We start from the raw sequence: 288,358 nt of genomic DNA, 5'->3' as shown, positions 1-288,358 counted from the left end.
TGACTGATTCAGAGATTTGGCAGCAGCTGGATCTCTGAATCACATTCAGCCAAATCAATTCAGGACAGCGATTCGAATCACTAAATCGAATCACTGTCCCCTCAAATCAGCCGAATCCGAAACAAATACTAGCCGCTGTACACAGGCCTACTAATCAATGCATTCTAATCCCATATTTGAGGTTAGAGTTTGTCACCAATATACAGGATTTTGTTGTTTTGTTTGAAGAGTTTAGTAACTCCTGGACTGGAAGCCTAACAACAACAAACATGCCTTATTTCTTAAAATAACTATAGATGTGTAGCTTTTTATCCATTTCTTTTCCTTCACATAAATTACATCTTTAAAAATAAACTGTTTTGCATTCTCACTCTCTACATCATCCCAACCTATTAACACCACAGATCTTCATGTGCAAACTGTAATTCTGTAACCTCTCACTGGGTTCTGTAGGAACTTCTGTAGAAACTGTAAGTATTTTACATAAAATACCACTTGAAATTGATAATGTTTATCTTCACCCTTCAAACACAACACTAAACCATATTACCAGCTACTTTTTTTTTTTGCAACTACTGTCACCATGTGCAAGCAAGCCACTGAATATAAAAAAGTTCCTCAACAGCATCCTTTTTGACTGAATTTTAGTAAAAGTTAGCCAATATCATGGTACAGGATTTTTTTTCACCCACTAACTTCCTAGAAATTCAGGGGGGGAAGAAACACAAAGCAAAGCAAACAGAGGCCAAATTTACGAATATCATGCATGTCATGTTCATACATCTGATTTACAAGAGACTTGTCCCTCATGTAACTAACAACTTAGCAGGATTGTAAGCCCATTTGATTATTGCTTACATACTGTAATTCTATGAGCAAAAATTCTGCCATCTTTTCTGAATCATGGCTTGTGAGTCACCTCTTTCAATTCAGACTCCGAAATAAAAAAGCACTTAGTTATGCTAGACGCCATCAAGGAAGAGAAACGCAAACTAAAAAAAGTTAAATCACAACTTTTATACTTCATTCTCAGTACACAATCATTATCTCAATAAATTAAGCAAGATAAAACAAAAGCATTTCTCAGTCCACTTTACCAAACAACATGCACTACCAATTCAAGCCATACCATTTCAATGAACAAAAAAACTAAAACAAAGTAAAAAAAAAGAACAAACACTATCCACTGAAAACCTCATCTTCTACAACATGGGTGGCCAACCTGCCACACAGGTGCCACTTGCCTCCATCTATAGCATGCAGGAGATCAAAGAGGAGATAGGTAGGAAATTAGCAGATAGGTCAGAAAACTGAAAGCAAAGCAGCAGATCAGACAGAGAGCAAAGGGCTGGGAGCAGAAAGCAAAGCAGTATATCAGGTAGGAAATAGAAAACAGAGCAGCAGACTGGGCAGGGGAAGGGGATCAGTGAGTCAGCTGGAAAGGGTGCAGGGCTAATTTGTGGCACATCTGCAAAAAAGTTTGGCCCCCACTCTCCTACAAGTTGTAAGAAGAGTACATCTCATGAACACCATCAACTACTTTTACATGCCACCCTCGCTTTATGCTATACATTAGGGCTGTGCGAAATGTTGCCACCTGTTTCATTTTGACACTGTTTCAACTCATTTCAAGGTTGAAACAGCAAAATCGAAATGAAGCAAAGGCTGTCAAAATAGCCTTGAAACAAAATGAGGCTAGTCAAAACACTGACTTCCCATCCCTGGCACAAGATCCAGCAAGAGACAGGAAGTCAGCCCAGCTGGGTTGACTTCCCATCCCCCACACTAGTCCTTCACACCCCCCTCAGCTTTTCTTAGCCTACCTACACAGCAGCGTTAATGATTCCATGTGGAAATCATCCTAACAATTGATAAGCTGAACATTTCCTCCTGGGTAGGAGCATACCTCTACCTGTCTCCCTTGCAAAAAAAAAAAAGGAGGAAGGGGCTTCTATGCCACAAAGAATTATAAGAATCCACACAGTTCCTATACAGGCAATCCCCACTTAACACTATTTTGCTTAGCGTTATTTTGCTATAACACTCATTTGAAATTGATACCTGATCTCACTTAGCGCTCAGCGAGTTTCATCATAATGCTCATGGTCACCATCTTGAATCATTAAAAACAATTGTGGTCACCATCTTGGGTCATCAAATACTTTTGTTCTTGCTTAACACTCGTTTCACTTAACACTCGTTTTTTCAGGAACCAATTAAGAGCGCTGGGGTTGCCTGTAATGTAAATTTAACCTACAAGAACCATTCATATTTTCACACCAGAATATCTAACTATCATCTCACTTTCTGCTGTCAGCAAAGGATAAATCATGGTAAATTATTTTTAAAGTCTATACGTTAGTACTAACTCACATTTACCTAGCCGTTTTTATAGTCCTCTAATGATACTTTACAGAGTATAAGATGGTGGTTAAAATTATTTAAAAGCAAATGTATTTTACAATGCCTTGTGACTCTCATTTTATCTGATTATCTTTAAAGTGTGAGACCATTAGGGTCCTAAAAAATTGCTGTTTTCACACACACTTCTGTTACTAACAAGCATATCTTGATCCTGCAAGAATTTACAGACCTTCAACCTTTGTGCACGTGAAGAACTCCATCAGGTCATTCCATTTAAAAAAATATATATGTTTTTGGTGACTGTTTTGGGGTCCTTATTTTTGCAAATTAAACATATGAAAGTAAGTTAAGCACAGTCTTGCAAATGCATATGCACCTGCATAACTTGATACATAAAATTAGTAATTGTGCAGTGTCAAATGAGGAGCAGTGCATGTTTACATGATACTAATTAGACAGGTAGTAGTGTTTAGGTATGACGGGGACATTGTTTGGTTCAGTCATGTTAAAAGTCAAACAAACAGGGGTTGGGAAAGCTAGAACACATTTGTGTCGAGTCCCATGCCATGTCTGTCTGCCTGCCTGTCTGTCTCTAAGTGAGTTTCTAAGATCTTTTCAGCTCTCATCTGGTTTCACTTTATTTTTTTTTATTAGGTAAACTCATCACTTGAAATGGTATGCTCTGGAAGCACACAAGTACATACAGATACATAGTGAACATTACACAACCTATTTATCAAAAATAAACATGCTCTAAAAAAATCTCTTTTCAGTGAATTCTAATGGTATGTGTCTGGAACAGGAAATGATACTTGTGTTAAGGGATACAACATTGCTCAAGCTCATATTTTCAAATGAAGAGGATGTCACTTGTTCTTTTGGGACATTTTACTCATTTTTATGTTTTTTGTGTTGTTATTCTCTATGTAAATGATATAGTTCCCCTCCTCTCTTTCCCCCTCCCCCAGCTTATACATGCAACTGGAAATGTGCATGAACAAAATTTCCTCAGCAGATAAATCTTACACTATTTATTCGATATCACTTGATCTACAATGCCAATTAATCCACCTGCCATTTAGATTGCATGGCAAAGGAATAAATGCTCTCATTTTATCACTACAAAAACATTATGTTCAAACTGACTTAACAAATAGAAATAAGTTTGTTTGTCACCAGTGTAAAAACCATACCAGTATTTGACTTCAGCTCAGATGATACATGCTTATGCAGCAATGAGGCCTTGGATTAGAAAGGAAGTACATAGGGAAAGATGTTTGATTTACATATAATTATAGAAGTATTTCATTCCTATTCATATATATATATAAATATACATGGATTTACTCAGATTAAGTGCTATATATATTAATCTGAATGAATCCAAATGCCTTAAAGAGGGAGGCAAACAACCTATTACTCATTTTACATACGGGCAAACTGAGGCACCAAACAGAACATGTTTTACCCCAACTCACCCCACAAGCCACTGGCACTATTGATTATATTGCATCACTAAAAAAGATGCAAAATGAAGCCAAAGCCATTAAGCCAATGACAGGACTGGGAGGAGAAAAAAAGAAGAAGAAAGAAAATGCAGGAAGAAACTAGGCATAGAGGCTTAATAGTTTAACAGAGATTAATAGTTAAAACCATCTGAACAATGCCTCATTCTAAGAGGTTAAGGTTAAGGGGAAAAAGAAGTGGTTCAGCTCAAAAGAAATTCTTTTGGAAAAAATGGGCACCAACACCAGTTATCTTGAATCCCTCCAGCACTGCCCAAACATGACAGCACATCAATGCCCCTTTTTCCAGGCACAGTACAATCCTTATAGTCTCCTGTCCCTCTCAGAGTCCCCTCTTGATTCACTTGCCACCGTGATGCTAATTCAGTGAGAAGGCTTGTTCACAGGGGTGGATCACCTTTTGTGATCAAGCCTCCTCAGGGTGCTTTTTTGTGGGAAACCTCCTATGGCTTCTTAACAGCCAGCCTGCCCTTTACACTCTCTTTCAATTTGTTATTCAATTTCTGCTGAATCCTTCCCAGCCCCAGCCTTTCCTGAGGCCCCTTTACTGTCCTACTAATAACCTTACAGTATACCAGCCACTTAATCTTACTCTGGTTTCTATCCATTCAGGTCTGCTCGCTAACTAAAGTGAATTACTCCTCCTCTTCACTGGTGGGGCCCTTCTCCTATATCCCTATAAAGGTGGGGTCTCCAAGTCTGTGGTGTCTATTAAAGGGCCATTCCCTAGGGCTGTGCAAAGCTTCGGTCCCTGATTTGATTCAGCAGAGATTTGGCCCAATTTGGTAGATAAGTCTCCGAATCAAATCAAATCAAATCAAATCAGGAGACCCTTTAATCTCTCTGAATCAATTCAGAAAGATTTGGTGATTTGGACATAGACAAAGCTTTAAATGTTTTTTCTACATACCTCAAGGTAGCAAGTGGCTCGTGAATGCTGAGATGCTGGGGCAGATGGAGCATCCCACAGGAGTGCGTGCTCGGCAGCAAACCCAGAAGTGGACTCGAAGCACTTCCAGTCCACTTCTGGTTCTACCAGGGAGCACACTGGGGGGCCCTCACATCCCCTGGCTCAGCAACTGGTGCCTCCTGGGTATGGGAGGGCAGCTGGGGTCCCCCTGTGGCCGATCGCCGAGCTAGGAAGGCACAAGCCCCCCTCCCCACATGCTTGGTGATGGACCTGGAAGTACTTCCAGTCCACTTCCAGGTTCACTTCCGAGCAAGCGGTCCCCTCCCCCTGCCCCCCCCGCCCCACTCCTGTGGACGCTCCATCTGCCCCACGATCACAGCATTCCCAAGCCATGCCTGGTACCTTGAGGTATGTAGAAAAAATATTTAAAGCTGTGTCTATGGCCGAATTGCTGATTCTCCGAAACGCCAACTCTCTCAGCATCGAATCTTCAGATTTGGATTCAATCAAATCAAATCAGGGACAGTGATCTGAATCAATTAATCAAATCACTGTCCCCGATTTGGGCCAAATCCGAATCAAATATGGCCCATTTCACACACCCCTACTTTCTATCTTGTAAAAACAACCGAAGGGGACCTTGTTACACCAAGTACACACAACTTTTTCTTACGCGTCTGGATTCACACCAATAGAATCTCCTAAGACACTGAAGTCTCTTGCCATGGCCAGAAAGATATTCTTCCTGTACATGGACAGATCCTTCAATTTTTACTTTTGTTCTCTTCTTACTTTGTATGACCACTATTATTTAACTTCACTCTATTTCCTTTACAATGCTCAAAGGAACTCTTTTAAATCCTGTATTTTGAGGATACCCGTGCTTTAGTTAAGACTGGTCTGGAGTCCAAGAGTGGTGCAGTGTTTGTGTGTCTAACACACAGGTTAGAGAAGCCATTGATCTGCACTCCAGTGCTGATGTCCTCTCTGGGCTGTTGTAGCAATCAGGGCTAACTACAGCATAGGCAGGTGCACCCCTTTGCTTGGAGTTTACTGGAAATGTATCGGTGTACCATTAAGCCTATTTGATATGCATTGGGGCAGTGGGCTATTGCCTAGCAAGTAAAGCTAAAAGACCACTTTAATCTGGGGCGGGAGTTTACTAAATGCACATCACATGATTATGGGGGACAACTAAGAAGAAAATAAGGATGGGAGTGAAGGTCACAAGTTCAAAACAAGTATACCAAGGGGGCACACTAAGCAGAATACATTGGATAATACCCACTGGCCCTCAAATGAATCCAAGGAGCCAGTGGACCCTATTCAGTGAAACCCTATCCTGAGACATAAGCAGACCAGTGATAGGAAAATGGCCCTACCGTTTTTGGCGGTCCCCCTAGCCAAACTGTGTCCATTAGGTAGGTATGCAAACTCCATGGCCAGAGATGTCCCTGTGTCAAGGTAATACCCTGAAGGGAAGCCTATGGAAGCATTACAGCCAAATAAAGTCAATATAGCAAAGCAATCAGAGGCAACTGTAAGCTGAACTCTCTAAGTTCTTTTTACACTTGTTGCCTGCAGTATTATAGTTTGTATAGAATGTAAAGAGAGGTACAAGGAAATACTGCAGACCCTGAAATATAGTTGGATATTTATCTTAAATATGATATGTTAATTTGATCCCACATATATTGCTATCAGCTTTTCTGTCAAATGAGTGAAATGTTCATAGCCTTTCCGCTAATGTGTAAGAATTCACTCTCAGCAAGGAGTGGCACAAATGCTTTTCTTATCAGATTCCTATGGAAAATCCTCAATACTAAATCAGAGGTAATAAAGTTCAAACTATTCCACAACTGGAACCATGTCAGAACATCTGGCTTCTGCATCACTGTCCCCTGATCTAGCCTAGGTGATCCATCAGACTGGCATACTAGTTTCTGTAGCTAATGGCACACACGGGCATAATGTGCTTCGAATAGCATCTAACATCCTTCAACTCCCCCAACCAAATAACCAGGCACCCAAATACAGCTGACTCACCTATGGGAGACCTTAGGAACTGCCTTAGTCACCTCTGGCAGCTCTCACCCAACCCCTTGATGTAGTCATGCATTAATTAAAACTATAGGGTGGATGTCTTTTGTCTATATGACCTTATTGAAATATAAAAACCCAGCCTAGTTGTGACTTTTTCACATGTCTGTATTCCAAGCAATTAATCTGGGGATATTTTTACATTGTAGCAAGTTGTGGGCTTTTGTCCTGCACCATCAATCATTTTCCAATCATCATCTGAAGAGAGCCTGTGTGAGGCTCCTAGGCAGATACAGCTGTCAGAAAAAAATAATAATAAATAATCTCACAAATAAATGCACTTCCCAGATTACCAAAATAGCTAAAAGAACTCCAGGAACTTACAAGGTTTATATTGACCAGGCAGGTGTAAGATACACATCTGAAAACAATTTAATGTAATTTATGCTGTAAGTAGTGTCCAATTCAATTTTGAAAACTGGTTGACAGATACAATCTATTTGTCAAAATGTATTGGCAATTGGAAGCCTCGTGTAACAGGATATCTCAGTTTGGACTTAAGCTCACTTTGTTCTTATCAAAACTGATTTATCAGCTCACATCAAGGAAGTCTCTGATACACTTTGGAATAACGTGTTGTCTTTGTCTTTCAGCCTGAGAACATATGGTGCACCACAGCATTCCAAGATGAAAACATGTTTCACTGCTGTATGTCAATAATAACCCATCTGTTTGTTAGAAGAATGTGGCAAAGAGATTACTCAATCCAAGACATTATTTTATTGAAAGCTTGGCTTAGGAAATGTTGTGTTATAAAATGATGGGAGATGCACAAACAAGTCAATGAATAGCTCAAACTCCTGTCACATAGCACCCCCTCAGAAGAGAGGAGAATGACAAGGTTTTATATTTTCTCTCTTACAGCGGGGAAGAGAAGCTATTTACAGCATTGTTCATAAATTCAGCCAAGAGTTCTTTTCACATTACCTCTTCACTCTGAAGAGTAAACATCAGCATTACCAGACACCAGTATTGTCTTAGTTCTATTTCTTTTAGCAGGGTCTCCAACGAGGCATCTCCTAATCTTGGAGTGAGGTTCCTCGGATCTTCAGGGCATTCTCATTTACCTTAGAGCTCTGTAGAATGCATTGCAAAATGTTTTGCTGCCAACCCACTGGAAAAGCACCTTACTGTAGAAGAAGAAGGAGGGCCTATATTCTTTCACCCATATGCTGTCTCATTGCCACAGCCATATCGTTCCACTTAACATTCCTCTTTTTCCTATGGAAAAGAGTTTCTTTCACAAGTTCACCTCAACCAAAGTTTCATGTACACTAGGAAAAGGCAGCCAATATACCTACAGTAATATAGCTTCATGGGTAAAGCACACTAGCAAAGAGCTGATAGCAGCAAAAAAGTTCTTGAGCTACTATAGCTCCAATTCCCCAAAGGAAACAAGCTATATCAGACAATGGATTTTTTCTAGTATAATTTTGCCTACACTGGGACTCATAGCAGCATTGTTCTTTTGGTCAGAGATGTATTTCTTTTTCACATTGTGAAATAGCTTTGCCAGTGCAGACAAGGACATTAGCACTGAATAGTGCAGGGACATTAAGAGGAGTTGAGCATGTGAACAGCAGAAAGTCAGTGTTCTCAAGGATTCATGACATGAATGCAATTAATACAGGAGGATAGGCAAAGGAATGTTGTGCAGATTGTGAATAGAAATAATAGCCAAATTCTACCTAACATCTCATTTGACCAATTCTGCCTACAGCATTGCTTTTAGGAATCTGTGCATCAGCACCACAGCACTATTGACAAATCAAAGGAACAGACAACAGGGAGAGAATAGCAGTAAAGTTATTAAGGACCTGTAGGCTTTAATATAGGAGGCAAGATTAAATAAACTACAGTAAATAGCAATGTGACACACACACACACATTTGGGGTTGTGTGTGGTAAAGTGTGTTCTGGTTTCAGGTTGCTGTGTATCTTATTTGTGCTGTATATTGTGCCTTTTCTGGGACTGGAAGGGGATCACATCCCCTCTCCCTCATTGTGTTCAGACCATTACCTTAAGATTCCCTCCAAGGGACCTGTGGAACCAGTTTGGTGTCTCTGGCCACTTCACCAGGAGTGCTGACCACCTTTAAATTGATTTCTCCATTAGCAGTGTTCAAATGATGCTGCTTCTGACTGGGACCAAAAGAAGATGTCAGAAAAGTAATTTAAGGTTCAGGCCACCTGGAATGGCTCTCTTTTCTGCTCCTGGGCAGCATTCCCTCTAAGCTATGCGGCATGTGCGGCTGAGCAGGCGAGCTTATGCTGCGCTGCCAGGCACGCCTGTGCAGCCACGCACACCGCGCAGCTTAGAGGGAATGCTGCTCCTGGGGTTGCTGAAACCTGAACTGGGGAGCCAAAAGAAATACCATGACCACCGAGGTGGCTTTCCTACTGGCTGGGGAAGACCACGAATGTGGCAGGGGGTAGTACCCTGACCAACGTAACGCTTATTTAGCCTCCCACTTTCACCTCCAGTGGGAAGATCATGGCTACACACTGACTTTATGGAAATGGGAGACTCCTCCCTAGCTTGCTGCTGTGGCCATATGGCTGAGGGCAAGTGAAACTTGGGGGCATCCAAACCCCAAGCCTCTGGGCTTGGGCCTGCATGTAGGATGCCCACCAAAGGATTTGGGAGCATCTGAAGCCTCAGGCAGGGGTGGAGGATGCTTGCTGGTAGCAGGACCACATATGGTTCTTGAATGACTCATGGATTTGGAAATGATTTGGCTAATTTGACTTGGGACACAAACATTTTTCCTAAATATACCCCACGAATGCTGAATTGGGGAGCCAGAAAACCTGCTCCATGTGTGTGTGTGTGCGCGTGCGTGCGTGCGCGCGCGCGATAGGGAGACAGGGGTCTCCCACCCCTTCCCCCTTCACTGGAGAAGCAAACTGAAGCTATGTGAAGGGAAAGCCTCAGGTAGAGGAAGAGAAAGTCTGCCTCAGGGCTTGAGACCCCTGTTCTCTCCCTCTTCTTTCCTCTTTTGTTTTTCTGGTTTTTGAGTAGGATGATGCTATGGGGATGTATCAATTCCTGCAGCAAACTAGCCAAGGTTGGAGCCTAGCAGTTTTGCTGGTGCGCTCTGGGCCAGGGCTAAGAGCATAGCATATTTTAGTTGCTGTTGCAACTTCTTTTGGGTTCAACATACCTGTGTTGCTAAACCCCTACATGTCTTGCTGGCAGTTTTGGCCATGTAGGCCTTGAGTGGGGTGATACCACGATTGTATTATTCCTTAGTGTACACTGACTAGGAATGGGGTCCTGGCAGCTACTGGCCATGCAGGCCTTGAGTGGGATGATGTCATGAGTGTATTAATCCCTAGTGCAGACTGACCAGGAACAGGGTCCTGGCAGCTACTGGCCCCTTGCATTGGGAACTGTAGTGTCTCAGCATGGCGGTATAGCTGAGATTGGATGTCCAAGCTGCAGCCATAAGCCTGGGCCCTTATAGCTGTTTCAAAGATATTGCACTTTCAGCCCACCTTTGTAGGGCTGAACCCCAGCCTTAGGCTGGCTCGCAGATTTGAGCCAGGGTGAAGCCTTGGCACTTCTTGTTGTTTATCCAGGCCTCAGTACTGTATGGACCTGGCCAGCTTTTTGCCAGCCACTCCAGACCCAGTGAAATAGGCTGGGGCCTTCTTTTGTCCCTTTAGCAGTTTATGCCCCAACCAAGTGGTGTGGTTGGGCGCTAGTTGTAGTTCAGGCCCAAGCCAAGATAGGCTTGTGCCCATCACCCCTTGTTGTTGTCTCATAGCTATTAGGTCTCTGTGTAGCAGCAGAGCTGAGAATAAATGTCCAGGCTGCAGCCAAATAGGCCTGGCACTCAGTTGTTGCATGTTTAGGCCCTGGTGCAGAACACACCTGAGTTCCCCTTTTATTGTTTTACAATTGTTGCGTCTCAGCATAGCTGTATTGCTGAGCCTTGCTGTACATTTGCTACATGTCTGGGCCTGGCCTGGGGCCTAGCATGTTTTGGATCTACCACATGTTGTTGCTTTTGTAGCCCTGTCTCCTGACCAAGCAGCGTGGTTGGCACTGGTTGCAGTTCAGGCTCTTTTGCTGTTTGGCTGCCTTGTCTTTGAGTTCTTTTGCAGTCTCCTGCCCCAGCAGAGCTGGGATTTGGACTAGAAACTTTGGGGTGCGATATGCTGATGAAAGCTGCTGCAGTTAACTCCTCAAAGCCACCACACAGAAGTGGAGATCACTGCTAAAGCTGCACAGGGAGCACTGAGGGGCCCCTTGCAACACAGAAAGACCTGCACTCTCTAGCATTTCCCTGTGGTGCAGTGAACCCATGGAGCAGCTCATAGGACTCCCCGGCGTGGGCCTCCCTCGCCAGCCCATTGCTGAAGGGCAGGTATGGGGGTGCAGGCCCCCAGAACTACCCACTGGGGAGCCCCCATGTCCCAGACTGCCTGGGTATGGGTAAAGCTTCCCCAAAAAGGTGTCACCTATAGACCTTGTTTTGTATTTTGTACTGTTTTAAAATTATAATTAGTGTTTACATTGTTTCATCTTTAATCTTTGTAAGAAATTTGGATTTTCTACTTATACTGCTTGTGAGGGAATGGTTGTTGGTACACCCAAGTGATTCATTTATTGTTTCCCAGGTAGTCTGGGTGGGGGCTCGAGCAAAGGTAAAATATATTTAGCACCCCAAAATTGAACCCAGCCCTTGTTCCTACTGACAGGTGCTCAGCAGAAGGGTTACAGCAGTATCTAGAGGCTTAATAACCTTTCAAATGTTTAAATGCTGAAATTTGAAGTATGGAAAGGAATTAAGTGGTGTGATATACAATTAGGAGTAATGGCATGAAATTAAGAAAAGAAAAATTAAGATTGAAAACAAGGAAACACTTCCTGATGCTGCAACCCATAGGGTAGACTCTAAATAGGAAGCTCCATCGCTTGGAAAATGTAAAACTTGACTGAAGGAAGCACTAGTAAACAACAAATGCCAGCAAAGTTATAGATTCAGCAAGTCAGTAGATCTCTTAAACTTAGAACATTTACAAATTTTCAGATCAGTTAGCAGATACTGTCATTGCACTGCTCAATTTACCATTTCATAACATAGCAGAGCTCCCAAGAATGCTGCCAGCCTACAGAAAATGATATTACTACCCCTCGCATATGCTGCATGGCCTTGTGGGTTGGTCCACCATCTTTTACTTGATTTGCTAACATTGTGCACTTAAGAACTTGTTGGTTTCTTGTTTTATCTGGTACCATAAATCATCTCCAGTAGAGTTATGTTTTATTTTTAGCATGCCTGAGTCTGTATGTGAAGCATTTTAATACAATAATTTCTATGTAGCAGTGACCCTAGTGAAATAAGTGAATTTATATATATTTTATACCTAAACATTGAAACACTGGTAAGAGTTTATGAGCATAGTGATGAATTTATAATCTGAAGCCAAGTTATGGTATACTACTGTAATGAGGGTACATAATTCTTTCTGCAGGCTACAGACTGTCAATAGGCTGCTTCATAAAATAATGAATGTTTGTAGTAATAATTTCATGGGTTGACTGCAATTTAATAGCCTTTATTTCTAGTATAAGTTCATGAAGGATGTGTGCAGTAAACAGCTTGTTAAATGAAATATGTGCTGCTAGCAATCCCACTTAACTGAACTTTTTCCTCCTCGCAATATAAAAGAGCAAGCCATTGCTGCTTTCTTTATTTGTGCAATTTAGTCAAGCTGTGTGTATGAATTAAATGCTGTATTGTTGCAAAGGGTTAACAGGATTTGTTACTCATCAATCAGGAATTATAATAAGAAAAGGGCTTTGGCATGATTCTGATCTTGTATCAGCTTTACATCAGCATAACCCTATTGATGTCAGTGAGGTTGTTCCAATTTACACCAACCTGAATTCAGATTCAAAACACTTTGCATTCCTCTTCTCTGTCTGTCTGTGTGAATATGTAGTGCTGAAAGGTGTCAGATTCCCAGCCTTAGGGATTAACTTTCTATTTATTCAACAGGGACAAAAGAAGCAGTAGCAGTTCAGTCTTCCCACACAGAGCCCTACCAATGTGACTCAGTCCTGACCTGCCTCTAGGGCAGAGAGGATAATTCATTCTCCATGCCTGCCTAAGCAGTCTTTAGCCTCTCCAAGCAGCATGAGAAGAGTGTGAATTAGTGCTGTTTGCAACATGGTCACCTATCCGCTGGAAAATGGAGTAAGACCACAAACAGCTCTCAGTTATGACTTCTGACCACAACTAACCTGAATTGATTTTAAACTAGTGACTTAAAGGACGAAATCTCTCTATTCTATAACCAATCTGTTCAGACATCTAATACAAGATAAAAGATTTTCAGTTATAAATGTAAAATAAAGAATAAAGTAGCACAGGAAATCAGTCATCAGTTAGGCATGTTTCCCCAAAGGCTTGCACATCAGATAGTCAGATATACATTATCAAGGTGAATACTTTGAGTCCTAGCAGTGCTCTATACCTATTTTACATGCACTGGGTATGCATGTAAAATGACTGCTCAGACTCCAAGGCAGTGTGGTACATCAGGACTTAATAGTTTATTAGTTAATTACATTGGAGAATATCAAAATTATTTTGACATCCAGAGCTGGTGAGATAAAACCAGATATTGATTTAAGAAAACTCTCTACCATTGCTGCAGACTTACACTTCTTAAGGGGGAAAAGAAATCCAGCACACTAGTAAATGACTGTAATAAGATGATAGTAATGCATAGAAGTGCTTTCCTGGGTTCCAATGCAATGCTTTGAACAAGTCATTTGTGCTTTGCATGCCTCATTATTCCCTCCTTTTGTAAAAGGAGGATAAAAGTACTTCTCTTTGAAAAGTGTGTTAAGCGCTTCAGATAAAAGTAGTTAGATAAGTGCAAGTTATTTTAATTATTCATTTATATTAAGAATAATGTCCATTTTTTATTACATGCTTTGCTTTGGTCCAAGGAATGTGTCTTGTTTGCGATTCAAAGTTTACCCGGATTTTAATGTAATATATGCTCCTCTGTGTGAGGAAATTATCAGAATCTGTGGTAGATTTGAACTGTATGCAACCTTTGGTCAGTAAGTTGTAGTAAGCTGCATTATAAACTTGAAGATTAGCAGCCTAAAATGCAATGAGATCTGCTTGGGAAAAGGGTGAGCTGCATCAGCCAAGATGCTGCAATAGATGCTTCAGTAGATGACTCGCTTCCCCCTGACTTAGGGATGGATCAAAGCCTCACACTGATATTACAGGGCTGTGCACTTCCAGTCACGCTTTGTTTTGTTGTATACTATCCTGACAACCTACCCACTTAGATTTTTTTCATGTAGAGGTCTAATACTTTGCCAGAGAAAAGATTACTTAATTATTGCTTCATAGTGATAATACTTTGGGAAGGTTTAGAGGAGTACTGGTACATATACACTATTACTTGAGTTGGCCTTCATATTTGAAAAATTGTGTTGGATGGTTATATGTTACAGCTCTGTGCAAAGCTTAGTTGGCCCCTTGATCCTTAGGTACCATAAATGGTCACAAGCCTGCTGCTCTTTGTTCCAGATACAGCCTCCTTGTATTGTCATCTCAATATTAATTCTCCTGCTAAGAAAGATTTAGCAAACTCCTTTTCAACCCTTTTTCTGTGCCAGCTTCCTCCATGAGACAATAGAAGAGTCTCCAACCCAACAACAAATACTAGATAGTGTGATTTCCAATGCAATTATAGCCATCTATTTGAAGTAGGAAATTCCATAATGCCATCCCAAGAGTAAGTGCTGTAGAGAACAAATCCAATTTAATTAGTCACATTTTGCCTATCTAGAGTGTTTATTTTATTTCAGTTTAGTTCCTTATGTTTCTCATCCTGTTCAAAGTTGTTGAATAATGACAGCCACCACAAGGAAAAAAGAACTGCATTTAACTGCATGGGGAAAAGGGACTACCTACCGGTGTGTATAAGTAAAGATCATGGGAATGGCAAAAGTGGCTTTGAGTCTCCTTTACATTGCCCATATCCTGGATTCAATCTGCGCCAGATTGTTTCCTGGAATGTACTTGAAAAGCCTCTTCAGATTACAGAACTACCCAAAAAAGCGACTTCATTTTACATTAGCTAAGCAAAGATACCAGGGGGTAATTCCAGAAGCCTTATCCACCTCCCCTTGAGCAGGTGCTATAGGACCCCCTGTGACAGCTCTATTCTGTCTGAAGACCCTCCAGTACAGAGAGATCCCAAAAGAGGGCAGGTAATCAAGCTTCCTGGCTGCTTCATACTCACAGAGCATCCAAGATTCTAGCTCACAGGTTTGTAAATCAACCTAAGATTCAGAATATACACATTACACAATATATTATCAGATTTCACCTAGCGTTACTTAATGTCTCATTTTTCACTTGTTTGTGTTGTGAAAGGTTATATATACACACAGTATACTATCAGACATAACTAATGCCTCCTGTCTCCTTCAGTGGCTTTAATTTTCAAAAGATCTGCCTGTTTCATGTGTTCAAATAAAAGTTGAAGTGTTACCATTAAATTTCCACGTACAAAATTAGCCTCTCAAGACAACTAATTCCCAGCATCACTGTTTAACACCTTCCAAAGCTCATGTGCTGTTCAAGCACTGGAATAGCTGACCTAGAAAGGTCTAATAGAGATTCAGGTCATAACAACTTCCATTCACTATAATTGCATATATAGTATGGTCATAAATGGTCAGTGAAATCCACCGATGTGCTTAGAAAGGAAAGTGAGGCTGATGCCTCCCTTAGGCCGATTCATTTTTATTTTCCTTGGTATGGAGAAACACCCAGTATGGGAGATTAGTAACTGGAGTCAAGATTTGTGTGGCTACATTCTTTAAGCAGTCCTGAAAAATCTCTGCCTTCACATACTGTTTGTGTTTCAAAGTGTATCCATATTTTCATGTCATAAATACTCTTCTTATTTCTATAGGATTTTAAAATAAGCTCAGGATTGATAAATCAAAATGTTAGTTTATATTTTAAATTTCAGACATTTGTGTTTATTGCTTCTGGGTTCGGCAGAATATATTTATATCTGAGCTTTGAAACCAGGAATGAGGAAGTAAGATGATGCGAGTCAGTACTGCAAAGGAGTTTGTTCTGATGGTAAACACTAGTGAATTAAAAAACTAATGACAACAACATCAGTGGATCAAAAAAAGATTAAATCCTAACCCTTAACTGAAAGAGCTGGCACCAGACTGGAGGCTGCGTGCAAACCTTCACTTGGGAGTTTAATTCTGAGCTCAATACCAAACTTGAAGTGGTATTTTTTTTTTTTTTTTTGTATCTCAATTCTGTTTCTTCTGCTTAATTGTTTGGTGCTTTTCTCCTATTTTAGAGCAAAATCATCATAGATCAGCAAGCAAGTTTTCAGCATGGTATCTCCAAGCCCAACCCATGGAAAGGGTTCAATGTTTCACCTATTCCTCCTATGTAACTATTACAGATGTTAACACTTCTTTCTGGTTCTCTCTTTCAGTAATTGTACCTTTGTAACAGAAGTACTGAAAACAGGCCCTTAGCCCCTTTTTATTTCACTTTTCGCTCTAAGCTTAGGTCTTCATTAAAGCGTAATTTGAGATGATTGTGTGTCTGGGTCAGGTGAATGTTTTATCTGCATAATTGAACTTGGAACAATGGGCTACACTGTACACAATTCATATAGAAATCAAGTTAATGAGTTTCATTTGAACTGAGAGAAGCCAGGAATGAGTCAGGAAAAAAACCTCCAACTGAGTCAATACTGGAAAGGAACTGTTTCTTCAAAACACGAACAGTTCAGCATAAGACAAAAGTGTGAATTTACTAGTCTTGACTGCAATTGCTGGCTATGTTTCTAGTTGTTAAAGATTGGAATGGACCAAATTTGACAGAAATTGGCTCCTCCTGCCAGATCCATTGAACAAGTTATAAGCTAAACAACACCCAACTTTTTTAGCAATTCAGACAGCTCAGACTGTTTCATGGGGTAAGGAGTGATTTGTAAGCGTGTATACATGGCACCTTACTGACTTCTGCCTCATTTATATAGACAGCTGTCATTTGTTTCTCATTCAGGCATATTAGCCAATACATTTTGGTTTTTGTTGGGTTGTTTGTTTGTTTGGGGTTTTTTGGGGGGGGGGGCAGCTGTTTGTTTTTTAAGGCATGTGTCAGTATTTCTTTGATCACAACCTACCTCACTTTTCCCCCCCACACACAAGGTGGTAACTAATACATTCAAGAGAGGCACTTTAAGTATCTGGGTTTTAGTATAGGGATGGTATCTAGTCACCTTGCTCAAATCATGCATGAGAATGGAAGTATTGTCATTGTTTTCATGCTACTCACTCTGGAGGAAACAGCTGCTGAAAGGAGGCTGCATGTCCCTCTTGTACACTAGGTAAATCCAAACAGGAACAAGTTCTGTGCAAGGTCCTCAGTGCACAGCATTAATAGGTTAATTGGGTATGGGTGTTGAGGACAGTCTGGAAAGAGAGGATGATAATCACAGTAAATGTCTAAGTGAACCCATCTTGTGACAATTTCATATCCTTGCAGCATCCCATAGAGTCACTGTAAACATGGGAACAAGTAGTGCTATGGGCCTCGGTCTACTCAAGCTTTCACAAAAAGAGGAACCAATTTCCAACAACACCAGAAAGAGCTGCAGGTGCCTGTACATGGATGCATCTCAAGAAAGGTTGGAACAGTTTCTTTGAGCTAAGAGATAGGTAGGTGTCTGTGTGAGCTTTTGCACCTTTTACCATATTAAGTGAATATATCTATTGAAGGAGGCTCTGTCACCTGCTGAAATTTTAAAAAAATTACTCTTCCAGAGCTTTGTTTGTTATGAGCTAAATCTTCCTGTTTTCTGATTACATGAATGAGTATACTACTTGCCAGATAAGGAAACACAATATGCTTTTAGAGGGAAAAAAATTAGCCTATCCTTTTATTCTTTGTGAGCTGTATTTTTCTTTAGACTTTCATAGTTTTCCCCAAATCTGACAGTTGGCAAGGTACATGTTCTATGGCCACATAGCTGTTGTGAATTCAGTTTCTGCTTACAGCCCCAGTAAATCTCTGGAAATCAGCTCTCAGCTGTAGGTATGTGGCATTTGGGATTCAGCCGAGTACAGACTATAAAAGGAAAATATTCCAAAGATTGTCTTATGGATTTCATTGTTCCTTCTAATTTAAAATAAAAAGATTGAAATTCCAAGTGCTCATGGACGAAAAAGAATGGCTTTTTTTCCTCTCTTCACTCATATGTCTATTGTCATTAGTAAACAAAAAACCCAAACAAACAAACAGAAAAAAATCCTCCCTTCCAAAATAGAGATATCAATTTATTAACACTTCAGTGGTGAACACATTATAAGGATACATATTTTTAAAGAGAAGGGCTGTTGAACCAAAAAACAAAAACAAAACACAAACAAAGAGACATTTATCATTCCCATTTATAATAAGGAAAGCAACATAGGGATGGAGGATTTGGGAAAGTCAGAAAAGAAACAAAGAGAGAAACAAGTATTAGAATATTTAACCGAATTCACTGAAAGCTAGGAATATGCATAAATGTATTTGCTGAATTGGAATCATGTAGGTTGAAATAGAACAATTAAACCAAAATATAGAAGAATATTTCTGGAGGAAACAAACAAAAGAATTAAGTAAAACAACTCAAAGATAGCAGTATGGGGAAAACAAACACGCCAACAGGAAAAAAACAAAAAACAAAAACAAACCTTAAAATTGATCAAAGAGAAAGAATATTAAAAACCTGGCTGAGACTTTTTGTTTCGAGGTAAAAGAAGAAAGTGGCCTCTGATTATGGTATACCTTCTATAAGAACACTGACAAATAAGATTTGTGAAGAAACAGCTACACTGAATGCAAGGCCAAGACCTTGGCCCAGGTCCACTATTTTCAGCTTCAGCTTATTGCATCCCTGCTTACAGCCAGTCTTGTTCTACACAGCACACCTACTACTATCTAGCAGTGTCCAAGCCTCTCATCAGATTAAAGCAGACAACACCAAACAAACATTTTAACTCAAACATAAAACCCTTCTTTGCTTCCTGTACCACTCCTACTTAAGCAAGCTAGTTTCCCCTAGCCTACCAAGAATTTTATCTGGATCAGTCTTACTCTAAATTGCAGAAAGTTCCATTCAACACTCAAACTACTTACCCCAACACAACTAAGAGCTGGGTTTATATGACCCTAAGCCCAGTCCCCTTCTGGTTATCTGACCCAGTTCTCTCCAGGGCCAGATACTGTTGAATCCTTCATCATCAGCCTGACCTTATGCAGCCAATGGCTCAATTTACAAAAGGGAGCTTATACCTGGTACCCTTTGCCATCAGGCTCTTTGCAGTCTACCCCAGCTACACTCTTCTTTCCCAGTAACAAGGGTAGGGGTCCCCTGTTACAAGTTACAAGATGCAATTTGTAAAACACTGGAAATAGGTGTACATCCTCCTAGGTCCCCTGAAGCTGCAATAAGATATTTTCCTGAACGTAATTGACCCCATTTGTCCGTGCACAAATCCAAAAGCTAGAATGCACCTATTCATGAAAAAATGTTAGGGAGACTCTTCCCTGCAGTTTTGCAGGTCATTGGAACTACTTTGAGTAGCAGACAGTTTATGAAGCAAAGTCCTAGCTCATATTTATAAGTTTGATATGAGAGCAGAGTCCAATTCCACACCTTTCAATATCTGTCATTCTGACAGTCACCCAAGACTGCACACACCAGTTAGAAGTGTAGTGGTCCTTAAGTGAAAATAGGTGTGGTCCTTCAGTGCGGTTCAGTGAACCATATGTGCACTTAGATATTCTTGCAAGCATATGAGCTGTCTTCCCAATAGGTTGATGACAGTGTGGTAAGTGGTCTCCAGGGCATCATGAAAGACAGCTGCAGTGTTACCCTGTTGAATATAGTGCAGACAGAGCATTGACTGCTGAAACTTACAGACTACCTGACATGGATTGCATTGGTACTGCCATTTTGGGCATGCATCCTGAGAATCTCTAAAGGGGTATAATTACATGTTGCCTTCTTATCAGCGTTAGGACATCTTCCAAGGAGCAAGAAAAGATAGGGAATACTTGAAAAAAAATACTGCAAGAGCCAAAAGTTCATACAGGAGACCTATTTTTTTTAGGAAAATGACCCATGTATTGGGTAAATATAACTATATTGTAAGCAGGGGCAGATCCAGAGGGTTTCAGTGGTGCAATTGCACCACCCACCTTCCCTGCTTGAATTTCTGGTTCACTCAAACTTTTAAACCAGCTACCTGAAAGTGGCAACAGCACTTCTAGTCAGGTAGCAGTGATGAAACAATTGGTTTCATGGTTTATTATACTCCACCTGATTCCTTCTAAACTCTTAATTCCACAGGTGTTAATGATCCTCTCTCCTTCGTAGTGGTCTTAATGTTTCACAAACTAAGCTAGTCTTTTTTCTGCAGTTTTATTTTTAATGTGATAAAAATATCCGTTGTGTTATATGTGATGATATACCACATCAACTGGCTGTATCAACCCCTTTTTAAAGTCCTAGATCTGACCAAGGCTGTAAGTACCATAACTAAGTATCCATATATTGTGTAAGTGTGTTAGTGATTGCACTGGATCTCTCTCAGAGAAAGTAGCTGCAGAAGGAGCATAAACAATAGCTAAACAGACAGCTACATGAGTAAAATACATCTAAGACAGGACCACTGAATTAGTACTGGGATCTATTGCAGGTCAGTCCTGAATGCTTTTGGTCTGACCTCTGGAATTTCTTACTATCCACAAGCTGCCCTTAATATTTTGTTCATCAGCCCAAAGTAGCACAGCTGTTATTTCCCATTAAACTTTGCCTTCTTGTGCTAGCTCCTGGGATTTTTTTAATATATATAAAGATACTGCAATACAGCAACAACAAAAACAACTATATAGTCTTTCCTTAAATAGGAACGGTTTCCTTAACATTTGTTCATCCTGTTCAGTTGCTGCTATTAATATTATCTGAGATTTGATTTTAATGCATTGTTTATTAAATACATTTATAATATGTAATTTATATATAAATATACAATATAAATATAAAACATACTATTTTAAAATATTTATATATATAATATTGTATTATGTATGTGCAAATTGAGCATGGCACTTAGATTACTGACACACAACTAATGAAGTCCACACTATTGTGAAGTTTAGGCCTTCTTGATAGGCCTAAACTTCCACTTATATAGAAATATAGCCTTCTTTCTCAGTGTGCTTCCAGAACAGTCTTCTCTTCACACTCGAACTACCAATCATATTAATACATTTTGATTATTCAGTAGTTCTTCTAACCAGCTGACTACTTTAGCATCCTACTGATGCCCCTACTCATTAAAAACAGCTTAGCTGGCTTTGGAGCCAGACACATGCACTTTTCACTGCATTATGCATTGCAGAAGGTTGTGGATTATTTTGTATGACTGGAACCCTAATTCATAACAAAGAAGATTATGGTATTAAACAATGAAGAATTTTTGGTTTCATGAGGATTCAAATCCTTTAATTAATTTGCTAAAAACTATAGGATTTAAGGTTCCTGATAATCTTTTAGTGTAATTGATACTGCAGCAATTAATGCGTTAATCGACATTGTTAAAAATAATAGATTCAAGGTCAGATGCTCTGCCCCATCCATGTCTATCCCACTGTTCTGATCTCAGATTGGCTGAAGCATCAGGTCTAGTTAATAACCATTTTGACAAGGGATTCTACCTGTATTTTAAGTTTGTATGACATTGTGCAAGTAATAAGTTGTTGAAGTATTATTATTTTGCTGTTGTTACAATTCTTACTCTTGCACATCACTCTTTCTTACTTCCCTTCAAAGTACATTTCATGAAACAAAGCATAAAAATTCACCATTGATATAAATCAGGGATGGGTAACCTTTTGCCACTGCTCGTGAACCAGCCCCTGCTGCAGGCTATACCTCTACACTCCTCAAGTGGTCAGCAGATGCTACAAAGGGCATAGATGAAGTAGGCAATAGGACCCTGGGAGTACCTTCTCTCTGGCTCAAGCTGGAACGTGCTGCCAATTCCCTGAGCAGCCACATACCAGAGCCAGTCTCTTCATAGGCTGGATCAGGCCCATGGACCATAGGTTGCTCATTCCTGATATAAATAATAGTATGAGAAGTTCCTCATCGGTAAAGTGATAGAAAAATGCATACCCATTGCAGTGAAACATAGCCTTCTGCCATTCCCTGGGTAAATAGTCTCAATGTAACCCAGCCTAAGTTTGTATTTTGGGTCAAGAAGTAATAGAATCAAGGAAGAAGCTGCCATGATTTTAATTCTTGGAAGAATAGTCATGTTGTAGGCCTATACTAGAAGTAGGCTTCGAGTGGACTATGGAGCCTTCAGCATTCTGCTGGCCATGAGACCCCTCTGAGATGAAGTTCCATTAAATAAACTATAGAGCTACAACTAAGAGAAGATGAATTGAGGCCCCCTCCCCCCCCCGCCCCATTTTCTGTCCAGAGACCTGGAGAGGATGTATTAGCTGCAGCCCAAGGTTCATCCCCCCTTCTCCCACCCCTCCCCCCATCTCCTTACTGAACTTCCATTCTTGTCAATCTTGTAAACATAGTGAGTCCAACATTGGCTACAGTGTCCAACAAAAGCATAGTGTGTAACACCAGCTCTAATATTTAACCAATGAAATGAAACATAAGGAATGAGTAGCCAATCAGAAAGCTACATAGCAACAGGCTCAGAGGCCTGTTGCTATTACCAGCCTTTCTGCCTTCTTTGAGGTGAAAAGGGCACCTGAGTGACCTACTTAAATAAGGGTTATAGATTTCATAGACATTTGGGCTGGAAGGGACCTCAGAAGATCAGCGAGTCCAGCCCCCTGCCCCAGCGGCAGGATGTCAGCAGGGGTCATAGGATCCTAGCAAGATAAACATCTAAATGTCTCTTGAAGGTGTTCATAGGTACTTGAACCACCTCTGGTGGCAGTCTATTCCAAACCTTGGGGGCTCGGACAATAAAGTTCTTCCTTATGTCCAGCCTGAAGTGATCATACAAGAGTTTGTGACCATTCGACCTGGTCATCCCTTGGGGCACTCTGGTGAAAAAGACATTCCCCCAGATCCTGGTGAGCACCCCTGATAAACTTATAGGCAGCCACCAGATCACCCCCTAAGCCTGCTCTTTTCCAGGCTTATGTAAGCAGAATACAGAATACAACTCAGAACGCAACTTAGAACAAACATGTAACCTGTGCAGAGCATTGCTTCAGAGGCCTGTGCACACATAGGAGATGTCTGTCGTGGATTATGGGAGTATTTAGGGTACAGGCTGCCAGGGGATCCTCCGGACCCCTCACAGAGTGTGAGTTAGCTATATACTGTGATGCAAACTCCGGGAAGAATTGATGATGGAGGTAGAGCACCTGGTGAAGCTGTAGAACAAAGAGAAGACACTGGAGCACAACTTAGCATAGGCTAAATTGTCCCAGAGGACAAGCTGCTATTCCCAGAATATGGAGGTTAAAAATTTTCAGAAAAAAAATTGTGTAGCCATAGGAAGCACTTTTAAGGAGGATTTTCACTCGAATTCTTATTGAGTAACAGTAATGGTCTGTCTTTACCAGGCATAAGAGTGGAGACAAGTCTTCTAGAGCTCCTTTTGGATGGCCATGGAATTAGGGTCAGACATTCCCAGGGGAGTTTCAGCCTAGGCTTCATTTGAATGAATTTGGCTCATGCGCCACAGGAATCCGCAAAAGTTTCTGTTTACTTGTAGTAATGTGAAGCTAATCGTGTAATCAGCATTGCCTCACATTCCAAAAACCTTGAAATGATTTGAACTGTAAATAACTTCTGGAGTTTATCTGATGAGAAATGGCATGGAGAATAATAAAATGGTTACTGTACCTGATAATCTGGAAGTTCAAAGCTATACTTGCCTACAATGAGGCAACTGTGCTTTCATAGAAAAATAACAGCCGCACTCCTTAAGACAGACAGTTCTGTACTCTAAGAACAGATGGTACCAATGCTGAAGCCAAAAATTCTGCTGTTCCCTATTTATTAAACTGACCAGAGGTGACCATAAGAATGGCAGGTGTTCTCAAGTAAACGCATCAGCTGTGTTGTATGGTGTAGCTGTGCCTGATTCTCCTTTACACTAAGGACCTTTTACATTGCCAGAGAGTTCAAAGGGGCTTTAGTGTAACTGTGAATTATGCTCCCCCTGTTTCCCCTGCCACAGCTATTTTTAAATGACTCAGGAGGTGGCAGAGGCAGATATCTAGTCTTTTTCTGAGCATGGCTATGCTTAATTCATGGATGATAGATCTATTAATGGCTATTGAACAAAATGGTTGGAAATGTTTCCTCTGGCCTCTCTAAACCTATAATGGTGGATGTTAAGGAGGGTATTGAACAGGGTATAGATCACTCTAAAGATAGTAAGGTCAGTGCTCTCCCTGTATAGCATCCACTTCTGCCACTGTCAGAGACAATACTGGGCTAGATGAACCACTGGTCTAACCCAGTGTGGGAGTTATGTTCTTAAGTTTTATTTTTCTTTGTTCTCCACTGTTTACTCCCTGGAAAAGCCTGAGAAGTGCCACCTTATACATCAATACACAGGATGCTGGTCTCTAAGTGAGTTTGTACATGTGCTCAGGGGTGGGGGGAGCACTTTAATTAGAGCAGCTATGAGAGCCACTCTAATTAAAGCACCCACAATGTCTTGTGTATCAGTGTCCCTGCACTTCAAAATGATGGCAGGGGTGCTTCATCTAAAGCTTATCAAACGAGCTTTAGTTAAAATGCCCCCGCCACCATTTTGAAGTGCAGGGATACTGGTACTCAAGACGTGGATTAATCGAATCTGCTCTGACGTGCTGTAATTACAGCATGCCAGAGTAGCCTCCTGGCACTTGTACAGACACCCTAAGGCTGTGTCTTCACTGCCAATTAATGTGGAATTTAGGGCTCTCATAGACCCATGTGCCCTGCTCTTCTGTAATGAGAACCCTTACACCCAAACCCTAGAAGTTGTCTTGCCCGAGACTGGAGCTCTGTTTTAGGATCTGGAGTCAAGCCTCCTTGCCTGCCCCTCCCCGCAAAGTGCATTCACTACCTCGGTGAGTGCAGTGTACTGCAAGTACAAGAAATCAACCAGGGTAATACTAGGGTTCCCTGTTCCTGACTTCTGGACATTTTACACACAGATTCTTCTCTCCACTCTGAACAGTTAGACCCAAGCCTAGAGGGAGAGACAGATAATGAACAGACTGGTGCCTAGAAGGGGAAGGAAAGGAATCATTGTGTGGGGTGACTACCAGGTAAGATATCAATGGGGAGGGACTGCTTATTTGGCTCAAGCTATTTGAGGATGACCCTCAGGGTCAACCTTAAATAACAGTTTGGAAATAACCTAAGAGTGGGTCAGCAGCAGATGTTATAATAGAAACTCCCTCCTTGTCTCCCTTGTACAGGTGCATAGTCCTTTAGAACTGCTTATATTCCCTCTGAAGCTGATGGCAACACTCCCATAATTTCAACTGTAGCAGGCCCACAGTTTTTGCCAGACCAGTGAGTAAGACTTTGAGCTTTTCTGTCAAATCTGCTGACCAGGTACACTATCTGTCAATAACGATTAAGGAAAATATTTGAAAGTGCTAGGGTCAACACATAAGAGAAACAGAGAATCCCACTATCTTAGTGAGGGCTCATTTGTTTAGAAATACCATGCATCTCAGGATTCAGCTTTAGATTTTGAAACAATAGTCTATTCCTGATGTTTAAGTCTCCTTTTTAGTACTGTAATATAATATTAATATACAGAGAAAAAGGAGTCAATGAAGTTGCTGTTTCTGAAAAGAACAATTCCATTTACTTGTGTCAGTTATTTGATATGTCTATTTTAGATGTGTCTCTGAAAGGAGAATATGGCTCTTCAGTGGGAATTTAGAACACTTGAAGTGCCCACCACCATTTGACAAGTGCAGTTATGCATACCCCATAATCACTACCCACAAATGCGGGGTTTATTTGGATGTCAGCTGAGCAATGTCACATACTGTGTTTCTTTATCTTTGTCTGCAGTTGCAGGAACATTGAGAGACACGGGAACATATGCCACAGGAATTAGAATTTAGCCCTTTGTGTCTTGACTGCTAAAGAATGGAATTTGTTAAATTGCAGAAGGTGTTTTAGATTCACTAGCCAAATCTCTTTATTGTGAAGCAAAACTTTTGTTTGTTGTGAAGCAAAATCTTGTTGATTATTAAGTAAAATTGGAGTTAGTGGGCTCCATTATAAATGGGAGTGAGCTTTCTCTGGGATACACTCCGGGATGCTGAGAAAATCAGTATGACTGGGGGAATTAAAAGTTAAAGGACTCATGTGCTGGTCTAAACCAGGGGTCAGCAACATATGGCCACATTAAGGTTGCTGTAATGGGTGAGCAATATTGATATAGATTCAGGTAGAGTTTCTGAAGCCTTGTCTGCTTTGAAGGAAAAGTATCAGTTTTAGCAGATTTTCCCATCCTTTGCATACTTGTTAGCTTTTCCAGTTTTGAAAAGGAAAATAATAATTGTGCATGATCCAGACTTCCAGTTAGCTACTTTTAATTAACCACATATTGGGTCCTTCCCATACAGATCAGAATCCAAGAAATCAAATTTGATGTAATCATTTTGATGCTTAAAGCCTTGCTTTGTTTTATTCAAAAAAACAAACAACTGTTTTCTTTTATCTCAGCAATTTGCTGTGTTCAATAAAGTCCTCACATTTGGAATTGAAGAAGGTGGTCCCCAAATGAGTCATCCAAAAACTGGCCATTCTCCTTACACACAAGCTGCAGGAGCAAGAAAAAGAAATGGCCTGCAATTAATTTTCTGTCATCTTCTTAGAATTAAGGTAAAAGATAATCACTGTGCTCCCAAAATATTTTTTCATTCAATAATAAAAAGCCTGGGTGAAGTTTTACAAAAAATGGGACACAAATCTTTTATTTGTGTAAATTAGGGTCACTTCACTGACTTCAGTAGAATCACAATAAGTTACAGCAGATGAGCATTCAGGCCCCTAAATTCATATCCATAGTATCTGAGTGAGTATACCGATATTTTAAAGTGGTCTGAGCAACCACCACTGTGGTTTGGCCTTTTCATGATAAGAAAACAACATTTTATGCTACTCCTACCTCACCAGATAATTATTTAATGACATGTCTGTGGTGGCCCTTGTTACTTCAAAACTTGCTTATTTTATAGTTTTAACAAGACTTATACTCCTTCACAATGCTGATGACTTAAAATGGTCAACACAGAGAACTCATCTGTAAGTGAAAGAGCTTTTGGGGTTTAAGACAATAGCCTCCTACACCAGACGAGAATACCCCGAGATTTGGAAGAAGAGGAAAAGTAATCTCCTTAGAGTCAGATTGTGCAACACAGTAACTGAAATGGGACATAAAAGAAACTTGGTTCCTAATCAGGAATGCTTGGCACCTTGCAACATCAGGTCCTTTGTTTTAATTTCTAATGTGACTCAACCAGGTCAGCTGTAGCCTGTGCTAAATATTAACAACATTCCACTTTTTGAAATGCCCCATTTGCTCTGTATCAAAACAAAAGAAAATATTTACTGACAATGATTTACCTAAAGTATCCAGACAGCTTTCTCTTTTTACTTTAATATTCAAAATATGTCAGGTGGCACAAGAGGGTTTCCTCAAAGGTTTGCCATGGTTTATGCTACTGGCAGCTAGTAAACTATTGAAATCAGCTAGCTCGTCTCAAACAAAAAATGGTATGATTCTCAAGGGGAAACATGCTTCAGTTTAAGTAGTTTAATTTACATGGATGAGAAGCTTCTTGACGTGCCTATTAGGGAATAATTTCACTGCATTCTTCCTTCCTGTACCAGTCAGCTTTTGTAGAGCACAACATACTGTGTGCAGAATATTATGACTATGACTACTTTGATCATGACATTGAGCTGCCCTTTTTTTTTTCCTTTCCAGTTCCAGTCCCATGCAATGGAATCCTTGCATTTACTGCAGCCTGACTGAAGATTATACAAACATATTGGCAATGTTTGGGACTCTCAGCTCACTTACAATAGTTTTCACCAGTGCAGCTCTGTGGAATTTAGCAGTCCCTGGTACTTTTGAGAACCGTGTAAAGTAGAGGCAATGAAGATTAGATAACTTATTTTAATCCAGGCTGTTCTTGTCTGAACTAAGGAAAAATTCCTATTCAGCACCATAATATGTTAAACCTTTTAGATAACAAGAGGCATTTTACTAGTATAAGCAAATTCTCTTACAAGGTGAAACACAAAAAATATTCAAGTTTTATTATGTGTATGAGAATGTATTTTCTTTTGTAGATTCAGATAAATTCATAAAGAAGTGATCTGGAATCTTTAGGGTCCTTGATTCTTCTTTCTAGTTTGTATAATGAATTTAGCTGATTTATAGGGGTGGAAGACTACTGAAAGTGAAGGGAGAATAGGATCCTGTCTTTCTGTCTGTCTGTCTATCTATATGAACAAATACAATTTCATTCTGCCTTTAAGTACAGTTCAGTCAAGCTTTCACCTGCTTTTCTACCCTTGTTATAACAATAATCTTCATATTTGCAGTAATGAAATACCATACATTCCCATGGACAAAACCGGAGCTTAAAAAAAGCTCAAAAAAGATTTTGAACAGTTCACATGTCATACAAGCATGTAGAGGCTCATATTGCAGTGGGAGACAGAGATCAAATATTCCTGGAGCTCTGTACATAAGTATGCACTAAATCTGCATGTGATTCTTCAGGAATATAGGTGCAATGCTATACACAAACAAAGGAATAAGAGAAAGTTTTGAGAAAAGTTCTTTACTAGTACTTAGGAAATGCAAAAATAAACAAAGAAAGAGAACGTGCACATTTCCAAAGATACTTCAGATATCCAGGTTGTTCATAGATACTTCAGTTATAGGAAGAAAAACATGGTTTATTTTTGTTTTTAAATAAAACTTAAGTGATTCACAACATAAATAATGTGCAAAACCCAAGAAGACAAATGGAATAGATGTGGATAATGCCATTATGTGATTATCCTGAAATGTGACATTTGTAAAGAAGAAATATTATTTTAAAACAGTGTCTTCAGCATAATTAAATATGTTTGGGTATACCACAGACAGAAGTAGACCTCTCCACATACACGTACATACACGCACGTGCACATGTGTGCATGCACACACACACACACTTCATATATTTAGTGAACCTCAGTGTGTTCTGTCCCTACAGAAATTCCCCAGAAAGATGTCCTCAGTATCAAGGAAAAATACATAAGTGAAATTTTGTCATATTGAAGTCAATGCCAAATGTGACAATGGCTTCAGTCAAGCCAGGATTTTACTCCAGGAGAAGCCTTTCATATGGGATTTAGTCCTGCTGCAAACATAGTACAGGTGAAACTTTGCACCTAGGTATACCTCTGACTTCCACGGGCTCCATTTTGGTGTAGGAACGTTTCCAAAAGCTAGTCATTGATGAAATGGGACTAGAGTTTTCTCCAAATTATTTTCAACTTGTCATAGTTCTCATGCGGTTGGTCTAAAGGCACCAGTTCTACTCCCAATCCTTGTGGATTCTAGAAGATCTGCAGAAGGCTAGGTTCACAGTGACATGTAGATCTCCAGGCTGGCCCTAAGGCCACTGGAGTTCCTTTTTACTACAGGTTGTTTAGTCATGTGGGGCTGAGCTGTCAAGCATTCCTAAAACAGTAGCTAATCTCCTTTGTAAGCAGGTGTTCCATGATTCAGAAAGAAGCCTTGCAAATATTAATGTTTCCATGCCGTGCATTAATTGCACTCCATTTCTCATGAAGCCCAGGGGGTTAGAAGATTATAGCGTACTTTTCCATAGAATACTTGAGTGTAAAGATATTTTCTCCCAAACATATATTCCCTGAAGTTATTTTGAAGATCTGGAGAGAACTGTAATATAATTGATAGAGACAGCAGTGTAAAATTATAGTCTGCACATAACTCAAACTAGCCAAGGCAGGGATTATGTTTATTACCGATAAGGCTTCAAAATTACATCATTACACTTTCAGAGTTGCAAGATACATCAAGGTCAACTACTACAATGAGGCTAATATTTCAAAGTGCAATGTTTTCCCTGGGAATTACTTAGCTCATTTTGTTAGCAACATTATACTTTAATAACATACACTGCCCTCTATACACACAGGTAAATGCTAGGCCTGTGCGAAGCAGCTAGTATTCACTTCAGATTCATCCAATTCAGGAGACAGTGGTTCAATTCAGTGATTTGAATCACTGTCCTGAATCAATTCATCCAAATCTGATTCAGAGATTCAGCTCCTGCCAAATCTCTGAATCTCCAAATCAGCCAGGCCCATCCCCCACCCACTCTCCCAGTGCAGCAATGGCTGCCCTGCCCATCCCAGCTCCCGGCATTTGGGAAAAAAAATTCCCAACTCACAGGATGCTGCCAGGCAGGGGGCGATCCCTGCTGCCCCCCAGTTCCCCCACTGTGTGGGGGGCTCTGCATGAGCCCCCTGACCCCCCCACTGTTCCAACCCCGCCATGGCTGCCCCACTCACTGCAGCTCCAGCCCTTTAAGAAAAAAAAAATGAGAAAAACCCTGCACTCATGGGTTCCTGCCCAGTGGGGGGCGATCCCCACTGCCCCATGCCCCATGCTCCATGGGTGGCTCTTCCAGGAGCCCCCTGAAGCCCTGAGGCTGCTGCAGGAGTGGTGAGTCCCAGGGTTTTTCTCAAGGTTTTTTTTTTCTTAAAGGGCCAGAGCTGGGGCCGGTGGGGTAGCCATGGGGTGGGGGGCGGGTCAGAGGGCTCATGACAGAGCCCCCCACACAGCATGAGGCAGTGCACCCCTCCTCCCCCCCGCTCGGCAGCACCCGGTGAGTGGGCCTTTATTTTAAAGCACCGGGAGCTGGGGCAGGTGGAGCAGCCATGGGGAGGGAGCAGGCAGGGATTGGGGTGTGTTCAGTGGAACTGGGGGATCAGGCAGGGGACGGGGCCTGGCAGGGGGCCCCCGCCATGGTACCCTCCTCCCTCCTCCAGCCCCTTCTTACGAGCTCAGAGTCTGGCTTCAGCTCCCTGCTGCAGCAGGCAGGGACTGTCCGAATCATCCAAGTTTTCCAAATCTTTTCCAAAGATTCGTAGAGCTTTGAATCAATTCAGACCTTTTAGTTGGTCCCCTGATCCAATTCAGATTTAGAGATTCAGCCACCAAACTGAGCAGAATCTCCTCCGAATCGAATCACTACCTGAAGCTCTACACAGTGCCCTAGTAAACACACAATGGAATCTAATCCACACAATACATAATCCATACAATGACAGGAGTCACGATTGTGGGACTGCACATTAGATTGATCCTATCGTATTTTATTGCCAGAGCAGGGAGATCTTGACCCTGGGCTCCCCCTGCACCAGCAAGAAGCAAGCTCCCATGACTAGAAGCCCCCTCAGCTAAGGGGCTGCAACTGTGGGGGTGCCCAACACATACCCAAGGGCTGGGAAACATAGCTGTCATGATCTTACAGCCATGGGGCTCCATGAAACCCCTGCAGCTGGGATCAGCTGGGGAACCCCTGCTACATGTGCAAATTAAAGCTCAATAGCAATCAGCTATGAAGTTAGTACACATTTTGAGGTCTAACTTGATAGCTGGTTGGAGCTTTTATGGTGTGATAGCTACTTTGTACATGTAGCTGGTCTCAAGGTAACTGTGCAATTAACCAGTTAATTGCATGATACCTGTAATGTGTAGAAAAGAGCCTAATTGTTGAATTACATTTCTTAGCTATGTACATATAGACATTAAATTGTAGTAAATAATATATTCCATTTTCATATTAGTACTTTTTTTTATTCTTCAACATGCTACTTTCATATGATGAGCAGAAATTAGAATCCCTATTAATACAGATAGTCAGAGTAGTCTTTCATTAAAATGCCTCCCTTATTTCTGCTTATTATTATTGCCCAGAAACTTGTGATTATGTATAAAGTTTGTATTTTCAACATTAGCAAATCTTTTTAAAAGCTCTTTTCTTAGATGAATAGCAATAATATAAAGATTTCAGTAACAGTTTACTTCCCATCTATGAGAAATGATGACCCAATTTACAAAAATGGCAATAAGTTTCTTGGGTATCTCTCATAACACAGTGTCTTTGCAATATCACAAATCCACTAATTTAGGACTGACTGGGCACATCTACATGAGAAATTTTACTGCGAATAGTGTAGTTTACTGTGCAGTAGGCATGTGTGTTGACATGTACACGTGCTTACCGTGCAGTAAACCTCACTAATCACAAGTAAATTTGCTACCTGCAAATACAAGTAGAAAATGTACCTGCGAGTAGTTACTCCACAGTAACACTCATGTAGACGCCTGACTGGGAGGAAATCTGCTCCCAGTCAGCTGGCCAACAGGGGGCAGGAGATTGCTCCCTGTCCTCAGGAGGTGCCTGCTGATGATGCAGGCTCTGGCACTGGAGCCTGGCAGGGACTATGTCCCCCTGCCCTGGCAGCAGAGATCGCACTCCAAGATTGCAACTGGGGAGTGGGAGCTAGGAAATCCTTGTCTCCCAGCCCCCGCTTCATCATCACAATCAGGGAGCTAAGAATCCTTATCTCCTAGTGTCAGTTCCACAACAGTGGGCTTGGGCTGGGAGACCCTTATCTTCCAGGGTCTGCTTCACAGTCATGGGGCTGGTACTGGGAGATACGGATCTCCCAGTGCTGGCCCTGTGGCCATGGAACTGGAACTGGGACCTAGAACTGGGCCTTGGGTTAGGCTCTCCCAACAACCATGGAGCTTGGGCTGGGAGATAAGGATCTCCAAGTACCAACCCTATGGTTGCAGAGCTGGTGCTGGAAGCTCCCTGCTGGCAGGGACTGGGGAGCTTGTTCCACATCCAGCTCCAAGACTGCAGAGCTGGGTGGGTAACAGGCTGGGGATTCTGTTGTTCCCAGCATGTTCCTTGCCCAGCTCTGCACTTATGGAGCTAAGCAGGGAATAAGCTCTGCATCCTGTTCCCCACCTAGCTCCACACTTGTGGTCAGGGGCAGGTCCCAGCTTTGTGCCCTGATCAGGCGATTGAGGTTCAGGGCTTGAAAAGAGCTACAGGGCCCCATCCACCTACAGAGCAGTTAGCAGTGAGCCCCAACTGGGCTGTTCTTTTAATCTTCATAAACACTGGATTCCTCACCCAGCTGGGGGCTGTCCCATCAGCAGATCAGGGCAAGGAGCAGGACCTGCCCTTCCCCTACTGCTTTTTCCAAGTACCCTGCTTCAATCAGGGAGCCAGGGCTGGGGGCTCCCTGCTGTCGGGGCAGGGGGACATTGTCCCTGCCCTGGCAGCAGGCAGCCCCCCTGGGACAAGGAGCAATGTTCCAGCCCTGGCCAGGGGACAGCTGTCTCCTCACCTGGTACTCCCTGCCAGCCCCTGAACTAGAACCCAGGGGGAGCTTCAAACTCCCCCTGGTGGCAGCAGGGGCCCATTTTAGGGCTGCAAGAAGTAAGAGCAGTTTGCTGCTAGGAGCAGCAAACTTCTCCCACATCCCTGCATGTGTAGACGCTTGCCCAGGGGCATTTACTCATGAGTAGCTTACTCACAAGTAAACTGATCTTGGATCAAATGCATGTGTAGATGCACCCACTCAGTAGGAAAAGTGAAATCAACCGAGTCATCACTACTTCAGTTATCACCTACATGTGTGTACCTTGTGGTTTCTCATGTAATACTGACCCTTCACAGTAGCTGAACAGAAGACTATGTATTTTACACCTCAGAAAAGTTTTGCTCACAACTTATTTCAAACTCATTTAATTCCTCCTAAGGCCACTAGTTGCTTGTTTCTGTTGAAAATTTCATTTTACAGCAAAGCATTGTTAGAGAAACCACCTGTGATCATAAAAGCTCCTGTGGCACTTGGCTCAAGAGTAAGGCCCAGTGTTCTGGCCAAATTCTAAGTCAGATACATTTCCTTAAGTTTCCCCTGGATCAAGAATCAATTTTCCACTTCCTCCTTTAAAACTTGTTTACCATGAGGTCCTATGTTAAGTTGATTCCACTGTTTGAGGGGATTTCAGAGGTCATGAAATCATTTTCAAGGTCTCTGAAATGTTATCATGCTCCAGCAGAGACTTTTTTTTTTTAATCTGTTTTTTTTAACCTATTTTTAATAGTAAATGGCTGTAGGTTGTCAAAATGTCATGATAATGTATGCTTTCATTGCAGTAGAACAGTGCAACATCCTGACATTTAGAAAGTGCAGTTCTCGTAGTGAAGAGGTTTGTCCCAGCTGACAGAAAGAGAGAAATGGCAAGACTAGCCACAGGAGTCAGTTAATATTCAACCTTCCCCACCCCCATGTAACATGGACATTAAACTTTCGAAACCTGAACAGTGTCTGGGCTCAAAAAATCAAGCACTCTTGTGTGCCGCTTCCTTATTACACTAACACAAGATAGCACCTAGTGTGAAATCTGATTGTTCATAGCAGTTCATAGCTCCCCTAGTCTTTAAGCTTTCTCCATGTAACCCCTCTGAACAGCTCAAGAATATTATGCTTTTAGTTGGCTTTGTGCAGAGCGCAGGAATTATGTTTGATAATGCTCTCAACTGAGGGATTTGTCAAGACAATTCCCAAGACAGGATATGTTTTGCTAGATGATTCCTTTAGCAGACTGGCAGAAAGTAATTTTCTATTGACTTAAAGAGGCAAGTGAATATAATTAACTCTAACCAGGATATATAGAGGAGTTGGAGTATCTCTTTCTGGAGAAAGAAAGAGACAGCTTAAGCGTCCAATAAACAGTTCCTGAAGAGAGAAATCCTAGGGACAGGACACTGAGGTTTTGTTGTTCTCTGTGTGATTAATTCAAGGCAAACCCCACAAAGGGGTGATTTCATGTATTAACTCTGTGTGTGTGTGTTGAATTTTATATGTTAAATTTAATGCACTGAGTATGTGTGTGTTGACTACTTACTCGCACTATGTCCAGACAAACCTGTGCATGTTTCTGATTGGGCTCCACAGGTAAGAACTAAGAAGGCCATAGAGGGCCAGTCACTTCAAAATATCGAAGTGCATTTTAGGGAGTGATGTTTAAAATTAATTCTGGAGAATTATATAGTGTAGAAAGAAGACTGTTACTAGAGCCTCTGATGCTTCGGTGTCTGATGTGATGCATTTGCAGTAGATTAATCACTTGTTGTGTATTCCATGAAATACTTGGCCCCAATGACCTGCCTTAGTGCTAATGGAATATATGCTCTAGGGAGGGAGCAAAACAAGAAGCATCTGCAAGGAATTTAACATCAGCTAAGTGAAATCATTAAGCAAAATCAGAGCCTAGAAAAATAGTGGAGTGCTTCTGAGAAGACTGAAAGCTTGTGTAATAACAATGCCTGTTTCCACTATTGAGCAGTTCTGATGATGCAACACTCTGAACAATACTATACATTCTGGTCTTTCCAGTTCAACCTTGTCTTGCACTCAGGTTTGCTAACATTTGCTTGATAACAGCATTTTAAAAACTCATGTACTTTGTGGTGACCAAATAAGGCTCCATCAGGATGTAGCCAAATGAAGTTAGAACAATATTCCAAAATTCTGCTCCAGTTCAGACCATCAACTAAGTTACTATTGTTCTTTCCAGGGATGCACACAGAAGTTATATTTTTTGTGGGATTGGCCCCCTTAAGTGCTCTACAGCCGCGACACACGTACACAGCTGCAGAGCGCTTTTGAAGTGGCTGACCACTTGAAAAATTAATACTCCTCAAATGAGGTATCAGATGAAATCACTCTACTTTAGAGTGCCTTAGGGACCTTGTGTTCCTTAGGGTTCATTTGTCTCACGATTGGGGCTGTCAGCCAGAAGGGAAGGGGAAGGGAAAAGCCAGCAGCAGGGAACTGCAGGATGGGTCTTGTCCAGCCTGAGCTAGAGTTGGGAGGGTGGACCTGAGCCCCCACACCACTCCCCAAAACTCCCTCTCCAGCTCAGGCCAGGCAAATCCCAACTGGCAGATCACTGCTGCTGGCTTCACTTTCCCCCCCAGCATGCCCCTTCCTGCTGACAGCCCAGGAGCTGGAGGGGATTGGGGGCAGGGCAGGGAGAGGGGGAGATCCTCAGCTGCCTCATTTACTCCTACCCTCCCGACCCAACAGACAAATGTCTGTTGGGCCAGGGGGATTCTCTAACTCACGGCATTCATCAGAGATGTCCATAGGGGTGTGCAGGACCCGAGGCATATGAGCCCTTGTGGGGCTGGGGGTGGCGAGTGGCTGGAGTGAGGCATGGGGGGTGGCGAGCAGCCAGAGCATTCAGGGGGGCGTGGCGGGGGTGGCGAGCAGCCAGAGCATGGAGCCAGTGGTGTGCAGCAGCCACAGCGGGGCCTGTATGGCACTGTCCGCAGGCCCCCCCAAAGCACGGGGTCTGGGGCAGTGACCATGATTCTTGCCCCCCAGTGACAGCCCTAGCATTTATGTAAAATGCCATGAGTTAGAGCAGGGGTCTGCACATCTGCAAGCACCCCACTTGTATGCTTTTAAACTTTTTCAGAGTTTGCACATGCTGGCTGGTCATATTGCATCCTTTTTTTTTCCATCAGTCATCAGAATATATAACTTCTTGTTGGGTCATAGTGCTTGTTAGGTCATAGTGGGCATGTCTACACGTGCCTCTATGGCACCATAGTTACTGCATGATCATTTAGTACTTCCTTTTGAAAGTACTAAATGATGGCACAGTAATAGCCATTACTACCCCATGCCAGCGGTGCACAGTTATTTTTAGACCCTACATCGCCGTAGTAATATGCTATATATATGAAGGGAGTGCATCACTATAGTGACGTAGCTGCCAAGTCATGGTTTGTGCCTGCCAATGCTAGGTTGCTGTAGTGCATTGCCACGGTGACATAGTGTCATGTATACATGTGCCCACTGAGTTGAAGTTGTGTGTAAACCAATTGTTGTAAAGACAGTATATGAGGCACTCATACAATCTGTGGTCATATCATTCTGCGCAGTTGTATATATCAGATCCTGGGTTTCAAATGTTTAACAATCATGAGATGTCACTGCATAGTTTGAATGCAAAAGAGAGAGAGAGTGGACCATCATATTAACACTACCTTAAGAAACTACAGCAAACTTAATCTGAAATATAGTCGCGAGTGATTCTAGTACAAGAATATGCTGTATATATTGTTATCTGTCCATCTATTTATCTTATGGGTTTTGGGGTTTTTGGTTACTTTGTTCTTATTTCATCTCATGGTTTTCTGGGAAAACGTTGCTGTGGGGCTGGTTAGGAGTATATTATGAGCATCATAATTGATGAGATATTATAGCAAAATTATCTGAAAATGGTCAGATTCTACAGTTGCCTCATATCTTCTGGAAATTATAGCTGGAAGAACGTTGCTTCCTTAGTTTTCAATTGGCTTTGTGATCCGCAGTGTCCTAGAGGCATGCAAATGTTTCAGTAGTTCACAGATTGAAACTGGATCTTTTGTGTAGCTAGGGCTCGATCCATTAATTATTTTGAGATTAGGACAAAGGCCTTCAACTGACATTGGGAAAAAATTGGGAGCCAATGGAAAAAAAGGAGCATGGGCTGTTTGTATCCAGAGCAGTCTAAAACATGTAGGAAGCAAATAGCCTAATTTTGAACCACCTGGGTTCTATTCAAGGTCTCCACATTCAGCTACAGGTACTGTGAATTATTATAAGCTATTCTGGAGGTGACAACTACATGGATCGCTGCCCTATGGCTCTGAGTCAATTTTATACATGCAGAGCACTAAAATGTCAAAATATTCATTTATACATGAAACTTGTAATACCTTTCTTAGTAGCTCTTGGAAAAGGAGCCTAGTGAACTGTCAGCTAAATTTCCTTTCCAAGATACTCCAAAAAACACTTTCAGGTGCAGGAGAAATGGGTTTGAATTTAAAATGTGTATTAAATTATGATTTGCAGAGCTATATGTGGTAATATGACCTGAAATGGTCATCCTAAATTTTGGAATCCTCTACACAGATGGGACCATCTACATGGAAAAATAGCAAGGGATAGTTTTCTGAAAGGTAGACTGGAGCTGTTGGCAAAAAAACTGCTGTACCCACAAAGATGAACTTCATGAGAGCTCAGACATTTCAAAGGGCATCAAACAGGCCTGGAGAAGAGGAACTGGATCTTACTATACTCCCTCCAGCTTAGACACCCTCAGTCAAGATTTCCCACAGCATGTGTTGTCAGTTGAGTCTTGGATGTTCAAACTCAGCTGCACTTTGCTTTAGGGATTTGTATCACCTTAACAAGGGATGATATAGTTTGCCTTTTTGGCCCGAAAGTTTCCATTCTCATTTTCATTCCAAAGCTGGAGTACACTTCTAGAAAGAGTAATGTTCATGACTGTGAGAAATGATATGCTTTTATGCTATTTGCTTTCCTCTGGGATGACTGCAGGAAACGTTATGCTTCTATTTCCTGTGTACTAGACCTTCCATTATGAGGCAGGCTTTTGTGTTTTCTGGCACGACAGTCACTAAACGTGTTTGCTAGCGTGAGGGGGATGCTGTGAGGGTGTTTCAGAGCAGGCTCAGAGAGAGGAAGCAGTATATTGCTTTTTTTATCCTAGTGCAAAAACTAATGAAGTAAGGGGTAGAGATGAATTTTCAGAGGCAGAAACAGCATGTGGTGTGGAATTCCCATGGAAAAACAATGGGAATAGGATGCCCATGTCCTGTTTGTGATGTGGAGCATCTCTCTGTGGGAATACTGCCCCTGCTATTGGGAGGTTGTGGATCAGTTCTTCCCTCATAGTGATTTTATAGTATTTCTTTCTTTCTTGTTTGCTCTTGACTGTGACTGCGTTTTGCTCCATGGATATGGAAAACATAGTTTAAAAAACCCTACCCTGCACTAATCATGGTATTTAGTTACTATTAATTCAGTAATAGTTTTAAATTATTTAAACAAAAAAAATGTTTCAAGAATTTTTCTTGTGCTATGACAATTGTTCGGCTGCTCTTTTAATCCTCATAAACACTTCATCATTTTCTTTTAAAATGTCATGCTTGGCTTGACTACAATACCCACTGAGGGAACTGAGCATTACATTGGTGGGATGGGGGAGGAACTACATGAGAAATAAAGAGGACACAATTAACTGAAGATGGCATAGGTCACCTAGGAAAAGATGCTTAGAAAATCAAAGCGCACCATGAAAGAAGTTTTCACATTTCCTTCAAAAACAACAACAACAAATCAGAGACTAAGTCTGTTTGTGTATTTGCCACAATCCTGCAGTCACCTTGTGCTTAGCATTGACCATGAAATGACATCCAAATCGGGTTGGATATTTATTTAGCTGTGAGGTATTAGGATTAATCTATGCAGTCTTCCTCTCGTAGAAATGTGAAAACATTGGGACCTATAAACTTTAATTCACTTCTGATAACCTAAAGGGAGATGCACTAATTTTTATTTATAAAGGGACTTGAGATGCTGCTTACACAGCTATAAAATAATTACTATGCTAAGAAAGTAAATATTAAAAAATAGTGGCTCATTATTACCAAAAAATGAAAATCACCCCTCTGCAACACAGGGCCTCTGGATTGTGTCACTTAAGTGGGAGAATGCTGAACTGGGAACACTAAACCAAGGAATAAATAAAACTGTAGAGTTTCAGTCCATTGTTTTCACATCTACCGCAAGTGTGAGTAAAGATGGACCAAATTCTGACCTCTCTTGCACGAGCACAACCTCTTTGATGCTTAATATTTGCTAACAATTCTGACACATATCCTTACTGGCCACATCACAGGATGTACATGTCACGCTCCCTGACCAGAGGAAGTTGCAAAGCTGGAGTTTTATTCAGTTTAACAGCCAAAAATAAACACCATTTACACAAGTTTCATCGCTGCAGCGTGCTTTCTGACCCCGCCAAACTTCTGCATGCAGCCACACTCCTTCTACTGTCTCATTTGATCCCTTCAACAGCACTCAGATCCTTAGGGGTGTGTCAAACGTTTGCCACACCTGTTCCATGATCACACAGCTTGCTTTCTGACATGACCAGAAACTGGGAGTGGTATGTAAAGCTGTTTACCAGTGCTGGGAGCAGTGTGGGGAATCCAGTGTAAGGAATTTGGAGTAAGGGGAGGGTGGGTTGGACCATGGGAAGCTAATGGGTTCATGGTGGGGGCAGTTGGTGTATCCAGGGCAGGGTGGATTGGTGGAATTGGGATGGATAGAGGGGGAGACTGCTGGGTCTGCCAGGAAAGTCTGGGCAAGGGCTGGGGGGGGAGGAGGGGGGGAGTTTTCCATCTGGGGGTAAGGGAGTTGGGGAGCTAAATATAACCCAGTCATGGTTGATGTGGTAGGAAGAGCATAGCCCTGTGGTTAGGAGAGCAGCTGGGCTTTCCCATCCCTGGGGCTGTGCTCTGAACGCATGCTAATCCATTCCCAATTTAAATAAGGTCACCTGAACTTAGATCAGGTCCATCATTTTTAGTCCAATTTAAACTCCTTAATGCTTGCACGGATCAGCAGATGTAACATCAATACATGCCCTAAATCGGAGGCAAGCAAAGTCCAGCTGATGGGCTGAATTGGGCCTGTGGCACACTCCATTTCCCAGCAGCCCCTGTCCACGTCACTGCAGCTGGTTTCCATGGAGACCCCAGTACCAGTGGGGCCATGATGGTGCAGGGCCAGGGTTTCCATGGAGACCGGTTCCAGCCGTGCTGGCAGGGCACACAGCTGGGCAGAGAGCTGCTCCGGGGCTGGGATCTTACAGTGGTAACAGTGTGGTCTGGGGCTGGGGCAGAGCTGTGATCCATTGCCCGCACACCCCAGGCAGGGGCCTGCGTGGAGCAGAGCATGGCTCAGCCACAGCTCTGGACCACACTGCTACCAATACAGGATCCCAGCCCCTGCCCCAGATCTACCATTTTGTCCACGCATCTCTGCCCTAAAGGGTCAGGGTTCAGATAAATATAACCCTAGCATTTTCTTACAAGGAATGCATGTGTGGGATATATCTAACGTGTCATCGACCTCAGTAGGCCCTGTATATGATAACGATTCCTGCAGAGGTTGCTTGATATCTAGAGTGTCTCACTAAAGAGGAAATAATGAACCAAGGGCTTCTTTAGGGCTGTGGTCTTTTAGTGTAGACATTTACTAATTTTTTCACTAATAAGATAGATTAACCATGCAGTCATACATAGCGCAGTCTACCTTGACTGAATTTTTTTGCCAAAAGGTGTTAGAAGATCATGCTAATGACTTATACCAAAAGAGTGATTATTTTGCAGTATCACAACTTAATCAAATGCAAACTAATTTTCACCAGAACTTCATAAGGTCGTTTCAAAATATTACTCAAGCTACTCCATAGAGTTGTTCAAAATAAAGTTCTCTAGATTTTCTTTTATAATAAGGCAAATATGCTGCATCATTTTGGTTCAAACTTAGCATAAATAAAATCACTTTCATATCTAGAAAGTCATAGCTTGATAGATACAAATTTTAGACTCAGAATAGGGCAAAAGATAGATGTGCTCATACAGCCTGGTGGCATGTTTGACTGCCACTAAGAGCTGGACAAACAGCTGGATTTTTAAGTTTGGTTGCAGAACTGAAAAAATAATTTTAAAAAGTGGTTCTAGTCAAACCAAACATTTGAAATGTTGTGCTCCTTCACATTGGAATGCATGATCTTAAGAAATATTAGATTTGTAATTAACTGACATTTTTTGATGAAAGTGCACTTAGCCAGAAATTTCTTAACCTGCATTAATCACAGATGACATAGACACCCAGTCTACTATGGCTCCTCACTCTATTAAGACTTGCACACGTATAGCCATTTAAATGTTCAGGTAGTTTTATTGTAGTCAATGAGACTGTACATGTCCTTGCAGGATAACTTTATGTGTGCATAAAGTTTCATCTACTCTCTCAATATGAGAAACTTCATGTATAGATGTTATACTGTATAGACACTTTACATATATTATCATAATATATGCATATATATGTATATTTCCATCTATATGTATATATAGGAATGCATGCTACGTGATAAGAGAGAGGCAAAGATTTTTGGGTAGATCTTTTATTGAACTAACTGCATAGTTGGCATGAAGTTAGACAAGCTTCCAAATGTAAGGCATTCTTCAGGTAGGTTATAGTCACAGTTCTATTACATTTAGAAACCATGAAATATTTCAATTGCAATGTTTAAATGTAGCACCATTTTAATGTTTAAATGTAGCACCACCAGTCTTGCTTCTAATCCTACCCTTAACTCTTAATTGATATACTCACATAGTAACGGAGAAAGGCATATAAATATTTAAAGTTTTGTATAAATCTCTGCATTCCATAGACCAAATTAATTATTGTAGCATTTTTCTGTAAAATAGTCATGCAGTACATAATTTATAACACTTCCACACAGTTCACACATAAAAGAGAGTCTTCTCTTTATCCACTGAATAGAAACAATGCAGACCATATTAACACCACCTTTCCTTTGCTTCCCAGCCAGTGTGTTTTTATGCAAGAATTATCCCTAAGGGTGAAAAGGCTGTTTACTGTCCATGCCAGTTCAATCTCTTTCCTTAGTTCCATGACTACCAACAAGAAGATCAATTTGTGCTCATTTTATATCCATCTGTCTGTCTAGAATTTTACAGTGGCATTTTTTACAAAAAAATCCATAGCTTTTTTACTGTTGAAGATTTCTGCTCACGAGTAACTGGGCTGATGCCGCCAAAACATTTATTGCAGGCTAACTAATTGTTATCATATGGCAATGTCTTTGGATTTTCATCATTTTGTGGCCTGGTTTCTTTATAGGATCAGATATTTAGTATCAATCTCAGTCAGTGATCATGGAATATTTGAATAACATGGGCTCCTCCACTTTGGGTCCTACCCAGGTGAAAAAAATTCTATCACTATTTGTTTTCCTGGAGATGTTTATACTTGAGTAATATATCTTGTTTTGTCATGCTCACTAAACTTAGATGAAATCCTTTGGGCTGATTTTTTGCTTTTCATTCATTTTATAAAACCCCACTGAAATCACTGAGAACTGCCATCTTTCTCTTAAAGCCATGAATGACATATGCAGGGCACTCCAACTCACAATTACCAGTAAAATCTTTTTAAAACATTGTACCATTAGATATTCTCTACATATTTTATATATTTGTCTGTTTCTGACATGGTTGAGATAGTTTTTAAAAATGTTATTAGGACATTTTTTTTTACATCCCTGCACTTGCTTCCTTAGTCCCTGTGAGTTTAACTGTACAGATTATAACAGAAAGGAAAATATAAGGTATAAAAATAAAACAACTCTAAAATTAACCTAAAATAGTTTATTGATACATACTACAGTAGTTCAGAACTGTAATGGTTAATATCCTGGGCACTCCTAGGATAAATGCAAATGATGCGTTCACTGTCAGGAATGTGAGATCTCCTCTTTCCAATGACATAGCATTCCTAGATGGGGATACTCCTCCTTCCTGTAGGCCGTGTACTCATATATACATATTTTACAGCAAAAATGAAAATTATGAACACCCCTGGATCAGAATCATAACTTTTCACACCCTCTTTGCACAGGTAAAAATGGTTATGTGGGGGTAAAGGACAACAGAAAATCAAATCCCCTGTTTCTAGCTCTGCAGGGTGCACAAGATATTGGAAGTAAAATATCACTGATTACTACCAATCATGTCCCTCAAGACTGGGTAATTTTGGAGGAAAATCCCAAATTTGGGGAATATAAAAGAGACATTTTTTCCTTTCTAATAAAGCCAGTGTCTGGGATTTAGGGAGTTAGAATGAAAGCTTTGAGAAGACGGTCAAAAGTGTACAATAAATATCATGTATAACATGACATGGCAATTTATCATGCTACCTTCTGTGTCTGTATAATTTTTATTTAATGGTGTTCTATAGACTGAAAAAATATTTCAGCAGCCTCCAAAATTGTATATCCATATCTAACTCTAATGGCTATTCTTGTAAAAGGAAGCATGTATTTGTGAGATTTTTTTTCCCAATATATATTATTTTTGCCAATATATGTATTTGTATTTATTCTTTCCATGTTATCTAGAATATCTAGAATTACTTCAGAGGATAAAGACACAATGAGCATTTTTCTTTCATGTACAAAGTGTGAATTATTGTGTTTTATTATGTTGTATTTCTTTCATAGACTTAAACCCCATGAGTGTAAATGAGTTATAGACCTTTTTCACGCCTGCACATGCAGACATATTTTCAGTCACAGGAGAGCATACTTTGGTAAGATACTAGCCAATTGCCCATCAAGAATGGTGGGGGGCGGGCATGGATGGAGCCCCATGCTCCACCCCTGTCTGGGCCCACTCCCTGCTTCCCTTCTGCTGCTTGGGGTCCAGGTCTGTTCCCCACCTCTCAGCTGCAGTGGCAGGGGGAGGGGAGGAGCGGGCCTGGACCCAATGTGGGGGAGGACTAGGCCTGAGGCTGTGGAGAAGCTGAGCCACTGTGGTGGTGGGGGGGCAGTGAGCAGCAGGCCCGGGCCGACCTGACGGTGGTGGGAGGATGGGAGGAGTGGGCTCAGGACTGATGTGGGGGAGGGGGGATGAGGGAGGAGTAGGCCTGGGTCCAAGGTGGGGAAAGACGGCCCGCTTCTCCCCTCCCCCAACTGCTGCTGCATCGGGCTCTCTCAGGCCAGGCCCACTGCTCCCCGCATCACCACCGCAGTGGGCCTGCTCCCTGCCCGCATCAGGCCTGCTCTCCTCCATGTTGGGCCTGGGCCCACTCCTCCTCTTCCCCCACCGCCACTGCCATGGCGCACCCACTCCTTCCCACCCCCCATGTCGGGCCCACTCCTTCCCCCACCACTGCTGGGTCAGCCCTGCAGGCGGTGGTGAGAGAAGTGGGGAGGGGTGGGCCAAGGCCAGCGCCGGTGGCCTTGCCCTCCCACCCGCGGCATCCCTCCCCGCTTTCCCCCCTGCGCTGCTGCTGCCATCACCTCCAAGGAGCAAGTGACGGGGATGAGGCCAAATACAGTGGCATCGCCACCCCCGATCTGATCCATCATCAACATCTGCAGGGAGCGGGGCAGTGGGGGTGAGGCCAACACTTCTGGCCTTGCCCCCCCCCCCCCCCATTCCATCTGGCCTTGCCGTTGCTTCCAGGGAGCAGAGCAGAGGGGCAAGGCCAGCTGTGCTGGCTTCACCCTCCCCACTCCATCCCCTGTGTCCCTGCCATCATGGCAGCGGGTTGCCACTCGTCCAAACACTTCTTCTCACTCTGATTGTCTGTTTGTCAGCCAATCCGAGTGTGAATAAAGTCGGACAACCAGAAAGACAGGCAGATTAAGGCTTTTATAATATGGGGCTCTTCAGCCTGGAAAAGCGCAGGATCAAGGGGGACCTGGTGGCTGCCTATAAATATATAAGGTGTGTACATCAGGATCTGCAAGAATGTCTGTTCACCAGAGCGCTCCAAGGAATGACAAGGACCAATGGTCATAAACTTCTCCAAGACCATTTTAGGCTGGATATAAGGAATTTTTTTTTACTGTCCGAGCCCCTAAGACCTGGAATAGACTCCATCCAGAAGTGGTGCAGGCATCTACTCTGGACTCATTCAAGAAACGTTTGGATGCTTATCTTGCTGAGATCCTTTGACCTTAGCTGACTTCCTGCCCCTTGGGCAGGAGGCTGGACTTGATGAACTTCAAGGTCCCTTCCAGCCCTAATGTCTATGAAATCTATGAAATATTAAAATTTACTGTACAGAAATGAAATGGATACCAAAACATTTATAAACAATATTAATATCAGGGGGTTTAGGATTAAATGCTGCCGCACTGCTTTGTATTCAACATAAAAAAAAGAGGCACCATATGCTTAGAACTAGTTCTAATAGAATGTAGTCCTCGGAAGTAAAATTATAGATCCTATAATCAAAAAGTTATTGAATTGATACCAAGTAAAATACTGTTGAGTTTTCTAGGATGCAAATAAACAGACAAAATATGTCTAATAAATATATGTATTTAGACCTTGGAACTTCCCGCTGAAGGATATTATGAGACAGAAGCAGTAACATGAGAAGGAACAAGTGTGTAGCAGTAGTATGGTGTAGAGCAATGGTTCTCAAACCACAGCTTGCGGGCTGTATGTGGCTCAGTCAGTGCACTGGTGTGGCCCATGACATCCTGTTAAAATAAAGAAGTAAAGATTGCCACCAGTGGTTTGTTATAGTGAAGGAGAATAACCTGGGAAACAACAGAGTTCCAGCCTGCAAGGGGATGCTTAGGGGAGCAGGAGGAGGGTGATTGGGGCACTATGTGCACATGCATATGCACACATGCACATGGTAGCCAGGCAGCATGGAGAACAGTTCCTGCAGCTCCTTCCAGGTAAGTCTATGTGTGGGGGAAGGGGTGGGCAGATTGAAGACCCCATGGTGATGGAAGGAGGGATGGAGGAAGACAGTAGAGTAGAATAGAGTAGAGCAGGGCAGGGCATGGCTTGGACTAGGGGCACTGCCCAGAGGGGCAGTGCATGGGGCCCTGGAGTGGGGTGGAAATGTGCAGCAGTGGGGCCCAGTCAGGGAGCAGGATGGAACCCAGGGATGTAACTATCATTTGAGTTTTCCCATTGACTTTAATGTGAAAATTCCTGTGCTTAAGGTTACGTATATGCTTAAGTGTCATGACAAATTAGGCCCAGTATCCTTCATAGGTTAAACCTACTGGATAGGATGGGAAAATCAGGTATTCCACCTATCAAAGAGTAGCAGTTTGTGCACAAAAGGTGCGTTTTTTATTTAAAGGAGTGCATGTGTATATATTGACATTCTTATTTCAGTGTAAGAGTGGTTTATTTTGGGTTTGTCTAATCTAATTTAGGGGGTTAGGAATCCAATTTTAATGAATTTTATTAAACCAAAATAACCAATCTTTTGAGTACACTAGAGCTTAATGTCAAAAAAGAGGTGTGTGCAAGGGATCTGAAACTACTTGCAAATGTGGATTGGCAAAAAAACAAAAAGGTGAAAGAGTAGGAAATGTTTGTTTCATATTAACATTTTTCTTTAGAAATGGATGTAATTAAACAGGATAAATAAAATAATGTTTAATTCTGTGTAATGTTTCAGGTTGACCCATATATATGACTTTACTTTTTTGTTCAATTATTTGCTTAGTTCTAGTCAATACATATCTTTGTGTTGGCAGAACCATTTCAGTTGGGGCCAGTAACATAACTAGGGGTGGACAAAAGGGGCACCCATCATGGGTGCCAAGTTAGAAGAAGCACCATAATCACTCCCTAACTCTGTAGAATCTGCTCTCTGGAAGCAAGAGTAGTCCCACACCTTAATGATGCCAGGAACTCCAAAAAAGTCCCTGGTGGCTGCTGCAGCTTTAAGAGCAATAGCTGTTGCAGGCAGAGCAAGGCTGTGGTCCCTCTGCCTGCCCCTGCTCTTGGAACGGTGTGCTTCTCTTGCTCTCACAACCTGCATGCAACACGCCTCCCCTGCCCTGCTCTCAGAACCGTGTACCTCTGACCCTCCCATAGGGTTTGCCCAGGGTGCCAACTCTGCTTGTCTTGCCTCTGGGTGGAGCATTGGTATAATGGTTTTGGTATAATGATAATAAGCTATCCCGGTATACGCACCTTTATACCGGTATAATTGGTTGTACTGTTTTATTTATAACATTACTGTGTGGCAGTACAACTTATGCAAGTAGAAAGGGCCTAAAACTGAAATATAAATTTCTACACACCGATATTTACTATCTTACTTCTTCAGTTAAATAAATCCATCTTTAGCTAAACTGATACAGAGTAGAAGAGATGTTAAACAATTTGTATGCTGCCTACTCAGCAAAACTAGTAAAAATCTTTATAAAGAGAGGGCTGCTTGTGTGTTGTGACCAGGTTATAGAGCTTAATAAAATGTCCTTCTTTCTTCCATTTTTTTTTCAAAATATAAAAAAAGAGGAAGACAAACGTATGGGCAACATATTTGTCAGTCTGAAAATAGAACAGCAGAATTTTGACTTGAGTTATACATATACAATGGCAAAAATAACATCTATAATGAATAAACCCCAGAAATATGTATGTGTATATGTTTGTGTATTTTCAGTCATAAAGATTTAAGAGCATCCAAGCAGAAAAAAAAGAAATTGATAGAAAGTTCATTAACAGGATTAAACATTTTAGCTAGTATTAACTTAGGGCTAATTTTTATACTAGTTCAGAAATTTCCTAAAATCTACCATAACTTAAACTGAACTGTAACAGCAGAAATAAGTAACTATAATAAGGCTGCATATGTCTTGCCGATCTTTGAGCTGGCTTTCGTCTTTTACATCATTTCTGAAGTCATAGAAGTTAATGTGGTCTGCAAGTACAAAACGTAGATGCTGATTGGAGGTAGACAGTATCTTGCTGCATTCACCTTGTGACCCAACTTTGATGTGGCTTGTATGCATTGCAGATTCAAGCCACATTCCTAGGATATACACAGGTATGATTTTTGCGTGAACTTACTGTACTCCATTATAATGCAGAATACCTGCTGAATCTAACAATTCATGGACCATTAGGAGAGGAAAAGCCAAAGAAAGCTAAGTAATAAGATGATATTGGGTATAGGGGTCAAGACCTAGACCACATTTTCTCATTTCTAAAAATAGAGAATAAACCTTAACAATGACAATTACAAGACAGGAAGGAAAATGATTGAGAACCTAAAGAGAGAGAGTCTAGGCATAAATTAGGGGAAGATGAATAGAGAGATATTAAGCCTGATTCATCTCATGGAACTGAGAGACAGGAGTAACTCCAAGAAAACTAATAGCTTCAAATTGGGGATCTCTGCCAAATCCCACTCCTTCTGATACCAATGCAAAAACTTCTTTTTCCTTCAGTGCATCAGAATCAGGCTTCCCTGGAGCTTGGAATCAACTCAGTGGAGGACAGAGAGTAGGTCATTCATTGTGAAGTGTATGTAAGTGTTATAAAATTGAAATCTCATTAAAACCACTTTTCTATGGTCCATATATGACTAGCATGTCACCATTCTGTTCTCCTACAGAGCAAATTCAGTATTATTTTCCTCTTGTCATAAATATTTACATGGTAGTAAGAATACTATTATGGTATTTCTGGTCTATAATGATCCAGGTCCTGGAGCATTCCAGGCTCAGCCACTTTGGGCTGTTCAGAGGTAGAAAGTGTTCTAATCCCAGTAAATCCCACTTCGCTGGCTCTCTCTTGCATATGGGAATCAATCACTCAGTATAAAGATGACAGAAACTCCTACACTGCCTCCTCCCTGAAGCTGGTGTCCAGGACTTAGGTAGGTACAAAGAAGTAAGTGAGGCTGAGCTGCAGAGATGCACTAGTGATCCTGAGCTGCCATCTCAGGCCCTGAGGGCTGTTGGTAACAGGTGTAAAACAGCCCCGGGACAGGTAGAATGCAAAGTGTGTGTTTGCATCCATAAGCTGAACAACTGCTTCTCAGCTACAGCTAAAGAGGTTGTTCTTTCTCATTTTTTCTTTACACTTGCACTCCTGCAATTTTATTTCTAAAACTTTTTAAGCTAACCCAAGTCTCTCTCTCACTCTAGCTCTCTCTCTCACTCTTATTTCCCCTTTAATACTGACAGCTTGTACCTGAAATGAAATGCAAGTATTTTCTAGGATAAAATATTTGCATTGTTTTATAGATAATATGCATAATGTTACCTTTGTAAACTATGCCATAGATTAAGTGCTATTTATTGTTACAACTATCATGATTGTAAATAAATGACAAAAGACATTGAAATAGAGAGTACACAAAAGGGAAACAGAACAGAGAACAGAGGAAGCATTCTATGATTTGTAAATATTACAAGAGAAATCCTTAATATTTCTATTTCCTTTCTCTCTGCAATAAGTGGCAATCAGAAAGATCTAAGTGGAAACTGTTCCATTTCCCTGCTTATTATTGTTTGTTTGTTAGAATGTGAAGGGAATTTAATTATTTGGCTGGGGTTCTTAAAGCTGCTTGGCTGAGACTATGGGAATCTCAACCTCTTTTGAGGCTCGAGGATGTTTACTTCTGCCCATGGGTAAGAAACGTAATTTTTGGAATATTATTGCCACTAACTGCACTACTATTTTATACAAAGGCTATAACTTTTGGGACTGTATTTGAACAAAGAAAGGATTTTGAATAAACTATGACAAGAAGGGCAGCTCTGTGTGCCAGGGAAACAGGGTTTTTAATTGTATTCTAGTTATGGGAATAAAGAATGAATGTGTTTCCAGATTTCTCCTTAAAGGGATAGTATGTGACTGAAATAACTATAAAATGGGTCATCCTTAACGTGTGACACATGGGACAAGTGGAATTTGGAAACAGCAAATACTAGGCAGGTATAGACTATCCTTGGCTCAGTGGCTTATGATTTACATTAAAATCTTATAAGATATTTTCCCTGTGAGTGCAAGGACAGTACAACCTTGATTACTTTATATCATATTGTACACACTGAGCATGGAATAAAAATACATGAATTATATTTCTGTCTTCCATAGGAAATTATGGATTTATTCAGTTGTTCATTAAAAGTAATAACAACTGTTGTTTACAAAATGTTGTTCATCCAAGGAATCCAACGAGCATTAAAAAGATGAGTGACCAGCAGTGAGTCTGATTCTGTTCATTGTGTTGAGTGGACTAATCTTCACGCAAAAGAGCTCATGGATAATCTGAGCATAGGAACCACTGCTAGGTCAGGGGAGACGTGCACATAAATATGCAGACCATGTTCCTTGGATCCTTGGCCCTGCTGGAATTGTTGTCAATCACTCCTGTCACATACAGCCTACAGAGAGACCTTCCACGGGTTTTCAGACTGAGATTCGGGCAGATATCTCTCACCAGGCAGTCTGGCCCTGTATGCTGTTTCACCAGGCTGTGCAGATGGACACCCCTAGCTTGATGGTGGGTCTAGAAATAACAGTGATGATTTTGCCCACCACAGACCACCTATAAACTAGTCACAGAAGCAGTGTGATTCTTCACAGAAAGTGAAGAATATCTTACCCAGATGAAATAACCTAGAAGAAAAGCATCCTTTTTTTTTTAAAGGTCATACTGGGTGGTGAAGCACAAACACTGCCGGGGAGCTGCCGTCACATCCATTAGAATGGAAGCTGGAGTTTTCAGAAAAGCACATTGTGCTGTCACAAATCTATTTACAAATTCCCATTGAAGTGAATAGCCCTTCATTCCAACTGGAATTTGTGCCATCACATCAAATGTTATGCATATAAGCTAATTTCACACTGCTTAGAACTTAGTTTTCAGACGACCAAAAGGGTTAAGGACCAAGGAATAAATGTCTGCCAAAAACACCCACCCCAAATTAAGCTAGATATTTTGAGGGCAATGAGGGAGCTAAAACCTATAAGAAAGTACACAGTGGAACTGATTTTGAAATAAAATCAATATTTTGATTATCTAGAGGTCAGTGAGGGTTTCAAACTCAACTACTGCCAATATTTTAAATTATGCTCTAATGGACAAATATCGCAATAACAACAGATGTACAAGGCTTAAGCCAGGCAGTTTTATGTCCTTCTGATACGTCTCATGAAAATACTCACCTTGATTACTGGGCAGTTAATAATGTTTGGAAAATCCACCAATCATATTAAATCCTAACATCATGAAGTGAAACTACATTTAAATCCATGTACTCCCTATGGTACTTCATTACAACAGGGCTGAATTTAGCACTAGAAAAGTGTTACTAAGGAGCTCTCCCCATTTGTGTTTAGACATGACGGGCTCTGTGGGGGTGGACAGACATAGCACTTAGAACAGGCTTGTCCAACATATGGCTTGTGGCCATGCCAAGCCATTTTCTGAGGCTCCTAGGTGCTGTGACGGGAAACGAAAGTTAACACTGTTTACTTTCGTCCTCACTCCTTGTCCCTCCCCCAGCCCCTCAGCAGCTTCCTAATGTGGGGGGTGCTTTGACCGGTCCACTGGGTGATAAAAAGTTCATGATCCGGCCCCACAGTCAAAAAGGTTGGACACCCCTGGCTTAGAACATTCTAAATATACTTTAAACCCCAAGAGTCTAGGCATACTTAAGACCAGCTTAATTTTCCTCGAATGTTTCAAAGCACACCAAGAATATCAAGTAGTACTTTGAGCCTATCCTCCATGAATTGGCTCAATGTTACATGGGGGCACAAGCATTACATACCTAGTGTCCTCAAGGCATCTCAAATTGCACCACTCCTCACCTCCCCACAAACACATGCATGGTAAAGGGCTGTTGTGGAATACAGGCTGGACTCTACGGTCCAAACCCCTGGTCTCAGCTTCTTCCCTCACTGTGTGGACAGACTGCATTGAAATGAGTTAACAAGCCCATCAGCCCTGCTATCAACACCCGCTCCCTTTCCCTCCATGCTTTGTGTCATCTCTCTTCCCATCCTATTCCCCCCTCCGTGTATCACTGTTGCTGTCCCCAGCTGAACTTGGCTGGAGTGGGACAGGAGCAGTTCTAGAGTCCCCCTCCTCCATCAGCTGGGGATAGTAGGGACAGTGCAGGTGGCAGGCAGAGTAGGGAGAGAATGGGAGAGGAGGGGAGGTGCTGCTGACAACAGAGAGGAAGAGAGGGGAATAGTTCTTACCTGCTTAGGGGACTGCTGCACCTCCAGCATGGTCTGAAAAGGGGGTACGACCATGCCACTCCCACTGAATCTGCTTCTGCCAGATGCTGCGGGAGTGCATGGCCCCTTGCTTGTGGTTCCTTATAGTCTGGCACATTCTGCTTCCCTCCCCGCTCCCGCCCCCCATCTCCACCCAAGATCTATGCAGATTTTCAACACCTGCCTTGAAAGCTGTGCTGTCAATTTTGCTTCCTGTGAGAGATCCTGGGATGACAGGCTCATTTGGTGAAAAGGGGAGGAGTGGCAGGGTTGCCAGGGGCTGAGGGAGCTGTGTGGTTTGTCTACCCCTTGCCCCAAAAGAGCCCAAAAGAGCATCCCAGAGTGCAGGATCTCCAGCAAGGAGGTGTAAATGACAGCGCAGATTTCAAGGCAGGCATTGCATATTTGTGGATATCCTGGGGGGACCCCCCAGGAAACACAAACATGTGTCCACCCCCACCCCCAGTACCTGGCAAACCCGCTACCTCTCACTGAAAGACATGATGGTCTGGGTACTCTCCCACCTCTCATGGCACTTTGGCAGTGGTGCATTGCATAAAAGTTGAGGGTTCTACTTAGACAGATAAAGTTTTTTGGGTAAATCCAATATGTTTTAGTAGACCAACCCAAATAGTTGGAAAAATTCTTTCTTGCAAGCTTTCAAGTACAAATACCCTTCATCAGACTGAAGAAGTGCCTGCAGTTGGTCTGTCTACAGTACCTAGAACCTAGAAGTAAGACAGACCCTGAAGGTTACAACAGAGTGCACATTCAAAACCATGGATAGTCATTTTAGGTTTAAATAAATGTACACATGGACAACTGTGACCTGGTTCCCAGTCAGTGACATTTTTAGAATGGTTCAAATATTATGTCTGCCCCATCATATCTGTCTCCTTAGCTAGCATGGCCAAAGGTACATGTTTTCATGAAGAGCCTAAAATGCACAATGAGCATAACACTTTATTTTAATAGACCAACCCCATTTTGTTATTTCAGAAGGTGAAGGCATGAAAATTTTATGCAGCTGACAGGCTGATTATGGTTGTCACAAATGGGATATTAAATATTAAGGGCCACATTCTCCATTACAAGAAGGCCCCATTACACTTCTTGAGCAGATTAAGAAGCTCCTTAAAGTGCATGTAAAGGTAATTACTTAATGTGATTTACTCCAGCTTGAAGGACTCTTTTAGATTTTCAGAGTAAAGTATAAAAGAGCCTTAGGGCTTGCCTAGGGCAGGAAGATGTATAATTATACAGAAGAGTGTCCAGATAGATTATTACCCCAGCAAAGCTAGAGTACATGGTACACGGTCATGGTCAGGTTCCCATGTAGAAAAGCCAAAAAGGTCAAAAGACTCATTCTTAAGTATCCTGTTGGCAAGCACCAGCTTCTGTAGCTGGTGTAAGGTAGTTTCTGTGAGGTACAGCAGCTTCTGTTGCTATTGGCACACAAGGAAGTGATGTGGTTAGCATCATGTCTTTGACAACTCAGCCCCAAAATGCCAAGTATTTATTTACAGCTATTGGCAAGGGGATGGCCATTTATGAGACAGCACTGTCATATCTAGATGCACAGCAAGACACTATATATGACTGCGCTAACTCTGGAGGGAAGATCAAGTAGTTTAAATTAGAATCTGGCTCTTCCTAGTATATTAATCTAGTTTTACTATAGCGGACCACATTGATTCCAAAGGAGCTACGGCACCATAAAAATGAAGTAACAACAGAGCACACACTGAAAACAATGGACAGTCATTTTAGGTTTAAATAAACTACCTTTAATCTTGCTTGCACACTATTGGGTGTGCACCTTCCTTTTATTTCCCACCCATACCTCTCTGATGTAAGTTAAAATGGCAAAAGGATAGTTATGAAGAAGCTGAGGATTTGGCTTATAGAAGGAAAATGATTTAGCAAAAATTGTCATGCTAAAATGCTGATGAATATGAAGTCCCACACTGCTGATAATTTGCCTCTAGCAATGCCTTGCCTGATCCTTGTTTTGTATTATAGCTACAAATTAGTGAGGCCTGCTAATTGGCAAGCATTCAGTGTAGATGAATATTGGATGAACACAGTTTTGTGTCTAATAAACGTAACCCACGTGTAGAGTTTGGAGAAACATGATGCTTCACGTCCATCACTGACTGAGGTAGTTGCATATCACTCTGCACTGCATATGGTGCAGAGCTTATATCTAACCTATTATAGAAAATAAAATGATACAAGTATTTCTCTATTTATGATGACTTTCCATGAAACCTTGCTAAGAGGTCATCAGAAAGAGATGAAGAAAACAAGCTTGGACATCAATGATACTGGATTCTAAAACTGTACATCATTATTGCCTGTAATTTATGGCAGCATAGGCAACAGGTAGGGGGTGCACGTGCCCCCTCGATGGGGCCGGTGCCCCGCCCCCCATTGGCCGACACTGATGCTGTCAGTAGGGCTGGTGCCTGCTCTGACAGGGCTGCCACCCTTGACGGCTTCTGCGGGTGCCCCTCCAGATTCAGGAGGCACCAGTCACTCATGTATGGCAGCTTTGCTCAGAGCCACTATGAGCTGTGATACAGATGAGAAACTGTTTTTCCTTCTTTCTTCGGATCCTGACAAACCTTTTCTTGCCCGTGCTGTGAGGGCTGTAAGGGGGGCAGCACCGGTCCACCAAACACATCCCTAAATAGCTTTGAAACAGGGGGAGTTCTGACCCCCTTAACTAATTGCAGCCCTTTTAATGTCCCTATATATAGGATCAGAATTGGCCCCGAGATGTCAGCGTGGACTGCTTGCATACTTGGTAAGTATCATGCATCTCTTGCTATGGTTTTTATTAGTGCATAATAGAAATGAATTGGCTGTTTATAAATATAATGGATAAAGCATCCTGTACATTTATGATGCTCAGCCAATAATAATATAGCAAAAAAATCAACAATTATTTGAAAAATTGTATGATTAAAGAGTGAAAGGATATTTATGAAAAACTTACGGTTTGTTAAAAGAATTAATGAAACTACTCTTTTTTTTTTTTAAGTTGGTATATAGCACAATACTTTCCCTAGATTTGGTTAGAATAACTATCACACACTGTTTAGAGACGAAAAGTATAGAAAGGTCTAAGGGCCTTAATGCTTCTACATTATTATCTGCATTTGGCATTGTAAGCTTCTGCTTACAATTGTGCATAATAAATAATGCTGAAAAAGTCACATTGTAGTGCTTCTCTAATGCTTGTAAATCATCTGCTATTAGGCACATCCATAAACAACTCGCTGCTCCATGTTTAAAGAATTTTACATGAGCAGTCCTTTTCCTTAAAGGCACCAACCACATGAGGTGCTGAGCACCTTAACATCTGCCAAGTGGTAAGAGAGCTAAGGGGTCGCACGATCAGACCCATAAAAGTTTAAAAAGTGACCTTTAAAAAAAAAAATCCATAGCATATATGTGGGAAACATGTTGATTTCTAAGCATTTTGAGTTCATCTTTAAGCTCTCGGCATCTCCCCAGTCACGTTATTTGTTAAGAGACCTGGATGGCTAAGGGGATTAGAAACACGATACAGTGCCTTTCACTGATGCCAACTCTAATTTGTATCCACAGTGCAGCAGCGAATGAAATTTATCATCGTCTGATATCTCTGATGGACTGCGTGAAATGAGTTTAATTTCAGTCCACTTTGGAAAGGACAAGGCGTGGGGGAAAACAACCTTTAGGGAGAGCGCAAACATGCGCTCTCGTTGATGTTCCCAGCAGAGGCCAAGGCGGGGGGAAGAAAACGGACAGTAATGAATTACCTTCTTGCTTCTACGCCAGATAAAAGCCTAGCTGTGCTGGGAGGAGAAGCGGGTGGAGACGGGTCGGGCTGCCACACTTTTGAAGGGGTTTCCAGGCGGGTGGAAACAAGAGGTAAAGTGACAAAATAAAAGCGAGATATAAAAGTTTTTAAAAGAAGCAGAGTCTTTGGGGCTGGCCCTACATCTGTGCATGCATACGTGCACACATATTCACACGTACATGCACATATGCACACATGCACAAGCATGCACACAAAATCACACACATCTATACACATTCACATGCACACATGTGCACGGTGACACATTCACATACACACACTTCCATAGATACACCCACAAACTCTCAGACACATGCATGCGTGCACACACACACATGCACAAGCATGCGCACAATCACACACACATTCACACACATGTGCACACTTTTGCAGATACATGACCAAACTCTCAGACACACATGCATGGGCACACACACCTGCACCCAAATGTGCACAAGCATGCATACAAGCACAAACACATACACACATTCACACACGTGCACACATTGACACACACACGCACATTTTTACAGACACATGTTGAAACTCAGACACTCACATGTGGGCACACACACAAGCATGCATATTCACATAGACACATGTGCACACTGACACACTCACATACACACACTTTCACAAACTTTCAGACACCCAAAATGTGTGGACACACACACGTGCACATGCATGCACGCACAATCACATACATAGACATTGACACATTTGCACACACTGACACTCATACACCCACTCTCAAAAACACACGTGCACATGCATGCAGGCAGAATCACATTCACATATACACCTTGGCGCACACTGACACACTCATATGCACCCACTCTCAAACACACACATGCACACGCATGCACGCACAATCACATACACATATATATATTCACCCACACATTTGCACACACTCATATATGCACCCTGTCAGGCACACACACACCCCTTCACCGGTGCCGCGGGTCGCTCTGTCCACTGCCCCTAGCCCCCCCCGTGCGTTTCAGCGGTGGCCGCGATCCCGGCCAGCCAGCGCCTGGGGACCGGCGGCGCCTGCGGGCAGCAGTGCTGGCGGCCCCGGCCCCGGGCGGGCGGCGCGGGCTGGGCGTGGGGCGGTCCGGGTCTGCGGAGGGGGAGGGGGCTGCGTGTGTCTCCGTGCGCGCCGGATGGCTGCGTGCCCGGGCTGCCGCTGCGTGTGTCCGTGTGCGTGTGCCTCCGGGCGTGTCTGCTGCGTGCGTGTGACCGCGCGTGTCTGCACCTCCACGCGACCGGGCCGGTGTCACTGCGTGTCCCGCGCCTCTCCCGCGGGTACCGCGCGGCTCCGCCGGGTCTGCCGCTGCGGGGCTGCGTGTTGTGTGTCACGGCGCGGCTCTCCTCTGTGTGTCACTCTGCGTGTGTGTGTGTAACTATCTCTGAAGTCTCTGTGTGTGTCATTAATGTCTGTGTCTTTGTGTGACTCTGCGTCACGATCTCTCGTGTGTGCGCGTGCCACTGTGTGTGTGTGTTGTGTGTCATTGCGTGGCTGGTGTCTGTGTGTCACTGTGTGTGACCAACTCTGATGGCTTTGTGCGTGTCACCATTGTCAATGTCTGTGTCTCTGTGTGCGTGTGTCACTGTGTGTATCGCTATCTCTGGTGTGTGTGTGTGTGTGTCGCTGTCTGTGTTCTGTGCGACTGTGTGGCTGGTGTCCGAGTGTCCCTGTGGGTGTGTGTGTGTGTGACAGTTCGTTTCACCGTCTGTGATGTGCGTGTCACTATCTCGAATGCCTGTGTGCGTGTGACTGTGTGTGCATGCCACTGTGTGTGACTTGCCCGGCGGTTGTCTGTGTGCCACTGTGTGTGTGAGAGAGATTCTGCGCGTCTCACTATCTCTGATGTGTGTCACTGTATGTGTCACTGTCTCTAATGTCTGTGTGCGTGTGTGTGTCACTATCTCTGATGTGTGTGTCCACCAACGCCGGCCCCAGTGTGAGGCAGGGCAACCCGCGAGGGGCGGGGCGGCGCAGGCAGCGCACCAGGCAGCGGCCCGGACTGAGCGCGCCCCCCGCGGGCGGCCGGCACTGGGGAGGGGGCGGGAGACGGGCGAGGGGCGGGGCGGGCCGTACCAATACGCCCCGGGGGAGACCCACGGGCCGTCCCCACCGCCCCCAGGGCTACATGCCTCCCCAACGCCCCCCTCCCTCACACATCCCCCCTTCCCCTCCAGCCCAGCGCGCTGTCGGTGATTGGCCGGGCCAAGGGGGGGCAGCGTGGCCAAGACGCGGGCGACGGGGGGTGTGGGGGTGGCGTGGTCCCTTCCCCCCCCGGCCGGCGGGGTGGTGCGGCCCATTCCAAGAGGGGCGGGGCGCGGAGAGCGCTGCGCCTCCTGCCTCAGTGACACACGCACCCGGCGCGGGGAGGCGGCGGTAGCTGGAGACGGAGGGCGCGCCGAGCCGAGCCCTGAGCATGGCGAGGACCGCGGCGGCCGCTCCCGCTCCCGCAGCTCCCGCCCGCGGGGAAGCTGCGGTAGCGGCCGCCGCGGGGGCGTCGAGGCGGCGCTGGGGGCAGGGGCCGTGGCCGGGCCGGCGGCGGTGGATGCCCGCCGGGCCGGGGCTCGCTCTGGCGCTGCTCCTCTCCCGCTTCTGCTGCAGTGAGTGCAACTTTTGATGGCGGCCGGGGCGGGCCGGACTTGGCGGAGTTTGGGGGAAAAGTTTTGTGGGCGGCGCCGGGCGGGGGGGGCGCGTCGGGGCCGCGGGTGCGGGGCAGCCCGTGCTGACGCGTGTGCGGGGAGCGGCCGTTGGGAACCGTTACTCCAGCGTTCTATGGGGGGGGGGCAGGAACGGCCCGGGGGGAGGAAGGGGCTCGTTCTCGTCTTTCTCCGCCAGGGCGCGGCTGCGCCTCCGGGGTGAGCGGAGTGAAGCCGACGCCGCGCCCCGCAGAGCCGCTTCCCTTTCCCCCTGCCCTGGTCTGCCGCCCCGCCGCCTGCCCCTGCCCCGGCTCTAGCCTTTCCCCGCCTTGCTCGGGAGCGCCTCCCTCCTTCCCCCTTTCGTCTGGGGCTTCTGCAGCGTTTGCCTCACGTTGGTACTCCACCGCCAAGCGCTGGGGCTGATCATGGGACGGCTTTGCAAAGCCTATCAGCCTGATTATGAAGTGGGCGAAATCATTGTAGCGGCCCAGCAAGACAGAAATCTTGTACTGTAATGCCATTAAAAAAAAAAAAAAAAAAGTGCTTCAGCAGTGACTTTATCAAAGCAAGACTCAGTGTTTCAGTGTGCGGCAAACTGAATTTGACTAGGTTGAAATGAAAATGCAGAGTAGCAGCAGCTCAGACGGTATCCTAAGAGCGGTATCCTGTTAAGGAAGGCATTGAACACAACAGGGAGGGTGTTAGTTCTTGGGAGGGCATCTTTAACGTTGTCCTTGCTTTGTGCAACTGGCAGACCTGAAGTGGATGACTGTCAAGGCATTTGGTTGTGCTCATCAGCCCTGCTCCCAGCTTGGAGTTGACAAGTGGGAATTTGTGATGCCCCTGAGCCTTGAGAAGCAAGCTGATCTTTAGCTCTTTGGAGCTCATGAGTAAAAAGTTAATGCTTTGCAACCAGATTCATAAAAGCCTTGCTATTTCCTAAACCATGCCAGAAGCAGATACTTAAGCTTATAAAGAAGCATCTAATAGTGCTTAAATGAATTGGGAGAGTAAAGGTCAACTAGCCTTTATTGGGAGATAATTGGGTAGGATCAATAGATAATCTAGTGTAGATCTTTGAGGCCAAGGAAAGTGTTGGCTTAAAGAAATGGGTATATCGTAGGGTGTGAAAGCTATCCTTCCTTAGCTTGGTTACATTAATTGGAAAGCTTTTGGGTTTGTTTATTTTTATTTGGGTTTTTATTTTTTGGCCCTCCACTTTATTTCCAGCATGACTTCTAGTGACTTGTCAGTTGGAAACCAGTGTGTTTTAGCCTGAGAGAGAAATAGTTGTAGGAGATGAGAAACTGTACACAAAGCAATACTCTCCCAGTAAGTGAGAGAAGCTGGTGGAATAGCAGAGAGGAACTGTGTGTGTTTGCTTTGGGGGCTCTTTGTCCAGTGCCTTGCTACATTGGAGCAGTAGGCAACAATAAAGACTAGAACACTTTTAAAACCTTAAGTACTCAAGGTCATGAAATCTCATGTTGATAGCTGGTCTGCTGTGATTATCATGCGGAGCAGATGTAATTATCATTATTTATTCTGTTAACTTGGAATGCAAGTTTTATGTATGTATTTATTTATTTTTATTTATTTTTAAATCATGTGTGTGCTGTTGGCTTTTTTAGTAGAACACTTTCAGCCTAATTAAGAACAAATACTGTGTAATGTACAGATAAAGGAACGGCTGCAAGGAAATAACTTATTAAAAAGAAAATTAGCAAAGTAATTTCCTGCCCTTGAGTAGTTGTTACATTTCTTTTTTCTTTCGTCCAGTGGTACCATGGATGAGTAATGAAGACAACTTGGTGTTTTGAAAGTGTAGTGACATTAAATGCACATAACTAATCTTGGTGTGCTTTAAATACTGGCAGCTGTTTGGGAGCCTGTCTGCTCTGGGTCATCTATTATTGCTAGAACTGGTGGAATTAACACATGGGCAGGGACAATAGAGAAACAAAAGCCACAAATAACCTTGTATGGAAAAAAATTGAGCACCAGTGTAATCAGAAGGGCCACTAAGAACTTGGGATTCATACTAGAGGTTGTGAACTACCCTTCTGCTCTGTGTTGCTCCCTCTCAGCAAAGCACTAATCATAAATGAGATGCCAAGTATTACTTGGGTTTTTGAGAAATTCAAGATGGATAAACCTTTGATAAACACAAAGAACCTGTTCTTTTGACATGTGGTGGTTTTCTGCTGTATGGTAGAGATGAAGGGGCACACACACAACCTGCATATAAAAGCCCTTATTTCATTTAATAGCAGCTAATCATTTAAATGAAGTATTAAGTTGCATGAAAGTAACATGGTTTTAGTTGAAATGGTCACGCTTATACCACAGTATCTCTCTTGCGTAGTAGATCACACTATCTAATAGTCATGGTGTATGTCTCTCAAGTTAACTTCTTAACACAGCTCTCAAGAAAAAAAGAACAAAACACAAAGTATACTTACAATTCTTGTTTGACTATTCTGCAGTAATAGGATGAGATTGCAGGAGAGAAATTCAAGACTATTACGGAGATGAAAACAGAGTATTTTTGTGTGAGAGAACTCTGGTTACTAAGTTTGAAGTTTTCCAGATTCTCGGCTGTTTTCTGACAACAAAAGTGTGTTCGTTGAACAGTCAGTAAAATGGAGATTGGTCAGTTATGATACATCACAGAATTTGATTCATATTACTTATGTCCTTGCATTACCTCCTGTGACAGTCTTCTCTCGGAGGCTAGCTGAGTAACCCTTGCAAGTTTAATGTAGATAGATGTGTGGGGTGTTTTTTTTTTTTAATGAAAACCTGACTTTGAAGTAGAGAAACATTGCTTGTAAACTGTTAATTTTATGGTTTCATAATATTGTGATCAATTCATAATAAGATGCAGTTAACTTTGAGATTATAGAGTTGGATATGCCTTGATCAAGTGTTTAATTTACATTTCTAAAGTTCTGTCTTGTTGGCTATCCCATCTGACAGGGGTCAAGATCAGATGCCATGAACAGGATGTAAACATTTTGCAGGAAGCGGGTGTGGAGTAATCGGTCTCAAAACTAGACTGAGTCACAACAGGGTGTTAGCTTGAACCGCTGTAGTCCAGCAAAAAGTAAAGCAGCTGAATTGCCAACCTAATGAATTGTCTTCATGGTGGATAAAGAAAACAAACATTTAATATTAGTCCACCAATTCCTTGGTGAGTGAAGTAGGGAAGTACTCATTGTTCATAAATATATTTTCTTTTGTCCTTCTTTCATCAGTAAAAGATGGTGTTCATTGAGGGTTGGGAGATCCCAATACATATATGTGTATGCTACTTTTATTTACTTCTACTGAAGAATGCAGCCTCCTAGAGGAAGCACATGAAGTTTGATGTGGAGAAAAATGGAGCTTTGCCTCAAAATAGGTGTAATAGCTAGCACTTAAAATGGGCCCCTACTTTTTAGTGGGGGTGGAGGGTGGGGAAAGGAATTTAAAGGGTTTGGTGTAGCAGGTGAACACAGGCTGTCTCAAAATTTAAATTAAGTCCTTATGTAAGAAGCTAATGGAATAAGGGACAAAACTAAATGAAGCAAGGATGTATGCAAGAGGCAAGGGTTTTTGTGAATGATTTATCTTTTATTGGACCAACTGCTTGGCCGGAATAGATGTAGACAAGCTTGCAAATGCAATTGATAGAAATTCTTTTGAAAGCTTGTCTACATCTATCCCAGCCACGTAGTCTGATTAGATAAATGCCCACAGAAATCCTTGCTTCTTGGTAAGTGAAACAATATTTTTGAAAGACAAATGGCAAAGAACACAAAGCAGATGAGCTCTATCAAGCTCCTGGAAATGTGCAGGAAAAAACAAGCGTGTTTCAGAAGCTAGCAGAAATTATGAAATAAAACCATTTTGTGCACATTGATCACTTTATTAGATTATATCACTTCTCTTCATCATCTCCCTACTTCATAATGCAGTAAATGTATAAGGTTTTGGATGCCATTCTCAAAGAACTCTTCAGGTTGCTGTGACAGCCACTTGTGCACCACAAGTTGCACCTCTGCATCGCTGGTGAATCTGTACCTTCAAAGGGCCTCCTTCAATGGTCTAAACAAGAGATAATCAGTTGAAGATTGGACTTTACAGCAGGTGTGGTCTATGCAAACTCCTGACAGGCATCCATTCACTGAGTAGCTGCTCATTGTCATGCTGGAGAAGAACACCTTCCTTGAGCTTCCCACACTATTTGGTCCTAATAGCTGACTTCCGGTGGTGTTGGAAAACATAGCAATAAGTGTTGCTGTTGATTGTGACCCTCTGCTCCATGAACCAGACAGGGAGTCCCAAAATGGGATGAGAAGACCTTGAGTGCAGACTTTTTTTGGTGGTGGCAATGCTGTACATTTTTAATTACATTCTCTGCCCTTTGCTCTCGCAATTGTAATGGTAGACCCAGGCCTGGTCCCCAGTGATGGCAAGTGAGAGCCCCTTACCGTCATCCTATACATTTTGTAGAAGTACACACTTTGCCATGTCATTTTATGCAGTCAGTTGGTTGCTTTGGCACATAATGGACACAGACTTAAGTAGTTTGGATGATTGCATAAAATGGCATGGATACTGCCAGCTCTTATACTTCCTTCTACCATTTGTTCAGGAATGCTCACTCGCCTATTTGCATGTATAGCAGGGTTGACTTTAGCAGTGTTGTCCTCCATAGTGGCTGTCAGATTGTCTTGCTTGGGTTTCATTTGCTATGGATATGCAACTGTTCTTGAACTTTTCCACCTGCACACAGACCTTCTGTTGAGCTGTACAGTTCTCACCGTATTGTACTACAGTCCTATGGTGTTGCAAAACGGATCCATTTGATAATGCTACTATCAGTGTTCCCTGCTGCTGTGCAGTTTCTCACTTTGTCTCAGACATATGGTGTGGGTAGCCATTTTACTGTCAGTTTCTGAAACACCCTCCACGATTAAGACTTGGTATTATATAGCTGAAACAGAAAAAACCCGAGGATGAGATTTAGCTTTGCTTGAGCTCATGCGTGCATGCTTGCTTGCTCTCGAACTAGACTGGAGTGCCAGCAACCTTTGCACTGAAGCAGAGAAAAGTGCAGATGGATGGGAACCTAGGATCTGCATCATACTGAATCTTCAGTATTACAGTAGAGAAACTGAATGATTCACAAAAGTTGTGAAGTTAAATGCTCATCTTAATTAAGAGCATAGTGCGTTTGGAAGTCCCTTGATCCAAAGATGAGATGGCTGTTAAGCTCGGCTAGAGCCTGGTACAAATAACACTAACATCTCGGGTTCGACCCCCGGTTGGAGTAGACGATCTCTTGAGGTCCCTTCCAGCCTTACTTCCCTGTGAAGCTTTAATAGTTGTCCAGTGAATAGGGTGGTCATCAGTGAGTCCATAAATGATTAAGGAGGCCAATTTTGAGATCTGCATTTTTGGGTACAAATGGGCCAAGTAGTTCTGGGAGGAAGTTGATGTTGAGTTGCAGCTCTGTCTGGCTGTTTCCATAATGAGGTGAATTTGCCTGACATGATCGATGTCTTGTCATACACCACCATGCTATTAGGGATGATTCAGTGCTTGCCTCTCTCAGGGGCCAATGTTAATATCACACTTCAGATAGGCCTTCAAGGTGTCCTTGAATCACTGCTGCTTTCCACCTCCAAGGTGGTGAGCATGGGGCCTGTTTTGGGAGCTGGTTGTCAGGCATCCTTATGTCCTGTTCAAGGGACATCCACTTGCTTTGGAGCATATGCAGTATATTCAAAGTTAAGGATCAGTTAAAATGTGGCAAGCTGTGTTGGAAACCTGTAGTTAAAGCAGCTGCATCTGCCGTGATAGACTTCAAGATAAGACGTGAGGGTTTCACAGTGGACTGTTTTAAAGGAGTGCTGGATCTGTTGGAAAGTTAAGGTTATACTGGAAAACAGGTTTTGTTTGTTTGTTTTTTAATGTTCTGAAATAACATTGCTCGAGAACAATTATTTTAATGCTAGTGATGGATTCTAGAATGTGGGAAAGATAAGGTGGCAAACCCTATTAAAGCTGCTTCCATAATCATAATAAGGGTAAGGCAAGACAAAGTTGATTGTAACTTTTTCCCTCGTTCATGATAACTAGAAGTTGAAAGGCGTTTCAAGGTTGGCTATACAAAATGCAATTGGCATCGTTTGGCACACTGCATTGTAATGTGCAAGTGTGTGTTTAAATAATGTTAGGGCACTGTTTCTCTGACAACGTGGAATGGTGTTGGAACAGATGTTGTAATTCAGGGAAGAGAATGTTTACTAGTTCTAAAGGCAGTTGAAGACTTGACAAATTTGAGTTTATTGGAAGACAGAACTTCGTCATAAAGGCATTTGCAGCCTCTGGACTGTTTCACCTGGTGAAGAAAAACTGTCAGCGTCATTGCAGAGCTGCTGGCTGAAAACGACAGGCGGGTGTTATAGTATCCCTTCCACCATGTGAGAGGAGATGTATTCTCTGGTGCCTGTCAAATGATGTCTTTGCTCCAAAGTTTTTCTTTTGTGCGGTACTTGGCAATGTCTGTCATCATGGCTATTTTGTTGATGTTGGGGACATTCTTAGCTACTTCCATAGTTGTATCTAGAGCAGTAGGTAATTAATCATCTAAATGTTGTCTTCTATGTTGAGGATCCAAAAAGTTTGCTGCCAGATGAACTGGATGAGAGGAAAAATCAGATCTCTTAGTAAACATTTGTTTTACCTCCTCTTTTTTGATTAGAGGTGAGGAAGGCAAAAGCTCAATTAGATTTTCAATCAGTTGTCTAAATATCTCTGGAATATTTGAAAGGCTTGGTGCATCTCCTTCAAGTTGCTTGATAGCCTCTGAAGCTGGTAGTAGCAAATTGAATACTCCTTGAACTGGAACCGAGAACACATCATTGTCGAGAATCTGCTTCCGAATGTTCACAGGAATAATCTGGAATACTGTCATCTATTGAAGCACATTGCAGTTCTTTGTGTGCAGCAAACTATGTAAGCACTTCGTTGCTGAGCCCCATCTAGTTTCTCCTGGCAGTAAAAGTGCACTTTCCTTCCCCTGCCTCTCTTTCTGTAATGTCTTAAGTCTTATTAGCAACACAATGATTGTTGAATACCTTTGCTGAATCGCTTTGGAGTTTGCCACTATTATCTTCATTGTATTCATACTTACTATGTCCTTCACCAGAAAATTCAACCCATGAGCAAGACAGCCAAATACTATTAAATGAGAATACTTTGCCTTTAATATTTGCCATGCAGCTTTCATGTTACTTGCATTATCAGTTGCAAGGGCTTGTACCCTGGAGGGACCTGCACTTTCAATCTCTTCACTCAGTAATTTGGCTATGTGTTCACCTGTATGACGAGAAGATTTGGTAGCAATTGCTTTTGGGAATATTGGTTCAGGTGTTGCTAACATAATGTCCAATAAAGGATTTCCTTGTATATCAGTCCATCCATCTGACATTGCAGTTGGTGATTCTGCTTGACCAATCCTTTGAATAACCATTGTTTGAACCATCATACTCCCTAAGAGAGAATGTGATAAGTGATAACATGATGGGTGAATTGGCTTGTAATGTTCCTTCCAGTATTGATTTTGATTTATGAAAAGAGGTGTACCACTTGCAAATATAGCTTGAGCTAGTGTCTCGTCTGCTTTTTCATGATCTTCTTTTGACATTTTGTCCACAAAGCTTGATAAAAAGCTTGAATGTCTTGAACAGCTACTCATGGTGGATTGCATATCTGGTGACCGTGATCCTGAAAGCAAGGATCCTGCTTCTTCTACCCTGAGAGCTGGCAGCTCAACATTTTCATTTTCCATTTTTTACAAATCTGCTATTTCAGTTGAGTTGCCAAGTTCCTGCAACAAAAGGGGGAAAAGATTTTTATTTTAGCCTGTTCTGACCTGGCCTCATCCATCAGAAACAGAAGGCGAAGTGGCAAAGAGTTTGCTTCCTGCCTCCCTGCCAGAAAGAACGCTCTGCTGCTCAGGTAGGTGCCCTGGGACTGCAGAGCCAAAGGGAAGTATAGTCTGGCCCCTGCTATTGGCCAGAGGACTAAACTCGCTCTGTTGGGTTGAAATAAATAAACTATTATGCAATTAAAATTATTGCTTAGCCTAAGCCACTTTGGGTGCTTAGTGCAAGCAGAAAGGCAGCATACAAGTATTTTAAATAAAATAAATAATAGTCCCGAGTTGCATTAACAACTTTTAAAATTAAAATGTTTTAAAACCATCTAGATGCTAGTCTATACTGTGTATTGTTTAACATATGAATTTGTTTACTTAGGATTCCTGAAGTAGACTTTTCTCAGATGATATTGTTCCACCGCTTGGTTGTTATCAGCTTTTTCTATACAGCATGTACTCTTTCAGGACAGTTTCTACATGTTATTAAATGTTTCTTCATTCTTGTTGTGTTGTTAGCATACTCCTGCCTGCAATATTTACATCTACCAACTTTCTTCCTTCCTTCAGTGGCTTGAATACTATAATGATGCCATGCACTAGTTTCTGTTTTTTGTTTTTCTGATTAGGCATTATTATCACAACTTCAAACCAAAAGCACTATTCCTCAACTCAGGAAAAGAAATGAAACACTGCTCTGCTCTGTATGTTTGCTGAACTGAAAGTGAAACAAAAATTAATCACAGTTTTAGTTTTGGTTTTGCTTTCACTTGTCTGAGATGAAATAAGGACTTCAGCTTTGGTTTTGATTCGACTTGCACAGCCTTAAGTGAATTCATAACTTGATTTTTTGTTTGGATTTTTACGTGAGTGTATTTACCTTCCTGTTTACAAATCGCTAAAATGTGTATGTACTCTCGCACACTTCCTAGGGATAATCATTTGAAAAACATTAATTACAACTTTGAAACTGCCAAGCTTGCCTAATGTTGTATTGGCATCGATTCATTACTTACGAATTCATTACTTATAAATTTTATGGTCAGTGAATTTTTAGAAATGGAAAATTTCCCACAGGAAAATAAAGCACTGGAAAATTTTCTGCCGCACATCTCTGGATGCTGGGCAGTTTGGAGTGGAGAGTATGGAGGGGTAAAGTTTCTTAAGTCATTTTTGTTTTTAAGAATGTGTCTCAAGCTTGAGAAATAAGTTTGTCTTTTAGCAGATGACTAGCAGAAATTCTATGTCAGCTAGTTGTGATAACACTAAAAATAAGTATGTCTTACAGCTGGCTTTAACACATGGAGCCCAATTAAGAAATAGTACAGCTGTAGAATTGGATGGCAACTTTGGCAGCAGTGACCATGAGATGATTGAGATCAGGCTTCTGAGAAAAGGAAGGTAGGAGACCAGCAAGAGTAAGGATCCTGGACTTCAGAAATGGACTTTGACTCACTGAGAGAAGCAATGGGAAGGATTTTCTAGGAGGCCAGTCTGGGCTGCAGGGAAAGGAGTCCAGGAGAGCTGTTTTTTCTTTAAATGAAAAATGACTTGGGCTCGGGCACAAACCATCTCAATATGCAGGAAGACTAGCAAATATGGTAGAAGACTAGCTGGGCTTAGCATGAAACTCTTCACTGAGCTAAGCACAAAAAGGAAGCTTACAAGAATTGGTGAGTTGAACAAACATCTAGGGAGGTGTGTAAGAGTATTGCTCAGGTGTGCAGGGATGAAATCAGGAAGGCCCAAGTGTATTGAAGTTTGTTGCTAACATACTTGTAGAAACATTTCTTGTTACCCTTCATATCCCTTGCTAGCTACAAGAGGAAGGTCAGGGAAAGTGTGGGTCTGTTACTTAATGGGGGAGACAACCTAGTGACAGATGAGGAGGAAATGGCTGAAATACTCAGTGCCTCTTTCACCTCAGTCTTCACAGGCAATGTCAGCTTCCAGACTACTACACCTGAAGCACTGTTTGGGGAGGAGGTGAGCAGCCCGCAGTGGTGAAAGAATATGTTAGAGACTATTTAGAAAGGTGGATGTATACATGATCATGGAGTCAGACATGATGTACCTGAGTGAGGGAGTTAGCCAGTGTCGTTGCAGAGCTGCTGGCTGAAAACAAGTGGTGATTGGGAGAGGTCCTGGATGATTGGAAAAGGACAGAAGGGCAAGTACAGTGGCCATCTTTAAGAAAGAGAAAAAGAAGGATTCGGGGAACTACAAGTTAGTCATCCTCACCGCAGTCCCTAGAAAAATCATGGAGTAGGTCCTTACAAAATCAGTTTTTAAGCACTTGGGAAAGAAGGTGATCAGGAACAGTCGGCATGGATTCACCAAGGGTAAATCATGCCTGACCAATGTGATTGCCTTCTAGGATGAGATGCCTGGCTCTGGATGTGGGAAGAGCAGTGGACGTGATGTATCTTGACTTGAGCAAGGCTTTTCATGTGGTCTCACAATATTGTTGAAAGCAAACTAAGGAAGTATGGTTTGAAGAGACTGAGAGGGGGATAGAAAACTGACTGAATTATCAGGCTCAACAGCTCACTATCTAGTTGGCAGCTGGTATCAAGTGGAGTTCCTAGGGGTCGGTCCTAAGGCTGGTTTTGTTCAGTATCTTCAACAACCTGGCAGATGGGCTGGTGTGCACTGTCAGCAAGTTTTCAGATGACACTAGGCTGTGGGGGAGTAGTAGATGCAGACAGGGCCAGACAGAGACATGGGCAAACCGGGTAGCTGCCAGGGCATGGACAGAAAGGAGGCCCAAAATGGTAATTCTTAAACTATTATTATCATTATCTCTGGTGAAGGGGGGTCCAATACTAAAAATTCACTAGGGGCTGCCAGGAGTCTAGGTATGGTGCTGGATACAATGGAGGGTAGGACTAGGATTCAGAGTGACCTCGATAAGTTGGAGGATTGAACCAGAAGAAACTGAGGTTTAATAAGGACAAATGTGAAGTCATACCCTTAGGATGGAACAATTTAATGCACTGATACAGCCTGGGGATGGATTAGCTAAGCAGCAGCTCTGCAGAAAAGGACATAGGAGTTACAGTGGACAATAAACTGAATACGAGCCAACAGCGTACCCTTGTGTGAAGAAGGTTAAGAGCATACTGGGCTGCATTAGTAGGAGCATTGCCAGCAGATCAAGGGAATTGATTATTTCCCTGTATTCAGCGCTGCTGAGGTGCAATCTGAAGAACTATGTCCAGGTTTGGGATTCCCACTACAGGGAGGATGTGGACAAATTGGTGACAGTCTAGCAGAAGGCAACAAAAATGGTTAGGGGGCTGGGGCACATGACTTCTGAGGAGAGGCTGAGGGAACTGGCATATTTAGTCTGGAGAAGAGAAGACTGAGAAGGGATTTAATAGCAGCCCGCAACTACCTTCAGGATGGTTCCAAAGCAGATGGCACTAGACTGTGCTCAGCGGTGGCAGATGACAGAATAAGGAGCAATGGTCTCGAGTTGCAGCAAGGGAAGTTTAGGGTAGATATCAGGAAAGAACTTTTGTATCAGGGTAGCAAAGCACTGGAATGAGCTACTCTGAGTCCTTGTGGACTCTCCATCTTTGGAGGTTTTTAAGATCTGTAGGTCTTGAGGCAGAGCCCCCTACCTTGCTTGTTTACCCTGCCATGTTAAATATTTACGTGGTATGCAAGATGGCAATACAGGAAGTATGCATCTCTTCCCTATCCACATCCAGTCTTTATTTTGCATAAGTAGAGAGAAGCTCATGTAAGAGGGAATATTGGATATGCCCTCCAGAGGGGCTGTGGTGGTCTTCTTGATAAACGCCTTGAAGCACTACTTGGAATTGTTCTAGCTATGCAACTGTCTTGTACCTTACCTGCATGTGCAAAGAACAAGAGAAGGGTTTGCTTTTGACTGGGATAGTTGAGGACATCCCTTTTGAGTTGCTTGTTAGAGTGAACTAGGTACAAACCAATTATTATTGGTTCTGGATCCAAAACTAATAGTGAAGTTGATATATCCTTAGGCTAAAGGCTGAAAACATCTTTGGAAAAAAGTTTGAGGAGATGGTACAAGTCTCTCAGCTAGGTCAGCTGAAGAAAGGAAAATTGAATATATTTTTATAATAATTACTGCAGATGGATAAAGCACCCAAGAGATGCATATGAAGGAAACCCGCCCCCCTTGAAAACCCAATCCTATGGTTGGGGTGGGGGAAGGAAGTTTTGGAGAGATGGAATGGATGATTAAAAGCAAAATAAGGTGTAAATAGACGCTTTGTTTTGAGGAAATCAGTGTAATCGGTTCCATTTTTTAATGTGAAAAAAACACTAAATATGAAATGTCATTTTGGGGTGGGGGAAATTATAATTAAAATGTGAAATCCCTAGTGAAACTGAAAATTGTTGTACTAGAAACCAAAAGGAATAACTTCTCTTCTCAGAGCATCATGTAGAGAGAGTGAGTTGGCTTTAGTTTACAAGACAACCGAATTAATTAGGTGGAAGGGAAACGAAAAACCATGCTTTTTAATAAAAACAAAAATACATGCGCATCAGTATGCGCTTTTTGAGGTACCAGACTGAGAAGGGCAAGGAAAGGGAAAAAATAACTAAGGTGTTAGGTGAAGGAGAGAAGCCTTGGGGGAAGAAGTGATGCAGGGGGTAAACCATAAGAAGGATGGTGATCTGTGGGTTTCCATAGCTTTCCACCATTAGAGCATTACCTTGTGTTACTTGAAGGCTGCTATGAGAAATAGATTACCAAGAGAGGACCTGAATAAACTTCTGGTATGGCAGTGGTCCTTTGGTTGAAGGAGTTGAGCTTATAACTTGCACCCCATTTTGTTTTACAGTAAATATATTTCCTTACTTGTTTTTTTTTTTTTCAAAATGGACAGGTCTAGATTTAATTAAACCTGTCAGTGGTCAACTAACACAACTGTTAACATAAGGTGATCTAGTCAATGTTAAATTTGGCTGTTAATTTGTACTGCATAAGCAGATACCATTTGGCAAAAGTTACGCAAATATGCAAGGTAAGGCCAATCTGGGTCCAAGGTACCGGATAAGACCACTGGAGAATGGCATGTGGCCCAGTGCAGCATTGGCTGCATGACAAGTACTAATAAAATCTTGTTTGGCTGTCAGTACTGTAACGATTAAACAGTAATATGCTTGGCATCACCTACTTAAGTTGCCTCTCAACACAGTTCATAGGGGCCTTGTCTGTATGGTGAAGTTTCATAAACATTGAGATTTTCTTTGCAAAAAGTTAACTTTAGTTGCCTGTGCACCAGTTGTGAGTGCTCAGATTGAACAAGAGGTGTGTAGTGAAAGGTTATAGGTAAGAAAGCCTTGTTTATTCAGCTTGGATGCATTTTAATAAGATGAGGAATAGCACAGGAAAGTAAAGGATGGCCCTACGAAGGCAGCTGCAGGCTGCTATAGGTAAGAGGGATTCTACCTCTGCTTTTGCTTGACATCCCCATACAATTTCTTAAATTGCTTAGATTAAATTCTTCATATTGTTACGGGGTGTGTGTGTGTGTGTGTGTGTGTGTGTGTGAGAGAGAGAGATTTCTTGTTTACTTAATGGTTGAGACCTTGGAGGAATGAGTGGGAAGGGGGCCTATTAAGTACGGATGACAACTCCGCTTCAGCTTAAACTAATGGATTTAATGCTTGGAACATAAGAAGTGCAAGTGTGGTCCAAGACAAGAGATTAAATGGGTTCTACATCTCAAATTAACTTTGAATTTTATACCTGCCTCAATTCCCTTGCCTTAAAGTAGACTTTACACCCACCTCACAGAGGTGTTTTGAAAGTAGCAAATTTTTTATGTAGCCGCCTTTCCAAGAGAAGTAGAATTCACAGTATAGCAGTTGTCCTGAGCAAACACCTAACTCGATGCAACCCAACACTTAACTTTCTGGCACAGTGTTTTTTTTGTTTTTTTTCCTAATGAAAGTGATATATTGAGCAGTTCTAATTACAGACCTTTTCTTATTTCCTAGTCTTCCTTGTAATGTATTTTAAGTACAGGCAGTCCTCAGATGTATGATGCAATTGGTTCCTGAAAACTGCGTCATAAATCAAAAGGTCATAACTCAGAACCAATTTTCCCATGGAAATAATGTTACAAATGAGGGATTGGTCCCTTTACCATGCTTGACGCAGCTGTGTCCGGCTGGTAAGTCTGTTGTGATGGTGGGGAGGGGGGAAGGGAGCGGCGTGGGGGAGCAGATGAATGCCCTGCAGCAAGGGAGGGTTTGCAACTAGGACAGGGGCTGCCCAACCAGGGCGGGGGGTCTCAGGATGCAGGTGCTGCACTGCCTTGGACAAGTGGTACACAGTGGCAGGAGCTGCTCCAGTTTCCCTGCACCTGTCAGATGAGCTGTGGCTTTGCCCTGCCCTGGCTGGGTGGCAGGGCATAGCAGGGGCTTGTGCCCCAGATTTGTGGGGGGCGGCGGCAGAGGGGCCTATGGGGGGACTGTAGCCACCCTAAAACTTCCCATAGCCCTGGTCCCAGCCCCAGCTGCAAGCTGTGCCTGAGACCCCCCCCCCCTCCCCCCCGCCCCGCCCCCAGCTGGGAAAGCAGCAGAAGGTCAGAGTACTTGCTCCCAGTGCCTTCTGCCTGGAGCTCAGCCTGGCGCAGCCCCAGCCCTGCCTGCCTTGCACAGATCTGGGGCATATGCTGCCACCCCTTCCCCACACCCTGGCTGGGTAGCTTGCCCCAGCCCCGGTCCAACCCTAGTCGCAATCCCTCCCTCACTGCAGGGGTGTTAATCTTCCCCTCCATGTCCCTTCTCTCCCCTCTCCTCCCCACCACAACAGACTTAGCAGCTGGATGTAGCTGTGTCGAAACCCACATCAGAAACTCGAAACGGGTTGTCAGTTTACAAGTATTGTAAATGCTGTTCTTCGTAATTCAAAGTTGTACGTCGAGGACTGCCTGTAAATCTCTAATATTGTTAAGAAAATGCCTGAGGTGTAGGGCTGTGTGAAATGGCACCGCTTCATTTAGACTTCCGTTTTAATGGGACAGTGTTTCAATTTAGTTTTGAAATCAGTGTTCCACTTCATTTAGTTGAAACTGTTTCACGTTTAGCCCATAGGCTATAATGGGGAAGCACGAAACTGCCTAAAACTTCGTCATTTCTTACCTGATGTGGGTGAAAATTGCAGGGATGGTAGCCCCTGCTGAGGCCATGAAGCTTGCCAAGTTTCAAGGAGATAGGTGCAGGGGTTTCTGGGAAACACCTCAAGCTGCTGACAAGCAAGACTTGTGACATGGGTGACACTGCATGCGTGTGCATGTGTGTTAAGGTGCGCCTTCACTGGTGCTAGGGCCCCTACACGATATAATAGTGTGCCCCAATAAGGCTGCCTCCTCCCCTACAGCCTCAGCCTGGTCCACCACTTTAAATGACAACAGGTAATAACTTTGTAAGCAGCAAACTAGCACCAGCAGTCAGGCAACCAAACTGTCACAGACTAGAACCTTTCTTTTCTTTGTTGCAGGAGCTGCTTCTCTAGCAGCTGCCAGAGAACTCTCCTTGCCAGCCCCAGCCCTGGGGCTTAGATGTGCCCAGGGCCCTGCATCCTGGTGAGGTGCTAGGGGTTTTGGTCTAAGGACATGACACTGGCAGACAAGGTCTTTTCCTTTGGGTCAATCTAATTTGGTATGTTTTATCAGACCAACTGAATAGTTAGAGAAATATATCTTAACAAGCTTTAGGGTTGAAAAACCCTTTGTCAGGCTTAGGAAGCACCTGCAGTTTCGGTGTGTCTGCACGGGCACACGTGGCTACTGGATGGAAGGAATAATAAAGCCATAGGCTGGCATGCAATGCAAGCAAGAAAGCTAGTCAGTGAAAATGGAAATGGAGGCATTTGGGGGTAAGGGGCAGGCCGGGGTGGAGGAGACGAAGGGGGATGTAGCAGCGCAGGTAGAAGTGCAGAGGTACCTGGGGAGAAAAATGTCTGGCAGGTTGCAGTGTGTCAGAATTCCACTGTCTAATCTATATTGAGTCTGAGTTTCTGTAACTAGGAGGCTGATAAAGTGAAGTTCATAGGCCCAGCTGTGAAAAATGGTTTGTAAATTCAAACAAGCACCAAACTTTGCTAACCTAACCTCATCACCAGAAGCCAACTTCTTACAGCTCAAACCACAAAACCTGGCAACGATCTCCAGTACCCCTGCAAACTACACCAGAAACTATCAAAGACAAGAATACTCAACTACCTGTGGGGGTCACATTTCTCACAAATAAACCACTCTGTTTCCAGTTTCTGAGGCCTGATCCTGAAAGGGAATTTACAAACTGCTTTTCACAGCTGGGCCTATGAACTTCATTCATCAGCCTCCTAGGTACAGAAACTCAGACTCAGTATAGACACTGGATTTATAACATGCTGCAACCTGCCAGACATCTGACTCCCCAGGTACCTCTCCACTTTTATGTGTGCTGCTACATCCCCATTCCAGCCTGTCCCTCATCCCCAGATGCCTCTATTTCCATTTTCACTGACTGGCTTTCTTGCCTGCATTGTATGCCAGCCTCTGGCTTCTTTACTATTCCTTCCATCCAGGAAGAGCACATACATGCACACCAACTGCAGGTGCTTGCTCAGCTTGATGAAGGGATTTAAACGTGAAAGCCCATGCCTCATAGATGGAATTGCAGGCAGCTAAACTGAGTCCACCTGGAGCCTCAAATCCACTGCAACTAGCAAGCCTCAGGCCTGTCAAAGATGTGATGGGTCTGGGGTTTCCCCAGCCAGGACTGTGTATGCATGTGGTAGCTGGAAGTTATGGTGCCTCCTACCTGTCTTTCATCAGGGGAATCCTTGGTCCTGGCATTTCCTGGGGCTCCCGTGCCACCAGCAGTCCCACCAGGCCTTCCTGACCCAGGCAGAGTACAGTTTTAGTGGTCATGACCAGGACCCGGGGCTGCCTCCTTCCCCGTAGCCCCAGCCCATACCTCTAAGTTTGTTCTGGCACGGAAGCTCAACAAGGACATGTTCTTCCCCTGCTGACTGGTGATGTAGTGAGTGCCCCCTCCAGCTCTGACAGCAGGCCATTAACTGGCTTTTAAAATTTTGTTAAAAGGAAATGGGTATGGATGGAGTGAGGAGGGTGGCATTCACTCTGTTTGCACCTGGAGCTTGGGGAACCTTAGCAGCAGGAGGTTCACCTTCAGCAACGCTAGCTGCTCCACCAAACCAGAATCTAAGCAGGTGGAGTGGGGTGTCACTACATCCCCAGCAATGCTGACCACCCTCTCACTCAGAACACTGGTTGGTGGACTGGTTGGCTTGCCCAGTAGGCCAAGGGGTCGCACAGCACAGCTCCACATCCTTGGCAAGATAGGCAGCCACCAAGGCTTGAGCGCTACCTGCCTGATGGTGGGATCTGGTGCCTCTGGACCCAACCATAGAAGCCATGCCCTTGGCCTACACTGGCAGCACCTGTAGTGCAGGAGGAGACTGGCTGGTGGATGGTGCATTAACATGGGACAGTGGATCCCACTCTTCCACATTCTCCCCCCCCTTCCCCCCCCTTCACTGTTCTGCCTCCCTGACACTCTCTGCCAGTACCTTCATCCACTGATTCAGGGTGTGGCTGCTGCATACACTGTCCTTTACCCTCGGGTCACACATGGCGGCCAGCATGTGGACCGTACTGGACTGCAAAGAATCGAGCCACTTCCTGATGCCCTCCTTCAGCTGCCTCACCAGTGCTTGGATGTCTTGTGATAGCGGCTTGCCCCAGCCAAGAACATTGAATCCCTGGAAGCTCTGTATTTAGCTCTGAAGCTCCTTCACTATGGGGATCACCTGGCTAAGGAGGGCATCACCAGCACTGAGAGGCTCAGTGGCCTTGAGGAAGGCTTGAGGATCACAAAGATCTGGGAGATGGTATTCCACTCAACTCTGTTCAGGGGGCTGCTGATCCCAATCTCCCTGAGCAAAGCCATCTCATGGATGACCTTCTATTGCTCCACCAGCTGCTTGAGCATCAGGTATGTGGAGTTCCACTGAGTTCCCACATCCTGCGTGATTTTGTGCTGCGGGATGATCAGCTCTGCTTGTTGGTCCCACAGCATCTTGCCCCCCTTGATTCTCCAGTGGAAGTAGACTGCCACCTTCCTGCATTTGGAAATGAGCCTCCTGCTGGTGCTGTTACCAGCAGCCCTGTCTCCCTCCAAGGCATCCCTGACAATGAGGTGGAACTTGTGTGCCGCACAGCAGATGCCAAGAAAGTTGGCATCCTGGACTGCCTTGACCATATTGGCCCCATTGTTGGTGACCATGAACCCATGGATGAGTTCACCCTGCCCAGCAAGCCATTCCTGCACCAAGTAGTTCACCAGTAGCCCCCCTGATCTCTGTTGCCATGTGGGACTCCTCCTCCATCACTTTAGCTTGAAGGAGAGCCCACCAATGGCCTGACTGGTTGCACCAGTGCCCTGTGAAGGAGAGATAGGCATGATGTCCACCCCAGCTGCTCCAGATGTCCCAGATGAAGTATAAGGCTACCTGTGGACCTGCCTTGCACAGCTCTTCCCTCAAGTACTCCTTGTATGTCTCATACAGGGAGGACACCACCGTCCTGCTGAAGGCGGTGTGTGCAGGGACTTGGTAGGATGGGTCCATGAGCACCATGAGCTGCCTGAACCCTGGCTACCCAAATAAGGAGAAGGGCTGGCCATCAACAGCAAGCATCTCCCCAGTGCTCTGGGTGATCTTGTTCACCCTTGCAATGTGCCTCGCTTTCTGTCCGCCTTTCCCCCACTGTTCCAGGGTGGCCTGCATCTGCTTTGGGGGGAATGGGGACTTTGGAGCAAGAGGGTGGCTTCCCTTTGGGTAAGCTCCCACTGGTGCCAGGCTGAGGAGGAGCAAGGGGAAGGGGGTGGTGTCTGCATAGCTGCATCAGCATCCCTGTGGTGCTCATGTGTTTTGTTCTCTTGCCCCGGCTGGTTTTGGCTTGGCAGTGCAGGCAGATGGTGTAGGTGGGATTATCTGCAAGCTCGAAATGATCCCAGACCACACTACCCGCTCACTTCTGGGGTGCGGGTATATGTGTGGATGTTGTAGTTTCCCCCTCCTCAGCAGGCACAAGCACAGCAACAGGAGGAGCGAACTCAGCTGAGCCTTTTGCCTCCATAACCTCTGCCTCAGCCGCCTTTGAAGTGCCTTCTGGGGAAGGAGACTTGGCTCTAGGGGAAACTTGAGGGGTGCGAAGCACAGACTTGGCTGATTTTCCCCCTCCTTCCCCAGAATTTCCCTTGCTATGGCACTCTGATCCAGATCCAGTTCTTCTGGCACTGGAAGGCTCAGCCTGGGAAGTGAAATGAGGGTGGAGGAGACTGTTATGCTGGTGCTGCTGCTTGTTGTGATGGTGGTGCTCTTGGAATGCAGACTCGGGCACAGGCACTGGCACTGCTCCCCTCTCCTTGCTGCTTGTGAAGCCTCATACCTAATAGTTGTAGGAAAGAGGCTGCATCTCAGTTTTTTGTTGGGGGGAGGGGAACTTACACCTCTTCTACCCCCTCTTCTGCTCCTCCCTGAAGGTTTGCCAGCTGCCTTTCCACCACGCTTCATGGTGTTTCATAGTGTTTTGCTTTTTTACAAATATATAATGTATCTGCGTTCCTATATACATTTTTGTAAGGTGTCGTCTATGGCACACGATATACATTTATATTTTATTTCTATATATTTATCTTCCTATATAAAATTCTATAGTGCACTATCCAATATAATTATAAAATTGAAAAGAATAAATCAATGAGTATAATAATAAAATAAAAGCATCTAGAAGAAAGGTATTCTGGAATGCTACTTCCTAAGCTAGGCTAGCAAGTAAGAAATTGTTCAAATCAGTGGTAGCAGTAGCTTGTTGTCTACTGCTCCTGAGCTGCTAGAAGATAGCTCAGTAACTGTCAGAGCTAAGGCAGAAAGCAGGACAGTTCAAACAATGCTGCTTTTTTTTTTTTATGCTGTTTTTTCCATCCCTCCTCAAGGGCACTGGGATTGAAAGAGACCTCAAGGAAGCATCACAGTCACTGGCCAGCTACGTAGTCAATATGAGAGCAGTCCTTCCCCTCCTCTTCCCCCTCCCTCTCCTTACTCTGTTTCCTTGCAGGCAAGCCCAGCTTCAGCTTCAAAACTCTAAACGTTTTGAAACTTTCAAAACCTTTCGACTACCCTCATTTAATTTCAAGGCTGTTTTGAAGCCCTTCATTTCATTTTGATTTTGCTGTTTTGAACTCAAAATGAGTCGAAACAGGGTCAAAATGAAACAGTGGGTAAAATTTTGCACAGCTTTACTGAGGTGTAGTTTAAATCAAAATGGCTAACTTCATTGCTTTGTAATTTAATTGTTATTTAAAGTTCCATTTGAAATTCTATAATCTACCTGTGAAAACAGGAAAACTGAGATCACTGACACAGGAATTCTAAACGGTCATTAGTGTATAGAAACATTATAGTCAGACAAGTTTCCTTGGGTGAATTTGATATCTTTTATTAGACCAACCCAAATGGTTGGAGAATAGTTATTAAGCAGGCTTTCGGGTTCAAAAACCCTTCGTCAGGCTAAGGACGCTGCAGCAGTTGCTGCGTGCTCTTCCTGGATCCAGGAAGAGCACGCAGCAACTGCTGCAGCGTCCTTAGCCTGACGAAGGGTTTTTGAACCCGAAAGCCTGCTTAATAACTATTCTCCAACCATTTGGGTTGGTCTAATAAAAGATATCAAATTCACCCAAGGAAACTTGTCTGCCTATATCCTTAGACCAACATGGCTACAACCTAAACCCCTAGAAACATTATAGCCTTTTCTGAATAGAAAAACTGGCTTTTTTAAAGTAAAACCAGTAACTGAAGTGGCAAAACTTTCCAATCGTACTTGAGCCTTGCCTTTTCAAAAGGTTAGGCTTGTGACAATTGCGTAGAAAAATCACCTTTTTGGAAAAAATAAGGAATGATGATGGAGAAGGTTATGCAGCTTGACAGTAGAATATAGCTACTCTCAAGGTCAGTGTTGAGTTACTAAGTAGCTAAATCAAGGATGGGAAGAGCAATCCATTTGTATGTCAAGATAAAATGGTAACCTCAGCACTAGGAATGCATGGAATAGCGGCCGTCCCTTTTAGAAATAACACCCTGACAGTTCGGGTTACCTGCATGCATGATGCTGCTGCTGCAGGTAACACAAAATATAGCATTATTGGAAGACTATGCCAGGTGGCTGGCAGTCAGGCTGAACCATGGGTTGAAGTTTTATCTTAACATAAAACCTGACTAAAAGCTTTCTGCTTTTCTTCTAGGCTCAGCACGTTCTCTCTCCAAATTAGTTTTTAAAAATACACTTCTGAACTTGAGGACCAAGTGAGTTAAAGCAGAAATGTCTGAGGAGCTAGGTCGCCTGTAAAGCCCTGAATGTAACAGAAGATGTTGTACACAGTGGATGATTAAAACCCTATTGACCTCAATAAATTACCAAGTTGCAAGTGAAAAAGAGGTTAAGTTTCATCCAAGAGCTATGCTAGATAAGTTCTCACAGGGGCTGGCAGTTATAGAGAACACATCTATGAGCTGCCACTTCCATCTGCATTTTATATAGGCCCACACTAGAGAGCACATTCCAAAGCAGCTTCTGGCTTTCTGTTCCCTTCAGGTCCCCACAAGACAGGCCAGATGTTTGGCCAGTCCTTCTTTTCTTTCCACAAGTTTCTATAACTTGGACTACACAGATGAGAAGACAGCACAGGTTCAGCTATTAACTGGAAAAGGAAGAACACATACATACATGGTGTATAACTGAGCTCCTTGACCTCAATGTTAACTTGTTTTCCCCACTGCTCCATGTGGCAACTATCAAGGTGTTTCTTCTCCCACTTCTAGGACAAAATGGTCTTCACTGATGTTACTTCCTGTTGTTCGTGAAATGTCTTGCCTTCCGTCTTCTGAGAGGCCATATTGCTTCTCCACAGCTTTCGTAGCATTCACAACAACCACATTTTTACATGCCCCCTATTCTTTCAATAGCACTTTAATTTGAAATAGCTGCTAACATTTCTCTTCACACTCAAGCCTTTTGTATAGGCTTAGAACACTCATCTTTTCAACTTGTGAAACTGTTTCACTCCAATAAAGAAAGACTTTGAAATGTTGGTATGCCTTTTAGGTTTCATCTTAACCACCTGGAATCCTACAAAACTCCTGTCTTAACAGAGACTTTAGAAGAGAAAGCACTTGCCTTTCAAAACTGAACCACATGGTAAAAACCAACCCCCCCCCTCCCCCCCCCGAGTATTATTTGAAGCTTGCTGTGATTTCTACTGAACTTGACAGAGCAATGCAAAGATGGATTTTTCTCTGCTCTATGAAATCTAGGGATTTTGTTTTATTTTAAGAGCAGTTGGTTTTCAACTGAATTCCATATTACTAAAAAAAAAAGATCAACTTTATCTTTACAAGTAAAGATGCCTCTATCAAATATTTTGGCAAAAGCAGATCCAAGTATCCCTGTATTCAAGAAATACTGTTGCTGTGACACAGTCTTGATTTTTACCAAGGTTTGTCCTTCATCTTACGTAGGCAGAACAACCATTTCTCACAGCAGATCAAACTAAAAGCTATTAAAGATAAAGTCTCTTGATATGACTCTAGACCATCAAATGTGTAAGCTTCGTTTAATATGTGTTGATAAAATGAGCTTTACCGTTTTAGGAGAAGATCATGCTCAAGTATGATTGGATCTGCCAAATCTTGACATGCAGTGTAGCTGAATTTTTTTAAGAGACAACTTCAGTAGCAGTGGAAGGGTGATGAAGTCAGTTCCTGAAGAGGCTCTTTTGCAATTAATGTTGAAGTTGCAGTTGCTAAAGTGGGTGTTCCCATCCAAGATTGTAATGATAACACTGATCCCACTTAGTTTAAAAAAAAAAAAAAAAATCATTTCAGCAAAGCAAAAAATGTCAGGCAGGGGTGAGGGGGTCTGCGCTTTAATTAGAGGGGCTCTGAGAGCTGTTCTAAAGCACTACCACGTCTTGTGTATCAGCATCTCTGTGCTTAAAAATGGATGTGCTTGAACTCGTGGCAATTGCCATGCTCCAGCGGACTTGATTTAATCGTGTCTGCTCTGATGCACTGGAATTCCAGTGCATTGCAACAGCTTCACTGTTTGTGTATAGGCACCCTTCATGAGTCCCTTCTAAAGGGGATTGAGTTCCATTGGTATTGTCACTGCACTAGTGAGTTCCTTCTGAGCTGTGTTCCCATGTCACGTAACTTCAAGCTGTTTGCCTTTGTGTGTGGGATGATAGAGTAAAACAATAAGCTTTGTTTCCCCATGTAAAATGTTTGTACATTTTTGACCAAACCAGGTAGTATCATTAGTATCATAGGGATTCTACTAAAGCATTCTCTGTTATTTAAAGGTTCACAGGCAACCCACAGACAGCATTCCTCAAACATCCCAAAACCTGCTCTCCACTCTGCCCAGTTGCATTCTTGGCCACATGTATGCGGTTGCGCGCATGCACGTGGTGTCTAGGGGCCCTGGCCAGAAGGTGTATTGTATTAATCAGTACGCTACTAGCTATGCTGGTCAAAAAAAGCCAATAGTAAATTAATGTTACTTTTTCATTTATTGGTGCTGATCTGTTATGGCCCTGATATATTGGGGTACCTCTACCCATTATTTATACTTGCTCTGTTTTTGATGTTTAATCCAATTTCTAATCTGCAAATAGACCTACCCTGTAATTCCATGACTGCCTAACTTCATTAAGAGCCTCTTATGGGGGACCTTGTCAGAGGATTTTTGAAGTCCAGGTGCATTCTGTCTAGTGGATCACCCTGGTCCACCTGCTCATTGACATCCTCAAAGCATTCTAGTAGGCTGAGGCATAGTTTCCCTTTGTCAAAACCATGTGGAGTCCTCTCTAGCAAGTCCATGTTCATTCATGTGCTGAACATTTTTTTTTTTAAGCTGTTTTCCAGAAACACAAGTTAGACCAGCTTGTAGCTTTTTGGGTTCTCTAGAGCCTTATTTAAATATGGCAGTTATCACCAGGCCTTCAGTTGCCTGTTACCAAGGCAGCTTTTAGTGACTGTCTGCACATTACAGCTAGGAGTTTGTCAGTTTCCGATCTGAGCCTTCAGGACCTTGGGGTGAGTGTCTGTTCGTTTTGCTATGGTTTAGTTTCTTTTTCTTTTTCTTTTTTTTCCATCTATGATCTCATTTGTTGAAATTTTTAATTTAGGTCGGCTCTACTGGCTGTCCCTAGAGATGAATGGATCTGGTAAGGGGAATCTCCAATGTCTTTCACAGTTGAGAAGGAAGCAAAAAATGTTTAATTTCTCAGCAAATGGTCTTGTTATCCTTGAACACCCCTTTTGCACCCTGACCATCCAGAGGCCCAAATTACTACCTGGTGGGTCTTTAGCTTCTAATTAACATTTTTGTCTTGGTTACCTTTTTATATCTCTATCAAACTTCTCCCATTTCTTTCTTAGCTTGTCTGATTATGGTTTTATGTTTGATTAGTCTGTGTGCTCTTTATTTATTTTTCTCATTAGGATTTATTTTCCGTCTTTTGAAAGAAACCTTTTTATTGCCTCTGCAACTCTGCCATTAATCCATGCTGGCTTTCTTTTTGTATGTTTTCTTTTGTTGGGCTTATAGTATGCATTTGTTCCATTCTTTCAATACGGTGTTCTTAAGCAGTTCCCATGCTGTTTGTAAGTTCTTCATCTCCTTAAGTACCCTTTTTAACTCCTAACTAGCTTCTTCATTTTGGTACACTCTCCCTTCTTAAAGTTTTAAACCTGGATTTACTTTTAGTCTACTCAATTATGAATGTCATATCCCATTGCAATTCTGTCACTATTGCAGAGCGGCTCAGTAACAAGTAACCCTTTGCACCAAATCCTGTGTACTGATTAAGACTAGGTCAAGCACGGGCTTTGCTCTTGTATGTTCTAGGACTAATTGCTCCAAAAAGCAATCTTTTATAATGTCAAGAAATTTGATCTCTGTATCATTGCCTGAGGTTAGATTGACCTAGTCTGTTCATGGATAGTTGAAGTTACCTGTTATTACTGTGTTTCCTGTTTTTGCAGCCTCTCTCAGCCCCCTTAAGCACTTTTAGCTTGCTACTGCTGTCCTGGTCCGGGGTTTGATAATATACCTCTAGATATAGGTTCCTTGGTAGTTTTGCTTTTCCTCTGGTTGAAAACAGTTTCTATCCACAGGGATTCTGTGGTGCCTTATCTACCCTATTTGATTAGATGCAGTCTTTGATATAGACTGCCACTCCCTCTCCAGTATGGCCTATTCTATTATTCCTGTATCACTTGTATTCTGGTATGGTAGCATCCTGTTGGTTCCCCCACGCCCCTATTCCACCATGTTTCTGAGATACCTAGGTAGCAGTTATTTACTGCTAAGCATTCAAGTGCCCTCGTCTTGGATCTTAAACTTCTGGTGCAAGTATAAAAGCACTTATACTTCTCTTGTTGCCTGGCAGGCTTCTTGTTCATGAACTTTAACTCCATTAATCTATTAGTTTATGCTTGTCTTTTCTGCACTTTACCCGAGTACTGGTTTTCTTTCCCCCACTGTTTATGGTTTCACTCTCATAGGATATGTCAGCCCAAATTGTTTGTTTTTTCTGCTCCTTTCAGTTTCTCTCCAATTGTTAGTTTAAAAGTTTTCCTTTCTCCTATGCCCTCCATCTCTGAGGCTTGTTCAAGCTTTAAAAGTGCCTCCGCTGCCATTTTGAAATGTGGGGACACTGAACACACATGATGCCAAGGCTTCTGGAGCATGCGAATTAGCTCCAATTCATGCTAATTAGGCACACGTCAGAGCAGAGGTCCATTGTGTGTGTAGGTGCCCTAGGTTAGTTGTTCTTAATTTAAAGGAACAAACAACTTACCGTGAAGGCTTCCCTCCAAAGAGTAGGGTAGCAGACTCACTTGTGAACTGCTTGCAAACTTTCCTGTTTGCTCCCCTGTTCCCTTGCTCTCCTGGTAGCCAGAGAAGGAGACCTTCTGAGCAATAATCTGAAAGTAAGTGAACATTAAAAGATCAAATGAACGTGACTGATGAAGAAGCTAATTGTGCAATTGATGTTGAATAGTCACTGTACCTAAACTATATAATGTTCTTGTTAAAGAATACTTATTTTTAAAAACAGTAGTTCATTACTAGAACACTTAAGTAGAGCATTATGCAGCTAAAAAAAAATTCTCTCAACTATTTTTGTATTTCTATATAAATACCTTAAGAATTTTTAGCCCTCTGAAATGCTTCATTAAAGAAACCTATGTTACAAAGAGTAGAAGAGAAAATTTGGTTGATAAGTAAAAGTTAAGTCTAGTAAAATGGATTTCCTGGGCATTCTTACATGTACTGTAGGGCTTGAAGTGGTGGCACTTCAAAAGCTGCTTTAATAAAAGCACTGCAGTGTTTTGTTTATCATTGTCATTGCACTTCAAAATGGTGGCAGGGGCGCTTGAACTAAAGCTCATTTGAGTTTTAGTTCAAGTGCCCCTACTGCAATTTGAAGCATGGGGATTCTGATGCATGAGATGCGGGAGGATACTGGAGTGTGTTAATTGCAATGCTCCAGCAGACTCAATTAATCAACAGAGGTGCACTGACATATTGGTGCCATATCAGATCAGCACTGATAAAAGGAAAAATTTAATATTATCTGCTTTTTTGGCTGGTGTAGCCGATAATGATAACTAATAAATATAATATGTTTTCTGGCTGGGGCCCCCGGATGCCACTTGCATGCATGCAGCTGCACCCATGCACATGGTCAAGAATGCAGGTGGGCAATGTGGAGAACTGTCCTACAGGTAAGCCTATAGAGGGGAAAGGGTGTCAGGGGGGTGGGCATGGCAGATCAGGGCCCCCATGGTGAGGGGGGGAGTAGACCTGGGGCTGGGGGCTCTGCACAGCCCAGGCAGTGAAATAGGACCCTAGGGCCAGGGTGGGGAGTGAGATAGAGCCATGGGTGGCTGGTCTAGGGGGTGCAGGGCAAGGGGGAATGAGGAGGGGGCAGCTCCCCACTGCTGCATACACTCCCCAGAGTAGGTGTGCAGGGGGCATGTGTACCCCAGCACAGATTTGTGTGTGGGGCAGAGGCAAGCTGCCCTCTGGACTCAGGGCTCTCTCCCTTGCTCCCTTTGCCCTGGAAGCCACACAGTGGCCATGCACCACCTGCGCAACTGGCAGCAGTAGTGGCAGTGAATTCGTGCCTTCTGCTGCCAGGCAGGCAAGGGATGCACGGTCAGCATGTGGCTTCCAGGTCAAAGGCAGCAGGGCGAAGATCCCCAAGCCCACAGTGGGCAGCCCACATCCATCCTCGTTCTACTCAGCTCCCCTCCTAAAAGCATCCCCGCACATAAAAATGGTGGAAGCACTTAAGCTAAAGCTTATTTGATGAGCTTTAGTTCGAGCACCCCTTTTGCCAGTCTTCAGTGCTAGGACACTGATCCCCTGGCCGTGCTGCCTGCAGCTCCATCCCGCTCCCCACCCCGGCCCAGGGGTCCCACTCACTGCCCTAGCTGGGCGGTGCCCCCAGCCCCTGCTCCACTCTCTCTCACTGTGGGGGGCCTCAGTTTGCTCCCCCCATGCCCCTTCCCCCTGCCCAGACTTACCAGCAGAGAGCTGCTCTCCCACGTATCAGTTAATGGACTAGTATTGACTGATATGCCTCATGAATAATTGGCTATAGGTATCTGCCAAGCAAATCTTTATTGGGGTAGCCCTATTAATAGAGTCTGCTCTGATGTGCTGCAGTTGTGCACGTGTACAGGCGCGCTACATGTAGTAAACAAATCATAATGCTGTAACAGATCAAGCAAAAACGGAAAAGTATGGCAGCTACTGAAGCCAAGTAGGAATATAGGAGTAGCTGCAGCTTAAATATCACTAAGGCCATGTACAAGCATTTTGTTTCTACTGGGAGAATTGCTGTTCTGATATAAACCACAAGTGTGTAAACATTTACACACTTTTTCCTCGACCAGAAATGGTTCCAGGAGAGAAATGCAGACTCAGTTTTTCCTGAGAGAATGAACATTTATACACGTTCCCATTCCTTAATTTGTTCCAGGGCATAAGCAGCCATGTGCAAGAGCCCCTGTGCCTTCCTGAGACCAGGGTAACTCTAGTTTGGAGGGGTGGTGGGGGAAGAGCTGCTCTCCTTCCTTTAAAGACCAGGAGTGAGGGGAGGAGCAGCTACCAGTTGCTCCCTGTCATCTTCCCTCACACTGCATTTTGCAGTAAGAAGTGCATAGAGGGTTTTACTTTGTTGCTCCCTTTGGCTCCCACATGCAAGAAGTAGCACTGAGAGTCATCTGCTTGCTTCTCACTCTGGATCCTGGTGGGAGAAGTTAGCAGGGGACTGCTTTGCTTTTGCAATCACTTTGAGTGGGAGTATTAGAGCAACTTGTGGTTTACTCAAATTGGGATCGCCTTCCTATCAGGAACGCATGAGGCACACAGAAGAGCGGGTGGTTGCAGACTGAACATATTCAGTATTCCTCTCCCAGAATAATTTGTAGTGCTAAAAGTTCTTGATGGCTAGAAATGAATGTTTGTATGAGGCATAAATTGCAAGAATCTTTTTATGAAACTCGCTGGGAGGAAGAAAAGGGTAACAATTCATTATTTTAAAAACAAGTGTTTGTATATCACTACATATATTACAGATGTAAGAAGCACTGCCCATGAAAAATGGGACTTGTTTGTCACCTTCCCCCCCACCCCCTTGCAAAATTGAAGAGGTTAAGGGGGAAAAATATTCATGGTATGTGGGGTATTTAAGAAGATAGAGCTCAGAGGTTCTTCCTTTACTGCTTGTTTGTTTGTTTTTTCTCTCCTTAATTCATGTAGTTAAATTCCTTAACCATATTTCATTTGAAAAAAAATTAGCTCCAGATGTAAGTTGATTTTTGAAGTCCTTAAATACCACTCAATGCAAGACAAGTAATAGATGAGAAGAAAAACTGAAAGTTGGTAAGAAGTTTTTCATGGCAACTTAGATGAAGGTGAAAAGCCTAATGTCTTCTTTTAAAGTACTAGATATAGCATGAGCAACTTTCATTTTTTAATGTGGAAATGTAAAATGTTCACGTGTTGTATTCAGGTGGGTGAGAGGACTAGGACAGAGGCCCATTATGTCATTAGTTCTCTAGAAAACTAATGAGCTCCCAAAAGAGATTCTGCATACTACAAATAGGATGGTTTCCAGAGGTGTCAAATGGCTAACATGGCATGCAAAAAGGTACAAAGGAGAAAGCATGGGTTGTTAGCTCAAGGCACCTGTGCTGGGTATATCCATAACAATCAGGACTGTTGGTATTTTGAAAGGTAAGTGGTCTTAAAATAAGATAGCTATTCAGCTAACGAACTGTTTCATCCTGCGGTGGGGGGAGTTGCTAGTGAGAAGGAGAGCAGCCAAGATTGTACCCTCCCCTTCCTCTGCTGATTGGCTGAGAGGGCTGCCTGTTGCATGGCCCTGCCCTGCTTTGCCAATTAGTGGCAAGTGGTGGGGCTGCATGATGAGCCACTCTTAGCCAATTGGTGGCAGGCGGAGAAGCCACAAGGGCTCCTCATCCAATCATCAAGGGACAGGCTCACTGCAAAATTGGCTCTATGCACCACAGGCAAGCCATGAAAATTCCTTTCTCTTGCTGCAACTTGGGTAGAACCCTACTTATTTGGCATGCACAGTACTAGGAGGTGTTCAGTTAAACTTGAATTTTTATTTTTTTTTTCATTGTGAAAATGTAATTTACAACTAAGATTTAGTCTGCAAGTCTAAGGTGAAAGACTTGTCTGCAAATATAGGTAATTTAAAACATGAATAAGGACCAAAGACATCCAAAAAATACAGATTTGAGTTCATAGATGGCAATCAGCAGGGATCCTGGTTTTTTCTGATCTTAAAAACAAAACAAAAGAAACAAACAGAAAATACCCAATTTTCAGATTTAAAAAAAGTAACCCAAAATCCACATTTTCCCATGATCTTAAATGGAATACCACTGTGTGAGTGAGTGTGTGTGTGTACAGTGGTATTTCATTTTAATCACAGAGAAATGTAGGTTTTCAGTTACTACTTTTAAACTAGGGATTTTTTTAAATCGGAGAAAACCAGGATCCCTGATTAGTAGTGGATTTGAACCTAACCTTCTTTGACCCCATACTTGCATATTATAGCCCTATGGAGATGTGTGCAACTGTTCTAAGTAGTACAGTGGAAGCTTGGCATATACCCCAAAGCTAAATGTTTTCTCATCTAAGAATTTTATTCCCAAGCTCTCAGAGCAAATTCATGGTTTACTGTTTTGTTTGTTTGTTTGTTAGCTTTTTTCCCCCTGTTCCTTAGCATGCTACTCCTTTTGTAGCTCAGCTTAAACATTTGACTAGATCTTAAATCTCTACTCATAAAGTTGAATTTTTTTTATTAAAGGGTGGTAGCTTTCTATGGCAACATAGTTTAACTTTGTTTTTTCAAAGCAAACAGCTAAACTACTGAAGCACTTTTAATCTAATGACACACAAAAAATACTTTCTGCTGCAGTTTTTGATTCCAGAATTAGTGTTGCTCTTGAAGTCTGCCAATTAGCCATTTCCAAAGGATAACTTGCGCAGTTTGTACATATTGACAATCTAGCCAATGCCATTCCTGTGTTTATGGGAGAAGTCACTTTCACACATTGATTGTGGGAAGGGGAAGAAAGGAATATTGCAATTTTTTTTTTTTTGTTTCATTCTTAGATGGAAATCAAAAACAAGACTCTGAATTCAGAGTGACTGGATGGGCCCCAACTGAGCTGCCCTTGCTGAAGCTGTCACCCTCCCGCACCCATGCCAGCAGCTCCCTGTCCACCCGTGGCCCCATCCCACATAGGGATGTTTGGTGGGTTGTTGTGCAGGGTGGGAGGGGGTGTTGCTGACCTGGTCCACAACAGCTCCCCAAAACTCCCTATGTAGCATGAGAAACAAAATAATTGCTCACCCCTAATCTAGAGTTACCTTTATGTTATGCCTTTGTCAACAGCTACTTCATTGTGATCGTGGTGGCTGTCACTGGGTCACAGAGAACTGCCCAGGGTTGTCAACTATTTTTTTTTTTTTCTTCTGACCATGAGGGAGGCTTGCAGGATTGAGGCTTGCTTTCCTCTAAGTACAGGGGAAAACTTTTATTTTCATTGACAGTATGCTAAAGTGCATTTGAAGTCTTTTTGCTTGCCAGATGAGCATGGAACTTGGCTGGTGGGCTGTGATTCTGCCGTCAGTTCATGGGGCTTACTGAGCTACAGACTATTTGGGGATAAACTTGCATACAATGTGCACATTTATGAGGAATTGGGATAATAACAGAAGATAAGTCAGTTGATTGACTGACTACATGCACAAGCAGGTAGGTAGGTAGCTACCTATACAGGTATGTAGCTGTCTTTTTTGTATTGAGTATCTGATCTGCAATGTGAAATGCTTTGATTGCGTTCTGCTGTGTTAAATGTATGCAGGAATTGCTGGTGGCTTGGTTCCCTTCTGGGGTAGTAAATGGGTATAAGAGGAGTACTTAACAGTTCAAGTGGACATATTCCAACATTTGCTCAGGACCACTTAAATGATACCTTAGGTGTGTTTCCTTCATTTGACAAAGTTCCTATGATGAGGGGTTTACCCAGCTTGAGGAGGCAGCTGGTCAATTTTTGCTGGCAGATCTTGGGGCTGGCTGCCACTTTCATAAGCTTATCATGATGGGTGCCCCTCCCCCCCATGCCTCTGGCAGAGGGGCCCTGGTGACCCTGCCCCCCACCACTGATTAGCTGAGAGGGCTTCTGTCATGCTGCCCTGCCCCTTGCCACTGATTGGTGGAGAGCGGCGGGTCGCATAACAGGCAGCCCTTGGCCAATCATTGGTTAGGGGAGGGGGTGACAGCAATTTTTGCCTCCTTGCCTTCATGCTGACAGCCCCCTTTGTGCCAGGCTGCATGGCCAGGAAAAATGCTGGCTTCCACAGGGGAGTCGGCACTTTATCTTTAAGGTTTTTTTGTTGTTGTTTTTTTTTGTGTGTGTTTTGTTCTGTTTGTTTTTTTTCCATGGATTTCATGGAAGTTCCTGATTTCATGACTTCTGTGAAATCCATGCAGTCATAATTTGAGTAGGTCCCTACCTATGACTGATAACAATGGCTACATAGCCAGTTGGGATGACATAGAGGAGTAAGCCACTGACAGTTGGGGATACAGGGACTGGCAATAAGAAGTGTATAGGCCTTGTGTAAGTTCAGCTGGTACTGAAGAGTGATAACTGGGACGAACATATGTAAGCGAACTGTAAGTTTACCATGATCCATGAACAAATTTTTATTCCTGAGGGCTTAAGTGCAGTTTGATTCAATGGCAGAACTGCCTATTAAATTTTTACATTTTGCAAAAGCATTTTTGTACAAGTGTGTATTCTTCACTGTGGTGCAGCCTCAGCTAATAAGGGTAGTTTCCTCTTCTACTGCAAAATCTAGATTGTATAATAATTTAGGTAAGTTGTTGTATTTGGAGCTAGAGGCATTCTACCTCTTGAACAGCTGTGGGGGGAGAAGGAATGATTCCCTCAGGATTCAGTCAAGGTACACCTTATAAGATTCACTCCTGGGGTGGTCTCACACCTTCAGGGGTGCCTTTTTTCTTGAAACCCCACTTCTTTTCATAGAAGAGGCCTGCCTGTGTGATCAAATGCTTTGGAAGTATATTTTATACAAATTTATTATAAAAATGAGTAAAGATAAGAAATCAGTAACAATATGTTGAGCTACGGACAAACATATAAGAATAAGCGGGCAAAAGAAAACATCAGAGTGGTGATTTTACCTTATCCCTGCATCTTAGCCCTAGGCTTTAAAAATGCAGCTCCTCTTCAACTCAACAGGTTAAAAGCTAGCTCCTTCCTCTGACCTTTCTGTCAGGGTGTCTTGCAACTTCTGTCAACTTATTACACTCAGCCCACTTGGCTGAGGACCGGAAGACATTCACTGTACCCAGGAAAACCGAAGACAAATGCTTGCTGTATGGCAAGGCCTAAAAGTGATTCTTACCTGGCCATTTGCATATGTTATCCATTAGATTCTTGGCTAGCCCATACTATGCAAATAACTCCAGTCCGCAGGGTGATGTGCCGGAGGACTCGAAAAAGGCCATTGTGGTCCCCATCTTCAAAAAAGGGAGGAAGGAGGACCCAGGAAACTATAGGCCTGTGAGTCTTACCTCAGTCCTGGGGAAGCTTTTCAAAATAATCATCCTGGCACATGTCCAGGAAGGGCCAGCAGGGGAGGTCATGCTCAGGGGCAACCAGCGTGGGTTCATTAGGGGCAGGTCTTGTCAAACCAACCTAGTGGCCTTCTGTGACCAGGTCACCAGTCCTTGGCCAGCTGGATCACCTTGGTCAGGTGTCACAGTGGATATAGTCTTTTTGGACTTCAGGAAGGCCTTCGACAAGGTCTCTCACCCCATTCTCAGTAAGAAACTAGGAGACAGTGGTGTTGATGCCTACACGGTCAGATGGGTCACTAACTGGCTGGAGGGCCACACCAGGGGGTGGTGGTGGACGGGTCTTATTTGACCTGGAGGGACGTGGGCAGTGGTGTTCCCCAGGGCTCAGTTCTCAGGCCCGCACTATTCAACATCTTCATCAGTGACTTGGGTGAGGGGGTAGAAAGCACCCTTTTCAAATTCGCAGATGACACTAAGATGTGGGGTGAAGTGGGTACGCTAGTAGGAAGGAACAGGCTGCAAGTAGATCTAGACAGGTTACAGGGGTGGGCCGATGAGAACAGGATGGGGTTCAACACTGACAAGTGCAGGGCAATGCACCTGGGGAGGAAGAACCAGCGGTACACCTACAGGCTGGGGAATTCCCTTCTCGCCAGTGTCGAGACAGAAAAGGATCCTGGAGTCATCACTGATGACACAATGAACATGGACCGACAAAGTGGAGATGTGGTCAGGAAGGCCAACCATTCCTTGTTGTGCATCCACAGATGCGTATCAAGCAGGTCCAAGGAGGTGAATCCTCCCTCTCTATGCGACACTGGTCAGGCTGCAGCTGGAGTATTGCGTCCAGTTCTGGGCGCTGCACTTCAGGAGGGATGTGGCCAATATGGAGAGGGTCCAAAGGAGGGCCCACCCACATGATTGGGGGCAGCAGGGCAGGCCCTACGAGGAGAGGACCTGAACCTGTTCAGCCTCCAAAGAGAAGGCTGGGAGGGGATCTAGTGGCAGTCTACAAACTAGTCAAGGGGGACCAGCAGGCATTGGGAGAGTCCCTGCTCCCCCGAGCACTCTTGGGAGTTACAAGGAACAACGGACACAAACTAGCGGAGGGTAGTTTCAGGCTACACATTAGGAGGCGTTATTTCACTGTCAGGGCAGCTAGGACCTGGAACCAGCTTCCAAAAGAAGTGGTGCTGGCTCCTACCCTGGGGGTCTTTAAAAAAAAAAAAAAAAAAGGCTGGACAAACATCTGGCCGGGGTCGTTTGACCCCAGTACTCTTTCCTGCCACGGACTAGATGATCTCCTCAGGTCCCTTCTGACCCTACCAACTACAAAACGATGAAACTTTGTCCCGCAAGGTTTTATCTGTTTAGCAGTCCAAAAGTCTTTCCTGACTGAATTATGACCAGGAAAAAGTTTACATCCTTTCAGACATAGATTACTAATCCATATCTGAAAGATATTGTCCCTCGCTTAAATTTCCCACTGTAAGGTTTATTCCCAGCTGTTGTTCTCGCTATTTGCCTTTCCTTTTAAAATGTAAATTCATCATTGTCTGGAAGGGGCTGGCTCAAGACATGGCCATTAACCATACCCATGTTAGATTGCTAATTATCAATAATGTATTTCTCTATAGGGTGGATAAAATTTGATTTAAAAAAAAAATTAAAACATGGATTTCTATCTCTATTAAAAATTTAGATAATAGTTAAATTTTCCTTATTTTAAAATAAACCAGCTTAAAATGAAATTTGAATTTAATACAGCACAGGCTAAGATTTAAAATCTATTACTTTTAAGAAATATTGAATTTGAACCTCTACAAACCCCCCCCCCCCCAACTCTGGAGTTGAAGGCTTTTTGTTTTCTTCCCCCTACATAAGAATAAAGGGGGAGGGGAATTTTATTTTGGAGGCCAAGCTTTAAAAATACAGCACAATTTCATGTATTAAGGGGCTTGATGCTGCCAGGGATGCAGCATCTATAGGACTGGACACAAAGGATCAGCAAAGTCATCTCATGTGTTGGAATCTACTGCTGCAAATGTAGCAAAGATGAGAAGAAACTTAGATAACAAACCAACCCTGAAACTTAGAACATATGGGTGCAGTGCTATTTTGATGCATCTTTTGTGTACTTGGGAAACATGTACCAAACCTACTATAAAAACTGCATTTAGTTGTAAATCAATATGCTTTGATTGTTATAGCAACCAATAAAAATACTGCTTCCTTTAAAATGCATGAAAAAATGCAATGGAATAGTCCATATTTAAAAAAAGTCAACTATTTACAGTGGGGTTTTGGCTTGGTGATTTCAAATCATGTTTTAAATCAGTGTTTTAAAGCTATCCACCCTGCTTCTCTCAAGTAGGAGAAACACTTAAGTTAACTGCTTTACTAAACAGTCTTGGCCAAAATATGAAAAATAGTAATTACTCTCATATAAATTACTACTGTTCACACAGACATAATGAAGTGAATTACATCGTGACACAACCCACAACATAGAAGCCACACTTGCTATATCAGTAAAAATCACTAAAACATGCATGACATCTAGAGGTGTACCAATACATTGGTTGCATATCAGATCAGCACTGACATAAAGAAAATTGACAGTACTGGTAATTGGTTTTTTGGGGGGTTGATACAGCTGATTAATGTTGCCGATAAATGCCCCATGCATGCATGCAGCTGCAGTGCAGCACGCAGGAGGCCTGGAGTGCAGTGTGGAGAGCAGCTGGGTTCGGCTGGTAAGTCTGCTGTGAGGGAAGGGGTGTGGGGGGGGGGCAGATTGAGGCCTCTGTGGTGAGGGAGGGAGTGGGGCTGGAGCAGGCAAAGCACAGCTGGGGAAGGGCGCAGGATGGAGCTGTGAGCAGCTTGTTCAGGGGGGTGTGGTAAGGGAGTGGTAGCTTCTGCCACTGCACATGCCTGGGGGGGGGCATGTGCCCCCAGATCTACACCTGGAGTGAGGGTGGACTGCTGCTGCAGGCTGGGTCTGGGGGCAATGCTGGGCTTTTCCCGGTGTTGGGGGTTGAGCCAGGGTTGAGCTCAAGGTGGGTGGTGGTAGCGCGGGGAGAGGGGATTTTGGGGTGGCTGCAGCCTTCCTGTAGTCCTCTCCCAGAGCCACTACCACCTGCCCTGAGTGCAGCCTGGCCCAGCCTCTGCTGGGAAGAGCCCAGCATTGGCCACAGCGGCAGCTTGCTCTCACCCCGCGTGCAAATCCGGGGGCACATGCCCCCTATGCCCTCCCAGGGTGTGTAGTGGTTGGAGCTGTTACCCTCTCAATGAGCCACTCACAGCTCCATCCCATGCTCTGCCCAGCTGTGCAGCCTCTGCCCCAGTCCCACTCTCCTCCAACATGGGGGTCTTGATCTGTGCCTCTCCCCCCTTGCCCCTTCTCTTCTAGTTAAGTCATGGGCAACTTCAGCTACCCAGACATTTGTTGGGAAGACTATTTGGCTGCCTTCAGTAGGTCATCCAACTTCCTGGCGACAGTAGACTGTTTCTGACACAAGTTGTGGAAGGGCGTATCAGGGGCAAGGCCACTCTGGACTTAGTGCTGGTCAAAGGGGAGGACATCATAGGCAACCTAAGGATTTGTGCTACTCTGGGAGACAGTAACCATGACCAGATCAGGCTTATCATCCACTGCAAGACTGGGAAATTGGCCACCAGAACAGAAGTCCTGAATTTCAAAAAGACAATTTTTGGCAAACTCAAGAAGCTCGTTGGAGAGGCCCTCTGCAACCGGCATTTGTATGATCTGGGTGTGCAGGAATGATGGTACTTCCTTAAGTAGACCATTCTCCTGGCTCAAAAATAGGCCATCCCCACAAGTAAAAAATGGGAAGAGAGCCAGGAGACCTGCTTGGCTCACCAGCAATATTAGGGAGCTATTGGAAAAAGAAAAAAAGAAAAGCACATGCAATGTAGGATTGGCGCAGCAGCCAGGGAGGAATATACCTGTATGTATCGCCAGGGCCTGCAGATACGAGACGCACAAAGCTAAGGCCTGCCTGGAGATCAAACTAGCAACAGGTGTAAAGGATGACAAAAAGTCCTTCTACAAGTACATGGGGAGCAAGAAAAAATTGGTCTCCACTGTGGGACCTCTGTTGAATCCCTAGGGGCAGCCCTCAGTTGACACATGCGAAAAGGCAGAACTCCTGAACGCGTATTTTACGTTGGTATTCCTGAAACCTAACTGGGGTTGCTCGTCTGACCAGAGGCCCAGGGAATGAGAGGAAGGTAACAATCTATATGAAATCAGCCCAGAACAGGTGATGGATCTTTTACAATGCTTGAACATATTTAGATCTGCTGGACTAGATGACCTGCACCCAAGAGACGTGAAAACTAGTCAAACTCAATGGTGCTGCTATGGCCAATGTATTTGAAGAGTCGTGGAACTCAGGAGTGGTCCCAGATGACTGGAAGAGGGCCAATGTAGTCCCCATCTTTAAGAGAGGGAAGAGGAATGACCCTGCAAACTACAGGCCAGTTGTTCAGACCTTGATCCTGGGCAAAATATTTGAAAAGTTGATTAAGGAGGCCATCAGCTACAAGCTGGTAACAGATGGGGTACTTAACAGCCAGCAGTATGGCTTTTATTGAGGGTGGATTATGCCTGACAAACCTTTTACCCATCTACTACCAGGTCATTAACCATCTGGATGAGGGACACGAGGTTGATGTCATCTATTTAAACTACGGTAAAGACTTTGACTCTGTCTGCCATGGGATTCTCTCTAACAAACTGGAGAGTACTGGGCTGGACCAGTCTACAACAAGGTGGGTGGACAACTGGCTTGGAGGCCGCTCCCATATGGTGGTGATTGATGGAATGGCTTCATCCTGGAGGGCTGTGGTGTCCCCCAGGGGATTGGTGCTTGGACCCATACTATTCAATATATTCATGAATGATTTGGGTGAAGGGGTAGAAAGCACAATGATTAAGTTAGCAGATGATACCAAGCTGTGGGAAAATGCAGGCACACCAGAGGATAGGGCAAAGACCCAGGAGGACCTTGACAGGCTGGATTTATTTTTACAACAAAATCAGATGATGTTTAATAGGAAAAAGTGCAAGGTCCTTCACCTGGGTAGGAAGAACGCTCACTACAGCTATATAATGGGTGGCGGCCTACTGGCTGATGCAACATCTAAATGAGACCTGGGGGTCACAATTGACTGGAAGATGAATATGACCCAACAGCATGAAGAGGCTGCCAAAAGGGCGTGCGTCAGTCGCTATGTGGCTAGTAGATCCAGGGAGGCACTCCTCCCTCTTTGTTCAGCATTAGTGAAGCCTCAGCTGGAGTACTGTGCCCAGTTCTGGCCACCACACTTCAAGAAGGATGTGGACAAACTCAAGAGGGTACATAGAAGGGCCAGCTGTTTGATTTTTAAGGGCATGGAGGGTAGGCCCTATGAGGAGAGACTCTGGGTACTGGGTCTTCTCGGCCTTCTCTTCCTCAGGCTGAAAGGTGACTTGATAGCTGCCAACAAGTACCTCAGTGCGGAGCATCAAGAACTAAGCAACTCTTCAGGTGGGTACCTCAAGGGAGGATGAGGACCAATGGGCATGAACTAATTGAGGGTAAACCTACTTGGTTTTTCAGAATACCCCCCTGGTACTCGAGCTGCTCTGTCACAAGTATCAGATCACCTTTTTATTCCAAGAACTTGAAGTTTGAAGAATCTAGTTGCACATCCTATAAAAACTGACTGGAAATTGGAAACAACAGTTTGTGTTAACCGTTACCTGATAGTCGTGGCATGGAATAAACAGCAGTATTGGAAGTTTCTGCAGTACCACAGATGCATCCTTTTTGTACAGTGGTGATTTAAACAGGTAGACAGAACAGTTCATTCACATGAATAGACACAATCTGACAGTGTTCTGATAAATCCTTTGGACACGCATGGGTAAGGGGACTAGAGCATTTTTGGTTTCCTTGACAATCATGAGCATGAAGATGTGCTAAAGTAGAAAAGGAGGAAAGTGTCAACTTAGCAATGGTAGGATAGTGCTGGGATCTACTTCAGCATTTATTCCACCAGAATGAAGTCTATAAATCAATACGTTTGTATTACCCAAACTCATACAGACATGTAATAGCGTCCATATCCATGGCTCATGTTTAAAAGCCTGTAGTAATAAATCCTCTGTGTATCAGTTGATGGACTTGGTGCAACTTTTGTCTTAAATCTTTCCCCTGCAGGATGTGTCACTTTAAACAGTGTAAAAGTGGAAGGTAGGTCATCAAATGAAAAGGAGCCCAACTGTTTTTCTTCAACATGTATCCAAATATTTAAAAGTCCATCAAGGCTTCCCAGTACATACTATGATAGTTTTGTTTTTAGGGGTTCATTTTGAGTTTGGGGTGCTTGGTACAGAGTAGAATACCCATGTCAGATGGTATTTCTCATTGATTACATCTCAAGTGTGAAAAGCAGAGAAATGCTTATGTTAATAATTTCCCTACTAAACAGTTACTGCTTCAGTTAACAGCGCCTTTCTTGTTTATGGCATATGCTTTACTTGGAGCTATTTTTCTGTTTTGGGATCAGTGTTTCAGACTTTCAGTTCCACAAAATAATGGTATTGCCCCTTGAGGCAGTGTCTAGGTAGTAGGCTGAAATCCTTAGGGATTTTTATAAGATAATCTGCCAATACTCTAATGCAAATAAGGCCAGGTTGGTAAGCCATGCATTTCTCCTCAGTGGGTATGGGTCCTCTCTTTTTAAGTATCTGTTACCTTTTTTAACATTTTTTTTCTGGCCACTTAAGTGGCATTTACAGCACTCTTTAACTTTCTTATTGTCTAGTACCAGATGGCTGGGTTTTAAAGTAACCGTTGCCTAGAATGACAGTGAATCCCACTATAGTTTTATTAGCAGAGAAGCATAAGAAGACTAATGGCTTTATTTACCTATTTGTTCTCTGTTCTGTAATGAAGGATCTTCATATAAATGAAGGATTGCTTTTTTCTACTAGAATATTAAGGCGATTGTTAAGTGTGTGGTTGGTTGGTTGGTTGGTTGGTTGGTTGGTTGGTTGTTTTACATGAATGGGGGGGAGGGGAGGAAGGGAAGTGTCAAAGGGTACCTTGGCATTCTTTTTCACTAGGATGGTGAATAGTTGCTTAAGATGTTGAAGAAAGCTAGTGTCTCTTAAGGCATCTGATATTACAAATTGTTGGTTGTATAGTTTAGGCAGGTTGCCACATACTTTTATAAAGTAGGTCTTCAGTGTAGCATCACCTTCAAATAAATGGGGAGAACACTGCTATATTTTGAATTGGAATGTCTGAGAGATCACCTTCTTTCTGTAATTTCAAGTGGGAATACTAAAACCAGCATAGATCTTTGAAGGTAATTGTTGGTACATAGGAATTGTATATTGTGGGTGCTGTTTTTTTCCTTTCCTGGTAATTTCTTCAAAGTCTATACCATTGAAGCTTGAGTAGTCTGCTTCAGTTCAGTGAAGCAAGCATTAGTCAAAATGGGTAATAGGAATCCAAAGATGGACACACAGAAAGCAATTGTATATTCCAGCAAAATCTTAAGAGGAAAAACAAAATAAATACAAATAAGAGGATAGAGATGTCAAGACAAAATAACCAGTATTGCCCAGCTTTGTTTTGGGTGATCTGGGGCTGGATGGGACACTTCAGACAAGCAGCAACTAAAGATCTTTGGCTTGGCAGGCATCAAAAATCAATTCAAGATAAGAGTTGCACCAATTAATGATGGTTCAATCAGGGTGCCACTGTACCCTGAAGTGGTATGAAATCCTTTTAAGGTGTTGTGGGGTACAGCACAATATTAGCACTGTTAAGTGTGCAAATATATACATATGATTCACAAGAGGAATATAAAATATTAAGCAGGAATCCATAGCATCAAAAACATCTGACCTCTTGTGGTCTTTCAGAGTTATTTATGACAGACAAATTGCTCTATATTATTATTTTTTTTTTTTTTCCATTGTCAAAAATGAAAGTTAGGACATGGTACATTGAAGCGTACCTGGAGACTAACAGAGTTGAGAACCATTTATTTTAAACAGTATACAAGCATCTCTATCCCCAAAATGATACCTTTGTCCTCTTTTCATTGCTTAGATTAAATAAGCTAAAAGACTTACTGCTATGCCAAGCAATGCCGATATCTATGTGGTTGCTTTTTGTGGCTCTAACCCCTGAAATATTTCTCAAAATCCCTTATTGCTGTATTGTATATGCTTTTGGTTACTTGTGTGTTTAATTAAATAAAGTCCCTAAAATCGTATGGCTGAGTTACTTTCCTAGTCAACTCTTTCAGGGTGTAATCAGGCCCAGGACATGCTCAGTTAATAGTATATTTTTTCTAAGACATGCAGTTTCTAGTGCTTTTCTACTTGGATTTAATATTTCCTAATATATGCCTTCTGGGTGTTTAAAACAAATTAAAATGCCCACCTTTTCTGATCCAGTCTTTCCAAAATGGCTTAAGAGTACTGCACATCTGCCTCAGATGTACTAGCAAGACTTCACACCCTGCCCAAACATGCTGGAGACCAGCAGTGAATACTGCTTTTCAAAGTGGAAGTATAGTTTGATAAGACTGTTATTCAATTTGAAAACAAGATTTTAAAGTTATCACATATTGAAGTACAGAAAGTATTTAAAAGTGATGCCATAACATATCAGTCTGTATATGACACCAGCAACATTAGCTTTGTCAGCCATGGATGTAGATAGAAGAGCAACAGCCAAAAAGAACATACATACAGCTTAAATAATTAGCTATAACAGCTATTTTTTAAAGAAATAGGTAATAATCATATTAATCTCATGGATTGTTTCAAGTTTTGTGTTGGTAAAAGGTGAAAGTGAATCATTGTGAGTTAAGATTTGATTTGGCAACATGTTATGCAAATTATATACAGGCAGCCCTCGGACTTGCAACACAATTGGTTCCTGAAAACCATGTCTTAAGTCGAAACGTTGTAACTGGGAACCAATTTTCTCATAAGAAACAATGTTATAAATGGGGGATTGGTTCCTGAACCAAGGCCCGATACCCTATTTTCACCAAAAATACCCCAGAATTTTGTACTCTGTCAATTATAGATGAGTAATATAGCTACATTAATGTATTTACATTGTAAATAGCAATCCTATTGATTTAGAAGGACTTATTTGAGGTGACTTTGCTGGATTTTTTGAAGGGCTCTTGGCTGGAGTCTTCTCAGGAGTCTTGTCCGCTTTCTTAAAGAAAGCGTCCAAGCAAGTTTGGACAGATGCTCTCCAGGAGATGAGCGACGCAGCGAACTTGCATTGGATCAAGCATTATAAGTTGAAACTGGCATTTGTAAAGTTGAAACGGGTGTCAATTTATAAAGGTCAGTGAGAAACATTGCAAGTTGAGGACTGCCTATGTGTCTAATTATGATTTTTTGAATGTTGCAATCAAATAAGTAAACTCAAGGTGTAGATTGATTGATTGTTTCCTCATTTTCCTTTCCCTTGACATGGAATCTTTTTTTCATGTAATGCAGGTAACACTAAACTTGTTCTTCAGACTGAAGTGGTTAGCAAATGTATACCCTACTAGTTCTATATGTTTTAAAATAAATCCTCGAGTCTAGCTTTATGTGCTATCCATTTTTTCTTAAACTTATTTTTATTTACTTATTTTACTTTTAAAGGCGTAAGAAAAATAATTCAGTCTCTCTTCAGATAATTACTGTTTCTCATTTCATCCAACCTTCTGAAGGGGACAGGTGTAAGCAGTTGATGAAAATTGCCAGTCTTTTTAGAAACAATGATTATCTAACACCTTTACATGTGCTAGCAGTAAAATATGTTATGACACTTGGTGGCATAATAAATAGTTGTACATAGCGCCTTTTGGCAAGAGCAGGAAAAAGCATCTCAACTTGAAGACCTTGAGCTTCTATCAGAAATAAAACAAATCTATGCTACATCCTTTCAGGCAAGGTGTTCTGCATTAAGGATGGTAACAATATTTCTCCCTCTTGAAATCGACTAGGATTTACAACTTTTAAAATTAGGAATTAATTTATTGAATAGAACAATTCCATCAGTTCACTGTATTCTGATTGGTACCTGTTTTTACTAGGAGTGGTTTTTTTTTGGGGGTGGGGGTTGTTTTCTTTTGTTTTCTTTTTTTTAAGATACTCCTGAACACATACAATTCATAACTTTACTAGACACCCAAGAAACAGGTTAAAGGCAGGCTTTTTGGAGATTCTGGGAAGGGCTCAAAGTCTACTTGCTAATCTATCAGCATTCCCAGACCTTTTTTCCTCTTGAATAGTCTTCTTCAGCATATCGGATTATCCTTTTTACTGTTTCTCTCGTCTCAGTTTATCCTGACAATGTCTCTTTACTCTAGTTACAATCCTGCTCTGTTTCTTTTAGCAGACTGTATTTTTATTTACATACAGAGTTTTTCACAGACTATTGTTCTTTCCTTTATTTAGCTCAGGCTGCGTCTGCCTTTTTTCAGAACTAGAGAGGAGTGCCTTGCTGGGAAAGCTTGTCTAAAAACATTTCCCAACCAAAGAGATTCATCCCTTTTCATCAGTCTTTCTTTCTTAAAGAAGCTCACGAAGTGGGACAAATGTAACTAGCAGTGAGGAAACTAAAATGTCCATTACCTACTCATTAGTATTGTTCAGAACTTCATTAGTTAAGCCTTGATAGCTGATGTCTTACCATAAGTCATATTCTTTGGCTAGTGATGGTTTTTCATATACTGTGCTGAAGATAAAATAACACCTTTAATTTTGTTGTATTGGAGTGGTAAGGGAGAAGGTAGGGAATTAAGTTAAAATGCCATGCAGCAGGGAAAAAAATGAAATAGCCCTACTCCTCGACAGTTCCCTCTGCTTGGCCTCTCTGACCCATAGTTTGTAGTTAAGCCAGCCCTGTACACTTCTCATTTCTTGTAGAGGACTAGTTTTAGTAATTCCCTCAGCAGAATGATGTACCTAGTCTTACCCTTCTATATCATCATCCTTTTTTTTTTTTTTTTTAAACTTTAGATATTCTTTGCTTCCCATGAAGCCTTTAAATGTTTGACCTCTGATTACCAAGGAAGGTGTTAAGCTGCCTTCACCAGGTGCTGTTAGCATGTGATTCATTTTCCATATGCTTGTAGAGGCAAGACATTTTGAAGACTTAAAGAAATACTGCTTTAGCTGTTTAGATGATTCAAAACCATTTTTAGTGAGCCTTTTTGCCCTATGGTGTGCATCTTGCACCAGGTTGGCCCATGTTGTATAGTTCTGCCCATTGAAGAGGCAGTTGTGGTCCCTGTCAGGGTAGTTTTGCAAAGCCAGTGTCCTGCTCCTGTCATTTTTTTTAATACTCTTCATTAATTTAAAGGTATAATCTGGAAGAACAAGCTTTCCTGAAAGTGTAAGTGGTTGAAAGATTCAAGGCTACCCAACTGGATTTTGGGCTAAATAAATTTGGACACGGCCATACTTCAGTAGCACAGTCCCATTCCACTGTATGTTAGAGGACTTCGGAACTTTCTTGAAAAATGTCTCAAATGATATTTGCAGGCCACCTGAAGTTCAGTACTTGGTTTTACTGAGCCTTCTTCCATAACGCATACCAGGGTATCTGTTCTGAAGGGGACTCTAAGACTTGCTTCCAGGTATGTAGACAGTTTTTGAATGGAGAAAGGGTTATTGATAAAAAGATTATTGATGTTCTTTCAAAGGTAGAGTCTATGCTGATGTAGATTTTGCCTTCCTTTCTCTGTTCTTCACCCTAATGTGATGTAGGAATGAAGAAAAAGAAGAATAAAAAGTGCATTTGTCTTGGAATACGTAGTACAAGGGCAGAAGGTGGGGAGCAAGGTTGTGATACTGTGAAGTAGTCTCTCAATCCATATGTTGTGGCACTTTGATGCTTTCAGGAGTGCTATAGGATGCCACATAATGTTAGCATTATTAGTTGTGCAAGCACGGTTCGAAAGATAAATTCAAAGAATTCAAATAGGCATCCATGGTGTTAAAATACTATTCCCTGTTATGGTCTTTCTGAGTTGTTTGCAACAGAAGAATTGCTCTGTTATTCTGTAGTAAAAAAAAGAATAAAAACCTGAGAGCTGGCATTTTCCAAGAGGTTGCCTTGAGACTAAGAAGGCTGAGAACCACTGCAATAAAAGGTGCTTTGGAGGCAAACAAGTGCAGCAGAAGGCTCAGTGCATCAGTGCACACTTGCAAATATATGCAGACAATATGAACTGGCTTTCTGTTACTGGTGAAGGAGTTCCTTGGGCCACCCCTACTTACTTCTAATGGCTAATTCAATTGGTTTTAGATAAGCACCAAAAAGCCCTGCTGAAGCACCTAATTTATATAGACACTGGGTAGCCAGGCTGAACCTCTTCCGATAAAGTGCTGTTTTTGTGTGGGGGTTTTTTCATGTCGGTCAGCAGCCTAAATATCAATATATTACAGCACAGGTACTTTGCCTTTGCTGGTGGTGGAGTTTTTATTGGAAACCTGTTTTATTCCATTGAAAATTTTAGCTGTCTGTTAAAGGAAAATATGCTTTTTCAAAATGTCAATCTAGCAAGAGCTATCTGAGAAGCATTTTCACACATTTAAAATGGGGAGAAGATTTCTGCTTAAATAATGAGGTACTTGATATAGGTACCCTGAAGGATGCAAGCTACCTGCTTGACTCTGGTAAATCCCTTCTACTTAAAGGCTTTTAAATTTCAATGTAACCTGTGTACTGTGGCTTTCATGAGAGGATTTGTGGTTTTTGCTTCCTAGAGGCCATGTCTCAAATTGTTAGAAGCAGAATAAACTTCTGCTTTAGTTGAGTGATGTGCAGCTGAGTAAGGTGATCACCAGGGATCCTGATAGTCTGTTTAACAATAGCAAATTTTCTGATAAAAATACAAATTCTTTGTTTTAAATCCTCTGCTAAAGTGACAAATCCACTTTTTTTTTCCTTTGGTAAAAGGGAAAATCCAGATTTTTTTTTTTTTCCTGTTTTCCCATGGGAAATGGAAAACCGAGATCCCTGGTGATCACCAGCATGGCTTCATAGCAGGTAGATCCTGCCTGACTCACCTTTTCTTTTTATGACCAGGTCATAAATTACTTAGATGCTGGAGCTGAGGTAAATGTCATTTACTTTGATTTTAAAAAGGCCTTTGATGCAGTGTTGCATCCTATTCTTATAAATAAATTAAGCAGTTGTGAGACAGATTTTTACATTGTCAGGTGGGTGGAGAATTGGCTTATGGGATGCACCCAGAGTGGGGTGGTGGACGGGTCATTTTCAATCTGGAAAAATGCGGGCAGTGGACTTCCTCAAGGTTCAGTCCTTGGACCAGTGCTATTCAATATCTTCATCAGTGACTTGGATGAGGGCATGGAAAGCACTCCATCTAAATTTAGACAACACCAAATTATGAGGCCAAGTAAACACACTGGAGGGCAGGGAGTGGATTCAGCTGGATTTGGACTGATTGGGAAAGTGGGCAGAACAGAATAGGATGCAGTTTAACCAAGATAAGTGCAAAGTGCTGCATTTGGGGAGATGGTGGTATTCAGTCTGAAATGGTATTGCAGTTATGAGACTTGAGGTCAGGGCATTTGAATACGCACTTTTTTTAAAATGACTTGCTATAAAAACTACACAGTCTTATCCTATAGTCTTATCCTATAAGTAAGGGAATAGGTCCAAGAAGAACTTGTTGCTGGGGAAGCAAGGGAAATGTATATTGCTTAATACTCTGTATTAATGTTGTGCGTGATCTTAGTTATGCGTTCCTGGGTATGTTTGTGGACATGATCAGTCAAGGCAAAAAAGCAGAAGCCTATTGCATCTTTGACCCTTTGATTTTTAAGTCCAGAGTCAAACTAGCTTACTTGCTTTATTTGTCTGTATCCCTTAGAGTTTTATTTTAAGATGAACAGAAATGGGTAGGAGCACGCAGTTGGCTGCTGCTTCTCAATTTCTTTTGTCTCCTGTCATTCAGATTTGGATGAAACTTCAGGGAGATTACGGACTTGAGGCTAGCAGATAAGGCTAAGAAGCCTGAAGCAGGAGGACCTCCTGTGAAGTTCAATGCTTCTTAATTAAATGCATCTGAAGAATGGAATGACAGTATATGCATTTTCCTAATGCCTTGTCTTGTGTCTTTAGTTGTCCCTGATTAAAAGTTGCAGAGTAAAATGTTGCACCAAAGCTTCCTGACTTGGACTTGAACCTCCACAACCATCTTCCCTCATTTCCTTTTTTTGTCCTTGTGATGAGAGATTCCAATGAACTTGCAAATTCTTCTAAATCTGATGGGGCCATGTCATGAGTGCTTCTGCTGTAGCCTAGTGTGCATCTGATTTTAGATAAACAATGTTCTAAAGTAGAACTCTTAAACTGAAAAGAGCAGGCAAAACTATTTTTATAATATTAAGTGGCACTGCTGAACATAGATATATTTAAAAAAAAAAAAAAATCTGTGGCAGTGATTGCATGTGTATGTGTCACGGTTGGGTGGTTCAGAAGATGCTTGCTTCCTGCGGGCTATTTTCTCTTCAAGCTGTTGGAGCCAGTTCCTGCCATGGATTTTAATGCCCTGGTGCAGACAGTGACGCCACTTGTTCTGATCACTTGCCAAGGTTTCCTGTTGGCCCAGATCCATTCCAAATGCCTTCATATCTTGCTTGTATGTGTCTTTGTAATAAAGCTTGGGGCATCCTGTTGTTTTTGTTCCCGCTGATAGTTCCCTGTATAGCATGTCCTCAGGTATACAGCCATCTTCCAAAGTGCTTAGATCGCCTAGCCAGTGCAAGCATCTGTGTCTGAGTAGGGCTGTCACACTTGGTAAATTTGCCCTTTGAAGAACCTGTTTTGGTAACTTTATCTTGTCACCTGATGTTGAGTATATAGCATAAATGGTGTAAGTGGAAGCTGTTTAACTGTTTCTCTTGATGTGCATAAGTTGTTCATGTTTCCCCACTATACATGAGTGCTGAGTACGCAAGCCTTGTGCACTAGCATTTTGATCTTGATGGTAAGCTTTGAGGTGTTCAGTGTTCTTTTAGTTAGTCTGCTGAAGGTGGTGGCAGCCTTTCCAATGTGAACATTAAGTTCTGCATCCAGTGAGAGGTTGGTGGTCACTAGAAGCTAGGTAGTTGAACTTTTGGACTGCTTGTACCTGGTTCCCATTAAGGGTGATTGATGGGTCTTGTGGAACTCCCTGTTCTAGTACAACTGTTTTCTTTATGCTGATAGCGAGAGCAAATGCCTGATGATAAGCTCTTGAAAGATGATCTTTGAGTTCTTGTAGTAGGTCTTCGTTGTTGGCTATAGGGGCAGCATCATCAGCAAATTGAGGTTCCCTGATAAGCACCTTTCTAATTCTTAGTCTCTTTCTTGAGTTGTGATGGGCTGAAGAGTTTTTCCCATTTGATCTTGTGTGGAGGTCCACTCTGCCTTCCATGTCTTTTAAATGCACAGTTCACGAGTACAGAGGAGATTGCAAAGTGTGTAAGGGCAAGAACACATCCTTGCTTCACTCTCTGCTTTTCACCTTGAAGCTGTCTGAAGTGGACCTGTCAAACTGAACAGTTGCTTTCATGTTGTCATGGAAGGAACATATAAGACTTAACAGGATTGGTGGGCATCCTATCTTTTCTAGGACTTCAAATAGGCCTGCTCTGCTAACAGTGTCAAATGTTTTCATTAGATCCACGAAGGCAGTGTACAATGGCTGGTTTTGCTCTTTGCACTTTTCTTGAAGTCAATGCAGGGAAAATATCATGTCTATTGTTGATCTCCCAGCCCTGAACCTGCAATGAAATTCAGGGTAGACGCGGGACTCTAGCTGTTTGTAGGTGCACCAAGATGACCCTTGCATATGCTTTTCCTGCTATACTTAATAGTGAGATACCTCTGTAGTTGTTGGAGTTGCCCTTATCTCCTTTATTCTTATACAAAGTGATGATATTTGGTATTTGCATCATGTGTGAATTGTGGTACCTCACTATCTACACAGCAAAGAGGACCCAGAGGGACAGTCTTCCCGCCTCTGATTCCTCTGTGCAAAAATGAAGTATATTTCCTACATATGGGGACTTTTTACCATCTTTAATTTTCCTTGAACCTGATGAAGGGTGCATGAGCCTGAAAGCTTGCAGAAAAAGATTTTTATTTATTTATTTTTTTGTGTGTGCAATTTCTCAGGTGGTCTAATGAAAGGTATCGTCTCTGAACTAAGAGTTCTAGATTTTTGCATTTCATTTAGTCTCAGACCAACACAGCTACCGCATATATCCTATGGCAGGCCAGTAGGGGGTGCTCCTGGGGAGGCACCCGGAGCCTGGAAGGTGGTCGGGCACAGTGAGGTGGGTGGCTCAACACAGGAGCGCCCCCTACTGGCCTGCCACACGTGGTGTGAGAAGGGGATCCGATAACCTGCTGTATTGAAGGCATAATCTGGGGAAGGGAATAGAGTCACTGAAAACCCTTGAGCAAACAATTTCTAATTTGGCATCAGGTCAACTGGACAATGTAGGATGGCCGACAAGTATGACCATATGACGGTGGCTGACTTGAGAGAGCTGGTGAAAGAGAGGCCTTCCAGTGAGGAAGGAGCAAAAGAAAGAAGACCTGATTTAAGATCCTGTGTCACAATGATCGGGTCTCAACATCTCCACACTTCCAATCAGCAACCGCTGAGGGCTCCGACAGGTCACCCTCTGAGTGGGAGGTCTGGAAACTCCAGCTGCAGCTAGAAGCTGAGGAGCGAGAGTGCAAGCTCAAGCATGAGTTAGAGTTGAAAAGGATGGAGCTGGAGGCCCAGCGACAGCATGAGAAGGAACAGCGCAAGCATAAGCTAGAGTTGAAAAGGATGCAGCATGAGGCTGAAGAGGCAAGGCTCAAGCGTGAGGCAGAGGCCAAAGAGGCAAAGCTCGAGCGGGAGCTTGCAGTACTCCAAATGCAGGCAAATGCTAACATAATGGGTGCCCAGCCCACACTGGATGCATCCCCCAGACTGAGCACTCCAATCTTCTCTCGCTACAAAGACAGGGGTGATCCAGAAATGTTCCTAAGCATCTTCAAAAAACAAGTGCGCCAATGAAAGTTGCCAAAGGAAGAGTTCATGAAACACCTGGCTGCTCTGGTTGAGGGTGGCATGTCTGTGGTCCTGAACATCCTGCCCTTGGATTCAGCAAATAACTATGATGCCTTTAAAAATGCTGTGTCTTCAAGGTTCAGGTTGGGACCGGATTATTTCTGGTAAAAAATTCTGCAATACCCTCTGTGGAGCCTGCGCCTCGCTCTGTCTGACCTATTGGGGTGTGGCCCCTCCCCTTAACTCGCCTGCCACGCCTTGGATGTACTCAATTACCTTTGGAGGGGTCTCCAGTGGAGCTCTTTATCCTGGGTGGGGCCTCCCGATAGGCGGCGGTACTCAGGGTTATCGGACGCGGTGATCCACGGGGCCCCGCCTCCCCTACACCCCGTCCACACGCCAGCCGCCGGGCGATGTCCTTCAGGTGTTGCCAGGCCCAGTATGATGGTCTCTGCCCGGTTCCCCCGGTTCTCGGTCGTTCCCCCCTCCTGCAGAGAGGGGTTTCTCCTTTCTCCTCCCTTATAGATAACACTCCTCCGGACCAGGGGGAGCTGGTGGTTGCTTCCCCTGGTTCCAGCCCCCTCCTGGGGCCTCCACTATCTCCCCTTTCCTCCCGTCCGCAGGGCGCTCCCCTGCTTCCTGTGCGGCTGCCGCTTCAGGACGCAGCAGAGAGAGTGCCTCGGCGTACACTCTCTGATCGCCTCTTGCCTGGCTGCTGGCGAAAGGCTTCCCGCTCCTCCCTATACTGCTTGCTTGAGACCTGCAGGCGGGGTCCTCGACGCTCTGTGCGAGAGCCGGCAGCACGGGCCGCGCACCCATACTCTCTCCCCCTGGCTCTCTTTCTTTCCCTGTCCTGTCGGCGTTTTTGAATCCTCCCGCAGCGGCCGCTCCGGCCGCTGGGATTGGCTCAGCTGTTCGCCGCGCGGTGAACAGCTGTTGCCAGAGCAGGCATAATGGCGGCTCGCGCGGCTGCAGCCGCGGCTGTGGCTCTTCCGCTGCCCCTCTGCCGGTATGTATGCCCTCCTGGGGGCTTGCTCTCGGGGTCTAGGGTCTGTGGGTCCCCTCTTCTCCCCCTCACTCGCCTGTGGGGGCGCTTCGCCGCCACACCCTCCCTCAACCTGGGAAGACAATGGCCAATTTTGCAGCCCAGGTGTGGGGGACACTCCTTAAATGGGCAGACGGAGCCAAGGATGACTAGAGAGAAGGTGCTAAACCTCATGGCACTGGACCAATTTTATCACTGCTGTCCAAGGGAGATTAAAACCCTAGTGAAAGACAGGGCCCCCAAAACCATCCAAGAGGCTGCTGAAATTGTGGATCAGCTGTTGCTAAATCGTGAGGAGCCAGACAAGCCTCCTTACTCTGGGAAGGAACAGAAAGGGTTCCAAAAGGGGAAAGAGGGCCACCTTCAGCTGAGCACGAGGCAGCCCCAGATTCGGACAAACCACCCAATTCGGAAAAGAGGGGGTGCTATAACTGCTGGGAGCTGGGCCACATCAAATCCAACTGCCCAAAGCTAAGCAACAAACCCAAGCCCATCAGACATGCAACAGCTGTAAGCAGTGAGGAGGGAGACCAGAGCCACTCTGAGAGGCGTGCCTGTTGCTACAGGATTACAAACCCAGAGGAGGTGATGGCCTTCCACTATACTAAGGTAACGGTAAACTTGTTGGGGAACTGGACACGGGGTCCAGTGTGTTTATTAATCAATGCCAGCCTTGTTTCACCTGCAGATATAGTCCTGGGGAGGACCCTTACCATTCAAGGGGTGGGGTCCCCACCATTTGAGGTACCAGTAACCCATCCCCCCATCGAGTGGAGAGGCTGCAGGATGTGCATAGAACTGGGTGTGCTGGAAGGGGCTCCTGTCCCCATCCTGGTGGGACATGATATTATGGAGCTAGAATACCTGCAAAGGGAGGAGGGCCACCTCCTGGAGCTATAGCGCTACCGTGTTAATGTGGTGACTCATCAACAGAACAGAAAGGCTAAGGTGGGAGGTGTGGAAACTTCCCAGGGCCTGGTCACCCAATTGGCTACAGAGGGGGAGGAAGGAGAGACTCAGACTCCCTCTGACTGCAACCAGCCCCTGGCCATTGAGGAAACCAGTGACCTCAAGGTCAGGTTAAGTGACAGTCCCAGGGAGGAGTCTGGTCAGTCAGTGGCAGGGGAAACAGACTCTTGGGGAGAAAATAAAGGACATCCCTGAGGGTGCAGGTGCACTCCTTACAGGAGCACCAGAATTCTGCTGATTGCTTAGCTGGGTAAGAGGAGTTCAAGCAGGAGGTTCTAGAGGACCCCAGCTTGGAGGAACTCCAGCAGATGGCTCAGGAGCAAGAGACAGAGTTCACCCTAGATGAGAGGGAACAGGTGATCTGGGATAAGGGACTTCTCTACCGGTTGTGGGTACCAAAGAACCATGCTGAGACCTGGGAACCCCGTCACCACCTCATAGTACCCCATAAATTCAGACAATTGTATTCCATGGCTCATGATTTACCGTGTGCTGTGCTGGTAACATGGGCAGGGAATGGACACACCAGTGGCTGCAGGTGAACTTTTATTGGCCCAGAATTGCCCAGAATGTGACAGACTACTGTAGATCTTACGAGACATGCTAGCGGATGGGCAAAAGTGAGGACGAGAGAGGCTCCCCTACAGCTCCTCCCTATTGTTGCTCAACCCTTCCAAAGAGTGGGTATAGACATTGTGGGCCCTCTGAGGCATAAGACTCATAGAGGGAAGAAATGCATCCTGTCTCTAGTGGATTTCGCAGCTCGGTACCCAGAGGCAATTAATTGCCTTGACCTCCACTGAGGCACCTGTAGTTGCCGATGCCCTAACCAAGATCTTTCAGCTGGGTTTTCCCTCCAAGATCCTGACTGACAGGGGTGGGAACTTCCTGGCGGAGGTGATGAAGTGTCTGTGGGAGTGCTGTGGGGTGAAATGCCTCAAGACCACAGCCTACCACCCCCAGACAAATGGGCTCATAGAAAGGTTCAGTGGGACCTTGAAAGGTATGCTAAAGGCCTATGTGGACTCTAACCCCAGTGACTGGGATGAGAAACATCCGCATTTGCTCGTTGCCTACTGGGAAGTGCCCCAGGAGTCCACTGGGTTCTTGTCCTTTGAGTTGATGTTCGGAAGGCGAGTTAGATTTCATAGACATTAGGGCTGGAAGGGACCTCAGAAGATCGAGTCTAGCCCCCTGCCCAAAGGGCAGGAAGTCAGCTGGGGTCACAGGATCCCAGCAAGATAAGCATCCAGTTTGCTCTTGAAGGTGTTCAATGTAGGTGCTTGAACCACCTCCAGTGGCAGGCTGTTCCAGACCTTGGGGGCTTGGACAGTAAAGAAATTCTTCCTTATGTCCAGCCTGAAACGGTCTTGTAGTAGTTTGACCATTCGACCTAGTCATCATCCCTTGGGGCACTCTGGTGAACAAACGTTCCCCCAGATACTGGTGGTCACCCCTGATAAACTTGTAGATGGCCATCAGATCACCCCTGAGGGATGACCCTTAGGGGTCCTCTTGACTTGGTGAGAGAAGAGTGGGAAGGCAAAATCACTTCCACTAAGACCTCTGTGGTAGAGTATGTGCTCAGCTTTCGTCAGAAGGTAACTGACATGATGAAGGTGGCATGAGATCCCCTGGCCCAGGCCCAGGAGAAGCAAAGTGCCTGGTATGATGAAAAGGCTCACTTACATACCTTGGAATGAGGTGATAAGGTCATGGTTTTCCTGCCACTAAAGACAGACAAGCTGCAAGCAGCTTGGGAAGGTCCTCATCTCATCCTGGACAAGCTGGACGATGTGACCTATGTAGTGACCAGGAGTGGGGAAAAAGCCTAAGACAGTTCATGTGAACATGCTTAAACCATATTTTAATAGAAGTGATGCAGTGTTCTGGATTTCCTCAGTAGAAGGATCACCTGAGGATCCAGTGGAATCGGTCATGTATGGTGACTGGGATGGAGAGGCAGGAATAGAGGAACTCCACCTGCAGGACCATCTGCCCTCCCAGGACAAGCTGCTTGCAGCACTCAAAGAGTTTGGTTCAGTGTTCTCCAACAAACCATGTAAAACGGACTTGGCAGTACACTCTATAGACACGGGCAGCCATTGCCTTATCCAATCCAAACCTTACCCTGTTAACGAGAAAGTGAAGCAAGGAATAACACGAGAGATCACAGAGATGAAAGGGTTAGGAGTAATCTGGCCTTCATTGAGTCCCTGGGCCAGCCCCATGGTACTCGTCCGGAAGCAGGATGGGTCCATCCAGTTCTGTGTGGACTACTGGAAGCTGAATGCTATTACCACCCCTGATGCTTACCCTATGCCCAGGGTGGACACTTTACTTGATCGCCTGGGCCCAGCCAAGGTTATCTCTACTTTCGATCTGTCCAAAGGATTCTTGCAAATGGCACTGGATCCGGATGCCATAGCCAAGTCTGCCTTTACCACACCTGTGGGACTATACGAGTTTACAGTTTTACCTTTCGGTATGTGCAACTCTCCTGCATCTTTTCAAATAGTGATTAATAACCTGTTACAAGGATGTGAACAGTTTGCCATGGCTTACATTGATGACATCACCATCTTCAGTCAGGACTTTGAATCGCACCTGATTCATCTGACCACCATGTTAGGCAAGATCAAGCAAGCTGGTCTTACTGCAAAAGCCAAAAAGTGCCATTGGGCATTATCTGAAGTGGTATATTTGTGATATCGTGTGTGGGGAGGTCATATTGCTCCCTTGTGGGACAAAATCGAGGCCATTAAAGACTGGCTGCCTCCACAAACCAAGAAACAAGTCAGCCTTCCTTGGCCTGACTGGATATTAGAGGAGGATTGTCCCTGGACTTGGAGCGACAGCAACTCCCCTACATGAGCTGACCAAGAAGGACAGCCCTGATCCAGTGGTCTGGAAGCAGGGGTGCCAAGAAGCATTTGAAACCCTAAAGGCTGCCCTGATCAAACAACCGATCCTGAAGGCACCACTCCATGATAAACCCTTCTACGTAGCCACTGATGCCTCCGACTCAGGACTAGGAGCTGTACTCTTTCAAGAGCACCAAGAGACATGGCACTCCGTGGTGTACCTAAGCCGGAAGTTAATCCCTCAGGAGCAGAACCTGTCATCTATTGAGGAGGAGTGTTTGGCAATCGTCTGGGCGCTATACAAGCTGAGGCCCTATTTGTGGGGGCAGCAGTTCACCATCCTATTGGATCATGCCACACTGCAGTGGTTGCAGACAATGCAAAACACCAATGCCAAGCTTCAAGAATGGGCCTGGAAGCTTCAGGAGTTCAACTTCACTGTCGAACACATCAAGTGAAGACTGAATGTGATAGTGGATGCCCTGTCGCAAAAGAACTCTGGGTAGTGGGTTGGATGGACTCAGACTCGTCTGACAGAGCTCTGGTCTGGGAGTTCCTTAATGTGCTTTCATGTTCTATGTGTATTATTGTTATGACCAGTATTATGTATTGTGTGATCTCTCTCTAGGCGTGAAAGACAACCCTTCCAAACAAAACACTCTCGTACCCATAGCTCTGTAAAGCTAGGTATCCAAGCTTTTAAAGTGGGGGGGGAGGGGGTGTGTGGCAGAAGGCCACCTTTTTGTTTTTCCCCCAAAACTCTGCTCTGTGACCATTTGATTAGGATGGGCCCAGCAGAGGAGACGGGAGACGCACCTTTACCCTATCTCCTTAGGTAACCTGAGCTAGATACATTCCTGAGAGAGGGGGGGAACCTGCTCCCTCTACCTACATGACTAGTATCATATACCTGGGTGAGGGGTTTGCTCCCTGATAGGCTAGAGTCTTCCTGGCAACTAGTGATGTATTTGAAATTGGTTGGCTGACAGCCAACAGGTGCTGGCCTCCATTAGACCAGCTAAATGAGGTCACAAGGGCTATGTAAGTTAAGGACTGCCCAGGAGGAGGGGGCAGCAGCCATGAGGGAGACTTGGAGACAAAGAAGAGCTGTACCTTCTGAAACTTTCTCTCTCTCCCTCTCACTCTCTCCCCTCATGATCAATGAACTGCCTGCCTTCAGAGGGAATCTCCAACTGCCTCTAGATGATACTCATGAGTAAGCTACCTGAGATCTAACTAGATATTTAGCTTGCAGGAACTCAGATGCATGATCAAAGGCTACCCAGCCAGGGGAGTTTGCTCTATGGGTTTTCTCTGATATTGCTCTACCCTGTACCCTATTCTAACCCTCTGTAACCAATAAAGTTCTCCTTTGTACCTATTTGTGGGAGACTTATTGGGAGTGGGTCTAGATTATGCCTTGGGGTCCCCTTGGTTTGGCTGACTAAGGGAGACCACTACTTGTGCTTCTGACTGAGGGAAGCATCCGAAGTTCTTGAAGTGAATCAAGTACCCTTGAGGGCTACTAGGCCTGTGTTTCCCAGGGTGTGCAGAGTCGGAATCAGCCCAGAGTCCCGGGTGGTGGCAGTGGAACCCCCAGGCTAGCGGGTGTTCTCCAGGAAGGGGGTCAGCCAGATGTGAGGCACCCCCAGGGAGGCACTCAAAGCCTGGAAGGTGGTCAGGTGCAGTGAGGTGGGTGGCTCAACCCAGGAGTGCCCCCTACTGGCCCGCCACACATCCATCACCCTCTTTCTAGCATTTGGGTTGCAGCTGATGAAGATAAAGTAGTAGGCTTTCTTTCCTGCACTTGAGAATTTCTGTTGAGATTCCATCTTTTCCAGGAGCCTTGCCGCTTGATAATGAATCAGTGGCCTTGCTTAGGTTTTCTATGGTGGGCTCCACATCTAACTCTGGCATGATCTGTAGAGTTGGTATTTGATCCAGTGATTCGCTGGTGATTTGTTTCTTGTGAGTATAGCTCTGAGTAGTGTTCAACCCAATGAGACATCTACTTGCTTCTATCTGTAATGGTTTCACTGCTCCACAACTTGAGAGGGGCAGCCTTGTTGACAGTTGGGCCTAGAGCTTTCTTCAGACCATCATACATGACTTTAAGGCTTCCTGTGTCTGTGGCTGGCTGTGTCTCTTCACAATTGAGTCCAGTACTGATGTGCATAGTGTCTGGTTGCTCTCTGTACCTAGTTTTCTGCATGCCGAAGTCTCACTTTGGTGCTCACTGTTGGCTTCTTGTTGTATTCCAGATAGGCTGTGTTCTTGATTTTGATGAGAGGTAATAGTTTTCTTGCATTTTCTTTGAACCAGGCCTTATTGGACAGTCTCTTTTGCCTAAATGTGACTTGAGCTATTTTGTGGATTATAGTTGTTTAAACCTTCCCAACTGTCCTCTGCATTCTCTGGTAGTGATTTCTTAAACATTCTGAGCTTGAAAGCCTTCACAAACTCCTGGCATGTCTTCTGGTTCTTAGTGGTAGTGATTTTTATTTATTTATTTATTTATTTATTTTGAGCTTGTTCCTAGGTTTTGCTCTCTGTAGTTTCTTCATTGTAATCTTCACTTTGCTAATGATCAGGGAGGGAGTGGTTGTGTTACAGTCAACACTGTGAAACATGTGGGTCTCCTGCACTGAAGGTACTTCTTTCCTCCTAACAATAACAAGATCTAGCTGGTGCTAGTGACCTGATCATGGATGTAACCATGACACTTTGGCAATTTTTTCAAGCAAAATATTAGTTGGTAATACACAGTTGGTTTGGGGCACAGAATTCAAGAAGTTGGCTGTTTTCATTCATCATGCTGATGCCAAAATGCCCTAGGCAATTTGGCCATGAGTTGTTGTGCATGCCAACTGCTGCACTGAAGTCTCCAAGGAGAAATAGTTGCTCCATTGATGGTACTCTGTTAAGCACTTGGTGTAAAGTGTTGCAAAACGTATTCTTCTCGGGGCTGGAGTTGAGTGTTGGTGCATAAGCATGATGATGTTCACAGAACCAGTGGTTGTCTGAAGTCTTGAAATGCACTCTGGATTCCCAATGGGTATTTCTATAAGCTTTACCAACTTGTTACACTCAGCAAAAGTGATGCTGTTCAGGCAATTTTCTACAGCACTTTTACCTCACCAAAAGAAGGTATAATTGGCCTCCTGGATAGAACCAGCATCTGCAAAACTTTTTCCTGGAGCACTGCAATATCAGTGTTGAGTTTGTATAGCTCACGGTCAATCAAGACTGACTTCTGTGTGGTCCTGACATTCCAGCTTTTAAGCCAGAAAGTTCTCGGTTTCTTGTTTTGTTTTGTTGGGGTTTTTTGGCCAGATAGGAGGTTTCTGTCTGCTTTTCAGCTTTTGGCCTAGCCCCATGCACCCAATGAGGCAGATTGACTTGCGGGTCAGCACCTAATTGTCTGGGGACTGTGCAGCATTATGGTGGGTAGTAGCTGACCAGTGGGAAACGATGATTCCTCCCACCATTGAAGGTAGTACTGTCCTCTATGCCAATCAAGTAAGAGCTTACTTATAACCTATAGCTGCCACTTTCTGTGTTGTGTCCATGCTGCCAGCAAGGATGGAGTATCCTCTCCATGTGGTGTGACTGCAATAGCCTGGGCAGTTGATATGGAGACGCTGCTTTGCCCCTGTATTGGCGTCCCCCCTCTTGGCTTCACTGGTTTGGTCCAAAGGAAGGACAGACAGCAGTACATTCGGAACCAGCTACACTGTACGAGTTGCCTGTGCAGAGGTCTTCCATCTGCCTTCCTTTCAGGGCTCCATTCCTAGATTGGTTGCCAGCTATAGCTGAAGAGCCCAGTCTGCTGTTTGTGTCTACCATTGGCAAAATCACTCAGTGGTGATGCTTATCTGCCTTTTGATGATATTTCTTCCATCCAAGGGTTCCACTACCCTCCTTAGGCACTCATCTGCCTGAAGCTGTTGGCACTTGCTGAGGTTGCCAGGTTAATTAGCACTCGGCCTTGTACTGCTTATGGTCATAGCAGTAGCAGGTTTTCAATCCTGACTTGATCAAAAAAAAGAAACAAGGCATGCATTTTAATTAGCTTCTTAAAGGAACTCTCCTTACTGAAGTCCACCATAAAATTTACTGTGTGGATAACTGACTTTTTCTATAGGATTCTGTCCTGTTGGACTACTAAGTTTTGGACTAAAAGATCATTTTCTAAATTATAAGAATGCACTGATTTGTGTGCTTGTTTGATTCTTTTTTCTTTTGTCCTTCATATGCATTGTCAGTTACTGTAACTGAACATACATAATCGCGTGAGTTAACATGTTACGCAAGAAAAAATACAACATTTGAAAGCGGCTAACCTGCCCCAAAGAGTGTAGTTTAAGATTTCAACTTGTTCTAAAACTGGTGTTCAGGGGAAATGGAGGAATTTTGTTTCAAACAGAAAAAAAATTGTTTTGCCCTTTAAGTGTGAATTGCACTGTTTTATGTCCTTGTAAGCATGTAAGTTGGTCAATATTCAGACTACTTAATGCTGGGCAACCTACGTAACATATTTTTTTAAATCCAGGTCCTTAGGTAGGGAAATACAAATCCTGTTGCATGTGTTGTCCGTGTTGTAATAGGCACTGCTTTTTTCTTAATACTTAATTCAATATGAAATTATTCATGTAATGTGTATGCAGAAATTCTTGGAATAGAAAAATAAGACACACCTTTTTTGCAGTAGTTCTGTTTCAAAGAACAGATCTATAACTAAAAACTGACTTTGGCAACAGGATCCAAGAATGGGAATTTACAGGAAAGCAATTTTTTGAGAAATAGTTAAATATGGTGTGTTTTATCGTCTCAATTTACTGCTAATGACTGGAGTAACATGCTACTTTAATCTTTGGTAGACTTCTGTAGTATTTTGATGGCTAGCATATGATCAGAATTACTTTCCATGTTGCATAATTCTTCAGAGATGAGAAAATGCAACAATTCATGTTTGTGTTACTCCACAATCAGAATTTGTAGCCTGACTGCAGTTATTGTCTATGATTTCACTTGGACATACAGGACTTAGCCACTAACATGTGGGGTACTTGATTACTTGTGAATGAATCTGCTTCAGTGTAGGGGAAGCTGTTGCAAACTGTTCAAGGGGAGAACTTGAACTCCACTTAGTATCCAGGTTAGTTAGTACTGGTTGTTTGTTCATACCACACATGCAGTTCCTCCCCCTCCCTCTGCCCCCAAATCAGCTGTTAGAAATTGGCATGTACATTTTAAGTAAGGAAGTATGATTATAGCAACTTCTGGGCTAAGTACAGATGGTCAAAAATCCTGAGGCTGAATTAATTCAGTCTTCATGGGTTAATCTAAACTGCAGATTGAACTGATAAGCAAGGGAACAGACATTCACTTTTGATCCCAAAAGTGCAGCCAGGTCAGTAGTGGCCCAGGCCAGAAGCTGGGGGGCACTAGGGCACACCTCCCTGCTTAGCTGGAGCAGACAGCTTGGGCTAAGGTTAGCTCACCTACCCTGCAATCGGGGGGCTTGCATGGGAGAAGATATAAAGCATCCTGGGATGCTGAGGGACTGTAAGTTAAGTTAACTTGAGTATGGAGGTGATCTGGGACAAGTTCAATAAACCAATTTAACCTGAATCGGTGAAGTCTGATATTGCATTCATCCAGGTTTATCTTAAACCAATTTCAACCATTTTGAAAATCGTTTATGCGTGCTGAACTTCTGTTGTGTTACTGATTTGAACAAGTTTCTAGTCTCTTATACTGGTTTTTGTGTATTTTCTGTCCCTACTCCTAAAGCTCTGCCCTCTGCTGGAGAAGAAAGAAAATTAATGCAAGCGCTGCATAAGGGGTCACATACTGAGCCCTCAGGGCTCCCTAGCTGCTGCCTACACACATTTTTTCTTTTCCCACAGCAGAGGCTCATACTGCAAAAGCTGTTTTTCTAAAGTAGAATTGAGTCTTGGGTATCATGCCACAGACTAAATCACAGGTGGGCTCTCAGTTAGCCAGCAGCCCTTACAGAATTAACTAGGATCAGGCCTTCAGTTGACCTGGAAGGTACTGCCAGCTGCCCATCCAGCTCAGCTCAAGGGACAAAGTGGGGCTGGGCATCCTGGCTTAGCCAGCAGCACCTGCAACTTCTTGCAGTTAAGGTTTAATAAAACAGCCATGCTATTTTGCTCTCCTTGCTACTGCAGCTGTCTGATTTCCCGCCTCCGGGAAAATACTGTACTTAAAAACCTTTCCTTGAAAATACTTTTTTTTTTTTTTTTTCTCCTTCATTCTACCTTCATTCTATGTTTTTCTTCATTCTACCTCTCCAGAACAAAGTGTATATCTTATTCGGGGGCATGTTGTATGTGATAAAGTACCAGTTGGAATGAATCTAGGAATTTTAAATCCAAAGTGTGTAGTTTGTGTAGGAGTTTTTACTGTTCTTGAGACTGATATGTGTAAGCATATTAAACCAATTGTGCTTGCCTTTACTGTCAGAAAAGTTATAGACAGACCTATTTTAAAAAATATTTAATACAGATACTAAGCTGTTCTAGTATGCCTAAAGAAATTAATAAAAACAATTGAAAGAGGTTTTTTGGGGGTAAGTGCAGTTAACTATAATTATGTGGGGATTAATAGTGTGTATATATAAAGGTCAAATAATTTGAAGGCTGGAAACCAAGGAAACATTGTTTTCATTTTGACTATCCCATCCTTTGTGACTTTTGGAAATTGGACTTGAGCTGTGTGCTGCAGCTGCTTGGATAAATAGGACCAAAGCCTCCAGGAGTTATGTAGTTGCAGATAGTTTGTCTAACTATCTTACGAATAGTAAGATCGTTTGTAACTCGGATAAGGTAAATGTAAAATTCCAAGCAAAAGGTTGGAAGCTGTAGGTGTAAATCATAAGTATGATAGTAAACTGTCTACCGAGCAAAACTAGAAGTCTGCTTTCATCTTTATGCCCTATTTATTAAAGTAGCAAATGAAATAATCAGAAAGAAAAATGAGTGAAACGTTTTATGATCCTATTTGCTTGCATTGTGTAATTCAACTGTCATTTTATTTGTATGTCTTTCTTTAGGTGCCTTAGCTGGACCGATTGTTGATCCACACGTAACAGCAGTCTGGGGGAAGAATGTCACGTTAAAATGCATAATTGATATAAATGAAACAATAACACAGATCTCATGGGAGAAGATACATGGTAAAAGTGCACAAACTGTTGTTGTTCATCATCCTGAATATGGGTTTTCTGTTCAAAGAGAATACCATGGAAGAGTGTCATTTAAAAACTCTTCGCTCATTGATGCAACAATCAGCCTAAACAATGTGAGCTTCTCTGATGCAGGAGAGTATGTATGCAAAGCAGTTACATTCCCACTAGGAAATGCACAGTCGTCAACAACTGTAACTGTATTTGGTAAGTTCAGAGCTTTTTAAAAAAGAGGACTGATCTAATGAATACAAATAAAGGAAAACATGTAGCTAGAAAGTAGGGGTGCACCTATTTTTTAAGTTTTTTTGGTATATTGATGGTCGATTTTAATAACCAGCCATATAGGCTGATACTAATCGAATAGCTGATATGCAGCCCGGCAGCTTGGAAAGCAGCATCTGGCTGGTAAGTCTGTGTGGGGGAAGAGGCTTGGGGAAGGGAAGGGAAGGGATGTGGGGGGCGGGTGCAGATTGAGTCCCCCACAGTGAGGGAGGGAGTGCCCAGCCAAGACTGGCACTTCATCTCCCAGTTGTGCATCTATTTGATAAGTCGGGCATCAACCCTGATCCAACTGTATCTAGTAGATATTTGGTTTTTTTCAGATCTCTACATTACAAATCCAATACCCTTCAGTATCAGTTATCCCACAGAGAGAATATTTTACTTATTACTCCAAAAAGCCTTAGATTAGACTACCTCCCTGGTGATGCTTCTTCCAGTTCAAATCACTGTTGTTTGTTGTGGGCTCACGTATGTGCCTGTTTAAGCAGGCCAATCTATACATAGCCATCTCAAACGAATTCTTAGTGATTGCTCCTTTTTGTGAATAGTACTGTCTATCTGAACAGGAAAACTTAATCTAGCAGACAGACACCTTGTTGTCTGATGCAAGTCAAATTTTATAAAACATAAAATTACAAGTTTACCCAAAATCATGGTTCATACAAACACAAATGATTAAAGATAAACAAGGCATAAAATTCAGCTACCAATGGAGACCAAAGGCTATGTTTCATAGATTTCATAGAGTTCTAGGGTCAGAAGGGACCTCTTAGATCATCGAGTCCAACCCCCTGCTCTGGGCAGGAAAGATGGCTGGGGTCAGGTAACCCCAGCCAGGTATTTGTCAAATCTCCTTTTGAACACCTCCAAGATAAGGAGGTGATGCTTTCCCCTTTGCCCATTCCATATTTAAAAAAAAAAATCTATGTGTAACAATCACCCCAAAACGCATTCACTTTTGGGGTGAATTTATAACACTAAGTTAAACAGGATTGTAAAAAAAACAGCTTCTGGAGTTTATTTTTCTTGTTAGAAAAACTTGAGCCATGTGTGATGAGAAGAAATCAACCTAAAAAGCAGGTCCAATAACAGAGAGAACCTTATCTTCTTTGTAGATCAGTTTTAAAATTTTGAAGGATTTTTTTTTTTTTTTTTTTTTTTTTTTTTTGACAACTAAAGTGGTAAAGAGCAGAAGTTTAGGTGACAGCTTTTTAAAAGTAGTTGGGTAAAACCAATTAATGGGTGTAATGGTATAGTAGCCTTTAGTAGCAGTTGCAGGGAAAGAGCTATTACTAAACACTTCTGAACACTGAACCTACAGAGCTTCACTAATCCTTAAACGTGGATTTAGGCTAAGGGATAGTTATTTATCAAGAGCAATTGGCGTGGTTTATCAAGAGCAATTGGCATAATTCCAGCTTCTGATTCTTCTAGACAAGTTAAGTAGAGCAATGCAAGGTTTTCATTTCCACTATGAAGTAGGGTTTTGAGTAATGACTTGAGAACTGTAAGAATCTTTGAGGTCAGAGAGAGACTTTGAATATGAAAATGACCTTGTAATATTTTGGTAATTTGTTAGAGGAAGTAATTGAATACAGTAAGTTTGAGAAGGATCAAAGTTACTTTGCAAAATCAGGACAGCTTAAACAGTAGCATCTTTACCTACTTAAGACCAAGCCACTGTGTAACACCTTATTAGCAACTTGATCAGATTGTTAAAATGTATATGTAAGTGATGAAAAATTTAGTTAATTGAAAGCTAACAGTGGTCTATGGTAAAAGTGTGTTGAAATGTGCAGTTTGTTTGGTGACCACAAAGCCACCACTATATTACTCAGTTGCAGAATACTGTCTCTTTATGGGCTTGCTCACCGCACAGCAAATTAGTGGACACCCAACTGCATGTTATGTTGTGTCATGTCAGGCACATTGCACCCCACTCCACTCGCATGGTTACTAGTCCTCAGTAACATTGCTCCCCCCTCATCTCTGCTGCACAGATGCTGAAGCAAACTTACTAGCCAGACTCGGGGATAATCTTACACTGCCAGTGCACTGGGACGTTCTCCACCCATCAGTAGTTCTGCTTCCCTCAGAACACCCAATATGGTCTACTGTTTCAAAACCCTTTGACTTTTCCTTACTTAATGGCATAAAGAATGGTCAGCACAAGCATCAACCAATCATCACCTCTGATTCTGCAGTCAGTCAACCAGGATTTAGCTGGCCATGTGGTTATTGGGCACTTCTCAACAGTTTTCAAACTGGGCATGGTCACTGTGTGCCTGAAACCTATACCAGTGGGGCCTTCACAATGACAACCAATGCCCATGTGGATAAGTTCAAACCATGTCCACATTATTGACTTTTGTCCATTTACAATGCTACCTGATGGCCTTCAAGCTCTTCAAACTGGTGATGACATCACCTTAAGATGGCTGAAACAATATGCTGAAACTGCATACACTAAAATAAATAAGCCAGCCAGCACACTATTTGGGGGGGAAGTTGTAAGTAAGTAAATAAATAAATAAAATTCTGACCCAACTTTTAGACAACAGTTGAACAAGTTAATAAAAACAAAAAAAACCCAAACTTGCCAAGTAGGAGATGATAATAGATGGTGATAATTCAGCTAGTATTTTGGGTTCACAGCACAATCTGATGACCTAAAACATTTTAAGGAGAAATTTTGCCATTTCAAATGTAGCAGCTCTGAGACGCATAGGCAGCACGGTGGGCTAGATTATCTCTGGCGCACCCTTGGCCTAAGGAATAAAACTGTTACATTTAATAAATAAAATTAAGTCCAGTAGAATGGAAAAACAGACCTAAAATAAACAAGTGATACATTTTGCTGATATTTCAATCTGAGATATTAATAAATACAGGAAAACAGGTAAATAAATACAACAATATTGATTTATTTTGGGGGAGGATGGAGATGAGGATATGGGAAGATAGTTGAATAAAATTATGAAAGAGGTTATTGGAAAAATCTAAAATAAGTTCTTGGTAATAAGTTAGTTGCTCTTGAATATTTTCTGGTTTTTACTTGGCCATCTTCAGTGTTCTGAATAAAGTCCGTCTCCCTTGCATTAAATTAAAAAATCTTTGCATCTTGAAATAAAACTTGAGTAACAAGAGACATTAGCATGAAATACTTAAGCTTCTTGATGGGGAAACAATAGGAAACATCGCTAAGGCTGACAGAACTGAGCCATTCTCTATGTAAATAGGCCAGTAAAATACAATACTGTACTAATTCCTAGTGCTGTTACTGCTACAGTTTGAAGGCATTTGTCAGGACACAGTTATGCCTGTTACTGCAGGAAGCACCTTGCCTCATGGTGTGAAATGTACATTGCTCTCTTCTTGGCAAGGTGAGTTCTGATTTCAGTCAACATACATGCATGGGACAAATAAGTGAAAACCCAGTTCTGAAAAGCTGGTTGCTCAGAAGGTATGAGAAATTGTAGATGGCTTCCACAACTATTAAACCTTGTAGTTGGAATCGGGGGTGAGGTCTTTGTGAAAGTTAATTGCTGAATGCTCTTAAAAGGTAGGAAAAAAAAGACATAATCGGGGATTCAGTATTGAAGAGACCATCTCTAAACTTACTATTTATTAAATATCAAGCTGAACTGTTTTTTTTGTTTGTTTTTTTTAAGCCTGGCAGAGGATGCACATGAACTGAACTAATGGAAACACCTTTTATTGAGTGTCAACCCATAAATTGAGTTGACCAGCAAAATTTACCTGCTACAGGATGTTTAGAGTTCAGTTTTTAACTAGTTTAACCTGTGCTCATGCTTACAGTTTAAGATCAGCTCATGCTTTCTCCTTTTGCCCCTCTGGATTGGGAAACGGTGTATAAAACATCAGTGTAACTGCTAAAAACAATTATTGCACTCATTTTAGTTCAGGTGAGTAAGTATTTTGACTGTGATTGTGATTGATACTGAATGAAGACGTAGAGCACTTGAGATCTTGCTTAAAGATTCTTCAGATGTCATGTAGAGTATGATGCCCAAGTCAGAGCAGGCTACACTTTTTAATCTTTTGTTCCCATTGGCTAGGTCCAGACATTCAAAAAGCCTGAAGCAGGATTAAGTTGCGTGTTTTTCTGTAAGCGGTGTAGCTTAGATCAGTAGTAAACAGAATATGCGTTTGCCCTTTGATGGGAGGATGGCAAATCTTAAGTTGGGTTCCCCATTTTTAAACCAGCCTATGTGTGCCAAACTTCTCTTCTATGACAAGTATAGACTAGTTTCTGATCCCTTATACTAGTGAAAGTATAATGTCTGTACCTGGTCTTCAAGAGCAGGGGCCCAACTTGACTGGGCCATATCTCTCTTCTATAGCTGCATCTCTTTATCTGGCTTAAGCAGTCCAGTGCTCTGTTGTGGATGCTTCCTTAGGTATGTGTTTAAAGCCTGGGGACCTTTGGAATCCATATGTTTACAAGCTTCTCCTACTCTGTAGATCTATAGTTGTACTTGAGGGGAGGCAGGGGAAAGGGAACCTGCATTTTGGTTGATTCCTCTAAAATATCAACTCTCTTTTTAAAGAGAATTTAGTTGCCTGGTGGGGAGAGATGTGGAGCAGTATCATACAAACTTTACTAAATCATCTAATCTTTTTTGGGGGGGGGGGAGGGGTAGGGGAGGAATTAAAAAATTAACTTATTCCAAAACATTATCATTAGCTATTGTTAGCATACATTTACAGACCAAAGTAAATGTTATGCAATAGTCATTTTAATTGGTTGAACCAAAAATATGAATATGGTTTCTAACCCAAGATGATTCATAAGTAGCTTAAAAAAAAAATCTCCTAGTCTTTGAAATGAAATGAATAGCCTAGGTGGTCAGAGTAAATGGCCTCCAGTCCTCGATTTAATAAAATTCTTTTTAAGGGTGTTGGTGGTAGAAGATTGTACAGGGGAAATAATCGGAATAACAGAATTTGGTGTCGACTTAAAGCTTGAATTCATTTAGACAGTCAGAACTTTTGAAAAATAATATAAATTAATGCACCAATTCATTAATGACTTTAACTGTTTGGTTTACTGTCTGATTTGCTTCTGAGACATTTAATGGTAGCAGTATAGTTCAAACTTTTCCTCGGGTCGTTGGCTTAGAAATAAGTATATTTAAACAAAAACAAAATATGCCCTCCCCCCCCCCCCCAAAAAATAAAAAAAAAACCCACCACCACATGCATACAATTGTTTACAAACTCAGTCCACGTGCAACTTCCTCTTTCTTATCTGGCTTAAAAAAAATGTCTGCATATGCATGTAGTTAGCTCTAAGGCTGTGATAGATGCATCATATTCAGTCTAAGAATGTTGGTCTTCCATGTCCAATGTGAAATGGGTTTCAGTTTTGTATCGTTTGTATAGAATCAGTTGAAACAGGTATTTAAACAGAGTCTCAGTGTGAAGAAAGAAGTTGAACTTAATGTAGAAAGTCTTGTCAGCTGAGCATCTTGGAAAAGGTGAAATGTGACAGAAGCCCAGAATAGCACTTTTTTTGTAGGGCCTGGTGGATTAGAAACTCGGCCATTCTTAAAGCACAATTTTGATAGAGGGTTTGAAGCTTGTTTTCTTTGCTGGTGTTGTCCTCACAGATAACTCATGGGTAGTATGTTAGATGTTGAGTTCCTGCAGTGAAAACAACGAATCTCTCTAATCCAGAGGCTGGTACCCTAGAAAAGTCTGACCCAGCCTGGGGCAACATAGATGATGGGGATGCACACAGCTGCACCAAGCTGCCCATCCTCTTTGCAGGTCCCTCTTCCAAAGTCCTCCTTGCTGTTCTCATGCCTGTGCCTAACTGTTACTGCAAAGGGGCTGGATATCTGTACCATGTGCAAATGGCTTGAGCCCTCTTGGGTTGGAAATTTGCAGCCTGTGGATGCCTACCCCTGTACTAATCAACTTGACTAATAGATTTTTACTGCAAATGTCAGAAAACTATTTTGTACTTCTGGAGATTTCAATATATTAATATCCAAACTAATGAAACCTTGAAGTTCAGATAACTGACTAGGTAAACAGTGAGGAGTAAGAGGCAGGATGGGGCTTCAGTTTAAGTTGTCAATTGTTAGTATATTGGATGTTACTTGGTACTTAATGTCCTGTTTTTAACTGGTGGTTGATGTACTTCATTTTGAAATGAGGGGTATGTGCATTTCAGTACTCCCTCTGCCCATTGTTTTCTCTCATTCTCATCTGAAAATGTAACTTTTTTTTTTCTAATAGTTGAACCCACTGTGAGCCTTACAAAGGGACCAAACTCTTTAATAGATGGTGAAAATCAGACAGTAGCAGCCATTTGTACAGCAGCCACTGGGAAACCTGCTGCAGATGTTGATTGGGAAGGAGGCCTTGGTGAAATGGAATCTAGTTCAACTTCCTTTCCAAATGAAACAGTGACAGTTGTAAGTCAATATAAAATCATTCCTACCAGATTTGCAAGAGGAAGACGTATAACTTGTGTTGTAAAGCACCCAGCTTTGGAAAAGGAGATAAGATATTCTTACGTGCTGGACATCCAATGTAAGTATCAAGCATTAGTGTTGCTATTTAAATGAGTTATAATTACTTGTATTGGATTTACTACTAAACTTTTGTACAAGATACCAAACTCATTTAAAAAAGAAATTAAAAACAAGAATTAGTTTTACAAATGGGTACATAAAAATGCACACAAAATGACTTGACCAAGAATATGCAGTAGCGACTGGCAGACTAGGAAACAGAATTAATAGATTCTTGAGTTTGTCCTAAACTTCAGACTCTAAGGCATGCTGCCACTTGATTACCTGTTTACCTGAGAGATGAAGAGTCATCCCCTGTCCCCCTCTGAAATATGACTACTGTTACAACCATTTTTAAATTGGGCTTCAGTTCGTCAGCTGTACAATTCTTAAATGTAACAAATATTTACCATTTCAGGCAAAGGAAGCATTGAAAAATGCTTAAAATGGCAATTGTCATTCTAAATTAGAAATAATGCTTGGGGTGAAATTCTGGTGAACTTCATGAATGAGGAAACCCCAGGGACTGAACAGTTTACGTAAAGATGCAACTACACAATGGGTAGAATGGAAATAAGATCTCCTTTATTAGCGCAGATCCTTTAGTTGTGGTCTCAGAGAAGAAAAATTCTTTATCAGTTAATACCCTGTTTAATTCAGCTGCAAAAATGTTATTAACAAAGATTAGAAGTATTTTTTGTCCTCGAACCTGTGTGTAACCAGAGAGCCTCCATCATTCTCCATGTAGTATCTTTAACTACAGTAACCAACATATTTGATTACCCTTTAGTAGACATAAGGGCACAGATAACAGGTTAAACAAAACAGAAGAAACTGAGGCACACTTGAGTTGGTCAAAATACTCAGGGGAGATGAAGATGCACCTAAAATGGAAAGTGCTTAGAGGGCCTAAACCAGAAAAGAAAGGGGTAAGATTGAAGGGCCTGTGGAAAAATAGTGGCACTTTTGGCAAGAGGCCAGAAAATGTTTGTAGGTGGTGCCATTTTACTCCTTAAGCAAGTTCTTAATGTTGTAAAACCTGTTTCGATAAAGGTTTAATAGAAGACTAGGCATACTAGGAGTTCAGTAAACTGATTTTAGTACTGTAGTGGGGGATAGGAGGGAGGGAGAGTCAGGTAATTGTCTGCCTTCCAATGAATACCATTTTAAATAAGCCTCCACTTTGACTTCATTTACCCAACAAACATTTAATAACACCTAGCCATAATGGTAGGTATATTTTGTTACAAACCTGGCAGGGATTAATAAAGTAAGTGCAATATACAGGACAAAAGTAAAATACTCTTCCTGTTACTGGAAGTGGTGGACCCATTAACTACACCAGGAAAAGCGGCAGTGGCTGTCATCTTAACTGAAGAAGATTGCTCTGCCTAGCAATGGAGACTTAATACACACTTTGAGCATCCTTTAATCACGTGCTTGGGGCCACATTCAACATACTTCAAAAAAGTTTTACTCTTGAAAAAGTTAAACCTTCAGTTCATGTAACAACTAAACTACGATTCTGTGTTTTTAGTTTCTAGGACTTAGAGTGGTGTGTTACTTTTCTTATTTATTCCCTCCAAATAAAATGAATCCTTTTTTTCTGCCCAAAACCACTTTAAAGACACAATTTTAGCCAGTGAAGCCATGTCCAAGTTGCTCCTAAAATATGTTAGTGTTACTAGTGTGATTCTATTAGGTGTTCTTTCAAGAAAAATTCAGGAAATGTAGCAATGTGAAAAGTCCATTTTGCAAGAGTCCATCCTACCATATCTGCGTGTCAGATGCAAACTAAATTATTTGTCACTTTGCATGTCTGTTAACCTTTTGTGCTTGTTAACTTGTCTGCTAACCTCTTGCTATACATTTCATGCAGGAAATTTATTTTAAACAGAAGTTCTAAATTTCTGCCTTTTAACCTCTTGTAAATAAATTGGATAAGTGTCATTTGCATTATGAGGCTTAAAAAATAATTAAAAAACCCTGCCAGTCTGGGCATGTAATGTGCTGCAATTGACTGCTTCCTTTGAGATGTTTCTAATGCTGGTGTTTATTTCTCACCCTGTTTCTACTCTTAAAACAGAACAACAACAAAATTAAACAGCTACCTGGCCCAGAAGAGAGACAAATAGACTTAAATTACCATATTTTCTCAATAACAAGCCCTTTTTTCCAAGAATTAGCTGCTTAGAATCGGTGTGCATATTTACACAGGATGAAAATTTCTTCTGCTTACTGGGCAAAACTGAAGTCTGCATGCAATCTATTAGCTGTCCTCCCTCGCTGCTGCTACTTAGTTTTACTACAAGGAAAGATCTTTGTTCCTTCTTTCTGCCTTTCAAAAAAACAAATGATGGGGGGGGATCTTATTCTGGGACACACTCAATTTGAGAAATTGTCCAACTTCCATATTGCTTAGCTAGTTCTTCAGGCAGGAGGACTCTTACATACTAGAAGTCTTAAATATTGCCATCTAGTCTCTTAAATATTATATGGTGCATGCTTGAATCTAAACTGTTTTTAACAGATTTTTCTTAATTATTGGCCCACTAAGATACCTTTTTTAATAATAGATGCCCCTGAAGTTTCAGTGACTGGCTATGATGGAAATTGGTTCATTGGAAGAGAGAATGTTCAACTTAGGTGCAATGCTGATTCTAATCCACTACCTATGGAATTTACCTGGACCAGGTAAGTATTACTAAAATATTTTTGTTGCCTTGAATAAAGCTTGAAGCCACTTAAGGGCAGGCATTTAAAAATGTTTGTTTCTCTATGGCTTTTTCCTCTATATATGCTTCTGTTCACAATATAGTCGTTTGTGTGTATTTAGTTTCAGGAAAATGCAGGTAATATACCATGGCTCACATCAAGGCATCAGTCAGCTTTAAAGGGAAAATTGATACAGTTTTGAAGTGGACTGTTTCACAAAAGATGATGGAAAAGGGGAAAAATAGGCTGGTTGAAAAATGTGGGAGGCAAACTTTAATATGGAAGCTTTTGTACTCCTGGTTAGTACTTGAGGGATAAAGGATTATTCCAAATTTAAGTAGCATTTGGTTTATAACAGTTGTCTTGAGCTTGCAACTGCCAGGCATTTATTTATGTTGTCTCATCTCATTGCGAGTTACAGACTTGCAATTAAATCTGAATCGGACATCTGCACAGACAGGATGTTTTTAATATTTAACATGGTGTATTGACAGTTGGGGTAGAACATGCTCTAAGGCTTCAATAAATTGGCCATGCTCTTAAAGCAGTAGTTCATTATCTATTCCTAGTGTGTTTGAGATGGCTTGTCTATCAAAGAACGAATAAAATCACTTGCTTCTAGAAATCCTGTTGGTTCAGCTACTCTGACGTGGCAGCTAAATATCATTAACATTTTGTGGATGGCCCTATTATGTGTTTTGCCATATGGAATTTGCTACCATGACAGCACTACCTGCACCACAAGGAAGAGACTTGAAACGCATGGGTCAATTGCCTTTTTTAAAGCATCCTAAAATCTTTGGACAATTGTAAAACAAACAAACAAAAATGTAACATACTTGGCATAAATTAGCAATTCTGCAAAGGAGCCATTAATATTTTGTAGAAATGTGACGTATGAATTTGACAAGCTGCTTCTATTTTTTATTACTGTTGATGGCTTCCTTGATAAGTGTGAAGGAACAAAAATTTTATCCAGTAAGCTGTTCTGAATGGCTAGCAACAGCAGCAGCGAAAAAACTGAAGCCCTTTAAAACTTGCAGGAAACGCTCTTAACAGTTGAGTCATAACTAAATTTAACTGAGCAATATATGTAAATATCAATATTATAACAGAGGTACTAGGGTTTGTTGGGGTGTTTTTTGTTTTTTATAATATTGGTATTGCATTGCAAGCACTTTAAGTGGGGGGGGTGGGGGTGGAGGGAACTACTGTGGCCACTATGTAGCTAAATCCTGAAACTTCTCTGGCTGGTTAATTCACAAGTTGCTTTAAAGATGCAGTAGTGCAACAATTTTCTTTTTTGAAGAAGAGATCTAAAGTAAATCCTATAGAGTAATGGTGTCTGTCTGTCTGTCATTTTAAGTTTTGTGTTGTGTTCTGTAATAAAATATTTAAAAATTTTCTCACATCAAAGTATTTTTCCAGTTTGTTTAGTATGAACATTAAAGCAGCTCTAATGTACGCATACATGTATACACAAGTTAAAAGTGAAACGCTGCAAACTGATACAGGGAAAAACAAAACAAGGGTTTTTTATAAATGTGAAAATGAGTATATGGAGGTTTGAAACTGAATGTTGGTCAAACAAGATGGAGCAAAAGATGTTTCCTAAGTCAAAACAGGCTACCTTTTTAATGTCAGGGTTTGCTGTCCAAAGAGGAGAACTAATAGCTAGGTCACTTCCCTTGATAGCACTTCAATTCAATATGAATCTGATCTGCCCAGCAGCATCTGACAAAACAGGTGATGTAGAAATCTGAACCCAGACCAAAATACACATGAAATAGGTTGCCATATTTCATGAACCTGTCTATTTCAGGGAAACTTAATCTTGGCTTTTTGTTACAAGGGGAAAGGATGCAAAGCTAAGTATTAATAATAGCACAGTTACTGCTTAGTCTGAATCGCATGGAGGTAGTTGACCAGACTCATGCCTGGTGAGATATTACTTGTTGCAGACATTATGGAAAATTTGGTGTAGAATGAGGCAATGTTTCTGCAATGGAATAACAGTGCTAAATTTCTTCGTTACGGACAGTAACTTGTAGAATTAACCTGCTGTTATGATAGGCAAATGCTGTGACTTGATTCATAAGGTAGAAAAAATCATAAAAGTTTGAGCTGAATATTACCCAGTAAGATGGAAAGAAAGAAGCCATGTATAAAGATATATGGGCAAAATCCCTCACAAACAAATCTTCCTTGTCAATTCAGTTGAATCAGTAAGAATGAACTGGTCTTAATTACAACAGCAAGACCATCTTTAACTTGTAAGATGCAGCTTTCTGCTGATTCAGTTGGTACTTGTACAATACTGTATGCTTGTAGATAAGTCACTAGGGATTGTTTCTTTTGCTGGGCTATGGATAACTATAACCATAACTAGCTAACAGTTGGTGAGATTTTTTGAATTAAAGTATGTTTGCATGTGTTGCCTGAATCTACAGCACTAATGAAAAGTTGTCTTTTGCCTGTCTGCTGAGGTCAACACCCTGCTTGGGGAAACTGATTTGCTGAGATGTTAAGTCTGAAAGAACCTGCTGGCTGCCATTGGGTTAAAATATTAATGGTATCCACACATCAAAATGTTTAGAAGTGTTCAACAAAAAATAGGGTTCCTTTAGTGTTGTTCATGCAAACTAAAGATTTGTTAGATGAAATGGCTGTGCATGCATGTAGAACTGTTGCAGATAATGAAAAGTATGGAAGAGAAGGAAGGAGCTTTCATTCCAGGCCTTTGACAGAACTCCATCCTTTGGGTGAGAGTATGGGACCGTTGATAGTATGGCTCTGATGAACTTAACTGACATAGATGAGTGGGGTGGTCCTTACAGCTAAGAAACTTGGTTTTAGATTTTGTGACTGCAACAATATTTAATTTATATTTAGCCAGCCATTTAACTTTTTAACTTGATCATCAACTGTTTCATAACATAACATTGAAATATTGGTGACTTGAATTGCCTTTTAAGTAAAGCAGCTCCCCTGAGTTGAGCTGGGAGAATAGACTTGATGTACTAGAGGCCCTTAATAGATCTTCATTCTTGCAAAAAGCAGGAGAAAATGCCACTAACTAACAATTTTATATAAAAAGCTTGAAATACTCCATCCAGTTTTAAGGTTGTGCTATTTTTCTCTTTACTAGAGATTTAACCTAAGGTTATTTGACCTGAATACATGACTGTTAGCCTTTTCCTCTGACGTTTTCTTTCTTTCTTTATTCGTGAAGCTTTCTTTCTTTCTTTCTTTCTTTTCTTTCTTTCTTTCTTTCTTTCTTTCTTCTTTCTTTCTTTTTCTTTCTTTCTTTAGAAATAGAATAAAAAGTTAACTTGCATAATGCATCACAGCCACATTGTTGCTTAAGAAACTCATAACAATAGCACTAGCCAATAATTACAACTTATACCCAACTTTGAGGTATAGAACCTAAACAAAGGAACCTTGCACAACAATTAATGGTTGTGGCTGCTTAATTGAAAGTTATTGATGTTTGTTAAGCATTTTACCAAAATGTGGCTGTTGATGCTTTATGAAAGTTAACTTTTTTTTATTTCTAAAGGAAGAGAACTTTAGATGATCTTGGCTGCAAGTAATAGTCGGACGAACTGTTATCAAAACTAAACTAGTAGGATACTAACTGCCTTTAAACACTTTCTAATCTAGGCTGGATGGGCAATGGCCTGAAGGCTTACTGTCTATAAACAATACTCTGCATTTCAACAGCCCACTAACTTACAATTACACTGGGACTTACATCTGTAGGGTGACAAATTCCCTTGGTCAAAGAAGCGATCAAAAGACTATCTACATATTAGGTGAGTGGTTTCTTTTTTGGTTTTTTAAAAAATTTCTTTAATCTCTATTCCCTCTCCTGTTTCTTCCCCCTTCCCCCTCACCCCCCCCCCCCAAAAAAAAAAACAACCCCAAACCCCCCAAGCTTTTAAAAAACTTTTGGAAAGATGATTATCAAGATAAAGAACTAGGTATTTAGTAAAGTGCTTCAGCTATGTCATAAGAGAAGTGTCTGAAATTCAACTCATATTGATTTGGAAATTGATATAGAACAAAAACGGGAGGAAGAAAAAAGTTTCTGGTAGCAATATGATAAAAATATAATAGTGCGAGTATTGCTGCTTTCCATTATACATTCACTTTCTGTGTAGGTACTTAAACTGCATCTGAGAATTTCATTGTGATACTACCAAATTCTAAAGAAGTATACAAGCTAGGAGCCCTGTCTTGGAAGATAGTACCTTAGAAATATGATTCAAATAAGAAAATCTGCTAAGCAGCACAAGGGGAATGGAATCCAATCACAGAATTGGAGAATGAGTATATTAAGAAGACAAAACCCACATCGTGGTTTATGAATGGACTTGGATGTCCCTTTAAAGGACTAGTGATGTGAGGACTCACTTTAAAGAGTGAGGCTCTTTACACTTAAGAATGCAACAGAATTGCCTGTCATTGTTTGCAGCTATGAAATTTAGTAAGAAAGCAACTTTTTGTGTTGCTATCAAGAAGAGTACATATAAAACTTCATACAGATGTCTGTCAAGTCTCAGCACTTCAGCAAACCTCTCTTGCAGAATATGACGATGCGGAGAGCACATTCTTTATCATTAGTATGTGAATAAGAAACTTTAAATACTGAGCTCTGTCATGTGCGAGATGGAAGGTGAGGGGACTAGGTGTGAATAGATGAATCTGCCAGTATGGATGGATGAAATTCTAATGAATCTAAATTTTGATAAATACTGTATCTAAAAATATGCCAGAGATCAAGACCTCAAGAATCTTGGTTCTGTGACAAACCAAGCTTAAACAATTGGTACGTCCATGAGGATATGTCAACATGGTGAAAGATGGATTGTATTCTTCATTGAAGTTTCAGGGAAAGGTGGAACAAAGCTATCCCAAGGATTTAAAAGATGATCTTTAAATATCCAGAAGAATTAAACATATTTTTTCTAAAAGCAGTAATTCTGGGGTATTTCAATTCTACAAGATGTGACAGCAAGAATATTTTTAACAAATAAAGAGCTGCAGTCCTCTGGCCATTTGTTGTTACATGCGTCATCTTCAAGACTGGAGTTAGAGTAGGAAAGATGTATGTATAATCAAAAAACAAGTAAGACTACTGATTATTGCTAATCTACTGATGCTGAAGTTGACTTTTCATGCTTTTTGAAGGAAACGTGTTAAGTTTTTTTTTTTTATTTAAATGGCTTTTATGGCGGAGTTGTTTTGTTTGTTTGTTTTGGTCTAACCCTTAACTTGAAGAACAAATGTATCTTTTTTTTTTTTTCACTTGGATTGTAAAACCAACTAACTTCTGCCTGCTACCTAAGTAGCTTAGTAGCACGGGTTTGTCATCTTAACAGTACTGCAGGTAGGAGGTAGAATTTTAAAATATGGGTGTACAGTAAAATGTACTTGGTGCACCATTTTCTGCAAACTAGTAGTCAATTCACTGTGTCGATCTCTTAAGCTTTCAACTGTTTATTTTAGATGTTTTTCATCTAAAGTAAGAAAATAAGAATTTAAAGAAAATGTAGCAGGGCCTTTTGCTAAGTTGAAGTTGTAAAACTGTACTTCTGTTTGCCATCAGAGAAGTTAGTGGTAGTTAATATAGAAATAGTTGCATACAACTCTGCATTAAGTCTTCCCTTTTAATACTACTGGATAAGGTTTTCTTCTTTTTGTAGTCTCAAAGCTAGATTGCTAGCTGAAACCAGATTTTAAAGCAAAAAGGTTGTTTTATGTAGTATCGTTGTTAAGGTAAGATGTCAGGGACTGCATTACTTGCTATGTTTGATTCTAACCTCCTAGGCTAGGGACAGAAATTACAAACTGATTTAAGTGATCAGAAACCAATTCAGATCTGTAACACAACAGATGTTCAGTGCACACAGACCACTTTCAAAATGGCCAAAACTGGTTTAAAATGAGTCTGGATGGATATAGTATCAGACTTCACTGATTTTCCGCCCCCCCCCCCCCCCCATTTAAATCGGCTTATTGAACTTCTGTCCCAGGTCCTGTCCAGATTCAAGCTAACTCTGTCCCCCAGCAATCCCAGGATGCTTTGCACTTCCCCCTGTAAACCCCTGTGTTGCAGGGTGTATGGGCTAGCCTTTGCCCAAGCTGTCTGTTCCAGCCAAACAGGGAGGTGTGCTTTAGCACCCCCTGGCTTCTGCCCTGGGCCACTGCAGGCATGTGGCGGCTTTTCCAGAATCAAAAGTGAATGTCTGTTCATTTGCTTATCAGTTCACTGTATACAGCTTGAACTAACCTGCAAAGATTGAATAGATTCAACCTCAGGCTTTTTGACTGTCTGTACTTAGCCCTAGTTCACAGGGGGAACTTGCAAGATGTAGCCTCTGTGTGGAATCTAGCAACAACAACCTGATTGGTCCATGGAAGAGCACACAAATTAAGTAGCAGTAGGACTTGAGCAGGCTGTGTTTATAATAGAATTTTGTCAGCTACAGGTTAGAATATCTGGGCGACTTTGTTCTGAGTTGCCTGGCCAGTGCTCCAGACCAAAGTGGAGGGCTGCCAGGCCAAAGTGGCTGGGCTTTTGCATACAGTGATGGTTTTAACTTTTGTTAAGTTTTTTTCTGTTGTTGAATGTGTTGAATGTCCCTGCTAAAGACCATGTAATTTAGGTCTTAATCTGGTTGTTTAATTTTAGTTTCTTAGTTTCATTAGTGAGACTTGTAAACAATTAAGGTACCTGGCATATTTACTTCCATAGGACCACATTCTCCTTTCACAGAAATTAGCTTAATGGAAATAGGGGTGTGTGGGGAGTAGAGGGCCTGATCCTGAATAAGCCAAACTGCCTTGTTCCTCTTTGAGTCAGCAGTGCTTGCTGAATCAACTGAGGGACCATCCAGCTTGAGAAGCAGGGCTGGGCAGTTCCAACAGTATCATCTGATGGCCTAATCCTGATAGAGCTGAACTACCTGGCAGAGCTTCAAACTGGGTGGCACTGCATCTGGCCGCTAGGGGATTAACAGAACAGCCACTAGTTCTTGCCCTGCCTGCCCCCCTCCCACTCCATAGTTGCTTATTTTTTTCCCCGCAACAATATTGTACTTACTGGTATTTTCAAGGCAAGATCTTTTTCTTCATTACAACTTCTAAAAGTTAAAGAATTCTAAACGTAGACCCTTGTCTTATTCCAGGTGAGTGGTAGGTGAGAATGCAGTGTTTAACCCTTAAGTGAAACTCTTAATTCCACCCTCCCCAAGAAAAAAAATCCAGTCCCTGAACTTTCAAGCCTTAACTGGAGCTTAACTGGAGCCTTTGCATCTCAGAGTTCTTGAAGTAAGGAAAGTGTTTTTGTCAGTCAATGAGTGGCTTGTCATCCTTATTTAGGTTTCAGGATTGGGGTTCATAGAGTGGCACCTTGAATTAATATGACAACATTTTTTTTTTTTCTCAATCTCTCTCCTGAATTTTGATGCGACTTGTGGCAAGGAGCTATTCATAACTCATAGATTGCAAGGGACCATTAAATTCATAAAGAAGCAGCAGTTATCTCCCACCTTCTGATATAGGTAGGGTGTTCCTAGGAGTTAAAGAAGATTTCTGGCGGAAATTGACGGGAATGCCATTAAATCTACCCCTGGCATGCTTTGTATGCAGGAAACCAGTCATAGCAGGAATGATGAAAATTCATTTTGCAGAGCAGTTTTGCTCTACTAGTTTGAGTTTAGACCAGTGAGGTCCTTTAAGGGGTGTTGTGGGGTTCCATGCTGAGTTAGCACTGTTTAGATGTGTACACAATTCACAGGATTAAAGCCAAAGATTTCAGGTGGGAATTCGTAGGCCACAACGGGTCAGAATGGTTTTAACACTGTGTTCTTTGCAATAGAAGAATTCTCTATTTTTCTGTAGTCAAGAACTGAGTGCAAACCAATAGCTGGCATTTTCTGAGGGGTGCTTCAAATTTTAAAGATGTTGAGATCCATTGTCTTAGATGCATGGGTTTTGACATAATTGCCTAGAGTTAACTTTCTCCCTTGAAAGTTCATAGTTTCTGTTCACAGGCGCATCCTACGTAAGCCTACAGGAAAAAAAAAGTTTTGCCTCTAGTTGATGCCTTAGAAGTTAGTAAAAGTACAAAGGAACAGTGTTTTACTTCAAAGGGAAGTGGGTATTCAATTCCTGTGGGTTTAGGAAAGGATTAAACAAATGGCGTTTAATTTGGCTTCCATTGTTGCATTTCATGAAGTCATTGCCTGCCTTATGGTTGCTGAAAGACAACTGCATAAAGTCCTGACAACTGTAGGAAGTCATTCAGGTACATAGTGAGTTCAAATCATATCTGGTACAAGAAACTGGGTTCTTGATAACACCGGATTTTAACGAAGAGAGCCTCTACTTTTTCTATATTTGTGAGGCAAGACTTCTGTTTATCTGTATGTGGCTGCCCCGTAAAACTGTTTAGATTGCGAGTAATTAAAAAGCAGAAGTTCCCCGCCCCTTATCTCTCTGGGCCTGTATGTATGGGTTGTTTTGTTTGTTTTCTTATGCATTTATTAAAGATGGATCAATTTAAATAGCTGTCTTGAGCTGTGCAAGTTAGATGGCACTTAAGTGTGCAGACAGATGTGGAAAAATAAAAAAATAAAAAAACCCCAGCACTTTATTGGAAGATGAATCACATCAGTTTGAGCTGGCTCGCCTAGCCTCTGTATAGCTATTGAATAAGAGCACCAAAAACCCCCGCTGAAGCACAAGCTATACAGATGCTGGGGAGCTGGGTCAAACTGGTGTTATTAGCTGCTCTTCTGGTGTGGTTCAGTACCCGCCGAGGTGCAGCGGCTTTAAGCCCAGTTCATGGAAATGGGAGTCTCCTCCCTTGCTTGCTCCAAGGGCCATATGGCTAAGGCAAGCAAAACTCAGGGGCATCTGAACCCCAAGCTTCTGGGCTTGGACTTGCAAGTATGATGCCTGCCAAAGGTTTTGGAAATATCTGAAGCCCCAGGTGGGTGGAGGATGTTTGCTGGTAGCAGGGGCACTTATGGTTCTGGACACTTGGATTTGGAATTAGTTTTGGCTAATTTAGACATGGATACAAATTAAATAAATAAAACTTAAAAAAAAAAGATTCTTCTGAGCATGCTCTGCACTCAATGTGGGGGTGTGCCACCCTGAAAGTAAAGTGCTGGCTCTTTTAGTTTAATTGTTTTGAGTTTGTTTTGTGTGGGTTTTTTCATTTTAGCAAGCAGCCTAAGTGTTCAGAAACAAGTTTAACTCTCGCAAAAAAAAAAAAAGAAGAAAAAAAAGGCCAACAACAGAACAGTTTGTTAGACTTGATATTTATGGTGTAACCCTGCTTACAAGACCTAATATGCAGCCCTTTGAACTCTGACTCAATGAATGAAAAGCATGGTGGGGGACTCTGATTTAATAGTTGGTGGCCATAAAATTGAAAAGCAAGGTGTTATTGCTACACAAATTTAATAGTGTATGTATAGCTGTGTGTGTGTGTGTGTGTGTGTAAGATCAATGCACAAGAAGGGATACTTTGTTTAACCACTTGCCTAACAATTAGAGGTGCATGGATAAAGATTTTTTTGGGCTGATACTGATGGCTGATCTGATTTGCCAATATGCAGCCCAGCATGGTAAATCTGTTGCAGGGGGGAAGGGGAATGGGGGGGGCAGATTGAGGCCCCCATAGGGAGGGAGAGAATGGGGCAGGGATTGGCACTGTACAGCTGGAGTGGAGTCACATGTATGCCTGGGGCAGGCATGGGGCGCACAGGCCCCCCAGAACTGTGCAAAGGGTGGGGGTAGGGTGCCACTGTGGGCTGTTCCCAGCGTGGGGGATGGGACAGGGCAGCACTCAGGGTAGGCAGCAGCAGCAGCACTGGGAGCAGGGGATTTGGGGGTGAGGGGCTGTAGCCCCTGTCTCCCAGTGCCATCACTGCCCCAAGCACAGTCCCAGCCCAGCCCCTGTGCCGTGAAGACCCTGACTTAATGCCTGGAAGTGGCTTTTGACACTGTAGGGCTGCACTCCTGACTGTGCATGCTGCGGCTGCACCCATACAGGTGGTATTTATTGGCAAAGGTATTGGCCATATCAGCCAAAAAAGCAGATTGGTACCAATAAAAGGAAAATTGACATTATTGGCAATCAGTGGCACCCCCTGAGTGCTGCTGCACTCCCTGACAGGCAGCACTCCCCACTTAGGCGATGGGCAGGCAGGGATACTGGTACCTCCCGTGCAAGCGCCGGCCGGGGAGTGGGGGCTCCAAGTGAAGCGCTGCTGGCACTTCTGGGAACACCACTGCTCCCCTCCCCAGTTGGTCTGATTGGCTGTGGGGGAACCCCCCTGATTACTGACTGGCTGCTGGGGGGACCCCACCCCAACTCAGGTGGCACCAGTCACCCATGGTGCCGATACGTTATGGACCAATGATTCAGTGCCCCTCTACTGGCAATCTGAGCAGGTGATTTGGAGATAGGGGATTTCAGTTCACTTGGAGCATCTGCTCAGTCATAGCATCTAGTACTCAAGTGAATTGGCATTGAATATGAATGTCCCAGAACATGATACTGGCTTCTGTGACATTCCATCTAATTTTGGGTTGGAAAAAAAAACAAACTATAATGCAGCCTTGTGGCTAACATGATAGCCATACATACAATGGCTTTAGTATAGAAACAGTAATTTGTAATTGGTGGTAACCCCATGTCTCCAGAGTTGGTAAAATGTTAGACGTGAGCTGAACAGATAGTTTTTAACTTTCTGTGGGTGTTTCTCTAGAGATTGGTAAAGAAAAGTATGTCATCAGGTAGGGGTTTCCCACAACTTACGTTAGTTTGAGAACAATACACTGTCAGAGAGAGGGTATGAATCTAGCTTGATTACCAGATGCCACCCTCTTTGAGTCAGGCTTCTTTCACGTGTCCTGATGACATGTCTTTCCAAGCAATGACTTTCTGAAATTAAGAGACAATTGATCATTCTGATGCCTTCTTAGTTGAAGGCCACAAAAGATGCAGATGACTATTTACTAACTTCTGAACTTGTCAGACTGCCTGTATTTTATCTAGTGAAAATGCTGCATGTCAGTTATATCCTGATTTAAGTGCCCAACAGTATGGCTGTTGGAAATTGGACAGGGACTGCTGTCTACAGGTTCAGAAGATCTTCTTATGAGTTAGGAAGACTTTTGCAAGAAAACTTTCTCCCTTAGGAAAGATGTTCAGTATAAATGAGCTGAACTTGGTGTTGTACTGGGCTTCAGACTAAAGAGTCTGCACCTTAAGCAGACTGATTTTACTTCCCTTGTAAAACGCTCCTAAAACAATGGGAGTGCAGTTAATCTGTGCAGTCCATAGCATAGCATAGCAGTGTTTTTGGACAGAGTGCCAAAAACACCTGCAACCTTGACTTAGTAAGAAGTTGGTGTTCCATGGTTGGATGGCTGAGGAGGTGTGAGGAGCCCAATCCTTGCTGGGGCTGAGCTGCCACAACCCCTTCCCTACCGTCCGTCCCAAGGTGCACATGTCAAGCAAAATGCCTTCATGTGCCATGCTCTGGCACCCGTGCTGGGGGTGCCTACCCCTCTATAGTGTCCTTTGCCCTCTGATGCTTCTTAAAAGACTTTATGACCTGTAAGCAGGAGAACTTAATGCTGCTCCAGCAGTCCTCAGAAGACTTCAATAGAGCCTTTAAATAAGGTCCTTACACTTTTTTTGAAGAGTGCCATTTTAGTGTGCAGCAAAAAAAAAAAACAAATAAGCTTTCAGTTCATGGCCATAATGTAGTACCTGGACCTCTTTTGACATTCTAGTGTGAGAATTTTAATGAATAAATCTATCTTCCCTTTTGATCATGAGGACAGATCTTTTGTTAGTGTCCAGAGCTCTCCTTTTGCTTTGCTGATGGAACTAAACCACTGAGATATCAGGGTGGATCCCATTGTGTATCTTCTCAAAGAAGAAAGTCATTTTATTGAAAGTCACATTTAAAAAGAAAGTTGGCATCCCAGTTTGAAGGAAGTTTTAAACCCATTTTTGTTAAACGTTTGAACACTTTTTCCAGGAAGTGGTGGTATAAAAAGGGATATTTAAAAGTTGTCACAAGTGTGCAATGATCAGGGTTCACTATTGCATTTTACTATTAATCCCTCTAAATCCAGGCTGTAATTGTTAAAAGTTTAACATCTTGTGTAGAGTAGTATCTGGCATGGCAGATGGGTGGGGGAATATAAATGAGAGGGATTTCAAGCATTAACCATTAGGACCTAAAGTGACTTATGAGCAAGCTGTGCTGGAGGAAGCAGGCCTAGCTAGCTTTAGTAGACTTTTAAGAGACACTTAAAGACTGATTTGTTTTCCCAATATTTCAAGTTGCCAGTCTTTATAAAAGAAAACTTGTTAGAATGGTCAAACAAAGCTTTATTCCCTCTATCTTTCACCCTCTCCTGTTTTCTTTTTTTGTTTTCTTGCCACTAGTTTTTTTTTTTTTTCCTCCTAGGAGACTTGCTGTCATAAAGAAACATATCTCATAACTAATTCAATATATGTTGTAATCTTGTCTCCCTAATTCAGTCAGTGTGATACTGTTCTGGTCACTGACAAGTCTGTATTCATTTGATATCCCCTACCCGCAAGGTGAATGCAGTTCTTTTAATGCTACTGATTGATTGCTGGACTATTCCTACAGTTTTGGAAGAAATACTCAGGTGGCATGTCTTGTAATGTAGGGTGGTTTTGTAGGCAGCAAGTGTGTTGCATCACTGCAACAAGTGAACGCTATTGGCCATTGGTCAAGAAATAAATGTACTTATTTCTTGTAGCAATATTTACCCTAACAAGAAGAGTGGGTGAGATGTGGGCCCTATTCTGCTCTACATGCAGATTACATGATCTTGATAAGCCACCCAAAGATTTTGTCCAAGGTGATATCTGAACTCGACCTGAGTTAGCAGAAGAACATAGGGGTATTGTTTCTTAAGCTTTATTCCTTTTTGGTGTAGACATTTTTGTACTTCATGGCAGTGTTTGCTTGCCAGTTAAAGGGGACCATATGTTTTGAAGACTCCATGGTAAACAGTTAAATGCAGAGACTGAACAGGCTATCAGTCTGTATGAAGTTCATGCTATGAAATGTCCAAGCTGGAGCTTCCTTAGTATATGGGCTCTTTCAACCAGAGCCCAGCCACTTTGATAGTCTTCTTGTGAAATCTCCATAAGATAAACCTGTAACATAGCTATCTGGATCTTATACCCATCTCCTATAAAACTCTGATTGTGGAAACATTAAAGAAAATGTCCCATTTCAGAGAGTTGTCTTCCAGTTATTTTCCCATGAGACTTAGAGGTGTTCCTTGAGGTATGTGTGGTCACTACTGCAGAGTTAATACCATGGTGAACTAATCAGTAGACAGGTAGAAATAAAACTTTCAAGTCACTAGAATTCTTGGATGTAGACTCTATTTGCACTAATATTCCATGTTCTTTCTCTTGGACTTCTGCACTGTGGACCATGTAGTAGACATGAAACTGAGAAGCAGCTTTTTCAGTAGCTAGATGAGGGGGAGTTGGAATGCATCAAACAAGCAAACCCCCCCCCCCCCCCAAAAAAAAACAAAACAAAAAAAGGCTTGTGTATAAAACTTGGGTTTTTCACACTCATGGTATGAAAGGCTGTGTGGGGAACTTGGAGGTTTTTCCAGTAATTTGATTTCAAAATATTTTTCACCAGTGGAAGCTTGCAAAGTGAATAGTAACAACACTTTGTTGAAGACAGGCAATTCTGTGCTAGAGTGACTGAAAAAAAAGAAGATAATTAAAGAAATGGAAGACTAGCCAAAGTAAAGGTGATTTAAAACTATTCAAATGATTGGTGTGCCTTAATTTTCAGACACCCATCTTTATATTATTAATAAAGTTTACATGTAATCCAGTGTATCCAATTTGTACAGGGGATGGGTGACACGGTGCCTGTCCCCCAGCACACTGATGCACTGGATGCGTCTTTGCCTCCCACTGCCTCTCAGGTAACCAGTATATTTGGTTATCTGGCACCTCCCATTCCCCTTGGGTGCCAGATAACAGAGCTTTTTGCTGTATGTCCTTTTAAGTTGTTTGGGAAGGGAGCAGAGGAAAAAAGACCATATAGCTTGGTTTGGAGAGTGAGACTGGGGGAGGGGAAGGGGGGGTAACTTTTTATTTTGAAAAGGGCAGGTAAGATATTACAGTTTAAACTTGAGAAAAGGAAATATAAGCATCAAGAATACACCAAAATCAATTGAGTCTTGATAACAACTGATATAGATGAAAGCACAAAATGAGAGGATTATAAGGCCCTAAATGTCTTGGGCCTTGCATACATAAAACCCTTATGCCCCATTATTATATCCAATTCAGCTGACAGCAGCTTCCTGCAAGTATATCAGTACATCAAGTCTGCTTGGTGGAAACTTGTGGGAGGTTGTACTCAGAAGTTGCTCCTCAGCTCTAGAACTTTCTTTTTTGAGGGCTGCAAAACCTGAGCCTGGACATCTTTAGGAAGTACTGCAAAGCATTCCTATTTGGATAAGTATTTAGTAAACTAAGCCAGGACAGTATTTACATCACATAAATACAATTCATAACACTTTGCCACCATAAGTTGGATAACAACATTACTTTTGTATGCCTGGGATTCACCTAAAAGCATCTTATGAAATCGTCAATGTACTTTTAAGAAGAATGCCGAATACCTGCCATAGCTAAAAGCTTTGTTTTATAGCAGTTGAAATAGGCCTGTGAGGAAGATGCTTTTAGGAAGCTCAAGTGAAATATGTAATGGATGAAAACAGAAAAGAAGTGAGGCAAAATGAAAAATTAAAGCATTGTTACTCCTAAACATATTTTTTGTCCCTTATTTTTATGTACATCTAGACTATCTCAGGCATCATCAGCTCACTTCAGTGATATTTTTGTTCTATGATGAGTTGTCTTTTTATTTGGAAAAAAGGAATTTAACTTGGGTTTAAAGACAAAACTTCAATTAAATTTGAATTAAAATCCTTGTACTTAATCTCTGTTATGGGATGAAACTAATTTTTGTCTGTACCAACTGAATTTCTGAAGTCCTGGCATGTATATTACCTTTGTTCATTATTGTAGCACAGATTTTATCAGTTATATTTTTAATTCTCAAATTCATTTGAAGTATAGATGTATATAATCACTCAGCATTTCAAGGACTTGAACAGGAAACAGTTTTGTGGCTAATCCTGAAAAATATCAGTAATTTGAAACTTCTGTGTTATGCTAGATAATGTTAGTTTATGCAACAGGTGAATACAGAGGTATGTTTGTGCTAATCCTTGCAAAGAGGGCAACTGAATGTAGCATTCATATGTTATAAAAAGCATTACTTTTTTATATTTTAAAATGGCTTAAGCTAAATGAGCCTACAACTCTACTGCAAGGAGGTGGTTCAGCTTGCAACTCAGGCTGAGACCCTGTTGCCGGTGGTCAGCAGTTAAGAGTATGCCTGGGTAGAATTCTGACAGCAGCAACTGAGTAAATTTGGGTGGAGCCACAATGGCTGGGGCCAGACGTGCAAAAAACCTGAGCCTGAATTGATTCAATCTTTGCAAGTTAATCTACCCTGCAGAAACTGAACTGATTTGCGAGTGAATAGATATTCACTTTTGAATCATGAAATGCAGGCACATGCCTGCAGTGGCTCAGGACGGAAGCTGGGAAGTGCTAGAGCGAGCCCTCCGTTCCCTTCTACAGCGCTGAGCTGAGAGGTGGGGTGTGGTCAGCCTCAGGCAGGACACTATGATTAAGGAGGGGTTTAAATCCCCACCCTGGCCTGCACAGTCACCAGCTGGCGTGTCCCTGGAGAAGGAAGCAGGCCCTGCCAGGCTTTTCCCCCACTTGCTGTTCAAGGGGAGGAGAGTGTTGCCAGACCCCAGGCCCCACCTAGCATTCTGAGGCAAGGTGGGGAGGAAGAGAGGGAGGACTGCTTGTGTGGACTGCATGCATCTGTTGATGATACTGAACTTTTCAATCTCCCTCTCCCTGCTTCTTCGTACTGTCTGCAGCAAACTGACAGCACTCACAGGTAGCATTCATTGCAAGCCAGGTTATTTCTCATACCTCTCTCTGTCCCCTGTTGAACACTGACAGACTGCGGGGCTTTGAAATAAGCCAGCAGGGAGCTTATCAAAACACAAGGCTTATCAGTCCATCAAGCCCTACAAAAGAAAAACATATCTCTTATTAGTTTCAAACTCTACTTATCTGCAGGGTGCATTTACAAGCCACTGGCTTCTAGCCCTAAGCAGATAGTGTCTGTGTGCTTTTGTTCCAGTGAAATTGGACGGACGGACGGACGGACACACACACACACACACACACACACACACACACACACACACACACACACACACACCTCCCCCCCCCTCTCAGCATTAGCTAGCATGGGGGGCTGGGGGCATGGCCAGTTGCTGGCTGGGGTCCTTGGAATGGTAGAGGGGGATTCTTGCTTGAGCAGTGGAGGAGGGGATCGGGGGGGGGGGTGGAAATCAGAGGGGGAAGTCTGGCAAACCCTGAGGTCCCTCACCTCCTCAGCCAGCTGGAGCCCTGGCTAGGGAGGAAAGAAGTGGGGTAAGCCTTGCTCTCTGAAGCAGACAGGCCAGTTCAAGGCTGAAAAGCATGCTGGGGGACTCTGATTTAACTTAAACCAGGAAGGGGTTTGGGATAGAAGTTGCATAAACCGGTTTAACCTTCAAACCAGTTTTGGCCATTTTGAAACAGGTTTATGTTCACTGAACTTATGTTCTGTTACAGGTTTAAACCAGTTTTTGATCACTTAAACTGGTTTATGTGTAACTTCTGTCCCTAGCCAAAGAGGCTTAAAAGCTCCAGAAGCCAAAAAGGGTGGAGAGAAGAGGCTGATATGCTGAAGGAGAAGCACAGAACCTGGGTTGTCTCTTTCTAGATCTGAAGAAAAAACCCAGGTTTTGGTTTTGAAGCTTTTGCTTGTTTTGCTCTTTTTGCTTGCTGTGGGGACAAGGGAGCCCCTGGTAAAATAAAATAAACTGACTGGCAGCCCAAACTCAGAGCTGACTGGCCTTGGTAAGTAAGCTGGGTGAGTGACCCACTTACTCTTCCAGAAAGAATGTAGGGTAAGCTCTAACTTTATTTACATCTACATGTGCCACAATTCTAGGAAGACATACTACCAAGATAAAAATGCTCACTGCATATAATAGAGGTTACTACTAGGCCTGTGCAAAGCGGCAAGTATTCGCTGCAGATTCAGAGGGACAGTAATTCGATTCGGTGATTCAAATCACTGTCCCAATTCGATTTGGCTGAATCAGATCTGAAGATTCAGCCATAGACTAAACAGGCAGCAGTTTTCGATACTGGACACAGCTGCCTCCAGCTGGTAAGTCTATATTCTGATGGGCGGGAGGGAAGGGGTATGGGGAGGGGGGCAGATCAATGCTCCACAGTGAGGGAGGGTCTCAAGCTGGGACCTGGGCTGGGACAAGCACTGCCCAGGGAGGGAGTAGGGCAGCTCGCACTGCTGCATGCCACTGGTCCAGGAGCTGCTTGAGTGGCAGCTTGTCCAGCGCCTCTTGCCACTGTTCCCACCACGGGTCTGGGAGGGCATGGGGCAGGGATGTGTGCCCCAGGATCTGTGAGGGGTAGGCAGGACCAGGGCTGCGCTGGGTAAAAGGCAGAAGGTGCTGGAAGCATGGGCTATGCCCCCCAGCCACTCGCCCAGCCAATGTGGGACTGGTGCAAGACTGAGCCCGTGCTCCCTCCAGACGAGCAGCAGTGTTGCCTCGGCTGGGCAAACAGTGGCAGAGCATGCAGGGGAGGAGGAGGGCATGTGTGCCTCCAGACTGGGGCAGGGCGGGTAGCAGAGTGGGGGCTATAGAGGGGCTTCAGTGAGTTTTTTGGGTGGCACATGCCCCCCCATGCCCTGCTGCTCGCCCAGCTAGGGCAAAGCTGCTGCTCATCCATGAGGCATGGGGAGGCCGGGCTGAATTCTGCTGCTGTGCATGGCTTGTCCAAAGGCAGTGTGGTAGCTTGGTCCCCGCACTGGCTGAGTGAGTTGGTGGCAGGGCATAGTCCTTGCTCCCAGCGCCTTCTGCCTTTTGACTGGCGCAGCCCCGGCCCTGTGCAGATCCTGGGGCATATGCCCCTGCCCTATACCCTCCCAGACCAGTGGCAGGAGCCGCCATGAGAACTGCTGAACAAGCTGCCACACAAATGGCTCCCAGACCAGCGGCACAAGCCACCCCACCCCCTCCCTGGGCAGCACTTGTCCCAGCCCCAATCCCTCCCTTACTCTGAGGGCATTGATCTGTCCCTCTCACCCCAGTCCACCCACCCCAACAGACTTAACAGCTGGAGGCAGCTATGTCCAGCATCAAGGACTGCTGCCTGTTTAGTCGATAGCCGAATCTCCGAAGCAGCGCCGAATCTTTTCTGAATCCATTCGGAGACTTCTGATTTGATTTGGAGCTTTAAATGGGTCTCCCAATTTGGTTCAGATTTGAAGATTTGGCTGCTGAATGGAATGGATCTCTGCTGAATAGAATCTGCTACCAAAGCTTCACACAGCCCTAGTGGCTACCCTGCAGCACACACGGCTTGGGTAGCCCTTGCATGTGGCAGGTGGCAAATCAGGGAGGAGACAGACAGACCAATGGCAGATAACAGAGCAGCAGAGTGGGTATACAGCACAATGCAGAGAACAAACCAGAACAGTTCGTCAGTCAGGAGAAGGGGGTTAGAGTAGCATATGTGGAAGGTGTAGGGCTAATTTGTGGCATGCCCGTCAAAAAAGTTAGCCCCTGCTGGGTTATAGCATCGCTGTGGTGCTTACTAGGTTGCATGAAAATGTTAAGAGCAACAAGAAAACTATGGATGAATAAATACTTCGATTGTATTTTCAAATACAAAGCAATGTCAGGATTTTCAATTTCCATAGTTGAATTTTCTTCAAAAGGAGTAGGCAGGCAATTAATGAGAAACAAGTAAACAATTTAAGTGTCAAATTAAGAGGGTATTGAATGTAGTGGCACAATCTAAGAAATTACAAACCCATGAAGTAACTTCATTTTAAACCACATGAAAGTTAGATTGCATCTTCAGCCTGCTACTAGATTCAAAAGTATACACTTCCAGTAAAGGATCATATGCAATCCTTCTATTTTTGCCTAAGGGGTTATGTTTGTGAGACTAGGATTGAAATCATTGTGTGTTTCTTTACATAGAAAGAAAGTAAGCCAAGTTGTTCTGCTTGTTATGGGAAATTTAGCTGATTTTAGCAGTTGTTTTTTTTTGTGTGTGTGTGTGGGGTTTTTTTTTCTAGTAGGAAAATCAGAGTCCTCATTTATTCATGTTGTTGGGGGTGGGTTTAAAACCATAGTTTTCAAAATGTGTAGGTGCCATTTTTACACTGATAATATCCTTCTCTATAAAGGAGTTTTCTACACTAAAATGCATGACATGTAACTTAAAGTTCCTTCACTTTTCCCAACTTAAGGTGCCTAAGTTGGATTAACAAATATTTTGGAGAGAAATTAAAATCAGTAGTTTTACATGCTGCTAACTTAGCACGAAAGCTGTAGTTTTTCATTCTTTAAGTTTTAATCTTTAAACAAAACACAACTTGCAAACCTTGATTTTTTTTATTTTTTTTTTTTACCCCCCCCCCCCCCCCCATTAGTTAATCTTTAGTACAAGTAGTTACTTCACTGTGTGTTTCTAACCTCTAGCTGGGGAAGTCAAAAAATGGTATGTCATTTTCTGTTACACAACATTCTCCAATAGGTAGGGTAAAACTGCATAGAAATGAAATATAAAAGTCACTGTTGCAACAACTAAATACTATCTTCTCCTTTCAAGAGAACGAATGGTACTTCAACTTGATGGCAGTGGCTGCTTTCATGCTGCAAACGTTTTGTCTCTTCAACTCCCTACAGTAGGGGACAAAACTATAAATGGAAGCCAATTCCATAATTATTGGAAAAACTTTATGCTGCTAAAGTACTGTGAAAATAGAGCAATTAAAGAATGAAAAACTATACTGTTGGTAGAGAACATATTTTACATATCCATCACCTTGGCTTACTTAAACTCTTAACTGATTTAGCTTGCATTGACATTCTTTGCCTTTTCTGTCTTGTCTACCTCTTTGCTCTTTTCATTAGATCCTCCTACTACTACCACACGACCACCCACGGTTCCATGGCATCCTTCAACTGATGGCATCACAGGTTTAGCAACAGAACCTAAACTAATATATTTTCCAGCATCAACCTTGCCAGCAATGCAGGAAGACAATTGGGGTACCATCATCGGTAGTGCAGTGGGTGGGGCTCTCTTCCTGATACTTGTAAGCATTTTGGTTGGAGTTGTCTGCTATAGGAGAAGACGGACGTTCCGTGGTGACTACTTTGCTAAGAACTACATTCCGCCATCTGATATGCAAAAAGAGTCTCAAATAGATGTTCTCCAGTCAGATGATGTGGATTCTTACCCTGACAGTGTAAAAAAAGAAATAAAGCATCCAATGAACAGTCTGATATCTAAAGACTATTTAGAAGACCCTGAAAAGCCAGAGTGGAACAATGTAGGCAATATTAACAGGTACCAGGAACGGTATGAAAGACCAATGGATTATTATGAAAGTGGAACACTGGGGATGAAATATATGGGTAGCGAATGTTATGATGACAATGAAGAAGACTTTGTTTCCCATGTAGATGGCTCAGTAATATCCCGAAGGGAGTGGTATGTGTAGTAACAACTGAAAATCTAACTTGGTACCTACAGTTCCATTCATTAGCTGATTACTTTCAGATTTGTTTATATTTTGACTTGAGGAATAAGCTTTTTGAAGTTGATTTTCAAGCTTTTTATATTGTAAGTTGACAGATGGAAATGTAAAATCTGGATAAAAATGTATCTGAGCTGCTTTGATTTTTTTTTTTTCATTGCTGTACTACTGTTGTTCAAGATCTGAATTTTAATGCAGAGTACTTTATTGGTCTATGGCACAGGTAACAAACTGCTGAATTAAAGTTACCCTACAAAATTGTTATAAAGAATTGAAAAGCAACTGTCTTGCCTTTTGTGATTGGAAAAAATACTTGAGATGATGATAACTTGTTAGGTGTACTCTCAGATCTAGAAAATTGAGTAAGTCTGAGTTGCACTTCACCAAAGGTAAACTCAATTGAAGTGCAACTTGCTGCTGCAAATATTGGTTCTGTTTAGAACGGTTTCTTTTTGTGTGGTGTTTGTTTGTTTTTTTTTCTTTTTGTGTGGTACTCGTGTGTTTTTGGTTTATTTTTTCTGTTTGTTTTTGCTTTGTTAAGCTGTATTCCTTGAAGACTTGCTGCACAAAAAATACCTCTAGTAATTTTGTTTAGTCTACCATTACTTTTCAAAGAAAAAGCATTGTACTGAAAAAGCAGTTTATCTTATGAACTAGTGCCGAGGAGTAGCAATTTAAAATAAGTCAGCGTTGTCTGAATTGAAAAATGAGAAGTTATTTTTATGGTATATTTAATTCTCAAATGAAATCTGTAAGAGACAAAAAGAAAATCTTGTCCCTTTTATAGTCTTACAGTTGTATAGGCAATCTAAAACAAATATTTAAGTAGAATTGGAAATGCACATCTAATGACAAACTTTCTATGTTCTCTGGTTCCAACCAAACAAAAATATCAACAGAAGAATAATAAATGGAGGGCAAAAAAACCCATCAAATGCCAATTAGGGCAGTTTTGAATTTCAGAGAAAATATAATGCATACCTTGCAAAGGGTACACATGGCTTTGCGTTCTTAACGCTAAACAAAACAACCAGCATATCTTCTTAAAGCCGTAAAGGAGACTGAAAAGCATAATTTTGCAGTAGTTCACACGTGGAAGCAGAATGTGCTACTTCCATATACTAGACAGTTTAGCTTGTCTAGCTAGCTGGGTTTGACTGTCAAGTTTGCAAATGGAATTAAGCACAATAGTTATGACTTGGCTAGAAAAGAGTCTAAAGTTGTTTAGTCAATAGCAAAAGCCAAAATCATCTTACTCGTATTCATTAGGTTCACTGTATCAGTCCTACTAGTATGTGGAATGGAATCTAAATGACAAGGATATCAGTGTTATAGGCAGTTATTAAAATGTAAAAGTTAAAGGGAATTAACAGACATCAGTGAAACCACTTAGATAAATGTATAGGCTGAAAAAAAATAATTTTATTCTAAGAAACTTGCCTTAATGTGGAAGCCTAAAGAAAGAAAGAAATAGGCCTCACTTCTTTTATGAGTTATACCTACTAGTTTATTTTCAAGATTGCTTCCTCCATGTTTCTCAAAGCTTTCTAGTTGTAAAAAGATTTAACATGACAGCAAGTGTTTAGAGCCTTATAGTAACTAAAATGTGTACATTAGGACAAATGACAGCTTGTCTTGTGGAGGTGGATGGGGGACATGGAAGGCTACAGAATTAATAGTGAAACTCGAGATGAAAGGATAGCATGTTACCCAGGCAGCTTAGGTTCATAATTGATAATTACATGCGTTTGTTGAACAAAGTTTGACTGTAAATGCAATAGAAACTGGAAGAATACTCTGCTTCAGTGTCAACTCAGGTAAACGAGGTAAATTTTTCTCAGTCTGAAAAATCCTGTTGAAAGGATTGGTTTACACTCTACATATGCAAAGTACATTATTTAACCGTCTTCAGAGACGGTCATGTCTTTAAGAAAACATGAATTGTAAATTCTGTTTCTGCATAGGCTAATGAAGTTGCTCTTTCTTAGAGTAACTTGGTGTTGGTTTTTTGTAATAAACAAATTTTTACAAGTATTCAATCGCTATCTTAAATTGGGTTACATTTTTTTCAGTGAATTTGGAAATAGAGTTTGAAGATAGGGCTAGAATTTTTGTTCCAGTGTGTTCATACATGATTTTCCTGTTTTAAAAAAAAATCAAAACAAACTGATTGTAAGTATGAAGAGCTTTTGTGTGAAATAAACATTTTTTTTGTAAAGTTCTTTAATACAGATAGTGTGCAAAACTGACTGAAGATTCATTTTAAAAAGGAAAAAAAGTGCACAAAGCTGAGTATAGGCAGCTATTTAGCAGTCCAGACTCTGAAAAGTCCTTGACTTACAATACTGTGAAATACCAGATTTGACAGAACCTCAAGCATTCCCCTTTTAGTTAAGAGTGCTTTAGGTGGTATCAGCAGCTTCAGTACCTTGTTATCTACAAAGTAGTGGTGTTGGTCACTTCTCAACTGTGCACAGTGTCAAAATGAAGTTAAGGTGGTTTTCCTTCAGGATTCAAGGCACGTTACCACCTAAGATGCACTCTTAGCCTTTTCTGATTAGTGGCTATTAGGAACAGGGGTAAAACAGGAGTAAAATAGCTATAGGCTTCAAGGAAAAACCAAGTCTTTAAGCCTTAGGAGAAAATAATCTCCCTTTCAACACTGCAACAATATAATGATGTGAAGATTTTTCTGAAATGGAGTTGAGCTTTTTTGGGCACAAGCAAGCAAAAATTAACAAAAAGAATTCATCTTGAAATTCTTGACTACAGTATGGTATCCTACTAGGTGCTATAAAATGATACTAATGCATTCAAATTGTGGGGAATTTAAATTGAAGGGAAATAATGGAATGAATTGTAGTGCCTCTGCTAGCAGCCTCTATCACTGAACAAACCTGAATTTTTTTTTTTTTTCAATATAGCATAAACTTAAAGAAAAAAGGATTTTTTATTTGGACAAATATCACTGCCTCCTACCAAATTCAATATAAATATAATACAGTGGTATGCTCAGAGCTGTTCCATATTGCTTTTGCTTTGACTTCTGCTATTAATGTGGGTTTTCTTGGTTTTTTTAATTTATTTATTTATTTATTGCCAGTGGGATGTGTGGCTTAGTTGTATAACTATTGATAAGTGTTAATTTGGAAGAACTCCTAAAACCTGTGTGTGCAAAAAAAAAAAAAAGGGGGGGGGGTGGGGGCTAGCAAGCTGTTGCATGTGAAATAATAAAGTAGGAATCCTTCAAATGCAACCAAAATTATTTTGGGAAAGACATGAACAGTGCCGAGGTTCAATATAATTTATTCACCTACAGTTTCATATTTTAAAGTGGCTTATAGTTGGTAATTCAACTCCAGTCATCTGGGGGGGAAAACAAACAAACAAAAAAAAAACCTGCTTCTAACTTTGTTGGGTCACTTCAATATGATTTGAAATATAAGGTGCTTGAATACAAAAGGCATTCCATAATTTGATGCTTATCATTGCAGTCAGAGTAGCAATTTAATATTTTGTAAAAATAAAAATAACTAAATATTTCTATTTCTATAACTGTTCTGTCTTAGATGTCAAATGATGGTAAGGGTTGCTATGGTAAGTTCATGTTATTAGTCCTTTTGCATGTTAACTGTTCAGAGAGTCTGTGTATTCATTTTTCCCACTAAAATTGCAATTGTAAGACTAATTTGCTCAAGTGTTTAAATTTATACAGCTCCCAGGCTTGAAAGAACAGTTTTCACTTAAGCAAAGCTGGCTGTTTTGGGGGGTTTTTTGCTTTCTACATGCGTGCCAAATAGTTGAAAATACATTCTAAAGTAACAGTAACTGCATCTTCCTTTTGTAGTAGGAAATTACTAAGCATGCAACCAGTGTAATGGTGATAACAACAGTGAGTTGAACAGTAAATCCTACACTAACTTTTTTATATCTATTAGTATATTATAGGTTAAATGAGAGTTGTGCAACTGCCAGGGACAACCTAAGACTAGTAACCTTTCAAGTTATAGAAAGAGGGCTTTTGTTTGATGATGCAAGGAAAGAACATAATAGATTTCAAGTCAACACTTTAAATGAATACTTTGTGTTTTGAGCATAGCAAACACGTAATAGTTGGAAAGTGTAATCTGTGCTGCATTACGTTACAGATGTGCCAATTAAGCAGACCTCTTCTGTCGCTGTAGCAGGGGCTGTAATTGGAGCAGTTCTTGCTCTCTTTATCATAACAATCTTTGTGACAGTGCTGTTGACCCCAAGGAAAAGAAGGCCATCCTACCTGGATAAAGTGTAAGTACATTAATACTTTCAACTGGAAGCAATATGCATGGCTATATATTGTCTGAAAGCTGTAGTCTTTCGAAAAACCAGCACCCTTTAGTTTTCTACTAAAATCACTGAATGTTTTCACATACTACGAACCCTTAAATAAAATGCATGCCTTGTTTTTAGAAGGCAGAAAGTGGGAGGGAAGGTGGAGAAAGATTTTTTTTTTTTTCTTATGGTTCTGATCTAGATACGGCTTTGAAGAAAATGTGCTACAACATAGCTTTTCCTTACAGCAAATTTAAGTGGACACAGTGTAGTATTAAGTCTAGTGTTTGTTTTAATGTTTCTTTACACTCACCACAGCCCTGTCCCCCATATGTTTGTTATGGGGTAAAACTTACCAAAAACTAGTACCAGTTTGAGAGCTGTTCTGAAATGCCTATCATGACTGCACCCTCTCTTATTTGCTGGCAGGAACGGAGAAGTTTGGCAACCATCTTGTAGCACAGTGTGTTTATGCTTTGGTACCTCCATGTGGTGAAGTTCCAGCAATAAAAATAAGCTTCCTTGCTTATGACATGCCCCCAGTTTTGCAGGGCTGATTTTTGGAGGCAAGTTGGGGTGGGTTCTGTGGTATGCAAGTAAATATTCTCACTATTCAAATATGTGTACAAAGTTGAAAGCTAAACACTAAGCATATGGTGAGCCTTTACCATAAAGGTCTGTCCGTTTTTCAAATTTTAAACACTCAACTTAATTCTGTTAACGAGAAAAAGAAAATGACCTAAAAACTGACTAAAAAATCAAGGGAACAGTTTGACTGCTTAAGTGCTGGCAGTGAAGGAACCATATTAAAACTAAAGCAATGAAATACCAAAACACAACATAAACAGAAGTGCAAAGAGCAGATGTCGATTAGAAGACTTTTTTTCTCCCATTGCTGCTAATTAGATTATTGATGTAGCAATTTATTAAGAATGGGAACTTTGGTTGTCAGCAGAAGAGTTGTCAAAATACTCCTTTGTGGAGAGAAGATAGACTCTTGGACAAAGTTGTGGTTTCATAGATTCATACCAGTTACGGGTGGGAAGGGACCTTAGAGATCATCAGGTCCAGCCTGCCTGCTCAAAGCAGGAAAGACTGCTGAGGTCAGATGACCCCAGGAAGGTGTGCATCCAATCATCTTCCCTGAAGATGATTGTACTACCTCTGGAGGGAGTCTATTCCAGACTCTGGACACACGAACCATAAAGAAGTTTTTCCTAATGTCTAATCTGAAGCAATCCTCTATAGGTTTATGACCATTATTCCTAGTCTTCACCTGGGGTGCCTTGGTGAACAGGTGTTCTCCTAGCCCCTGATGTTTGTCCCTTATATAGTTAAAGGCTACTACCAAGTCTCGTTTGAGTCTTCTCTTTTCCAGACTGAATAGTCCCAAGTCCCTCAGCCTCTCCTCATATGGTCTGTTCTCCAGACCTCTAATAATTCATGTGGCCCTCCTTTGGACTCTTTCCAGCTTCCCTACATCCCTCTTGAACTGCAGCAACCAGAACTGGATGCAGCAGTCCAGCTGTGGTCTAACCAATGCAGAGTACAGTGGGAGGATGAGATCCTCAGTCTTGCTTGTGATGCATCAGTTGATGCATGCCAGAGTGTTCATGTTTTGAATTATTTCTATCAGCTGAAGCACCACTACTTTGACAATCTTATATTCTATAGTCACATTCTTAAGATGACAAATTGTGTGCTAACACTTCAGGAGTTCAGTCCTTAAGAGACAGTTCAGTACATTGAAAATACTGTGCACATGTAATTCTGTAAACCACAGGTGACTATGTCAGAGGTTAGCTCAAAATGCCGAATGACAGTGTACAATTAACATAGCTATAATGTTTAGTTAGAGTTAAGGAGCTTCTTATGAAGGGCTGGTAAAACCTCATAAACCAACACATGGTTGACTAAAACAAAAAGTTTTCTAGCTTTAGAACATAACTTTCAGAAAATATGTTCCTGTTTCACGTAACATTCCACTTGTATAAAAGGCTTGAAAAACTCCGTTAAGAAGGCAAATAAGCATACATCATAGGGAAAATGTATATTTTTACATAAAGTATTAAGGACTATTAAACTATCAAATACCTGTTGAACGTAATGGTTGGAATTGTTTCCTCTTGTGTCTCTAAACCAGTAATAGTGGATGCCAGGCACTGTAAGGAATAGCTCACTCTATATCTGATTCAGTACCTTTTCTCTAAAGTCTCAAGTCCTGTCATTGTTAGAGTAGAGATACTGGGCTATTGGTCTGACCAGTATGGTGCTACTTATGTTACCTGAATAAGTGCTTCAAGCCTTCTAGTTCTTAGGCTGGAGAAAAGGGTATTGTATATTGCTACTCTGTCTAGCTTTTTTCATCAAGAAAAAAACAGAATAAAAATGATCTAATAGGTAGAATAAAAAAACTTTGAAAATTGTAGTATACACGCATTTCTCCCCACCCCCTCAACAATAACATTGCATCTTACTTAATGTGTTCCACGCACACTTCTTTGTCCGCTTTTAAAGACTTGCTGGCAAACGGGTAAAGGCAATTGCAGTTCTCTCATCCTCATGCCCCATTATGACATTAAATTTGTGTGTGAGAATAATGTAACCCTCATGCCAGCACTCCACTTGCACACTAGGGGGCTGATGCAGAGAGATTTTGGGGGCCGATACAGATAGCTGATACTTAAGGAGGCATATAGGCCAATACCAATCCATTTTCCAATATGCAGCCCTGAAGAGCTGCATCCAGCTGGTAAGTCTGTTGTGGTGGAAAGGAAGGGGGGAGGGAAGGGACATGGGGGGCAGATCAAGACCCCTGTGGTGAGGGAGGAGCGAGGCAAGAGCTGGGGTAGGTGCTGCCCAGCCAGGGTGGAAGGGGAGGAGGGATGGAAGGGGTGTGGTGGGTGGCAAATCAATGCCCCCTGTGGTGAGAGAGGGAGCAGGGGCAGACCCTGTCTAGGTAGGGTGGTGGGGGCCAGAGCCGTGGCTCTTGGTGGGTGGGAGGGAGGTGGCTCCTGCTGCTGCTTGCACCCTGTGAGGGCACGGGGCAGTGCCACACCCCCTCTCCCCCCAGATCTGGACAGGGAGGGCTGCAGCTGAGGCTGCGTGGGGCTCTTCTCAGCAGGGGCTGGGCTTGCAGCGGCTGCTAGCAGTGCTGGAAGGATGCTGCATCCACCCCAAATTTCACTGCTGCTCTGCTCCCAGAACTGCCACCACTGCCAGCTTCCTGGTGCTTCTCTGACTCAATGCCTTCTACCCAAACACCGGGAAGAGTCAGGGCTGCAGCTGGCAGTGGTGGCGCTGGGAGAGGAGCAGCAGCAAAACTTGGGGTGGATGCAGCATCCACATAGCATTGCCAGTGCCTACTCCGAACTGAGCCCCCACCGAGAGGAGCTATGCACAGCCCTGGTTGCAGCCTGCCCTGCCATGCCCTCCTGGGGTGCAAACAGTACTGGAAGCTGCCTTCCCCCCCCGCACCCCAAGCTGTGGCTCTGCCCTACCCACCTTGCCTGGGTAGCATCTGCCCCTGCTTCCTCCCTTACCATGGGGGGGCATTGATCTGCCCCCTCCACACCCCTTCTCTCCTGCCTCCCCTTCCACCACGTCTGACTGACAAGCTGGAGGCAGCTCTCCACACTGCTGGCTCTGCTCCTTGCTGCCTGAGTGCTGCGCTGGGGCTGCGCAACACGAGCATTTATTGACCAAATTATCGGCCCCATTAGACCGATACTTGATGCAGCAAATTTTCTTTGTACCGATCTGATATTGGACCGATGTATCAGTGCACCTCTAATGCATGCACACGCATACAGTCGGTCTTTCTCTTGGGCATAAGGCTAATATTATAGTGGTGTATAGTGATAAGCATGATTTTAACCCCCCCCCCCCCCAAAAAAAAAACAAACAAACCCCTTGTAACAAGTTAAGGCCAAATACTAAGTTTAGCGGGTAGGCTAATAAGAGAGCCTAAATCGAATATTTTATGGCCAGGTTCTAAAATTATTTCTTTGACATCAAAAAATGTTCAGGTTCAAATGAAGTCGAGCTATTTATTTCCAACTCCAGAATTAAAATGCAAGTGACTAATGTGTTCCATATAGCTTCATATACTTTACTCTTCAACAGGAGCCTGATAGCTTTCTTGACAGAATTTTAGAATGAGGCTGAAGGGTTTTTTTTCTGATAAGTTAAGACTGTCTTAATGACAAGTATAGTTGCCTTGAGAAATGTAATTCACTTAGTGACGAGGAGCACTCCCTTTATGAGGGAACTTTTGGCTTTTGAAAAAACATTCCTAAAAATTTCAGCAAAATCCAATCAATGTAGAAAAATAAATAAAGTATGGCATAGTAATCAAAACAAAGGGTATAAACCTACTTGTGGGAAGAGAAACTTGCTGAGGAGTTGGATTCCATGTGAACTGTAGCAATCACTAAACAGTGACCCTGCTAGAAATGAGATAAAGTATATATAATTTACTTTAAACTTGCTGTTTTTCAATTGTTTTGGTGAGGATGTCAAAAGTAGCTGTAGAGAGTAACTTACAAACAGTATGAAAAGAATTGTTCTGAGAAACTGTCTACCTTCATTTGTGGTGGTTCTTTTAAATCTTGAGCACTTTGGCTAGGGACAGGCATTACACACAAGCTGGTTTAAGTGATTGGAAACTGGTTTAAACCTATAACAGATCAGATGTTCAGTGCACATAAACCAGTTTGAAAACGGCTGAAACCAAGTTGAGATAAACCTGGTTGAATGTAGTATCAGACTAAACTGATTTGGCTCAAACTGGTTTATGCAATGTCTGTCCCAGATCCCTTGTTGGTTTAAGATAAACCAGACACCCCCATCATCCTGGCAGGCCCTTGAGGCTGGACAGGGCCCACTGCTTCACAGCAGGGCTGGCCCTTTCCCTCTGCTCCCTGGCTGGAGCTCAGCACAGACTTGTAGATACAGCAGGGTCTGCTGGCTTCCCTATGCCCCCCTATCTCCCCCTCTCACCCCTTGCTGCTTAAGCAGAGATCCCCTCCTCCTCTCTGCCACAGCAGGGATCATAACCAGTACGTGGTATGCTAGCTAATGCCGAGAGAGGTGTGTGTCTCCAACTTCACTGGGATAAGCAGACAGAACAATGATTGCTTAAGGCTTTTGGAGCTAATCAGCAGGTCAGCTGGTAAGCTGTTTAAGACATTTGAAGTAATGTGGAGAAAGGCTATTGTTTTGCTAATCAGGTGATAAAGATTGCTATCAACCCCACCCCCTGGCTGGCTTGCTTGTCTGTAAGTTTGCTGCAGACAGTATGACAAAGCAGGGAGATTGAAAAACTCAGTATTATCAACAAATGTATGCACTGTATACCCCTGCTTGCTGTGGAGTGCTAGCCTGGGGCTGGCAACACGCCTGCCCCTTGAGCAGCCAACGGGGAAAAGCCTGCAACCATGCAAGCAGACCTCCCTAAATGAGAGTATCCTGCAGGGGCCTGGCCATGTCCCCTTCAGCTCAGTTTAGCTCCCTGCAGAAAGGAAGGGAGGGGTCTTTTCTAGCGCTCCCAGCTTCTAGCCTGAGCCACTGCAGGCATGTGCCTGAATTTCCTCAGTCAAGAGAGAATGTCTGTCCAGTTCAGCCTGGCCAGGTTAGAATAACCTGCAAAGATTGAATCAATTCAGGATCAGGCTTTTTGACTATCTGTTCCGAGCCTCTGACATTTTGTTTTAGCAGTATCTGTAAGGTACAAGTCAGCCCTACCTCCTGTTGCACCTAAGAGCTATAAGCTCTTGTTGGAGATTTACCACTTTAAGTTCATGGAGTCTTTGGCTCCAGAGGCAACAAAACCTTTACATAGTAAAAATGTCTAAAAACAAAAAAACCCCTACTGTTCTGAGCTTTTTTGCATTTGTACAGATAGGAAAAAAAAATAGCCATATCTTTCAGGAGAATGGCTGCTGTGCACTTAAGCCACCCAGGAAGAACTGAAAAATATGAAAACCAATAACAATCTGTCACACTCATCCTTCCATGAGCTGCTGGTGCAGTTGGGTAATGTGACATATCAGCTTTCACCTTTTCCATTTTACAACTATGAAGCCTATTTGATACCAGCACTTAAACCAGTGTCATCAACACCCACCTCCATTTTCATTTCCCTCTTTGTTCTTGATGCGGTAGAGAAGACCAAAGATGCTCATCAATAGAGGCAAGGATTCATCTAGGCATGGTAACCTAGCAAATTGGACCAGTTTTTCTACCGTATGAGGCAAGGATCTTCTTGCCTGAGAGCATTTCCACCACTTGCTAGACAATTTGGCAAGTTTAACTGTTTCAGCCTTTGTTTCTGCTGTAGACAGCCAGTGTGGGTTTTCACCTAACATCCTTCAAAGGCCCATCTATGAAACCCAGTTCTCCAATGGGAACTATAAGTTTAATTAAACCACTGAGGTCATGGCAGGTATACCTTAGAACTAGGTATGGCAAGTATACCTTAGAATTAGGAATCTCTGGAATTTGCACTGCAAGTGCACAGCGTGATGGCTTCTTTAATCTTAGAATTTTCCCCGTGCACCTCCCCTGCTGCTGATTGGTGGAGGGGCCCCATCTCTCACCGCCTGCACCTGAAACAACAGCTGTAGCTTTCACCTCCCGGCCATCAGGTGTGGGTGGTGAGTGGGGGAAACTCTTAAGATGAAAGAAGATACTGTGCTATGTACTTCTGGTGCAAATTCCAGAGATCTCTACTCAAAACCCACCCAATATTTTTCCTTCGAGTGATCTGTTTTCCACCTCATGTGGATTAACTTATCAGCGTTCTTTACAAAACCTCCTGCCTCCTGAATGGAGACCTCATTGTACTCCTTTAAAAAAAATCTGGCTGTAGCCTAGTTTCCATACGACCAAGCCCTTTGGAAAAATCTTCCAGGGTTTCTCTAGCTGAGAGATCAAAATCTGTAGGGAATTCAGCTCAGTTTATTTAACTGGATGTTAGACTGTTTCCACATGTGAAACTTGATAGATACCAGAACTGGGCATTATACTGTTGGACATTTCAAGGCTACTGTGGCTTTCAGTAAGGAGGCTTTATAGTTTACCTAGGAAGTTAAGACTTGTCTCTGTGTTCTGGGGTACTACTTCAGATTTGCTTACAGGTGGGACTGTTCATATGGGCAATTACTTGATAATGGAGAGAAGTTATCTATCTCAAGTTCTTTGAGATCCATTATTGACATACAGTGTGACTCAAGTATCTATTTTCTTCTCCTCAAACAGATGTAATATAGGTCTCTGAAAGATGTAGGATTCCTGTAGTATAGGGTATTAGCAAGGTGCCTTACTGACTGTTGCAAAGGCAAAAAGTCTGTGATCAAGCAGTTGGGGTCTAAGACTCATGCAGAAATGAGAACAGTACCTCTCAAATCAAGTTAATGATAATCTTTCCACCTCTCTGACTTTATCTTGTTTTTAGTTACTCCTTGTAATACTTTTCAAAGATACCACTTTTAAGTCAACAAAAAATAAGGTCAAGGTTCTCAGTTACTCAATGGTTGCATCTACATGTGCACTTTACTGCAGAGTAGACTAAATAGCTCTGTAGTAAAACATCACCATCTACATGTCCTCTGGTATTAGGCCTCTGTAAATGAATGGACTCTGCCATAAGACACTACTGTCAGGACAGTAGTCTGATGGTGAAGTAATTTACTGCACTGAAACACGTGTGTAAACAGTGACCAGGCAAGAGCTAGACTCATGCCTGCCACCTAGCTACACAACTCCGCAGGGTTCAGCACGCTCATGCCCCAGTCAGCCTCTCCCCTGCCTGAGGCTGACTTCCTGGTACCCTCTGCCAGCCTGGGCTTGCTCCACCACGGCCAAACCTGAGCATAAGTATAGATGCTGCACTTCGGAGTAGTTTAGTCCAGCTCAAACAGCCCCCGAGTTCATTGCTTTGCCTTAATTTCACATGTAGAGGCACCCAGCGTGGCTTAAATATGTAGCTATTCATATAATCTTGTACTCCATGTTAAGGGAGTTATCCATGCAAAGAGAATTGAATGATTTATCTGGACATAAACTGGAATTAAGTTGAGATGTTTTATTGAAGTATGTAAAATCAAAAGCTAAAACACTTTAAGCCTTTCAGCTGCTGTATGTTACAGTTGAAGCACTATAATGCCCCATATGTGAGTTTGGGGAGACTACAAATTTAAATTCGGGTTGGCATAATCGGTAATATCCAGATGATAATCCCAAAATGTTTAAATTGATGGATGAGAGAGGATTGTAATCTTCAGAATCATTTGTATGATTAGTATCATCTTTTAAAATGTTTCAGTAAATGCTGAGTACCAGCCTGGTTGAAAAGGAATTTTTTCCAAAATATTAATACAGCTGAATTACTAGTCGGATTTCTATCATCCTAAATTACATGCACTTTTTTGGGGCATGTCTAAACAGCATGCTACAGCCATGTAGCAATCGCCATAGCAGCACACTCCCTCAGTATAGCGTGCCACTATGGTGACATAGTTGTGAAATCTGACCATGCACTACATTCATGGCACAGTAACCACCTGTACTGTACCATACTTTAGTACTTCCATAAGGAAGTACTAAAGCACAACACTGTAACGTTGTCACTGTATGCACCCATTGTTACTAACTCTAACTCTGCATCTGGGCAATTGTTGTTTTTAAGAGTAGAAATAGAATTAAAGAGAAAATGAAATTCAAGCCTCAGGTCCATATAAATCTAGGTCAGATGCAGGTAACTGCAAGCTTAAGTGAAAATAAATTAAGACTCCAAACTAGAACTTAGAGGTATGATAAAAGAGTAACATAAGTTACTATAAGTCACCATGGAAAACAAAGCAGCTTGAGATTTTTATCATGTAAGTACCTGAATAAAATCATTGTAGTTTGGTCATCTCAAGCCTAACTGCAAATGTAAGTTTCTTCAATTATAAAACATGCTATAGATTTTCTTCTTGGTATACATTTTTAAATTTGGACGTAAAGAACTCCAATTTTCCATTCACTTCTCCATTTCTGTAGTTGAGGAGTATGCTGAACACCTGTAAAATCTCATGTTTCTCCTAGGAGCAAAAGTCTTCTGTTTTCTTTTTTGTGAAGGTTCCCAAATAGGTGAGCAGAAAAGGTAGTCTCCAAAAGCAAGCAATGTCATTTTAGGGTTTTTGAAATTTGAAAATTACAATCATTAAGCCTCATAAGATTAAAATAGTTAGTTTAGGTAAAATATTTCAGCAAGTGCCAGTTAAGGCCTGGAACATTACTCAGAACCAGTAAACTAATTTTGGTATATGCCATGTGAAATATTTCTCTTATTCCTGTATGGAAGATTTATTTAGTAAAAAAAACACTCATCAAAAGACTACACAGCTGATGGTTGCTGGTGGGTTTAGGGCACATAACTTCATTTTAATGTAACAATCAATGGTGTTTGATAATACAAAAAGTTGAAATTTTGTCTAGAATCCTTTTAATGTTTTACTTTGTGTTGCTATTAAAAATGTGGAATTAACTTTGGTGTCAAATGTCTTGCACTGTTTAATGTAGGATTGATCTTCCTCCCACACACAAACCACCACCTTCATATGAAGAAAGAGCTGTCTCTGTCTCTCAGAAAGAAATCATTCTTCAGGTAGGTAAACAAGTATGTTTCATTTTTTAAATGAAATGAACAAATAAATACTAACTTAAGCTGTCCTGCTTGAAGTAGCATGCTGTTTTGTTTGTTTTTTTATAGTTCCTGACAATGTCAGCTGAGTAATGTTAGCTATCTGCAATATACAACTATTGAAGCTGGCTTTACTTAATTTTAACAACTTAATGACTGTTCTCAGTACAGTATTGCTTTAACTGTTGTCTAGAGCTGTGAGCTACCATAATTCTGACATCCATGTGTTTTAAAGACAGTTTAAAATATACTTATAAACTGTTTTGCTTCAGGGTAAGTTGGATGTTATATACTTCGGAATATAAGATTCCTTATCACACAGGAGGCAGAACTTAGTTGTGTATGTAATTAGTCAATGTGGGATTCCTTGAATAGCATTACTAATACTCATTTTTTACATGAAAGAATGAAAGTGGGGTGGGGGACCTTATACTAGCTTTTGGTACCTAAAAATCCATGGTGAAAAATTGACTTTTTTCCTTTTTGTAGGCTGCTAAAGGGCTGCTGGTTCCATGATTTCCACCCAATTGTGATTTTTGGTTGAATTAGTTTCATTTGCTGTCAGTTTGGGTTTCAGCTATCTGGTGGATAGTTTTCAGTTTTCACTGAAATTTAAATCTTCATTGAAGCTCCAGTAGAAGAGAAACATTTCCATATGAGAGTACCAGATGAAAATTTAGTTCAGGTTAAAGGTTTGCTACATATACTAACAGCCACTTCCAATGAAGGAGATCTTAAACTGAAACTAGCTACTCCTTTTATTGTTGAGATATGACAGGACCAGAAGATGAGGCTGAGGGTAATACTGAAGGCCATCGAGTTCCGTTAATGTAGGGGCGGGCAATTTATTTTGGGTGGAGGGCTGCTTAATGAGTTTTTTTTTTTGTTTTTTTTTTTTTTTTTTTTTTTTTTTTTGGTGAACTGTTGAGGGCTGCAAGGGTAGCTCCTCCCCTTGACATATGCCCTACCCCCTAGTTGCCATCTTGGGGCCTGAAGTCCTGCCCCCCTAGCCCCTGACCTTTGCCACCAGACATCTCTCCCCTTGCCCCCAGAAGTACTCCTTGTGAGAAGGGGGTTTGCCACCTTGGAACTGGAAAAGACAGACAAAATTATATACTAAAAATCAAACGCTGACAATAGCATATTTTTAATTTTATTTTAAAAAAATATTTTTGTCCTGATGTGGTTTTTTTTGTCTTGTTGTGTGCATGTGTATGTATAAAGAGGTGATTGCATACTAGTTCAAAATGAAGTCTTACTCTTGTATATTGTGCGGGGGTAAGGGTGGGGGGTGGATATGGGGCTCATGTGGGTGGGTATGAGGGGTTTGTGGGGGGCTCAGGTTTGTCAGGGCATGGGGGGGGTGTGTAGTGGGGTGCAAATGTAGCAGTGCACAGGACTCCCCCTCCCCCCCATCCCAGAGGCTCAGGGGGGTGGGGGTGGCATGTACGGGGTATGTGATTTGTGTGTGGAGGAGGTTGTGATTCTGAGGTTTGCAGGTATGGTGGGGGATACCCGGAAGCCCCCCACGCACCCCTCTAGCTGTTCAGTCAGTCTCCCCCTCTCTTCCCCCCCCTTCCCCCCCCCAGAACAGCCCAGAGCCCACCTGTCCTGCAGTGCCTCCCTGTCGCAGCCAACAGCGTGCTGCCCCAGCATGCCCCATGTCTACTCCAGACTCGCCCCTGTTGGAGCAGATTAGCTGCAACCCAGGCACAGCCATGACCTGGCCACTCTGCACTGCCCACCCATGGTACGTCTTGCTGCTCCCTCGGCACAGCGGAGCTGGAGTGGATCCACAGCTGGACTGTCTTTTTAGGCAGCCCAGGTGGCAGCAGCTCTTTCCAGGTGCCACTGCTGCCGGCCCCAGCCCTGCAGTACTGGTGGGGACCAGTGTGCACAGCCCTGACCCCACGTGCCCCATGCCTGCTCCAGGCTCGCCCACTCAGGCTCAGCAGCGGCAGCATGGGACAGAAGCTGCTGCTCAGCACGAGCTAAAAACATCCGCTCCGCCCCCCCTTCCCCACCACTGCCAACGCTTTCTGGTATAGTGTCATGTTGCCTGTGCTGGGCTACCTTGTCTGCTCTGTGCTGCCACCGTTGACCTGCTGGGCAGCCCAGAGGCAGTGGGGTTGTGGCATAGATGCAGGGCAGCCCAGCACAGGCTCCGGGAGGCTACACCAGGAAGTACCATCAGTGGCAAGGGGGAGGGGTCACTTGTACCCTGTGCTGAGCAGCAGCATCTGTTCCATGCTGCCGCTGCTGAGCCTAGACGGGCAAGCCCAGAGCAAGTCTGGGGTCAGGGCCATGCAGTGCAGGTCCCTGCTGGAACCCACTGGGGCTGCCTAAAAGGAGCTGCTGCCATCTGGGCTGCCTAGAAAGGAGCCACCCAAGCCCTGCTGTGTGCCCAGGAGGTGACACAGGATGTGCCATGGCCAGATAGTGCATGGGCCAGGCAGCACTGAGGGACCTGCCATGGGTTGGACAAAGTCCCACCATGGGCTGAATGTGGCCTGTGGGCTGTATCTTGCCCACCCCTGCATTAATGCCACCAAAAGCAAGTTGGTGGAAACAGGAAGGAAAAAAATTGTCTGCTTTTACAACTAATTTGCAAGGCAGAGATCTGGATCGGATCATCTCATTGGAGATGACCTGTGACTTCTGCAAGGCATTTATTTGTCTCGCCCTCTAATCTATAAACTGGAGAAAGAGGTACTACCTAAGGTTACAAAGGTCCCGAGACAAAATGGACAGGTGACAAGCATTCTGAAACTCATGATGATTTAATGGTAAATGGCATGCAGAAGGATTTGGGCGGGGGGGACGCGGGATGGATGTCTTCATCCAGAGCCCTCTTAGGGAGATGCTAGAGGTAGCTGCTGAAGTGTTTTATTCATTAGAGCTTACTTGAAAAAGAGAAGCATAGATTTACACTCAAATCACTTGGTCAATTTCAATCTATGTGAACAATTAAAGAAAATTGAATGGTAATGTATCCATGTTATACCTGATGAGCTCTTTTTGTCAGACAATGTAATTTAATGACAGCTCACAGAAATAGTTATGCAAAACCACAGGACATGGTATGATGCTATGTACTGTTGAGAATTTTTGTTAGACAGCAATTCAACAACCAAGCACACTATGTAATAGCAATACAAGGCACAAATCATCTGCTACTGAAATATTGGTGATTTAAAAAGCATTTAAAATGCATTAAAAGGTTACAAAGGTGGCAGAAGGATACTGTGTAATAGTGCTGTGCATCATCATTTGAAATAGTCAAGGTGCTTGGAACATTGAAAGAATCCTAGTAAGGTGCATTTTTTCTGTATGTTTTTCATGAGCAGAGAGAGGTAGTTAGCCGTGTTAGTCTGAAGTCAGTCAGAAAGCAAGGTAGATGTGCACCTTTGCAGACTAATTAAATAAGATTTTATATATGTTACAGATCACAAGCTTTCTTGAGTCAAAATTCACTTCATCAGATGCTGATGAAGTGAACTTTGGATCATGAAAGCTTGTGCTAGATAAACAGCTATGCATCTTCTATAGACTAACTGTATAGATATATATAAATAAAAGTTTTGCCAATCTAATATTTTTTGGGACCAATACTTTCAGCATTCATTTTTCATGAAACACTAACTAGCTGTATCTAAGACTTGAGTAAAGGATGCCACTAGTCTGTCAGAACATACAGAAGGTCTGTAATGTTAAGTATAGGTATGTCATTAATTAGTGAGTAAACATAACTTTACCTATGTGATGGAAATGAATGGTATTAAGCTAGTAGTTAATGGTATCTGAAATAAGATAACCTAGATTTTAGGGCTTTTAGCACTAGAGGAACTGTGTGGTCTCTTTGGACATGAAAAGAATTCTGAGAACCTGGCTATAGGTTCAAGGGCCCTTAGCTTACATATAGGAGGAATTCATGGTAACCTTTTGATAAGTAATACTTCTCAAATAATTCATTCCTTTACAATGTACATGTTTGTTTCATCTTAAGTATCAAAACAAACCCAGTCCTTTTGGGCTGAGCTTATTGGACAAAAAAACTGGGTTTAGGTACTTCTACATGGTTGCAGGAACGTGCTTTTCTTATACAGCAGTGTTAATTTACCGTGCTATACTTTACTGCCATGTTAAATATTAAGAAGATGAGTGATATTACATTTAATAGCATACCCTGGGTGGTTCTTGCTGAAGAATTGAACTGCTAAGTTATAATGTCATAAGTATTACTGTTTCTTAGCCAGTAGCCATGGCTTGTGGACCTAAATATATATAGATATAGGTTATAACCTAATCTAATATATAGGTTATAACCTAAATATATATAGATACAGGTTATATAGGTATAGATTATATAATTTAATCTCAAATTTAGCAGGCTTACTTGAGAGGGTTTTTTAAATGGGTTACATGACTCAACTAGAAATATATAACTCTAAAAAGCACAGTAGTTATTAGATGAGACAAGACCAGATAAGCTAAATTTGAATGCTCAATACTGACACACTTTTATAATAAAAAAAAATAAATAAAAAATTGAGGAATGGAACTTGTAAGCATGCACACTAAGAAACTAGAAGACTTAAATGTTGGCACCATTATACAGATGCAGGGAGGTTGCTTGGAGTGAGCATTTGGTGCCATTTAACAGAACGGCAATTGTTATTCCATTGTGCACATTACTGTACTGAGGTGAATCGCAAGACAGACGAGCAAAAGCAAGATGTTCAAGTCAAACATGTCTTACTGCAGTTCACATTTTCTTCATGTGTCACGGAGCATAGAGCATATCTTAAAAACAAAACCCCCAAGTAAACAAAAATAACCTTCCTAGTAGCCAGAGGCACTGGGGAGTGAGGGGAGGGGAGGCATGTGTTCATACCATTTTGCCCCTACCCATACATTCATGTCTACTTGAAAGGGACAAATCCCTTTTCACACAGGTATAATCCTGCCATGGAATAGCTGCCCTGGTGTAGTCTAAACCCAGAATACATCTGCACTTCTATTTGGCTTTATTATTTTTTTTTAAATCTACATTAGTAGTTTAAAGTGTATTAAGCAAGGGAACCCTATTTTCATTGCTAGCTTACATTACACATGAACTCTTACACCAGGATACACTTTTTTTAGTTTTAAATTTAATACAAATTGGCAAGTGGCAGCATTTAAAAGCAGATACTATTTAAAACTAGTTCATTCATGATACCTTTGAGTTAGGTTAAGTCAAAATCATATGAGTTAAGATGGGTTTTGCTGTGTAGCTTTGACCCACCTAATGGATAGCCAAAGTAGCTTTAGAAATTTCAATCAAGTTTATAGACATTTACTGTAGTGAGCAGCATAATATTTACATGTCAGAGTTGGTGACCTAACAGCTGAAAAATTACAAATCAACAGCCAGAAGAAAGCTGTAATCTAAAACTAATCCTTGCAATGTTAAATACTTTTTATGAAAGCTCCTGAACTGTATTTAGTATTTAGCATTCAAATTTAGCTTGTTATCTGGTCTTATCTCATCTAATAACCACTGTGCTTTTTGGAGTTATATATTTCTAGTTGAGTCATGTACCATGTTTTAAAAACCCTTTCAAGTAAACCTGCTAAATTTGAGATTAAATTATTTAATCTATATCTATATATTTAGGTCCACAAGCCATGGCCACTGGCTAAGAAACAGTAATACTTATCACATTATAACTCTTAGCAGTTCATTTCTTCAGCAAGAACAATTCAGAGTATGCTATTAAATGTAATATCACTCATCTTTTTAATATTTAACATGGCAGTGAAGTGGTTTTGGGTTTTTTTTAATAATAAAAGATAGAGGAATGGGACTTGTAAGGATGCGCACTCTAAGAAACCAGAAAATTTAAATCTTGGCACCATTACACAATCTATTGAGTCTGAGAGTAGAAGAAATGTAATTGTACCCCATGATGTGCCTTCACCTTCCAGGTGTGATTTTAGTTATAACTAGTCACTAGGTAGCCATTTTAACAAGTGTTTTATATCCATAAGTAATGGATTAAATTAATTCATTCATTAAATAATGAAGAATGTTTTAAAACACAAACTACACACGTGCAGGATGTACAATGAGTATCCACCTTGCCCACAGAACTTGTTCATTCCAAGTTTCCCTCAGATGCACAAAGACCTCAAACATCTGGGTGACAGCTTGCTTATCTCTGGGTTTTAGACCCCCCTTCATAACTTGCTCTCTTCTGAATTTAGTGGTACTAATTTCAATCATGTTTGCAAATAATACAATTCTGTTGCAAAAACTTCAGATGACAACAACATATCAAAATGTTTTTGTCTCTATAAATTCATATTTGAAATCTCTGGGCTTATCTTGTTAATCAAGTATATGTATTTGTATACATAACAGTATTGATATTACACTGCACTCTGTGGCACCCTTCAAGATCTCAAGGCACTTTGGAGAGCCATGGGACCCAGATTAAGATTCACTGTCCTGTCTCCTCTAAATCTCAAACAATGTTTTAGGAGATATGGTGTTTAATCTCCTAATCACTTCCCTTTCTGTATAGCCTCATGTTAAATCACTGATAATGTGTAAACCTAGTTGCTCCTAGTGCTGGATAAAGTTAAGTAACTTTGGGGGTAGACTAGCATCTGCATACCTACACGTTTTCCTTGAACTTTTCTCAAGTAAAACGTTCGAGATGGTTGATGGGTGACTTTTTCTAGCAGCACTTGCTATTGAAATTAAAGCAAAGCGTGCACACAGTAGACATAATTACTGGGTTCATGGCAAATCTTTTTTGTTTTTATGATAAATGGAATAAATACTTAATATTACATACAATATACTTGCTATTTTGCCTAATAGCTAACTTGGTAATATAGCAAATGACCTACAGCTAGATGACTTGACCAAGCATAAAGGTGAAATTTTACAAGCATCTCTGCTATCTCACATCTACTGTCATGGTTTTTAATTCATGACCATCTGAAACTGATTTAAACTTGGCCACATGTATTGAATGCTTGTGTTCATGACTGATAAGGTTTGCACATTGCTTTTCAAGCTTATTTATTAAATGTCCTAAAGATGCAAGATGACCTAGCTTATTCAAATTGTCATTTGCTCATCAGTGAGTGATAGTGGATATTGCAGCTATTCTGACTGGTCGTGCATTTTCTCTTGCGGCTGTAGAGACTGATGTTAGACTTTCAGGTCACAGGTGTACATAGCATTAGGGGCTACTGTTGTGACAGGCTGTTTCTGTTAGACCCCGACTGCATGCGGCGCCTAACGACAAAGGAGGCAACAATCCAATTGCTTGGGATCCAGTTGCTCAGGAAGCAAACAAGGAGCAAACCCCAGCACACATCACTAGCCGACAGCTTTATTCAAAATGGAGACGTCTTCAGGTAAGCTCCCAAAAAAAGAAAAACCAGGGAGCAGCAGTGAACACTAGTTCTTTTCACATTTATACACCTTGGTTCATGCTCATTAACATTTACTCCACCTTGGTCCCTCCTTTGTTCCACCCATATTCCCTCCCATCTCAAGCTCTGCCTCTGTTTACTGTTTACTTCATTAGCATGGGATTGCCTATGCATTTTATTCATTTACATGTCTTTTTCCTATGAGCACATGCTCAAGGCTGTGAACCCAGCTTCTCCCTGTCAATTGTGGTTTCTTGCTGATTTCAGCACCATCTTCAAGGTCTTGCTTCTGCTTTATCTCCTGACAATAGCTGGTGGGCTGCATTTTGTTCCTTACACGATGAACCATATGTCCTACACACTACCACATTATTAGGAAAATGCTTGCCTAAGCGTCTTGCAATGTTACTTTTAATATATCATTCTGCCTTGTGGTCAGCAGCTTGATCTGTGGCTCAGCAAAAAGCCTTTATTCAGCTGCAAATCCAGTGCTCCCCAAGATCCAAATATTGTCACCCTAACAGTTTCCTTCGGTCACATTTCTGTTGTTATTCAAGTAAGCATTTCTTGTTATGATGTTGGACTCTGATTGAGAAAGGAGCACCACTTTTTTGTTCTGTCTCCTGCTAAGGCCTCCCAAAGGCTTGGGTCGATTCCAAAAGCCTTCATGTCCTGCTTACAGATGTAATTGAATCACAGTTTGGGATGCCCTACTCTTCTCTCCCCATCTGCAGTTTGCCCATACAGGAAGTCCTTTGGGATGTGCTCATCTTCCATCCTATAAAGATGATGGCCAAGCCAGCATAAGCGCTGTTGTTTGAGTAGTGAAGTGATGGTTGGCAGGTTGGTCTTGGCAGTGACCTCTATGTTGGTAATTCAGTCTTGCCACTTGATGTCAAGGTTGCGCTGTAAGCAACATAGATGGAAACTACTCCTTTTCTTGATATGCATTTGTTGACCATGTCTCGCTGCTATGCATAAGGACAAAGAGGATGCAGGATTTGTACACAAGCAGCTTGGCTTTGATTGCGAATTTTGTAGTGTTCCAGACTAGTTGGAGAGTTGACTGAAAGTGGTAGCAGCCTTTCCAGTGCACACATTTAGCTCTTTAGCTAGTGATAAGTTGTCGTTCATTGTAGACCCAAGGTAACCAAACTTGTTCACTGCCTCAAGAGGTGTGTTCTCAAGACTGATAGATGGTGACTGGTGGATGCTCTGTTCTAGGACCACAGTAGTCTTAATGCTGGTGGTCAGGCCATACTGCTTGAGTTTGAGGTCTCTGGGTGGCTGCAGCAGGGGAGAGACACGCAGACGCACAGACAGCCAGGAACACAGTCTAGTGATGTGCGGAGCAATGCTCAGCAAGCAAGTCGGTGAAGGAGAAGGAGTATCGGGGCAGATTGAGGCCCCCATAGTGAAGGAGGGAGTGGGGCTGAGGTAGGGACAGAGGCTGGGGTGAATGGGGTGCCCACGGTTGAGGCGGGTCATGGAACAGCCAGAGCCATGGGCAGCTTGTCCAGAGGTGGGGCTTCCACCACTGTGCGCACCCAAGGGAGGCATGGGGGGTACATGACCCCTGGATTTGTGCATGAGGATGAGGGGGGCTGCTGCTGCAGGCTGAGCCTCTGTGCCCCAGTGCCTTTGCCCTGGGAGCTGTGCTCTGGCTGCACTGTCCCCTGCCTGCCTGGCAGCAGGAGGCACAGCATGGCATTGTGGAGTTCCCAAAGCAAGAGCAGTGGGGAGCAGAGTCCACCTTCAACCCACACACAAATCCAGGGGAAAACATGCCCCTTTGCGTCCCCTAGGGATATGCGCAGAGGCAGGAGCGCCCCACCCCCACAACCCTGGACAGGCCACCTGCAGCCCCATCCCATGACCTGCCCTGGCCCTGGGGCCCCTGCCTCTGCCCCACTCCCTCCCTTACTGCAGAGGCCTTGATCTTCCCTGCCTCCCTACCACTGCCCTCCCCTTCCCGCACCACACACACTTACCTGCTGGGCAGTGTGTATCCATGTGTCCCCTCACTCCCAAGCCACAGCCCCGCCAGTCCTGCTCCCCTCACTCCTGACCCAGAGTACCCCACATCCTGCCAGGATATGCAGAAACTCCCACCTCAACACACGTACGTGTGTGTGTGTGTGTGTGTGTGTATACACAATACCAAAAAGTAAAATTATGGAACAAAGATATAACAAGCTTACAAGGCCTAAAGTAACCAAATGAAAAATGGCATAAGTTCTTTTTTCAGAACAGAGATGATGAAAGGGGCAAGTGAAGGGTAAGGGAATGTCTGAGAATAGGAAGGATGTCACCCGTATGTCCAACATAAATTACTCATCAGTTGGTCATCATTTAATTAGGAAAGCAGTGAATTCTTCTCCATTACACTGCACCTGTGACTCATATATTTCTTTTACTTGTGGTAAGAATTTGCTGGATTTTTCACTAACACACTCCTCCAAGCCGGTTAATATGTATTATCCATACAACATTGCTCTTTTGCACTTGGATATCAGCTTTGTAATGTAACACATGCATTCATAAATAGAATGCCTTCTAATTCTCCGTTTTGGCTGTTATCATTTCTAAAAAGGGTATACATTTCACCAGTGGGACAATGAAAAGTTCAGCCATTCAGAAAGCACAGTAGCCCCTCCTCCACCCACTCCCCTCACCCCCCAATAAAACCAACAAAACTCATCTCCATAATTTTGTTTGGAGTCTTTGACATCCCAGTAAATTTTAGCCTTTGTTGGTAGTTTTATCACACTTACAATACTAAAGTTACATTCTTTGCTAAAACAGCTTTTACCATGGACTCTTGGGGGGATGCACCCACCAAAATCAGCCACTACTTGTACATGTTGAAATCTCATCTTGTTTGTATGATTTGGTCAACACGGGTAGAAAAATAGAAGGCACCCTCAGAGGTCATCAGCTGCATCCCATGGAATTGAGGACAGGATCAGTTGCGCTTTCTATTTTTGATAAGTGTTGATGCTTGTATCTTGATGTATATAAAGTTGAATTTTCCACTTCCTCAACTCCCAACAGCTATGTTCTACTATTTTGCGGTGCATCTTGAAGAAACTGTGTAACTTGAACTGTTGCTTGCATGAGGGTTTCTCTTTTGTTCAGTTCCCTAATTGTTCTACAGTATATCTGGATTTTTTTTTTGTATAGAATGATTGCTTTTTAAGGATTTTGAGTTCAGCCAAATAAATAGATCATTTTCTGTAATGACAAGTCTCAAGTTAAAATATATTACAGGTCAGTTCTGACCAATCTATGGTATGTTTCCAGTGAAGCTGAAGTCATGCATATTTGTCAATTCTTCCTCATTGCCATGTTTCCCGAGGGTGGAGGTACATATGACATATGCACACTATTTGAAATATTCAAAAACTAACCCCGAAGAAAACATGTACTATTTAGAAGCACTTCAAAATGAAACTATTCCTATTGCATGCATACTCTGTAGAGCCTGACAGGGACCTGTGGGTCTTCCAAGATCCCATAATACTTTTCTTTCCCCTCTCCCCAGTAGGGAAGGGAAAAGCAAATAACTGTCATAGAGCCCTTTTATCTGTACTGCCCTGGCCCTCTCTCCAGAACTGTGATTCCTGCACTCCAGCTCCCAATCATAACAAACCTCTGCATGTCTGGTCTCCTGATTCTGGTGAGGGCTCCCTGTAGAACAGCAGAGGTGAAGCAGACAAGAGAACACTGACCTGGGAGGGAATGGATCAGAAGCCCTCTAAGACACTGGGGGCTTTAGAGCCACAATGGCAATCTGCTGTTCCCACATCTTCCTGTAATTAGGGGGAGTGGGACCACAGTGCTTTTTGAAGGACACAACAGGGGTCTGTATGTCTGTCTGCACCTGAAGTGTGCCACCCTGAATAGTCAAATAAAACAACCCAAAAGAAACCACTGACAATTTGGTTCATTCTGGTAGTTTGCTAGATCTGACGTCAGTATCAAACACATCAGCAATATCTCTGATCTGAGTGAAATTTTTAAATGTTTGTCTTGAAGAAAAATAAATTGTACTTTATTTGCAGGATGTCAAACATAAATAACAGCTATATGACAAGCTAGGAGGAAAAAAACCTAACTCCAGTTACTGAACAGAAAGGAGAGACTATTGGAATGTTACAAATGTGTATTAGGCCCCATGTAGAAATAGGAGTAAGGCTGGCTCCCTGCTCAGTTTGAACATTTGTAGCGTGACTGAAATTATACTTAGAGTGAGTTTAACTCAAGTATTATTTGCTATATTAAGTTTAAAAAAAAAAAAGGGGGGGGGGAGAGATTGAGCAACACCTTTTTAAAGATCAAAAGTACTTAATTTGACCTTTTTAAAACAGGCCATCTTCCAGTGTGAAGCCCTGCTCATTTTATTGTTCTCGCAAGTTGTAATGAATCACTGTAGCCATCTTACACGTTCAGACTTATTTTCCCCCCACAGCACAGAGTGGGGCTGAAGTAACAAATATAGGTTTATAGCATTTAAAATTGACCATTAGCTTTAAAGAAGATAAAACTTCTATATCAATTTGCTCTCTTGGGGTGTGCTCCCACAAGCGGGAACGCGAGTTTCTGTGGGGATAAACAGCAGCAGCCTAGTCCATGGAGAACTACTGTGCCCACACGCTCTGGTGCATGGCAAGTGGCCCCAGGCTGGGTAGAGGGTGCTGGCCCCAGCCTCTGGACTTGCCCCAGCAGTGTTACCTGGGGTTCTGGGTGCCTCCAGCGGCTGCAGCTATAGCAATCCGACAGCAGGGAGCCTGGACAACCAGCCAGATTCTAGTTCCTGGCAGTGCACGATGCTGCCATGTAGGCTGCCCTGCCTTTTTTAGGCAATGCATGTGGTGTGGTGCCACAGACAGCTTTACAGTGCTGTATACGACACACCTGTGCTCTTCTGGATGCATCCTTGGTGTGTCTCTTCTTCCCTGGGTTAAATTCATTACTCCCTTTCTTGGGAAGGAAACTAATCATGGGTATTCTAACACTTTCACACTTTCCCCCCACCCCCAATCCAACATGTATACATTTCTCTCTTTTGTTATCTGTATTAAGTACACATCAACTCCTATGGAAAGAAGCCTACCTAAACTCTTCCTTTTGCATATCATTCCACACCTAAATTTAATTTGCAGCACTTAATTTTTTATTGGGCATTTATAGTTCTTGAACACAAGGGGTAGCAAGCAGGGCTGCCGGGAAGGGGCACAAAGTGGGGTGACTGCCCCAGGCCCCATGCTTTGGGGGGCCCCGCAGAGCTGGGTGGAGCAGCCGCAGTGACTCCACACCACTACCACTTGCTTTGCGTCCAGCTGCTTGCTACCCATCCCGCCGCCACCGCCAGCTTCTACAAGTCCAGGGCGCATGGGATTGGAGCGGGGACAGGGTACCACATGGGCTGATTTGTCCCGGGTCCTGCACCCTGCTCAGGTTAGCTCTGGCAGCAAGCAAACTTTGTTTCTGTCAAATTCAATACTTTGATTTCTAGAAAAGCTAAAACCTCTTAATTGGTCTATTTCTGGTAAGACAATACCCTGTGTTTGTTCTTACCCTTCAGTGTTTGGCCTGGGTAGCAAGATCTGAACGGAAGTCACTGCTTGTGATTTTCTGTTGAGGTAAATATTGCAAATAAATACTCTGCCACTCCATATATAATCAGGTAAGATAGTATCTTTGGGATATTGTCATTGTAGTAGTTCTCCTTCCTTCCCTGCTTTGTTAGCTCTTCCGTAGCATGGTTCTTCTTCTGATCCAGTATTTTGTTCCCTAAACCAGTGGGTGGCAAGGGTTTTGGAGCGCTGGGCCAAACTGACCTGTCTTGAGTTCTAGACAAGTCAGTGCTCCTGCCCCACCCGGCTGTCACCCGGCCCAGCTCTAGCATGGCACAAGAAAAAATCTCCCCCTCGGCTGCTTGGTTGCAGCCCAGCTCTGCAGGCCAGATTCAGCCCAAAGGCCGTATGTTGCCAAATGCTGCTCTAAACCATATCTAGAACAGAAGACTGCCCTGTGCTGATGCACATATTCTTCCAAATGTGAACAGCTCTCCATGATGCTTAGCCTTTCTCTACAAACCTTGACATTCTGTTCTTGTTCATGCAGCTGCTCCTCTTCATGAAAGGCAGTTCAATCCCCAACCATGCCTTAAGAGAATTCATTTTCTTAATGTTTTTACAGGCTCCACATGCCTATCTTTAAGTCTTCCTCACAGTTTGTCTATGTAATTTTCCTTCCAACAATATTACCAATATTTTACTTGTAACAAAACTTCATCAATATACTCATTATGCTTTCCCCTTTTTATTGCATTTTCCCTGTTTAACATATTTATTTGGTTTTTCAACATGTCCAATTCTTATTTTTTCTTTCTCTAGATGCTCCTCTTTCACTATATTCTTTTAGGTGGCCTGGTAATATATGGCCTGAATACATTCTGTATTTTCACTTTCTTTAGCGGGGGGGGAAAAATTCCCCTTTAATTAATTGAACATTCCGCACAACGGAACTGCATTCCCCTCCAGTAAACCCTGGCGTTTTCTTCCATCCAAAATGAAATGAATTCATCTGTTAATATAGACTGCCACCTTATTATGCAACTTAATCATCCATCTTGCTTTGAAACTCTCAAGCACTGGCCACACTGTTTCTTGTTTCTGTACCTGTGGTTTTCTTCACCCAATTTTACCTTCTTTTTGTAGAGTGGACACATCTACACATGCCTGTATGGTGCCATTTGTTACTGTGCTGTCATTTAGTACTACCTTTAGGATAGCCATTACTGTGCCAGGCTGGCAGCACAGTTATTTTTAGCCGCTACATCACCGTTGTAATGTGCTATAGTGAGGAAGCATGTTGGTACGGCAACGTAGTTACAGCGTCACTGTTTGTGCCCACCAATGCTACATCACCATAGCATCTTATGTAGACGATGCCCAGTAAGTACCTTTTAAAGCGTATTGCAGTCCTTACTTACCTGCTTTTTCTGTCACTCCCTATGTTCCCTGGAACAAGGCATTCCAGTAAAAAGGGCTTTTTATTCCTGGTTTGTGTGGCTTTCCCCCACATTTCACTGCAAGTTATTTGAAACTAACCAGGGAGAAGACATAGTAACACTAGTGTTCTGGATGGGCTATTTATGAAAATGATTTAATGCCTATGGAAGAAGGAAAATAAATCATACTTTGAAGTCCAAACATTTTTTTTTCTAATTAGGAGGTGAAGGAGATTAAAGAACCCCCCCCAAAGCCCCCAGGTATTTTCTATTACCTAAACAATACAGATGTGGCAAGAGGAAAGCCCAGTGTTTGGCCACTGTTGATTTGAGTCTAAAACATAAGTTAGTACTTCTAACAGCTGCCTACATGATACTTATGCTGTTATGTATACTTGGGGCAACTACATTTGTAATCATATTCAGTTAGTCTTGTCTCCCTCTCCTGCTGCCCCCTCCGTACCTCAAGCTGTTTTTCACCAGGAATTTCAGGTTTTCTCTAGCATTGTTTTTCTCCTATATAGATCATTGTATTCTTTTTAACTCTTTGGTATTCATTAAGTTGGCTAATGTCATGTGACTTGCCATGTTGAGAGATGAATCTTCCTCATGTTCTGCTTGCCACTTCCTAGTTCTTGCTTTGTCTCCCAGCCTCATTAGTTTAAATCGGTGTTCCGTAATTGCGCCAGTGACAATAACTCTGCTGCCACTTTGTCACATTCATACTTGAGCCTTTTTGCCCTACAGCTAGTAACTACATGCAGCTGAGTTCCCTTCATTTTCATGCAGTGGGTTGTTTTTAGTTGGTTTAATTCCCCGCAATTGCCACAAAGCTGACGGGGGCATGGCTCTTGCCCCACTTGATCCAATGTATCTGTGTTTGTCAAGTAACTGTTTGTGAACATAATAGACTTCCCCCAAGGTAAAAGCAGGCAGCAAGTCTATTTCGGAATTTACCCAAGCAGAAATGTGATGGCTTGTCACTCAGTTTATTATGTAAGTTCTCCTGAGCTAATGAAAAAGAATTCTTTAGTAGTAGAGGTCAGGAACAGGGCATTAAAACTAGTGTAACAGTCTGCCTGTGTTTACTGATTCAGTCTTGAGGTATAGATCCAGTATGGTGACAGTAGGTACTGTGCTGTTTGTTCAATTTCAGCTGCTCAACAGTAAGATTTCTTCAGCAATTTTGCCTCCTTTGAGACTTCTTCCTGTCCTACTGTGACCAAACTAAGCTATTTAACATAGTGGCCCCAAAATGGGACAAGGTATGTGGTAGCTTCTAAGCCTTGACTAAGGAGAAATGCTGCAGATATTGGAATCCGGGAAACTTAGACCAATTGAACATAAGATTTGAATCTTATTTGTCATCTTAATTACTGAAATAACATCTTGGCCTTTAAAGAGTTAGCTATAGCTAGACATGTTTTGCATTTTGTCATATGACCACAGCAAGTGACTTCTAGTTGGTGAGCATATGTTCACAGTACTAGAAAGACTGATAAATTTTCAAGTGTTTGTCCTCCAGTATGAATGGCTGATAGTTTTGGATTTTCTGCGTTCTTTGACAATAAAAAAAAAAAAAAAAGTTGAGTTGCCTATATTTCCCTACTCAATTGAAAGATTTCACAATAATGGCAGCAGAGAAGAGACAGAAACTAATGCCCAGTAACCTTAGATGGTTCAGTCTAAAGAATATTGATGTCTGTTGTTGTGATACCCATATTTTATTCTCAAATCGGTTTCAGATTTTGGCATCTTTCCCAAGAGGTGATAGATGAATGACAGATAAAGAAACCCTTATAGGATATTCGTTTCCATTTCAGTGAGTTAAAATGTTAGGAGTCGCTAAACCTGAGACTTTGCTTTCAAACATTTGAACTGCTGTCAATGAAAAAGCACCAGCTTCATAAGGCATAGTTACAGGCAAGCAGAGCAAGGATCTGAGGGCAAGCATTTAAAAAAAAATTGGTGACTTACATTTTTGTAAAGCTTGGTGTCTCTTTGCTTTCTGTAACCCCCTACATATCTGCTGAACTTCTTAAAGTTCTTTGTTATTCAGACTTTAGCAATATATACCTCATGCTCCTGAACTCCACTCCCTACCCCCAACACACGTAGTTATTAAATTGCTGGTGTTTGCATTTGTCCAGTTGCCCAACACATAATAAATCAGGAAGGTGAGGGGGAATAGGAGTGTAAATCTAAGAAGCCAAAGGGAAAACTTGATTAAGACAAACTAGTAATGAAATTTGGAAAATCTTCCTGCTTGAAGTATAGGCTGCTGCTTCTACAAAAACTTCTTGTATAATACAGCATTAATACATGGGTAAAAATACAACTTAAATATAACATTGCGGGGTTTTGAACTAGAGCCTAGGTAATTCTGGTATTTAGGACCGTGACTAAATATTTTCCTTACTGTGTAAAGACCAGTGTCAGTCGCATAGGTGGCACGTAGAGGGGAGCATGGGGAGTGAGGGGGGCAAGTGCCCCCCTGAGATTGGCCAATGCCAGCTTCTGCAGGCAGTCGCTGCTCACCACCCCTCCTCCCCAGCTGCCGACGTTGGCTTCTATGGGAGGTCGCTGCTCACCAACCTGCCGCTGACACTGCTGCCCACAAACTGTGTGCCCCCCCCCCAGTCTCAGGAGGCACCAGTCACCCATGGTCAGTCAGTTTTAGAATTACCTGGGACCAGCTATTCTTGGGCTCATCTAAAAGAGTGATTGTCATCAGATTGAAATGAGCAATATATAGATCCTGCCTACATTCTACATACATAACATGATTTCTACATGGAGTTCAAATTGCCTCCTTGAATTTTTATGCCATTTGGGATGATTGTGCATTGTCTAAAACAAATCAAGACGATCGTTAGTTGACACTTGAGAGAACTTTGTTCTCATTTGCAACCAGAGTTTCTTACACCTGTCAGGAAGAATGCCCTGATGGTTATGGTGGTAGTCTGAAATACAAGGAAGCACATGTTCAGTTTTCTGTCTGTCACAACAACTTACAAAGTCACTGGCTCTTTGTATTTGTTTCATAGTACTTGAGAACCTCAGTGATGTATGGGTATTAAATTGAAAAACTTAAGATAGTGTTGGGTATAGGTGCATGTAAGAAATATAGGTGAAGGCATTAATTATGAACAGCTTGAGAAGCCTGCTACTAAGATGTCTTCCTACCCAGAATAACCAATGCTCATCTTTGGGAACAGTTATCTGCTTACATGCTGTATTTCCTAGTTAATGTTATAAGATTAAAGGACTGCAGAGGGAACACGAGTGGCTGAGAGAGAGGGCGTTGTCTTAAAAAAAAAGGGAATCTATTATTTCTATCCTAAAGGTATTGATATCCAAATGGGGGCCGAAATAAGAATAAGGCAAGTTGTGTGACAGAAAAATACTGGACTTTAAGCAAAAAATGGTGGCTTTGCTATAAAGCATATTAGGATGAATACTGCAATATTATGGGAAAGATTTAAATTATAATGACAAAAGATAGGGATGGTGATATTTTTGTGAGATTCATTTTTGTAAAATATATATAAATATGTAGGTAACTTAAGTGATGCAAAGTACCCTATCATTTGAAAGTCAGGTATATATGCTTACATCCAGCAGAAGTTTAGCTTGCTACAAACTACCTAAGTTACACATGTGCAGTCTTAAAAGAAAATAATATAGGAGCCTGCAAAACCAATTTTTATTTAAAAGCTTAGAAAGAACCTAAAATAGTCTACCTTATGAATTTCACAATGTTACGGAGATGAGGCTTCTTGATATGCAAGGGTTTTTGAGCATAGAAAAAGAATTATTCTTTATAAAGCATGCCTTCCTATATGCATAAGGTATGAAGTCATAATGTCAGGATTTCAAAGCAAGTGAGTGGTGGTTACCTTAGCAAAATTGTCTAACAGGCTAAAAGCAATAAATATCGAAAACAAGTGCGTCTGAAAGGGAACTCAAGATAGAGTGAAAGGGGAGGTTATACCAAAGACCTGTAAACTTACTCTAATGTGTACAGGTCTGCTGGTAGGGAGTTTCTCAGGCAGCCTCACCTATCGTGGCTCACATGAAGTAAGTAATACTATAGCCTGCTTGCCATTCCAGTGGATCCTCCTGTGGGGAGAAGGGAAGTTTTTGTTTTTTTTTTTCCTGGTGTATTGCACAGTTACAAAATAAACTGGCCTTAACTCTTATTAGTAGTTCAGTTCCTAAAGCCAATGAAGTCCTTACTACAGCTTGCCTTTTGTAGAAAAAAAAAATCAGTAAACTTTATATGGAGGAGTTCAGTGGTAAAAAGGATCACTGTACTGGAAGCTTTCTTGGTGGTGGATTTTTGTCTTAGCCTGACATTTTCTTAGGATCCCATTCATTAGTCTGAGCAATTTTTTGTCTTTTCCTTATACCATGGAACTGTGCTGTCATATTAAGAACTAAATTTAAATGCATCAAATATTAGAAGTGTGCAATGAAGGTACTTCTTGTTTTTAAAAAGTAGCTTACCAGAATTCCTTATATAGTGTAGTGTATCATAATGCATCATAAGCAAATATATAGCAACCGTCTGCCTGAACATACATAAACATGTAAGGCTTAGTCTGCTTTAAGTACCTCGTTAGTGTGTGTGTCTCTATGTGCGTCTGTCTGTGTCCACCCTACCCACCCTCCCTCCCCTGCTGGCCTAAATTGTCCCACCCTTCCCAGATGTCCCCTTTCTCCCCTGCTTGCTTGTGGAAGCTTGTGATGTCTGTCCTGGGGGAACAGGTGGGGAAGGGTTAACCTGCATGCCCAGCCCCTGCCACTGCTGACCTCTGGGTGGCTCAGCCTAAAGAATAGCAGTAGCCCTGGCACCTAGGCAAGCTAGTTAACCCTTCCCTGCCTGCTTTCCCAGAATAGACAGGTGGGCAGCTATAAGTAGGTGTGGGCAGTAAGGAGCCAAGGAAGCCCCGAATGAGAGGGAGGGATGCAGGGTAATTCTTACCTTTCAGTCCTCCAGGTCCCTGTTGGCCTGAAGTGCAGCTGCTCCAAACTCAAGCTAACGTTTGTGCATCTTTCAGCGTAAGGCAGGGGTTGTCAACCAGGGGTACATGTACCCCTGGGGGTACTTGGGAAGCATGCCGCCCCTCTCCACTCGTCAACCGGCTGCTGGGGAACCCTGCCCGCTTGTCCAGGGAGTATAGTCCAGGAGGGGTACCCACCAGAAACATTACACTCCTTTAAAGGTTGAAAACCCCTGGTGTGAGGTATAACAAAGCCTTTAGCTAACTTGAATAAGATGTTACAGAACTTTACCTAATGGCTGTTTTCAAGCAGTTGACTGTATTACAGTTATACAGGAAAATCATGTTTTAAATTCAAAACACAGGGAATGAAAAATATACTGAAAAATACACTCTTGCTCCCAATGGTTAAGTGGGATCCTGGCTTTCTCTGATTAAAAACAAAACAACCCCATCTTCCCCCCCCCCCCCCAATTTTTCGATTTAAAAAAAGTAACCCCAAATCAACATTTTTCTGTGACTAAAATGAAGCACTACTGTATGCATATCTATATATTGGTGGTATTTCATTTTAAACACGGAACAATGTAGATTTGCAGTTTCTTTTTTTTTTTTAAATCCAAAGATCAGAGATTTTTTTTTTTAATTGGAGAAAAACAGGATCCCTAGAAATAAATCAACAAAAAATTCCTAATACATGTTGATGATTTGATATTTAAAAAAAAAACTTTTTCTGTAACTTTTTCTTTGAATAGAAACAAAGCTAAAGGGTTTCCTCAGAAAAGCTATAACATTGGTTAAACTAACTAAAACCATGTAAACCTTTCACAAATATCAGAAATAAAGGCTATTCAAAATTTTTCCTCTAGAAAAAATTATCAAATCAATGTTTGACAAGGTAGAAAACCTTGTTAACTTAATGCTTTTCAGCAGAAATCATGGTCAAACCTATTTGCAGTGTTGAAGCACACTTAAACTATTATTTATCTTCCCTACAGAAAGAGAATTTCCCTTTGCAAAGCCCATACAGAGAGAGAGCAGCTACAAATTCACAGCACAAAGTAAGTAAAATGATTTTTTGATACAGCCCAATCATGTGACACTAAACAAATCTGATGGAAGTTTTTAAAACATTTTTTTGCTGTATCATCAACCACAGACCCCAGACTTAGGCATCCTAGTCAGTAACAATTTATATATGTGGGTTTGTTCTGTTATGTAGACATCAGTTACATCTCACAATACTGGGCATCAGCTAAGCTTAATGTAACTCAAATCTAATGTTTTAAAATTAGTTTTAGACAACACTGATAACTGGTGAAGAAGAAAAATTTAAAGCCATTTGATAGAATCACTTCTGTTATAGATGGACATAACTATACCTATCAAACGATACAAACTATTACGTTATGCTATAACTAAATGTCTGCACCGTTCTATAGTGATACAACTAGATCGGTTTTGCTATGCTTGTAACCCTACTTCATCCAGAGTCAGTTAAGATGATTTAGTTCACTAGGATGACTAGTCATGCAGATGTAACAGTTGCAGTACATCGGCTGCTGTGTACTTTCTCATGATCTTGGGAGACTTCCTTTTGTTCCCTTTTAAGATGCTTTCCACAGTGCAATCTCATGAGGAAAATCGAACAGAAAATTACGTTTTCTCAGATTATTTCTCCAGTTTTAATTATAGCACCTAGAATAGTTGAGTCTCTTCTTTTTAAATAAAGGCCAAATGTTTGAAGATATTTAGGTGCCAAACACCTTGTTCATCTCAGTAGGAACTAGGTACTCAAACACCTCTAAAGTCTTGTTAGAAGCTTGAAATAGAGTAAAGAATGGGCGCAGATGTGGATGCATGGCATTTTAGAGAATATGCAGAAGAAATATTTGCAAAATGAAAGTATTTTAATGGAGTATTCTAATATTTCTTGTATTCTAGAAACCAATAAGTGGCAGGCAACTTACCTATGATGAGAGAGATCAGTTGGGACAAGAAGGTCCTCAACAAATGTACCCAATTTACAAGCAGATGCGTTACCAGGACTGGAGTTCCAAAAACCAAAACCCAGGAGCTGGAAGAATATACATCAATCCTAGAGAACACTATGTGTGATTATATCCCCTGTTGTATATTTTCCTTCAGAATATGTTAAATCGTTCCAACTTTTTTGTTGCTAATGCAATGCTGTTTGATTATAGGATCAATATGATCTGTTCTGTTTAGCAGGGGTAGTCAATTCTTAGTTTATCTACTTTTTGTCTTTGGGCAGAGGATAGAGGTAGGTGTGAAGAAGCAAATTCCTTGAGAAGCTGTTTAGTATGGGACTTTAATAAGTGACTTATTTTTTTTTGTTTGTTTAATTGGTATTTTGCACGTGTCAGTATTGTAATGTTCTTCAAACTGCTGTGATCTTCCAAATGAAGAGCCTCAGCTGGCTGTGTCAACCTCATTTCTGATTCTAAACCTCACTGTACTTCAGACTGGCCAGCCAGTTCATAATATGAGTACCTATGAAGAAATATGGACACAGTTTGTTTAATTTCTTTGGAAATTCTTTTTAAAATAGTTAATTATTAAAAATGCAATACTTGTGCATTAAGAATGAAGCCTAAGCTAGAGAGAAAAAGTTGCCTGCTGTGAAATGAGTAGTTGGCAGCTGTGAATAGGCTTTTGTTTAACTTTTTAAGACGCTTCATATGAGTGTTATTGACTGACAGATTGACAGAACTTGGCCCTGGCTGCTGTTGCCTTCAGGTACCTCCTTTCCCCCATTCCCATGAAGATTTAAACTAGGTTTGTCTTACTGTATTCTCAGGATAAATACCACTTGTTTTTCTACTCAACTGCTGGACTGCTTTATTAGAAAACCTAGGTTCCATTTTCTTCTTACCATTGGCTGACTTTAGCAGACCTACTCTAGTGTCACTATATATACTGTTTCCCACTTCCCAGAAACAATTAGCTTTTTGGTGGTAGCAAGAAGGGGAGAGCTTGAATGTATTGTGGACAATGACTTTTTTTTAACCCTTGACTAGGACAGGTATAAATAAGTATTATGAAGTGTTGATTGTGAATGTATTGCCAGCATGAAAAATATCACAGGGGAAATTGATGGTAACAGTATAGAGCTGCATTTTTAAGTTACCTTTTCTAGAGAAGGACTAACTTTTTATAAGTAAAAATGTGTGGTTTTGGTTTTAAGAGCTAGCACAGATTAGACTGATTTTAAAGTTTTTGTTTTTCATGCATCCAGTTTACCATGGCAGATAATGGAACACTTGCATGTAGCTTGTGAGAGAGGGTAGAGCATTAACACTGGGATATAAGAAAAACAAGAACCCTTCCACAAGTTCATTTTCAGGTAAAATGAAAACCAACCACAAAATTACTACTAACCTTGTGAATAAATTTTTGTGGTTGGTTTTGTGTTTTGTTATGCCCTTAATTGCCTGAAAGTGTGGCTAGGTTACTATTTAAGATGTGATTAAAAGGTTAATTGTCTTAAGCATAACATCTACCAGAGGCCTGAGATGCTTCCTTTAATATTTTAAAAGGCTCAATAGATGCTACAAAATTTATTCCATAGCAGACTTAATAGAACACTTAAATATTGTTTTTGAAGGATTGAAGAAATCCCTAGAGTACTTATCCACTTACATCAAGTATTAAACATTTATTAAAAAATGCTTATTTTCAACAGTAGCTTTTTAGACAGTAGCTCTATTTTGTAGATAGCCAAAGATAGTAAAGCATTTTCTTCATCGGCTGTATTAAATCAATTATTCTTCCTGTGATTTGTTAAAGCTTTCATCCTTGAGCATCTAAAACAGCCCTTTGAAAAAGACTGTGCTTAACTTCTATAGTATGTAACATTTTAGTAGTAATGATTCCAGGTTCTCAGAAAACAGATTTCTGTGCTGAAGCCTAACCTTGTGGCAAGGCATGATTCACTACAAAAAAAGTTTCCTATGATCCATTTCACTAGAAAAAAAGAGTTGCTTTACCAACCAGTAGAGGTTTCTTGAGTGAGGAGGAGGATTCCTAACTGTGAAATTAATCAGGTTTTTCAGCTGGAACACCAGCGCCTTAACTGTGTTTTTGAAAATAATGAAACTTTAACTATCTTATTCACAGCTCAACAGAATGTAGCTATTGGGAACTGTTGGAAAGAATTGTTTATTAATTATGAGGCAAAATTAAAGGCATGAATCTTTGTTAAAATTCATTGTGATGTCTCCCAATGAAAAAAAAATCTTCAGAAAGAATTAAAATTAGAGCATCTATTGCTTTCATCCAGAAGTAACTTGGTATTTTTGATCCTGTAACAATGAGACTCCGCGACAGTCTCATACAATTAACACCTAGCCTAACTTTTACTAGGAGGGGGCAGGAAAGATTAGTTCCCACTCTGTTATAAGATGGATACATTTATTTTACATCACTTGGGTGGATTTAGTTTGATGACTTTGTTGGAAGAAGGTCTGGCTTCCAGTGATGTTGGTAGGATGCCTAGCATGCTGCTGAGAGCATATTCTAATGTTTTGTCACATATTCAGTATGATATTCTAAAAATAAGAAAATTTTGAACACTGACAGCTTTTCCAAAGCAGTCATCCTGCCAGTTTCAGGAAGACAAACCCCTTCCATGATCCTTAGAAATGGAAGTGAAGAGAGTACATGGAAGAGATCATATTGGTCTCTTGAAGACTTGTTTGTTAGCCATGATAAAGTGGCCTCTCTCTGCCTAAGTAAGGACCTGACTTGCTAATTTATCGCTCTGTGAATTAGAAAATGCCTTGTAGTCTCATACACTACTCATAATTCATTGCAGAGCAAATCTCAATTTTACTGCTGTGGAAGCCACTGGCAGTGTAAAAATAAAGTATTTTGGGGCAGAAGGGTTTGATTTTTATTTTTTTTTTTAATTGGAGTATAAGTGATGCAGCGTTGTTCTTTCCCTTACAAGCAGAGCTACAAAATTCAAATGCTTAGCCATCCTTCCTCTGGCTCTCCAAAGATTGTGTAAAATATGTTTCGTTACAGGGTTGATACTTGTTGTGACCTGAAGGATGTTTGTATCCGTGTACTCCTATGCTCCAGACAAACTTAGTACAAGAAGTGAGTGGGACAGATCAAGTATCTATAAAACTTAGTAAGGAACAAATTCTTAAGGCATGTGTTCATAAATACAATTTGCTAAAAAACAAAACAAACAAACAAAAATTGCTAGGCTGAGGGCACAAAGACGTGGCTTCCACAAAAACAACAATTCCGTGCAATTTTGGCATGGAATCGCCAGGAAAGATTGTGGCTGCCCCCCCCCCCCCCCCCCCCCCGTCCCTGTCCCCGTCCCTCTCTGCTCATTGATCAAGAGGCTGCCCATTGTATGGCCCTGTCCCTCTGCAATCAGCAGCAAGGGGCAGGGCCACATGATGGCTAGCTCTCTTGGCCAATCAGTAGAGGGGCAGGGCCGCTGGGGGGGACAGAGCACCAGGAAAGACAGTGCAAATGGTGCTGTACATTGCAAGTGGCCTGCTATTTTTATTTTGCCTCAGTGTGGTTTAGGTACATCCTTACTAATGACACTTGATATTAAGAATAGACAAGTATTTTCAGTTCATTTTAAGGGTAGAACCTGGAAGCCCCAAGGTTAAAGATTCCCATTATGTCTGCCTCTGTACAGTTCATAGGTAACAGTCCCTGGCCCAGGTGGCTTAAAACCCTGTGTCACAGAAAACATAATGATAGAAAAACTAAACTGGTGTTTCGTTTTTTGTTTTTTTTTTTAAAAAAAAGACAAAATAATAACAACAAAAAGTAAGGCAGAATGCCAAAAGTCACTTATGCTAGATAACTGTGAAAGGAATGAGTGAACAGAATATTGAGTATAACTCTGAAATAGTGTAGCTTTTCAAGAATACCATCCTTGGAGAAACATGTTTCAGCTTATATAGGTAGGCCCAACAGCCCCATTTTTAGAAGTCTGATTTTTGTCTAAAGGCTTTTTACACTGTACCTGGAATGGATCTTCTTTAAAAATAAATAAATAGCTACAACTAGGAAGGGTAAACAGCTTCTTTTTTGACCTTTTGCATCTCATTCAGATCCTGCAGCAGTCAAATTGGCATAGTGTAGAAGTGGCCAATGAAGTGGAGTGCCTGGACCTGTGAGTGTTTTAAGTTTTTAATATGCTAGTCCCTGAATTTGGACAGGTTTTTTTTTTTTTTTTCTTATTTTTGCAAGCTACAAACTGAGTGTATAAACTCCATATGGCACTGGAAAATTCCATGCAGTGTGTTAATTTGATACCTGCTGCTTTGTGGGATGGCAGTAATCCTATATTTCTTTTAAAAAAAGGAGGCGGCAAATAAAAAAAAAAAAAAATAGCACTACCCTTTGGTTTCAGCAAAATGCTTTCTAGTTCCACAAGATGGCTTCTGGAATGGGACACAGTCAAGTTTATCTTCTCCTCCTGGGCATTACAATTTGGCCCAAGAGGCCCAGGAAGGCAGGGATTTTCTTTTGTGTTGCTTTCAGTGGCAGGAAACAGCTTCCTTAGCTCTGAAGTTAGGTGACTAACTAAACAGAGTTGTCCATTTTGGCTTTTCACTATTTCAAATAATTTAGTGTATTGTTCTCAGGAGACTTTGAAGTAGTGCTCAAACAGTCATCCCTTAAGAGTTTTTCTTTCAGCAGGCAATACCCATAATCAGGTATCTTGAGTCTTCCTCTGATTTAAAAAAAAATCCAATTTTCAATTTTAAAAAAGTAACCCAAAATCCATATTTTTCTGTGATTAAAATGAAACAATACTGTGTGTGTAGGTGTGTGTGTGGGTGTATATATATATGTATGTATGTGGCATTTAGTTTTAATCATGGAAAAATGTGGATTTTGGGTTACTACTTTTAATCTGAAAATTGGGAGGGGATCAGAGAGAACCAGGATCTCTGCTCATAATCTATGTTGGCTCCCCAGTATCTCAGATATGCAACTGGCTACCAATTCAGTAGCCTTATACAACTGAAACTCTACCTATAAGTGGGAGCTAGGCATGCAAAACTTGCTGGTGCATGATCAAACAGGCCTAAGAGTCTTGGCATCCAAATGTTACTGTCATGCACTGCACTTAGCAGCCATCAGAGGTCAACAAAACATGATCTGTAAGCTAAGAGAAGACAATTTCTGTCACAATATGGAGACTTATAAGTAGAAAGACCTCCAGGTATCTTGGCAACCCAGGCATTGATATGGACAACTTCATGTGCCAGTTATAATAGTTGAATATTGCCATGGCAGCAGTTGCTTTTCTGGAAGAGTAATATTAAAAGTAGCTAATATTTGTCCGTCTTAATAATATAAGTTAAAAGGTCAGAGGAGCCAATACCATAGGACTAGTTAGGACCACCCATGGACATAGTTATAGCCTGTCTGTGGTCTACTGTGACACTTGGGTTTTATGTGTGTCAAACTCCATTCACAACTGCAGAGGTTATTTTAGGCAAACAGAGGATGTGGGCTGAAAACTAATTAAACTACCAAACAAGTAGTGGGAGGCAAAATTTAAAGTGTTAACTTCGAAGGCCTATTCCTGTTTCTCACACAGTGGAGTCCAGAACAAAATTAAACATGCACCAGAATATATACAAATGCTATGAATATGTTTGTCTTCATTATATCTACTTAAAGTTTGACTGAGTTTTGATAGTTTCATAGCTTTTCTTATGTTGTGTTGTATGGCTGTTTCTACTGAGGCATTTTGGTCCAATTATGTATAATCAAATATACAAACCAAACTTTTTGTTCTAGAGTATAAAGCAAACAATCCTTTATTCTTACAACTGAACTGATATAATTTAAGATGCCATCTTATTAGAATGTCAGGTTCAAATAACAGAGGGCTGTATAATATGTGTATCAATCTTTATTTTTGAGGAGAAAGTAACCAGTAAGGCCACATTTGTTTTTAGATTTTTTTTTTACCTTGATATTGCTAGATTCTTAACAACTTACACTGTACAATACTTTAATTTGAGTGCAATTTATAGAAATGCCAGTAAGTGTGAGAAATGTTTAGAGTTAACTTACATTACTAAGGACATATAGGTGATCGATTGGCAAATAACTCTGTGAAGTAAACACATTAACTAGTGTAATTTACAAATGATTGGATTAGACAAGTCTGTCTATATAAGACTGTTATCTGTTCACAGCTAAAGATATTGGGTAATGCATGCAGCAAATGCTTGAGAATTGCTGTTCAGCTGTGAAATGTTTTTTGCTAAGTAATGTAACTTGAAATATAGGTTGGTTGGCATGGGAGAGGATTCATAAATACCTGTTTGGACATTTCAAGTAGAAAGACTTGAATTTGTAGATTCTTTTTGGAAACTTCAGGAAATAGTTCTTTACTTTTTATGCAGTTTTAAATGTAATGTATTTTTGTTTGAATAAAAACATCAAGATAGATAATTTTGTCTTATTTGACAATAGATGTCATTCATTGTTTGGCCAGGCTTAATACTGTACAAAATAGTAATTATTTTAACTTGAAAATCCCTAAATATGTACACACAGAAGAATAAGGATCCTTGATGAGAAAAACACCCCTATTCCTGTTCATTAGGCCCTTTGTTTCCACTCCCACAATACACAAACGTTCTGCAAGTAATGCAAGTCCAGAGAAGCTAAATTATTGGGTACTAGATTTTGAGAACTTTAAGATGTCTTGCTTTATCAGACAGCAGTTCCTTGAGAGCTCCAAAAAAAAAGGCTTTTAAGGTCTTAAATCCTGCAACCAATATCACTGTTGGAAAAATGTGACTCCTAACTTTAAAACTAATATCATAAATGAGCTTTAGGACAGGTTTTTTAATATGTAGAGTTGTCTTGCACTCATCATGCTGGGGTAAAGGAAGACTATCAATTACATTTAAATCTTATGAGCAGAACGGCTCGTGAAAATGCAAGAGAGAAAGACAAGGGAAATATTGTGGTAGAGCCAGCTGCAAATAGCTTCTGAAAAAGTGCTGCCTCAACAGGTCTAAAGACAGTAACTGTCAGCAGGGAAAGTTACTTGGAAAGCCACCCATAAAGGTCACTATGACTCAAGGTGAAGAACTAGCTACACTGAAGTCTATTGTTGTAACAGACTTCTCACTGCTAATGTAAATTTAAAAGGAGTTTTACTTTCAACTTCCTAAGCACTTGTGATACATGATTCCTTTTCCAAAAAGAAAAGGCAAAAAAAAGTGTGCTTAGCCTTATTCTGGTAAGACCACATGTGCTACAACAGGGTTATTGAGCTCATCAGGTTCTGTGGGCAGAAGGAGTGGCATGGGACTGCTCCACGCACTGTCAGGCCCATAGACCAGCCCACATGCTGAATCTAAATCACACAGACTATCTGGTACAGGTGCCACATGCAGCACGTACCTTGGACCAGTCCCACTTGCTTCATGTGGCATTCAGACTCTTCTAGGGTATGCTGCACATGGTGTGCAATTCCAGCCTGAGTCTCACAGGCAGCATTTTGGGCTGCATTATACAGCTCTCTGGGCTGCATCTTTGATACTCCTATGCTAGAATATTAGCTGAGATACAAGAAACCTAAATTGGTTTGTACTCTACCCCAGTTCACAGTAGCTCATCACATGGCCACTTTCTCAAAATACAGTTTTTGCATGTGTGGTACTAGCATGACTGAAATTCTGTCACTGAGATACTGCCTTCTACTCAAGGATCACCAAAATAATCTGAATCTTGCCTTAAGCTACTCTTCTGAAAGGGGTAAGTAGTAATTATCTCTGTTTCACAGTTGAAGTGCATACAAAAGTAAATGATCTGACCAAGGCATGAAAGCTCTCCGCCTTAAAATAAAATCTAGGTAATCTGATGACTGTGAATATTATAGCAGGAGTCGTTGATTTTTTTTCACAGCCATTTATGGTGATGTGGCCCAATTATTGCAGCTTGGAGGAAGAAATTACAATTTGGCACCTGCATAATGCAACAGGGGAGTGGAGGATGTGCAGGTATGTGCTGCAGTGGTAGTTGCAGGGGAGTGTTCACACAACCCATGTCATGTGTGTGGTCTGGGGGGGCTTAGTTGTTGGGCAGCCCTGGTCTAAAAAATCACAGGAAAAAAGACGTGGCAAAATGGAAGGGAACAGCTGTTAGAGAGTCAGGGAATGAAACTAATCAGACTTGGAAAAAGAAATTTGAGCTCATTCCAGCATAGCTACAGACTCTAAATTAATGCTTAAGGCTTAGGGTTGTGCATTTGAAGGGTTGTGCATTTGAAAGATTGTGTGTGTGTCCTTTCTCCATAGACTCTGCAGTAGGGGTATGCGAAACGGGACATATTTGATTCGGGTTTGGATTCAACCTGAATTGGAGACAGTGATCAATTTGTTGATTCAGATTACTGTCTCTGATTCGATTCAGCCGAATCCGAAGATTTGATGCTGATTCAGAGAATCAGCAACTGTATTATAGACATAGCTTTAAATGTTTTTTCTACGTGTCTCGAGGTACCAGGCGTGGCTCATGAATGCTGCGATGCTGGGGCAGATGGAGCATCCAACAGGAGCGCGGGGGGGGGTCCCCCACATGGTTGGTAGCAAACCTGGACATGGACCAGAAATACTTCTGGTCCACTTCCGGGTTCACTGCTATTGACTGGCTGTGGGGGGGAATCCTGGGTGCTCCCCCAGACCCAGGAGACACCAGTTGCTGAGCCGGGGGGACTCGAGCCAGCGGACTTGGAAGTGGACTGGAAGTGTTTCTGCTCCAATTCTGGGTCTGCTGTCGAGTGCACTGGGGAGCCCCCCACACTCCTGTGGAACACTCCATCCGCCCCAGCATCACAGCGTTCACAAGCTGTGCCTAGTACCTTGAAGTATGTAGAAAAAACATTTAAAGTTGTGTCTGTGGCCAATTCACTGATTCTCTGAATCAGCATCGAATCTTCAGATTTGGATTCAGCTGAATCAAATCAGGGACAGCGAGCCGAATCAACAAATCGAATCACTGTCTCCAATTTGGGCTGAATCCTTTCAAAATTGGCCACATTCGATTCGAAGAAAGAAATCAAAAGAAGAATCACCATATCTTTCTGAATCTCTCTCTGAATTGATTTCAGAGGGTTCCGATTCAATTCAGAGAGATTAAAGAGTCTCTTGACTCAGATTCAGAGATTTGGCCACTGACTTGGGCCAAATCTCTGCCAAATCGAATCGGGGACTGAAGCTTCACACAACTCTATTCTTCAATTTTGTGATTCTTGGTGGAAGATCAGGAAATAGGAATTCTCTCCTTAGACTTACTTGAGTCCCTTGGATTTTTGTACCTTATTCCCTGGAGCATAAAAGAAAAAATAGAACTAGGTAAATGTATCCAAACTGTTAAATATCTGTTGAATCTCATTACTCTGTTGTAGTCTTGCTTTAAGAAAATATATAGCTAGGCTATTATATTAATTGAATTGCCTTCAATTCATGACACTGCTAAGCCCTGTAAGCTTAAGCTTAATTGAAAGGGAGAGAATGTGAACTGTTTTGGAACACTATAAACCACCACCTTAGCCTCATTCAATAAATAAGTGTTGGTAGAATTGTCTTTTCCTTTTGTAATGCCAACTAAAAAAGACTGCAGTGAGTAATCTACAGGGGAAGATGATGTGGTTGTCATAGCTTCATGTTGCGTAGTTGAGTCCCAGGTCCCATGACTGATTTGGTTGATGTTACCCCAGTGATTTCAGATTCGCAAAATGCATTTTAAATGTGGGAAACGAATGTTGCTTGATTATGCAATGATAAAGATTTTTTTTTTTAAGTTAGCCTAAACTTCTGAAAAGCAGGCAAGCTGTCACCAGGGCAAGTGAACCAATTTCAAAAAAGAAAACAAATGCGTGGAGGCTCTTTGAGATTGCCTTGTTGTAGAGAATCATTTCCTGGAAGCTGTGAGAGCATCTTGGCATCGTGATTTCACGCCCTTTCCATTTTGTTCTTCTATGACATCTGGACCTTATCTATATAGAAAACAAAAAGCACGATTTATTCTGAGACCTAAAACTTCACATTTGAAAGCAACATGCTATCTTCAAGTTAGAAAATTTATGGCTTACTTAACCCTAAGCTCATTCATGAGTGAAACTGAAGCATTTAGCACTTATGTCTGGCCTTGGGGAACTGGAGTTGCTGGTATTGGGTTCATTACATAACTAACGTGGTTGGCAAAACACGGAACATTTAATAGGAGTAGAAACTTAATCCCCAACCCTAGCAATAGTAGCTCAAGCAGGCTCTACTCAAATTACTGATAGCAGTAAGAAGGAATCTATCTTTAAGTCTCAGCTGCGTATACATTTTCTTGTCTACTTTGTTTGAGGAGAAGCAAGAGTTTCTTTGTTCCAGCCCCAATAACAAACTATTCTTAGGGACAAAGATCTCCCCGATTTCCACTATTGAAGTTGTCTTGTAGGAGCTTTAGGGGACCAGAAAGCTTAGGCTTTTCTGTCGATAGTCTAACACTGTGGCACCTAGCATTCTAGCCCTGTAAGCCAGATGGGTGGTGCAGGGTCAGTCTGTGGGCTGCATTCTGTAAGGGTTGTGCGGGCCGGGAGCGATCCAGGCCCTTTTTCGCGCCGCGTGGGCTGTGGCCAGCAGCCCGGGCACGCTGGGTCGGAGAAAGCAGGCGACACGCTAGAATTAGGCACGGATGCGTAATGGTTGATTCAAGATTGTTTACTTACACCGAAGATGGTCGCAGCGTAGGCTGGACAGTTTCCCAGGCAAAGCTCCGCTTAAATCCTCGTTTGAGGGCTCCGACAGTATTTGAATCACTCCCACGGAGTTGTTGAGGCTCCGTGGATCCTTTTTGCGTGCTGGGAAGAGGGATACGTCGAGGATTGCACCCGGCAACGGGGAGAGGCTAGAGGCTGATCAGACCCCTGTTGCCTGCTTGAAATACGCTGGGTCCAATAGGCTCCACAGTGCTTAGAGATCTTCACATGGAGTCTCCTCCTCCTGGTGTTCGTGGTGTCCTCCAACTTGGGCGGAAACCACTTAAGCCTTTTATACGGCTAGCAAGCCAATCGCTAGCCGCCACGTGTGAATAATTTAACGCAAGCCAATAATGGGGCTCGAATTAGAATACAAATGGCGGGAACTCCTTGCAACGTGCATTTCTTAGCTGCAAAGAAGAAATGCACACTGCAAAGAAAGCTACAAATTGGCGGGAAAATAATCCAGTGGTGCCAAAGCGCGCACACAACAAAAATCACACCCTTGGGTTGTGACAAGGGTCAGCATGTATGGTTGGTCCTTGGCTCCATCTTGCACACCCAGATCTGGCTATGTGCCAGCCAGATTCTGTGCCAGCCCAATCTGGCATGCAGCATCACAATATCCCTGTGGAGCTCCTCACGGAGTTAACGCTGCCACCACTTCCCTGCTGCTAAATTTCCAGGCGCTTGGGAACTCAGGGGCTAGATGACATGCATCCCCAGGCTAAATCTAGTCTGCAAAACAGAGGTTGATCACCCCAATCTAGCAGATATCTATTCAGCATAGGGGTTGAGAATTCAGTCTTATTTATGACTTGTATTTTGAAATACCACACAACCAGTGGAGATTGCATTTCAACTTGTTACCCTTCTTTAGCTGCCTTTTACATTGTACACTGATCCAGAAATATTTTATTGGCTAACAGACTCACAAAGCCACCTAGGAGGCTAAAAATCAAGCTGTGTGCCTTATGCATGACATGATAAATATTGTACAAATGGAACATAGCCTACTGTTATGCTATTGAGCTATAAGGCATAGTGAGTCCAACTTCCTCATCCTCATGGCTGAATTGGCTGATCAGGAATAGATGCAGTATGCTAAGTATCTAAAAAATTAACTTAACACACCTGAGTATAATTAGCTCTGAAAAACTGTTTTCCCATGCTAATATTGTAAATTTAGTCCACTACAAAGTGTTTCAAAAAAGGAAGACAAGGTCCTTGCTTTGTCATGTGGCAAATGCAGAATAGTACAAAGCATTTACTCCTTAGCTGAAACTACAATTCCCATTTTTCTAGTGAAAATTGAGGGGGTTTTTATAATAGAAAATATCCCATGTAAAACACTGAGTCCATTAGTACAGATACAGTACAGAAGTCTCCATCCAAATTACTATAAGCATAACTCTATAGAAGTGTCTTATAGGCAGATGCCAAGATGGCTTCCTGAAATTAGCAGTATACCTACCAAGGGAGAGGTAGCTATTCATGTTAGTCTGAAGTTATGCAGAAGGCAGGGAAGTGTGGCACCTTATAAACTACCTTGTTCAGAGATATACTTATCTGATGACAAAATGCATACAAGTATATTAGTTGATATTTATTGATCCTTGGCCACTACCAGTTTGATTTAAACTCAATGACTAACATCTTTGCTTATAAATGAACAGAAAACTAATTCTAAATTTAGTGCTTTAAGAATGCTGTATTAAGTGGAAAATAAAAATAATTTTTGCTATTATTTTAATATGAGGTCACTTTCAGTGCCTTTGTAATGTTTCATAATTAATCACAGATCACATGACACTAAGGGTTACCTTACTTGATGATAGGAGATAAAATTTGGTAAATAAGGGGAACGTTATGTACCCTGAATGGAACACATTTCCTAAGCTAGTAGATACAAATTTCTTAAATGGAAGGACCATGTCAGACTTTATATCTACATTAGAGTAGCTAACAAGCAGTCATGCAATCACTGTTGTAAGATATGTAACTTGGATTTCTGGCTCTTGCAACCAACAGTCCTAATAAGCTGACTCAAATAAAGTTACAGGCTGCCACTCAAAACCTACCATGTACATTTAATCCTACTAATCTTTCTTTATGCAAGCAAAAATAGTAATTCAATGAATCAATCTTGCAGTAGTAAAGTGCGTGAAACCTCGCTTTAAATTACACAACCTGCAAGGCTACTGATATTACTTGGATAAATGCAGGAATCTGGTACTTAAAATGTTACCTTGCACAGTTTACCACTGCAGATGATAGTGTTTAAAAAAAAAATACAATTTAGAGTTGAAACACCAAAGTTTTATATGAGGTCATAAAATACCACCTTAGTTTTACCATCTGTTTATCCAGAAGATGGGTTCTCTAAAGATCTAATGCATATATCAGGTACTTCCTGGAACACTAGGAGATTTCTATAGAAAGCCAAAAATCATAATTGAGTTTCTGGTGTCACTGGCCAAAGAGAGCTCTAACCTCTCTCCTGCATGACATGGGTGTGGGTTCTTCTCGAGCCTCACTGTGGCTCCTAGGACTGCACAGCCTGACTATTGGGATGACTTCAGTTCCCCATGGGTCTCTCCTGCCACGTCTTTGATGGTAAATGTTGTATCGGGAGAATGATGTTTGGTTTCACCTCCCCTGGTGTCTTCCCTCGGTCGTTCCTGTTGTTTCTTCTCCTTGGGGCTCTACCTCCCCTACACCCCACCTACCGCCAGCCATTATGTTACCTGCATCATCGAGGTCAATGATATGAACCTTATTGGCGCGCTCAATCTCTCAGTCTTCAGCCGCAGGCTAATAGTGATGTTTCTTTCCCGAACGCCCCTTGCAGTCTCCTATTTCTATGTCTGCGTGGCGTTTGGCTTTGGCAGCATTCCATTCCCTAGCGTGTTGTTTTCTCCCCGAGTTTGGTACCTGCTGTCCATCCGTGGCATCTGGATCCGCGCCCTGCTGTACTCCAGTCGCTACTGCTGCTCCTTTTGGTCCACGTTGACCCTGCAGCTATCTCTTTGGGCCCTCCCTGGCCCTGTGCCTCTGTCGAAGCCCCCGTCTGGGGTCTCCACCAGGTCCCCTCACTGGAACCACCCAAGTGCTCTGGCCCATCCAGGCTGGTTGAGGACTCCGCTTCTGGTCCTCTCAGCTTCTCTTCCGCCAGGTCTTCTATGTCAGCGTCGGGAGTCTGCCCAACTAATCGGCCCCAGCACACCATTATAAAACATGCCCAGGGCAATGCGGGAGCCGCTCCTGCCTCCTCCTGACTCTACTGCTTTTTTTTCCTTTGATCTTTTTCGCTTTTGCCGCTATCAGCTCCCAGCACGGTGTCCCACTGCCTTCCCAACTCTCCAGGTAAGTTTTCACAATATCCCTACCAACTAACTTCATACAGGAAAGAAATCAAAGAAAACCAATCCAGTGTGACCTACAAATGAACCTGAAGTTGAAACTTGATTTTAAAATAATGTATACTATAAAATGAAACACAGGATTTCTCACAGATTCTAATGCTTTAACTTAAATTCAGAGGCTCTGGAAATGGGTAGTATGATGCATTCCTTCTCCAGGCTATTCAGATACTAAAATTAAGACTAAAATGCACATTATTAGACAATAACTACTAACAGCATGCCTTACATTGGTTATAAACAGCCTCTGATGCAACTGGGTGATGGCAGAGAAGTTTCACCAGGAGAGAAGCTGATCACATCTGTAGAAGGAGGGAAAGGTTAATTTAAAAGTGACAGCTCTTAGGCCCTTCCACTGAAGTGTTATGTTCAGCAGGTAAGGCAAAGTCTGACTTAAAAGAAAAAAACTGATGTTGTCATTTTGCTAATATTAAAAATACAGATATAATTAAGTCTAAATAAGTCAATGTCAAAACTGGGGCAAATATTAGCAAATGACACATTAGTGCTCAACAAATGAAAACACTTGAAAACTTCAACACTTAAAATATCATGAATGACTTTAATCAATTACCAATTTCAATTTTAATAGCTAATATTCTGGTAAATATAATTGTAATGAGAAATGGCCTTTCGTGAATGCTTCATTCATTCATATCAAAGTCCACTACGAAGTACACAAGGGGAATTTTTCCAGTTCCTAGGAGAGGACGCAGAGTTTCCATAACTTGCCCATATTGCAAGGACAGCATTATTGCTAATTTTGAAAATGTTATCAGGCTCTTATACAGATTCCATGGCTCCATGAAGAGACACATAAAATTTCTAAAAGCTGCCAGTGAACTCTATTAGATCAAGGATTTGAATTAAACCTAGTCAACTGTGTGTTGTCTTCAGTCTGGAATAGGTATATTACTAGTAGTAAATGGCCTGTTAGCTGAGCTTTTTGTTTGTACTTCCCCTTCAAAGACTTCTGCTCCTTACCTAGAAAAACCTATTCCTTGCATTTGAAAAATTATCAGTTGTGCTCTTAGTATGCACCTAATGACGTGGTGTATTTTGAATAGATTTTTTTTATCTACATCAAAAATAAAATCAAGATTGAAGTGCAACTAACAGCAACAAACAACCACAGTAATTTGTCTGTCATCAAAACTTGAAAAGAATACAATGAAAATAAATTGTCAGGACAAAATTACCAGAAGTATTTCTCACTGAAGTCGGATATAAATTAAATAAAAACATAGAGAGCTGGTTCAAAGTCTGTTGTCAATACTTAGAACTCTGTTCCATCTATTGATCTGTTGGCCAAAGGACATGCAATCAATAACATGAACTGTTGAGTAATAAAAAATTATTTACACAGCATGAGGTGTCAGCTGCGCTTCTTTCACTAGAAGTGTGTGTGTGGGGGGGGGGGGTTGGGAGATTTCAGTTTTATTTGCTTGTCTCTTCACACACGCCAAGTGAATTAACTCAACATTCCTAATAGTTCTCTTGCCCTGTATGCTGAGATACAGAACAGGATGAATTGATCACACCCATCTCTACAAAACTGGTGCTGAAGTTTTTAAAAGCATGGTCTTCTTTCTAGAATCTGATCTGAAGCTGAAGTCTTCAAAAACATTTAGTAACTGGGCTGATGTAAGCCTTGTCAAATGAACTGGTCGTGGGGTTATGAAGAAAATGTCTTCGGAGAGGGATGTGATCTACAGATGTCACCCAGACTGTTGTCCCACATTTCCCTGCCATTTCTGGGCCATCAAAGCCTGATCCTGTGGGATTATAGCCCCAAGTGCAGTGCCCCAACCTAAAGGATGGGTTTGCAAGTGGGAGAACCCTCAATTCTGGGTGCAGCAGCAAGAAGATGCTCATGTTGTGAGAATTGCCTGAAGGGGATTCCTGTGGCATGCGTCTGCAAGTGGGAGGCCCCCATTGCTTCAGGGTGTGGCAGCATGAAACAGGGGTTCCCCCACTTGCAGATGCATGCCCTGAGTTGGAGCACAGCAGCTAGCTACATGCATCAGAAGACTCCCCCACAGGGGAAGTCTTGGGGCACTCAATAACCAAACAGACCTCCTATTTAAGGCATCACAAATTATGACTATGTTTGGTTGTGGTAACATTTTTGGGCACTTGGAGCATGACAAGGAGCTAGGACATCTGCTTTCTCTCAACTTGCACTACCATAAAAATGTTAATGGCAGCAGAAGGGTGACATCTCTTTCCATCCATGTAACCTATGATGGGTTCCTGGAGGAGTCTGTTGTGAGGCCTGTACTATCCTTGTTTATTTCATGAAAATTCACAAGATGACAAATGGCTGTGAGGGCAAAGGAAGAGAGAAACTCACCAGGAGAAGGGTGTCACCTAAAGAATACACTTAGATGGGAAGTATAAATTCCTTATTTGGAGCCTGTGATGAATTAAAGGTGATTTTGAGACAAACAAACATGCCCTGTTTCTTTTCAACAAGCTTTTAGAAAGGTTAGTCTTGTTATAGCCCAGACCTGAGGAAATGTGGTTTGTGGGTCCTCAACTAATAAGACTGTAGCAGGGTACTAAGGTGCCTGCTACTTGGAGAGCCAGGATAACTCCTCAGGTGCCGGTTGCTGGGGTAACTAGAGGAAGCCAGTGACCCACACCTGCTAGCGGTCAGCTGACTGGAAGGGGCAGGGCCTGGCTCCCATTTAAACTCCAGGGCTAAGGCCAGGGAGGGAATTCCCTGCTGGCCGTCAAAGGGAGAAGGAACTCTGCCGGAGCGAGTATAGAGAAGAGGCCTGAATACATGAGCAGCTTGAGATGGAGCACCCCTGGTGTGGTGGGAAGAATGTTGGAGCCAGAGGGCTGAGATTTATGTTATAGCCTAGGAGCTTTTGCTTTCTGTTTGCTGTTTGTAACCGGAGGTTTTGGGTGAGGCTATTAGGGGTTGGAGGAAGCCTCATAGGGGACCCACAGTAACGTGGGAACCCCAGCCCCAGAGAAGGGGGCAGCAGAGATGCCCCAGAGGGGGGGCAGCAATATGAGAGGCCCCAGAGAGTGGGCAGTGACTGACGTAAGCCAGACAGGGCAGTATTGGGAGTGCGCCAACCCCGAGTGCCAGGAAAGGCATAGCCTTGGGAGTGCCGACCCCGAGTGCCCAGTAAGGCAAAACAAGACAAGGCCGTGTTGGAACCCAAATGCCCGGTGGGGCGCCGTTGAGCAACAGGGCTGTGGAGAGCCCGAGCGCCCAGTGAAGCACAGCTGAGAGCTGCAGAGAGCCTGAGCGCCCAGTGGGGCGCCACTGAGAGACAGGGCTGCGGAAAGCCCAAGAGACAGTACTAGACCAGAGACCAAAGATCGTCCATTCTGTCTGCGAGCCTTGGGGCATAGTACAGGGGTGTTTGGAGCCACGCATAGCCCATAAGGCCGGGGTGCCCGGAACACCCATTATAGAAACGGGACTAGTGACAGCAGGTGAACCGTGGCCAAGAGGACGAAAGGCAGCCTCCCTATAAAATATACTACATTAAACTCGTGGCGGGCAAGAATTTGAGGGTGCTGGCAGCCAGCTTGGCACAGTACAGAGGGCAACTAGGGGGGAGAGCACGGCGACCCTAGGACACCCTCCTGTTACAAAGACCTAGTTATTTAGCAGACTTATCCCCTCCATACCAAACCCCCCCTCCCAAAAAAAACCCAGCCATCTCCTTGTACTTTTCTCTGATAGAGCAGTGATCCCTTCCGTTATTGCAATGCAGTTTCTGCAGTTCTTTTTTGGTTTTTTGTCTGCTTTTGTAAAGCAGAGGTAGAAATGGAGGGGGCTAACAAGGAAATTGAGCAGGTGAGGTTGCAGTGGCACAAAACTGTTCATATAACAGTGGGAAAAGATTAAACTATTAGTTCCCTCTGTAATTAAGTCTGCTCGTTGCTTTAGGCACACATCAAGTTGCTTATACCTGAGAATGTCCTGTATGCTGCCAGGGAGAGCTGATCCATTCAGTGCATAATTACTGTGTACTAGCCCTAATGCCCTTTTTTCTTCCTGCAGCTTCCTGCTCGCATGTCATAGACAAGGTCCAGTCAGAACCCTTGTACTAACTTCTCATAAGGCTCCCTTTAAATATTGACATCAGGGAACTGAAAGAGATCCAAGGTCAATTTATTTTGCTGTCCCCTGTGGGCCTGGATGACTAAGGATGTCCTGAATGTGCAAGGATTGCTGCGGCAAAATAAGGACAATTACTGCTGGTGAGTCCAGGGACCACAAGGATGACTGCTGGGCTGGTAAAAGCACAGTGGAAGTGTGATTCCCAGTGACTGATGCATCCTGTTGCACAGGAGAGGTCTCTTTGCGAAGCTCAGTGTAAATTTGCAGTAGTAACTTTCTCTTTTCTGGCAGATGTCTGATTGAGGAGCTTGCTTCCTTCTTAATAACTAAGGAGGCATAATCAATCTATAATGTAGGCAAAGAATAAGATAAATGATAATTTAATCACATTATCCTCACAGGGGTTTCTTTTTTTTAATATTTTATGTGAGTGTCACAGGAAGGCATCTTGCCATTTCTTCAGAATCTTTGTTGGTCTGATGGCTTTCTATTGTACAAGCAATTGGATGGGAGAGGATGAGGGTGTAAAAAAGAGAATCAGCTGTTAAGATGTAAAGAAGGTAGTTGGATCTCAAAATATGCAAAGAGAACTGTAGGTCATGGATTCCAACTTTGGATGTGGCTCAAGAGAGAGCATAGAGTGGGTAGATGACACACGGGTGATGATGAGAGCATAGTAGTGTGGAGGACAAATTGGGAATAGAAAAGGAATTTAATCTTGATTTGGGGTTGTGTTTTTGCTAAGGGTAAGAAATGGAACGTGCTTCAGTCGAACAGAATGAGTCAGAGGGCTGAGTTGCATAAGGGAGTTGAGTTGCATGAGGCTGAGGAGTTGTGAAGATAAAGGATCAGATATTATGAATGATTGAGCTTTTTAAAACTATTCAGCTCTTGAATACCTAAACTCTGTGTTGATCAATATATTCAACAGATCATTAGTCCAAGCAATGCCTTGGATAAAGCACATTAAATATTTTCATCCAGTTAGATCTCCCCATGTCCTATAACATGACTGATTTAAGTGCAATTGTCCTGTTCTTGACATAGCTATCATGGCATCATGTTTTGAGGAGCATCTGGAGTACACAGTCTAGACTGACCAGCCTCAGCAGAGGCACAATTGAAATTTTTAATAAATCCTTTTTGAAGGGGTTGATTTTTTTGGTAAAAGAACAGGTTAGGGACTATTTAGAAAAGCTGGATGTGTACATGTCCATGGGGCTGGAAGGGATGCATCTGAGCATGCTGAGGAAGTTGGCTGATGTGATTACAGAGCCATTGGCCATCATCTTTGAAAACTCATGGCAATCAGGAAAGGTCCTGGATGATTGGAAAAGGGCAGTACCCCTATTTAAGAAAGGTAAAAATGAGGATCCTGGGAACTACAGACAAATCAGCCTCATCTCAGCTCCTGAAAAAATCACAGATCCTCAAGGAATCCATGTCTAAGCACTTAGAGGAGACAAAGTAATTAGGAACAGTTAGCCTGGATTCACCAGGAGCAAGTCATGCTTCACCAATCTGATTGCCTTCTATGATGTAATGACTGGCTGTGTGGATGTGGGGAGAGCAGTGGATGTGGTGTACCTTGATTTTAGCAAGGCTTTTGATATGGTCTCCCGCAGCATTCTCACAGGCAAACTGTTCAGCCTGGATGAATGGATTGTAAGGTCGATAGAAAACTGGCTGAAGCATTCGGCTCAGAGAGTAGTAATCAATGGCTCAATATTTAGTTGGCAGCCAGTATAAAGTAGAATGCCCCAGGGGCCGGTCTTTTGGCCAGTTTTGTTCAATGTCTTCATCAGTGACCTGGAAGATGGTAGAGAGTGCACCATTGGCAAGTTTGCAGGTGACACCAAGCTGGGGGGGAGTAGTAGATATGCTGGAGGGTAGGGCTAGGATTCAGAGTGACCTAGACAAATTGGAGCATTGAGCCAAAAGGAATCTCATGAGGTTCAACAAGGACATGTGCAAAGTCCTGCACTTAGGATGGAACAATCCCATGCACCACTACAGGCTTGGGAGCAAGTGGCTAGGCAGCAGCTCTGCCCAGCTAACAGCATACTGGGCTGCTTTGTTGCCAGTAGGTCAAGGAAAGTGATTATTCCCCCCTATTCAGTGCTGATGAGGTCACATCTGGAGTACTGTGTTCAGTTTTGAGCCACCCCACCACTAAAGAAAGGACGTGGACAAATTGGAAAGAGTCCAGCCGAGGGCAACAAAAATGGTGAGGGAGCTGGGAGATACGACTTACGTGGAAATACTGAGGGGACTGGGCTTATTTAGCCTAGAGAAGAGGAGACTGAGAGGGGACTTAATAGCAGCCTTGAACTACCTGAGGGTGGGGGGGGGTCAAAAGAGGATGGAGCTAGACTGTTCTCAGTGGTGGCAGGTGACAGAACAAGGAACAACAGTCTCAAGTTGCAGCAAGGGAAGTTTAGATTAGATATTAGGAAGAATTTTCTCACTAGAGGGGTAGTAAAACACTGGAACAGGTTACCCAGAGAAGGGGTGAAAGCTCCATCCTTGAAGGTTTTGAATAGCCAGCTAGACAGAGCTCTGGCTGGGATGATTTAGTTGGGGCTGGTCCTGCTTTGACCAGGGAGTTGGACTGGATGACCTCCTGAGGTCCCTTCCAACCCTAACTTTCTATGGTTCTATGATTTTCCACACCAAGGATTATAGCATTTCAGATATTACATTGACTTAGCACACACACATATTGCAAAGCTGTACATAAAGCTTGCCACAGCACCTAACCCTGTTGAAAATAAAATTAGCAAGTGTTTGGTTAAGGCCACTGCTAAACAAATCTTAGACACACTGACCTAAGTGATTCAGATGTGTTGAGGTAAATTAATGGTAGGTCTTGCCCTGATGGCACCCTTGTCAATCACATATTTCAGTGAAATGGCAAGTATTATGGATTTCATGTGGATCCAATGAATCTCCAGTCTCCAATGGTTTTGATGTGAAACCAACAGTAACAGAGCATTTGTATTTTCTTAAGCTTTGGGTTGAAATAAAGACATTACCATATTTTATTGCATATAACACATTCCTGAAAATAACACGTGCCCTGGTTTGGAAGATCCCAAGAAGTTAAAAAAAAATAATCCAGAAGTACAGACCTGAGCTCTGGGATTTCTGGGGCTGAGGCCTGATGCTGTTCTTCAGGGCCCAATTTGGCATGCCAGGGCTGCGGTCACACAGCAGGCCATAGACTGGTCCCTAACCTGTTCTTTCACCTGTGCACCAGCCCAATCTCTGGACTGCTGGGGATCTTACTTTGCTCATATATATAATGCACACCCTCAGCTGGTTTGTGGGTGGATATACATCACCCCCAGCTGGTTTGTGGGTGAAATATACATGTTTTATGTAAGAAAATATGGTAATCAAATGTGGAATTAATCAGCCTGTATCAGAAATAAAAGAAGATTCTCACATATGTCAGTGCTTTGACAGCAGTGTTCCAAACAGCTCTCAATTATTGCCTAAAATCAAATATTCTAGACTAAGAAGTTCATTTAAAAGAAAAGCAAATGATGTTGCACTTGAGAACCTCCTAGGGAAACTGTTTTAAGTGCTCTACAAATGCTAATTAAGCTTCCTCTCTTCCCTTGCCAAGTAATCAGATACGAAAAACCAGGAAAAAAAATCAAATGACAGAAATAAAGAATTCAAATGTAATCTACTTACCTAGAGACTGGCTACTTAATTTCCTGATAAATTGTTCTATGAGTAATAGAAATTTAAAAAATAAAATAAAATAAAATATCCCATTAAAATGTAGAATTCTTACTAAGAAAGGGGCTTTAAGATGAATCTCATGGCTGATGGGGAATATCTATAGTGAGAATCAGCAGGTTGTAGAGGAGGTATTTTTGTCAGCTCCCTCCACTCTACTCTCTTGTCTGTAGCTTTTCTGGAACCAGAAATAGTTAAAAATTGAGACTCTTTCTACTTTACTGAGACACCTTTCCTGGATTGATTTAAAATGTACTAGGGACAGGAGGTGGGGGCAGGACAAAGTTCTGCTCTCAAGGTTAGGGAGAGAAATCATGCTGTATTTGGCTTTACATCTAGTTATTCAGTATGGCTACTCTTGGGTATCATAACAGTTGGTAGCAGTACATACACTTTGACCTTGGTAAATACATATTGATTCTCCCTTAAACTGAGAACTTGATTTGGGTTCTCAGTCACAGCCTAGCTTTGTAGTTGAATAATCTGTCATGTCACACTGCAGATGCACTTTACATCCATCCTTCACCGCTTTGGTAATGAATCAAAGGTTATCTGTCACCTGACACTTACTGTACATTCAGCTTGAGTTCAGTTCACCAGTGTGAAGTTAATGTGTCTTGTTTAGCTCCTAAAACTAGTCTAGTTCAAACAAATGCCTTCTTAGCTTGTTAAATGCAAAATAATATAATTAAAGTGACAGGGTAAGTATTTGGTTGACGTGAGGGTGGGAATTTTTGTTTTTAGGAAAAGGAAATGTAAAAAATTATTTCAGTGAGCTACCCTCATTCTATGCCAAGGTCCACTAGAAAAAGTGTACACTGCCTTCATAGGCAATTCACTTCTTTAATGATTAGCTTCTTTAACTTAGCTTTTTTTGTTAAAGTTTTCGGCATGAGAATTTTGCTCTCACTTACCAAAACGCTTTTCTGGCATTGGCTTATAAATTTAGTAGGAGGTTAGTTGTCATGAGACAAATGAAATATAAAATCACCTCTTCCCCTATAAACCTATTATCTTTGACACCTCTATAACCCAATTCCTGTTGATACCTGGGTGGAGAGGGGTAAGGGGGGGGGGGGTGGGGAGGGGTTAGGAAGGCAGCTTGACAATCCAAGAAATCTTGGAGAGTGTTGGGGTCAACTTCCTGATTCAAGTGCTACAGCAGCCAACTACAGGCCATGCTCTTCTTGACCTGCTGCTCACAAACAGGAAATTGATGGGGAGTGTAGTGAATGGCAACTTGGGCAGCAGCAACCACAATATGATTAAGTTGAGGATCCTGAGCGGCAGAGTATGGATCCTGGGCTTCAGAAAAGCAGACTTGGATTCACCATTCCAATGTGCAGGAAGACTAGCAAGTATGGCAAAAGACAAGCTTGGCTTAGCAGTGAGCTAAAACATGAAAAGGAAGCTTACAAGAAATGAAAGCTTGGGCAAATGGCTGGGAAGGAATATAAGAACATTGCTGAGGCATGCAGGGATGAAATCAGGAAGGCCAAAATACAATTGGAGTTGCAACTAGCAAGGGGTGCAGAGCAGAACGAGAAGGGTTTCTTCAAGTATGTCAGAAACAAAAGGAAGATTAGGGAAAGTGTGGGTCCCTTACTGAATCGGGTAGGAAGACTGGACCAAAAGAAATCCCATGAGGTTCAATAAGGAGAGGTGCAAAGTCCTGCACTTACAACAGAACAATCCTGTAAACCTCTATAGGCTGGGAACTGACTGGATAAGCAGCAGCTCTGCAGAAAAGGACCTGGGGGTTACAGTGGACAATAAGCTAAATATGAGCCAGCAGTGTGCCCTTGTTGCAAAGAAGGCTAACAGCATACTGGACTGCATTGGTAGGAGCATTGCCAGTAGATTGAGGTAAGTGATTCTTCTCCTCTACTCAGGACTGGTAGGGTCACATCTAGAGTGCTATGCATAGTTTTGATAACCCCCGCTCCACCACCACAGAAAGGATGTTGGTCAATAGGAGACAGTTCAGTAGAGGGCAAAGAAAATGGTTAAGGGGTTAGGGCACGTGACTTGTACAGTTCCCCTCAGCCTCTCTTCATTTCTTTAGTCTGGAAAAGAGAAGACTGAGAAGGGATTTAATAACAGTCTTCAAATCCCTGAAGGGCGGTTCCAAAGAGGATGGAGCTGGACTGTTCTCAGTGGTGACAGAAGACAGAACAAGGAGAAATGGTCTCAAGTTGCAGCAAGGGAAGTTTAGGCTAGATATAAGGAAAAACTTTCACACAAAGACGGTAGTAAAACACTGGAACAGGTTACCCAGAGCGGTGGTGGGCTCTCCATCCTTGAGGTTTTTTAAGATCCAGCTAGACAAAGCCTGGTCTGGGTTGATTTAGTTGGGGATGGTCTTGCTCTGAGCAGGGGGTTGGACTAAATGACCTCTCAAGGTCCCTTCCAGCCCTGATTTTCAATGATTCTTTAATTCTATGTTTGCCATGACAAAAGCACTTTCTCTTCCAGAAGAGTTCAGGTGGTGCCATATCTTGAAAAAGCTATGATTATTAGGATTTTACTGTATTTCCTAGTATCCACTTCCCGTGGGATGATGAGGTACAGGTTGTAGTCACGTTCGTCTGCAGGCAAATGTAATCAGAACTCCTGGGGAGGTGATATTTTTTATTAGACCAATGAGATATTTGCAAAAAAATTCTTCGCTTGCAAGCTTTGGGGCACATGCGCCCTTCCTTTTCATTTTCATTTCCACCTGGGAGCAATTTTACAACTGTTTCAGTTTGCGATGCCTGCAGAAGATTGCGTGTGCCCAAAAGCTTGCAAATGAAGGAAATTTTTTTGCATCTATCTCATTGGTCTAATAAAATATATCACCTCCCCAAGAGTTCTGATTACTGAGGGGTGATGGAGAGTTTTGGGGGAAAGCAATGATTTTCATGGGAAGCACAACCCTTAAGCTGAGAGTTTAGCTAAGGAAGCAAAAGGAGGGGAAATGTCAAAATACAACTTTTCAGATTACCACGTACGTTGTAACTAGAAGAGAAATTTATTGAATAAATTTTTACTGGCCTGAAGATATTTCAAAGCTATTATATTTGCAGGATCTTTAAAAGGTAAATATAGGCATTATAGAGATATATAATAAGAAGTATCTCCTGAAGGGGCAGAAGTGAGAAAATATCAGTGTTTCATTCTAACCTGCTTTTGGCTTTACAATTTAAAGTGTTTAACACCTGCTTAAAGAACAGGCAATTTAGTGTGAAGTGAGAAGAGGCTAATAACCATTAGGAAGAAGAGTGAAATTCCAAAGGGCATCAGATTTTAACCCTTAGTAAGGATCACCAGCTCAATGCAACCCTAAATACGAATTTATTCTTTCTGCCTCTCTAATGTTAGCTTAAGGACATGTTTATATTCATATTTTATGAAGGTTGCTTACATATGGCAATGTGAAAATGCTTGTTGTATGTGTATGTGGGGGGTTTTTAAGCATGGGTGATTTGCTTCGTGTTACACCTCTTACTAATGCCAAAACATTCTACTGATCAGTGCTCTTGGAAGCCCATTTTTGTGAGACCCATGAAACCAAGAGAAATCTTGTCTGAATTCATAGCATCAAAACTGAAAGCCTGCTTGCTTAATTACCCATGCTGTAAGAGAAATCAGAGGAGATAAATTTGTTCTGCTTCTTCCTTTTGGGTCACTTAGCGGGCACCACAAGTTATTCACAAGAATAGTTAATGTAACTTTTAATCCATTTTTCTATTTCCAGGTATCTTATGCATGGAAGGGAATATTAGCAGGTAACAGATTTACTTCCCATAGGGCATGAGTGTTTTTATGTTCAGATTTTAGGTAAATCAAAGGCATAACATGCAAACAACTTTCCTGTTTTTACAAACATTGTGACTATGGGGAACAGTTCTCTCCACAAGCAAAGAGCCTCCCATGGAACTTTGTGTCAGCTAGCTTGCAGCACATAATGACCCCAAGTTAATGTTGTCAAAGAGTCTTTTGTTGTAGCAATATAAAGGAAAAGACTTTTGCTGGTCAGTATTTAAAGTGTTTCAGCGCTTTTTCATTCTATATTCCTAATTATCTCCAAACCTGACAAAGACACTGACTGGGATGATTAGGGATGATGCTCCTGTCTGATTTGCTCTAGGTCACCTCAAGTCACTCCATATCCTTGTTCCAAAGTTTCTGTTCTATAAAATAGGTATGATCCTTAAAGGTGTAGACAGACATTGCATTTCTCCTGGGAGAGAGGAGAAAGCATTTTGTTCTGGGATCCTACATACTACCAATCTATTGTCCTACCTTAAGTCCTTGTGAAGTATACAAGATAAAACATGCTATGACTTATTTCTCAGGACAATGCTGTATACCTCTGTAAAAGTGAAGTTATGCATTATACTTAGACCATGCTAAATCTGTAGCCTGTTAAGTGGTGTTAAAGTTAGAATGTGCTGTGAGCAGTCACATGTTAAGGGTTAACACTGTTTCTTGTCTGCAAAGCTCTGACTTGTTATTAGAGTGCTAATAAGGGTATGGCTAGGAGCCAGGGCACCTGGACTCTATCCCTGCTCAGGGATGTGGGGGAGGGGAGCGGTGCATTTTAGGATGCTGGAGGACTGCAGATTACTCATTTTATCTCCATAGAGCAGACTAAAGTTACCTTAACACAAGCTAGGTAGCATGATCCAAAGTTAACCCTCATCTGAAGTGGCATAACTATGAAATGCTCAGAGGACACTTAGCACAAGTTAAGAGCATTGATATGTGGATGTTCATGTTTTAAGTGTCCTTAGTATGGTTTAAGTGTAACATGTAACTTCACCCTAACTTAATAGTTGCCCATTCAAATGTATTGCTAGTCATTCCAGGCACAAGCCTGTCAAGCTGTGTGCCCTCCTGGGCCCCTGAGTAACAATGCAGTTTGGAAGGGCTACATGTGTAAAGAGCTTTGCTGCTCCTCTTTTGTCATGGGTTTTGACTCGGATCAATCAGGACTGCCTCAAATGAGACATGCCTATGTCTCATTACAGCCTATGTCTTAAACTCTGTATTAGTATGTCCTTGTACAGAATCTAATATGGAGAAGTCAGGATCATAGTTGGATATGATTCTACATTTTTCTTTTTTCTGTACTCACAGCATCAGTCAAACTCCAAGTGCTACATCCAAAGTAACTTACTCACCTAACTTCATTAATTATGGGCCTTAGATCTGGAACGCTTTACTCGCTTTGCATCAATTGCCTTTGATGCTGGCGATGAACTTAAATCTGCTGCTAAACTGCCTTTTCCTTTGAGAATAAGCCCCCAAACCGGAACATTTTACATCTAACGTCTGTTGATGAGAGCCAGTTCAGAGTGTCTGCCTTATCCTACACAATAGCCATGTGCCTTTTTACTTTTCCTTGTGACCTCATTGATTATGTTCACATAATTCTAGATGAACTAAAAACGCCTTATTACTATGTTAATACTGCTGGGTTTAATTTTAATTATTCTCCCATTTTATTACCATACTGTCCTGAATACCTTGCTGTTTGCCAGCCTCTCTAATGACTTTTCAGAAGGAACTGGGTAAACATGAAAATGGTCAAATAATCAAGAAATAAATCTTCCTTGATCCTAAACATTTGGGTGGCAGCTAGCATTTGCTTACAGTACTCTTGGCATGTATGCCATGCTATTTCCATGACTTGTGGAGGATACTAACTAGTAGGGCTATGTGAAGCTTCAGTCGCTGATTAGATTTGGTGGAGATTCGGCCCAATTCAGTGGCCAAATCTCCAAATCCGACTTGAATCAGGAGACCATTTAATCTCTCCAAGTCAAATCAGAACCCTCCAAATTGATTCAGAGAGATTCAATGATTCTAACCTAGACACAACTTTAAATGTTTTTTCTACATACTTCAGGGTACCAGGCAGCTCACGAACACTTGGATGCTGGGGTGGATGAAGCGTCCCACGGGAGCACAGAGGGGTCCCCAGTGCGCTTGGCGGCAGACCTGGAAGTGGGCCAGAAGCACTTCCAGTCTACTTCTGGGTCCTCCACAGAGTGCGTGGCGGACCCACCTCTGCCCCCGGCTCAGTGATTAGTGCCTGCTGGGTCTAGGGGGGGCACCCAGAGTCCCCCTACAGATGATCGCCAAGCCAGGGGGACACTGGGGGTGGGGGGCACGTGCTCAGTGGCAGACCCAGAAGTGGACCAGAAGTACTTCTGGTCCACTTCTGGGTCTGCCACCAAGTACATGCCCCTCCCCCACCCCCCACCCCGTGCTCCTGTGAGATGCTCCATCCACCCCAGCATCACAGCATTAACAAGCTGTGCCTAGTACCTCAAGGTATGTAGAAAAAATATTTAAAACTGTGTCTATGGCCAAATCATTGATTCTCTGAATCAGCATTGAATCTTCAGATTTGGATTCAGCCAAATCTAATTGGGATAGTGATCCGAATCAATGAATCAAATCACTGTCCCCAATTCCAGCCAAATCCAAATCAAATACCACCCATTTTGCACCCCCCTTCTAACTAGTTTTCTCATATCAAACTCTTCAAGTCTGCTGAAATGGAGTAAGCCAAATTAATCAAATACTTTGTGTTGTATTATTTATGCTGATCTTCTAGAAAAAGGGATAATTATGGCCACCATTACAACTGAAATCTCTCAACAGCCAGTGGATGGTAACAGCCTTTGATAAATTGGTTAATTATGGGAATAGAACAGGGCATGCAACTTTTAATCTGCTAAATTCTCCTTTGTAAATCAATTTTTGGAGACACCGATTCTCATTAAGTTTAGCCAGTTAGGTAGTAAAGGCTAGACTCTGGAAAATAACTTGAATGTTGAAATGTCCAACATCTAGTTGCACAACACCAAAATGCCTCAACTGACCTAATTTAAGCATTATATGGGAGGTGGGGAACAGAGAAGTAGTGGATACCTTAAATGGTAAATAACAGGAGTCAGCAATTTAAGTTGCCTCAAGGCTGCTTCAGCCAACTACTAAAAATTGTGAGGAGATGCACATGGCTTAATTATAACTTTCACTTAAGTAGTCAGGTGTGAGAATGGGTTCATCCCTTACTTCAAGAGATGTGAGGTAATTGTCCCTTCTTAGACCTGACGTAAGGGACACCTGGATTCTGATTCCTCATTTTCCTGATAGGACTTCAAAATCCAGAAGGTACTGAGACCTGCAATCCATAGACCCTAGGCATTATCTCTGAAGTGGGACATGGGGTTCAAGTCATGAGACAGAGAGGTGGAGTTTGTATGGAGCCACCACCACGACCCATCTTCAGTGTGGTTCAGACATGCTTTAGATACTTCACTAGATTGGGCCCTATAGACTAATAGGTGGGTAATACCTATTTGCCCAATTTATTTAGAGTTTATGCGTGAGTTAGGAAGACTGCTTGGTGCTCTCTTGATTTATATGGCTGTATGTATAGTCAGTGGCAAAAATCTAAGCACCAAGAGTTAGTAAAAAAATGAGCAGGATAGTTTTGAAAGTAAGTGGTGTTTACATTTCAATTTTAGGTGCCCAAAGAGGGATTTATTTGCTTCACTTTCCTTTAAAAACATAACCATAAATATATAACGTACACTGTGCCTTTTAAAGTTACAAATTTTCATCAAAACTAACATGCATATTTCAGTCACTATCAACTTCTACTTGAATGTGGTTGAGTTTTTCTTACTCATACATATGGGGAAACAGCATGTGGTTGCTTCACCACAGGCAGTGGCATTGTAGATGTTCCTGGTGGCTGGCACTGTAATTAACCTGGCTTTAATTACATGAAATGCTGTTTGTAGAGGGCAGCTACATAATATGAACATTGAGGCATTAAGATTAAATTAATTCCACTAGAATAGTCAGGATATCCTGAAGTGAAGACTGCTATCATGCTTCTGTGCTCTGAGCTATTTATGTTGTGAATTTGCTGGACAGAACAAGCTTACCAGGTTGTTGCTGGGGTGGTATATCTCCAGAAAACCACAGGCACTGTAGAAAGAGGTGTTAGTGTGCAGGAGTCAACAGAGAGTGATCCTTTCCTATAATTAAACTATGCTGTTTCAACACAAATACTTAAGGTACAGTGGCTGCTGTGAGTACTATCTTAGTAATTTTAAATCAAACACTATACAAAATGGCACCGTTCCATTTTGACTTGTGTTTCGATGGGACAGTGTTTCATTCTGAGTTTTGTTTTAATTTGAAACTGCTGTTCTGTTCCGTTTCATCTAAACAGTTTAGCTGTTTCAACGCTGTTTCGATGTTTTGCCCACAGGCTATAATGGGGAAGCCCAAAACAGATTATAACTTTATGTCCAGTCTGATTTGGATGAAACTTGGAGGACTGGTAGCCTCTTCTGAGGGCACAAAGCCTGCCAAGTTTCAAGAAGATAGGTGCAGGGGTTTGGGGGAAACTGCACCTCAAAGTGTTGAAAGCAAAAAACTCATGTCATGTGTATGTGTTAAGCTACAGCAGGGTCAAAACTGTGGTGATGCTAGCCCCTGCTAAGGCAATGAAGCCTGCCAAGTTTCAAGGAGATAGCTGCAGGGGCTTGGGGGGAAACTGCACCTCAAGCTGTGGACAAGCAGAACTTATGACATGGGTGACACTGTGTGTGTTAAGGCACATCAGGGTGAAAACTGCAGGCATGCTAGCCCCTGCTGAGGCCATGAAGCCTGTCAGCTTTCAGGGAGATAGGTACAGGGGCTTCTGGGGCCCTGCACCTCTGGCTGCTGACAGGCAAAATGTATGACATAGGTGCTTGTGGGACTGTGTCTGTCTTGGCACACAGCAGGGTGGAAACTGTAGGGATGCTAGGCCCTGCTGCAGCCACAAAGCCTGCCAGCTGTCAAGGAGATAGGTGCAGGGGTTCTGGGTTCTGGGGCCCTGCACCTCTAGCTGCTGACAGGCAAAACTCGTGTCATGGGTGGGTGATGCTGTGTGTGTGTTAAGGTGTGCACTCGCTCAACTGACACCCAGGCAGAAAGCAGGGCAGTTCAAACAATGCTGCCTTTTATGCAGTTTTTCCATCCCTCCCCCAGAGCACTGGGATTGGAAGGGACCTCGGGGAAGGATCACAGTCACTGGCCAGGTACACAGTCAATAACGAGAGGAGTCCTTCTCCCTTCTTCCCCCTTCCTCTCCTCACTTTAGTTTCTGTTTCCCTGAAGGCAAGCCCAGCTTGAGCTTCAAAACCCGAAACGTTTCAACAATTTTGAAATGTTTTGACTTGCCTTGTTTCATTTCAAGGTTGTTTTGAAGCTGTTTTGTTTTGATTTTGCTGTTTTGAGCTCAAAATGAGTTGAAACAGCATCGAAATGAAACTGCCAGCAAAATTTCGCACAGCCCTAATAACTAGTTAAATTCATGAAACATCTTTTTTTGCTCTATGCCAGAATAAACATAGTAAAACCTTTGGAGGACAGTGCTTTGTCATCAAAAACATTTCCCCTCAGAGGAAAAAAAAATATCTATACATTAATCACACTAAAAGTTTCACAAAGGTGATATGGAATGCCCATATTCATGGCATATTCTGAATTGGACGGAACAGGAACTGCATATAGATCTGTTGCATTTCAGGTGAGTGCCATAATCCCATGATGTGCAAGCTGTTCTGGGGTACAGCTTTTTTTCACAGTAGCAAAAGGTCTGTGAGACACTGTGGATAAATGTGTAAAAAGCTCAACTTTTTAGCAGGACTTGAAAATAGTTTCCAGATCAACACTTGTAGTGCCACTGTCTTTATTTCTTTTCTGCTATGTTGCTTATGTAAAATTCTAGTTTCCTATCAGCTACTGTATAGTGTTGCTGGCTGCTGTTTCACAGCTGACACTTTCACCCCTGAGGTATTGGCATTTAATTCCAGAGTGCAGTGATGGAGGCACAGCATGGGCTTCATAAAATATGTGAAAGTTCTTGGAATCTTCTAAGAAACAAAATACAATGTAAAGGTCAGTTGTTATTTATTATTATTATTACTGCAAGGGAATAGATGTCAGAATTATGATTCAAACAGGGAATTGGAGGCAGGGGAAGAGTCCATCCATAACATGGAAGAAAGGAAAATGTTCCTCTCAAAAACCAACGTCTACATAGTTGAAGAGGAGGTTGCTGTGCTTATCGGGTCTCTTTGCTCAGTTAGGCTGCTTCTCCAGAAAGCCAGAAATAATGAGCTGGTCTGTCAGGGCATGACTAACGGGCGCAAATTGTATAGCAGAACGCTAGCAAAACACCATTCAAGTCTAAAAAAAACCCTGCCAACTATGGAAGGACCCCAAAATTAAGATTAATGGGTGCCTACTCTTGGAATCTCACTTGAGCTAGCCCTCTGCAGGCTGAGTTTAATATAGACTTATTACCAAGGTATTTTGAACTCTTGTTGTTTTTTCTCATTAAAAAAATAAACGGTGCAAATCAGTGTTGCCATGGAGAACCGGTGCATAACCGTAAAGTGCAGACTATGCTCCCTAAGTGTAGGAAACCTGACAGTAACAGTGTGAGAACCTTGGAACTATACATCGTGTACTATTAAACTCTCTAATCTATAATTAAAATTGGATAGCCATTTTCAGAGAACCAATATTGATACCACAGCTCTAACGCCCTATATAACACTGACTAATATAACACAGTAAAGGAAGACTGTGTGAGGGAGATATATGCAATACACAAGAGTTCTCCTGGCTCCTAGCAAAAACAAAATTAAGGCCACGTCTACTTTTCTTATACAAGATCCAGGTTATGCTGGATTGGTGAGAATGGAACCTCTTAGAAAGTCAGGATTCATGGTTAATCATAGACTTGGTGTGTTAAAGAACAAGCTGCAATTTTTGACTAATTGGCTACCTTGGCTTTGAAAATGGAGAAAAGAAAGGAAAGGAATGTGATTTTGTATATGAGCTATCTGGAGAGAGAAAAAAACATGCTGTCCCAGGTAATTTAGGAACATGGGGGTGGGGAGGAGCTTATGGATGTGGGTGGGCATTCAGCATGTGAGGAGTGGTGGAGGGATGTTGGGGGGGGGGGGAAGTGCCAGGGTGGGGGGATGTGCAGTCTGTGGGTGGGTTTGTGCAGGGGCTTAAGCAGGGTCTGCCACATGCCTGCACCCCCACCCACCCCCTGCAGCGTGGGCGGCAGCAGCTAGCGTGGCCATAGCCCAGCTGCAAGTGCCCACTATAACAATGCCATGGGGGTCGGGTGGGGGTGTGTGTGGCAGCCCCCACTTGAGCCCCTCCACAAACCCACCCACAAAGCACATATGCCCCCATACTGCACACATCTGGCACTAGCAACCAGCCAGGCTGTGCCGGCTGCAGCGCTGCCAGACCCGTGGTCTGTGTGGGGAGAATGCCCCTGGAGGGACCCAACAAGGCCTGGCATGGCCCACTAGCGCACTTTTGCACAGGATCAGAAAGCACAGCTCCTGTTCAAAGACACATGCTAGCTGCATAGGCCAGGCTGGGCACATCTCCATGAAGGTCAAGCAGCAATGCGCAGCCCCAGCACTGTGCCTACAACAGGCCATGGTGCATTGCCACCTGACCCTCATGGAGAATGTGCTCGGCCAGCCTGATGCAACCCAGTCCGATCCGTGCAGCTAGCGTGAGCCTTTGGACAAGAGCTGCACATCTCAGAGTCATACCTCCCGGTCCTGTGCAAAGGCACACTGACAGGCTGTGGCAGGCCTGGTTGCGTCAGACCTGCCAGGCACGTTCTCCCTGGACAGACCACAGGTCCAGCAGCACTGCTGTGGGCATGGCATGGCTGGCGCCGCAGGGGGTGTTGGGGGTGGGCATGTGGCATCGCCCCCACACCACCCCCGCACCTACCCACCTACCTCCTACCCCCTCTCCTGCAAACCCCAAACCCAACCACACCCCCAACCTCACACCACCTCCACCCACACTCACCCACACCTCTTTCCACCCCTCTCCTGCAAACCTTACATCCCCCCCCATCACACACCCAGTGTGCCCACCTGCCAGACAAGATGTAGCCTGCTGGCAGGTGTTGTGGCTGCAGGGGCAGCTGTCCCCACATCCTTGGTGAAAGGGTCAGAGGGAGCTCTAATTTTTCTATGTTAAGAAAGCCAAAAGGAAAAATCAAAGTATATAGATATTTAAAATTTATTTTATTATAATGATAGAGACACTAGGCTTTGGTAGGCTTCCAAATTGCTCTAAAATTGTAAATATAGCAATAAAACATTGCCCAAATGACATCTCTCTCTTTCTGTATATGTGTTGGGGTGTGTGGGGGGAGGGGGGATGTATAAAGTATGTGTGTATAGCGGTCTTTTGTTTTAATTGTGCAAGAACATGGATTTGGGGATATTTTAAAAAGTGAATTTGAGATTTTTTTATCAGAGAATTTGCAGTTTTTAAATAGGGAACACCACGATTCCTGCTAGTGAAGCAAATGACAGGACCAGGGCTAGCACCTGGGGCCCAGGTGGAAGGCAAATGAAGTGGCTGACCTCCTTGCCACTTGGGGCGAGGAGGACATGCTTTGACAGTTCAAAGCAAGCCACCACACTGAGAACATATTTCGGGTAATAGCTGCCTTGATGTCAGGGCTGCAGCACACGTGGCAGCGGTGCTGCACAAAGGCCAGCTGTGCAGCCACGGCCCACTGGCAGCTGGCCCAGAGGGCAGATGCCTCTGCTGTGGCCATGCAGTCCCCATCCGGGTCTGGCAGGCATGCAGCCTTGGGGCCACATGCTGTTGCAGGGGGCAACAGGTCATATCCAGGCAGCAGCCTTCACTGCCAGGCTGCTGCAGTGGGTAGAGAGTCCAAAGAACTTTAGTTTAGGACTGCTTCAGCAGTCCCGCTGGCACAAAGGGCTAGTGTCCATGAGTGGCCATGAGCTTCTTGCCAGGGCACATTTTTATGCTTCTGGGATCTCAGGTGCCCCAAGTAATTTGGAACAAAGTGCATGGGATTTTGGGAAAAGGGGTAGCAAGTATGGCAGACATCTCTTCTGTAGATCCTCCTATTGGCAATGAGCTGCTTCTGTTCTAGGTGAGGCAGTGCTGGCCCCTGGCTCTAGCTCCCCCTGGCTGCAGATTTGGGAGGAGCTAGGCAAGGTCGTTTTGTCCCAAGTGGCACAACCTGTCCCACACCGAAGTGCATGTCCAGGCATGTGCGCTGAGGCAAAAATCCTACTTGAGTTGCTGCAAGCATACATGCCTGCATGTGTGGATGTGCCCAATGTGTCCTGGTGCTTCCCAGAATCTGGTAGAAAACTTGCATATTGCTTGGTTCAATCAGTTTTTAGCTCCCTGGCTTAAAAAACCCTCATTTTACGTTTTTCAGTTGAAAGAACACCTGACATTGCTTTTTCTCCCAAGCTACTTCAGCAGGAGGTTGCTGAAACTCTCCACATCCCTCTCAGCTAAGAAAAGTGATCCCTTTTGATCCTGGTAAAATCCAGGCCGCAGAAGCTAAATGCAAAATGGTGTATTTAAGGGGTTTATATCCTGGTATCAGGAAGGTGTATTTCTTGTTTAGTCCAGTTCAAAGAGAATAGTGAAAGGTTTGAAAGTTTTGCCAGGGGAGGGGAAATAACACTGGAGCTGGAAAAATGGCCTATTGCGCACAGAAGAAAATATACAGGCATGGGATCCAATATGCCTTGGTCTGACATGACTAAGAATAGAAGCATTGCTGCATACTGTGCACAGCTGGTAAAATAAGATAGAAGTTGGCCTTGTAATAGGCTCTGTTTGCCTGGAAGCGTGTAAGTCTTTGTGAGCCTGTGCAGAAAAAGGCAAAGTGACACAAGAGTACATGTCTATCCTTCATGATGCTTAATTGGTGTTAGCAACTGAGAAGTGGGTTTTTCAAATGATGGCAGAGATCTGTTTTTCCTAAGCATTGAATCCAAAATGACATTTGCTTTGCTAAGCCAGGTCAGGTTGAATCACAAGCACATCTATATTCCTGTGCTTCGGTAGAAAAGAGCAATTTATAGCTGATCCCAGCCTTGCCACGTGACACGTGGGAATATGAACACAGGCATGTATTGCCAACTAACCAGGGAACATATATTACCAAGTGACAGATGGAGTTGTAAAAAGTACTCCACTCTGCTTTCACACTTCAAATGTGTTGACCTGATTTGATCAAGAGTACAGCTCTACTAGGCTTCTTCAGGTGCTGAGGAAATTGAGTGGCATTTTGGGTCTAGTAAGAGCAAATGCAGCAGCTTGAAGTTTTATAAGCATCACTTTGAATTGCAAAGGCAGATTTGAAAAATGCCAGTGATCTGTCCTGTTTTTAGCTTGTCTTTACAGTCTTGCAGTTCCAGAAGTAGCTGACATGTCTCAGCTTATTGATGACTCCTAAGGTGTTGCTTTTTGTTGTTGTTTTGTGTTGTTTGTTTGTTTTTAAGTTGCAAACCAAAGTGCAATCATGGGTCGATTAGCCAGAGTTTGAGGCTCGGCTCTCATGGAGTTAATAGATTAACTGATGTTGGCTAGGCTTAATCACCGCATTTTTTTCCCAGCCACCTTATATTCAATGGGATGGTATTTAGCTGATGATCCAGGAAAAGAGCATTGGAGATGGGATTAAGACTTTGGGAAAGATTTTAAAATGTTTTGACTAGTTTATCTAGCAGGTGACTTACATGGGCATGGTTTTAGTGGTCTCCACTTACTCCTCAACATTAATGATGACTCTCTGCTTGAAACTAAGGAATCTTTCAGTTCAGGTGGTAGGAGGCTGGTGTAGGCGGTTCTTATCTGTGTGCGCCCTGAACTTGGTATCAGGGGTTAGCCCTTGTACTCCCATCTTTCTTTGGAATATAAGGGACCTATTGCTTTCGGAGGACAATTACTGGGTTAGGTGATGAAGTGATTTTGTCCAATGAGGCAAACACTGTATTATCTAAGTCCTGGCTCCCAGCAATGTTTCAGAGCCTTACCTGTGAGCTATAATTTGGGAACAAAGTGCATGGGATTTTGGGAAAAGAGAGCATGGCAGACATCCCTATCTGTAGATTCTCCTATTGCAGATGACACCAAGTTATGGGGGAGCGTGGTCACACTTGAAGATAGGCTACAGATACAGGTGGCCCTAGACAGGCTAGCAAGTTGGATGGATCGGAACCTGATGAAGTTCAACATTGAGAAATGTAAAGTTCTCCACCTGGGGATGAATGACCCTCAATACACCTACAGGCTTGGTGGCACCAAACTGACTAGCACCACGAATGAAAGGGACTTGGGGGTAATAATAGACCACACACAGTAGGAATATGAGCCAGCAGTACGATGCTGTAGCCAGTAGGGCAAATAATACTCTGGCATGCATCAATCAATGTATCTCAAGCAAAACCAAGGAGATGATTCTTCTGCTCTACTCGGCACTGGTGAGACCATAGTTGGACTACTGTGTCCAGTTCTGGGCATCACACTTTAACAAGGATGTGGACAAGCTTGAGAGTGTCCAAAGAAGAGCCACCCTTATGATCAGAGTCTTACGTGACAAGCCATAGGAGGAAAGGCTGAGGGATCTGGGACTCTTCAGCGCAAGGAAAAGGCAGCTGAGAGGGGACCTGGTAGCAGCTTTCCACCACACTAGGGGAGTACATCAGGGGCTCAGTGAGCAACTGTTCACCAGAGCACCTGAGAGGAAAACTAGGAGTAATGGCCACAGACTCCTAGAAGATCGATTCAGGCTCAACATTAGGAGAAACTTCTTCACAGCTAGGGTATCCAGACTGTGGAATAAGCTCCTTCCAGAGGTGGTGCAATCTCCTACCCTGGAAATCTTCAAAAGGAGACTAGATAGTCACCTTGCTGGGGTCACCTGACCCCCAGTTATCTTTTCTGCTTGGTGCAGGGAGCTGGACCTGATGATCTGAGGTCCCTTCCAGCCTTACAATCTATGAATTGGCAATAAGCTGCTTCTGTTGTAGGTAAGGCAATTTTTGTCTTGTTTTCCAAGGTATATATTTTTAGTCCCCAGTGTTGCCTTGGAAGGTGAGGGTGGAGGTGGGGATGTGGAAAGGGACAATTTACTTATGTAGGGTTGTAGCTAGCATCTTCCTTAGCAGACAGCTTAGCTATTTAAGGGTGCCCATTGCTGCCAGAACCTTGAGCAATGTACTCTCTTCAGAGAAGAGAAAGAAAAGTGAAAGCAGTGATAGAAAATAAAACAAATGTTACAGTGACAGGTACAATATTGGAATGTAGATGGGTAAATAATGAATGGATGGATGAATCTGTAAGGCAACATAAACAGAGAAGCACCTGCATACTATGATGGATGGGTGGATGAAAGGAAACAAAATGGGGGGAAAATAAAATTAAGTAAATATAAACAATGATCAGGAAGAGGGAGAGAAGATAACACTGTGCTGGGACACTGAATGAAGCAATTTAGGGCACATGTATTAATCTATCTAATTAAGGAGCGCTCAAAAAAAATTAGGAGATTTCGATATACATACATGAAATCTAATTTTGACTATTGCCAAGAGTTACAGCAGCTATTGAAGAAAAGCATATTGTTCCTTACAAATCTGGAAATAAGCTGGCATAGCTGAGCCCTCAGATAGCACTCTGGAGTCAGAAAGGCTGCACTGGAAAATCAGAATGCAGCCACATGCAAAGGTCCAAAAACATATTACAAAACTTGGGCAATGTTGTAGCTGGTGTAGGGTACCATTACTGCCATTGACTTCAGCTGAGTTTCTTATGGAGGAACGTACCCAGCTGAAATAACAGTGGATCCACTGAGTCATAGATGACTGATGGGAATACACTTATCAGGCTATATCCAGAGGCTGTCAAGTTAAAAGGCAATAGGTGAGGTATACAGTGTATTAAAACAATGTGGTGGCAATACTGAAGGAAACTCAGAGCCTAGGCTTGTGAAATCCATGAACTTCCCCAGATCTATGCAAAGATGAGTATCATTTGAACTGCTTTAAAATAGAAGTGAGAGTGCAGAGCAGGACAGTTCTTCATGCAAGTGTGAAATAACTCTGATTTCGAGGAAGTTGCTCAGGGGTCACAATGTTACACAAGAGCAACAGTGTAGCTAGTGGTGGGCGAGAAGGACAATAGCCCCAGGTGCTGCCTTAAAAGAAGTACCAAAATCATCTCCCATCTGCACAAGATGTGGGCCCCAGCAGCAAAAGCAGCTGCACAGTTGCTCTTGTAGCAGAAGTTGGTACACAGATATGGTGCTGGTGCTGCTGCTGCTTTAAGACCAAGGTCAGCATAGTTTACAGCGGCAGCAACAAAAGGATTGTTTTGGGGAATCCCACCCTGAACGTGTGTGTGTGTGTGTGTGTCCCTGTCCTAGCTCTCAGGCACGTATCCTACTAGTTATGCCCTGCACAAGAGGACAGAAACACTGGTATTATTCCAAAGATTGAGTGCTCATCAGTAAAGAGACAGCACTTTCCTGGAGCATGGGGCAAAGGCAGGCCAACCTGAGATATTGAGGTTATAGCTATGTAGTGTAGCAGCTTAGCCATGTCTGCCTGACACGTTGGGTATGCTAATTACTGCTGTGGAGTGACACTTGTTTAGCACATCCCCATGCTAGTTGGATACAACTTTATTTGCTCTGTTTAGAAGACTGTCCAGGCAGAGCAGCACAGCATGTTTTTAATATGAACAGCCTTTCTGAACCAGTGAGAGCTGAATACCATGCAGGGTGTCCATAGGATGAAAGGCACGACCAACCAGTACTCCTATCATCATAAATAAGTTCATGTAGAATGGAGGAGTCTGATCTTCAACATTTCTGATGTTAAATGACTGATGGAGAAGGGAGACAGGAGGAGCACGAGTTGAAGGACAGGAGGTCTGCAGGAGCTGTGAACCAAGGAACTGAGACCCATGATGAGAGACCATGAACACAACCCTTTCCTCACCTTCTCAAGTCTGAGTCTGGGATGAAAAACCTATTCTTCCCCACCTCCCAACTGAGGAAAAAAGTTACCAAATTGATACGTTGAGACTTGAATTTGGAATAATTGCCATCTCCACCAAAAACACAGTATAATAGTCCTCTAGCTGTTCGAGGCAGTCTCATGTATAATTACCAGTGCACAGAAATGCAATGGACCCCTTGGGCACCGTTCAGAATAATAGCACAACTCCTCATAAACGCAGACAAGCGGCTCTGCATGCAAACAGCTGCTTTTTTCCCTTCCTCAACATCCCTGAAATGAATGTTAAGTACCAACAGCCCCTGCAGCACAATGCCTCTGATGGCGGCACAGCTGTCCTCCAAAGAGCTTGCACTAATCTCCAGCGCGCTCTTGGCTGCTCTTTCATAGAGAGAAATAAATCTTAACCAAATGACACGTGCTTGCACTCTCAACCATTTGTTTATCTCCAGTATTTATGCACTCACTTGGAATCCCTTGCTCTCCCTTATTCATCAATGAAACAGCTTTTAGTTACTGGAACTGCTGTCTCTTGTGCTAATGTCCATGCCATTTCCTTATTCTCCAGGCAGGAGACACTTTTTGAAAGGAAAAGATAATTTATATTCAGATTCTTGTATAAAAGCAAAGATTAGGAGCAGAATAGATGTATGATGGGGTGAAGGAGGAATCAGCCTAAGACATTATGAAATTCATAGCAATTAATAAAAAGTCGGAACTTGTGGGGTGCTGAGGCATTACATATACTTTTCCCGAATTGCCCGTGAACAAACGGTTCACACTGTCTTACAGTTGCTAGTTGTGGCATGGTAATGCCAGTCAAGGAATGTCTATGAAGCATCAGGCCTCAAGTACAAGCTCTCCTATTCTCCATCTCTGACCTTACTGTCCTAATTCTCAGTACCTTCAGAAAACAGGTCTGGGAACAAAAACACAATGCTCTACTGGACACAACCCTCCCCACCCCCACCCATGACTTCAGACAGGCAATGTCTTTATGACTTGACATAACTTGCCTGTTCCCTCTGCTAACCTCTGTGTTCCACAAGTGATAACAGCCTTGTTCCCTTTTGTACACTCTTATTCATTTATGCCATTAGGTTTATCCATAGTAACTGTTCTTTACCTGCTCTGTAAGTACCCCTGGATACTCCTCTTTGGGGCCACAGGTTCACTGCCCACTTCCCCCCTCAAGCAAGCAATTTTATTAACATAATAGGATTAAACAAAAGTAATTGTTCTGTTTCGACTCGTGCTTTTTTCTGCTTCTTTCCTAACCTCAGGAAGGGCAATTTGTACCTGAGAGCTTGGCTAAAATCTAACATCTCACAGCTATAAAGTTGTTCCAATGAAAAATGCACTCAATTTGTTTTTAGTGACTATTGTGGTATATTTAAGTCAAGTCTATGTACCATACAGCAAACCAGACCTATGCTGTGCAACAAGTGCCACCATTTTGCAGCACCTTGACCGTTGAATTTTGTAGTAGAGTCCAGCATGTGAAAAGAGAGCTTTGCTTGATATGCATATGAAAAAGCGACAATACCCTCCATGTGCAGTCTTTGTGAATTCTTTGTATGGTCTTGCTTTATTGACTCTGAGAGGTAATGTTGTGCTATCAAAGCTGAAAAACACTGACAATGTTGCTTTTATCAAGAAATTTAGCTTAGAGCATCTTCATGCATGGGAATGTGTAGTAGGTTGTTAGGGGAATGAGCATGCAAGGAGTTGGTGGTACTTTTATGTTCCCTTGTCCTCTAGCTTACAAGTGAAATCAAGAGGCAACTCTACAGTTCTTTGCAGATTTTGAAGTTCTCAGTAACACTTCCACCTGCCATGTCTCAGCTTTACCAGTTTTATCCTACACATAGAAATTTACTAGCTTAAAGTTTCTGGTGGAATAAACAATCCTTAGTTGTAAAGGTGATTTTTCAACTCCATCCTTATTTGAGGCAAGTATCACCAATAGGGTGCATTTCAGACTCCCCACAACTGACCTGAGGCTGTCTTCTTTCTTGAAAAGGTGATGCTGCATGCATCAACTACACTCTGTTGGCATTCTAAGTACAGGCCTCATATGCTGGGCTTGTGTGTACAGATAGGAATATCATTTCCTCTTACATGCTCTTATCACTTCCACATGGATGCTTTTCTGGGAAATAGGTTGTAACCGTGTTGGTCTAAGGACATAGGCAGTCAAGGTTCTTTGGGTAAATCTGATATCTTTTATTAGACCCAGCCTGTCTCTCACCCACTGACTCCTCAATTTACATCTTCACTGACTGCCTGTCTTGTATGCATACCAGCCCAGCCTCTGGCTGCTTTACTATTCATTCCATCCAGGAAGAGCACACACCAACTGCACAGGCTTCCTCAGCCTGACGAAGGGCTTTTAAATCCAAAAGCTTTCTAAGAGAAACTGTTTCCAAGTATTTAAGTCGGTCTAATGAAAGATATCAGATTCACCCAAAGAACCTTGTCTGCCTTCCGGGAGATGAGTGTTTTGGTTCTTCAGTTTAATTAAATGCTATCCCTGTGAATGTTTATCAGGAAAAGGCTGGATTAAGCATGTCGCTTACAATTATTTTGATGAATTAAAGTGAGTTTTAGTTCAAATGCTAGGTTACATAGGAAAAAAAAATTCCAAAGTAAAGAAACTTGTCAGAAGTCCAGATGCTGGAACACATTCCTGAAGATACTTGTGCAGGTGTGATGCTAAGGACTAGAAATGGGCACCATTGGTGAGGCGAGGCCAGGCTGTTGCTAAGAAACGTTGCTCAGCCTCTGACAGTCATTCTAGGTTGGAGAATTGGAGAGAGAAGTACTTCTGGGAAGGAAGTTTGTACAGCAGGTATAAATACTGATGTGGAAACTGTAACAAGTTATTCCAAAGTCCAGGCACACAATGAAAGGGATGAGTCATTTTGCCTGGCATGTTAAAAGAATATTTAATATCAAGAAATACATATACATGAAATAACCTTGCATACTTGCTGCCCATTAGCTGGTATTTTAAAGCCAATAGCACAAAACCAGAGAGATTTTCAATTTTTTTTCTAAGGGAAACAGCTGATGAGTTCAGAAGTGATTCTTGTTAAATAACCTCATGCAGATGCTGCTATCCCCAAATGGAGATCCTGATTACTTATCAGTTTTGCTACTGATGACAATTGATGAGTCGTGCCAATCGTTTAAACTGGGAAGCTTGGAGCACAGACTCAAGATAAAATAAACGCAAGAAGCTTGTGAAGTCTGTAGCCAATTACCTAGTGCATAATTAGGAGCAGGTTGATTAGAAGGGAAAATGCATTTAGAGAATTTGAATGCTATATCAATTCCACCTGGTTGTTGCTTCTTTAAAAGATTCAATCTCCATAAATTAATGCTTCTTTACTAAAGCTTCTTGTACTAGCATGTGTAATACAACCTAAACCTAGAGTTTGTCTGAGGCCGGACTGTTTTTTAAATAAATTAACCTCCTCCCTCATAGTATCTTCCTTGTACAGTGCATAATCATGAAGAGAAGTGGGATGTTAAAAGCATATAACCAGACTTAAAGGATCAGTACTAAGGACTGTACATCTCAGCATGGCATGGGCATATGTAAATTGTTCTGCTGCAGATGGCAGCCCTCCAATGTAGCAATGAACAGTGGTTGTCTGGAAAACTGCTGACACTAGATGCATCAGTGAGAATGGGGAATGTGACTGTGCTACCCCACTCTTACATTTATATGGCTTAGAGGCCTCTCATCTGACCAGCAGGTGGAGGCTGCTGCTGGATCTGCCCAATCTCACCTGCCAGAAAAATTCCAGCTAACACAAGGGAAAAATCATGCTGTTCTCAGTGTAGCAGAAAGAAGTATGGAAAAAAATGGGTTCCAGGGCCTCAAGAAGTATATCCTGCCTGTTGAAGAGCCCAGGAGGTGTAGTGAGCAGTGGTGCCATTCCAGGGGGTTCAGATTGCTGGAGGGAAGGGTCTGCAGCCAACCATGGACAGGGCTTCCCAAGGAAGCCTTTTATGACCAAGTAACTAAATCCTTGGAAGATGGTGTTGCTGTGGACGTAGTCTTTCTAGACTTTAAGAAGGCCTTTGTCACTGTCTCTCACCCCATCCTCATCAATAAATTAAGCAACTGTGGCATTGATGCCTGCACAGTTGGATGGGTAAAAAATTGGCTGATGGGGCACACCCAGCCAGTAATGGTGGACATGTTGTACTCAACCTGGCGAGATGTGAGCAGTAGAGTACCCCAGGGCTCAGTCCTCGGGCCCGCACTGTTTAACATCTTCATCAGCGACTTGGACGAGGGGGTGGAAAGCACGCTGTCCAAATTTGCTGATGACACTAAGATGTGGGGCGAAGTAGACACACTTAAAGGGAGAGAGAGGCTGCAACTAGATTTAGACAGACTACAAAAGTGGGAAGATGAGACTAGGATGGGGTTCAACGTAGACAAATGTAGGGTGCTGCATCTTGGAAGAAGGAATTGACAGCAGACATACAAGCTGGGGAGTTCCTCTCTTGAAAGCACAGAGGCGGAAAGGGATCTTGGAGTCATTATTAACTCTAAGATGAACATGAGCTGCCAATGCCAGACCGCAGCCAGCAAGGCCAGCCATACCTTGTCATGCATCCAAAGGTGCATCTCAAGCCGGTCCAGAGAAGTGATACTCCCCCTCTATGCGACTTTGGTCAGGCTGCAGTTGGAGTACTGCGTCCAGTACTGGGTGCCACACTTCAAAAGGGATGTGGCCAGCCTGGGGAGGGTTCAGAGGAGGGCCACCCATTTGGTGAGAGGGCAGCAGGACAGGCCCTATGAGGAAAGACTAAAGGACCTGAACCTGTTCAGCCTCAGCAAGAGGAGGCTGAGGGGGGACCCGGTGGTTGCCTATAAGCTCATCAGGGGAGATCAACAGCAAATAGGCAGAGCCCTTTTCTCCCCAGCACCACCTGGGATGACAAGGAACAATGGTCATAAGCTGATGGAGAATAGGTTTAGGTTAGAGATCAGGAGGCAATATTTTACAGTTAGGGTGGCCAAAATCTGGAACCAACTTCCCAGGGAAATAGTTCTCACCCCTACCTTGGGCAAATTCAAGAGGAGGTTAGATGATCACCTGTCTGGGGTCTTGTGAACCCAGCATTCATTCCTGCCTGTGGCAGGGGGTCAGGCTTGATGATCTGTTCAGGTCCCTCCTGACCCTAGCTACTATGAAACTATGAAGGAAGTGTATGCTTATTGGTAAAACTGTGTTCCCCATGTGTGGAGTGGGCAAGAATAGGACGGTGGAGAAAAATGGTGAGTAACACACAGTCTCTTCCTGACCTGGCTGAACACTCTTGAAAATCTAAGCACCAAGTACTACACAAGTTGGTTTTATTCCAATTATTAGCATTTCAGACATGCAGGATAGGTGTTCTTCCAAGTACTATCTTTGATGTCAGGTCTTTAAATGGTATATTTCATGAAAAACCTAAGGACTCAATTTGGAATATTTTAATGTCTTTATTGTAAGTCAGTAGCCTGGGCTTTAAGGAATATTCACCAGTCATGCAGATCCTTAACGTTTGTTTATATTCCAACAAGGCTGATGACCTGCAGTTGTAGACCAAGTGGTGCACAAATACAATACAAAGGTCTTTCCCACATTTTAGTCTTTTGGTCAATGGGGCATTTTAATTTGGCTGTTTTCCTCATGCACTTTCTACAGCTGAGTTATAATTCCAGTACTGCTCACAGATTATCTGTGATGCTGATTTGATAAAAGCCCAAGCAACTTGGGTTCACTATGGCAACTCTGCAAAAACTTGCATGCTGTGCAAGTGCACCACACTGGTTCATATGTGTGAAGAGCTCCGCTTTATTCCTGATTCACAAAAGATATGTGGGCTATTGCCCTTGCTTTGGAGTCATGCTTTCCACTTTCAAGATCCCACCCACTTATTTTCCAGAGTTCCAGCTGAGACATCTGGGTAACTGCAATGCAGGGAGGAAAAAACATCAAGTCCTCCTTGAAAATTTGTAGATGTGACAAACTTCATGCCGGCTCCCACAGCCCCTGATGCATGTCTTTTCTAAGCTCTCAGAACGTGTATCTCATGACACTAAGAAGGTAAATTGATGCTGTGATTTGGGTTCCATGTGAGATTAGAAATTGGAGCTGAAAGCTTTTACAGTGAAGTCTTAGTTTGTGGCTTCTATTATGAATCTTTCCCTCACACCATAAGTAGCTGCATTGTGAAGCACAGGTATGCAATAGTTCAGGGTTTTTAGAGGGCCTTGGTTTGGACTGCTGAGTGCCTCCTTGGAGCACTTTCCAAGTTCTTCTTACGAGAAAATTCCCAAATCCCCAGATCTGCATGTATAAGAGGGTGAGCACTGAATTCTGCCTGAAAAGACCTTCTACAGGATTGAGGAAGAAAGTGATATATCTTTTTGGGCTTCAGGAAGTTTGAGCTTGATAAAAATCATATTTCAGTTTTAAGTTCCCCTGTGAACAGAGCACTTTTTAAGTAAATGAGCTTCATTCTTTTTTCCTCTTATAAGCAGGGATCCTGGTTTTTTGTGTTCAAAAACTGAAAATTCTCTGATTAAAAAAATTCCCAAGTTCTCTTTTAAAATCTTGAAATCTGTGTTGTTCCACAAATAAACTGAAACGCCACATCTATCTATCTATCTATCTATCTATCTATCTATCTATCTATCTATCTATCTATCTATCTATCTATCTATCTATCTATCTATCTATCAGCTGAACAGTGTTTTGTTGATACATTTACAATTTTAAAGTACTTTGAAGCCTACTAGTGCCTCAATCATTATAATAAAATCAATTCTAAATACCTATACATTTTGGTGTTTGATTTTTAAATTTTTTTTTTTTATCATGGAAAGTCAGAACTCCCTCTGCACCCTTCATTCACCAATATGTGGGTCCAGCTGCAGCTGTCCCCCCTGCTGCTTTGTGGAATTGAGCAGCTCTGATATGCCAGTGCCCTACCCCTGCTCATGCTGTTGTCCCTCAAGCCAACCCCCCCACCCCCTAGCCCTACCCGTGCTTCTCACTCCTGACCCACAGCCCCCTGGCCCTGCTGGTGCCCCTCACTCCCAGCCTTCAGCCCCCCTAGCCTCAGATTTGAGAAAAAGTTCTCTGCCAAGAACTGGTGTTCAAGTGCACAGACAGCTGAGAAAGAACAGTCTCTGGCTATTGTACTTTGAACGTACTATAGACTTGAGGTTGGGTTATCTGGCTACTTGAGACTCAGATTACATCTCCTAAGTACCATGGCCTGACGTTCTGCTATTATTAGTATATTGAAAAAGTTTGTATATAACAATGGATATTTGGTTCTTAGAAAGCATCCTGGATGGTTGAAGCAAGGGGAGGATTCAAACCGGCTATCCCCCATATTAAATTCCACATGGACTGACATTTTGTAGTTACGATTCACAGTGGGCGCGTCTACATGCGTCTCTGACTGTGCATTTGGTACTGCGCAGTCCTGGCGACGCATGGTTATTTTTAGATGCTATGTTGCCATAGCAATGAGCTATGGTGATGTAGCTGGTCATTTCAGAGACATAGCTTCAGTGTCACAGTTTGTTCTCACCAATGCTACATCACTGTAACGATGAGCTACAGTGATGTAGTGTCTCTTGTAAATACGTCCAGTGTCTCATTCAAACCCTGAGGGCAGGGGTAGGGGAAGAGGAGTCTGGGAAGTTATGGGAAATTTGTTCTAGATCATATCTTGCAAAATTGTTGGGGTTATGCTAGAATGAGCTAAAAGGACTCTGGGAAGCTGGGGATAGAAAACTAACACTGAATTTTGGAAACAGACCAGAGAAGAGAGTTCTCAAGTGAGTAGGAGCATACATGTACACTGGGTTGCCAAATGCTTCAAATGGCACAGGAATCTACTTTATACTGCTGCTCTGTGCAGGAGATGGGCTCTGTAGTTATAGCAAAGAAAATTTAATGCCCATCCATTTTCTTCAAAGGTTAATTTAAATACACATCTCTCTTACATAAAGAAAAGAAAGATGTTAAGGCAATAAAAGAAAATGTTAATCACCATATCCTGTCTTGGATCATTATAAGACAGCTGTCTTAGTCATTGCTTCCTTTCCACTAAGGGCCAATCAATTGGAAATACAGTACTTTTATAGCTGCATCTGCCTGAGACCACTTCAGAGATGTTACTTTATTTGCAAGATTTTATTCTGAAGGGCTGTGCCTTGCTTGCCTCAGTCAGGCAGCTTGGTGCAGACTAGATCTTGGCTTCCTATTATGAGATGACAAATTTGAACCCACACTGGTTTAGGGATGAAGCAGGCAGTAGGAAGAGGTTCTACTACATAACACAACCTAATCTTTTAGCTAATGGCGGATTGAGCATGTGGCTTAGATCAGCTTCCAAAAATGAAGGTTGTTTATCTAAATGTGTAAAGCTTGGCAGAATCAGGCTGGAATCTTCACGCACAAAAGATACAGTAGGAGATTTCCAATGCGGGCTTTCTTTAGCTGGACTTGTTATACTGTGAATGCTTTTTACCAAGAGAGCTTGAAGATTCAAATGTCTAGGGTGCTCCAGACTGAAGAAGACAAAATTTTGTTTAAGTGCATAGACTACAAAAAGCTACGAACCTGAAGGTTAAGTGTAGTTCACTCATAGATCATGGCTCATGAAAAGTTTGGAGATTCTGTTCTGATGATCTCCAGTCTACTCAGTGGCACCCACTGGGTATATGGTACATCACTATATCAGGGAGATGTTATCTGCAGGTGCAGCCATTAGTGGAAGGCCTACTTGTCATTAGCTTGTATTTTTCCTCAGAAATCGCAGTTATAGGCAACTATCTTTCCTAAAGTATTTGGCATCCTGGGGAGGATTCAATGACCACTATAGCACTTCTCCCCTACAAGCGTGCAGAGTCATTTGGGGTTTGTAAGAAGGAACAGAGCATGGTCTAGTCAGTCTGCTTGTTCTCCAGTCCTTTTTTATTCGACTCAGGTAATGCTGTTCAGGACTTCATCCAGTATCCATTTGAAAATGGGGCGCAAAGAAAAACAGCTAATTTAAAATTAGCCTCTGAAAAGACTTATTAGTCCATAAGCTTTCTACCAGCCACTTGTAGAAAAGAACTGCAAGCTGAGCTGTCCATTTGGATGTACGCTGCTATCATCCATGTTATTGTTACTGCAGTATCAAACTACTCTGATGGAATTTAAGTGAGACTGTGTGTGCTTCTTATAAAGATGGAAGCTTGTGCCAAACACTGCAGCTCATTTGCTGAACAGGGATAGAAGCAAATGCGACTCTCAGAAAGAAACAGATTTTGTTAAAAAAATACCATACTTTGTTTAATTGATGTTTTGTAGTTGAGCATTGACCATTTTGGAGTTCTAGAATATAATAAGTGTTTTTAAAATCTTCCTGTCCCAAAATTGAGTAACAAGAGAGATCTGCAAATATTTCCCACTGTTGAGAGTTGTCTGGGAAGTGCACAAATCACTAAATTAGAGGAGCATGACACACACTTTAAGCTTGCACTTGAGATTGCCTATAAAGGGTTCTGGAGAAGGGATCAAGAAGGTAGAAAAGAGCAGTAGTGGTGGATCATTCTCACTTATGCAGACAAAGGGGGAAAGTCCGGGTTGCTTAAAGACAGTCTGATTGTATTATTGACCTAATTTGTGATTGAAGTGAGTTACTGTTGAAGTTGGCAGTTGGGTTGTGTAAAAGGAGCCTAAATAAAGATAATCTATCAACTATTAATAGCAGCTCTACAAACTTTTTACATAGCTAAGACCAATAATGAGGGACACATAATAGAAATACAGCACTGAACCTCCAACCTACAGAGTCCAAGTATCAGCAGAGTGTATTGTTGTTCACCTGGATAATCATTTTAGAAGCACAGTAAGAAGCAGCATACACAGCAAAGACATCTACTGTATGATATTTCTATAACATCTACTTCTAAGGTACCGCACAGGTTCAACAGTTCTCTCATTTAAAGCACAAGAGCCGCATTTCGATTTCTGTTCGTAGAAACAAAAACACTCACTGCTTCTCTGAAGAAAACAGTGCTAATTAAAGGATCTCGAGCATACATATCTATTTATAGCTGTATCTGTATTTTTTTTTTCTAAATAGAGTATTTTAATTAGCCCTCAAGATTTTTTTCTTTGTCCATGAAAGGACATAATTGGCCTTCAGGGATTGGAGGGAGCACAAAGGAAATTATAGACCAGACTTGAGCTATTGAAAATGTGTAGGCAAATAAAAGAGGTAAGGAGATAGGTTTTGATGTACACTTGGGAGTTCCAGAATGACAAACTTAGCTTTGTTGTCATTCACAGCATGTTGAGACCAAGAAGAATGAAAGATAAACAGTATGTTTACCATATGAAAACAAAATCCAGTGTCTGTGTACAGAAGTTAAAAACTGGAGAGATTGTGAGTTGAGGTCTAGGTCTTTCAGAAAAGAAGGCAAACTGCTTTTATTACATTTCAGTTTAAAACTAATTGACTAGTTCCCCTAACTGGATTGGTTTCAGCTGATTTTGTTGATGCACAAAGAAGTCCAACTGAAATAACAAGAATTTGATTTTTTTTTTAATCATGCAAATTAGTGTCTGGAAGTAGCATGGTATAGAAAATGTGGATAATGTTGATCTGGGATGACTTGCTTGCCATCACCATAATTTTACAACTAAAATTTAAAAAAGCAACCTTTCCTATTCTAGACTTATGTTTGTAAAAAGCCTCACATATCCCTTGCCTATTTTTTACAATACATAAAACCTTGTCCACTTGGGCATTTTTGTTGTTGCTGGCCTTTATTTTAACAGCAGTTTTTATCACCACTTCATAGAAATGCCAATTGCCCTCTAGTTGACATTTGCATTGCTTCTGTTGTTTGCTGAGCTGGGCAGCACCCAGAGGAATAACAACACAGCAGGGTGCCTAAGGCAGCTGCAACGCCCAGGGGCAATCCAGCATGATCACACAGCTGCAGTGGGAGCAATTTTTTTTCTGTGCCCCTTTCAAATTGTGCCCAAGGCAGCTGCCCCAGTTGCCCCACCCTAGTTAGGCTACTGGAAGCACTAAAGAACAGCCGTTTTAAATTATAGAGAGCCAAACTTCATGACAGGTGTGCCACAGATTAGGACCTGTGCCCTTTCTGAGTGTCACTTGGATCCCTTTCCCATTCCTGATCTGCTGTTTTGCTTTCTGCTCCCTGCTCTCTCCCCAATCTGCTATGTAACACACAAAGGATTCCCATTCCACTTGTGGCACATGTCCCCCAGGTTGGCTACTAGGGCTGTGCGAAGCTTCGGTCCCTGATTCGATTCAGCCCAATTTGGTCGCCAAATCTCTGAATCCAAATCAAATCAGGAGATCCTTTAATCCCTCTGAATCGATTCAGAGAGATTTGGAAAGATTCAGTGATTCGGCCATAGACATAGCTTTAAATGTTTTTTCTATATACCTCAAGGTACCAGGAGCATCGAATCTTCAGATTCAGATTTGGCCAAATCAAATTGGGAACAGTGATCTGAATCAACGAATTGAGTCACTGTCCCCAATTTGGGCTGAATCTGAATCAAATATGGCCCATTTTGCGTACCCCTATTGGCTACCCCTGCTTTAAATGTTTCTACTGTTTAGAGTGAGTTGCTTTGGTTCAGTGATAGTATTGGTAAGTATCCCTAAAGTGATGAATGCCTTGAGGCTGGTACTCTCAGGAGGACAGTGGGAAGCCTGGAGAGCCCCTTTCAGTTCATCTGGGGACTACTTCAGCTGTTCCATGGGCAGTTGAGGAGGGAGAAAGACATAAGGGAAGACGCAAGTCTCCAGTGAAGCACCCTGTCCATACCACCTGAAAGGGAGAAAACATAAGAATAAGGTAATAAAAGAAGACATCATAGAGGATGTGTGTACTAAGCCTGAACTAATGCAGTCCATGCGGTAGCTCAACTGTCAATAAATAGTACTCAAGGTTAATTTATTTTCATCGAGTTGTTTAAACAGAATTATAGTCAAGTACTTGTTAGCGTACGCATGTGCATATTTCAGGCCATTAAGTTTGAAAACATACCTATATTTAGGTGATGTTTGTAATTGGAAGTTATAAAAGAAAGAATATAATATCAGTTGTTTTAGGTCATAGTTTGTATCTGTTTTCAGGTAATTCAGAGTTCAAGTTTTAATTGGCTGCATTACAGTAGATAAAGCTCTCAAGTGGAAGTAGTTAACCTGTGAATTTCACCAGTTATTTCTCTAGCGTTTAACTATATATATGGTTTTTTTTCAAGGAGTTGAGGTTGAAAGGCTATCCCATTTATATCGTAAACCATCAGATGTGCCTTACACCCAGTGGTTCTAATCTTGTATTTTTAGTGCTTTCCATCTGAAGAATTTTGCAGCAGTTGACAAACCTACACAAATAGATTGATCATAGAATTAACTTGAACAGCTGTTGGTATGTAGCCATCATTGACTGGAAGGCAATCATTATTAAAGGACACACCAATGGAACTGAAAAGCAGAGATATGCAATTAATAGGTTTTTTGGTCACCTTGCAGATCAAAAATTGGGCAGATGCATTTTGGGTTAGACACAATACATCATTATAGAATTTTGCTTTCTAATTTAAAGAAGTTGACATAAGTTACGAAACATGATGTTTCAAAATAACACCAAAATATCTGATTTTGAGAATTATGTAACAAAGGTTTAACTCTAATTTAGTTTTTCTGTGCACCTACAGAGAGAGTTTAAACGCATGTTCCTGTACTTCAAAATGGTGGCAGGGGTGCTTTAACTAAAGCTCATCAACTGAGCTTTAGTTAAAGTGCCCCAGCTGCCATTTTGAAGTGTGGGATGCTGAATGCATAATATGCTGAAGGCGCTTTAATTAGAGTGGCTATTAGAGCCACTTTAAAGTGCACCCCCTTGTCGGGACCCAGGGCAGCCGGCCAGCAGCTTTCCCTGACTCCCACCCGGACAGTTAAGGGTCCGGGGCCTTAGAAGGCGGTCAGGTGGGTATTTGTGATGCTTGGAGTGGAATTAATTAGGCGGATTCTTATTGGTTGTAAAGCAAGATTATTTATTTACGCCGTCAAGGTGGTGAATAGCGGAGGTCAGAGATATTTGGTTAGTTATAGCTTAAGGTTCGTAGGTCATAGGTCGGTCTGTATAAGAGTTTTTTGGTTGGGTAGATAAACGGAGAAAAAATCAGGCCGGCAGGTTGTTGATTTATGTCTGATAAGGTTGAGACGGGGGAGACTGGCAAGCGATCAATTTATCAGTTATTTTTACGCATACGTTCAGAGGTTTTTTCAGGTGTGTGTGGAGGTCTCTCATTCTTCACGGAAGTGAAGACAGGTTTTGTTTGTGTACTAGCCAATTGTTTTTTGTCACGTCATAAATTTAATTAGAATCACCAATTATCTAGCAGTCTTTGCTAGGGTATCATCTCACAGGGTTACTCCCTATTTTCTCTGACCAGTTATAATGATTTATGTACAGCACAGAAGGCTAAGTTTTATCTCTGTTAGTGGTGCAGCAATAAGTTGTTTTTTTTGACATGCGCAGCAAAAAGCAGTTACTATCATTATTGTTAACCCTTAGTTAACCTAGTGCAGAAAAAAAACTGTTTTGAATGGTTTTACTTGTTTGTGACATGGGCACTACTTAATTGGGTTGTGACACCCCTCTGCCCCACCCCCAGTGCACATGTTAAGATGCCCATATTCTATAAAATGTGGTGTACTTGAATTTGCAGTTTTGGGGGCAGAAAATAGTTTTGGGCACTAATTTCTCTATTGCTTCAGCAATTAAAATAGGGACAAAAATGTTGGGAAATTCACAGTGGAGTAAGAGAATCAAAAGGTTATTATTGAAAGGATAATGCAGACAGAGATCTGTAATTAACACAACAGAGAACTCCCATGGTTTGTTTCATTGCTTTGATGTGATGGGATAACAGGTTTCCGCACTCAAAAAAACCCCCCAAGTCTACTTTATGCTGTTTGTTAATGCCATTTTGGTGTTAATTTAATGCTAACTTTGGAAGATTTAGCTACTGAACTAACTGTATGTTGCCCTATAGCAATTTGGGGATTCCTGTTTAAATACTGGTAATGCCTCCTCTGGTTGGGGATACAAGCAGTGGATTACATGGACAAAAGACTAGGGAGGAATATAACAACTCAGGCATTCAGGAATGAAATTAGGAAGGCCAAAGTCCAATGGTATTTTCAACTAGCAAGGGACATGAAGGCATAGCAGGGCACTGTGGTGTGCCTACCATTTTAAGGCACTCACCAGGTGGCGTGGAGGTTGATTGGAGGCTCACTTGATGGGAAGAGGGCCAGGCTGGGGCTAGATAAGCTCAGTGCATGAGCTGGTCAAGTCTAGCCCTGAGAGCCTGAGCAAAGGGGTTCTCTGCAGCAGGGCAGAAGGACTCCTGAAGGACCCAAGAAGCTAAAGGTAGCAAAGCAATGTTATAGGCCTGGGAACAAGAAAATATTGTGACAATATCCGGGGACAAAGACACCATGCTCCCCACCATGTTCTTACAGCTGCTGCAGCCCTGCCCACTGCCACACACACATACATAAGCTCTCTCTCTCTCTCTCTCTCTCTCTCTCTCTCTCTCTTTCTCTCCAGCCCATGGCTCCAGGAGCAGGACTGGCTAGGACAGTGCAGCACATGCACACACACAGCCTTGATCCTGCAGCTCCCAGGTTGCTAACAATCTGGGACTTTTGCTTAATTTTTTTTCCAACAGCCAGGACGCTGAGACAGCCTATAAAATCCAGAACCATCCCAGCTAATCTGGGACATATGGTCACCCTATGTTTGTTTCAAAGAATCTAGGAGTACTGGCTGTGAGTGTTATACCATTCTTCTTCTTTCTTCTTCTTCTGTCCTGTCCCCATGTTCCAATTTGAGTCCACAAACCAGGCACATATTATTGTTCCACCTGTAGACTTAACAAGGCCCTTGTTGGTGCATGGTTCCCCCATATGTGGACAGACCAGCAGGTGTTTTTTTGTCTTCAAGTTTCCTTCATATTCACATGTGTTTGTGTCTTTGGACTATCCACAGCTGCATCTTAGTTTTAGTCTTACTGAGCCCTGTTCAGAGGCAGTTCAAGCTTCTCCATGTTGGCCAATCAAGCTGTGCACCTACAGAGAAATGTTCAGCTGTTTTGATTTTCATCCTAACTCCCTCCTGGGTCATCTCTTGTCATGACTGATTGCCACATTTTCACTTGTGGCTGTCACTGTTTCATCCAGTGCCTGCATTATAAAAAGAAAACTCTTCCATGATTTTAGTCTGTTTTAAGCCTCAGTGTGACCATGTAGTAGGTGCCTCTTGTTTCCAGTCTGCTGGGTGCATTGTATTTGGCAATCCTGATGGTTGGTGGGGTTAATCCAGTGAGTAATTGTAGACGATTGACATTTGTTGGTTTAAGATATCCAGTAATGAGCCTGCAACTTTTGTTCACCAGTGTCTAGTTGCTTTGTATGTGCCCAGAAGGGTCATCACTATAAGACAAGTATTTATCTACCATCAATAACTCAAAGTATACATGAGAAAGTGGCCATTTGTCTAGACTAGTGCATTATGCCAAAACACAAGTGGAAGAAGATTCTGAGCTGCGGCAACATGAGAGTAGATGAGCAATGCTACGTTCAAATGAGCCCTTTTTTGACCCAGCCCCTACTGCACAGATGTCAATAGGAGTTGCTTTAGGCTTTTGTCAGTTCTTGACTGGAAATCCTCATGGTAGGAAGAAGAAATGCAAGGTGCCAGCAAGAGCCAAAGCTACAAAGGAAATGTAAATGAGGCAGGGAGCAAAGGAGCAGGGAGCAAAGGCTGGGGAGATAGGTAGCAAGAGTTGGAGCGGGGCAATAGCTGTGGCTCCAGCTCCTACCCTGGGCTTGTGCTTGCAGTCAGAGCCATAGATGCTGCCCAGACCTTGCTGGTACTCGAATCTAAGTATCTCGAACAGGAGGAAAGAAACCTTGTCTTAGATCAAGTAAATATGGTAATAGCAAAACAGAGTGAAAGATGGATGTGACTACTTCAGAAAGATGACAGGGAAGCCTGCAGACTTTTGTAGGAGTGGCTTCAGGTTTTGGGTGGGAACCCTTAATGTAGAGAGAACAAGGGAAAACCACAGTACTCTTCTTGAAGAAAGGGAAAGGGATGTAAGTCTCTTCTGTCCTACCAGTGAGTGGACGTGGAAGACGACACAAGAACTGCATTAGAGAGACCAACTGGCGGCTTCAGCAATGGCGTCTTGAGGCAGGCTTTGGCTTCCTTGACAATGACCCACACATCACGACGAGAGACATGCTCAGTTGGGATGGGCTTCACCTGTCCCTCAAAGGTAAGCGTGTGTTCTCTTCTAGGTTGGTGGATCTCCTCTGGCGGGCTTTAAACTAGGCTTGTCGGGGGGAGGGGAAGATGAGAGCGGGGGAAGCTGAGGACCACCAAATCATGTGGCACCCACAAGGACAGTCCAGCCTGAAGAAGGAGAACATTGGGAACCTGCAATCCATGGGGCGGCCAGCAGTACACCACAGGTAAGCAATAAGCAGGTAAACAATAAGGGGCCCTTTGGGAATCGGAGCCAGGGGGCAACAAAGACGCCAGTCACAGGGCTCAAGTGCCTATACACTAATGCTAGGAGCATGGGGAGCAAGCAGGGTGAACTAGCACTCCTGCTTGCAGAAAACACCTACGACTTAGTAGGGCTAACAGAAACCTGGTGGGATTCTTCCCACAACTGGGCGGTACACATTGAGGGTTATAAGCTGTACAGAAAGGATAGAGTAGGGAAGAGAGGGGGAGGGGTTGCACTCTATGTCAATGAGCGATATACATCGACCCTTATCAAAACGGAATCGGAGGAGGAGAAAGTAGAAGGATTGTGGGTTAGGTTACATGGAGGTCAAGGAGAAAGGGATTTGGTGGTAGGGGTCTGCTACAGACCCCCACACCAAGGGGAAGAACTAGATTCGGGGCTCCTGAGGCAGCTCTCGGAGACCATAAAAACTAGGGAGGTGGTAGTCATGGGGGACCTAAACTACCCAGACATCTGCTGGGACACGCAGACGGCAAAGTCCCACCATTTACGCAGGTTCCTATCCTGTGTACAGGACCTCCATCTGACACAGGAGGTACATAGTCCTACTAGGGGGAATGCCGTACTGGACCTGGTATTGGCAACGGGGGATGACATGGTAGGGGACCTACAGATCGGTGGTCACCTGGGGGACAGTGATCACCAAATAATAGAATTCATCATAAGACGTCGAGTGGGTAAGGTAACTAGTAGGGTGAAAGTGCTAGACGTTAGGAAAGCTGATTTCAATGAACTCAGGCATTTAGTCAAGGACGCACTGCAGAGTAAGAGTTTTGAGGAGATGGGAGCCCAGGAAGGGTGGCTGTGCCTTAAGGAAATGATCCTTTGGGCACAGAGGGAGACAATCCCGATGCGGGGAAAAAGGGGGAAAGGGGCCAAGAGTCTTCCTTGGCTGAGCAGAGAAATCCAGAGCAGCCTATGGGCAAAAAGGGGGGCATATAAAAAGTGGAAACGGGGAAAGATTACTAAAGAGGAGTATACCTCCTCTGCTCGTGCTTGTAGGGAGGCAGTTAGACAGGCCAAAGCTACCATGGAGCTGAGGATGGTATCCCAAGTTAAGGATAACAAAAAATTGTTTTTTAGATATATAGGGAGTAAAAGGAAGGCCCAGGGTAGAATAGGACCTCTACTAAATGGGCATAAGCAATTGGTGACGGACAGGGGGGACAAGGCTGAACTCCTCAATGAGTTTTTGCCTCGGTGTTCCTAAACGAGGGGCAAGACAAGGCTCTCACTGGGATTGTAGAGAGGCAGCAGCAGGGCGCCAGACTTCCATGCGTAGACCCTGAGATGGTGCAGAGGCACTTGGAGGAACTGCATGCCTTTAAGTCGGCAGGCCCGGATGAGCTCCATCCGAGGGTACTGAAGGCACTGGCTGACATCATTGCAGAGCCACTGGCAGGAATATTTGAACACTCGTGGCGCACGGGCCAGGTCCCAGAGGACTGGAAAAGGGCCAATGTGGTCCCCATTTTCAAGAAGGGGAGGAAGGAGGACCCAGGCAACTATTGGCCAGTCAGTCTCACCTCCATCCTTGGCAAAGTCTTTGAAAAAATTATCAAGGCTCACATTTGCGAGAGCCCGGCAGAAAAAAATTATGCTGAGGGGAAACCAGCATGGGTTCGTAGCAGGTAGATCATGCCTGACTAATCTAGTCTCTTTTTATGACCAGGTTACAAAATACCTGGACGCAGGAGCAGGGGTTGATGTCGTTTACTTAGACTTCAGGAAGGCCTTCGACATGGTATCCCACACCATACTGGTGAACAAGTTAAGAGGCTGTGACTTGGATGACTGCATGGTCCGGTGGGTGGCGAATTGGCTAGAGGGTCGCATCCAGAGAGTCGTAGTGGATGGGTCGGTATCGACCTGGAAGGGTGTGGGCAGTGGGGTCCCACAGGGCTTGGTCCTTGGACCGATACTCTTCAATGTCTTCATCAGCGACTTGGATGAGGGAGTGAAGTGTACTCTGTCCAAGTTTGTGGATGACACAAAACTGTGGGGAGAAGTGGACACATCGGAGGGCAGAGAACAACTACAAGCAGACCTGGACAGGTTGGACATGTGGGCAGAAAACAACAGAATGCAGTTCAACAAGGAGAATTGCAAAGTGCTGCACCTAGGGAGGAAAAATATCCAGCATACCTACTGCCTAGGAAATGACCTGCTTGGTGGCACGGAAGTGGAAAGGGATCTTGGAGTCCTAGTGGACTCCAAGATGAACATGAGTCGGCAGTGTGACGAAGTCATCAGAAAAGCTAATGGCACTTTAGCATGCATCAGCAGATGCATGAAAAACAGAACCAAGGAGGTGATACTTCCCCTCTATTGGGTGCTGGTCAGACCACAGTTGGAGTACTGCGTGCAATTTTGGGTGCCGCACTTCAAGAGGGATGTGGATAACCTCGAGAGGGTCCAGAGAAGGGCCACCCGTATGGTTAAGGGCTTGCAGGCCAAGCCCTGTGAGGAGAGACTAGGGCACCTGGACCTCTTTAGCCTCTACAAGAGAAGGTTGAGAGGCGACCTTGTAGCTGCCTATAAGTTCATCATGGGGGCACAAAAGGGAATTGGTGAGGCTTTACTCACCAAGGCGCCCCCAGGGGTTACAAGAAACAATGGCCACAAGCTAGCAGAGAGCAGATTTAGATTGGACATTAGGAAGAACTTCTTCACAGTTAGAGTGGCCAAGGTCTGGAATGGGCTCCCAAGGGAGGTGGTGCTCTCCCCTACCCTGGGAGTCTTCAAAAGGAGGTTAGATAGGCATCTAGCTGGGGTCATCTAAACCCAGCACTCTTTCCTGCCTATGCAGGGGGTCGGACTCGATGATCTGTTCAGGTCCCTTCCAACCCTAACATCTATGAATCTAAGTCTCTTTATGGTTAGATAAGATGAAATCACCTTGGGTTTCAAGGACTGCAGTCTGTTAGGTGAGAGGGATGTGGTCCACACCTACTTTGTGTGCTTGCTTAAAGCACTTTCTTTGAGAATTTTAGACAACGTGTTATCAAGTGATATTGCAGAGTTATAATTAGCGCATGGAGCTCAATCAAGTATTAATCAGTTACCCAAACATGGGGTTTAGGTAGCTAAACTGCCACTGTGTCTATAGCTGTGCCTAGTGGGGCCTGTGTTGCTCCAATCCCTGCACATCTTAGGTAAACTGGTCTGTTGCTTCAGTCAAAGCCCATTGGCTAATGCTAATCATCCCATTGTTCCTGGCTTTGTTTTATTTCTTTAAAAGTTCCAGGAAAAACATAATTCCTAAAGGAGTTCTTATTCTAGGAAGTAACTGTTTCCAAAATGTTGGATTAAAAATTTCCTATTTACCTTTCTTCTGTAGAACTTGCACTTTTACCCTTAGGAGTGAAATTGGCCTCATAAAATCAACTTCAGTACCATGCAATACTAAAGTTTGGTCACATGTCTTGTCAAAGCTATCTTTTAAAAACAAATAGGAACACTTTCACAGTGTCTCTACATAAACATAACTAATAAGTGTTCACACCAGAATACATTGCAATTCATGGGACTTTATTGTTTGTTATCCAGCAGGACCTCTGGGAGCAAGGCTGAGGATGCATGTACTTTCCAGTACAGCAGGGTTAATGTGAGTGAGTAGAATACCTGAATGATGGCTGTTGTATTATGATAAATGATGTGCCATCTAGAAATTTGTATAGCATATTATGCTGCATTACATGGTTGCTTTGGACTTTGTAGAAACATTGGGGAGGGAAATTAATACTATGCTTTAGAGGCATTGATTGATTGAGCTCAGGATGATCCTCACTGTCAGCAATGTAGGCCCTTTGACACAAACGGGAAGTGTGGGGTTCCACTCTGGTACTAAGCTTCAGGATTTTCCTTCAGGAAATGTGCAGTGCACAAGCATATTGTCATTTACTTACCACTACCAACACAAGATTAAGCCTGATTTGCTAGCTGATGCTGCGCCTGACATATTTCTTCTACATCACTGATTCTCAGTCAGGCTGCTGTATTACCTTGAAGTACCTTGGGATCCTTGCAAGGGTTTCATGGGGTGCCATACAATGTTAGCACTGTTAGGTGTGCAAACCCTGAGATTTCAAATAGGAATCCATCGTATCAAAAAAAACCCTCTGCCCTATTGTGGTCTGAGTACTTTGCAACAGAAGAATTGTTCTAGTATTTTTCAGTACTCAGATAATGATTGAAAACTAAGAGGTGGCATTTTCTGAGGGCAGCCTGGAGATTAATGAAGGGTGCCTTGAGCTTAACAAGGTTGAAGACCGTTGTTCTACATGTTGCTGCTTCACAAACTGACCGTGAGATTCCTATGATCTATAAGGTAACAGGCCAAACTGGTAAAGTGTATGGTATCTTCTTTCTGTTGCTAGGGAAACACATTATTGCTCTCAAGGTTTGGGAGGTAAGTAGAGAGGCTTAGTCATTAACTTGTTTCAGAATATAACGCAAAATTTATGAGGGTGTAATGACCCTCAGGTACCATAATAATGGATTTAATAGGTAAAATCAAGTGCAAAATGAGGATTAAAACCTTTGAGTTCATATAGGTACATCTTAAATTGTACTATTCATAGGTTTTAAGAAGCTTATGGGCAGTTGTTTTGGTTTCAATGTGCTACATGAGTTGTTGATTTAAAAATAAAATGAAGGCCCAAAGGAAAGCTAGCAATGCTTTGATATGCCTGTAACATAGGAGTCCAAAAATGATTTTAAAGGTTTCTACTAAGATAAGCTCTCTCTGATTTTGAAAAGAGATTCACAATACAAATATTTATGGAAATATAGAAAAAAATGAATATTTTGAAGGTTAGTGAGATCCTTGCATGGCTCCTCCCCTTCAAGTAGAAGAGAGAAAAGTGCATTTTAGGGATGATTTCAGCTTCATAAAACAGAGCAAACGTTCATCATGAAAACTCTCTTAGTTTATCTAGAAGTTAAGCTTATCCACAAGCATTAGAAGGTAGTTCAGAAATATGGGCAATCTGAGAAATAATCACTACTTGGTTTATTTAAACTTTTAAAATAAAATTTATTCAAGACACTGACAAAGCACGGAAAAATGAAAATGAGCAAATGATGTAACCTTTGTGAAACAATGGCATTCATTGTTAGTAGTTACAGTAATTCTACAAGAGGAGATTGTGACCAATAAACATAACTGAGTACACAAATTCCTTCCACTTTCTCAATTTAATAATCCTGGTCCTTTTTTTTTTTTTTCCCCTTCCTCTCCAGGTTTCTTGCTAAGAAGCTTGGATTGAGTAAAATGGGTATCTGTTCCATTCTTAAGGTCCGTATTTGTTTCAAGGAGATAAGTTTATGTGATTCATTCTACCTGTGCTTTGATATACTGACACGTTAGTTATCCTGGATTCAATTGCTGGCTCTCTTTGTGATTGCTTTTTTCATTATTACAATAGAATGCACTTAGCTGAATGCCCTGTGGCTGCTCCCCTACCCCTGCACCCCTTTCGGAAGATAAAAACACCATGCCAAATAAGCAGAGTCCTAGGACTATGCTAAAGAAAGGGATGCTTCTGACTTCATGAATTGGTTATAAAAAAGGCACTGACTGTATAAACCATTAAAATGTCTCTCTTAGCTGTAGCATAACAGGGTGACAGCCAGAAATGAAAAAAGAGTGGGAAGTGTTCACTGTGGGGAAGCTGCTGCTGTCAAAGAATAATGCATACCCAGGCAAGACTAATGAATTGGGATATCTGAAAGATTAAGCATGCCATTGAAAAGGGCCCTTTATACATTTCTACATCTCACTAAAAACATGTCATGGATTCTGCTTTCAAGCCTCCATCCAGATGTGTGCAGCATCGTTCCTGCTACTGATTTAAGCATAGGGTTTTGGGTATGTGCACACACGTGTGTGTGTGTATATTAGCACTTGTATGCCAGTTAATTTCCATGGCTTCTTTTAATAGCAGTATGGTATCACTGCAGCAACTGGAGACTTCAATAGATATTGGGGACTTACTTCATTGGTTAGACAAATATAAGTCACTTCTGTCTTGAAGTTGACAGCCCAAATAGAGTGACAGGCAAAAACTGTGAAAGAGGAAGCATAATCTTCATTTAGCAGATGGCAAACTTCTGTTAAGTTTTCATAGGTTTCTAGAAAAAAAATTGGAAGGAAAAATGGCTTAGTCTGAGGATCAATCTATTTATGCTTGGGAGAAATTCTTACTGGGTCTGGAGATGACAGATTTGCCTGTTTTATTTTAGTTGGCTGATGGATTATTAACCAGAAAGCTAAACTGAAGGCTGGGAAAATGACCTCCCTTTTGAGAAGGGAGGGCAACCAGATGGTGATGACCAGAGAGAGGAACTAGACTCTTCCACGCAGAGCTCTTTGCTCTGGGGAGGCTGGATGGCACTAAGGGAAAGGTGGATTTAAAAAATGTATTCATCCAGAATGCATTGAATGGTGGTGAAAAGGCCAAATTGGATGGACGTACACTCTCTGAAATTGCCTGACAGGAAACCTGTGTGCATGGATGGGTACAGGGTTTCCTAAAGAGAGGTGTGGGACACTGCCCCTCAGACCATGGAAGGACACAGGGGTGAGTTGTGGCTGGAGTCTCCAGGCTGGTGGGGAACACTAAGGGAGCCAGGCAGAGAGCATGCACATGAAGTGGGGTCCACCTCCCACCCCCTCCTTCAGTCCTTGCCTGACTCAAACATGGGGCTAGTCCCAGAGCTGCTCCTGCCTTTCTCCAGATAGGGGCTGCAGGGATTAGCTGTGTGAGGTGCTGAGCTCACCCAGGGACAGCACTCAAATCCTCCTTCCAGGTCCCACCCCCAGCTGGCTCCTCACCGGCTGGGAGCAGGTGTTGGAAGGAGCCTGTACACTGCTGCATGGTCACTAGGTCAGCCTGGTTCCCTGTTCAGCCCAGGACAGAGGTGGTAGCAGGGGGTGGGTTCTTCCTTCCAGCATGTGCTCCCAACCAGTGAGAGTTATGGTGGGGGAATGGCAGAAAGCAGGTGCAGAAAGAGGTAATGTACCTCCTGTCACCTGTCCCTGCTGAGTCCAGTACCTGTATAGCTACTCACTGCAGCCTGCAGCTAGAGTGGGATAGGAGTAGCTCTGGAGTTTCCTCTGAACCTGGATCAGCTGGCAATAGCAGCAGTGGCAGCAGAAGTAGGGATGCAATGACACTGCTGCACCTAACTAATCAATCCTGAATCCACAGATATCTGTGTGACCTCCTCCAAACGAGTGTTAATGGCTTGACTAATACAATGGACCCTTCAGAACTGTTGATGCTTCTGAAGGATTTGGATCCCTTAAAATCTTACATCCTTTGCCTCTTTATAGCTGCACTTTTCTGTTCATTGGTAAATGTCAGAAGAAAGTGTCTTCTTATTTGTGTTCCACAGCTTGCTTGTATTCATTGTAATAGTCATGTGCCACCTTTAGCACCAGAGACATGATTTCTCTATACCTGTGTCCTTGCAGGCAGCCCATCTTCCTATCTGAGGAGGGTTGCATGAATTGACTAATGGTTTCCATCAGGTGCAAAAAGGGATAAGCAATATTGTGTGCATTAACTTCTGTAATACCCAGTATGCTTCTAGCCTTTTTCACTGTTGTATTTGTGGTTACTTCAGATCCCTTTCTCTTAAAAAGGACAGCTTGAACTATGTGATGGGGAAAAAACCCTAAAAGAAAACAAATTTGAGTCTAACAAAGTTGGAATACAGTTAATGCTCCAGGACTTTCTTACAAAACTGATGCAAAATGAGAATAAGATTTGTTTCTGACTTTTTTAATGTGGTAAGTAAATCTGTGAGATGTTTTCTGAAGTTACTCATTCCTAATAATTAAAGCACATTTAAGCCTTGAAGCCAGAAACTCCAAAGCATCCTTTCCTCTCTCCAGCTCCCCAGCTGTTAAAAAAAAAAAACAAACCCAACAACCTCCCCCCCACCCAAATTTCAGAACTCAGTGCTGCCTTAAAGGTTTTTTCTTTAGCTCTCAGTAGGATGCTAATTAATTGGGATTTGAGAGATCTAAGGTATTTATCACTTAGTCATTCTTGCTTTCATTGCAGGTATTTAATTTTATTTAAAAATAATTTTTATTACAGCAGGAGTGCCCAGTGATGATAAGTCTGCAAAAGACTATCTACCCTCAAAAGAATCAAGGTGGTGAAGATAAGCATATTTTGGGAACTCATGGAATATTCTGAGAGTGGAGAAAGAGCACAAGTGAATGGGATGAGGATGATGGATAAGAAAGATGAGAGGACTGAGATGATCTTTGAAGAGTAGATATAGGATGTAGCAATAGGACAGTTAAGGAAGTGGTGGAAGCAGAGTTGCAATGGGGAAAAGGATGTTTAAAAAACAATCAAAAATGGTAGCCCTGCTAAAAGGGAGAGCCCATCCACTGGTTGCCACTGCCACTTAGCTCCCTTCAGGTACCTGGTCTGGTGGGGATGTTGTTTCCACTGAAGCTTGTTGCCCCATTGTAAGTCCCTTGAGGTTGTCCTGGTTACCTCTGCTCCAGCTAATCCAGCTATTCCATTGTTTTGTAGTGATACGCAGATGTAAAAAACGTGGGGAGGCAGAAAGGACTTGAACTCCACTTACCTTATGAAAAGTTAAAGTGGATTTGACATGGGAGGAAAGTAATCAGGATGTCACTTTTCTCCCACAGAAAACAGCAAGACACCATAAGAATATGTGGCAAAGTTAGTGATTGTGCTAAAGAAAGGGCAGTTCAGAACTGCTGAACTGACTGCTCTGCCTGTAATACAGAACTTTTTCACTGGGCATGTCTATACATGCATTTACTCTGGCTTAAATTTACTGTGCAGTGAGTGGGTTTCAGCAGGTATTAAAGTGCAATAATTAAAGTATTAAAGTGCAGGCATTAAAGTGCAGTAACACTCTGTGTGTGCACTGACTTGGGACTAATTTTAGTCCCAAGTCAGTCTACACACAGAGTTTTACTGTGCAGTAAGGCATCTACACGTGCATTACTGTGTAGTAACTAATCAGGTGTAAATTTGATACCTACATGACGCACATATCAAATTTATGCTCAAGTTGACATAAGTCACTATATATACTGTGCAGTACAGGTGTACATGTGTAGACGTGCAGCCATACTGTGCAGTAATTTCAGTTACTGCACAGTAAATGTGCACGTGTAGATGCCCCCACTGTCACTAAAGAGGAATTTCTTTGTCTGGCCGAGAACTACTTAGCATGTCCACTACATGATTTAACAGTTTCACTTCTGGATTTCCACTCCATTGATCACTGGCTTGCTCCAGTGTGACTGATGTTCTGTTTCAGGCATTGTCAACTGGGGGTAGGGTATGTGTATACCTGGAGGTACTTGGAAAAGTCCCAGGGGATACCCCGGGGTAGGTGGGGATGGAGTGCCACCACCTCATGCCACTTTCTCACAGGAGCAGGGCCAGGGCAGTGTGAGAGCAGGGCTGTACAGACACTGCACTGCCACCACTCACCATGCCCCCCATTCTCATCTGGCCGCTCGCCACCCCGCCTCCACTGCTTGGCCATCTGGATGCTTGCCACCCACCCCCAGGGGTACACTTACTAAAAAGGGGACCGCCAGGGGTACACATATTTAAAAAAGGCTGAAAACCCCTGCTATACTTGTTTGCAAGTCCTGAGATAGTTGTTTACAAGAGAGATTTACGACTCAAGTTTGCTTTCCTTCTTGGCCTTTCTGGTGCTTGTCTTGGTAAAGTAGCCTCAGTTCAGACATGCACATGAAGTTAAATGTCTGACTAATTTCTGGGACACCAGTAGACAGTTTTTTTGGCTATAAAGAATGGAGAGACAAATCCAGATTTTCATAAAACTCAGCACAACTGCATGGAGTCATCATCATTCTATTTTTTCAAGACAGTGGTTTGAAAAGACAGTTCAGATACTTTTTTCTTAACCTTAGAAATGGCTGGTGGCCATCTAATTTTTATATGCTTGTAATTAAGCCTTTCAATAGTTAAATCTAGCAAAGCTGTAACAGAAATGTTGGTATTGATTTTTTTCCCCCCTTCTTCCATAGAGGACTGAAATGTCTTGCAGCACCTTGGACAGCGCTATCATGACAGTTATTTATTGAATATTGACCCCACAAATAAGGGCTTTTGCTTTACTTGTTGCGTCTCTTGGCAGTTCTGTTCTAACCATTAAAAAAGATGTCAAGACTATAAAGCTACTGACTGATATAGGGACATGTACTGGTCTAGCTTGTGCATTGCCCAAAGTAGTAAAATCTCATCATTAGACAGAAATAAAAATCTTTTCCCATTATTGACAGACAAATGGTCAGAAATAGTAAATTGTCACTTTCTGGGACCTCCATAATAACTTGTTGTGTCTCATATATATCATTTTAAAGCCTCCTCTTTTCCTTTGGTGGGAAAAGATTCAATGTTGTATCCCCAATTAAATGCACATGAAGTAGAGAACACTGCATTTGTTAAACAGGAAGTTAAAACTTCCGGTCCAGTAGTTCAAACACAGCTTTTATCATAACTTGATTTATTCTGTTACCTATGCTGTCATTGTTTGATTTATCTTGGGTTGTCTTCCTACCCATCAGCAAAATGAGGTTTATGATGTACTACTTATGAAGTAGTGAGGGTTTGAGTATTCATGCCATTCTTTGCATTTCTATAGCTCCTTTCTGAGAAGTACCCACAGTATTGTAGCTACTGATAAACAGAGACGCTGAAAAATAACTCCTTCCCCCTCTATTCCCCTTTTCAGTGTTTGGGCTATGAATGTCTCTGTATATTTTCCTGCAATTGTAGTTCAGTCGTTTGAAGCTGTGACCTTCAAGATCTGAACAAAAGTCTTTGTGGCTTAAAAGGAACCATGATGAGCTAAGAGAATGCCAAGCTGACTTCAACACAGACAGGGAGAGTTGGTTTAAGAGAAAAAAGCTACAACCTTTTAAATACAAACTAATGTTTACTGTTTTAATTTGCAGTTGGGTTGCTATCATGTTAAATGTTTATCTCTTTTGTTTAGATTGAAGTGATAGAGGCACGCTACCCATGTAATGGAAATATATAACAAGGTTTCAGTCATGGGTATTGAGGACTATGCGTTGCCTCTTCTGTGGGGATCTGCCTTTCAGGAAGAGAATGCCAATTTCTACTCATAATCTGCAGCCATTCCCCCTCCATATGATACTCAATTCTCACTTAATCAAGAGGGGTCTATATTGAAACAAAAATTGGGACAGAAGCTCAGGTCTGGCTCCTTGAACTGGGAGACAGTTGGCCACATGTGATCATACAGATCATTGCTTTGACCTGATCCAAAGTTAATGAACCCATGATGCTGAAAAAATAAAAGTTGCTTCTACAGTTTATTTTTGCTAGTACCCAATGCATTTGCATGGAGTGAGATCCTGCTTACAGCTTCTTTTTTTTTTTAAACTTTCATTTTTTGGATGGCTCTTGGCTTGTGATTCATGCCAAGAATCACAAGTCATAAAGAATATATATTGTAATACATATAATATTCTCCTTGCAAGTATATATCTAACCAGTACCTATGAAGAAATTATTTAAACACAGAAAGACAATCTTTTAATGGAGTAGAATTCTGAATTTGAAACGTCTGACAAGATGTACTTTTTGCATCTGAGGGCAGGCTTTGATATCTTGGCTTTAGAAAAAGCCTTTTTATGTTTTCCTTTGAAGTGAAATTTCATCCTTTCAGTTTAGTTAGTAGTTGATCTGCGTAGAGTATGGGGGATGCTTTTAAAAAACAGCGGTCAAGTTTTGAAGGGAAATGAAGGAATAAACTCAGATGCTTATCACTAAGCTTATCATCCATGGCAATGAGATGCAAAGGATCTAGATACTTTTTCCTAAAAGCAATTTATTCTGGAACTTGGTGACTGAGGTGTGACTCCTTGTTCTGCTGAAGACTTCCTCTTTTGTCCTGTCCCTCGAACAAGTCTCTTAGGATCAAAGCCACAAAGGCTTTAAAATGAATGGAAGTAGGGTGACTAAATACCTTAGTGTATCTTGGCCTTATTTGTTCTACATTAACATGAAAAATAATTAGATGAGTGTTTTGATTTTATGAAAGACTCTGTGGTGCTTGTCTGCTATGGGTTGTGGAGGAGTGTGAGATATATATGAAAGATATGTACTTGTTTTTCTTTGTCTTTCCCCCCTTCCCAACTCTTGCCTCCCTAGTTTTTCAGCAAACTATTACTCCCCACTTTTAAGCAAAAAATTTGATACACACAGGTCAATGTTTCAAGCAGATGAAGGCAGTTATGATCTGTTTTGATGATATGGATTGGTCACATTTCACAGTTATAAGAGATGAATGTTCATGTGAATAAGACTCATAATGTTGGCCCATTTGTTGACTTTTCTACTTGAGACAGATAGGTTGGAGAGAAGCATTATATTTTTGTCCCACTATTTCGCTGTTCCAGGAGAGAATAGAGGTGTTTTATTAGGATTTTGTATGCATTGCCTCTTTCTCAATCCTGAGAAATAGGAGTTAGGACTGCCAGTGTAGTACTTTTTCATTTGGGTTGATTCATCTGTGGGCTTTTTATAGCAGATAGGCTCACCATTGTCTTCTGCTAATCTTTAGGCACTTAGGTATATCCAGACAAGTGTCCATATGCAGTATGTGGCACGGCACACTGCATGTGCTGCACATCCAGGTGTTGCCCACACTGCTAATATGCAGCGCAAGGAGTTTTTTCGACACCACAAGATCCCACTGTCAAAAAAACCACCAGCGGAAAATAATTGGGCTGTGCATGTGGCAGCAGCTTTCACCACCCAAAACCAGAGCCTGCCCAGCTGGAGCCATACTCCAGCTGCTGACCATGCTCCCTCCTGCCAGATTGCCACCACTGGAGCCTTGGGAGGCCTCCAGAGCCCTGATAAAATGTCAGCTGAAGATATGCTCCTGAAAGAATGAGGAGGAGCAGTGTCTCTGGGAAAACACATGTGCCTGCACGTCTGGATCTGGGCTTTAAATGCATCATCCTGGCAATGCAAGTCTCCCAGAAAACACAATTGAAATCAGATGAGCCCCAAAAGCTATATATTCTAAACCTGAAACTCTGTGGGCCAAATCTGGAGTCAGACACATTAGTCTGAGATTGTCCAAAAAGTCTGCAGTATATTCAGAAATCCAACCAGAGATCCATCCAAAAATCCATTCAGTCAGAGATCTTTTCCATCCTATTGCAGTGTTTTAACCAGGAAGACATCTTCCTACTGTGGGCTGCATGTAGCTTAAGAACAGTTTTCTTACGTACATAAGCATTTCCATTTCAAATCTCAACTATGATAAAATCTAAAATTAACAGCATCTTAACTCAAATGTCTAGGAAAGGTAGAGGCTTCATTTGGCTTCATGCTGTGGATAAAGGTTCAAGTCAATTAGCAAGCAAATTGGGATCCAGCCTTTATTGTTGATGAAAAGTGCATATTGGCACCCATTTTGCATTTGTTTTTCTGTTGGACTATTTTGTTTATTACCAAATCCCTAGGAATTTGCATGCAAACCCTCCAAAATACATTTGGGGTTTCAAAAATTTGGATAGAGAATTATTCACTCATTGCTGCTAATTCACCTCAGCTTTTCACTGATAGCTGTGTGACACTCTAATTTTTGGCAGCAACAGTCTTGCAGCTGTATGCTTTCATTGTGTAGGGGCTTTCTTACCCTGCAGGATGAATGCCATTAGGTAACAGAACGCCTATAAAACATACTCCCTTTCAGAAAGAATGGTGGAATTTGAAGCACTGGTGGCCTCTAAATGAGTTTCTAGCCTCTGGGAATTTACCTTTTTGCTTTTTGTGCAAAGCAACCAATTTTTACAAAGAAACAATTTGCTGTTTATCAGTAGGGATGACAACAACAGAACAAAGCTACATGTTTCTACGCTTCTCGGGGCTCGCTTTCTCCTTTCCTCTATGCTCTATTAATTTCTCTCTCTGATACACTCTGTGGGCTTGATCTTATTGCATCTGCTAAATGAAAGGAGTTTGAGAACTGGTAATTAACTAGCCAGATGAAAAAATGTTCTTTATTTTTGCCTATTGACAGGACTCTGTTAACTTGTTTGAAAGTTCTGTTTCCTTGCGGACTGCAACGCTTAGCTAAAAAAATCTTCTAGACTTGTACAACTTGTGTTGAATTTCCAGTAGCAGCTGCTGAAGAAATTCAGGAGACCAAACCCCACACACATTCAAGAGGATTTGTGCTTCCAAGTGCTTTTGAAAGCCCCACTTTGGCTCACTGTCTTGTCCATCTTTTGTGTCATAAAACTTGTAAGATGAGAAAGCACTGACCTGAAAGTGCATTTCCAGGTGACCAAGGTACATTTTTCTTCTGTTCAGGGGCTACTTATTACTCTGTGGGATCAGGCTGCATAGCCATTTAAAACCAGCCTCATATCATTGTGAAGGATTATCTCTTCCTGATGCATTTCATTTAAAATTTCTGTTAATTAAAAGGAGAACTGTCACCCACAGTGCTTTTGAATTAGAAATAACATGAATGACACAAACTGCTGCTTCATTCACTTGGAATTCAGTTTGTTTAGTGCTTTAGAAATGTGATTTTACTTTTGTTTTTGCACAGAAAAGCAATAACTTTTTTTTTCTGGGGCTTAACTAATGTTTCTCCATCTGTGCTTAGCCTACACATTCTCTTTGTCAGGGAACTGAAAGTCAAAATCCAAACTCCTGGCAACAGTAACAATGGGCTTGATATTTATATTAGAATTGCAACATGTGGACATCTGTTCCCTGTACCAGTTAAAAAAAACCCCAAATAACTGATTCCACAGCCTAAGTACTTGGACTGTTCCCAGTTGCTACCCATTTTTTTCTGCCTGCTAGTGTACAGGGCTCAGTGAGCTCAGTGGTTCAGAATTACTCTATGATTCAGCTGTGTGGGTTATGCCAAAGTAAGACATTTTATTGAGACGTGTGGTTAGCAGAAATGTCCAAAATCAATGCAATTGTTGTAATACAAGATACAGATTGGCTGTCTGTGTCAAAATATCCTATCCATTCCTGTATAGCCTTGAGGAGACAGTGAGGCTTGTGGAAAGGACACTAGATTGGGGCTTAGGGCTCTCTCCAGTGACACCACTGTGATGCTTGTAAAGCTTGGGCAATTTGCTTCTTCCCGGACTTCAGTTTCACCACCTGCAAAATGGGAGACAGAGATGATGATCTGCTTAAAGTGCTTTGAAATTGAATGGTCAGTTCTGGGTAAGAGCTAGACTAATAAAGGAGTCAGAAGTGTGAAAATGCCTTACATAGTACTGAATGGTGTGAACAGTGGAGGTGCAACACATCTAGTGTGAAGAACATGTCCTACATAAATGAAGAAAGGAAAAAGGGAAGAGAACCATGCAAGAAAGGCTGCTCATCCTTTCAGGAGCATATCTTAAGCTGAACTTTCTCCTTCAGGGGCATGATCTCTACAGTCTAGCCCCCAGCTCAGACTGGCAATAGCAGTGGTGAAGGTTTTCAGTAGAAGTTAACACTTCTTAATACATTACTGAGCTACAAACCTACATGTATACTTACATGCCCATGGGGTCATCAGGTCTATGATGCAAATGTCTCAGCTCAGCTGTGTAGTACACCAAATCCCCAAACCTTGAATCCTAAGAGTAGATATTTTACTAAGAGTCAATAAAAAGAGGGACAGGTGGATATGAAGAATTTTTAGCTCTTAGACATTCTCAGTCTTCTGGGAGAATATCCAACCTTCACTACTCCCAGAGGGAAATAGGATAGTTTTCACAGTGTTATCCAAGGAAGTAACAGAATCAAATGAAACTGAGAAAGAACTCAGCTTACAGAGCAGTAGTCACCAACTGGTAGATCTCAGAGCCTCTTGCAGTCCATCTGAGGCTGGGGTGAGGGGCTGAGCATGTCCCACCCCCAGCCCAGGAGGTCAATCCATGGGGGAGGGAAGGTGTGGGGGCCAGATTGAAGCCCCTGTGGTGAGGGTCACAGTGCCACAGAGGCAGAATCAGGAGTAAGTTGAATGGGGCCCCGGCCAGGTGGGTGGTGGCAGAATGGAGCCCTGGTGGCTCAGCTAGGGGTGCAGGGAAGGGGGAGGATCCCACCACTGCACACCCCAGCAGAGAATCCAGGGGCCACGTGCATCCAGCTGCTGGGTGGGCAGGGGACAAGGCTCAGCCCAGCAGTGGAACACACGTGGCATCAGGGCACTCCTGGGCCAGCTGCAGTGGAGCATGAGGCACAAAGTCCAGCCCACAATGGCAGCTGCCTCTACCACACACAGATTGAGGGGGCCACATGCCCCTTCCCAAATCCTGGCCAGCGGGGGCATCTGCAGCAGCTGTGAGGGAGGGAGGGAGTTGGGTTGGAGCAGGGGCAGGCCCTGCACAGCTGGGGTGCAGGACAGAATCATGAGCAGCTCATCCGGGGGCTGTGGAGAGGGAGGGCACACAGCCCAGGATGGCATGTGGGGGGTGCCCCTGGATTGCATACCAGCTGCCACTGCGGGCTGGGGCCAGGGCTGTGCTGGGTGGCACTGGGAGTGAGGCTACGCAGGGAGCTGCAGGCCCCAAAAATTCACCATAGCCCCCACATAGCCCCCTCTCCCAGCACCTCCGCCACCGCTTGGCCCAACTGTTGCACAGCCTAGACTGCCACTGTGATGAGAACAGCGCTGCCTTCTAGCCCCAGCCCGCCCACACCCTGTGCAGATCCCGTGGGGAGGGGGCAGGGCAAAGGGGAAGGCAACGCCACACTCTTCATGGTGGGGAGTTGGGCTGCGCTGTGTTCAGTCTGGGTGGCAGTGGTGGTGCTCGGTGAGGGGGCTATGGGGGGCTACAGTGAATTTTTGGGTGCCTGCAGCCCCGCTCTCTCAGAATCACCTGGTGCAGCCCCAGCTGCAGCTGGCCCAGTTGCCGTGCAGATCCAGGGGCACATGCCCCCCATGACTTCCCAGCCTGTGTGCAACCCCCTCCCCATGGCTCCTGGATGAGCCGCTCATGGCTTCATCCTACACCCTGGCTGTGCAGGGCCTTTCCCTGCTCCAGCCTCACTTCCTCCCTCCCTGCTGTCGGTGGGGAGCAGATTGTGGCCCCAACGGTGAAGGAGGAAGTGGGGCTAGGGCTCGGGCCTTGATCTACCCCCACCCCCACTGCCCTTTCCCCTACCCCCACTCCTTCCCCTACAGACTTACCTGCTGGGGGGTGCACCCACAAATATTTGTTCTCCCCCTGTGTCTCAATCGCCCCCCCTTCCCACCCCACAGACTTACCTGCTGGGTGAGGGTTTGGGGAAGGGGAGGTGGCAGTAGCACACAGTAGATCTTGGGTTGCTTTTAAATGCCAAAGTTGATCTCCTAATTAAAAAGGTTGGAGACCACTAGTATAAATCTTTTGATATGATTTTAAAATTCCCAATGGAATTAATACATGATCTCTTTGATTTAAAATCCCTGCATTGCTATTTGGATTGTCTATCTCTCTCCATCTTGTTGTATTTTTGTGACGTTTTTTTAAGTATATTCTATCCTTCTATTTATTAAAGCCAAGGGTATTTTGCAGGGCCAACAGGCAGGATCCTTAATCCCCCGTCAGCATTGGGCACCCTGGTGTATTTTGCCCTGACTCCTTCCAAAATAAATGTAGTTTATTTCACTTCCAAGGAGGATGAATCTTCTCCTGCTGTCTCAAATAAGAGCATCAGACTGCAGAGCTAGAATTCATAGCCAGCGCTGGTTATCTCATACTTCCTGCATAGATTTCCTCCTGCTGACAGTAACATGGCAGTTTTTGTCTACCTGCACAGCTCTATCTGCCTACAATAAGAAATATTAATTGTTTGCTCCTTTAAGTTTCTGTTTATTAATGTAGTATGTTCAAACCATGGCATTTCAAATGTGTCTGCGTGCATTAAGAAGCGGAGAATCCTAAAAATATATTTATTTAATAGTGAATTGCCTGTCAAAAATGACTGGGGCGGGCAAGAGGAACGGAGCACTGCCACCCGCCACCCACCACCCCATGCTGCCACTGCCCCCAGGAGTGGGGGAGGGGGAGAACCTGCACATAGTCGCCACCACCACCCACCGCCACATGCTGCTGCCACTCCACGTCCAGTTGTGCACCACGCCTGCCCCACTCTGCTCTGCATCCAGCCCCATGCCACTCCCACCCTCCCTGCTTCATGTCTGCTTGGTCCACTCCACTTGGCCTGCTCTGCTGGAGCTGCCTGTCATTCCTGACCAGCATACTTGACACAGCACTGGCTGGAGCCATGCCCCTCTGGGAGCTGCATCCCCCAAGAGCATTATGGACAGACTGATAGGCACACAGGCTCTCTTTTATATAGAGAGATATTAGACAGTGATACCTGGGAACCTGAGCTCAAGCACTAGGGGATATAAAATATTTGTCTCCTTTTCTAGTGTCCAGTGACAACCAAAGCTCTCAGGCAGTGAAGAGCATGACCAAGGGGAAACTTCTAAGGACATGCAGAGCAGTAAGGGACCAGGCTCCTTCTGACCACTGGTGAGAGGCCCTTACATTCCATTTGTCCCTTAGAAAATTGCTTGTGTATATACTGGGCACATGGATTATATGAATTAGGGTGGTCTACACTTTTATTATCTTGTTCAGACTAATCCTTCACTCAGTCCAAGGATGTTATTCAAGACCGGCAGAATGCAAGAGCTGTTCCTAAAACAATATGCACAATTTTCAGACAGTGCTGATCAGTTTCTAGACATTGTTCCATGAATCTTGCTTTATTCACTACATCTTTATGAAATAACAATATCAAATAGATGTAAGATGGGACTTAGTTTTATGCCCATGAAGTCTACATTGAGTTGTAGAGTTCACCTAGTCGACTTGTGTGATCAAACAATTACATGACATTTTGCAGTTCAGTGTCTCTCAAACACTCATGTTAATGCCCTAAAGCTCTGTGTAGGACATTCAGGGTGTGGACAGAAGTAAGAGTTAGAACATTTCAAAGGGCCAGTTGTACAAACATATACCTAGCCTTCAAAACATCCTAATAGCAGCTGAAGTATTTAAATGGGGTGCTACTTTGAAGCATTTCTTTTTTTGTTACTTGTACACAGGGACAGGGAGGGACAACCTGAGAGTTGTTCAGCTGCCAGGCCCTGCAGTGGATCCCAGGGCATTGCCAGGTCTCCAATGAGCACTCCCCCCCCCCCCCCCCACTTCCCATCAAGACCTTGCTTATCCCTGCTGCTGCCAGAGCTAAGCTGAAGCTGTGCTTACCTGGCCTCCTACACCTACCCCATGCCAAACCCCTGTGGACTCCCAGGGCTACCACTAGTGCCAGATCCTCCAGCCCCAATCCCTTCTACCTCTTTGCTCAGATGAGAGGGAGAAAGGAGAATTTTGAGAAATTTGGGGGTGAAGAATTGGGCTCCCACTACCTCTCCATTTCAGCTCTGTCCACATTCCTCTCTCCTCTACCTCCCCTCTCTATGGAGGAGGAGGGAAGGGAAGAGAAAAGAGCAAAGCAACAGGTCATTGCAGTTTCCTGGTGCTTAACTTGAAGACCTTTCAAAAGTTACTTCTGTCCACACCATCAATGTTCCCAGGAGCCAGAAGTGGAAACTATGTGCCTCCTCACCCATGTGAGGTTCCTAACTATAGGGGTAATGTTACTTCCTCCAATTCTTTGTGCACTGGTTCTCTTTCTAATGCTTGCTCTTATGTTACAACCCAAAGAACATTTACATTCCTTGATGCAAAATGGAGTAATGTCACCAAGAAAAACTGAGAACAATCCATCCTGAAGTTTCCTAGAACCTGGTAGATCAGGTATTCAAAAAACACAATACATAAGTTCAAATCCCATTGGGAGGGAAGGAGGACTTTAATTATGTTCTTGTACATCCCAGATTAATGCTACAACTGCTAATTAATGTGTTACGTACTATTTGGTAAAAACAGGGACACCCCCCTCCTCTTCGGTGTCATTGGTAGTTATAAGAATGATGCTTCACACTAATCTTTATTTCCATTGCTTGCTTAAGAAAATCTACAACGGAAACCAAATGTGGCATCAGGTAGAACTAAATAGTTCATTCATCCCATGGGGTGTTTTTTGGCCTTTTGTCAAGGACAATACACAGCTTTCATTTTAATTTACCTCAATCCAAATTTTCGTTCTTTTGATTGGGACACTGAACAGAAATACCAACTATAGATGCAACTTTTTCTTGTATAATTATTGCTCAGTGTCAAGCTGTTTCTGTTCAGTTCCTTTAGTGCACTTTAAATTCCTAGCTATCTTTGTCTGTTTTAACTGCCACTGGTTCTTATTCTTTTGGGTAGCTGTCTGATGAATCTGAGTATGGAAATTGAGGGCAAAGTGTGCCAGTTAGTCTAATTATGTATAACTGCCTGAAACCAACAAGTGTTTTAAGTGTTCGTGGCAGATCATGATATTAACATGAAATATAGAAGGGCAAAACTGATGACCCAAGGAACCTATAGCCTGATTATCCTAATATTCATAGATAAAATAATGGAATAGTTAATTTAGGATCCTACCAATAAAGATTAGGGGCTAAAATGTACTGTCAGTTGTAATAGAAAATTGCTATATTGTGATCTTTCAGTGTACTGTTGTGGCTGGAAGGGCTAATATAATTATTGAATGTATAAAAGGGGAATATCAAGAAATAGAGAAGAGATTTTATTTTTGTGTACATTAAATCCTCTACCAGGCTTTTGTCCTGTTTTAAGGTCTACTTGTTAAGTACTATGTGGAAGTACAGGCTGGATTCATTACATGTTGCACTTTGAGCTGCTCAAGTGTTGATTGGTGTTAGTGCTACCTTGAGTTTGGAGCAGTCCCACTTTAGGCTAAAAACCTTCTCCCAGTACGCCCACCTGCACAGCTGTGACTTGCCACTAGAGGCTGGCAGGCTGGAACTGAACTTGGAGCTATAGCTATAAGTTGCCACTAAAGGGCTGGGACAAGCCTCTATCCTTGCTCTAGGTTGGGGTATTGGAAAGATGAGTTGGGTGGGGAAGGGCAGGGAAGCAGGAACATCAAGATGAAAGATGGAGGGTTAATGGGATTGTAACAGGAGAGCGGTCAGGGTCGCCGTGCTTTCCCCTGCCGTCTCCTTTACCGTGCCAAGCTGCCAACTAGCACCCTCAAATTCTCGCCCGCCACAACTTTGATGTCATCTATATTTTATAGGGAGGCTGCCTTTCATCCTCTTGGCCACAGTTCTCCTGTTATCACTTGTCCTGTTCCTCTATTGGGTGTTCTGTGCACCCCAGCCTTATGGGCTACGCATGGCTCCAACCACCCTGTACTATGCCCCAAGCCTTGCAGATGTAACTGACATTGTTCGGTCTTGCATGGCCCCCTCTCTCTAGGGCTAGGGGTCCCATGCTGCTGCGGGTCCCCTATGAGGCCTCCTCCATCCCTCTTAGCCTTACCCAAACCACCGGTAATAAACAGCAAACGAAACACAAGCCCCTGGGCTACAACACAAATTCCAGCCGGCCGGCTATAACATTAATCCAGCCACCCCTAGGGTGCTCCATCCTTTACCAGTCTCCAAAGGCTGATGCATTCAGGGCTCTTCCCTCTCCTTGCTCAGGCAGAGCTCCTTCCTCTTTTTCTGCCAGTAGGGAACTACCTCCTCACCTCCAGCCTGTGATTTATATAGGAGCCAGGCCCTGCCCCTTCTTGGTCAGCTGACTAGGCAGGAGCAGGTCACTAGTTCCCTCTAGTTGCCTTAGCAACCGGCACCTGATGAGTTATCTCAGCTCTCCAAGTAGCAGGCACCTTAGTGCCCTGCTACAGGGATGAAGGTGGGTAATGAAATGGGAGGTGGAAAGGAAATGTGGGTGGGGGAATGATGATGAAATGAAGTAAGTTTAGCCACTGAAAGATAAAATAAAAAGTGGGGAAAAAGAATTTAAAAAGAAATAAATAGGAAGTAAATTCAAGAAAGTCTCATATTTTAATAAACTGGGATTGGGATTGAGGTGTGGGGGGTGCTTGTCATGTTTTTTGGGGAACTGGAAGTGGTAAGGGAAGATGCTTTTGAGAGAGCTTCTTGCCCTGTACCAGGAAGGGAGCCCCAGCTCATGGGGACTGACCTGGCCCCTACCTTGTTTCCCCTTCTCCCTTCCCCCACCCATCCTAGACCCCACTCCCAGACTCATCCATTCCCTGCAACCTGGCTAGCTGGCTTGTGCTCTGCTGGGGGCAAGAGTGGGACTTGGCTTGGTACCACAACCCCACACCAGACAGTAAAGTTCAGGGAGTTGAAAGATTGTCCTTTCACCAGCGGGGTGGGAAGGGAACACTGCAACCTGGGATGCTGGACAACTGTAATTTGGCTGGCTCATCTCTCTGGAGTAGCCACACATTAATGAACCCAAGCTAGGTAACACAGATCAGAGGTACATCTGCCCTGGAACAGCATAACTTTAAGCTGCCTAAAGTATGCTTAAGTCTAGTTTCAAGTGTTAATGTATGAACAATTCAGGGGTTAAGAGCTCCAGGAGACACCTAAAATTAATGTATAACAAGGCCCTAATAAAAAAGGTTTAAAAACAAGTCTTTGAGATGCTTGGCTTTCAACACAGAGTGGAGAGGTGACTTGATTACTCAGTATAAGTATTTAAATCTGGAAACCATGGTGGTGGGGGATGACATTTTTGTCTTGCAGACAAGTGTTACAGGATCCAACAGCTGTTAGAACATAATTTCTCAACCTGTGGTACGCGTACCCCTGGGGGTACACGAGACACAGGCAGGGGGTATGCGGGTACCCCAACGCTCTGTGTCTCTTGCCCTCTTTTCCCCTCTCTCTTGCCTCTTCCTCCTCCTGGCAAAAAATGTGGTTCAATTAAAAAAATTAATTCCCCAGTAATAATTTGTTCAACTGGGTTCAACCCTCCTAGCTTTGGCCAACATCACCTCTAGCCCAGGTGTATACCTGAGTTGTGCAGCCCTGCTGTAAAAGGTGCCTATCTGCCCTAAAAGCCCTATCTGCACCAGATCAGACATCTGTCATATCACGGTCTTATATACACAGCCCTTCTTCCAACATATGGCACACATTAGTCTATAAATATAAAATCCCCTGGAAAAATGAGTGTTGGGGTACTTATTCAAATTTTTAGAAGTTAGGGGGTACTTAAAAGATTAAGAAACACTGAGTTAGAAAAACTCAGTTTTAAAATCAAATGCCTTTTCCCAGCAGTGACAGCAATTAAACATTGGAACAAATGACTGGAAGAGGTGACAGGCTTACAGTCACACTGTGTTTTAAAAATGAGACTAAATGTCTTCTTAGAACATGTAGTTTAAATCCATTCCCGGGCTGTGTTTTTGTGGTCATCGCATCTGTTCTTGGAATCAATGAGATTCTTTTAAGCATCCTTATCCTTCATGGCTCAGGGAGAGAACAGGCCTGCTTGCATTGCTTTCAGCGTGTTTACTGGAAACCTTTTGATAAAACTTCTGGAAGCTGTTTTACCTTTGTCTGAAACATCAGAAAGTGGCTATGTAGAGGATAATGGACCCATGATCCTGTAGGGTAAAAAAATTCCTTCTACATTTAGATGCCTAGGTTCTGCCTGGTTCTCATGCTTCAGGACAAACTGAATGATCACTGCATCTAGGTTTGAGAAGGATTTTTTTTCCCTTCAGGTCACAAAGTTGACAGCCTTAAGGACTGGGACAGTGTGACTTCTGCACTATGGAGGACAATCACTGTGCTAGGATCACCTGGTTATAGGTCCCACAATCAATATTCGGCTCACAGAGGGTCCCTTGGACTTTAATGTCTTGGCTTCTCCTGTTCTTTCTGAGGCATGCAAGATTTTAGTCTCTTAAGAACTGAGATGATTTGATCTAACTTGGATCATGGGTTCAGTACAGGGTAATCTGGATAACCTTTAGTGGCATATGCTACACAAGAGATTAGTCTACATCAGAGGTATCAAACTCACTTCCTGCTCTGGGCCAGATCCAGACCACAGGGCTCCTTGTAGGCTGGATCCAACCCAGGGCATAGGGTAGCTCTGATGATGACAGCAGCAGCAGCTACAGTTCTTGGTTAGTGCACAACATGGCCATGGCCCACATCCCATGGAAGGCTGTGCCCCCTATTCCAGAGCTGAAGCTCCTGACATGCATTTTGTGCCAGAGCAGTGGGTCTGGCTCCAACATGAAGCAGGTGATAGCAACAGCTCCAGCTCCAGCATGGAGGACACGGCAGTGACAGCTCTGACTCTGGGCCTGGCCCAGGACATGGGGCATATGATGTTGGTGGCAGTGGGGCTGGCAGCCAAGGAGCTGGGACTGTGGTGGTATCAACTGGTAAAGTAGCTGGAAGGGAACAAGGTTCCGTCTGGCCTCATTCACCCTTCTGCCACCGATTGTCATGTCCACCAGGGCCGGATTTTGCAGCAAGCCACTCCTTCCAGCCATACCCTCCACCTTCCAGTGGCCCATCAGTAGCCTAGTGGGCCAGGTACAGTGGCTCTATAGGCTGGGTCTGGCCTGCAGGCTGTATGTTTGACACTCCCAGACTAGCGATTTAATGGTCCTTTCTAGCCTTAAACTCCATGTCCCAATGACACAAGTAAAAAGACATGATGAAATATCTTGGAAAGACTCCAGTACATTTTCCTTCTGCCTGTTCCATCCCTGAGTTTGACTGAATCAAGGAGCTCTGGTCCCACAAGTGCTATGTAAATCTCACGCATATGGCCAAGGGTGTAACAGGGCAGCTCCGCACACACCAGCTGCTGCACTACAGGCAGTGACAGTGGCATGGCCACCCACCAGATGCAGCAGTGGCTATTTTTGTACTCCCTTCAATGCAGCATCTGGGGCTGCTGCCCCATCTCCAGCAGTCCCCGCCCCACTCCCCAGCAACACTACTGCATGTGGCTTCCATGCCTTCTTTTTTGTTCCAGCCCCCACCCCTTCATCTCCCAAATTTACTACCTGAGCTAAAGGAAAATCTATGCAGCTTATAGAAGCAGTAGTTCCTGTAGATTTTTTCACTATATGTATTTTAAGGGAGGATCTGACTACACAGGCACAAGAAGATAGGATTAAACTATTTTACTCTTGGCTTTTTTTTGACCCCAAGCCTTTCTGGTGATGACAGGTAGAAATGTCCCTTTCACTAGGCAGATATTCCAGCAAGTACCTATTTGTAATGGATCTGATACATTTATGGTTCTGTTCCACTTAAACCACCTTGCCTTTAAAATTTCCTTTTACAACTCCATTGTCCCCGCTTCTTTGTTTGAGTATCTGGTGTAATGAAGTTACTCTGCTGAATCACTTGTTAATTTCCTGCAGTACAATTGCAATGTAGCTAATACAAAAATATTGTTTAGAGGATGTGACCTCTCTGCACTTGGTAACTGCAGCTCAGGACCAGCCAGCTGCTGTGATGCGTGAAATACATCTTAGTTCATTAAGATCAAAGGAACTAGGCACTTGCTCACAGGGGCCATGGCTACAGCCAAAAGTATTTACACTGATTAACTGCTTTTTTAGAACCCTCCGCTTGAATTGCTAACCTTCAAATAAACCATCCCTTGGGAAATCGCTGATGACACAGCCACTTGTCCCAAAATTCTGTGGCTTGATCTTTATTGAACTTTGTGTGCAAACATTTAAATGATAATTGAAACACTAATTAAATGCTGTGTCTGGGCACTTGGCGCAGGCTTTCAGAGGCAGCCTAAGTTGTGATGACAATATCAGGAGCTTCAAACCCTATTTTTTTTTCAGGTTTGTGAGAAAAAGAAACGGTCGAGGCATGGGCACTGATGTCTGTGCTCAGCATGTCTCAATCAGTAAGGATGCACAGATAAGAAGACCCAGGGATTCCATTTATAAAGAGCAGCAGTAAATCTAATGGTGCATAACAGGGGCTAGAATCTCAAACTCCCTTTTTTACAGTATGTATTTATTGGTATCTTGGCAGGTGCTTATATCAGGTGAAGAGGTTGCCAGATTGGTAGGTTTGAGACCTGAAGTCTGTACTCTGTTGCTGACCTGCTTTTCTGATGCTCTTAATCAGTGCTCTCTCCCTGTGAAATAGTGAAAGATTTACCCACGCTTGTAAAGCATGTCTGAAGATATACAAAGAAAAACTACTATCTAAATTTTTTTTTATTGGACTCACTGATGTTGAGCATAATTTTTTTCAGTTTATACAGCATATGCTATATTATGCTTCACAAAAGATGGCTATGGCTACTACTGAAATTCCCCATTTTGTAATTTTCTATTGCTTATGTTATACTCCAGATTTTTTTTCCCTTTTTGGTAGAGTTATTTCTGTCTTCATTACCAGGCCTTCTCAAAATTGCTAAAACTCCAATTAGATCGCATACCATTCATTTTCTTTTCCAGTGACAACAAAATGACTGCTCCTCACAACTCAGGTTTATGCATCATTGCTTCTCCACATTGAATCTGGTTTAGTAAAAATTACACCTGACATTTCTATAGAAACTTTCATTTGAGGCTCTCAGAACACTTCATGATTATCAATGAGATGTTCTTTTTTAAAAGTAGCTAAATGTAGCAGGATCTAAAGAACCAAGTAGTCCCTGGCAAGTTTGGTTTAACTCCAGTTTTACCCTTCCCTACACAGGTGCTAATAAAGTGAGATGAATGAGATCAGTTCCCTTGCATAGGAGAGAGCTGGCACATCATGCCATTGAGCAGGTGCTTGGGAAACAGATGGGGCAAGTGCTGATTTGGAAGACTGACAACTCTAACCTGTCAACAAATGGCTCAGATGGTAACTCAAGAGCAGGAGGTACATCCAGGCCCCCACAGGCAGGTAATGTCTTAGATTAGATGAGAAATGGAGTTGCTGAGAACTGGAGTTCTCAAGTTATAATAGTGTGATGGCCTCTAAGAAATACAGCATTATAAATTAGGGTTATTTATTACCTATTTTAAAATCTTTACTTGTCCCCACTACTTCACTATCTGAGTGCCTCAGTCTGAAATGTACTTATTCTCACAACAGCTGTGTGGTAGGGACATAATATGGCACTCATTTTTAAAACGAAAATTGTTTAAGTCCCTTGTGGAAAAAGGATTTGAACTCTTAAGCAACTAGAGTGCTTTTCAATGCAGGACTGTAAGACACTTGCCCAAGATTACACAGCCAGAAATAAAACCTAGATCTCTATTGCCTCCTTGTCATGGCTTAATAATGTCAGGACTACCACACTTACTCAAATTCAAAATGACCCTGAATTTAAGACAACCCCTCCCCCAATAATTAGATTTTATACATAGCAAATTTAAAAATTTATTATAATTTCCATGTATGGAGTCTAATTATTGGAGGATCATCTTAACTTTTTCCCCTTCAGTACTGCAGGCAGTGGGGAGAGAGGTAATAAGAGAGGCAATAATGGGTAAGGTGGTAGGAGAACAGACAGTGGGGGTAGCAGTAGGGAGGCATGTGAGCAGTAGGGTGGGTCATGGGGGTTCAGTAATGGGGCAGGCAGTGGGTGGTGGTGGGGACAGGAAGTAGGGAGCAGGTGGTGGAGGGAACAGTGTGGGGCAGGCATTGAAAATGGTAGGCAGCTTGCCTCCTGCCACCTACCTCTCATCCTCACTTAAACCTATTGTGCCTGTCTTCCCATAGCCTCAGGCTGCCCCAATCCCCCTTACTCTCCTTTTCCCCTCCATGTTGCTTCTGCCCTTCACAGCCTTGGAAGTTCACCCCTGCTTCTTCCCATCTCCACCCCCCAAAGTCTCTCCCCCTGCCCGTCCCTCCATCCTTCCCCCCTTACCTTTGCTCTGCACTGGCAGGCGCCATCCGTGCTTCAGCCTGGGGCACTCCAGCCTGGCCCCATTGAATGCAGCCTGCCAGCATGGAGCAAGGGTAAGGAGAAGGGTGGTAGAGGGGAAAAGAGGCACAGAGGGGGAGACATGGGGCTGCAGCTCAGGAGCGGTGAAGCGTGCAGAAGCAGCAGGGGAGCCGGTGGCAGCTGCAGCTCCAGGTCCACCCCAGGCCTGGGTTGGGGCCAAAGCCATAGCAGCTGCCTGCTCCTCCTTCCTCCTACCCTCTCCCCCCACCATCTGTATGCAGTTGTAAGGTGAGGTGCTTTTTCCCCTACCATGATAAATGGGGGAAAAAACCCTACTCTTCTAATCAAGTAAATATGGTCCTAACCAGTGTGGTACCAAGAGGCTGAACAGCCAGAGTCCTGTGAGTATTTTTATGAAGGGCATGTCCTTACAGATGGGCCCCCTCATCCAGGGTCCAGTTGTCCCAGTTGATTGGCTGACCAAGCTGTGGTCCTAGTATTGCTGTTAGCTTCTGCAGTTGCTCAGTGGCTGGTCAACAGAAAAGCCTTAAGCTGTTGTTGAAAGACTTCTCTAGATCCTGGTTCATTTCTGATACTGGCTCATCTTTGTGATATCTGACTCTAGTTCCTCGCCCCTGTCTGTTCTTGGTTTCCTAATTAACTCTGATTCTGGTCTGCTCTTGGGAGGCAGGGACGGGGGTGGGTCTTACTTCTGGCTTCCAACCTTACTTTAATCCTGATTTTTGGGCCCTAATCTTGACCCTGGCCACTGGGCTGGGCTGCTCTTACCCCAGTCATTACAAACAAGAAAATGTTAGTGTTCTTCTTAGAAGTTAGCGTGGTTCTTCTTGATTTTCTGAAGTGTGGTAGTAATACAAGTGAAGGTATTTCAGTTTTGTCATTACCATCCTTAGTGGGTACAGTCTATGCTGTCATGAGATTAAAAATGCAGTGGTTTACTAGGTCATCTAATGGCTTCTGAAATCCACTGTCTTGGTGATGGCTGTAATCTGTAATGGCTTTCTAGAAATATTTCTAAAAGCTCTGTCTATACAACACCCAAATGCAGCATGGCACTTGGAGGAATCTCTTGGATCTGTCTGTGGAAACAGGTCCCTATTGGCCAATTTAAACCTTCTTGTTCAAATATGTATTCTAAGCTGAAGGCTGAGTTTTAAACTATTTAATATGGATCAGGGAACTTGCTCCATTAAAAAATATATGTTCTGAGAGTGAGTGGATATTTCTGGCTGCCTTATAATGTTTAAATGTCTTTCAATTTAGAGAAACATACTTCATCAAGTACAGATTATTATGTGGGAGTGTGTTAGTCTCAAGAGATGTAACTTAAAAATCCCCTTGCCAGAAATAATGATCTAACCTTTTTATTTATTTATTTATTTATTTATTTATTTAGTAAAACATAGAATGGTAACTAAAAACCAGAAAACCTGAATGGGAAAGCAACTTCCTGTGAAAGCTTTCATTGCCATTCATATTGTTCTGAGTCTGTGTGGAGGATTTGAGGATTGTGCCTAAGAGCCTGCTAGGAATTTGGGAATTGCTATAAAATACCCCATGGTAGCATCTACATGAGACAATACTGAAGAGTTGCCTTATTAGCTCCACAGTAAAGTCTCAGCGTCTATACATGCAGCTGTATTAGGTTGCAGTAAACTAATGAACTCCACCAGAAGTTAATTCTTGTAAACACAAGTACTATCCTGCAGCAGCTTTATTTAGTAAATTGCAATGTACACTGTAAACCCTGACAGGGTTGACTTGAGCATGAGGTTGCTTCAACTCAGGGGCTGCCTGCCAGCTAACCCTGCACTGAAGCACCCTAATGCCCCAGTCAGCCCCTCCACAGCACATTGAGCCAGGTCAGAGCATCCCCAGGCTGGCAGGCTGATCTCCAGGCCCTCTTTCAATTGAGGCTGCTCTGATCTGGCTCAATGTGCTGCAGTTCCTGGTGCATGTGTAAATGGGGCTCCCAGCAGCAATAAATTCCAGTGCAATTTGCACTGGAGTTGGTTCATAGTGATTTAGCACAGAAAGCCTCTGGCAGCATCCACCACTCAACAACATAGCACTTTCCATCTAGTCCTCTAAAAATGTATTTAAAATTTGTTTTAAGGATTCTTAGGATCATGGTATCTCAGCACTTAGGAAAGGTGTTTAAAGATATTGTTGTCTCATCACTGAATAAATTGCATGTTACATAAAACAAGGCAGACTCTTAACCAGACTACACAAACTCTGAACTATACCAGTTCAATGCAAGAAGTAAAGATGATATCTAAAAACAACCTGTGGTGAGGCTCAGGTAAGCAACACATTTAAGGTACAATTTGGCAGGCGCATGCTTGCAAGTCCAAACCACAAGTCCTTTAAAGAGACAGAGAGACTCTGGTATTTAAGATTAAAAACCATTAAATATCAATACAATGTTCTCATTAACATGTTAGATTTACACAATCAAATGCATTAAATGTTTATAGATAAAGTTATTTCTGGTCAACAATTTTGGTTGAGGTACTTATTCTCAATCTGTCTGGCTAGGGAAAAAAAGACCTGAGAAGAGAAATATGATAAAGTTGGTCCCTATGGGCTATTGAGAAGCAGCTGCTCTGTGAAAAAAAGAATTGTAAATTACATATGTTTTTCCTAAAACCGAGGTCTAGCAACCAAGGTCATGTGCATGGAATAAGGATCTTTGCAGCTGACCACAGTTCCATACCGGTCCCTAAATATAATCTGTCATCAACCAGTCAAGAATAAGTACCTAGGTAGAAACTAGTTGTGGTAGTACAGCTTCCAGCTCTACAGTGGGTCCCAAAAGAGAGACTTAGCACTTGATATCCTCACATGTTGTGTACAGATAATTTGAAGGTTAAGACACTTAATGAGTTGCCTGAGGCTAAGGTTCTTTGTTGAGAGAGCTGATTGCTTCATTCAGAAAAGCACAACTTCCTCAGAAAAGGTTATGGAGAAGCAGGGATGGATAAGCAGCTGGCTGCCTGGAGAAGAAATACTCAAAGGTGACCTTTGAGTATCAGAGTTTCCTGATAATAAAAGCCCTAGTCAACAAAGATGAGTAGCTTCTGACAGGTTAGGGGCAGCCTTTGCCAAGTAAACAGCTCCATAATCCTGGGTGAGTGAAAGCAAATTTACCAAGTGAAGGAGGGCCAATAGGTACTTCGGATATCCAGCCCTGCTTGAGCTCTGCTCCTCCGTCAATTCTCTTTGCTCCTTTTAGCAATTCAGTAACATAAAATTCCAATATGTTGCTGAAAAAACCTTCCTGACCCACAAGAGCCCAGCTTGAAACAGACGTTCTGCTCTCTTTGGAAGCTCCCCCAATCTTTTTTTCTTCCCAAAGACTAATTTTCTCTTTAGCAGAGATGCTTAATTTGTGGTAGACGCACATCAGTGACAGACTGTCAAGAATTAGTGCACCGAGGTACTGTCAGCTCTACTGTGATATTAATCTTGCTGAACCCACCAGTAGCCTGATGTTGGATTAACTGGATGGTTCCCCTTGAGTTAAGCTAGGCCATTTTCCTATTAAAGCAGACTAATGGCTTTCTAAGTCATTTGACTGCTTAGTGCTAGCCATTGTAAGGAAGCTTAATGCATCCACTGTCCAAATCGATGCATGTCCTTTAATGTGGCGCTAGTGGTTCACTCTGAGGATAAGCATTCTATAGAAAGATGTCACGGACCATCTGTGATGCCAGGGACCCTACCTGTGCAGCTGACACCATCCTTGAGTATTAAGCTGTGGGGGTTCTGGTTAGACAAGGGTAGCAGGAAAATTTATTACAGCTGCAGTCATTGGCTAAACTTATGTGTTAGGAATGAGCACTGTTACAGTTCTCTTTGAAAATGCTTGGGTGGCTCTCATCCATTAACTCCAGCTAAAAGCACTATAGAGGACTGCTATCTGCCAGGCACAGTGTATGTGGGGGGGAGTGTAGGTCACCTTGGGGCTTCACCTCAAAGGCAAATAGCTGCTTTGTAAATTAACAGGGAACAGCAGCAGCCTCTGGGTATACTAATCTGTATCTCTCATGGGGGTGTGGGTTTCCCCTGGGCTCCCCTAGGATTACTATACAAGTGTTAGACATTTGTCCTCGGCATAGGTGTTGAGCCATGTCATTGTTGCCTTGTCAGGATGCGTTAGGGCAGCTGTCTGCTGTTTGTGCGACACTGCTCCTCGTTGCCACTAAAACACTACGGCTTGCAGTTGTGCTGTGTCTGCCTTCTTCAGTGCTGTTGGGAACCTTGCCAGCTTTGCAGAGAGCAAGTACTTGGATAAAGGTGCCTTAGTCTGTACCTCTTGTGTGCTGTGTTCTACACAGTGTATTGATTATCTTTGCAGATGGATCCCTGGGGGCAAATATGAACATAAAACACCAGGACACATGGCTGTCAGCATCAAGCACTGGGGGCAGCTGGAGCACTGCCCCACCACAGCTAAAAGGCAGAGTAAATCATCCCTTCTTCCCAGTTCTCTATCTCACCTATGCCAGTTACTAATTTGGGGCTTCCAATTAGCAACAGTGGGGCTACAATGAATAACCTGACATCGCCCTTGCAAAATAGGCTGAGTAGATAAGCTGATAAGGAAAATTAATGACCCATGTAAAATAATCAGGAATAGCATTTGCCATTGTAGTGTTGCGTCTGTAAATTGTAGAATCTACTGTATCCAGACTGGGAAACTACCAACAGTTGTAGTGGTAGACAGAGCAGACAGCAGTTGTGATGGTGGGGAAGACGTGAGAAGGAGAAGCAAAAATAACTCTGCTGCTTTAGTGGGGTCAGCTTTGCCAGTTGCACCTGGTTTGCCAAAACGAGGAACAAACTGCAAAAAACAGTTAGGTCCAAAAAGCCTTTTCTTTCCTGGTAATTGCTGGGAAAATGCTTTTTGTATAGGATATGACAATTCTCAGAGACAATTGGAAGCAACCAGATTTAACAACCTAGGAGATCTTTGTTTTCTGATCTTGAAGATGACAAAAACAATATAAAAAAAAAAGAGGAGAAAATACACATCTTAATATTACCTTGGTCTGTTAAGATCAAGGGCCTGCTGGTTGACAATCCTTACTTCTTAAGTTCTGAGTACAAGTAGATGAGACTTTCCAAAGTTATTGCAATACTCCACTCCTTTAGAAGCATCTCTTCTCTTGTAACATAGCATGTACACCTCATTCAGTAATATATTTTTCTTGAAGGGGTGGATAGTTAGCTTTTACCCAAAGACATTTTTTCATTGTGACAGGGAGCTTAATGTGTCTTGAGTGCCACTGAAAAAAAGGAAATGATATCTAGATCTTTCAGAGCATTTACACTACTTCCATCCTACTGGGGACCCAAGTTAGATATAGTTCCCTGCAAAGCAATTTCATAGGTAACAGTTGGTTTAAGTGATGTTAAATTATGAACTTTTTGGCCAGTTCTGAAACCCTAGGCTTCTATTTTCATATGCTAATGTTTTACAAATGTAATACTCATTTATTTTATTTTAAATTTGGACAAAAAAAAAGAAAAAGTACCCCCCTCCCAAGTTTCTTTTTTATTTAATTAAAAGAGGTGCCCAAGGCTTTAGTTCAGGTCTTATAACATTAGCTTTTTTCACAAGATAAGGTTGTTGGCCTCATGCCTAACCCCTAACCTGAAAGACCAGGGTGCTCCTCTAAGTCTGGTCTCTGCCCTTCAATCTGTTCATCATGGGAGATTCTGCTGGTAGCTGTGCTGTGCTACCACTGACACAGCTCTTGGGGTTACAGAGACAGGCAAGCCACTCCACTACATCAAAGTGGGCATATTTTTGGAGTGTAAGTGCTAAAACTAAGTGGTAAGGAAAAATTTTGGGGGAGCACTAGAAAATGGAATGTGGAGGAGAAGACATGATCAAAAGCTTGTAAACCTTTTCAAAGTCCTGATGTCTTGAACAAGATAAGAGTGCAAGGAATTAAGGACCTGACAAATTGTAAGAACCAATGAGAGAAGGCATGCGAAGCAAATTTCAGAAGCTGAGCTGAAGGGTATCAGATCTTGAGGTAGACAGAGGGAACAATGGGAAGATAACACAAAAACTGATCGGGAAGGGACAGGCGAAGACCCAACAAGATGGAAGGGGAGGGCAGGTTGTGGTTAAGGTGGTTATAGGCCTTCAAGGCCTGTGAGACCAAAGAGAAAGAGAAACAAGCTGTATTAAACCACAACTGACTAAAATTGTTTGGGCACACAGCAGTTTGTATTTTTTCATAGTGTCTGGAGAACTTGTAGTGGGTTTTTTATTTTTGTTTATCTTTTATAAACAAATCACAAAATATAGATCAGATAAGAGAAGACATAGAGAGAAGTTGCTGGTTTCCATTGTTTAGTAGTAGATGAGAAACTATTTACACTGGTCTGGGGTTTTTGCTGCTTGACTTAGGCTGTCATAATTCCTTTACTGTCTAGGGCATGGGTGCTCAATCCCCAGCCCATGGAGCCATGTCATCTAGCTCATGGGGCTCCCCAAGCAATGCTATAACAAGCCAAGTTGGTGCCTAGGGCAAACCTGTAGAGAGGGAGAGTGGTGGGGTACACAGGCCCGAAGAGCAAGGATATGGAGGAGGTGCAGGTTCTGAGTGAGGAGAGGGTGAGGGCATGGATTATGAGGGTGGATCCTGCTGGGACACGTAGGGCTAGGGCCAGGGCTGGGGTGGAGGGACCTGATCTGGCATGCACAGGGCTCAGGGTGTGGTGGTAAGGCCTGATCTCTGAATAGGAAAGCCCTATCTGGCACAGGCAGGCACTGGGGCCCAATCCAATTTGGGGCTGTGAGGTCCAATCCAGTGTGTATGAGGCTGGGGTTGGGACTGATCTAGCATGGGGCTGCAGCTGTGATATGGCCTACAGGCTGGATCTGGCCCGCGGATTCACCCCACAGACTATTTCGGCCCATGGGGCAAAAAGGTTGGGCATCGCTATGGAAGTTTGATCCAGAGATGGTGTCTAAGTACATGCTTTCTCCTGGAAGCATGCGTGGTCTCCAGCAAGCAGACAACAGCTGTGTTATGGATCCTTTAATGTGTAATTGTTTATACAGTAGAGACCATAGCCTATCTTTCAGTGAATTGATATCTCTAGTGATTGTGCCAAGTAGCCAAAGGGCAAAAAACAAAGGGAAAGGTTGTATTGAAGAAATAATAAAATAAAACTTAAAGAATAAAATTTAAAAAAAAAACACGAAAGAGCTAAGAGCTAGAACTACCAAGTAATTGTAAGTATACCATTTCTTGACTTAAGGAAGACATTTGGGATATACATGGCAGCTCTAACGAGACAGCACTATGTTTAAGTAAGCTTTGATTTGAGCAGGTACTTTGAATGCAGTCTCTGAAATGTGCAGAGCCAGTTTTCAGAAGTAAGTTGATAGTATGCAGTGCAATCTCTTTGGCATGTATTCTTGCAAGAAGATATTACTTTCTGGCAACACATTGTGGATCAGAATGATCTTTTCCCTTACTGTGTATCTTAAGTATCTCAAATAAGGGTTTTCAGGAAGAGTATAGGGACAGCTCTGCTGAATAATGATTGCGCTGTTAATACCATGTCAACAGTCAACAGTTGTCAAATGTTAATTCGGGCAGTTTTATTTTCTGGGGGAAAAATAAAAACAACCCTATACAAAATTTGCCTAACTCTATAACTCTCATAAAATTGTAGGCTGTCACCAGGAGAATCTAATTACTCGGATATAAGGGACAGAACACGTAGGAATGAGAGTTAGGTGCAAAACGTGGTTAGGAGGGTATAAATAGACTGTATTACTTATTTCAGATCTTGATGAGCTGTTGGGAATGATTACCTAGCCTAGCTCTTATTGCTTTTGGTGATAGGTTTAACACTTAGGTAGCAGGTACAGGGCACAATTGCTATAGACTGGTTTATTCCATATTTTACTCCATAACAAGAGGGCACACAACCAGTTTAGGTTGAGAAGAGAGAGGAAGGAAGAGGAATACTAGGTGATGTATTTTTCTAGCCTGTAAAATTCATAAGTAAATTTCACCTCTAACCTTGTTTCTCTGATGTTCACATTTCTTCTTATGTGCTACACTGATAATTTCTTTCTTAGTCTTGTGCATTGATTTCTGTATCAATCAGTTAGTTGCTAAATATTTCAGGCACAATTGAACACAGTTAGATTTCTGATCTCTTCCTCTTGAGCTTTCAACATGACAAGTATAGCAAGGATTGTCAGATTGTGTTCGAGATGTTGCAGCATTTGCTTTTCAATGTCACCCTGGGGCTGTGTAGTAATGACTTTCTCTAGATGCATCAGGAACTGGTCCCTTCTCTCTTTGGCTTATTCCTATCTACTTCAAAAGTTAAGATTCCCATGACAAAGGTATCAATAGTGATAAATAATGAGCAGGGAATGCCTGCCGCTTCCTTCTAGGTTGCAACACGTAACAAAAATAAATCCACTTAATTAAACAGTCTAGAGTTGGAATTTGAACTAGCAGGCAGAGGCCGTGCTGTGATGCTGATAATCTGTGCTTATTGTGTGCATGACACAGCACCAAAAGAAGCAGAGCAGCCTAGTACATCGAACTACTAACTACTGTACCTCCAACACTACCATACCTCTCACAGTCTTAGAAAATGGATCCTTTTAAAGGGAAAATTTTAACTGCTTATTTACAAAACTGACTTTGGAAGGCATGCTGTACCGTCATGTAAAATGATTCATCAAGGCTTATTTTTGATAAACTACAAATGATGAACTCTAAAGAAAACTATTGAATGCAAAAACATTTTCCCCATGTGTGGTGTCATATTGAATGAAATAGTTTGAATGTTTGTAAAGGTTGCCCATTAGCCAGTTTCAGGAAGAAGATAAGATTTATCTCCTTATCTAGTTCATTGTTTTGGGGACTACGTGCAAAAGGTCCTGACTTCGCTTAAAGTCTTAATTTAAATTTCATCTTTTAGAATTCTTTTACAAAGAGAGCAAATATCCTGAATTCCAAGAAATCAAACCCTAAGGCCTTTTGACCAGATTGGTAAGAAAAGGGCATTTGCAGTGATATGGAAGTTTCCCAAAGGTAATTTAAAATGCTCAACAAAGGTAGAAGAATCTGTTGAGTAAGATCTGAGCCCAAATTTGGGAGCAGTGACATATTGAGTAGGAGGAGCCCGCTGACAGCATCTCGCTCAATAAAAACTGTAACTTACTGTCCCAATTTGGAGGTGACTATACTTGTAGAACAACGAAGGAAAAATCGCAAGTATAGCCTGGGTCCAGACTGATCACCTGAACCACCCTCTCCGTGAACACGAATCTCTTAGTTCACGCTGAAGCCGCGGAGCACCTGAAAGGGACTGAAGAAAGGGGACTTAGTCCTATCACTGCTGAGGCCAGCCTATTGAATTGTATTGCTGAGCCCATTTCACTGAACTGTACTACTGAGGCCAACCCATTAAATCGTACTACTGAGGAATGAAACCATATTTTGGTATTTGGCTTCTTGGAATTCTAGGATTGTAAGTATAATATGAAAAATAATAGTATTGATTCAAATTTAACTTTTAGTTGAAATTGTAGTTGTTTTTGTAACACTAATTCTTATAGTATTGTTTGGGAAGGAAGTGCATTCGGAGCATTGTTTCTGATATATGTAATTATTGTGTTTTTAATGTTTGTAGTGTTTCTTAAGGCTAAGCAGTGTTATATACGTAGCAAAGAGTTTTAAAATAAAATTGTGTTGTATAAATTAAGTGTGTAATCATTGTGAAATCGTGCAATCAGTTAACTACTCCCCCAGCCAGTGCATCAAAATGAATCAGTAAATTGTGTGGGATTTTCTCTATTCCATAACCCACTAGAGACATGTGGCAATCACATTCTTCCTCTGATGGAAGCCTATGTGGTTCAGGTCCTTGCTTAACAGTCCTTGCAGCTTTTTATCTCTAGGACAAGTTTTCACCTCTGCTAAGCTGGATCCATTCAGCCAAAATGTTAGTTACAGCTAAATGCCAGGTCAGCCATTGTGCTCAAGACATTGCAATGTCTGTTTTCTGACGTCATCCAGCTACTGTGTAGCAATTATGCTGAGGAAAGGGCTTTATCTTGGCAAATAATGAGTGACTGAGCACTTTGACATGAGCTCCTAGCGTAATTATGAGGACAAGATGGGTTGATGTGATTTGTTGGCTGGATAAATGGGAGTAGTGAAAAGAAGGAGAGAACTGTATGATATTGGGGAGAAGAATATCAGAGCACTCTGTTTAGTCTCTGGTATCCTTATTTTAAAGAAGCTTTGAAAAAAATGCAAAGGGTGTGGAAAAGAGCTACCAAAGTGATTTAAAAGCTCTAGAAAAAGCTTTTATACTGAGAACTGAAATATATCTACCTCACTTACCAAAAAAAAGATAAAAGTGACTTGAAAAGTGCTCTAAGATTTCTACTGGAAAAAAATACTAAGAAAAAATGGTGGTTAATCTAGCAGAGAAAAGCATAACAAAAGCAAACAGCTGGAAACTGAAGCCAAACAAATGCCAATTAGAATCATGTTTTTTCCTCTCGGGTCCAGATTGGCTAATCATCTGGAACGGGGGTTGGCAACCTACTGCACACAGGCCAAATCTGGTCTGTGTTTTACTAAGGGCATGTTGACTCCCCAGCTGTTTGATCCAGTTCTTGTTCTGCTAATGACATCTATGACCAGTAACTACAGCCCTTGCTTTTCCTCACTGCAGCCCTTGCTCACTGTCACTTGAATGGCTGGAAGAACACTGTGATCCGTGGCACTGGTTGGATTGCAAACTGTTCCTGGCATTTGCAAAAGCTTGCCAACCCCTGGTCTGGAAGACAGACTTCATTCACCCAAGTAATTCTTTAGACCAATAGTTCTCGAACATTTTTGACTTGAAGACCTCTTGAAAAAATGTCAGTTCTTAGTTTTCCCTTGAGTTTTGGCTAGAGTAAAATAATAGAGCAGTTCCCCTGTTGCAAAGAATTCAAGAAAAACCCCAGCAGGTCAGAATGTTTTGAACAGTATGGATCCCTATTTGAAATATTTGGGTTTATCATGGGAATGTGTTTGGCACACTTAACAGTGCTAACATTGCCTGGCATCCTGCACCACCCCTGAAAGGATCTCAGGGCGCCCCAGAGTGCTGAGGCACTGAGGTTGAGAATGGCTGCATTAGGTAAACACAATATATTGGGCTCGGTGTAGAGATGGGTAGCTAGCTAAAATTTATTTGGTTGTGATATAGACCAGTGGTTCTCAACCTGGGATCCACAGCCCCCAGGCAGCTGCAAGCAGGTTTCAGAGGGTCTACCTGGCCTGGCGCAGTGAGGAGCCCAGGGGCTGAGGCAAGTCCCAAGCGGGGGCAGGCCTGTTCCACCTGGCCCCACAGCCTCTTGCAGGCAGTGCTGCAGGTGGGCAAATGAGGCTCCATGCTGCTCAGGTGTGTGGGGCCTGGAGCTCCCCACCGCGGAGCCCCACCTGCCCCACCTGGGGCCATGTGAGCAGGCCCGGGGAGTTGGGCAGTTGTGGCACAGGCAGGCCATAGAGTTTTTATAGCATGGGAGGGGGGCTCAAAAAGAAGAAGTTTGAGAACCCCTGATATAGACTGCTAAGATCTTTATGGTTCCTTCTGGCCTATACATCTGAGTATGTGGTTATGAGTGCAAGTTCAGTTGAACAAGCACCATTTGATGTGGTAGAAGTCCTGGGCTTTTTTTTTTTTTTACAATTTTTCCCCAAAGCTTTTTCTTTTTCTTTTCTTTCCCCACACCCCTTTCAGTTGTCAAGGCTACAGGTGTCCATTTTGTGCTAGAGCCCGAACTGGAAACTGACTGATACAAATTCTACCCTCTAAGTTGGAAGTATAAAATACTAGGTCAGAAACTATCAGAGAGCGGATTTAAGTTAGACATCAGGAAGAACTTCACGGTGAAGGTGGCCAGAATCAGAAATGGGCTTCCAAGGGAGGTGGTGCTCTCCCTTACCTTGCGGATCTTTAAGAGGAGGTTGGATAGACATCTGGCTGGGGTCATCTGACCCCAGCACTCTTTCCTGCCTAGGACTCAATGGTCTGTTGAGGTCCCTTCTGACCCTAGTATCTATGAATCCTAGCATTTAGTTAAAAGCTGAAGGCAGGGTAGAGTTGCACTTTATGGACTAAGGCTAGGTACAGATATTCAAGAATCCCAAGGTGGAATTGATCTAAGTTATGCGATTTTCTCTAAGTGGCATAGTTTGATTTGTAATGAACAGAATGTACATTCATTCACCCTTTGGTGGTGGTGGTGGGGAAATCTTAGCCAGGGTTCACCATTTTTAAATCAGTCTGTGTGAGGCAAATGTCTGTTCTTTTAAAGGTATAGCTTGGTTTTGTGTGCCAAACTCCTGTTTTGTTACGGATATAGACTGGTTTCTGATCACTTATACTGATAAAAGTATAATGTCTGTACCTGGCCTAAGATGCCTAGTGTCTAATCTCTGTCTTTAAAACTCCTTAAAATAGGACTTTGTGCTGTAATGTCTACTGAAAATGTTCCGCTTTGGGGAAAATGATCCATTAAAATTCTGAAATGTCACATAGGTTGCTAGGTAGGTTCATTTAGATATTAAGTACTTGCTCCTAAATTTCCAATGTAGGCACCAGTGTCATCAAAATATGAGTTGCAATGACTTCCAGAATTAGCCATGATTGATTTATCACTTGGTTGCTCAAATTTGGTTTAAATTGATTTTTTTTTCAGCTCTCTTGCTCACTAATTGATTTTTTTTTTTATTGTTGAAGCTTTGACTCTATCTCATAAAATAGATTAGAATCATTATTGCGGCATGCTTTTTAATCATTCCACTGCATAATTACTGTTGCTACTGTTGTCTTTTGTTTTAGACCATTTCTTTTAGCAGCTCTGATTGCTATATAGTTTAAATAATTAATAATCGGTTAAGGTAGTATAAATGGTGATTACTTAAGGACATTTCAGAGGAACCTTCAGGCACCTGGCCAGGTTAGGTGCTTTAATACTTCCTTACTCTGTCTGTCTTGTAGATGATCCTTAATTGTCTTCCTTCTGCATAATTAAAGTCACTGAGCCTAATCCTTCTCTCATAGCTATCACTTCAACATGTTTAAACTTACTGTGCAGCCGGAAAATGGGTCTTCCTAACATAATAGTAGTCCTCATTGTTGAAGGTAGCACTGCATGCTGTACCTTCAAAAGTTAGAGTGCTTGGGAGCACAAAGACATACCAGAATGCTTCAGCATGCTTCATTATTGCTGCCAGAAGATGGTAAGTAATCATCAAACAGTCTGTCTGAATGTACTGGCAAATTTGTGGCATGTTGGTGTCAGGATTTGAGCAGCACTTGTGAATTTGGGTTTCTTATAGAAGTATGTATGGGAGAGAGGGAACAGGAGCAAACTCTGCTCTAAGAGGGCTGTGCATGTGTCCCACTGAACTATATGAAAGATACAAACATGCAAGCATAACATTTGGGCTTTTGCTTAGAGCAGAAGCCAGAAATATCTTCATTTATCATGGGGAAGGAGTATCAATAGTATGTATATGAGGACAGAGAAGTGGTGAAGGAATACATTTCTGAAGAGAATAAAAAGGCTAAATCAAGCAACTAAACTTTGGTTACCTCAAATATTGTACTCTACAAATAAAGATATCAAAGCATTTAAAATGTTCTGTTTTGAGGAGGGTTATGGTTAGACAATAACAGTAGTTGTAGGGTCCTGGAGAAGCAGTTTAAAACTGGCCTCTGCCAACCAGAATGCTGTTGGTTGTTTAAATTGTGCTGCTCTCAGCCTTGTGTTGTTTTATTTGGGGATGTCCTTTTCCGATTTTTAAGAGAAACTCGTACAGCTGGAATCCTGGTTCTCTCCCGCTCCATTGTTATCCAAGTAGATATTTATTAGCAAAATTAACTTAGTACAGTAAATACTCTTCTCTAATGAAAGATTTGACTGCAATTAAAGACTGTTCAGCCACCATTTTTTTTCAACATTTCAGAGCTCATTATTTGGACAACTAGAAATTTGACATAGAAATGACCTGTGCAGACTTCCTGCTAAGATTTAATCATATTAATATTTTTTCCTCCATTTGCCAAATGATACTAGACATGAGATTTAAAGTCTATATACTTCATCTTCATTTAAAAATCTCCCTTCTGGATCAGTGTAATGAGGCTTTCTTTTTGACATTTTTTTGTGTGGTGAACTCACATTATTATTTGAAAAGCAGACTTTAAAAAAATCACCAGTTGAGACTTGACTTTGAAAATAGGACTCTGTTTTAATAGGAAGTCATACACAAACTCACTAATGATCTACCTTTTTACTAATTAAAAGAGGTCAGTTCTGCAAGTGGGAAACAAAATGCTAACCACTCCCACACCACCTAGTGGCAAGTCAGTGTAACAGGTGCCTACTGTGTTGGTATTCCCTGGACCAACTGTGTGGTCATTGTTGAACATGCTGTAGTTCATGTTATAACCAGTTTTCAACTGGATCCATGCCCATCCTGGCTTATGAAAGTCATAGGGGGGATACTTGGGTCGTTGCTGTGGGCGTTGTCAATGCTTCCCTTTGAGATTGCGGGTTGCTGCACATTCTTAAGTCTGTGGTTGTCTGATCTCTACTCAAGAAACCATCACTTAACATTGACCCTATAGACAGCTATCACCTCAGCTCCAAACTCCCTTTGTTGGGGAAGGTTATTGAATAGGTGGTTGTCCAACAGCTCCAGGTGCATCTGGATGTCCTTAGATTCCTGGACCCTTGTGTGACAGTGCACTTTTGGTGCCTGCCACTTTAAGGGTTGGAGCAGGCAGCCATCAGGTGTTTGACATAGGTGGCCATCTTCAAACTTAGACAAGGCAGGAAGGGACAGCAGTTTGCTGCTTGCTGCCTTCTGCCGAGGGAGAAGCATCACTTGGCTGAGCTGCTGCTCACAACATCTTGGAGGTAAGGGCAGGAGTTAGGGGGATGGCTGGAGGCTCCTGGTCCTGGGCATGACCTGATACTGCATCCTGCCGGGGAAGGGAGCCCTGGTGGGACTGCCAGTGGTAGGGCAATGCCATTCGAATACCAGGACCACTCACCTCCCCAGTGAAAGGTGGGTAGGGGTGCCTCAATAACCCCAGCCCCCACAACACTGTGGATAAGAGGGCCAGGCATGGCTGTGTGTGTAAGACACTAGTGGAAGAGTGACGGGGCCAGGCATGGCTGTGGCCACTGGAGTCCCACAGAGGTATAAGACCCCAGAGGCCCCAGTGTGAGAGGACAGTTGTGTGGTCCCAGAGAGGGGGCAGTTATGTAGCCCTAGGGAGAGGGCATGAGAGCAGAGGCAGCCTGTACAGAGTAGGGGGTGTCTTTATGACCCAAAGGACTGTGCATAATTCAGGTGTTGAGTTGGGCTGAAGGGCAGCACATGGGCCAGGCCCCGAGTAATAATGCCAGTGGTTACAGTGAAGGCCCTAGGGAGAGGGCATAGTTGGAGGGCTCCAGTTGTAAGGCATGTGCTGAAGTCCCAGGCATGGGGTAGATAGGCCAAGGTAAGTCTACAGACACCTGGGGCCACAATTGGGCCAGAGGCCGAGTGGGTGGCTCAGCCAGGGAATTGGGGTGAGTCACAACCCCAGTAAGTCCTCAGGAGTGTTGAGGCCGTATGACTGGGTCAAGAGGAAGACCCCAATAAGTCCTGAGGTGCTGAGAGGCTGAGTTTGGGTCAAAGTGTATGAAATTGTTCAGATGCTATCTGAGAGGCATGGGCTGCAGGCATGGGTATAAGGGCAGTATGGAGCCATGGATAGTGCCCCCCCGGTATTGGGGCATTATAATGGGCAGTAGGGGTGTGTGAAACAGGCCATATTTGATTCGGATTTGGATTCGGCCTGAATGGAGGACTGTGATTTGATTAGTTGATTTGGATAACTGTCCCCGATTCAATTTGGCCGAATCCAAATCTGAAGGTTTGGAGAGTCAGTGATTCAGACATAAAATAAGCTTTAAGTGTTTTTTCTACATACCTCAAGGTACCAGGCACGACTCATGAATGCTGTGATGGTGCGGTGGACAGAGCATCCCACAGGAGCGTGGGAGGTCCTCTGCGTGCTCAGCGGCAAACCCAAAAG

General features: G+C 42.5%; 1 protein-coding gene and 2 long non-coding RNA genes across 5 annotated transcripts; 2 read left to right on the top strand and 1 right to left on the bottom strand.

The window, feature by feature from the left end:
* Nucleotides 1-25,171: 25,171 nt before the first annotated feature.
* On the top strand, nucleotides 25,172-28,299 carry LOC102571032 (uncharacterized). The gene is made up of 4 exons (XR_002086633.2): nucleotides 25,172-25,292; nucleotides 25,446-25,542; nucleotides 26,716-26,874; nucleotides 27,983-28,299. It is a non-coding gene; the product is annotated as an uncharacterized LOC102571032 (long non-coding RNA).
* Nucleotides 28,300-59,034: 30,735 nt separating this feature from the next.
* NECTIN3 (nectin cell adhesion molecule 3) lies at nucleotides 59,035-194,110 on the top strand. 3 transcript variants are annotated; one of them, XM_059720534.1, is made up of 9 exons: nucleotides 59,035-59,289; nucleotides 121,653-121,991; nucleotides 128,337-128,633; nucleotides 131,191-131,308; nucleotides 134,996-135,147; nucleotides 156,324-156,462; nucleotides 166,054-166,138; nucleotides 186,631-186,693; nucleotides 187,577-194,110. In XM_059720534.1, exons 1-9 carry the CDS (start codon nucleotides 59,106-59,108, stop codon nucleotides 187,748-187,750), a joined length of 1,551 nt encoding a protein of 516 aa, XP_059576517.1. In that variant the 5' UTR covers nucleotides 59,035-59,105; the 3' UTR covers nucleotides 187,751-194,110. The 3 variants fall into 3 exon arrangements, with proteins under 3 accessions (XP_059576517.1, XP_059576516.1, XP_059576518.1); XM_059720533.1 differs by lacking the exons at nucleotides 156,324-156,462; nucleotides 166,054-166,138; nucleotides 186,631-186,693; nucleotides 187,577-194,110 and adding an exon at nucleotides 151,547-154,209 and having other exon boundaries at nucleotides 59,042-59,289; XM_059720535.1 differs by lacking the exons at nucleotides 59,035-59,289; nucleotides 156,324-156,462; nucleotides 166,054-166,138; nucleotides 186,631-186,693; nucleotides 187,577-194,110 and adding exons at nucleotides 62,455-62,518; nucleotides 151,547-154,209.
* Nucleotides 194,111-259,248: 65,138 nt separating this feature from the next.
* On the bottom strand, nucleotides 259,249-265,972 carry LOC109280347 (uncharacterized). The gene is made up of 3 exons (XR_002086634.2): nucleotides 265,905-265,972; nucleotides 259,890-259,969; nucleotides 259,249-259,502 (listed from the first exon to the last, which is right to left on the bottom strand). It is a non-coding gene; the product is annotated as an uncharacterized LOC109280347 (long non-coding RNA).
* Nucleotides 265,973-288,358: the final 22,386 nt, after the last annotated feature.

This window comes from Alligator mississippiensis, chromosome 1 (assembly GCF_030867095.1).
Source record: "Alligator mississippiensis isolate rAllMis1 chromosome 1, rAllMis1, whole genome shotgun sequence".
Taxonomy (NCBI): Eukaryota; Metazoa; Chordata; order Crocodylia; family Alligatoridae; genus Alligator; species Alligator mississippiensis.
This window is presented reverse-complemented; position numbering and strand designations above follow the sequence as displayed.

Excerpts from the sequence above, each read along its gene's own strand:
- NECTIN3 (XM_059720533.1), top strand. The coding sequence starts at position 59,106 with ATGGCGAGGACCGCGGCGGCCGCTCCCGCTCCCGCAGCTCCCGCCCGC. Across the intron at positions 59,290-121,652 it reads CCTCTCCCGCTTCTGCTGCA|GTGCCTTAGCTGGACCGATT; the intron begins GTGAGTGCAACT and ends GTCTTTCTTTAG. Across the intron at positions 135,148-151,546 it reads AAAGACTATCTACATATTAG|ATCCTCCTACTACTACCACA; the intron begins GTGAGTGGTTTC and ends TCTTTTCATTAG.